This window comes from Girardinichthys multiradiatus, chromosome 7, assembly GCF_021462225.1.
Source record: "Girardinichthys multiradiatus isolate DD_20200921_A chromosome 7, DD_fGirMul_XY1, whole genome shotgun sequence".
Classification (NCBI taxonomy): domain Eukaryota; kingdom Metazoa; phylum Chordata; class Actinopteri; order Cyprinodontiformes; family Goodeidae; genus Girardinichthys; species Girardinichthys multiradiatus.
Window position 1 is genome coordinate 41,058,492 of NC_061800.1, and position 287,286 is coordinate 41,345,777.

Consider the following 287,286-nt stretch of genomic DNA (forward strand, 5'->3'; position numbering starts at 1 on the left):
AGATATTCATATGAAAACCACAGATATGGACTAATAATACTGATACAAGCTTGCAGAGATATAACATTCTGAATCAAATATTGGGGACAAAATGGAGTAAGAGTTAATAAAGCAGAGGGAAATTTTCTTCTCCATCAGGATATTGACAATAAATAAACATTGAAAATTTCAGTAATAAGAATCACAGGTCTGTACAAGCTGCTAAATTCTGATTTCTGCAAGAAAGTGTTAAAGAAAAAAAAAATCTGCTAGTTTCAAAAGTCATATCCTGCATAGAAAAATGATTTGCAAGAAAGAAAAATGAATTGTGAAATTCCTGTCCAGGGTGAACCCCGCCTCTCGCCCAGAGAGTGCTGGAGATAGACACCAACTTCCCCGCGACCCACTATGGAAGAAGCGGTATAGAAAATAACTGACTGACTGATTTATGAAATTTTCTATTAGCCAGTTGCGCACACATATAGGTCCTTCTCAAAATATTAGCATATTGTGATAAAGTTAATTATTTTCCATAATGTCATGATGAAAATTTAACATTCATATATTTTAGATTCATTGCACACTAACTGAAATATTTCAGGTCTTTTATTGTCTTAATACGGATGATTTTGGCATACAGCTCATGAAAACCCAAAATTCCTATCTCACAAAATTAGCATATCATTAAAAGGGTCTCTAAACGAGCTATGAACCTAATCATCTGAATCAACGAGTTAACTCTAAACACCTGCAAAAGATTCCTGAGGCCTTTAAAACTCCCAGCCTGGTTCATCACTCAAAACCCCAATCATGAGTAAGACTGCCGACCTGACTGCTGTCCAGAAGGCCACTATTGACACCCTCAAGCAAGAGGGTAAGACACAGAAAGAAATTTCTGAACCAATAGGCTGTTCCCAGAGTGCTGTATCAAGGCACCTCAGTGGGAAGTCTGTGGGAAGGAAAAAGTGTGGCAGAAAACGCTGCACAACAAGAAGAGGTGACCGGACCCTGAGGAAGATTGTGGAAAAGGGCCGATTCCAGACCTTGGGGGACCTGCGGAAGCAGTGGACTGAGTCTGGAGTAGAAACATCCAGGCGTGTGCAGGAAATGGGCTACAGGTGCCGCATTCCCCAGGTCAAGCCACTTTTGAACCAGAAACAGCGGCAGAAGCACCTGACCTGGGCTACAGAGAAGCAGCACTGGACTGTTGCTCAGTGGTCCAAAGTACTTTTTTTGGATGAAAGCAAATTCTGCATGTCATTCGGAAATCAAGGTGCCAGAGTCTGGAGGAAGACTGGGGAGAAGGAAATGCCAAAAGTCCAGTGTCAAGTACCCACAGTCAGTGATGGTCTGGGGTGCCGTGTCAGCTGCTGGTGTTGGTCCACTGTGTTTTATCAAGGGCAGGGTCAATGCAACTAGCTATCAGGAGATTTTGGAGCACTTCATGCTTCCATCTGCTGAAAAGCTTTATGGAGATGAAGATTTCATTTTTCAGCACGACCTGGCACCTGCTCACAGTGCCAAAACCACTGGTAAATGGTTTACTGACCATGGTATCACTGTGCTCAATTCTCCTGCCAACTCTCCTGACCTGAACCCCATAGAGAATCTGTGGGATATTGTGAAGAGAACGTTGAGAGACTCAAGACCCAACACTCTGGATGAGCTAAAGGCCGCTATCGAAGCATCCTGGGCCTCCATAAGACCTCAGCAGTGCCACAGGCTGATTGCCTCCATGCCACGCCGCATTGAAGCAGTCATTTCTGCCAAAGGATTCCCGACCAAGTATTGAGTGCATAACTGTACATGATTATTTGAAGGTTGACTGTTTTTTGTATTAAAGACACTTTTCTTTTATTGGTCGGAGGAAATATGCTAATTTTGTGAGATAGGAATTTTGGGTTTTCATGAGCTGTATGCCAAAATCATCCGTATTAAGACAATAAAAGACCTGAAATATTTCAGTCAGTGTGCAATGAATCTAAAATATATGAATGTTAAATTTTCATCATTACATTATGGAAAATAATGAACTTTATCACAATATGCTAATATTTTGAGAAGGACTTGTATGTGTGGGTCCACAAGTGAGTGTGCAAGTGTGTTTGAGGACATAATTATTGTTGGTGCAAGAAGAGGGGCTCCCCATGAAAGAGGTTGGAAACCAATAGCTTACTAATACAGGTTCTCACACAGACGGCCTGTCTGCTAAAGCTGAATGCCGGCTGTCCACACATTTACTATTGCGTTGGAGGAAAGTGCTGCGGCTCCTTCTGCATGAAATATCCAAAGTTTGGCCTTGAAAAATACAAACATATTTGTATAAGATAGGGTGCTGGGAAGCTTTAGTCGATTCAACTTTAGCTTATGATTCAGAAAGCCATAATGTAATTATTCATAGATTATTAACGTAACACCTGCCCCCCTTCCTGCCCACCAATACTCCCAGTAGACAATTTAGTTCAATAAAACAAATGAAGATACAATACCTCAGACCAATTAAAAATTAATAAGAAGGGAATACAAATAATTGTGCATCACCAGCCCTGAAAACAAACTTGTAGACCTCTGCAGACTATGAACTAACAAACTGCTGACCTTATTCTCAAGTTAACAATGAGTGCAAGATCTTTTTCTTCACCTGTAACCTAAACAAAATCTTTAGCAAGCTGCCATTACTGTGCTCCATTATAGGTCGTCCATGACTCTCACTCACTGCTCCCATTTGGAGAACACAACATGGCAGACACCGAACATGACAGTTAGAGCGACAAGATCCAGTAGGAATGCCTTTCCGTTCATCATGTTACAGCTGTCCCAGTTGCTAGTGATAGTATCACCTTGTTTTAAGGATGTTGGTAAACTTGTTTGGAGGTGTGGAGATCTCAGTTTCAGTAAAAAAAACAAAAGGCAGGATGTTTTGACTCCACAGCCAAAAGCCCTTTCGCTCTATGACTTGGGATGGTTGCATATCCCTCGCTGTTAAAGTTGCACTTTATCTCTTTGATTAATTCCTAGATTTTTTACTCCTTTGTGTTCAAACGTTTCTCTATGTGTGTGTGTTTATGTGTAATTCGTTTGTAATTACTTTTGCCTTTTTAGGGGTATATATATACCCCTAAAATATATATATATATATATATACACCCTGGTAAATATGTTTAATGTATGTGTTTAGCATGAATCATATAGTCCTAGATTTTTACTGGGTAAATATCTGAGTATCTATTGGTTTGTTTACCTTTGTGCTAAATTCATATGCTTCTATTTTAGGCCAAACTTGCTTCTATTTTCCAAATTTTTGTGACATTATCAATTATTTTCAGTGTCCGTACCAAAGATTTAGCCTAACGTTAAAATGTAGAAAAAGGAATAAAATAATAATTACTTTAGAAAAGCTTTGTTTCTAAACTTTTCTCTATGTGTGTGTGTATGTGTGTGTGTCTTTGTGTGGGTAGGTGTGTGTGAGAGAGACAGAGAAGGCAACAGCCTTTCCTTTATATAATCAGTTTAATTCTATGTCAACCATGTAATGTCAATAAAGGCATTTAGTTCAAATCATTTTAATTCAGTTCAGTTTAATAACTTTGTAATTACTTTTGCCTTTTTAGGGGTGTTTGCCTTTTGTCCCACAAAAACTGAAGGAATAAAGCTACATTTTTTCTTTACTATTTCCTGAGAATTTTAAAACATTTAAAAATGTAACCACTGACTTCAGAATTCCATCTTCACTACAAATAGACAAATCTATAGATGTGTTTACATTTGTGCTAAATTCATATGCTTCTGTTTTAGGGCAAACTTGCTTCTGTTTTCCTAATTTTTCTGACATTATCAATTATTTCCGGTGTCCGTACAAAAGATTTAGCCTAACGTTAAAATATGGAAAAGGGAATAAAACAATAATCACTTTAGAAAAGGCTTTGATTTGATGAACATTTTTAATATCTTGCATTTCATTTTATTAAAATAATAATAATAACAATAATAATAATAACCACCCTTGCATATCTACACCCTTGTTGTGCATGTCATAATTTTTTTTCTTTCACATTCTGTATATGCTATTACATATATACAAAAATAAATAAAAAACAAAAATTAAAACATTCAATTCAGTTCAACATGTGTTTATTTAACCTAAGTCATTAATTCATTTTTTAATCTGATGTAAGTGACAAATCAAAGTCTCCCTTGGCCTGCGTCACTTTTATCTTAGTTACCATGAACTTTGGGTGTGTGGTAAATGGTTATTAAAACTATAATCTTACTTATAAAACACTGCCTTTATTACTATACTGCTAATAAACCTAGAGCAAAAAAAAACAAAACACCAATCTTCACCCAAACACGGTTACAAAACAGCGTAACTTTAATATTTTACCTTGCCATGCTGATTATAGATACGTAGTGCAATAAAACTTATATAAAAACATGTCAAAATTATTTTTTTCTAGAGTTAGAAGGACGTAACTGGTTCTAGCTGTCCACAAAAGGAATGACATATATATTTAGTTTATTTTCACATTGAAACCCCCTATATTTTGTAAATTATGACTGGGAAACAGAGACTGTGCCCAAAACCTTATCAAAAGGACTAAAATGACATAACTAATGTCTTTAGACATACAAATATAAGCAGAACAATGTGTGCAAGAGATCAACAACAAAGCAAACTGTCTGAACTACTTTCAATCCTATAGTAGAGTATCCTATGTTTTCCATACAATTACCATAAAATAATTATTCTCTAAATTTGATTACTTGAAAAACTCTTTGACATAATTAATAGCCTAAAGGTTTTCCACAAGGCAGTTTCAAATAATCTTCCATAGCCTTTTATTGAAAAGTGTAAATTTCCACTTCTCTAGCTTCTTTTCATTTTCAGCTGTGCTGCAGTGCTAACTCTAGCATATACATAAGCAGGAAGAATGGATGGAAATTAGGTTGTGTTATTTCTGTCCTCTATATTTGTACTGCCTATACCTCCTCCTAGGTTGGTATAGAACAGTTGCTACAGTTGTGTTTTATTAAGTTGTGTTCAGGTTGTGAAATTTACATAGCGGAATATTTAAGAAGCAAAGCTAATTTTGTATGATAAACCGAATCAGTGGCACCACTTTTTCTGAGACCTTTTTTCCTGATGATTTTTTGTCTGATTACTTTTCTCTAATAAAATTTTTCTAATAACTTTTTTCTGATAATGTCCTAAAATGTACACCGTATAGCAGTCATCCCTTCCCAAATCCTGTGGTCCAGGGCCTAGATCAAGTCTTTATAGTTTTTTTCAAGAGGAATAAAGCTGACCATTGCTGCCAATGTTTATTTTTTTATACATAATGTATATTTTCTGCATGGAATGTGCATGCTGCCATCTTTTCTATGATGCTCTCATACCAAGCACTTCACTACCGACAAAAGTCCTAAGGCTAATCAAGTAGTGCTCTCTTGAAATGAGGTGCTGCTGCTATCATTGCTATTTGATTAAGATTTGAATAGATTCAGTTACATTTTTGCTGGAAAATTGGTCAAGTCGTTGCAGACTTTTAATGGTTAATAAATATTAAGGCAACTTTAATAGATGCCATGTACATTCTTAAAAAATAGAAGGTAAGAAAACCTGAGTTGTGTTATTCAGGCACAAAGGGATTTAAAGTGCCTTGCAAAACAAAAAAAGAACCACTTTTTATTAAAATAAAATAAATGCATTAAAATAATGAAGAAATGCATGAAAAATACCTGAAAAATGAATAAGCGGAACAGCTCATGGCTAAACACTAACCTGATCAACTGATTAAACTGGACTTTTAGTTTTACAGGAACAGTAAAGTTTGTAGACCTGATTAAAAAGGGCAACAGTTTCAGCACATGTCATGTTTTCCGTTGACTCCATGATTAGTTCCTAGGAACATCAGGTAAACAGATCTCTGATCAACTGAAGGGTCTGGGTGGTTCATACCTAAAAAGCCATTCTAAAATGCTCATTGAGCATTCAGTGTCTTATAAAACAATAAGACATTAAGATATTTCCATTTGTTTATATGTCATATACACCTCCCTTGTGCTACAAATCAGGTGAATGGAGCAACATTTGAGCAAATTCATATTGTACAAGTGAAATTCTGCTATTATTTAATAGAAAAATGTAAAACCAGGTGGTAAGAAAGAAAAAGTTAAATAACTACCAGGGGTTGCAAATCCAACCCAATGATTAAGTAACCATCAGCAACCAGCAGCAAGTGTAAAAGCAAACTTTTTCAAACTATTTTAAAGGATAGGTGTTCATAAAACACACCTCCAGCGGATGCCATCAGTCACTTAAAATTAATGAAACTATTACCATTTCTTTAAATGCAGAAAGAAAACTGTATCAGTACTGTCCCAAACCTTTAACTAGAAGATAATTTCGCATGCTGAAGTCAGACCATGAGTTTTTCCAAGAAAATAAAATCCTTTAACAATGCAAGCTACCTAAACACTGCAGTCATCAGTATTGCAAAGGTTAATAATAGAAAAATCTGAAAAAGATTGAACAAGTATGCCTTTCTTTAGGGTATGTTTACAAAGACCAAACCTCGAGTCCATTTAAACGAAGTCCATCCATCCATTGTCTACGTCTGCTTAACCTTGCAGGGTTGTGGTGGAGCTGGTGGCAAAGTGTCAAAAGCCAAATACATACCACACTATATGAACTATGAAGCATGGCGAAGGTGGCTGATGTTTATGTTTTTTCCAGGCCAAAGTAGCTTGGTTCGAACATTCAAAGGACAATGATTGCTTACACAACTCCACAATAAAAGGGCTGAAGAAGAAGAAAAAAAACAAGGCATTGTAACGGTCCAGCATAAGTCCAGGGCTTAATCCTATAATTAGTGCTGTAAAAAACTACAAATTATTAAAAATAGATAAAAACACAATGAATGCAAGCAACATTTTATAGGAGAGTGGCTGAAACGCAGCTCCAGCATGACTTAATAAGCAGAAAACCATTGCTTTGAGTTATTGTTGGTATAAAGGACTCTTCAAATGTTTAAATGTTCAATACTTACATTGTTTTCCAAAAATGTTTATTGTTAAGTCTAATTTTGGCAAATAAGAACATTTACAGTTACTCATCTAAGGTTGTGTTCGTATAGTTTTAAAAGCTGGGAGTGACAGCTCTTTTTTGAATTCTGTCTTTATATGTTATACCCTAAAACTGAAAGATGTTTTACTTCTAAATAAATGTAATCCATTCATTGTGAACAGACATAAACCATTAGTGTAGAAGCAAAGCTTGATGGTTGTATAACTCTAATGTTCTTCTAGGCATATGCTGCATTACTTCATGAATGTTCCTTTTAACAGGTACTTATTGTATTCACCTTAGAAGACCTTCAGCCATGGTTACATGAACAGGAGGCTTTTTTACACGTGTGCATTCAGTGTTCCTGAGGATATCACACGTGTGCAATAAAACACTAAGGTGAGATAACGTCTATTTCATAACCAACATGAGGCTGCCATAGAAGAATAGATGAGATTATTGGCTTTAAATAGCTGTACAATCAGAGGAAATCCCCAGTGCATCTTTTCGGAGCACAATGGAGAAGATGTGGTGGCTTGGGTGTTTGTGTTTTCTGTGCATCCAAGGAAGTCAAGGTACCCCAGTCAGGTAAGAGGGACAGTTTAAGTAAAATAATTACTGATGTCACAGATGCATTTTCCTTCTTATTCTTATTTTATCATGTCATTTTTTTTAAAGTGATGCGGCACATTTCAAGACCATGAAAGAGTTTGGTAACAGTTATGAGAAGATCTTGCATAAGTCTGGTGCCCAAACCACTGAAGAAAGAGATATTTTCCTCACTAAAGCATTCCCTGCAGGCTTCCAATGGGCAACATCCACAGAGTCTTTCAAGGTTGAAGGTGCATGGGCAGCAGATGGGAAAGGAGAGACCATCTGGGATCGATTTGGTCATGAAGGCCAAGCCTTTAATGATCAGACTGCTGACAGAGCTTCTGACAGTTACAGAAAGGTTGACATAGATGTCTACCTCCTGCGAGGGCTTGGAGTCAACTCCTACCAGTTTTCAATCTCCTGGGCACGTGTTTTCCCCTCAGGTCACAGAGAGAGCCAGTCTAATGAAGGGGTTCGCTACTATGACAATCTGATCGATGCTCTTATTGAATCTGGCATACAGCCCGTTGTTACTCTCTACCATTGGGATCTGCCTCAGGCTCTCCAAGACAATGGTGGGTGGACCAACCCTTCCATCATTGGAGCTTTCAAGGACTATGCCGACTTCTGCTTCAGTAGATTTGGAAGCAGAGTCAAGAACTGGAACACATTCAGTAGCCCCTGGGTGGTGAGCCATGCTGGGTATGGCACTGGTGAACATGCTCCTGGAGTAAAAGACTATGTGACTGCTTCCTATCAGGTAAACATAGTGATACTACCACAATACAAAAGTTTAAAACTTAAACTTTAAAATTAGTTTAAGCTATTTCCCTTCATTTTTTATTCTTGCTGTTACAGGTCACTCATAATATGCTGAAATCTCATGCAGAAGCATGGCATGTTTACAATGACTATTACAGAAAGACACAGGGAGGGAAAGTGGGCATTGCATTAAACTCTGACTGGGCACAACCCACTGATGCCACCAAACCTGAAGACGTGGCAGCTGCAGAGCGCTACCTCCAGTTTATGCTAGGCTGGTTTGCTCATCCCATATTCATAGATGGAGACTATCCTGCAGTTCTCAAAACTCAGATTGAAAAGAAAAGAAATGAGTGTCCCGGATCTGTGCCAGCAGTACTACCAGCTTTCACGGCTGAAGAGAAGGCTAGGATAAAGGGAACATCTGACTTTTTTGGTTTAAATCATTATACTTCCCGTTTGGTTAGCAGCAGTGTTGGTGGGTGCAACCCTGGTCCTGATGGAGTTGGAGACTTCCAGGCAAAAGTGGACCCCTCATGGCCGGCTACAGCATCAGACTGGATCTACTCAGTGCCTTCAGGACTAAGATCACTTCTGAACTACATTAAAGCAGAATATTTAAAAGCTAACAATGTGCCCATTTACATAACTGGGAATGGCATGCCGACCGAATACAGTGGGGACACCCTCAATGACACCAGCAGAATAGAGTACATGAAGGGTTACATCAATGAAGCCTTGAAAGGTCAGTGGTTTTAATGCATGCAATATGTGGCATCTTTCAGGAGAATGAAACCAACTATAAAATTGTTGTTAAAATTGTTCTCATTTTACAGCAATTGATCAAGATGGAATAGACGTTCAGCGATTCACAGTACAGTCACTCATGGATGGATTTGAGGGAAACCAAGGCTACAGTGAAAGATTTGGTCTTCACCATGTTAACTTTGAAGATGGATACAGACCGAGAACACCAAAACAATCGGCCTATTTTTTCGCTCAGATCATCGAGCAAAATGGTTTTGCTTCACGTAAACAAGATAATTTTGAAGGTTTGAAATTACCACAAGTGCGCCGTTCCACCCCACTGCCACCCTCAGAGGTTCCATCAGCATCAAAGGTTGTCTGGGAAAAATTTACGCCACAGAAAAAATTCGATAGACAAATGTATCACTATGGCCAATTCCCACTAGATTTCTCCTGGGGAGTTTCATCTTCAGCTTACCAGATTGAGGGTGGATGGAATCAAGATGGGAAGGGACCCAGTGTGTGGGATACATTCACTCAGAAGCCGGGTAGTGGTATTCCTGAAGATGGTATTGGCAATGTTGCCTGCGACAGTTACAATAGACTTGATGAAGACCTCTACATGCTGCGAGCAATGAAGGTAAAGTCATACAGATTTTCTTTGTCTTGGTCCAGAATCTTTCCCAATGGTCGGCGTGAATCCCTGAACCAGAAGGGTGTGGACTATTATAGCAGACTTATTGATGGCCTCTTGGCACATGACATCACCCCGATGGTCACAATTTATCATTGGGACCTCCCACAAGCTCTACAAGACATCGGTGGCTGGCAGACTGCGGAGATGATTGACATTTTTAATGATTATTGTGACTTCTGCTTCGCCACCTTTGGCAACAGAGTAAAATTCTGGATGACCATGAATGACCCTCAGGGGCTTGCATGGCTAGGATATGGACTAGGACAGATCCCACCAAACATTAAAGAACCAGGAACAGCACCATACCAAGTTGCACACAACCTTATAAAAGCTCATGCCAAGGCATACCACACATATGACGACAAGTATCGTCTTTCTCAAGGAGGCCTAGTATCAATTGCCCTCAATGCTGAATGGGTTGAACCTAAAGATATCAATGTCCCTCGTGAAATTGTTGCTGCTGACCGTGCAATGCAGTTCCTGGTGGGTTGGTTCGCCCATCCAATTTTCAAGAACGGGGACTATCCAGAGGCCATGAAAGCCCAAGTTTTAGTCAAAAGTGAACTCCAAGGTCTTCCACAGTCAAGACTCCCTTCTTTCACAGAGGAGGAAAAGAACTTTATTAAAGGAACTGCTGACATATTCTGTGTAAATCACTACACCACTAGAATAGTGAGCCATGTTACAGGTGCAATTACTCCACAGTCCTATCTAAATGACTGGGACTTTGTAGAAGAGGAGATAGTGGATCAACCGACTACACCAATCCATTTGACAAGAGCTGTATCATTTGGCATAAGAAGGGTTCTCAACTGGATCAAGGAAGAATATGGAGATCCAGATATTTACATCACTGAAAGTTCAATTTCTAGTACCAGGGACTTCACTTGGGACGATGTTGATAGAGTCTTTTTTTATAAAACCTACATTGATGAGGCTCTAAAAGGTACACTAATATAAAAAATGCAGGTTGTATATTGTTCTGTCTTGATCATTTGTAACTAATTTGTGTTTGTTTTTTATATCTATCTTAACAGCATATGAACTAGATGGAGTCAAGGTGAAAGGCTACGCAACATATCTCATGGATTCCTTTCAGTTCTTTTATGGCTACATCTTTGGGTTTGGGCTGCACCACATAGACTTCACCAGCCCCCACCGACCAAGATCTCCCAAGTTTTCAGCTCATGTCTACTACAATATTATGAAGGATAATGGTTTCCCATTAACAGAAGATGAAAAGATGTTATATGGAGAGTTCAAAAAGGATTTCATATGGAGTAGTGCAACAGCATCATACCAGGTAAACTAGTTGCTATGAAAATAGAGGATCTAAATGTCTTTGTCATTTATTGTCAAAACAATCTAAGTTCAGGGCAGGTTAAACCTCCAGACTAAGCTGCTTGTATTCAGCTGGTTTCAGCAAGTTGTTTGGTCATGACTAGCGTTTTTGTTTCCTTTTCTGTGGGTGAATCAACATTAATGGAAAAGTGTTGTGAAAGTGTAGCAAAGTCACACCATGTTGCTGTTAAACAGGGTGTACCATTAGTTTAAAACACAAATGATGACAGCTTTTACATTTTAAAGTGGTCTAGAGCATCTTATATTAACTTAAAGTGAGGTCAGCATCAGTTAGTGTACACATCAGTCTCTGTATATTCTCTAAGAGTCGTGCTGTAGACACTTTGCATGACAACATTTCCATTAATGACAGAGGTTAAAAGCTCAAATCTATAAAAAAAAAAACAGAGCAATTTTGCTGTAATATGATTAGGGTTCCTACATGTTGATGTCTTAATCCTTGGTTTTAGTTAGTAAAATGGATGAACTGCAAGGTTGTTTTCAAAGCAAATATATTTGGATTTAAAAAAGGGCCTTACATCTTCTGTGCTTCTCTTCTGGCTAATACCTAAAAGAGTTAGCTGAATTTTCTTCTTTTGTTAGCTTAACATGTTATAGTGTGTATTTAGGATTCAGGCACTGGATTTCAAGTCACAGTCTGTAAGATAAAAGTTTACCAATTTTGGTCACCAGAGTGGTGCATCTCTAGGGTATATTTTTAATTTCTTCTTTGAGGCATTTTAAAAGCAATTAATGGTAATAAGAACATCTTCCCCAAAACTTACAGTTGATCTTAATCGCACATATATTACAAATTAGGTTTTCCAGTCTTAATCCTTGTTTTTGCATCCACCTAAAGAAAAAGAAATCCCATCCAACAATTCTGGAACAAGAAATTAGAAATACCGTCTGTTCTGACTTTCCTTTTATACAGATTGAAGGGGCATGGAGAGCAGATGGAAAAGGTCTCAGCATCTGGGACAAGTTCACACATACTCCCGGAAAAATATTTGAGCATGACACTGGAGACATTGCCTGTAACAGTTACAATAAGATGGAAGATGACATTGCTGCACTGAAGAAAGTTAAGGTGTCTCACTATCGCTTCTCCATATCCTGGCCAAGGGTGCTACCTGATGGTACTACCAAATACATTAATCAGGCTGGTCTCAATTACTATCAGAAACTGTTGGACACCCTTATTGCTGCAAACATTGAGCCTCAAGTAAGCATTTTTTTCCTTTCTCAAAAAACCAATCAATATGGAAACCTGTGTTATGTGTTTTACCAACTATTTTTCTTTTGGATCAGGTCACTTTGTACCACTGGGATCTCCCACAAGCTCTACAGGATGTTGGAGGTTGGGAAAATGAGACCATCATTGAAAGATTCAAGGATTACGCAGATGTCCTCTTTAAGAATCTTGGTCCCAAAGTGAAACTTTGGATTACTTTCAATGAGCCGTACATAATAACAGTATTAGGCCATGTCCAAGGAGCACATGCCCCAGGTATGTAAAAAGTTCTTAACTGGAATACTACTCTCTGATGAGCATGCTAGAAGTCAGAACCATAGCATTTTCTCTAATACAGAACTCCTAAGGAAGAAAATGTGCTACATTTACTAACAGAATTTTTAGATAACATTTACACAAGAAAATCTGCATCATTGAATTTTATTATGTGTTTTCCAGGTTTTAATGACCGACCAGATACTCTGCCATACATCGTGAGTCACAACATAATCAAAGCCCATGCAGAGGCCTGGCATGTCTACAATGACAAATATCGAGCCTCACAGAACGGAATGGTCGCCATCACAGTAAACTCGGACTGGGCAGAGCCAAGAAACCCTTACAAGCAAGAGGACTATGAAGCTGCACGAAATGTGGTTGAGGTATACATTGTCCTATCACTATTTAACACAAAACCTTGTGTGGTGTCGCTAACGTTTGCTTTGTGTCAAACTTTGTCTACAGTTTTATCTTGGCTTGTTTGCTCATCCCATTTTTAATGGTGACTACAGCCCACTGGTGAAGAAATCTGTTCTAGAGCAAAGTCTTGCAGGTGGTTTGCCAAAATCCAGGTAAGATCTTTGGCTAAATTTGAAAATGCTTTGCTTATAGTTTGTTTGTCACAAATGAATCGCTATGTAGGTTCTTACTTTTATTTTCCACTGATTACACCCACTGCTGTTTTTTTATTTTACAATTTCTTCTTGAATTTCTCATTTTAAGGCTGCCTGAGTTTACGCCTGAGGAAATTAAGCGAATTAACGGCACATATGACTATTTTGGATTAAACCATTACTGCAGTGTCTTGGCATTCCCTGTAGACTTTGGGGATACTCAGCACTTTGAGGCAGACAGGTAAGGCCCTTGGCTTTACTATAAAGCAATTTTAAAAGCCAACATTATGTTGAAATCATGACTTAAAATACTTTTATGACATTTTATGAAACATTCATGTTAAATGTGTCCATGTTTTTAATTTAAACTTAAATTATTCACTTGTCACAGGGGTGTGGTGGTTATTAGTGATCGTACCTGGTTGGAAACAGGTTCCAGCTGGCTAAGGATGACACCATTTGGCCTGCGCAGATTGTTGAAATTCATTAAGGATGAGTACAGAAATCCACCCATAATCATCACTGAGAATGGCGTCTCTGAAAATGGACCAGTTGATCTGAATGATGTTCACAGGATATACTTTTATGAAAAGTACATCAACCAAGTGCTGAAAGGTATCAAATAAACTTCATGTTATAGACAGTGTATAAGATGAGAGCAAAACTGTGGCTAAAAGAAAATCCATTCTAGTATTCTTCAAATGTACAAACTAGGAAACTTACATACATGAATACCTAATACCAGTTTGAGTGCTTAATTGAGTTTTCTTTCTGATGCAGCTTATTTGCTTGATGAGGTGAATATGATTGGCTACACTGCTTGGTCGCTGCTGGACAACCTGGAATGGGCTGTTGGCTATACGGAGAGATTTGGACTTTTCTACGTCAATCGCACAGACCCCGATCTGCCTCGAACTCCCAAAGCCTCCGTGTCCTTTTACTCTTCTCTCATCAGCTGTAACGGGTTTCCTGACCCAGCATCTGGACCTCACGAGTGTTGGAACCCTAAGTCTGAGCCTGAAGGTAAGCAGATTCAGCTTTTAGAACGTAATTAGATGGAGTTGCTGTGATTTCAGGTCAGATCAAAGATTCCTTAAAATAAAAATAAAAAAAATAATTTGGACATATCTGCCTTTGACTGAGACACTTAGGGTGCAGCAGATTGAGACAATAGGAGCCAGCAACTTTACTAGCTTAGCTAGCTTAGCTAATTTTTCAGAATTAGCAAAAATCTGTTTCAACTGTTTTAGATTGCGTTGTTAAAAATGTAAAGTTTAGATGAATTTTACTGTTAGCCTGTTAAATATTGTTAATAAAACTGTCTATCTTTTTCCCTCAGCAAAAAAAGAGCCGATCCCAGCAATCAACAATGAGAGATTTCAGGGTGTGAAGCTCTCTGAGAAAACGGAAGAAAAGAAAACTGAGAATGTAGAGTTAGAGAGGAAATTCTGATTGCAGCTTCCCTTACATCTTTAATGCAGACACAAACATGTCAACTTCATATTTAAATTTAAAGGAAGTAGACAGAGACTGCTAACAGTATGTTATGGTTGTACTATATTTGAAAATATAAATGTAATATGTAATAATTGTATATAAACAGAGAGAAAAGCTTAATGCTTGCTGGGAGGTTTCTGGGTATGATTTTCATCATTTGAGATGCCGAGACCAGACCCAGTTTACATTTGCAGTGCTGTTTGTGCTACTTGAACAACTTTTGTGCTTCTTTGAAATGAAATGTTCTTGCAGAAAAATATTAAGCTGACTCAAGTCAATAACTGATTAAATCAAAATATTTTTTTTAATGATACATGTTGGTCCTGTGTAAAGCTTTATACTGGCTCTACCTGTTATCATGGTGAAATGTTATTGTATCTACTAGATTAAAGTAATTCATGACTTGTGAAATATTTACCATCATATTACGATCAGTGTTTTACTTCCTAAAAAGACAACTTTTTAATTCATTGTCATTGTAACTTATTATTAAGAACCATATTGCCAATCTTTGTGAGACATATACTGAAATTGATATGTGCTGTGAAACTTCTATTCAATAAACATTATAATGAACCATGTTGTTTATGCTTATATTTAAAGTTGTGGTGTTGTGTTCTACTTCATTTACATTTACCTTTTGATTCATTCTAAAATAACCTTCGACTGTTCCTTTTTACTACTCCAAGTAAGTTCTGAATCCTGCTGATTATTCTTCTTCGTCAGTTTCCTCTAATTCTTGGTACTTCATTACTTTTTGTGCTTGCTTTCTTGATTAACAGCTTGTTGGCCAAATGATTACTAAAAAATTAAGTTTGCTGGTCAAATTGGACTTTTCAAAACAGAGAGAAATAATTTCACATACTCAACAATGGAAAGAAAACTAGAATCAACAGGCATGGCAGATGTAAGAACTCGGTACAAAAAATGTAGAAGGAGCAACAAGATATGTGGAAGATCCACTGGGATGCAGAGTGAAGAAGTTGTTACTTCATAATAAAAACAGCTTGTCCGATTTATTAAATAGAAAAAACAAATTTCCTTTTTAATAACCTCATAAGAAATTCATAATTTCAAATTGAAGGATGTTAAAATGCTGGTAAATCCAGCAGATGGCAGCAAAGACATCTAGTATGTCAGCTGCAGTAGGGCCTAAATAATTATTAGCTAGATCTCTGACAGTGCTATCAGACTATGGCTTCATACGTTTACTGTGGTCCTACACTATCTTTAGATTTAATTCCTAAAATTTCACACTGCTGTCTCCTGGGTGTGTTGGTCCCCTTCCATCTTAAACACAGCTGAAGGGGATAATAAGATGTTTGCATCCATGACACAAAATCAACCAACCAGGTAATACTGAGGAACAAACAATGTGCGTTACCATGGCCACGTATGCAAGAATAATGCAGAAAGCAAGTATCAAAATAAGTAATTAAAGCAAAATGGGATGGTTTTCAAATAAAATTTAAAGGACTAAGCTTATAACAGTTGCCAAGTAACAACTGTAGTCCGCTTGAGCTGTTGCACATCACTGCTTGGTGTTGTGGGCAGGAAGCTAGCTGACATACTATTGCAAACATACTTTTATTAACCCCTTTCTATTTATGGGTTAAACCGTGACAACAGCCACTTTAGGTCAAGCAGTGTACTTCAGATACACAATTTTAGGGGGTACAATAGGGGTTCCCAAGCTTTTTCTTCAAAAGTCCAAATCTGATTTATCAGATAAAAGGTCCTGAACAACCAGTAAAGAGCAAATCTCATTTAATAAATGTGCATTCAGCCTAAAGGTAGAACAAATGGCAATTTATTCCTACAGTTGTTTGTTTCAAACCTCTACTGATATAATTTTTCCACATCAAACATAATGAAACCTTTTTATAATTTTATACCAAATTTTAAATTGGCCAACTTTTTTTCTTGCCTCTACAGTGCCTTTCTTTACACCCAAGAATAAATAGACAAACTGAACTTAAAGGGAATTAAGAGACTGTTATCAAACTGAAACCAAAAGCATAAACCTGTTAAGAAAAACGAGTTCTTGAGCAAACTGTCTCAACCCAACACCCTATAAAATATATTTGCACATTTTCTCACGTGCGCAAGTGCATGACTCCCAGTAGCCTTCACAGGAGAGAATCAGAGTGAATATCTAGATATGAACAACTCATAGGTCTCATAATCTCATAAATGGATATGTATACTTTTTTGTGCCTTCATTCTTTCTTTTGCAGTAACAAAAAAACAAAAGTGATTTTCTGAGCAACATTCGACCTTTAAGGCCTTAAAAATATTTTGTTTAAATGATTCTAAAATGGTGATTAACATCACAGAGTCAAGGGTCCCACATAGTCGGGCGTACTGTGAGAAGTGCAGACTTTGTGCGTACTATCATGGGAAGCCAACGGTGCCACAAGATCCCATTTTTACGACATGTATGATTAAAAGGTCATACAAAAAAAAAAAAAAAAACAACAACATTGTTTAATACCTCAGAATGCCGTAAAATATGGGGAACATACCATCAAAATGCTGTGTTTTACACTGTTTTAAGACCACAATCTGAACGCCTATTTTTACGTCGTTGTGCTAACATAAAAATGCCTTTTTAAGAACACCTTCTGAATGCTGCATTTTACTGCGCTTTTCTGGTCATTGGACGTCACTTTTTACGTGACACCAGGCGTTTAATAACCTGAATAAGCGTTTTTTTTTTTTTTTTTTTTTTTGTCTTGCTGCGTCATGTTTTGGTAAATTCTGCAGAACTCTGCCCGAACATTTTTTCGTCCACTCAATTATAACTTCAGTCACCACACTAATTCATTACAGATCAACTGTGCTGCAAAGAGATTCTATCTATTGTTTGGCGGACCTCTATATTTTGCAGCACTCAGTGTCAGTCTTTCATCTCATTATTCATCTTGATATCTTTAAAGTCCAACATAGCAAAGTAAATACATTATACTTGAGTCTGACACGAGAAAAACCGACATGCGTTTTTGAAGTCCGAATAGTATCTGTAGTACTTTTCTACCACCACCAGAGGGCATTCACACGGAAGCTATATTCTACAGATAATTATCCCAAATTTATTTAAATTAAAACATGTTAACCTGTTATTATTTCTCTTTGGTGGTTTTAATCTGCTTAAATTAAGGAAATTAAATGAGATACGCTGTGATCTTCTGTTGTTTTTGTTTAAAATTATCATACATGTTTCAAGTGGGGACAAAAGTCAGTTGGGATTTTCCTGAGAATAAAGTGGGGTGGACCTCCTTGTAACTGTTGAGTACAATGTATGCCACTGTTGTATTCTTTTGAGTTGGCACTACTTTGTAGAGTGGAAGATTACACACTATTGTAAAAGGTAATAAAGGCGGAGCTTCCCCGCGTTCGAGTCTCAGTGCGTGTTCGAACCAGAACGGGGCAGTGTGGCTACCATTTCAACAACAGAAAATGTCTCCTGTGTCTTATGTATCGGAGTAAGTTAGACACCTGAGAAGATGTCTACACAAGCTGCAGATGATGGGGAAGACTCTGTAGCTCCTTGGTTGAATAATGAGAGACCCGCTGCAAGAGAGTCAACAGGTTATGGGCCCAGACAAGTTCCAAGTACAACGATACATGAAAGGGGTCTGCCGCTGCGGTTTGACGGAGACGAAGCATGCTATCACATCTGGGAAGCAAGCTTTTTAGCGTACTTGAAAACCATTGGCCTCAAAGACGTCATCCTGGGACGTGAGTTAGCAGCGGAGGCTAATGCACCAGAGGCTGAGGAAATCGGTAGGAAAAATGATATGGCTTACGCAGAATTGTGTAGTTGTTTGGACGACAAGACGCTAACGCTAATCCTCTGTGAAGCACCTGATGACGGCAAGAAAAGCCTAGAAATATTGAGGCGCCATTTCGAGTCAGAAGAAAAGCCGCGTATTGTCGGACTGTACACAGAGCTAACAAATGTGCAAATGGCTGATGGGGAAGCATTAGCAGACTATCTAGCCTGTGTTGAAAAGATAGTGGCCGCGTTAAACAGAGCTAAAGAGACCCTCAGTGATGCACTTCTGACAGCGATGGTACTAAAAGGGCTCACGGAAGAATACAACCCATTTTCTGTACACGTCACTCAGACGAAGGAAACGTTGACCTTCAGTGAGTTCAAGGCAAGGCTGAGAAGTTTTGAATGCACCTTGCGCTATCGCAATAAGCCCCGAACAGATGAAATAATGGCCGCTAATTACAGAGCATCCAGGCCTAAGTTTAAAGAAAAGGAGAAGAAGTATTTCAATGGAGAATGCTTAATTTGTGAGAAAACGGGACATAAAGCAAAAGACTGCAGAAACAAAGACAAGAAAACTCAGCGGAGAGTGACTAGCACACAAAATGGAAGCAGGGTGGCCACCATTACAGACACTGGACAAAGAAGTTTTCATGTTAAAGAGAGGCATAGACCCATAAATGAGGAATAAGTATTTGTGCTCTGGGTGTGTGAATGGGAACCCCACGGCACACAGCAGCAAGGTCTACTGGTGGACAGCAGTGCCTCTGCCCACATCATGACCAATGAGGATGCCTTCATCAGATTTGACGAGACATTCCAGCCCAAGAACCATGTGATGCAACTGGCATATGGGACACGGATTACTGGCAGCGTCCTGAGAAAAGGAGACGCACAAATAGAGCTGACCAACTGCAATGGGAAAGTGGTGAGTGTCAAGCTCACGGATGCTCTCCTGATTCCAGAATACCCACAGAACATCTTGTCTGTGGATGCAGCAGTTTCGAAAGGTGCAAGGTTCAACTTCGAGAAGAATAACAACAAAATGGTTCTTCCTGACGGCACAACATGTAAGATGAAGGTAAAGGACAGACTGTACTATTTGGACATTGCCACAGAGAAAGATGTAAGCAGTGAGGATTCCTGCAATGTATCTTTTGATCTAAAAACATGGCATGAGATAATGGGTCATTGCAACTATGATGATATTGTAAAACTTGAAACAGTTGTAAATGGGATGAAAATCAAAGATAAAATGTGCAGACCCAACCAATGTGAAATTTGTCTAGAGGGTAAATTTTCTCAAAGCAGAAACAGGCAGAGCGATGTGAGGGCCAAGGAGCCATTAGAGCTAGTACACACAGACCTGGGTGGATCTATTGCACCAGAGTCACTTGAAGGGCAAAAATATGCTATCACTTTCACAGATGATTTTTCAGGTGCCATTTATGTGTACTTCCTTAGGAACAAAAACAAAGCAGTTGAGGCAACTAAGCAGTTCTTGGCAGACACCGCACCTTACGGTAAAGTAAAACGTCTGAGATCAGACAATGGAACAGAATTTGTGTCAGAGGAGTACCAGTCATTGTTGAGGGACAATGCTATAAAGCATGAGAGGTCAGCGCCCTACTCTCCCCATCAAAATGGGTCAGCAGAGAGGAATTGGCGCACACTCTTTGAAATGGTCCGATGTATGCTGATTGAGTCAGGTTTACCCAAGAATCTGTGGCCTTACGCAGCCAGGACAGCTGCAGTTATAAGAAATAGGTGTTACTGTAAGAGAACAAGGGAAACCCCCTATTTCCTTTTCACTGGAAAGAGGCCAGATCTGTCCAAAATGAATAAGTTTGGTTCTGAATGTATGGTGTATGAGCAAAACAAGAAGAAGCTTGATCCTAAAGGCAAAAGGGGAATTTTTGTTGGTTTTGATTGTCATTCACCTCCTTACATGGTTTATTTTCCAGAGACAAACAAATTTCAGAAACACAGATTGGCCCACTTCATTACAAGGGGTTTGACTGAGAAGCATACTCAGACTGACGGGGATCGAACAGAAGACCACTACATAAGAGTGGATAACTACACCAAGTCAAACTAGTCAGCCACTAACCAAAGAAACAGAACTGACAGACACAGAGAGAGACTCAGAGCTGAAGAGTGACACAAATCCAACTAATGACTCCCAGGCTACTCGTACTACTGGTAGAGTCAGAACGAAACCCAAATACTTGGAGGACTATGAATGTGTAGTGCAGAGTAGTGAGTTAACCATTGATTACTGCTACAGAGCTACAGCTGGACTGCCACTGACTTTTAACGAGGCTATGGCATCGCCAGTATCTGATAGGTGGAATAGGCGATGAGAGATGAAATGGTTTCATTTAAAGAAAACAACACCTTCTCACTTGTACCATTACCAGAAGGTAGGCAGACAGTGGAGGGAAGGTGGGTATATGCTCTCAAAGAAGATGATAAAGGGAACGAGACATATAAAGCCAGGTATGTAGCAAAGGGATACAGTCAGGTAGAGGGACTTGACTATTCAGAGACGTTCTCTCCGACTGCAAACTTAACATCACTACGTATGCTGATGCAACTAGCAGCACAGCATGACCCTACACTAAACCAGATGGACGTTAAGGCTGCATACTTACATGCGCCCATTCACTGTGAAATATACATGGACCAACCCGAAGGTTTCCAGGTTAAACCAAAGAACGGTGTGCAACTCATGTGCAAGTTGAATAAATCTATTTATGGGCTCAAACAATCCGGGAGGAATTGGAATATGTTGTTGCATGAATTTCTGATTATGAATGAGTCTGTACAGAGCCAGGTTGATCATTGTATCTATACAAAGTTGTCTGATAAAGAAAAAGTTATTTTATTAGTATGGGCCGATGATATAGTTTTGGCTGCAAGCAATGAGATGTGTCTAAGAGAGGTCAAGGAGAAACTGAAAAGTAAGTTTAAAATGAAAGACCTTGGGAATCTCACCCATTTTATTGGGATTGATTTCACACAAAAAGAAGGTTCTATCAAAATGAACCAGTCCAGGTACATAAAGAGAATACTGGAAAGGTTTGGTATGGCTGAGTGTAAACGCAAAGCCACCCCTAGTGAAATCAAATGTAACCTAATGCCTGAAGGGGAACAAACTGATCAAAGAAAGTACAGAGAAATGTTGGGCTGCCTCATCTATATAATGACTTGTACTAGGCCCGATATCAGCTGGATTGTGAGTAAACTGTCACAGCACATGTCAGATCCAAGGGAGAAACATATGACAGCATTAAAGCATGTGTACAGGTATTTACAAGGAACCGATGCCTATGAGTTGTGTTATGAGAAGTGTGACACCAGATTGGAGCTCATAGGATATTCCGACGCAGACTGGGCCAATGATGTTATTGACAGAAAAAGCACAACTGGCTACTGTTTCAGCCTAAGTCAGAGCGGTGCTCTCATTTCATGGAAAACAAGAAAACAGCAAACTGTCTCATTGTCAACATGTGAAGCTGAGTATTTAGCATTGGCAGCTACTATTCAAGAAGCGCTCTATCTATCTCAACTACTACAGGACATGGACCACAGTTTTGAACAAACAGCTAAAGTGTTTGAGGACAACCAAGGGACTATACGCCTTGCAAAGAATCCTGTGAATCGTCAGAGGAGCAAGCATGTGGACATTAAGTATCACTTCATAAGGTCAAACGTTTTACAGGGTAAAATTGTTTTGGTGTACTGTCCTACAGACAACATGGTCGCAGATGTGTTCACAAAATCTGCCACAAGGGCCAAGATTGAAAAGTTTTGTTCATATATGTTTGGAAACTAGTGTTGTGGCTGAAGTGAGTGGTACCATTGAGTGGGGGTGTTGAGTACAATGTATGCCACTGTTGTATTCTTTTGAGTTGGCACTACTTTGTAGAGTGGAAGGTTACACACTATTGTAAAAGGTAATAAAGGCGGAGCCTCCCCGCGTTCGAGTCTCAGTGCGTGTTTGAACCAGAACGGGGCAGTGTGGCTACCATTTCAACAACAGAAAATGTTTCCTGTGTCTTATGTATCGGAGTAAGTTAGACACCTGAGAAGATGTCTACACAAGCTGCAGATGATGGGGAAGACTGTGTAGCTCCAAGGGTGAATAATGAGAGACCCGCTGCAAGAGAGTCAACAGTAATGGCTTTAATGCGAACGCTCCTAGCCACTAAAGAGTGCAAGGTCTGGTCCTGTAGCTCGCATTTGTGACGCGCAAATCCAGGTAATTGCAAACTTAATACGCTGAAATCCATGTGTGCGTTTGGTGACATTTATTTGCATAACGTACAGCGAAGGAAAGAGGATATGATGTGGATGAATTGACTGGTGGATAAACTGACAACAATTGTAAGAAATTGTTTTTTTGTTGGCTGGGTGCCAACAAAAATTACGGCACCCAGCCTGACTCTTCACCCGTGCCACAGGTGTTCAGAGGAGTTTGGGAACTCCAGCCTCGACACCTCAGCCCTGAGCCTCCTCTCTGCTTCCAACTCCAAGCCCAGCTTCTCAGGAGCCACCTGAGAACCACCCATCAACCTGCCTGTCCACCCTCCAACGTTAAAACTCTCCAACCATAGTGGCGTTTCCTGGAAGAGAAGAAACAAAGCACTTCATCCTCGGAAACCTGTTCACAGCCTGTCAGCCTCAAGCCACTGTGGAGAAGGACTTATTTTCCCCGGTCTTGCCAAGAACCCAACCCCTTGAAATCAGCATCTAAAGAACACATTAGCAGTTTCTCTGTTTCCACCCAGAGTGTTTACCAGCTTCTGTCTTTCTCCTTCAGAGAGACCCCCGCATTTGTCCACCAGCTCCAGCCCTGGTTCCTATCCGGGTTTCTAAATAAACTGTTAAAACGCCGTCTTTGTCCTCGTGGTTGTGTATCTCAGAGTTTTAGAAAATCCCATTATGACAGGTGGAAAGTTTGGCACCAGTAAGTCATACAGAAAGGAAATGTGACGTTTAGGCCTTTTGGTAAGTGGGTGAAGGAGATCAATAGCAAAGGGAGAAGTAGGAAATGCGCTGTGTTTAGCTGCAAAAAATGGCAAATTTTAAAATATCTGAATAAGTCACCTGGCTGAAGGTTGAATTTGAGACAGAGCTTCTCAAAACTTGAAAAGATACCCTCTGTGTAAAGTTCCCCATTCGTCCCTAGACCTTGACACTCACAACTGTTGAACCTAGCATCTGTCTGGGCTGGTTTGAATAGCACATTATTACATAGAGGAGTGTTGAGAGGAAGTGTTGTCCAGTTAAGATGTTTAATATGTTGCCATATTTTTAAAGAGGCTATGACAACAGGTTTGTCTGTAAATGTCTTTGGTTTCAACTTTCCAGGATAACATACTAAGGCCTTCCACGAGTAGTGACGAGAGCTTAACAACATCTGACTCCATTGTGTTTTAGGGTAGAAAGCCCAATTCACAATCTTGTGCATGTTACATGCCCAGTAATAGTGCTGTAAATCAGGCAATCCCATTCCCCCCTCCCCTCTTGGTCTCTGCAGTAAGGATCTTTGGAGCCTAGGAGGCGTATTCCCCCAAATGAATGATGAGTGTTGCATTGACATTAATAAAAAAAGATTTGGGCAAAAATAGGGGGAGACATTGAAACAAATATAGAAAACGTGATACTATGCTCAGCTTTATGCATTGTATCCTCCCTGCAAGTTCACCCCACTTTTGTAAATCCTCTTTGATCTTGTCTAGGAGCAGGGCAAACGCCTGCCCTCTAATGACCGAAATTCTATAGTCAGTTTTCAGCGCTATTGAAAGCGGCTCGATAGCCAGTGCAAAAAGCAGGGGTGACAGTGGACATCCTTGATGAGTACCTCGTAACAGAAGAAAAAAAAGAGATCTTAGAGAGTTAGTGCATATGCACGTCTCTATAGAAGTGTAGAGAAGCCCAATCCAAGAAATGAAGTGATTGTTAAAGCCAAATTTATTAATGGTTGAAAATAAATAAGGCCACTCCACTCGATCAAAAGCCTTTTAGGCATCCGAAGAGACAACAGCTTCTCGAATTGACAGTGTGCTTGAGGAAAGCACCACGTTAAGAAAGCGACGCACCTTTGTGAAGGAGTGTCGGTTTTTTATGAAACACGTTTGATCTTCTGAGATCACATTATGCATTACGGTTTCAAGTCGAGTTGCTAGAATTTTGGATAGTATTTTCATGTCCACATTCAGGAGCGAGATTGGCCAGTAAGATGAGCAGATATGTGTGTCTTTTCCCTGTTTAGGTATTAGTGAGATAGCCGCTTGTCTGAGAGTAGGAGGTAAAATACCTTGTTGGAAAGTATCATTGTACATCTTAAGTAATAGGGGTGCAAGTTTTAAAGAACACTTTTTGTAAAACTTGGCCAGGAAACCATCAGGTCCCGGCGATTTTCTGTTGTTCATTGACTTGATCGCCTTGTATACTTCATTCAGACTTAAAGGCATATCTAGGCCTGCTTTCTCCTCATCTGACAACCTGGGCATTTCTATATTGGAAAGAAGTTGTTGCATTGGTATGTCCTCCAAAGGAGTTTCTGACTCACACAATTGTGAAAAAAAAAGCCATAAAAACATCATTTATTTCTTGAGGGTCAGATACCATCCGTCTCGCTGGGCTTCTGATTTGGGCAATCACCTGTGCAGCCCTCCTACCCTTCAAATAGTTTGCTAGTAAACGACCTGCTTTCTCACCGTGTTCATATTGGGTACCTCTAGCTTCAAGTAACATTAGCTCTCTTCTGCTGTTGAGATCAGGTCAAATTCTGTCTGTTTGTCAATTTTCTGTTTGTAGAGTTCTGGAGTAGGAGATTTAGCATATTGACCATCAATATCAGAAATTAATTGCAATAACACTTGTTTTTTGATATTGGTTGTTTTCTTTAAATATGCAGAGAACGAGATTATCTAACCTTTAAGGATAGCCTTCAACGTTTCCCAGAGCAAGCATGGGTTTATCTCATTTATCTGATTAGTCTAAAGGAAGCAGTCAATTGATTGATTCATACGTGTAATAAAGCTGCCATCTGATAATAGCGCCAGGTCAAACCTGCAGAAACGAAAATCTCTAGGTTGTGAAGGAAAAAGCATTTCAAAGGGGAGTGGACTGATATTATTCTTGCCTGTTAGTCAACTGAAGCCACTAGGGGAAGTAGAGTGTTATCAATTATGAAACTATCAAGTTGTGAATGTGTTTTATGAACATTGGAGTAAAAAGGTAACTGTGCATTTCTTGCAGGAATATTATATCAACTTTTAGTTCTTTAATATGAGAAAGAACTCTTGCTGTCTTTTTAGCTCCATTAATCCCCCCTATATTCCAAGAAACAATCCGAATTGACCTCCCCATGTCCTCTGCTCTGTTATAACCCGTCATAACTAGTCAGGAGAGTTTTTACCTGCGAAACCATGTAAGAAAAACACCGAAACGAGATGGGAGTAAATCGTAACAAACAAAAGTGATAAAAAATAAAATGCGCACAGCCCCCAATGCCCTCCCCTTAAATCCCCTCCACCAGTCAAAACAAACAGGGATTCCACACGTGCGGTCTCCTGGAAGACCGACCTAAAATAGCCAACTACTTTCATCCACCTTCACCCTCGAAGCACCCAGAACACTTCCAATTCCAACACAACTCCAGCTCTTTGCTGTAGGGACCAAAGAAAGAGGAAAAACAAACCTTGACCCTATACCGTATATTCCTTACTTCTCTTTCCTCTTTTTCCCTTTATTTTTTCCCTTTTCCTCTCTTGTCCACTCGCTAACCAAATCCAAAGTTATAATTTAAGGTTCCTCGTAATCAGTGGTGTTGAAGCAGCACATACTGGAGTACGTTCTTTCAAAACGGAGTTAAGTCACCTCAGTCAGCCGAAAAATGTTCTTTGAAGAAGCACTCTGCAGCATCCACACATTTGAATCTGTAGTCCTTTTTCTGATGTATGAGACAGAGCACAGCGGGACACTGGAGGAAGAACCTGACGCCCTTGTTAAAAAGTTTAGCCTTGATCGGGTTAAAGGCTGCACGCTTCTTATTAAGAGCAGAGCTGATATCTGGAAAAATAAAGATCCGGTGGCCTTCATATAACAACTGCTGCCATTTCCTCCTCGCAATGGCCAGAACTTGGTCCCTTTGCTGAAAGCATAAGAAGGGGACAATAACTGGTCTTGGCTTCCGATCTCCGGTGGGTTTGGCCCATAAAGCTCCGTGCGCTCTGTCCAGCTCCGGTGGGTCAGTGAATACCTCGTCTTGCAGCGGGTCCACAAAGAACCGCGGCATAAAAGCTGTGACCCCCTGGTCTTCTCTCCCTTCTGGTAAGCCAATGACTTGAAAATTATTTCTTCGGGATCTGTTTTCCAGGTCCTCCACCTTTGCCAGAAGCTCCTCTTTCGCCTTTTCCAGAGTGCCCACCCGCTTCTCTATGCGGTCAAGCCTGTCGCTATGCTCCAAAAAACATGTTTCCATCTCCGTTATCCGTGGCTCATATGCATCAAGCTTGTTACGGACCACTTCTAAGATCGAGTTGATAGGCGTAAGCGATGCATTAATTTCAGCTGAAGTAGCAACTCTGTTCTTCTACAGTTCAATCTTTAGCATTGACATAGATAGCGCCATGCCGTTTCCCAGCGTCTCCTCGCTAGTATCAGATGAGTGCTGTGGAACTTTCCCTTTTTGCGACGATGTTTTTATCCTCTTTCAGTGTTGCCCACAGGTCTTAGATTTACCAGTCTTTGTATCTGTGTTTTCTTTAAAGATGTATAAGTCGTGCTCTAGGTGCTCCTCGCACGTCTACTTTAGCTCGCCACCATACCAGAAGTCCATACTACAGATTTTACACCAAAATACAATTTATTCGGTGAGGATAGATGTCAAAACAATGGTTTAACGTCGACACATTTTTTGGATTTTCTACAAGACAAACCCTATAATTTGAATATTTGAAAATAAAATGATTTCAAAAACCCATGTTTTACCAGAATGATAACATAATTTTTGAATGCTCTACAAAAGAAAACCTTAATGTTAAAATGAAATATTTTTGTAATCTCTTCCTTCAGAGTTTCTAAAGTAGGCCTACCTTTCACAAAGTTTAAAAAAAAACTATTTACTGTGTTTGCACTTTGAGAGACACGTATAAGTGATGATTAAGAAGGATGATTTGGAGGGTTGCAACGTTGAAGAAAATAGATAATTTTTTTTCCACAATGGGGAATTTCAGTTGTGTGAGCAGCACAGCAAATGGGTCAGACATCACTGAAATCATTAAAAAAGTTCCCAGGTTAAACACTATAAGAACCGATCCAGATAACAGGAGTTACAGAAGTTAGGAGAGGCTGTACAGTAAGTGAGAAAAAAATCCAGGAAAAATACTGTGCAGTTGTCAAAAAGGCATACTTAGATTAATTAAATTAGATGTGCAGCAGACAGTTGACATTGGTGACAACATCAATGTAAACATTTACTGAGCAGATAAAAAAACTGCAAAATCGGCATGGATGTAAAAACTATTGAGTTTTTTGGAAGCAGTTATGGCTATAAAGTCTAACAGCTGCTGGGAGGAAGGATCTGTGTTAATGCTCCTTTGTGCACTTATGGTGCAGCAGTCTTTTACTGAAGGAGCTCTTCAGTTCAGCAACAGCTTCATGTATGCTTTTATGATCTCCAACCCCCCTTCTAATAAGCTTATCGAACTGTTTCCCATCACCTGCAGATAAGCTGCTGTTCCAACATACAACACCATAGAAGATAGCTGATGCCATCACAGAATCAACGAAGGTCTTCAGGAGCACCCCCTGCACTCCAAACCATCTTAGTTTCCTTAGCAGATACAGTCTGACTCAGTCTCTTACTCTTCCTGTAAAGAGCATCAGTGTTGTGACTGCAGGCAAGTTTAGTGGTCAGGTGAACATCCAGGAACTTATAGGAGTGCACTATTAGTACCTGATAACAACAAGAGAGGAGGTTGGGGCCTTATTGTGAATCCTAGTCTTGATTAAAAAGTTGTTGGTAAAATGCAGATGCTGTTTATTTATTTATAGGAATTTGTAAGTATTAAAATAAATTTTGGAAAAACAAAATATATATATAATCAGTTTATGTAGAATTGATCAATTTATTACAATACTTTTTGAGTTGTATGAAACACAAAAAAGTAGAAACAAAGTTTCTGTAAGCTTGGTTCATGAAGGAGATAGAGGCAATCTGATTTGATCTGAATGTTTTGTTGCATGTATGTCAACGGTTGTCCGCTGACAAAAAAGATGTGAGATCCCGCAGTCCCTCTATATATAATGTTTACTATGAAGAAAAAGAAAGAAATGCAGTCAGTAAAAGTGACAATGATTCTTTCATTTTATTATGTTATCTGGTAGGCTTGTTATTCAGTCATTTCTGCATGGCAACACGTGGATTAAGGCTTGTTCTAGTAATTGTTTAGGGAAAAACAACAGAAGATCACAGAATTATTTTCATTGAATTTCCTTAATTTAAGCAGATTAAAGCCATCAAATGGTAATAATAGTAAGTTAACATGGATAAATTTGAATTAATTTGGGTGCCGTGTGAGTGCCCTCTGATGGTAGAGACAGGTACTACAGACAACTCGAATCCCAAAAATGCATGTTGGCCTTTACTTGTTTCAGACAAAAGGTATAATATATTTAGTTTACTTTATTTGACTTTAAAGACATCAAAATGAATAATGAGATGAGCACAGAAGCAACAACGGACACAGAGCGATGCAGAATATGTGAAGTACAGCAAAAAATACATCAAATCTCTTTGCAGCACAGTTGATTTGTGATGAATTGGTGTGGTCTGCAGTTCTACTTCCTTTATTGGGTGACTGGAGTTTAAATCAAGTAGGTGACAAATGTAAGGGCAGGTCTCAACAGAAGTTTTTTCAAAATGCAGTGTAAAATGGCCAGAAAAGTGGTTTTCAGATGGTGGTCTTAAAACAATGTAAAACACAGCATTTTGATGGTATTTTCCCTAAATTTTACGGCATTCTGAGGTATCAATGTTTTTTTGCATTACCTTTTAATCGTTGGTGTGGTAAAAGTGGCATCTTGTAGCACTGTTGGCTTCCCTTGACAGTACGCAGAGTCTGGACTTCTCACAGTACACACTCAGTACGCCTGACTATGTGGGAACCTTGACCCTGTGATGTTAATCACCATTTTAGAATAAAAAAAAAAAAAAATAATTTAAAGCCTCAAAGGTTGTATGTTGTTCAGAAAAATCACTCTAGTTTTTTTTTTTTTTTTTTTTTAAACAAGATAGGTCCTTATTACTACAAAAGAAGGAAGAAAGGAAAACACAAAAAAAGTAGCACCATATCCATTTATGGGATCATAGACCTATGAGTTGCTCAGATCTACATATTTACACTCAATCGGTCCTTTGAATGTTACTGTAAGTTACACACTTGCTGTTCAATAGAAAAAACACTTTGCCTCTCTACTTGTCAGTTTTATTAACACTTTTGACCCACATGTAGAGGAACACTCAGGAGACAAAGAACGTTTAACAGGTTTATTTAGAAGATGGTAAATGGATCAGGAACTGGAACCGGGGTCGTCACTCTGTACAGAAATTAAGGTATAGTGAAATGATGGTAACGGGGAATGATAACTACTGTGGTTTTGTGTTATTTTGATGCTTATGGGTGGTGGCGTGGAGTCTAACCCAGGGAGAGAATATTCAGAGCCTGGAGGAGAGAGGTTGGTTCTGCTGCTTGGTTCAGGGTGGCTCCGAGGTCAGCAGCCAGAATAGGATCCACCATGTGCCTTGCTTTGAGGGAGAGCCTTAGGTGCAGATGCCAGAGCGGTTGTTGGAGGGTGGGCAGGGTTCGCAAGAGGCAGGTGTGGTTTGAGAACCCGGGGCATTCAGCTGGTTCTTGATCCGGGAGATCTTCAGATTTCTTGTACTTGGAGTTGTACATGGACAGGGACTGGATCCAGGGCTAGGAATTAACCTGAGAGAGAAACACAACAAGAAGTCAGGAACTACACTTTCAAGAGAATATGAAAGTCAGTAGTTGGCCGGTAAGGGGTTACCACATGGGCAAAACACTCTGCCCAGCCTCTTTAAGCTCCTCCTGATGAGCTGTGAACTGGTAGCACCTGTCGCCCTCTGGCACCGGCAGCTCTGGCGGCATCTAGAGGCTGAACAATGAAAACAGCAGGCAAAAACACAAAGCAAAATCCAGGCTCTGACACTAGTCACGTTAAAATTCCAAGGTCAGTTTGCCCCAACTAAAGCCAGCTCTTACAAGCCTCTGGGATTAATATTACCAACCTGATTACTGATGCTTGCTGTTAAAATACTGTTTTTTTGCCTGTGCATCTATGCCTGAAGTGCTTGTCGACTGGTGTTGCCCTTAAACATAAAGTGAAGAAAAAAATACAGATTTAATCTGTTACAACTCAAGGCTTCTGTGTTAAACAAGGATTGGCGTCTGACATCATCAGTTCCTGCACTTGTTCAAGCATTGAAAATAGTCCCTCATTGAAAATACAGTCCTGATTTCATTTGAATTTCATTATGTCTTTCCTATTTTCAGAAGCAGAAGAAAGAGCTTCAGTTTTATTTCAGGCAGTTAGTGACTTTCTTTTTCAGCCACCAGGATGAGTTTTCTGAAACTTAAATCCAAATATATGTAATTACTATATTCGCTTCCTAGTTTACACTTTTAAAAAAGCATGTAGCAGCAGCATATTTCAGGTTCCTCAGACAACATTGGGATGCTGTTATCAATTAGATGAGTCCAGAGTCTTTCTATGTATATCATACAGCTGCAATAAAACACTTATCAAACCCTAATTGTGCAACGACGATACGAGGGCAAAATGTTGTCTCTAAATAGCTTCACGACCAGTTGATAGTCAGTGTGGTTTTCACAGGTTACCATGAACAGGTTGCTGTGGGTTGTGTGTCTGTATGTTTTATGTGTGATTGGTGGTTGGAGCAGTCAGGTCAATGGAGAAGATGACTTTATGCTTCTTGCAGGACCTCTGACTGAGAAGGAGGTCAGAACCTCCAGCGGTGAGGAAAACGTTGTCTTTGACTGCAGTCATCCCATACCAGCTGGTTCCAAACAGTATTTTGAGTACCTCCAGACCAAAGGGGTGAACCACTTCAAAGTGCCGCTGTCATGGGCTAAGATTCTTCCTACGGGTCTTGTCAGACAGCCTCAGCAGGCTGTGGTAAGGTGTTACCAGACCCTGCTGAAGCAGCTGTTGGAGGTGGGCCTGCAGCCTCTTGTCATTCTTCATGGATCAACAGTTCCAGACTCTCTGAGGTCCCGGTATGGAAGCTGGGAAAGTCAGAGACTGCTAGAGATGTTTCAGCAGTATGCTGAGTTTGCCTTGAAAGAGTTTGGCCTGTTGGCAAACTCATGGGTGACATTCAGTGGCCTGGATGAAGTTTTGCATGGAGGTCAGACTGCAGATGATCACAGTCTTTTGCAAAACCTCCTTCAGCTCCACAAGAAGATTTACCAGTTTTACCATCAGAACCTTCCTGGCCAAGGTGAGAAAACTCTAGTTCTTTCCTTATAAAGACAAACATTTTGTTTGATTGTAAATGTCTTTTTTCTACACTAAGTTTTAATTTTCAGCTATTTTAAATATCAGTTACAAATTTGGGAAATATGTTGTTTTTGCCATGAGTAAGATTTTACTAGTAAAGAAAATGATTTTACGGTCAGCTGATACCGGCCATTCTGATATAACTTTACTGCTTTGCTGATAACAGTGTCTTTCCACATTATTATCTCAGCAATCAGTCCATGTGAGCTGGATCAAGTTATCTTAAAGCAATTTCTACAGTGGAAACTGTCAATAGCTAATAAGAAAAATGCCTTCCCCAGACTGCTGATAGGAAATCTCTTTGCTTTTGTATTTTGCAGGGAAACGTCTTTCATTTGGTTTGAATGCTAGAGATGTGGATCGACTTTCCCACCTTAAAAGTTTAACAAATGTAAGCTTCTTCTTCTGTATTTAGAGTATACATCAGGGCTAATCATTAGGTTTAAGACTAAAATTAATCTGAAACAATGAAACACAAAAAACGATGTATAGAAGTTAAACACTTTAGGTTTAATGTTTCTAAATGAAAGTATCTTAACTAAAGGTGTAAATCTGTAGAAAAATTCACTTAAAAAGATCAATGCTGAATTTAGGAGCATTGTTACAAAAGTGTAAAGTGTAACAACACATTTACAAATAAACTGCATCCTAAAGCCAAGAAAGTCAAGAAAAGGCATTTTCTGGTGTTTCAAGTACAATAAAGGTTTAAAAAAATGTCAAACTCTGCTTTAACGAATCCCTGTTTATTGTACAGTTACAAACTTCAGGTGTAATCAGTCTAAGTGTTTTAGATTTTAAATTAGAAGCGAACAATTTCAGTCCAGACTCTTTAACAGCAAAATATCCCTTTAAGGTTGTTCTTATTCCCTCTGTCGTTCTGCCAACGTTTCTGTGTCTTCTGCCAGGTACATAAAATGCTGTAATAGGAAATGATGAGGACTTTTATTGTGCAAATGTAACTAGGTTTTCCCAGCCTGACCAGCAGCCCTTAGGAGTCAGTTCCATCAACACAACAGGGCAACTCAAGAACTACTTCCTTTCCTAGTTCACAATGAGACTTAAACACAGATACCCAGTGTCATTGTTAAACCACCCATGTTCTTGAATAGAGTATATAAAAATAGCTTAGACTTATTCACAAGACAAAGTAATAATGACAGTAAAAGACAGCCATTACCAAGACAGACAAACTCGAGAAATATTGCGGGGTTTCATTATCAGAATATCTTGTGCCACAACATTTTTTACTCCCTTAACTGCTGATGGGTTGCAGGTCATTCATTTTTACTTTTGTAATTTTGCAGTTTTGGCCACACTATAGCTCTAAGCTGAATATCACTTGGTTATTTTGGTTAGATCAGCGGACCTTGTATGTTTCAATATGGTTAGCGGGCACAAACAGAATGAAAATAGAGTGTAACACAAAGTTTTAGGTAAATTATAAAACTGAATTAAAAAATATGTGATATTTTAACACTGACTATTTTTCGGCATATTTCTTTGAAAATACTTGAAAGCTGAGATTAACAAACGGTTATAAGATGGTTCAGGTGCGTAGGTACAAAATGGTTTGTTTCCAGATAGAGAATGGAAGTAGGAAGGGATGACATGGACGTGAAAGGAATGAAATCAGCTCTTTGTTTTTTTATTACGTAGGTTAAAAAATTGGGACATCTGTTAGCAAAGAGGTTTAAATACCCTTAGCTTCGCTACACAAAAAAGTTATTAAAAATCACATCAACATCAACAAAATAATAACATTTTGTAATAAATGCAGTCCATATGGATTCTATGCTCTTTTCTTGTTGATTACAATCCAAAAACATATAAACTGACTTAAACTTTAGATAATACTAAAACCAGCCTTTGTTTCACCTCTAAAAGAAAGCAAACAAACCAAGTACAGTTGTATTTATACTACCTCTCAGGAAGTATTGGTACATTATGAAAACTAAATGCAGCTGGGGGGTGGGGTACCTGGAGAACGTTTCTGTGATTGTTACCTCATGTTCTGCGCAGGTGGATTTCTTGTCAGTGAACTTGGAATATAACTGTGCCTCCCCAGAAAGATTTGCACAAGAGTTGAGAAACCTGCAGGTACTCCAAATATTTTCATGATTTTTTTTTTTTAGACCGACATGCTTTTTTTAAGCTTACCTATATCCAGTTATACAATGTTATGTTCTAGATATCCAGTGGAAATTTGCAGATCTTGCTATATAAGATGACAGTTCATGACTGTATCTTCAGTGAACACCAGATTCTTGGAGAATTATTACAAGGTAAAATTCACTGTAGTAAACCCACTATTTTTGTTCTTTCTAAATCAACAAAAGCAAGAATTAAATGACTACCATAACATACTTTACACACTGAGAGTGTTTCCAGAAGGCTGAAAATCATTAACCTAGAACCTATACAATTGTTAGGTAAAAAAAAAAAAAGTGATGTTTCAAAGATGTTTCAAAGCAAGCTTAATGGGTAAACCCCAAATGTCAGCAAAACAACAGTCTTTTACAAAACAACAAAACAATGTGACTTTTAGGGAGTGTCATTTTACAACAGTAACTAGTGCAAATCAGCCTTTTTATCAGTCAGTTAGGTTCTACAAGCACAGGCAATTTGCAAGGTGGAGAAAGCCATGGAGCAATGTTTTTACAACCTGGGCAGTTAATATTTGCAGTTTATACAATGATCACTGCTAGATTATAATTAAAACTGATTAAATGACAATTTAGGTGAAAGTCTTGTATTTTCCAAGTTACAGCTAATGTTAAAAAGAAAAGACATTGGTAAAATAAATAATTATTACTCTTAAATTGGTTATCCAAAGGGAACACTCCATAATGTATCTGTCAGTCAAATAATAGATCTGTTCTTTTGTTTGTCCTGTATCAAATGTGGCAGTTTTATGGAGCAACAGCCTGAAAATTATTGGATTTGACATGAAAAATGTGTTGGATAAGCTGGACATGCAGGATGCACCAGTCAGGTAAGACTTTATTTTATGGATTTAAATGGTGTGCCAAAGGTCTTTTTTCCCTATAAATTTTCACAGCTTTTATTGTTTTACCTGTAAATTACTGATATGTCTTAATATTTTATCAGCAGGTCTTGGGTAAGGAATACTTATGAAAACATCTTGCATAAATTTGGGGACCAAACTAGTGATGATAAAGATCTGTTCCTGACTAAAGCATTCCTCCCGGGCTTTCAATGGGCCACTTCGTCAGAGTCTCTCAAGGTTGAAGGTGGCTGGTTAGAAGGGGGAAAAGGAGAGACCATCTGGGATCATTTTGGTCATGAAGGCCAAGCATTTGCAAATCACACTGCTGACCTCGCTTGTGACAGTTACAACAAGATCGATATAGACGTCTACCTCCTGCAAGGTCTTGGAGTCAACTCCTACCAGTTTTCAATCTCCTGGGCACGTGTTTTCCCCTCAGGTCACAGAGAGAGCCAGACTAATGAAGGGGTTCGCTACTATGACAATCTGATCGATGCTCTCATTGAATCTGGCATACAGCCCGTTGTTACTCTCTACCATTGGGATCTGCCTCAGGCTCTCCAAGACAATGGTGGGTGGACCAACCCTTCCATCGTTGGAGCTTTCAAGGACTATGCCGACTTCTGCTTCAGTAGATTTGGAAGAAGAGTCAAGAACTGGAACACATTCAGTAGCCCCTGGGTGGTGAGCCATGCTGGGTATGGCACTGGTGAACATGCTCCTGGAGTAAAAGACTATGTGACTGCTTCCTATCAGGTAAACATAGTGATACTACCACAATACAAAAGTTTAAAACTTAAACTTTAAAATTAGTTTAAGCTATTTCCCTTCATTTTTTATTCTTGCTGTTACAGGTCACTCATAATATGCTGAAATCTCATGCAGAAGCCTGGCATGTTTACAATGACTATTACAGAAAGACACAGGGAGGGAAAGTGGGCATTGCATTAAACTCTGACTGGGCACAACCCACTGATGCCACCAAACCTGAAGACGTGGCAGCTGCAGAGCGCTACCTCCAGTTTATGCTAGGCTGGTTTGCTCATCCCATATTCATAGATGGAGACTATCCTGCAGTTCTCAAAACTCAGATTGAAAAGAAAAGAAATGAGTGTCCCGGATCTGTGCCAGCAGTACTACCAGCTTTCACGGCTGAAGAGAAGGCGAGGATAAAGGGAACATCTGACTTTTTTGGTTTAAATCATTATACTTCCCGTTTGGTTAGCAGCAGTGTTGGTGGGTGCAACCCTGGTCCTGAGGGAGTTGGAGACTTCCAGGCAAAAGTGGACCCCTCATGGCCGGCTACAGCATCAGACTGGATCTACTCAGTGCCTTCAGGACTAAGATCACTTCTGAACTACATTAAAGCAGAATATTTAAAAGCTAACAATGTGCCCATTTACATAACTGGGAACGGCATGCCGACCGAATACAGTGGGGACACCCTCAATGACACCAGCAGAATAGAGTACATGAAGGGTTACATCAATGAAGCCTTGAAAGGTCAGTGGTTTTAATGCATGCAATATGTGGCATCTTTCAGGAGAATGAAACCAACTATAAAATTGTTGTTAAAATTGTTTTCATTTTACAGCAATTGATCAAGATGGAATAGACGTGCAACGATTCACAGTACAGTCACTCCTGGATGGATTTGAGGGAAACCAAGGCTACAGTGAAAGATTTGGTCTTCACCATGTTAACTTTGAAGATGGATACAGACCGAGAACACCAAAACAATCGGCCTATTTTTTCGCTCAGATCATCGAGCAAAATGGTTTTGCTTCACGTAAACAAGATCATTTTGAAGGTTTGAAATTACCACAAGTGCGCCGTTCCACCCCACTGCCACCCTCAGAGGTTCCATCAGCATCAAAGGTTGTCTGGGAAAAATTTACGCCGCAGAAAATGTTTGATACACAAATGTATCACTATGGCCAATTCCCACAAGATTTCTCCTGGGGAGTTTCATCTTCAGCTTACCAGATTGAGGGTGGATGGAATCAAGATGGGAAGGGACCCAGTGTGTGGGATACATTCACTCAGAAGCCGGGTAGTGGTATTCCTGAAGATGGTATTGGCAATGTTGCCTGCGACAGTTACAATAGACTTGATGAAGACCTCTACATGCTGCGAGCAATGAAGGTAAAGTCATACAGATTTTCTTTGTCCTGGTCCAGAATCTTTCCCAATGGTCGGCGTGAATCCCTGAACCAGAAGGGTGTGGACTATTATAGCAGACTTATTGATGGCCTCTTGGCAAATGACATCACCCCGATGGTCACAATTTATCATTGGGACCTCCCACAAGCTCTACAAGACATCGGTGGCTGGCAGACTGCAGAGATGATTGACATTTTTAATGATTATTGTGACTTCTGCTTCGCCACCTTTGGCAACAGAGTAAAATTCTGGATGACCATGAATGACCCTCAGGGGCTTGCATGGCTAGGATATGGACTAGGACAGATCCCACCAAACATTAAAGAACCAGGAACAGCACCATACCAAGTTGCACACAACCTTATAAAAGCTCATGCCAAGGCATACCACACATATGACGACAAGTATCGTCTTTCTCAAGGAGGCCTAGTATCAATTGCCCTCAATGCTGAATGGGTTGAACCTAAAGATATCAATGTCCCTCGTGAAATTGTTGCTGCTGACCGTGCAATGCAGTTCCTGGTGGGTTGGTTCGCCCATCCAATTTTCAAGAACGGGGACTATCCAGAGGCCATGAAAGCCCAGGTTTTAGTCAAAAGTGAACTCCAAGGTCTTCCACAGTCAAGACTCCCTTCTTTCACAGAGGAGGAAAATAACTTTATTAAAGGAACTGCTGACATATTCTGTGTAAATCACTACACCACTAGAATAGTGAGCCATGTTACAGGTGCAATTACTCCACAGTCCTATCTAAATGACTGGGACTTTACAGAAGAAGAAGAAGGAGGTTCACCTGCTACAGCTATCAAAAATCAGAGAGCTGTATCATGGGGCTTAAGAAGACTCCTCAATTGGATCAAGGAAGAGTATGGAAACCCAGAGATTTACATAACCAATAATGGTGTGGCTACAAAGGAAAAAACTTCTTGGGATGACATTGACAGAGTGTTTTTTTACAAGACTTATATTAATGAGGCTCTTAAAGGTATGCTAATATAATCAAATTATTTGGGCAACATATTACAAAGCTGACTAACTGTCCCTGATTTTAGTCTTGATACTTTATTTACATTTGTGTTTTCATAATAACAGCCTATGAAGTTGATGGAGTACAGCTAAAAGGCTATACAGCAGCATCTCTCATGGACTCCTTTGAGTGGTTAAATGGCTATACAGTTGGTTTTGGGCTCTACCATGTGGACTTCGCTGACCCAAACAGACCAAGAACACCCAAGTTTTCAGCTCATTTTTACTTCCAAGTCATGAAAGACAATGGTTTCCCAACAAATGATGATGAGAGGATGCTGTATGGAGAATTTCCTCAGGGCTTCGTTTGGAGTACAGCAACAGCATCTTATCAGGTAAGATAAGAGAAACTGAAATTTATTTGTCCTGTATTAAGAAATTACACCCTAGTCTATTTTCTTACCTTTACTATTTTCAGATTGAGGGGGGTTGGAGAGCTGATGGAAAAGGGCTAAGCATCTGGGATAAGTTTGCTCACACTCCTCTTAGAATTTTTGAGAACGACAATGGGGACATCGCTTGTGACAGTTACAATAAAATAGACGAAGACATTGCAATATTGGAGCAACTTAGGGTAAACCATTATCGATTCTCCATATCCTGGACGCGGATACTTCCTGATGGCACTAAAAATTACATCAATGAGGCTGGTTTCAGCTACTATGACAGACTGGTGAATGCACTGCTTGCTGCAAACATCCAGCCTCATGTAAGTTGAACTTGTTTTAGCTCTCCAACTTACATTTAATGTAAAAATAATCAAATTCTGAAAAGTGTTAATTTATTTTGTGCCAGGTCACTTTGTACCACTGGGACCTTCCACTGGCTCTGCAGAATGTTGGAGGCTGGGAAAATGATACTATTGTTGAAAGATTCAGGGATTATGCTGACATCATTTTCAGTCGCCTTGGCGACAGAGTGAAACTATGGGTCACCATCAATGAGCCGTATAATGTAGCGATGGTTGGCCATGGATATGGAGTAGCTGCCCCAGGTATGCTTACTTGCAATGCTTATTGCTAGCTCTGAGCCAAAACCAAATAAAATAAATAAAATGGTTAAAGTACGAATTCAACATTTTGTTTTCAACATATTAGATTTAAAAAACAAACTAATGTTGTTGCATGTAGCATAACTGTATCTAATACAGATTATGTTTTCAGGTATCAGTTTCCGTCCAGGTACTCTTCCCTACATTGTTGGTCACAACCTTATCAAAGCTCATGCTGAAGCGTGGCACCTTTACAATGACAAATATCGGGCTAAACAGAATGGAAAGGTCTCTATCACTATCAACTCTGACTGGTCAGAGCCCAGAAACCCCTATAAGCAAGAGGACATCGATGCTGCAAGACGTGTCATACAGGTAAGCCAAGTCCTGCCATTGTTACCACAAAGTCAGTTCTTCTGTGTTGAGATATTAATTAGTGTCTCTTTCTGCAGTTCTACATTGGATGGTTTGCTCATCCCATATTTAACGGTGACTATAGTGAAATGATGAAGACAATCATTGGGGAACGCAGTCTTGCAGCTGGCTTGACTCAATCACGGTGAAACCTAATATTATAAGAGTTGAATTCTTTCTGTACTGTATTCTCCTAGTGTCTAAACACATACTATTAAAATCAATTGCAGCTTGTGAATATCTGAGCTCATTTGCATTGTTTGTTCCTTTAGGATTCCCAACATTCTGATGAAATTAACGCTTAACCTTTGGTCTAAACTAAAGCTTAAACTTAAGAGCACTACTTTTTAACTAAAACTATAAGTTCCACTTCAAATTCTCTAGCTTGCCTGAGTTTACCCCAGAGGAAATAAAGAGAATAAAGGGGACGTATGATTACTTTGGATTCAACCATTACACTACTGTCCTGGCATTCCCTGTAGAATATGGAAATCTTCAGCATTATGATGGTGACAGGTGAGTAAGTTCTTACACATTAAATAAAAAAATATAGCATTTTAAATAAAACGTTTTTTCTAGTCAATAAATGTTTTGAGGTGAAAATCTAAACTCTGTACTACCCACAGAGGTGCAGGGACCACTGCTGATCGTGCCTGGCTAAATTCAGGTTCTGGGTGGCTGAAGATCACACCGTTTGGATTGCGCAGAATATTAAACTTCATTAAGGAGGAGTATGGAAATCCTACGATTATCATCACTGAGAACGGGATCTCCGAGCGAGGGCCCGTAGATCTAAAAGATTCTCACAGGAGTTACTACTATGAAAAATATATCAACCAAATGCTGAAAGGTATTTAAACAAATATATTGAATATACCACATTATCAATGATTCGCACAAACAAGGAAATAAACTGCTGATGTACTGGAATTACTCAAAAAGAAGTATTTCCATGATCAAAGGATTAATTATGTTCTTACAGCTAACCTGCTTGATGGTGTGGATGTCCGTGGCTACACAACTTGGTCACTCATGGACAACCTGGAGTGGGCTACTGGCTTTGCAGAGAGATTTGGACATTTTTACGTCAATCGCTCTGATCCCAAAGTGCCTCGAGTGGCCAAAGAATCTGTGTCTTTCTATTCCACCATCATCAACTGCAACGGGTTTCCGGACCCTGCATCTGGACCTCATGATTGTATGAAGCAAGAACCTGAAGGTAATCAGAGAGGCTCAGATTTCTCCTTCAGCAGATAAAAAACCCACAAAATAAAATGATTTACTAATAAAAAAGAACTTTAAGTCAAGTCTAGTCTAGTCAAGTTTATTTATAAAGCCCATTTCATACGACAATCAAAGAATCAAGTCCTGTAGTTGTGACTAAACAGACACCCAGCAACTTGCGCAATTGTTTTCAGCAGTCTTGCCTGCAGCAGAGGCAGCATGCAGTCATCTGAAAATAAAGTTTTCATTTGTTTGTTCAGCTAATGACAGAACAGAAAAAGAACAGGCTCCAAAGTGGATTACAGCCATCTTAAAACAACTTCACAATTAATAATTCCATAGCAAAACCCTATTTTATTGGGCTTAACACTGCTTGACGATCATTCACATATAAAGACCATTCAGTAAATTAGAATATTGTTGAAAAGTTCATTTATTTCAATAACTTAGCTCACCTTTCAAGCCTTTATTACTGTTAGTTGGATTACATCTTATGAAAACACAACATGCAAGTTTAGAATATTACATCAGACCAACCAATAAAAAACAACAGCTTTTTGATGCAGAAATGTTGGCTTTTTAAAAGGTTTATTTTATACCTGCTTAACGATTGTTATTTAAAAATATTTTTCGTTCCAGTCCTCATTGGAACACAGATTCTAATATATTGAATACGACTATAAGTCTGTATATTTAGGCTGAACCCTGAAGTTGTCGACTGTGTAGGTGAAAATGTACTGGGTGTACTGTGGTGTTGTGAACTTTGACAAACATTCAATGCAATAGAGTTCAGTTTAATTAAACCTGATCTTTACAGTGCTGCCTGCTTAGTCCAGATGATAGTGGGTCTATTGAAGCAGTTTCTCCCCAATAAAACACATAATTGACATAATACAGATTAATAAACCTCTGAAGATGTTTTCCCTGAAAATAAAGCAAATTAGTACTAGGACGAATTGCTGGACGTTGCACTGGGGAACTGCCCTCTGTGTGGCTTGTAATAACTGAAATTAATCAGGGCAAGTTTTTTCACGCTAGTCACTCCCCTCCAATTTGACTTTTCATTTACACGAATGCTTCACATGAACCAGGTAATCCTTGCCAGAGAGAGAGGCAAATTGACTAAGCTGAGCAATTTGTGCAATTTTCTGATCTTTGCACATTCTATTTGCTTTATTTCTACACTGAATTCAGCAAGAAAATTCCTCTAACTATAGGTAGACACAAAGACTCAGGACTAACAGATGCAAACAAGTTGCAGCTACAGGTTACCTGTATCTGCAAACACAGCAGGTACAGAAATGACTATGATATATCTCACAGCTTTTAAGATGGAGGCATTCTTCAGCTTCTTCCTGCGTTGATCAGGAAACATGTTCAGCTTGGTATTTCTATATCAACTGGTGATCGATCCTGTAAAAAAACAGTTATTTGCTTCATTCTTTTAAATGATTCAGTCAATGACAACAAGCCTTGATTAAAGTTGGAAATATGTCTGACAATGCAATAACATGCAGTACATGTAAAAAAGGACAGCTTTGCATTTATATGGCCAGTCTTTGGTTTCTCTCTTGGTGCTTATAGTGCACTCACCGCTTGCAATTTGCATGTCACGCACGGTACTGGCCTTTAAAAATCTGACGGAGACTGCAATTTAAGAGCAAAACCCAATATTACTGATTTATAATCCTATCACTATCAGAACAGATTGGACTGTAATACTTATTAACTTGTATTGTATTTTATATTATGCATTTCTGCCTTCTGTGCCTGAAATACATTTGCTAATGCTTGTTGCTTAAAGTTGGAGAATATATTTAAGGATGACCATAAGAAGTTTGTTGTAAAGTCATTTAAAAATTGTATGATTTATATTACTGCCAAAACAGTCGCAGTAGCTTGATGTATTTTTATTTATATTTTTTTAATGAGCCATCTTGTTTGGAAGGAAAAATGTTTTATTTATTTATTTCCAGTAAAAAAAACTACTCACCCATAGCACTGTTAAGTAAACTATTTATTTATTGCAAGCCATATCGACATGGAGACATTCACCCACATTATCTCATATTGTGTGTTTTCTGATATCGTGCAGCCCTACCATTAAATTCAAAAGTAATAATTGTTTGTAGGGGATTTTGAATAGAGTCATACTGTTTTAACTGGTCATAATATGGCTCGTTAGCTTGATTCTCCAGTGCAAACATTTTATGGAGACACTGACTGCAGATATAAACTATCTATTTAAGATGTTAACATGAGATTCAGCCTAAAAGAGTTTTAAACCTACATCTTTAGGTGGACAATGTTCACTTTTGGAAAAGCAGACTTCCAGTAATTTGCTGGGTTTTTCTTTGCTGGCTGGAGTTTCTGGTAATCTTTGCTTTATTCTGAATATAGAGCGATATTATTTGCTAACATTTTGGCAGTAATGTTAAAATTTTCATTCCAGAATAGGTTTCAGAATATAGTATATAAAATAATACTTTAGATTTCCTTTAATCAACCCTTTCAAACCTTTTTTTCAGAAACAGTAAATGACAGTTCTGTCAACTTCCTGGGCCTGAAGCTCTCTGCTGAAGAAGCTGAAACTGGACTTAATGCTACGTTTGCTCTGCTAATTATAGCAGTGACTGGAGCCATTTGTTTGTCCATCGGCTGCTTTTTAACTAAAAGACGTAAAAAAGAAACTAAGAAAGTTGACAATATAGAGTTGGAGAGGAAATTTTGACTGTAACCAGACTTACATACAGACATGAAAACTGACCTGGATGTTTAAAAAGTCTACATGAAACTCCATCTTCCACGGACATGTAATATTCCAGTTAACTCTGTATATTATGGGTGTTTCATTTATTTTAATCCATTCTTCATGAATAGTGTATTCATGATGCCAGTGCATCAATTCCATTCATTTGCACGAATAATTGTTGGAATGTTTGGGGCAATCTGTTTATTCACTGGCTTTTTTACAACATAAGTAAACCGATATTAAATTGTTTATTTTGAGAAGATAATGTTGGACAGCATTAACTAAAACTGCATTAAAGTGTCCTGAAACATTTAACTGGATTGTTCAAGTATTACATTTAATTAAAATATCATTTGTAATATTGTAATAAAGGCAGCAAATCATTATTGTGGCCGGTGTTCAAAACTTAGCATTGTTAATTTATTTTTGTCCAGTGTTGATGTATGATACAAATATAACTGCTGTAAATTCATGTCTCCTTTTCAGTAACATTAGCCATCCTGGCAGTTAGAGCACCATCATTACAGACTACTGGACTGTGACAAAGTACTGGGTTGCTGATAGCTTCATCTCTGTTGGTAGAACACGGCAGCAACATTTAAGGTCATTTCCATATCATTTCAAGTGGTATGCACTTACATCTTTGAGGAACATAATTTATTTCAAATTATATTTCTAATAAAATTTTTCAAAACCTGTCCAAGATCAGAATTGTCAACAATTCAGTACAAATAAATTATAAACATTATGAATAATGACCAAGAGTATAAATCAGTTTTCGACTTTGGAAATTTGATAGAACTTATTTTCTATTATTTCCACCTCAAAATCAAGATCCCCATGTTCAACAGTAGTAAGGAGAAATCCTTTACACCCAGTCAATTTTCAGAGGCATCCCCTTTGGTTTGCTGTTCTACAGACCTTCGTTTTATCAGAGAGTGACTCTTGAAATGGACCCAAAATGTAGACAGGCAAGCAGAAGCTGTTCGGGAGCAAAAAAGGTTGAATGAATAATAAAAAATTAAAACTCACAGCAGGCAGGAGGTAGCAGAAACAGGCATGAACATGGGCTTTCACAACATGGGGGAAAGAGTTGGGGACATGGATTTGCATGGCATGGTATGACATGACACGACACCGCACAACAGACAGTATTCTCCAGCAAGGAGTAGGCAAAACAGAAGTGTATAAATGAAGCATGGCACACGTGAAAACAAGGAGACTGATGGGCATGACACAGAATAATTCTGATTGTAGTGGCAGTGTCAGTGAAATCAAAACATAACTGAAACTAAACAGAGAAACAAAAACAATAATACCAAAGGATCAATCCTAAAGTAACAGAACTAAAATGCACCATAACCAAAACAAGTAAGAATCTAAAGGAATGAAGTAAGGCACCACCTGGAAAACATAGACAATCATGAGAACGACCCCAAAATGAAACTCAAACGTCTACAAATCACGACACTTTTGCCCTTTGCAGCATTAAAAACAGAGGTAAACAAATACTGTTGAGGTTGTTGTTTCTAATTTCTGTTGTCCACTGGTATCTAAAGTCCTCTGAGACTAACAAGACCTAAAGGGAAACATTACCAACTACAATTCTTAAAATATTACAGACACATTTCACTTACTTTTTATTACTAGTAATAAAGGTGCTAAAAGGCTAAATAGAGCAGGTAGCTACCAACAGGTCTTTAGCTGACAGGAAATGTGAAATGTGAAAGTATATATCAGAAGTTATCAAAGAAAGGCCCAGTCTCACAGCAGAGTTTAAAGGCCTCCAAACATCTATGAAGAAACTATCTATAAAGAACCTTTTATTTCACCATCCATCGGGCACACAATCCTCTCCCCCCACTGAGTTATATTTAGTATGGTATCTTGTTGGAGCAATATTTTGCTTCTAGACTGATTATATCTATAAAAAAATAAAAGATCCCTTAAATTTCAACAGTGCAGCAAACTCATATCCTGGTATAACTGCCAATTTCATTGATAGTTCCTGGAAACTTGTCCCATATTCCAAAACCAGCAGATTAATTATTTCCATGGCCAAATAAGTTTTACCGTCCACTGATTGGTCTAAAACGGTGTGTTTTCAGTACTGGTGAGAGTCTATTGTAAAAAAAAAAAAAAAAAGGACATTGTGCCTGTAGTTTTTATCAAAATAAAGATACAGGCTTTCTTTCAATACTGTCTTTAAGCCATCAGGAGTTAAAAACAATGGAAGAAAACTAATATTGTCAAATTTATCAATATAGTACAATAAAATAAACATCAAGAGCAATTAGTGTCTGTAAAATTCATTTACATTAAGTAAATATCAAGTAAGCACTAAATTGACCCCTGTGCAGGAAGTATCCACATCATTAGTTTGTTCCTGTAATTCTTCATGCAGATATTTGCACATTCTCAATGAAGCTGTAACCTTTTGCTCTCTGTCCTCTTTCACTTTCAGCCACAACTTTTCTCTCACCTCTTTGGCCTCCTCCATCAGATTGTCTGCGACCCTGATACCAGCTTGTTTGCAAACATCACAATCTCTAAAACGCTTTCAGATTTCAAGCTTGATAAAATACATTATGTCCAGGTTTGAGCGATTTTGCATTGTTTTTCCTCAGAGGATTAACAGAATCCACTATCCACTATTACAAAATAGGTGTCAGCCACCTTACGCTAATGGGGAGACTTTAATTCAGTTTTAAATTGGTAAACATTGGAGACAATTGTTAATAAAGCTCTTGAGAAAATCTTTGCAGCAGTAAAAACAGAAATCCATCGTAGCACAAAAGAAAACCTTAAATAAACTGCATTTTCTCCATTCTGTCATCCTCAAAGGATCATTGTCCACCAGAGGGCAGTGAAATGTTTGTACAACCTGCTCATTGTTTTGATATTTTTTATTAAAAGGCAAAAAATAAAAAATACTGTTTAAAAAGAGGCAAAGTTAGGTTAGATGGTTCCTGCAGATATTGCTACTGTGGGCAGTCACTTAATTCAAATTGTTGGAACAGATCAACTTCTGCAGACAATTCAGAAATAATTTGAACCTGGGTTAATAAAAACGGTGTGTAAATTGAGTAAAGCTGAGAAAGCCTGCAGCTGATGATCAATCAGCTCTAATAGAAGCTGGGTAGCCCTTCAGTCTCAGGAGAATGAGGTTAAATGTTTTTGTGTTCGCAGGAAATGGGGAGGTTGCAGCAGTTTGAGAGATGGCTGATTTGAAGAAACCACGTGATGACTCATACTTCCTCTAAGAGTTAGGCCCCAACTATTTGTGCCTCTTCATTTACATTTTGCACATACAGGGATGGCGGGTACGAGGTAAGACTGCCGAACTCATCTGTTGAGCTTTTAGGCTCGTATATCTGTCAAAAGTAATTTTATTCATATCTGCGGTCACCTCTGGAAGCATTAATGAAATTTACATTTAGTGTGACTGAAATGCTGACAGGTTTAACGTTTCTTCATTGACTAACATATATTTCTGCGGTCTTCTATACATTTAAAGAACAGACATCTGCTTTTGAATGACATTATCCCGTTGGGAAAAACAGCAGAACAATTTGATTTTCTTGTTTTTATGTGAAGCTGTTTTATAAAGACCTCATGCATGACTAAAGTACCAGCTTCCGTTGTTTAGACGTTTCAGTTAGTTTCCGGTTAATGAAGCCTCTTCTGTCTTTCACTTAGTTCAGGGTCCATTAGCAGGATCAGATCATTGTTGCCTTTCTAGTGTGAATAAATTATTAATTAGCTTCAAGCTGAAGATTTGTATTTTTGCTTGATTTTATGAAGGAGGAGAAGACACTGCGAATATAAAAACTTTCTTCAAAGCAAAATTAATTCCGATCAAATAAATTGAATCAATATTCTATTTTAAAAAGTAATAACGGAATTGAAATCATAAGGATCAATATATTACATGAGGGAGTCAGGGCTGCTCAGTGTAAATCACTTATTGCTTCCTTATTGTTTCTCTCGGAAGAATAACGTACTGCAGTTAACGTTCTTCTTAATATTATTGAGAGGAATGCACTATACATCTTTATCTGATGACAAACAGAGGAGAACAAAGAGTACGAACAAGCTGTCAGGTTGCACTGGATAAGTAGATGCAGGAGAGGAATGAGCAATGACCAACTGGCATCATGGTGAGATAAAACATACCAACGGTAACTGAGGACAAATAGGGGCAGAGACAGGAACCAGCGTTAAGAACGAAGCCCTGAAACCAACAATGCCGCTATAAAAAGTGAAATCTTTTGGTGTTTGACATCAGATGTTTACATTCACACCAACAAATCAGCGTAATCATTTCCTGTTTTACGTCTGTCGGGATTATCAGATTTGTTTCCTAAAAAACAGAATAATGACCAAATTTATTTAGAAAATCTTTAAAACTTTTTTTAACTGTAAACATTTACACACATTTGCTTAGTTTTTGGTAGCATTGCCTTTAAACTGCATGATTTGGGACAGAAAGGTTGAGTATTTTTCCAAAAGCTTCTCACAACAGTTTGCTGGAGCTTTGTTTCCCATAATAGAACTGGAGTAACTTACTCAGGTTTGCAGGTATTCTTGATTACACACCTCAATTCAGTTCTACCCACAAATTATCTGTGGGACTGAAATCAGTGCTTTGATATGGCCACATCAAACACTGACTCAAGATTTAATTTCCTGGCTGATCTTTGAGATTTAGCTTCAATCTTTCCAATAAATGTTATTTCCTCAGTTTTCCAGCATCAGGAGACAGTTTCCTGCATCAAGCATGTGTTGCTGAGCCGAGCCAAACTGTTCTAACCAGCCCAAAGGATATTACCTCCTTATATCAGTATTGCAAAAACCCAATGTAGCCTAGCACCGCTTCTAGCAAGAGCAGAGGCCCAGACCTCTCGATCTCTCTGCAATAAATGTTCCCTTTATCTTGTATTTTAACAGTGAGGGTTCCAGCAGGAGGGAGCAAGAAGGGAAGTTATACATATTTTGTCAGGCCAGGCAGAGTGTTGCCTCAATTAGCACAAAGGCACTTTCTAAATTTTCCGTCACACCAAAATACTTTAAACTCTGCGACACAAAATTTGTCTCCTTCCTGAACAATATGGTGGCTGGACATGATTCCCATGGGGTTTATATTTTCTTTGAGTATATTAATGTGGCAACTTCAGTAATAGTATTATTGATTGATCTGAATTTGAAGAAAGTGATATATATTATCTAAAATAATTATCTCTCTCATTGTTCTGTCATTTATCATATTGAAATAACTTTGTAAATTATAAATGGCATAAAACAGGAAACATTTATTTTGATTTAATGTCAAACAGTGAGGGAAAATTTTGCTTTTTATAGAACAATGTATGTAAATGTCTGGTTTCAGCTGTTTGTCTGAAGTGGTGTTCTGTTTATACCAGAGCAGCACCAAAATCTACCAACAGCTTCTAAACACATTTCTTTCTTTTTTTTGATGCAAAACTTTAAGATGCTGGATGTGTTCAACTGAACTGAATGAAGCGCAAGAAATAGATTCATTTAAATAATTATAACTGTTTTGTTAACTTAAAATATGAGGGAAGTATCTAAACTGTGCAATTTAAACATTTAGGTTTGCTGCATCTGTAGTTTTTTGAGTGTCCAGCTTTACTAATATTATGATTTTGTTTTATTTTTCCTGTGTGTATATTAGCTTTTTATTCTGGGTGTCATTAACATACTTGCCTTTTGGACTTCCTGTGTTGCGCTGCATTGCATATTTCAGTCTGTTAAGGGTTGTCCTGTGAATACCAGCCCAGTAAGGCGATGGTATTAGGACAAAATAGAAAGGTGTGAGACGAGCTCTGACATTATTGAACAGCATGAACTCTGCACATATATGGAATGTAGGGTTAGAACAATCCAACTAAACTACCAAGCAGAATTAAAGAATAAGGAAGACTAATAGGTTATGTACAATATAAACAAGTTGATTAAAGATGATTGGAAATTATGACCAAAATGCAATGTTTATGTTTGAGAACCAAGGATTATCTTGAAGAATCTGGAAGTGAAGTTAAGTTAGTCTTGAAACTAACTCAGGCAATAATTGGTATACCTTTAGACAACCATTCACAATGCAAGATCAGATAAAATATTATTTTAATAAAATAATGTTTTAAATAATGATCTGCTGAATAAAACCAACCTTCTGGATGACTAATTCTCAACCGTGTCTCATTAGCTGCTTTTATTTATTCAAATAATATTTGAAGAAATATTATTATTAAGGGGATATTTTGGAAACGAGCCAAATCTTTCTGGAAAAATGGGGCTTAATGGTGTTTACTTAGTTATCAGATTTAGTAAAATGATGTTTAGGGACTATTATTCACTAGCTTGAAAGCTAACAACCTTTCTGTTAAATACTCAGTAGCAAGCACGTGTTCTTACCGGTTAGCAGTTGAGCTAACAAAGAAGCTGATAGCTTAGCACCAGAATCAAACACATACCTTTAAAATACCAGGGTTAATATAAGGGTTAAAATGCATAAGCGCGGACGGCGCGTTATGAGCAATGTTCTGTTTAAAATCACCCTTTACATAAAGTTTGTCTTAACTTTAAAAAACATACAAAGAACACAAACTGTGCTGCAGATAGCCTGCTAGCACTAAAATAGCCGAGTTTCACAAAAACAAAACTTCATAAAATTAAAAACGTTCCGATCATTTCATCCTAAATCTGTCTCTGCCCAAAACACCTAACCTCATGAACCGTGGTGAGGAAACATTGTCCAAGGGCTACGTTTGAAGAAACGTCCACAGTCAACAAGCGGTTAGCTTTCAGCTAACCTGACCTCTGTGCTGTGGCTTGAAAGACGGCTCGTTCTGTCCGTCAACCAGCTGTTCATTACCGCAAACACGGTGATGCAGGCCGTTGTCCTTCCTTCAGACTCGTCTTGTAGAAACAGCTTCTCTACTGGGGACTTCTCTGCGACACAGTTTTGCTTCTGCGGGGGTTATCTTGTGCATATGTTTATGTGCTGAGGAACATTTGTTTACAAAACATTCATACACAGTTTTGTAAAACTCATATCCAGATATGTTCAGTTATAGAGGTATTTATAAGCATTCTTCAGAGTACTACTAATGCCAGCCCAATTTGAAAACCATATAACTCTAAACAATTCAAGGTTCGGACCCTTCTGTTAGGAGCCATTTCACATAAGAGGTTAGGGCTTCTCATGGCCAAAGACCCTGCAGGAGATGAAGTGTTGCAAATCAAACTTTCATCAATACGGTTAGATCAGTCCAGAGTCCAGAATCTAAGGTGGTTTTATATTCTAGTCAGTCAGTCATTTTCCATACCACTTCTTCCATAGTGGGTCACGGGGAAACTGGTGCCTATCTCCAGCAGTCTACATGCGAGAGGCAGGGTACACCCTGGACAGGTCACCAGTTCATCGCAGGGCCACAAACAAACAATCAAGCGCACACTCATTCACACACCTAAGGGCAATTTAGAGAGACCCATTAACCGAACAGGCATGTCTTTGGACTGTGGGAGGACACCTTCTTATAAAAATTTTATTAGCTGGTCTCCTGGGTAAACAAATGTGATGCATATCTGTGACATAGGATTTATTTGATATTTTTAGATATCTTGTTCCTCATGTTAGACTGTCAGTGGACATTTAATTTTTACTAACGTTTTCTAATTAGCTATTTTCAAGTGTTTGTTTACTTCAGAGCTCCTGTGGTGAGACTTTCTTGCATTTGTTTTGCATCTGTCAGACAGATGGACCAGTGTTGTGTAAGTGAAGTGAAGTGAACTGAAGTGAAGCAATCAAAGCTGAAAACAGGAACCACATTGAAAGAGCAATAAAATACAGCCTATATTGTTAACCTGCTGCTGCATGTCTGTGTGACATGACCCATTCAGCTGAAGCTTAGAACCACCTCCATTTGGGAAAAACCTGAACACAGGGCAACATGGTGCTTGAATGGTAACTAAAAATTAGGACCTGAAATCAACGATTCGTATGAAAACAGAGAGGAAGATGGTCAATGTTAGCCTAGCTCCTCAGCAAAGACCTCCCTTTTTTAAACACTGTCAGCAGACCAACATGTGTGTTGATGTTTTGCAGCTGTACGTGCTGACTCAGATACATTTTTCAAAAATAAATTATAAAGTTAATCGTGTTATAGGTGAAGTATTATTAGAACAATATGACACATTTCAAAAACTTACTGAAGAGTGTCCAAAAACTCTGTGGGACAAAATATTGGTTCCTACAAAAAATCCCAAAACATAACATAGAATTCAAGTCAAATAAAAAAAAATTTAAATTTGGGGATTTTACACGATAGGTTGCTGTATACTTCAACAGTCTCAATACGTTTTACCTCAGTTGTTTAGATCCGACAGTGTGTGGTGCAGTTAAAGTCCAGTTCATTTCTTTTGTTTATGCTTGTGTGTAAGGAAATAAACTAGAAAAAACATATCATGGTCCATTTGTCTCTTGTTTTGACCAATTTATATTTCAGACTGACTAGAAAAGAGCATTTACAGTTTTATAGCCTACATGTTAACGCCCTTGACATCAAAACAATCATAGAAGAGTCTCTGATGGGTGCAGATATTTATTTCTCCTTTTCAGAGCATCCAGGATAATCCTTGCATCTCCAGAACATTTTCTAGTACCATGGAAACTACCAAATATACATAAATGGATGGTTATACAGAGTCTGATAAACACGGTTCCAAACATGACTGAATGCATTTACATATTTATACTTTATGTGATGTCTTCACTTTTACTAAGGAGATCCATTTTCAGGCTGTTGTTAAGACTTTTATTTTAGTGCTCCTTAACACAGCTTACTGTTCCTTTGTAACACATGCTACCTGTCTCGCTACTCAATCTTGTCTCCTATGCAGTTTCTCTGCTGCCGAACTGCTACTGCCTCAGGTGGCGTGGGGGGGGTTAACACTCGTACACATAAATAAACCACTGAATCAAGAAACGACACTTTCTGTAGCTATATATAGTCATAAAATGCAAAATAAAAGCAAATGAACAAGATAATGTTTGCCACAGTTAAAAAATCATAAAAACCAAGCACTTTTAAATAGAATAACGTATGTTTCTCACAAGTACAATTAAGAACAATATAAATCTATAACATGACATACCTTGCTTCGCTTGCCAAGGGTGCAAAACGTGTGCAAACATGTAAACGGTGGCTAAACAAATTAATTAAACATGCAAGCTCCATTGGAACCTGTCTGCAGCCCTCTGCAGTGGATGACAAACTCTGCCTTAGATTACCAGGCTCACCCTCCACACCGTAATATACATGTTACTGGACCAACAGTATTATGGGAGTCACTGTTTATATGTACAACCTCCATAATAATGGATACTGAAGTTGTTGCTTCTTTGTGCTCTCAAAAGTTCCCAATCAAAAATTCAGTTTCAAGGGACTTCATTGTTGAAAATCTGACCTCTGTTTACTCAGAGCACTCATGACAAGGTCCCAGACACAGTAGTATCTCTAGGTAGCTCTAGGAAAGCGCAGGCTCAAGGTAACAGGAATCTGGAGTAGATTTGCAATGCAGTCAGTTTTAAATGTTTAATTCCTGCCACTTATTTCATAAGTTCAAAAAATGTATTCAGTAAAGTGGGAGAAAAGAATAAAGAAATGAGAGGAAGCTGTATCAGAACAGACTGGAGCAAAGATACAACACTGTTTATGAAAAGTGCAAAACGAAATGCCTTATCCTGATACATTTCACAGATCAGGGAACTCATGACAAAGCAGAGCAAACCAGGAATGAACAACTAAATTACACTGACAGAAGGAAAAGAAACAGAACCTACCTGAGATAATTAGTGGAGACAGATCATTACAGAAGATAAACTGGAAGGGTTCTGACAACAGAGCTGAGCGGGTTAAAGCTGATTACAGTCAGGTGTGAGAGGAAGGAAACAAAGGGGAACAACTACATCAGTTAAGGGTGCCTGTAAGCTATTTTCAAAATAAAACTGAAGATTGTAGCAACTTACAAATGTTAACAGATCATGATTGTATCGACACATAGAGTTTAAACCGAATATTTGTCAGTCAGTCAGTCATTTTCTACCGCTTCTTCCATAGTGGGTCACGGGGAAGCTGGTGCCTATCTCCAGCAGTCTACGGGCATGAGGTGGGGTACACCCTGGACAGGTCGCCAGTCCATCGCAGGGCCTTAATATTTGTATATATTCTAATATTAGGTAAACGTAATATATACACAAAACATTTTAAAGTGCAACAAACTGTCACTGTAGATGGATGCATGTCTGTAGGTCACCTGATGTTTTATACAGATGTTTGAAGGGTTAAACATGAGGTTTGAGGTGTTAAGAGACATTTTTAGCAAATCTTTGACTCGGCTTCCTGTCTTTGTTTCTCCTCAGAATCACAAACCTTCAGAACGCTGTTAAACAGGTGCCGCTGATTCAGCTCCCTCAGCACAGCGCTGCAGCACAGGGAGCTGTTCAGATGAGGATAAAGAACTCTCAGAGCTCCGGAGACCGCCTGAGCCAGTCCAAGTCCATGGTCCTGCAGGACTCCGACCTCCCTCAGAAGCCTGTATGTAGATCAAACAGAACTAAACTGATCCTGAACTGTTTTGTTCAGGTTTTAAATCTTGTTTTTCTTCTTCAGTTGTCTCGGCATCGCAGAAATCAGTCTCAGCATGGTGTGGCTCTGACGGTAGCAGCAGCATTTGAACCACTGGTATGTCTGAAACTTCAGATGTTCCCGCACCTTAAAAGAGCTGTTCTCATTGGACGGTTTAAAATCCAATGAGAAAAGTTACCTTTCATCCAACTTTACACTTTTTATTTCTATGACAGTTTTTTTATCTTCTAAAGTAGTAAAAAAGGTATTGCATTAAATGTTGTGAGGATGAAATAGCTGAGAAGTAAATACTATACGGTTCGCCTCTTGAACTTTTTCAAATTTTATTAGAACCACAAACTTCTGTGTGTTTTGCTGGGATTCAATGAGATAGACCAACAAGAGTCTGAAAAGTTTTGTGTGCAATGGTCAGAACCTCCTGGGTCAATACTTTGTAAAACGCTCAACTGCAAAACAGCTGCAGGGATTTTTGTGTGTGACTCTACCAGTGTTGCACATCTAGAAACGCTTTTTTCCAGTTTGTGCAACATAGCTTAAGCTGTGTCATAAAGGATGGAGAGGGTTTATGTTTCTTTTCACATGGATACAGCTGACATTTAGGAAACATTTTTTTAAATGTTTCAGAGATAAACTCAAATGCCAAACTTGAATAAAAATCTGTGTAGAATTTCACCGGCTTGGCTCAGAGATTACAAAGCTGGAAGTGAGACAGGGGTCCTGGTGGGGTCAGGATTAAAAATATCGAATACATTTTAGGGCCAGAATAGCACCCAAACAGGAACTAATAAACACATTAATATTCGGATATTTAAAGCATCTGAAATGTTCATAAGCAACACGTTATGAAACTGCTTATGAGCTAAAAACAAGTATGCAAGCAGCCTGGAATCGTTCAGTTTCTTTTTTGAGTGTGTGGTCTACTTCTCAAATAGGTTATGTATATCAACATGGAAGTGTTTTTAGATGATGTAATAACTGAAGCTAATTTTGCTGTTAATGCTTTTGGTGTTGTATGATGCCTTACAGAAACTCTTGTTTATGGTAACTTCTATTTAACTATTCTATTAGCTCATATTTAAACTAAATCCACATGGAAAAGCTACACAAGTACCACAAACAATTATGTATAAAAGTACTCAGATGATGAAGATGCTATGAGATTACTTTTAGCTGACTGAATATTAAATTATTTCCTTTTTAGGTCTAAACATTGAAGATGAAGGTTGATGAGGTTGTATCAAATAATTGTGAGGAATAAACTTTGAATGATCTACACAGCGGGCTTCATGGTGGTGCAGTTGGTAGCCCTGTTGCCTTGCAGCAAGAAGGTCCTGGGTTCAATTCCAAGCCAGGGGTTTACATGTTCTTCCCATGCATGCGTGGGTTCTCACCGGGTACTCTGGCTTCTTCCCACAGTCCAAAGACATCCCTGTTAGGTTAATTGGTCACTCTAAATTGCCCCTTAGGTGTATGAATGAGTGTGTGCTTGGTTGTTTGTGTGTTGCCCTGCGATGGACTGGCAACCTGTCCAGGGTGTACCCTGCTTTTCACCCGTAGACTGCTGGAGATAGGCACCAGCTCCCCCGCGACCCACTATGGAATAAGCGGAAGAAAATGACTGACTAATCTAAACAGCATCACCAGCTAATGGTTTTATAAGCTTAAATTTCTGCAGTTTTGTAGATGAACATCTTGCACCTTGGTACCTTTAAGCAGATCGCTCTTAGGTGCATGAATGCCAAACCACCAGCAGCAGTAGAGTAGCAAACAAATTAAAATACTTGGCCTCACTCCAGAAGAGGGACACTTGGCAGCTCAGGGTTTGACTGATGCCCAGAGTTGTAGAGCTGGTGGTTTTGGTGCACTCTGGACCTTTAACAAACAGCACAAGGCCTTTGTGGTTCTGTACGCGGTCCTTAGGTCAGTAATGTTCTGATTGCTCCCAGGTGGACCTGAAAGGTGAACACCTAAATGTGGCTAAGATCTCAGAGAACGGTAAGAAGCAGAGGAAGAACTGGACGTCGATGTGGACTGTGTTGACAACAGATGAGCTGCTGCTTTATAAAGACAAACAGGAAACTGGTGTGGTATGAAACTGTATTTAAATTCACCTACATCACCAGGATCGACTCCAGATTGTTGACCTGTTCAGCTCTTCAGTATTAGCCATTTGCTACGTTGGCAGCAGGAAGTGCATTACCCCCTCATGTTGTGTCCAATGTTCACTGTGTTTAGAAAACAGGAAGTAAAACAGATGTGGTTCAGCTTTGTGGGGCTGTCATTGACTGGACAACGGAGAAGTCAAGCAAGAAAAATGTCTTCCAGGTAACTGCCTCTGAGCCACTGTTTAGTCTGAAGGCAACCAGTGGATGTTTAGAACTGAGTAGTAACATGTAGTTACCTTCTATCTGTCCCAGATCACAACAAACACAGGCAGTGAGTACCTCATCCAAGCTGACAATTACTCCACTGCCAGCAAATGGTATGATGCGATCAGAAGAACTGTTGACTCATCAGTAAGAAACCACACCAAACAACCACGATCTGGTGAAATAGCTTTCCTTTATAAACACGAATAATGGAGAGATGTCTCGCTTCGATTTGTTCTTTTGGTTTAGACTAAAGAAGACAGAGGCTTTGCGTTGCGGAAGTCCAATAGCTCCGAGTTCCTGCCCAGGCACAGCTCCTTACCTGGACATGGGTCAGCCTCGCCCAGCATGAAGCAAAGGAACCCAGTTCACAGACGCTCCATCAGTAAGTATAAAATAAGATAATATGCTAATACATTAGGTTTAAGGCAAACTCTAATTAGTTACAATCAGAACACTGGTAATTATGCTAAAACATTTAACAGTGTTCATGAACAAAACTGTTTATAGACTAAGCTGAAAGAAGTGACCATAAATAGTTCTGCGTGGTCATGCAGTGACCTATAGTTACTATGGTGATATTAAAATAAACAGCTGGAGGATGAGACGGTGAGGTCAAGTTATTACAGAGCTAAACTAACCTTTTATCAATGTTAATGCTTAGAAATGTATTAGTAAAACCTATCCAATAGTAAAAATACTCTAACCTGCGTACATTGTTTTATACTCTACCTACCTCTACTTATTTAGGAGATTTAACATCACTTAATGCTTTATTCTCCATAAGCCCATCTCTGGATCCTACTGAAAGCAGCTATCTGTTCTGACCCAGCTAAGACTAGATGCTTCTGTAGCAACATTTTATTTAGGACCGAATGTAGAAATAACGGGGGCAGAAATAAACGCAAACTTTGTACCTTAAGGAAACTGCAAGAAAATAATCAGTAAGTTGTGATGCATTATGATGGGCGCCCATAGACAAGAAAGCCTGAGATATCTGAAAACTTGCAATTTTCCAATTGTACCAGAATCTTTCCAACTACTCAAACACATTTCTTAGGTTAAAGTGAGGGTAAGAGTTCCCTCTGAGTTGATCCACAGCAGCTGGATGTGGAAATCAGACAGAATAAGTGATTATTATTTTAATATAACATCTAATTCATTTCCAGACATGTTTGGCAGCTCAAAGCTGAAACACAGCGCCTCAGACAGTGCAGACAAGAATGGAGTGAAGAACAGATTAAAGAAGTTCATCATCAGACGCCCGTCCATGAGGACTCTGCAGGAGAAAGGCCTCATCAAAGGTTCTTACGTTTTAAAGAATATTTCTTCAATCAATCAATCTTGTGATGAGAAATTAAAACATCATTAAAACAAAGTACATAGAGAGCATGGATGGATGGATGGATATAAATTGGATTTTTTTGTCTTTGAAAGTGCAGTTAAACAGAAGCCGTTTACAGCTTGGTGAACTGAAACATAATTTTATTGTGTAATATTTAAAATGTCTAAGAAATTAAGATAAAACTTTAGATCTCAGGAGCCTCAGCAAAAGTATAAATTGTACTCTGTACATTTTCTCCTTTAAATCTTAGACCGAGTGTTTGGTTGCCACCTGCTGACGCTCTGCGAACGTGAAGGAACCACAGTTCCAAAGTTTGTAAAGATTTGTTTAGAAGCTGTTGAGAAACGAGGTACGTTCACTGGTAGATCAATTCTTTCCTTTCCAACTCTGCCCATCATACAGAGTTGACTGGTCAGTCAGACCATAACCATCTAAAGCAGCTAACCCAGAATGTGTCGATCCGCTGACTGAATCCAGCTTTTATTTGTCCGCAAACTGTTTCATTTTTACAGGTCTAGACGCAGACGGGATCTACAGGGTCAGTGGAAATCTGGCCACAATCCAAAAACTTCGCTTCATTGTTGATCAAGGTTTGTCTGGAAGAAAATGGGTTTTCATTATCAAAATTATAAAAATAAAAAAAATTATAAAAATATTATTTAATTTCCCTTTGGAATTAATAAAGTATTTTTGAATTGAATTGAAAATATAAAATCCAAATTTACAAGAGAAACTACAATGAACTACAATGGGAAATGATCTTTTTTTAGAAGATTCTGTAAAACAAAGCCGCTCTGACCATTGCACACCATACTTTTCAGTTTGACACGTTTGATCATAGAAAAGATAATTTATCAATTAATAATATTTATCTGAGGCCCAAATAATCTATAAACTGTGAAACTCAATTAGCCTGTGCTGCTCAGAGAGTATTTGGGCTTCTGAACGTTATCCTTTCTTGGTTCGGTACCATCTGTCTGACCCATTAACACATACTGTGCAGTATGTGCCAGTGGTTTGAGGAATGTGAACATTTCTTGTACCATTATCCTCCTCCTTCAGCCGGGTTTCTGTGAGACAAAAGCAAATCTCAGCAAAGCACATTTATTCTTGTCTGCTCAACTGAAATAGAAAAATCTATTTTTATGATTTTCATGATTTAGTTATTTTGACTTAGTTTTTAATGTGTTTAATTTTGAGTAAGGGTTGGGTAACAGAAGTGAAGAATTTGCAGAGAGGGGTGTTAAACTTCAATTCTGTTTTCTGTTCTGGACCCTAGATTGTAATATGGAGGACATATGTGTTTACATAAAAACTGTTTACAAATGAAACATGAATAAAATAGAGAAAATCTACAGTCTCCAATTACAATTGGATGACAGCTTTCAATGACAAAAACTCGGTGGCCTGAACTAGACGAAACGGCTACATCTCTCAGACTGAAACACCAAAATCGTGTCCGTTCTTTCCCAGAGGAAGAGCTGGACCTGGATCACAGTCAGTGGGAGGACATCCACGTCATCACAGGAGCTCTAAAGATGTTTTTTCGTGAGCTGCCAGAGCCGTTGTTCCCATTCAGGTTCTTCCAGCAGTTTGTGGAGGCAGTCAGTGAGTAAATCCTGAGAAATAATCATCTTTCTATTTTCCTTTGGGTCCTTATATCTAGACTCTGTCAGATAAATTCAACTTGAGTTAAACAGCAAGGAAATCTGCTGCGGCTATGTTAAAATTAGATCAGATGAATGAAAACTCTTAGCCATAATTCCTTTCCCTCGAAATGCTTAGATGAAGATGTTGAACTGACACTGCTGTTGTTGTTCCTTAACAGAGATCAAAGAATCAAAACAGAAAGCGCAGGCTGTGAAGAAACTGATCCAGCAGATGCCAAAACCCAACCATGACACCTTGAAGTTACTCTTCAGCCACCTGCAAAGGTACATCTGTTGTAAAAAACAATGATTGTTCACACCAGAGACACAGGATGAGCAATTTAACCTCACATGTTTGTAAGTATATTAGTTGATACATCAGCCTGTGTGTAATTAATCTAATCTATATAATATGTTTCCCTTAGTGAATTAACTAACTGAAATAAACGAACTTCCAATAATATTCAGATTTATCGAAAATGACTGTATTATGATTATTATTATTAGAGCATATTACAATTGACTCAGAGCATGAGATTGCAAGGACTCTTTTTTGGCCCAAGATGAAGACGGGTAATTAGCCTCTTGGAGTCACTGTGCAATGCCTCTACCCATACCACTGCTGACTACACTGGTGTTTCTACCAACAAAGCATTTTACCTTGAGCTAATCTGGACCGTCACTTTTAAATCCTGAGCAGAGTTATGCCACCTACTGTAAGTGGGAAGGGGTTATCCATGTGTCAGCCAGTATCAAATTCTCATTCAATGTAATTTGTCTTTAAAAAAAAAAAAAGAAAGAACGTTGTGTACATATACAAACTATATATATTTACATATATTTGCATATTAAAATGGAGAGGTGTCAAGGGAAGAGTTTATTATTCTCTCTGTGGGCTAAATTTCAGGTTGATTGCGATGAATGAAGGAAATAATGTTGAATATGCAGTTTTCCTAATTCAAACCTAGGACATGGTTCTGTTGGAAATCCACACAAGTCTTTGTACACAAACCCAAACCTCTGGAACCAAACCTGAACTACATTTGACTCTATTAGAACTCAAAATGACACCACATCAGATCTATATCTGACCCAAAGCTGAATAAAACACCTGAACCAGAACTGACCCGGACCTGACGGTAACATAAATTAAATCAAAACAGAACCATACACCGGACCCAGTTGACCATGTCCTGATCCTCACTGTTCTGCAGGAGATTAACTCCATCCAATAGCTCCACCTCTTTCCTCCATATTACGTTTTAATTTATGTTCTGCTTTTTTCAGAGTTTTGGCTTTTTCAAGGAAGAATCTGATGTCCACTCAGGGTATCGGTATTGTGTTTGGGCCAACACTGATGTGGCCTGAGCTGGATGCAGGAAACATGGCAGTTAACATGATATACCAGAACCAGATCGTGGAGTTCATCCTAATCGAGAGCCAAGAGATCTTTAACCTTGACAGGAAGTAAGAAGAGCAGTAAGTCAGATGAGAATGATGGACTCAGAATCACAGTGTTTGGTTACCTGGAGTTAAAAGGAGTAAATGTATTAAAATGTTTGTTTGAAACTCATCCGATGGTCTTTTTTTGAAACATAAACATCTGAAATTAATCAAATAAAGCTGTAAATATTCAAATATTGTAATTTTACACTATAACTGTCAAAGCTACTTATTTTTCTTCTAACCGAATGTAGGTAAAAAGACAAAACATTTATTTTGAAATAAATGTTATTAGCATGTAATAAACAGACAGGTGTACATAATAACATGTTGCTGTCTAAACTCTATTTAGACCTGCTGTATGTGCAGTTCTCTGAAGATGAAAAGCAATAAATGTTACACTCTTGGTTTTTACTCAACATTTGAAGTTCTGAATTTTAACAACAGATCTGTCTCATCACATCTACAAACACAGACATATCAGCCTTTTAACGTCTGACTGAGGGTTTTAAATCTAAGCAAAACAATTCAGAGGCAACATATCTAACATCAGTAACACTTTATTTCTGTCACTCAGGAGACCAGAAGATTGTGCTTTAAATACTGGAGGAAAAATAATGACATCAACAACAGAAATATCAGCTATCAGTTTAAAGGAGGCCTGCAATTAAAAACCGTAAGAAATACAGTAACAGTAAAAATAAAGTAAAATAAAGAAATATATTACAGATCAATAAATAAATTACAGTAAAATTAATGCAAATATACAGTAAAATAATACAGTGGTATGATTACAGCATAATAAATACAGTATAATAATTATGTAAAGCGTTACAGAGAAATAGTAATTTAATTCCAGTAAAAATATGCATAAAAAAATAAAAAATAAAGTTACAAAATTATGCATAACAATTACATTAAAAGAAATATAGTAGAATAATAATAGTAAAATAAATACAGTATAATAAAGACAAAGTATTAAACATTAGGGATTGCTTTTTACAAATACCAAAACATGACAACTACAGCACAACACTTACTTAACATCTGAATCCCACAGACATAAAAACATCACAGTTCTAACTAGTTTATCTAGTTTATGATGTGTTTAGGTGAGTTTAGTTTACTGCATTTTGTCTGAAGGAACAGTAGAAACTATTAGGGACAGCTGAGGAACTCTCCAGCAATAACAATGAAATTAGAAATTAATAGAAAAAGTATCAAAATGTCCAGTAATAAAATATAAAATGTTAAAAAGGCAACACTGTTATTTGTATGTTTAAATACTCACAAAAAGAAAACTAACAACTCAAGACATGGCAACAATAATTAAGAAAAAATGTATTGTAACCCTGTAAAACCATGATGGGCAAACAGCTGAAATTATTTGAGGTAAGTTATTTTTTTCCAAAAAGGTTTATTTAGTCTTAATACAATTATATACTTGACTAAATAAAATATATATTTTACTGAATAACACTGATTTTAATGATTGAATTAAAAAGCAGTAATATCATTGTTATTAACTATTATTATAATAATAATAATAATCATTATTACTGAAAGTTGTTAGAGGGACAAAAAGAGGATAAAAAATCCCCAAAATTTAATTTCTCATCTGAATTTAAATAAAGACAAATACAAAGATCAGACCTGAGATGAAAAACTTTGATTTCTATTAATTTTATCAGGAAAGTGTCTAAAAGTTTAAAGTTTATTTAAAGATAATGATTGTAGCATTTTACTTTAATGCATCAATGTGCTTTATTTTGGTCATACTTGAGAGACAAGCAGCAGCAGAGGCTGTAGGCTACCATCTTCTAAAGTTCAGTTTTTAACACTGCAGAAGGAAAAGCTGAATAAACGGACTGGATCACACACAGTAACAAAAGATCATCTTGTTTTCTGACAGAAGAAGATCTGGGGGAGGCTGTTGAAGAGGAAAGTTAAGGAAATGAGGTGCTCCCAGTAAAGGCAGAACGGTGAAGACAGGAGAGTTCAGTAAAGATCTTCAGGAACAAAAAACTTGATCCAGTCAGCTGTTATCGGTAAAGACAGAAAGCCATAAAGTTTTATAAGAAAACGGAATATTAAAAACTAATGTTAATTTGAAAGAAAAGGATATAAACATTAGGTTGTTTTAGTTATTTATTTTATACTTCAGACTGCATAAAGGGTTTTCCTTCCTTTCTCTAATCTACCCTTCATTTAACAAGTTCTTATAAAAGTAGTCGCCTGTCAACTGCACTCACACTTATCAAATAACAGGTTTTATGAAGAGTTTCAATCTGGTTTTCCACTCCACCACAGCACCGAAACTGCCCTCATAAAAATGACAGACAATCTCCTGCTCTCTGCTGGCTCTGGTTTTTGTCCCTTCTCATCCTTCTCGATCTAAGTGCAACCTTTGACCCCCTCAATCATTCCATCCTATTAAACAGACTAACCTCAATCAGCATTACTGGTACTCCTTTAGACTGGTTCAGATCATAATTTTGTGCCGCACTATGTTCATTCAGATTCACTCTTTTCATTCTCGGTCCTCCCCCATCCCATTCATTTTCCTTGTTTCATTGATGAGAGCCAGGTCAACTTCTCCACCCAATCTAACTCCACACTGCCACCTTCCAACCTCACTGAGACAATCACTGGTTTTCTAAAATATTTCTCCAATGAAACTGTGAAAAAAAACAGAGCTTATCCCTGTCGTTACTAAAAACACTTTCCAAATTTGGTTGTTTTCTCCTCCCATTTAACAACTGTTTTCTTTCCCCCGCCCCTCGGGTTAAGAGTCTGGGTGTCGTCCTCAACAGCACACTTTCCTTCGCGTTCCACAACAATAATGTCATTCCGTCTGCCTATTTTGACCTTCGTAATATTAACCGTCTCTGTCTCTTTCTCACCCCCCATTCCACTGCCATTCTTGTCCTCTGTCTTGTGACATCACGGATCCTGACAGATCGCTACAGATGGTTCAGAACTCGGCCACTTGTGTCATCACTCAAACCCCTTTCTACAATCACATCACTCCCGTTCTGCAGCAGCTTCATTGGCTCCCAGTCAAATCTCGTATCATCTTTAAAATTCTTCAACCCTCTTTTAAAGCCATTAAGAATCTTGCCCCTTCATAATTATCTGACCTTCTACATGTCTCCATCCCCACACATTCCTTCAGATCAGCCTCTTCTCTTCTCCTTTCTGTCCCATCTGCCAGGTTTACCACCATGGTGGAAGGCATGGCCTTCAGCCACCTCTCCCTCACTGTTCAGAACTGGTCTGAAAACCCATTTTTTTACATTAGCACGTCCTTCCTTACTTCCGCATACATTTTTCTTATTCTAAGATTGTATTGTACTTCTATTTTAATGTTTGATTTTATTGTATGTTGACATTTAGCTGTACAGTGTCCTTTAGTGTCCTGAAAGGTGCTTCTAAATAAAATGTATTTTTATTATTATTATTATTAGTATGCAATATAAGCAGACATGAAGAGATATTAAACTGGCATATTTGTTTTCACAGTCAATATATATATAAACCTGTCAGGTTGATATATGCTAGCATAGTGTGAATAAAATCACACCAATGATTTGGTTGATAAAACATAAATCAGCAGGAGCATTATGTTAGTATAAACAAGTAAAACCCTTCCAATTATGTAAATTTACTTGTTGAGGAGTAACAAAGACCTTTCAGTCAAGTTTATTGATTATTTCTAGGCAAACTATGAGTAACAGTTCTTTCAAATATCGTACTCTAACATTTTCTTACCCCAAATGCAAACATCTCTACCTTTGTTGTTTTGTATCAGCCACCAGGCCCTCTCTCTGAATGTTTAGATCAGTTCTCGGACTTCTTAGAGGATTTATTCTTGTTCATGTCGACCTTTAAAGCTAATGCCTTAGTTTATCCTTTTATGCTCTCTTAGACTCTAACAGCTTTACTGAAAATGTTCAAAGACCTACTGTCATCATCCTCTTGATCTTGCGCTAACACGTGCCATGGTTTGCAAACAAAGGACAGTCTTTTCTAACTGATTGGTCTTGTTCTGAGCATTTGTAATAAACTTTGAGTTTAATCTGGTTTATTATTTTTGCTTCTTACAGTTAGTTTTTATCAGACAATATCGTAACATATTTAGAAGAAGTTTATTTAGAAAAGCCAGTTAAAGTCATAGCTCTGTTAAGCTCTTTACATAGTAAAGAAAACAAACTAATCAGAGTAATCAGGGTCAATGTTATACACTGAAAATGATTTTGACATTGTTTGTATTGTTTGCCCTCTGTTTCATATTAGAGACGTCTAATACACAGATAAATTACAAGATTGATTTTATTTCTGAATTGGCCAGTTCAGGCCAGAACTCTACAAATTAAATCGTTTGTGTTTGTAAACTATGAAATATTGCTTTGTCCCTAAACTGTTAAAATAGCTAAAATTTGTTTCTGACCACAAAAGCCTGATTCTTCAACTCCAAACAATCCTGTGTACTGTATGCATATATTATAAATTTGTCAACTGAAAATCTCTACGCCTTTGTGTTGCATCTATCTTAGCATTTAAGAAATAAATTTAGATCCAAGATTTAAAATGTATCTTTATTTACAGTAACTGCTGCAGTTGGTATCTTAATGCTAATTCATAAAACGATCAGAAAAATTAATGAATGAACAGTGTCTGGAGCTCTGTGTGGAAAACTGATGTTTTATTAAATTACTGTTAGGGAAAGATGTGGTCTGGAGGATATGTCTGAACCACATGCTGTAGAAAACAAGTAATTCAGTTTATCTTTACAGTTACTGTTAAATCCTAATTTCTAATTTTTCTTCATATTTTATTATACCTAACTGAGAGACAACACCTCAGTGCTGATATGGTCTGACTATAGTAAAGCATCAGCTGTTACTGACCTGGAGTCACTTGTGGCTTCACTGTGGATATTGTTGCTGTTGTTGCTGTTGAGCTGCTTGATGTCGGGAGGACTGATGGCGAGGGCTGGAGGCCACACCTCCTCTAATGGTTGGTTTAATTGACGGGGAAGAGGATGGATGATGATACTGGTGCCCTGCTCTAATTGGCTTGGCTGCATGGACACAGGAATCACATTAGTCAGTTAAGACCAAGCTCTGCAAGTTTCAGATTTATATTTAGTTGTCTGGAAGCAGAGGTTCTCACCAATCTGAGCAGTGTGTCCCCTCCTGTAGACGTTTTTGGACCGGACTGCCTCTTTGATTCGGTCGACCTCCTGCTGGTACCGTTTGCGGTCCCTCAGAGCCGATTCCTTGGCATTCTTTAGGGCCGTTTCCAGCACTTTTACTCGCTCTGCTGTGGCCCTCAGCCGCCGGTCCAGTTTGGGCAACTCACAGCGCAGATCTGCGTTATCTCGGACCAGCTGAGAAGACAGACTTAAATTTAATCCAGTTAAGCCTGTTTAAATGATGCGACCCATTAAACAGAGATGATTCTACATCAAACATCTAGAACCTTACAAACGTTACTGAACAAACATCAAGAACAAGGAACAGACCACATAGGTCAGGGACAAAATTGTGGCGATGTTTAAAGCAGGGTTAGGCAATAATGAGAAATATGTTGAGGTAAGCTTGATGTGGGGATTATTTTCTTCAGCAGGGACTGAGAAACTAGTCAGAGTTGTTAGAGAGGGAAAGTGGACAAAGAAAAATAAACTTAGAGAAAAGTGTTATAAATCAGTTACAAATAAACAATTTAAAGATCCAACACTTTCAGCATAATGTGATTTTTTTTTTTTTCCCCTCCTTGAACCGCCACCTTAACGTGGTGGAGGGGTTTGAGTGCTCGAATGATCCTAGAGGCTATGTTGTCTGGGGCCTAAATGCCCCTTGTAGGGTCTCCCATAGCAAACAGGCTCTGGGTGACGGGTCAGACAAAGAGCCCCCTCGCGGGACCCGGCCGGGCCAAGCCCGAAAGAGAGACGCGAGGCCATCCCCCAGTGGGCCCACCACCTGGAGAGGAAATCATGAGGGACCACTGCAAAGAGGATCCGGTAGCGGACGAAGATGGAGACCTCGATGGCCCGATCTCCGGATACTTAGGTTGGCTTTAGGGATGTGGAATGTCATCTCGCCGGAGGGGAAGGAGCCTGATCTTGTGCAGGAGGTTGAGACATATCGAATAGTCAGGGTCACCTCCGCGCACAACTATGGAAGCCATCTCCTCAAGAGAGGCTGGACTCTCTTCTACTCTGGAGTGGCCCGCGGGGAGGCGCAGCGAGCAGGGATGGTCTTGCTTGTTGCCCCCCAGCTCAGCCGTCTCGTGTTGGGGTTTACTCCAGTGGATGAGAGGGTCGTATCCCTGCGCCTTCGGATCGGGGACAGGTCTTTGACTGTCGTTTAGGGCTATAGGCCAAGCGGCAGTGCAGAGTACCCGGCCTTCTTGGCGTCTCTTTCGGGGGTGCTGCATAGTGCCCCTCTCGGGGACTCTGTTATTCTGCTGGGGGACTTCAATGCCCACATGGGAAATGAAAGTGACACCTGGATGAGCGTTATTGGGAGGAATGGCCTCCCCAATCTGAATCAGAGAGGTGTTTCATTATTGGACCTCTGTGCTAGTCATGGATTGTCCATAATGAACACCATGTTCAAGCATAAGGGTGTTCGTCAGTGCACTTGGCACCAGGACACCCTAGGCAGGAGGTCAATGATCGACTTTGTAGTCGTGTCTTCAGACCTTCGGCCTCATGTTTTGGACACTCGGGTGAAGAGTGGAGCTGAGCTGTCCACCAATCACCACCTGGTGGTGAGTTGGATCCGCTGGAAAAGGAGAAAGTCAGACAGACTTGGCAGACTCAAGCGTATAGTGAGGGTCTGCTGGGAACGTTTAGCGAAGCCCTCGGCCAGGGATGTATTCAACTCCCACCTCCAGGAGAGCTTTGACCAGATTCTGCGGGAGGTTGGAGACATAGTCCGAGTGGACCATGTTCTCCGTGTCTATTGTCGATGCTGCTGTCCGTAGCTGTGGCCGTAAGGTCTGCGGTGCCTGTCACGGCAGCAATCCCCGAACCCGGTGGTGGACACCGGGAGTAAGGGATGCTGTCAAGCTGAAGAAGGAGTCCTATCGACTGTGGTTGGCTTGTGGGACTCCTGACGTGGCTGATGGGTACCATGAGGTCAAGCGTGCCGTGGCCCGGGCTGTGGCAGAGGCAAAAACTCATCCGGCACCACAGGAGGGAGAAGCAGTGCTTCACCAACACTGTTTACAGTGGGGGTGGGAGGGTGCTGACTTTGACTGAGGACATCATCGGGCGGTGGAAGGAGTACTTTGAGGATCTCCTCAATCCTGCCATCACGCATTCCCTGGTGGAAACAGAGGCTGGGGACTTGGGGTTAGACTCTTTTATCACCCAGGCTGAAGTCACCAAGGTGGTTAAAAAGCTCCGCGGTGGCAGGGCTTCGGGGTTGGATGAGATCCGTCCTGAGTACCTCAAGTCTTTGGATGTTGTGGGGCTGTCATGGTTGACACGCCTCTTCAACATTGCGTGGCAGACGGGGACAGTGCCTTTGGACTGGCAGACTGGGGTGGTGGTCCCCCTTCATAAGAAGGGTGACCGGAAGGTGTGTTCCAACTACAGGGGGATCACACTCCTTAGCCTCCCTAGTAAGGCCTACGCCAGGGTATTGGAGAGGAGAGTCCGGCCGATTGTCAGGTTCGACCCGGCAACCCACCGGTTACAGGATAAACTCCTACCACCTGAGTAACAGCCGCCCCAGCCAAAGCAGACACAGCAGTTTAAATAAAGTCATGTTTACGTGTTTGGAACAAATAGCCTCAGTGACATGTTTCATGATGGTAATTATAATTAATGAAAACTATGACCTTAAAGTGTCATTCTCCAAAAAATATAATAATAAAAGAGTCTGAGGACAAAGTGCATAATACTGTCCATGCTGTGTCTGAATATTTATGTCGGTATTTTTTTTTTCCTTGTTTACCTGAATACGTTTGGATTTAATCTGCTATGTCCCACAATGCTTAGGGGAACTTTGTGTTTAATTTATGGAAACACTTTAAAAATAAATCTCATTAGTTATGAATAATGTTTATTTTAATTTAGTCCTTCAGTTTGTTTTGGAACAGATGCTATTTTAGAAACTGGATTGTTTGAATCTATCCAGTTATAATTATTGAAAATGTTAAATACAGACAAGAAATACATTGGTTGTTTTCAGCCTCCCTGTGGCCCAGCTCTATGTTGAACCTGCTTTGCAGTACAGGTCGTAGGTGTGCTGTGATATCTCACCTGTTTGTGGACTCTGCTGAGCTGCTCCAAGTTATTTTCTAAGAAGATGATCCTCTGTCTCTGAGCCAAGCTGCCGCCGGCCTCGTCGTTGTCGTTCTCTGAGCTCTGATAAACAAGGAGAACAAAACTTTGCTCTTCAGGTTTATCAAAGAACGCCAAAATAAAAACACAAGAAAATGAGCTGTTTATTAAATAAAAATCTGATAAATACTATTGATCTTAGCTATCTCTGGCTGGTTATTACTAGGGCTGAATGCAAATGGATTGGATCTTTTCAAAGTGTCCTGAAACAACTTTTGTTATTAAAGATGGATAAATAAAAAGGAATGGTTTTAATGTTGTTTTAATGGAGGTCAGTTGTCCTAACATGGCCTGTTCAACAGAAGTGTATTTCATCAACTGCAGGTTGGTTAAATGTTTAATGTAGAAAAACTGGTGACATCAGTTTCAAACCTTAAAAATGAATACACTGACTTATCTAACAGTAACAACTGAAGATGACAGATTCACTGTTAATTGATCAGAACATATCGATCAGAACCCGTTCCTGTCAGAACATGACGACTCTGCTTCTTACGTTCTTGACTCGAGAAGTGATGTCTTGTATGAATTGGATCCGAAGGTTGGTAAGGGTCTGCAGCTCTTTGGTCTGTAAATTAAAAGCAGAATCCCCGATCTCAGATCCTTTTCAGCTAAAAATAAATAAATAAATTATGAACCAATAAAACTCATACCACAGTTTCCTCCAAACCCTTCAGGTCCTCCTTGGCTTGTTCTCTCTTCTCATTCAGAAACCTGAAATTAAATCAGAAGACCGCAGAATAAACACTGAAAGGCACCACATATCAGAGCAAAAAGATTATTGCCCAAATTTATAGAGAATAGAGAAAGTGAAAACAATATCTGCTGTTTTTAATTCTGTGTTTGGGGGTTTGCATCAAGTAGAATTAAATGTTAGGGTGGAAACAGCTTACACATATACACATCGATAAAATGAAAAAGAAATGGAACAAGATGACCTGAAGAACAACATCCTACATCACAATTTCAATAAAACATGTTGCATGTAAGCTTCCAAACAAAAAATAAATAATGAAAGTCTGCCGTTAACATTGTCCCCTCCATGTGCACCACGTGAATAAAAGCAGGTGGAAGAAAACAAACATTAATTCTGAACTTGTAGAATACCAAACCTACTCCTGTTGGGTCTACAGGAAGCAAAGAAGGACAAACTTACTGGAGTTTCTGGAGTCTTTGTTCTTTGTTTTGATCCTCGGCTTTGACTTTGTCAAAGTCAGACTGAAGTTTTCTGTTCTCCAGCTGCAGGGCCTGATTCATACTGACAAATAAACAAAGGGGCTCCATCAGTCAGAAGTGAAAAGCAGGTTACAGTAATCACTAATAATGGTGAAAACAGCCGGTACTCTTTGAGCTGGTCGTTGTCTCTCTGCTTCTGTTCGATTTCATCACGGAGTCGACTTAGCTGTTTCTGATGAACCTCCCTGTGGTTCTCCATTTGTTCCTCCAATGTTCTCTGCAGAACACAAAGCAGCAGCACTTTCCTGGTATGTGTCACAACTTCTAATGTTTACAGTAAAACCAGCTGGAAACTTATAATGCTAATTAAAACAGTTTGACAGATACACAATCAGAACTCTGTATTATTATATAGAATCACTAGTAAGATCTAAACTTTAGTCAATGTGCGATGAGAATTTCATTATTTCTTATGGCTGTTGCAGAATAAACTCTCTTTATGTCTTTACCTAACCAGGCCACAGGGTGGCGCTCTATTGCAACTATGTCAATATAATTCAGTTCAATTAAGAGGAAAATGAGGTAGCTTACTGAGCTGTTACAAAGGTAAGGACATTGATAACTTCGATCAAACAGACTATTTCAAAAGGGGCGACTGAATGAATCTGAAGAATGATCTGTTCCAAACAACCTGAGTAACTGTCTCTCAGCTCTGTTCAGTTGTCTTCTTTAGATCCTGAGGAACCCAGACCATAAAGGATCTGGACGTCTTTACCTTCATCTCCACAGCATCCTTCAGTCTGCTCATGTGTTCTTTCTCTTTGTCCATCACCGTCAGCTCTTGCATCTGACCTGAAAACACAAAGAACAGTTTCAGCTTGGTCATCATGTCTTTTATCTCTCAGCCAATCACAGGCCAAGGTCTCCTATAAATATGGTGATGGCCCTGACCCTGAGCTTGGAGTTTAGCGATCTCCTCCATCAGAGCATCCTGACTCTCCTCCAACTGCCTCTTCTTCTGCTCCATCCTCTGCAGGTCGGCAGTCAGGGATTCCAACTTGGCCTGAAGCTGCGCAAACAACAACAACCCCGACCCAGACATGGTCGTTTGTCATGGCAGCAGTAATATGAAGTCAGCAGGTAGCTTCAGATATCTTTCTTTACATTTTGCCGTTCACTGACACACACCTGTGGCATGATTCATTAAGAAATCTCTCTAAAGGCTTTAAAAAATTAATTACTCATTTACACAGTAAGATTTTCTGTGCAGCTCTGCTGATTTCAGATTAAATTCTTAACTTCCTCACATTAACGGCTAAGGTTTATTCTGAAAATTCAGATTATTCAGTAACTTCACAGTTTTACATTGATATGTCTAGTAAACTAGCAATGCCCTCACAGGAAATAATAATAGGTGCACAGATAAATCAGCTGTTTACCTGATCCAGGCGATTTAGCCCTGATTGCTTCAAAGTCAGCTATTTAAAGTAACGGAAAAGTTGAAAATGAAGTCAAAGGAAGCACAGAGATATAAGATGTCTCTGTGTCATGTTCTATGGTTCCTTCAGGTTGCAAGAGAGAGCATGATCTTCTGTAGATAACAGCAAGGATTAAAGAAAAGTTGGTGTTTTATTCTTTCAGCTGAAGATGGTAGATCTAGAGATACTGTTCAGTGTTCTGGATATCTCAGTTAATGTAAGGATCTATCTTCTCTAGAAAATACACATGCGCTAATCACTAATATAGGATGCTAGTTTAAAAGCTAGAAGAGGTAGTGTAACATGTAAACTGTGTAATCATTTTGTCCTTCCTAAAAAGACCTGCAACACCTTGTTCTACAGCAGTTGTTCTGTAACACGTGGTCTAATGTAACCTCTGCTGTGAATTAAAAAGAAAATGGCTGCTCACAGCAGAAAACATTTGAAGTCTGTCCACTTATTTTCTTAAATTATAGGTCTTAAAGAGAACTTTAAAAACTCAGGTCAAAGGTTTACAAAAACCAGACACTGGAAATCAGCTACAATTTTGACTGGTGTGTGTGGGGTTATCACAGCGCTCTGACAAGGCTTATTAAGTGTTATTTAACCAGGTGTGTTTTACCTGTGAGACGAGAAGCTGGCAGGTGCTCAACTCCTTCTCGTTGACTTCCATCCTGAAGGTGTTCTCCGTCAGGTTGACCTCCAGCTGTTTGCTGCGGTTTACCAGAGATTTTACCTCAGACTTCATCTTACTGATGTAGAGACGGGCTGTGGTGAACTCCTCCTCCATCACTCCGCTCACCTCGGTCATCTGACCACAGATGGAAACAGTCTGTCAGGCTGCAAGTATCTGCTGATGCTTACAGGATTTCACAGTTTTCAGTGTTTGGTACAAGAAGTAATTTATTATAAAAGCCTGATATGTAATCAGATGTTGGTGGACGCCTCTCTATGGTAAAATGTGAAGAGTAGAAGAAAGGTCTTACAGCTTTGAGCTCTGTGGTCCCAAGGACACTGCCGATCTCACTGAGGTCTCTGATCAACAGATTGAGGATCTCTGCAGACCTCTTCTTATGGTGACAGCTGAGCTCCTGCAAGGTGGACAACTCCCTCTGAACTGCCTCCAGACCCGCCTGGAACCATAGAACATTCTGGAACATCACCCAATATCTCCTAACTTCCTTTTATACAGCCTAAAGGTCCAAAGTGCTAATATTACAGAAGTAATATTAGGATTTTGGAGTGACCTAGCCAGAGTACTGCTACAGAGCTAAGGATAAGGGTAAAAACAAAGATGCCTTCCAACCTCAAAGAGTTGGAGAGATAAACGGTCAAAAATACCAGTGAAATACAGCAAAAGGTAGGTCAGCAGTCATAAAGAATTTTTACAATGTTTATGTAAATAAAAACAAAAGGGATTCTCTTTTGCCAAAATTATAACTTTTATTAACTTATATAATTTCCAGTAAGAAACAAATATCTTTTAAAACTTCTCTGATTTAATTTTAGTTTTATTTCCAATGTTAACAATCCTTTGTCTCTTATATAAGTCACTGTAAAATGTTAATTAATATCATTGTTATGTCAGCAAGTTTCCAGCTAAACCAGTTAATTCTCTGCAGCATTTTACCAGCAGGTTCCTCCTTTTTTGTTGAGTTAAGTTTAGATGGGATTTTTCTTTTTTTTTTCTTTTGACCAAGCGTTGTAAAATCACTGGTGTTTGAAGACTCACAGTTTTGTGTGCAACCTCCTCGTTCAGCTGCTCGTTGCAGCGATTCTTGTTCTCCACCTCTTGGCTCTTGTGGTCATAGTTGACTGCGAGCTCCTCCAGGGCCTGCAGCACCTCCTTCACCTCCTCTTTGGCTGAATCGCTGTCCCTCTGCAGCCGGTTTAGCTCTTCCTGCAGACGTTCATAGTCCTGACGGCTGGACACCAGCAGCTGTGAGAGCAGAACATCAGCGGGTATGAGGACAGGTGAGCTGCGACGCTGAAAGGTGGGCATCAGGTGTGAAACGTACCTCATCCTGTTCTATCAGTTGCTGTTTCAGCTTCTCAGATGTCTGACTGTGCAGGTTGATCTCATCATCCTGAAACATGAGTCATTAGTTTTAAGGTTTCGGGTTTAAACTTGTCCTCATCATCATCCTGCTGCACCTACAGGTGAAACTCACCTTGTCATCCAGCTGTTGGTAGAGGTTGGTTATGAGCGTCTCATACTGAATCTTCTCCTCCTCAGACAGAGGTGCGGTGGGTGGGGCAAGGCTCTCAATCACTGCTGGCGTCTCAGTGCTGCTCTTCTTGTTCCTGTTGCTCAGCTGCTCCTCCACAGGTACAGACTCACCTGGAGAGGTTCAGAAAGAGTCAGAAACCCCCCAGCAGCTTAGGTTTTCCTGGGATGGGATCAAGGTACCAAATATTTTGATTTCAGGGCAAAAACATCTGAACATTTCAGATTTCTAGCTAAACTATACCGTGAAAATATCTGAATCAGTAAAAAATGTAAAAGCTTAAAACAGAGAGCTCCAAATCCAGTTTTAAAGCCAAAATTTCTACTGAGTCACTAGAGATGTTCTTATTAGAAATGTAAAGTTTTATGCTCTGAAACCTGGATTAATAGTAAACATGACATTAATTCCTGAATGGTTGCTAAATGTTGTAATGATAATTCTATTTTAAAACTATTTAAATAAATCCACTAGGTGGCGTCCTTACAATGTACAGGAATGACTTTAGAGGCGTTGCCACTGCAGGAACATTTTCCGGTAATTGTTTTTACTGTGCTTGCTTCCACTGCAGGAATGAGAGCTAAAAAAGCACCAGGATAAAAACCAAACACGAGAAACCTTCTTTTAGAGCTACAGCAGCTTTTGGTTGTGACTTGCACTATATGTGAAGTTTGGATGGTGGTTGTATATTCCCAGTGTTTGGTGCAGTCATTTGTAGGCCTGTAACAATTCCTCGGGTTAATCGTGAATAATTATTGAAATAATCGTTAACTAATTCAGTAATTTAATAATCCTTAAATGGAGTACACAGACCCTAAAACATGCCATTTCCTCAAAGAACAACCCATTCAGAGCAGTAATAGGCCCAAAAATGTACAGACTGTACATTTTTTTAAAGTGAAGAGCACAAACTCTTCAATTTTATCAACTGCAGAGCCAGAGATTAATGCTCTCATCAGGGATTTTATAAGGATTGCATTTATAACCAGTATTAGCAGCCATTGTTCATGTCTTATAGCATCAGTGCAACATGATTAAGCTGAAACTAAGAGTAACCCGCAGCAGCCGCCTTGGTGTAGCTCTAAAATGTGGAATCCCCCCTCATCCCCACCAGTTCCACCTGCAAATTTTCCTCACCTTTCCTCCATCGCTTCAGCTCATTCTCCAGTTTCTGGATCATGATGCTCAGACTTTTGTTCTTTTCTTTCTCCTTCTCGTACTTCTTCTTCCACTCCTCGGCAGTCAGCTCAAGGTTCACAGAAACTGTGTTCTTTATGGTTTTAGCTCTGAAACATGAAATCACAGAGAAACATGGAGTTAGGAGTTACATGCTGCTCTATAAGGGCACAGATCTCAAACTGATTCTTCCAAAGTTTCAGACCTTTACATCTAGCTACTTGCTGAGAATCTACCTCACTGAGGCTCCTTCATGTGACATTAAAACCAGGTCCAGCTCTCAGTCCTAAACTCCACAGCCAGTCTGAATAACCGTGTGGGATGTGGGTTAGAGTCCCTGATCTGGTTGTTTGATGCACCAGTTAAGACTCCAGTAATTACTAACACTGTTTGTCATGGACACTAAAGTGAGAACTTGTGAACTCTACCTCTGTCCGAACATGAGGGTGGACTTGCTTTCAGCCTCGTTGTAAACAGACGGAGAGCAGCAGATGATGATGGTCGTGCGACAGTTTCCTCCCAGAGAGTCCTGCAGAATCCGGGTCATCTTACTGTCTCGGTACGGCACGTGGGTTTTCTATAATTAGACACATTATACGCTGTGAAGATGTGACCAGTGAAGGTTATTTGGTTTCTAATCCTACTCTTTCTGTCATACTTATGTCACGAACATCTACAGCCACTTTTCTTTGTTGCAGCTGGTAGCGTCATCATGGCTTCATCTAAATCAGTTTTAGAGTCTCTCAGACAGAATCCTTAACTTTATAAAAGGTTCAACATATCCAAGTTTCATTTGAAAGATCTGTCTTAACTAACCCTAACAATGAAGTGGTAGATGAAAGGTGGTTACGGACTGAGTGAATCAACACAGGGTTAATTAATGACTGTGTTCATATAAAACAGGTAGAGCTGCAATAGGAGCACCAATCACAATAAAGCGGCTGGAAGACAACCAGATGATTAAAGCATGAATGTATCTAACATGTTTTTCCTTTTCAGATTTTACTGCAGGTGTTTACAAAGTTCCCCTCTTAATCTTTGTGTAACAGTGTTAAAACGTTACAGACATTTGGCCAGCAGGGGGAGATATTGGAAATGAAAAGTTGGTTTTCTGTCATTCAGGCACTTTAATGTTTTGTTAAACCAGTTCAGGTTGGCTTTTTATTTTGGAGAGGTGAATATAACTCAATATGTAGCAGTCTGGGGTGCATGATGTGCTCTGTGCTCAGACACTGTTGATAAATTAGAAACAGGAGGTCCAGCTCTTTTCAAAGATTCGGCTCTCTTATCTCTGACAGCTCTCAAATGACTCTTCATTTAGTATCACTTGGAGTATTTCAATTTTAGATTAGTTCAGCTATTAATACTTTTTTTAGTAAGCAATATTAAGTGTTTTCATAAAGACCTTATTCTTATGTTTTTAAAAGGACAGAAATGTCACTATTGTTCTACATTTTAGTCAAACCTTTAAACAAACAACTGAACAAAGAACACAAAATCCTTTTTTTATTATCAGCTTCAAACAGTAACTACTTCGATGAAACTAGGCTCTGTTTTAGTTTCATAAGCTTATAGTAAAATGTGATGTCATGACTCACTGATAAAACAGATTTCACTCCCCTTTTATTTTACAGTTTTTTCTGGACCTTGATTGGTTGAGAGATGAGGCTCTAATGGTCCAGATCTGCAAACTAGCTTGGTGATATGAGGAAAAGTGCTGAACTTAACCTGAGGTTCCCTCTACAAGCCCCCGTACTGTTTCTCGTAGTGGAAGCTCCTGCTGCTATCCTGACTAAATGAAACAACTTCATCATCTGATGATTACTCACCGTTCCTTCACTCAGTGCAGCGATGACGTTTCCAAGAGCAGAAAGCGACTTGTTGATGTTCTTCGCTTCATCCAACACAGATCCCTCAGCTCCAGTTTTACTGACCTGAACAAAAGCATCAAAATGTCAGAAAGGAAAATATTCAAGAATAAAAAGATAAGAAGGGAAAGTGACAGATTAAAGAGTATTGGATGCCCTGATTATGGATAGTGGGATCTCTGGGTGTTTTGGGGAGTTAATATTTGTTAGGTTATTGTAATCAAAAATATCCGAATTCGAAAACATTTAAAAGCATGTTTATTGAAATGCCAAAGAGGATAAAAATATCAGAGCTACACCTTCTCGCTCCCTGCCAGGTCGACCAGATAAAGTTTCCCAGACAGTTTCATCTCCGTCTCCACGTTCTCCTGCTTGATGTTGATCAGGAAAATACTGTGACTGCGAGAACTGTGCTCATTCATGTCTGCAGGACAAAGACAGGTGAGGAGCAGGTACATCAGCTGGAAATATGTCAGATGAACAAAGCAGCTCCCCTCAGAGGCCACAACCAGCATTACATCTTCTGATTCAGTTTTTTTAAAGTAGGTGCCAAATTAGTACTCAAGGAGAGCAGTCAAGGGCTCATGCTGAAGATTGACAGAGCAGAAACACTAGAAGTTAATGTGGTTTAGCTCTAAGAAAACAGTGTTTGTAGTTGCAATAAATAGCAGTGATAACTTCAGATATATCAGATGCACTGGAACACCTACTGGTGACAGCGACGTGTCGGTTTGCTTTTCCTTCATCGATCACGTCCATCACCTCTTCAGGACTCGACACAAAACGCTCAGTACAACCCTGACAGCAAACACCAAAAACATCAAACACATGCTGCTACTGTGGTTCTCTGCAATTAAACAATAATTAACCAAGTATTGCAATTGTAGCACTTTGAAAACATGCAAAATATACAATCATGGGACAAAGAAAGTTTCCAATACCAAGTCCACCCTTGCTACATCTTTAGTAGTTAAGGTGGAAAATTGCAACCAGGTGCATATGATTAAATACATCATCAGTGAGGCCACATCTGGCCTGGACCATACAGATGCATATTAACACAATGCCAAGAAGGAAAGGCACAAGCAATAATATTAGAATCCATGTGGGAAATGTTATAGGTCCAGAGTTTCATGAAATTTACCTAAATGCAATCCCCTGATGTTCTCAGACAAATTGCAAAAAAAAATAAATAAATAAATAAAAACAAGAGCTTCAAAAGCCTCAGTTTGCAAGCCAAATGTTTCAGTACATTATATTAGAAAAACACTGAACAAGTATGGCTCAGAAGTGCTGAAGGAGAAAGCCTTTTCTCTCTGAAATGAATCCACAACAATGGAGTTGGAGAAAGCTAGACACAACATTTCCTCGCACTTACACCAAATGCCAAACACAGCGGTGGAGGGGTGGTGCTGTGGGCTTATTTTGCAAACTGAAAGGATGCCAGATACCGACAGGTATTGTTTCTTATTGCTGGTTTTACAACCATGTTTTTCAGTTTTTCCCAACGCTTTGACATCACTGACATGAATGGAAACTTTGTTTCTCCTCAAGATTACTAACAAAATATTACTACTGCAGTACTCGGAATACAAGATGTAGTTATAATAATGTTCTAATATTAAAATGGCACTGGAATTTCTGATATGTGCTATTATACCGCAGTGCTAAAACTGTGGTTCTAATACAAGACATGTGATAAATGACATGGTACTGATAATGCTGTACTAATGCTAAGCATATACAGTAGAATGCCACGTGACTGAGGTACCTTGACATAGGGAACCCTGTTTTTATCCTCGTGAACAGCCAGGTTGGTCTTTGACACTGAAACATTAAACTTTTGTCAGTAAATGTTAACAAGCTCTTGGAGTTTAGGAACAGAAAAACGTGAAACATTTTACCATCCAGTAAGTCTCTGATTTTATCCAGATAGATTTCAAAGTAGGAGACCTGCAGACAGAGAGGATCTCGTCACATATGGACTCATGATACCGACAGGCAAAGTACACTGCTGCACTGAAGTAATACAAAGCATTCTAAGGTGCCCTCAGGTTAGCTGGAACCTAATAGCATCACCTTGATGTGGAACTCCAGGTTCTCGTCCATGGAGTAGATGTGATCAAAGATGTCTCTAGAGATTCGGGGGATTATTCCCATCATATGGGGGTCATGCAGGTTCCCCTAAAAAACAACATTGTGTTTACAAACACAAACAAACGTGATCTATCACTCAAACATCAAGACATTTACCTCCATAGTGTGAGTCTTTCCTGAGGACGTCTGACCGTAAGCGAAGATGGTTCCATTGTATCCTCCCAGCACGTCTTAAACACCAGATGAAGATACAAACAACAAAAAACAAATCATAGAGGAAAATACCAAAGAGCATAAAACTAACTAAAATCTTTTAAATTTAGTTAATAAATAATGTTGGTAATGTTTACCATCATGTTGTGTATTTGTGGGTTGGGTTTTGCCTCACCTTTGACGATCTGTTTAGCACAGGTGTCATACACCTGAATCTGTTCGGTGCTCGGAGGAAAGACTCTGTCGAACACGTACGGCTTCCCCTGCAACACAGGAAAACCTTCGTCAAAGACAAAAACCTTCTGCTAAAAACAGGAAACACATTGTAAAATAAAAGACTTCTCCAGTCAGTAAATTCCTTACTTCTTCCCTTAACACCTAAATCTAACCAGATTCAACTGCCCAGTTGTTGGACGAGGTGACCTCTAACCTTTTCCACAAACTATATTGACTGTGGGGCATTAGAGTGCTGCTAGGTCTTAACGTGGTGTGTATAGTCTATTGCTCTATGCTACTGATAGCTTCCCTTGAAGCACAGAGAACATGTTGCCAAAATAAAAGTCCCATAAAACAGAATAAACTACTCACAGTCCAGAATACAGTAATGCCAGAATACAGACCATTACATGAAAAAGAAAAAGAAATTCAGATTTTCTTTAAAATTATTTGTGGCCTTGATTTGACTCGGCTCTGCAGTTATGGTTAAAATCATTTATATCACTGGCATATTTAGATTTAAAATTTATTTTGTTTGTCCAAGAAGTTTGTTTCTGGTAGGACATTAGCCAGGTATCTCTAAAAAAATATGAAACAATGTAAAATGAGAATAATTTAGTTAGAAAAAAACATTTTGCTAAAATAATAAATGACTTTAGGCCTAAATCTGTTCGGGTATAATTTTGGGCTTAACTGTAAATCAGATCAAAGGGTAAAACGGTCCTGAACTGATAGTTGGACCAGACAGATTGAGGTCTCTATAACAGCAACATCTAATGAACAGGTTAATATGGAGGCAGATATGTTTTAAATTACCTGAACATTTCTGCCTTCATTGTTCAGCCTAATATTTTTTTACTGCAATCTGTAGTTTGAGAGATTTCTGCATCAAAGCTTATAAGCATCACAACTGAATTAGATTTTAGTATTATACACACGTACTGTGTGAACACCTGTTATTTTAGCACACCAGTGTGTTATTTCTGTATAACAGTGCTTGATTTGAACCTGCCTGTAAAAACGTGAGCTTATATAAAGATTATTATAAGGTCTTACTCTCCACACCCATACATGTATAAGGTGTGTATTTCATCTAAACACAATCTTCCTTCTGTGATCAATTTAACTGAAAGAGAAAGAAATTATTAGCAAACTAAGTCTGAACATATGAAGCTTTACGATTTGGTGTTTACTAATTCATTTTTCACGTGCATAAGACACAACTGCGTATTTATCCATGAATGTTTGCGTCTGCTGCTGACATTAAACTGATCTGAGGACAGTTTGAAGGTTTATCAGCAGCCAACAGATTTACAAAAATGTCAAGTCAAAACACACAGAGTACACACAGTAGAAAACAATATGCTACAAGAAGTAGAAATAATAATAACATTATTATTATTATTTTATAGACTTCCCTTTAAAGAAGACAGACAGCTTCTTTGAAACAGGTGACTAATGCCCTACTTAACTGGCCCCAAAATACACAGATTGCTCATACAGCTAAGACTACAGCTGTTACACATGCTGTAGTTAATAAGCAAGGTAAGTATATTTGTATAGCACTATTCTATACACAGAGCAATTTGAAGTACTTTGCAGGAAATAATAAACTCATAATGCTGTTGTCTTTAGCTCCTTTCACTAAACACTTCAAATCAGAACATCTGCCTATTTGTTGCTCCTCTAAAGCCACCAAGCGAGTGAACGGCAGCATCCAAACTGTTGACTTATCCGGGGTGAGCTGACATTACAGTGCAAGGGTGGAATGAAGCCATGACAGACAGACGGTTTGACCATATGGCTGCTGAATTTATGGTCAAAACACACCAGGACCAAAGTGTAGTAATGTGCCAGATCTTGTCTTTAACACACATTGGACGGGTCACGCCGAATAGATTTTCACCTCTAAAGCTACCACTACAATTAATATATGAGCACTGAATTGCTTTACACTGATTGTGGTTTCATGGCTTCAGCTTCTTTTGTGTTCTTATAATAAAATGAATTGATACTGATACCAAAGACTGAGTCTATGCCAAATAAAGATAAGCTGCTCCTGTTTTTTCACAGATGAACGCCTCAAGCCAGCGAAGTACAGCAAAGACAAATAAGGCTGGCATCACAGAGGTAGCTGATTACAATACAGCACTGCAGGCTGCACTATCCACCATAGTGCTTCCTATAAACTCTTCTAAGCACTGCCAAGGAAACTAAAAGCCTAATATTTCCTTTACAAGTTATTGTTTTGTGGTGCAAACCTAAATAAAGGCACATGTGAGCAACAGAAACAGACTAAAATAGATTAAAGTCAATAAAGGCCAGTAACAAGTTCATGAACTTCATCTTAATGCTAACTGGGAGTTCATGACTCCCTAAGGTTACCAGACTTTAGAATTTTTCTTTGCCTCTTTCATCTTTAACTTGTAAAACAAAGCTTAGTGCAGTCTTAGTCTGCAGAGAGAACTGAACAGTGTAAAACCTTCCACACCAATCATCCAATAAACTCCATGATTATTCATGCTGTGTCATTTGGGTTGTTGGGTTCCTGGAGTATGCTGATGCAGATCAGTTTTGTTGGATTTCTTTTTAAATTCAAAGCCAACATGTTCTGTTAGTAGATTTGAAAAAGGGTTTCAGTTGTGTGTCTGTTCTAGTAGATCCAAATGAAAGTACCTGAAAGTAAAAGATGTTGGTTTTTCATTTATCTTTTGACGTCAACACAAAATGTCAATAAAAATTGGTCTCATAGTCCCAAAACATCCATCCATCCATTACATTTAGTGATCCTGAGTCAGTTTCTTGCTGCAGGTCTGTCTGTTTCAATAAGATGCCTGTCGCCATGGTGACTGCATCTCTGCATCCCCAGGGAGATGGCTGCGATGACTGGACCAATGAGACGGAAGAAAAATGATTGCTGCTGAATGATGCCAGACACACGCAGATAAATACACAAACTCAGCTACACTCTCTCACACACACACACACACACACACACACACACACACACACACACACACACAGTCACGCCAGCCTCACACTGAGTTCAGCGTCTGTTCAGTCATTTTCTGTCCGTGGATCTGAATCTATAATCAATAGTTTTCTGTTAATCCACTGCTGCTGATCACATGACCTCTGTCAGCCCTCACCTGCTGTCATGGTAACAGGTTATTTCCCATGAGGTCTTTTAGAGGCTCCATCCCCCCTTTTGTCTGAATGAAACCTGGGATGGATGGATGTACTTTGATAGACATTCAGGGTAAAACCATACATGTTCTCAAGAAGGAAGAAATCTTTAAATATATATCCATTAATAACCTGCATCAAGCCCTTATAATACCACCAGAATTATATATGTTTGTCTGAAACGAACAGATGTGTTTGCATTTAAAGCATTTACTATAACCATGAATATGCCCCCAGGGCTGGTGATTGTTCCTAATGTGTGTTAGATTTATGCAGCTGTTAGAAGGTCCATGCCTAAGTCAGAAAAGGGGGGATTTGTGGAGGAGAAAAACTTTCCCCTTGTTGCAGTACGAGCATAGCTGAGCTGCCTCCTCTATGGATTCAGAATGGATGGATGGATGGAAACTCGGAAACTTGCTATGTGACCCACTCAGGAGAAACATTATTTTTTTCTGCAAAGGCTTCCAAACAAACTGCATAAAACGTTTTAGCTGGAAACAAAATGTCATGTCCTGATGTTTCTTCAGAGAGAAAGTATTCTTCTCTGCAGCCAGGTCATTATGACTGGTTTATATCTGCCTCATTATTTTCTCTCTGTGTCCTTCCCTGAAACCTGAGGAACTAGGACGCCCATACTGTTGAAGAGAAACCATTCCTGAAGAGCCCAGGTCAGATTTGTCCTGAATGCTTCAGCTGAAAGCAGCAGATTCAGAATTACTGTAGTTACAGTTTACATAAACCAAGTTTCTCTTTTTTTCTGCTGTTTTTGTCTGCTCTAACTGCTTCTGTCTGCTTTTCTAATTGAATCTGTATAACTCAAAGTACTCTCCAACATCCCTGACATATTGTTTTCATCTCATGTGTTTGACATCTGAAAGAAATTCAGACAGTGAGCGTCTGGTTAATCGATTAAAAACAGTGATTACTATTATTAAAACTAAATGATTAGTATAAGACTGATCTGTATCTGTTTTTTCTAACACATAGGGAAAAACAATCCAATTATCAACTAAAATTTGGTTTCAGTTATGTTTAGATTGAACCAACAACCCAAAACTAATGAATGAAAAACAAATTGGAGAAGCAACCTGCAGCATCGCTGCTCCACATGATGTTTAATTTTCTCAGCTGACTCTCAGCTGTTTCTGTTTCTATTGTTGCAGCACGGATACATGCAGGCGGGTGTGTCTGTGCGGAAAACAGGTTCGGTTCTGTCCTGCTTGGTTCGGATGGGTCAGAACTCACCGCCAACACCACCGTGTCCTCTCCGTTGAATTTGGGGACGAATTTGTCTCCGCGGCTGCGCTCCGAATCACTCAGCGGCCTGAAGCGGCACATCACCTTCACCCCGCACACCCCGCACTCTGCAGCCTCCATCCCCGCACAGCCCGCAACAACAAAAACCAGAAGAGAGAGCGAAACGGACTCCCGCCGGACTTGCTGGAACTCGGGGCTCAGTTCGGTCACAGCTGGCGGATCGGACTGATGAAGCTCTCGGAGCTCCGGTCACCGTCTCTCTATCAGGATGCTGATCACAACACTCCCACCTCTCATAGGTCCACCCTGCAGCACTGAGCCGCAGAGAACTCTGGGAAACGGAGTCTTGACGCGGATTTGGCGGATCTGACTGATAAAGTGGTCTGATCTGTCATGATGCTTTGTGCGCAAACTCCGCCCGAATATATCAAAATGACCCCCTTATCATTTTAAATGGAAGAAATAAATAACCTTTTGTAAAAACAGCCAAAATGTTAAGTTCATTGTTTTTTAATTTTCTGCCATTAAACTGTTTAGGATTAAATTTGTAGATCTATCTATGTAGACTGATTTCACTGAATTCACTGATGTTGGTTTTGAGATCTTTTTTATTTGAATTAGACATATCACTGTAATGACATTTAACACCATATCAATTTTTTTTATTTTATAATTAATGGCCAGTCATAACAGCTTTGTCTTGGTGAAGCAGCTCTAACTTATACAGGTCCTTCTCAAAATATTAGCATATTGTGATAAAGTTCATTATTTTCCATAATGTCATGATGAAAATTTAACATTCATATATTTTAGATTCATTGCACACTAACTGAAATATTTCAGGTCTTTTATTGTCTTAATACGGATGATTTTGGCATACAGCTCATGAAAACCCAAAATTCCTATCTCACAAAATTAGCATATTTCTCCGACCAATAAAAGAAAAGTGTTTTTAATACAAAAAACGTCAACCTTCAAATAATCATGTACAGTTATGCACTCAATACTTGGTCGGGAATCCTTTTGCAGAAATGACTGCTTCAATGCAGCGTGGCATGGAGGCAATCAGCCTGTGGCACTGCTGAGGTCTTATGGAGGCCCAGGATGCTTCGATAGCGGCCTTTAGCTCATCCAGAGTGTTGGGTCTTGAGTCTCTCAACGTTCTCTTCACAATATCCCACAGATTCTCTATGGGGTTCAGGTCAGGAGAGTTGGCAGGCCAATTGAGCACAGTGATACCATGGTCAGTAAACCATTTACCAGTGGTTTTGGCACTGTGAGCAGGTGCCAGGTCGTGCTGAAAAATGAAATCTTCATCTCCATAAAGCTTTTCAGCAGATGGAAGCATGAAGTGCTCCAAAATCTCCTGACAGCTAGCTGCATTGACCCTGCCCTTGATAAAACACAGTGGACCAACACCAGCAGCTGACACGGCACCCCAGACCATCACTGACTGTGGGTACTTGACACTGGACTTCTGGCATTTTGGCATTTCCTTCTCCCCAGTCTTCCTCCAGACTCTGGCACCTTGATTTCCGAATGACATGCAGAATTTGCTTTCATCCGAAAAAAGTACTTTGGACCACTGAGCAACAGTCCAGTGCTGCTTCTCTGTAGCTCAGGTCAGGCGCTTCTGCCGCTGTTTCTGGTTCAAAAGTGGCTTGACCTGGGGAATGCGGCACCTGTAGCCCATTTCCTGCACACGCCTGTGCACGGTGGCTCTGGATGTTTCTACTCCAGACTCAGTCCACTGCTTCCGCAGGTCCCCCAAGGTCTGGAATCGGCCCTTCTCCACAATCTTCCTCAGGGTCCGGTCACCTCTTCTCGTTGTGCAGCGTTTTCTGCCACACTTTTTCCTTCCCACAGACTTCCCACTGAGGTGCCTTGATACAGCACTCTGGGAACAGCCTATTCGTTCAGAAATTTCTTCTGTGTCTTACCCTCTTGCTTGAGGGTGTCAATAGTGGCCTTCTGGACAGCAGTCAGGTCGGCAGTCTTACCCATGATTGGGGTTTTGAGTGATGAACCAGGCTGGGAGTTTTAAAGGCCTCAGGAATCTTTTGCAGGTGTTTAGAGTTAACTCGTTGATTCAGATGATTAGGTTCATAGCTCGTTTAGAGACCCTTTTAATGATATGCTAATTTTGTGAGATAGGAATTTTGGGTTTTCATGAGCTGTATGCCAAAATCATCCGTATTAAGACAATAAAAGACCTGAAATATTTCAGTTAGTGTGCAATGAATCTAAAATATATGAATGTTAAATTTTCATCATGACATTATGGAAAATAATGAACTTTATCACAATATGCTAATATTTTGAGAAGGACCTGTAGATCAACCTAACTTGTAGGTATTTGCGCGTATTTTCAGTTTTATTTTGCTGATTTTATTTCGGTTGACTTATTTCAGTTTTCACTACATTGAAACAAAACTGAAAACAGGAAAAAATAAAATCCCATTTGTAAAAAAAAGATCAGCAAGAACTAAATATAACTAAATAAATACGGATGATCATCTTTATTGAAACACATTTATGAAAAGCTGGAAAGATGCTTAACGTTAAATCTGAGCAAATTGAACAAGGATCAATTCGTGTTGTTTAGATGGGTCAGAGCATGTTCAAAACAGCAGCTTCTATGTAATGTTCCCAGTCTGCAGTGGCCAATACGATTTAAGGAAAATAAAAATACACAATGCAACAATGGCAGAAGGCATAAACCGTAACCTTAAGAGAGCTTAATTTGATTCAGATTGAACTTCATTCTTTTTTTCGCTTGTGACATAATTCGCCAAAAATATAAATGTGTGCACGAAGAATATCTTTCTCTTTTCATGTGACAAACAAAAAAATGTGGTAATTGTGGGAAGCGTATTTAAATATTCACTCTGTTAAAAAGTGTGCACAGTTTCTCATCACCAAAGGTATGTTTGTTTTCATCAAAGTAAGAAATTTACTCTCATACAGTAGCAGCTATTCTGTGATTAAGTTTGTAAGTAACATAGACAGGATGCAGAGCTTGCCATGGCAGATGACATATGTAGTTTAATGTGTATTGATAAAATAAAATCCTTAGATCATTTAATAATAAACACTGAAAAAAAAAAACTTAATTGATGCTCAATCTTTCTCTTGGACTAATATATTTATGCAATATATGGTGTGCAGTTCTTTTCCTTACATGGTAAAAATAAAAGACAACAACTGAAAGGGTTGATGTTTAAATTTTGCAATACGATGTGTTGTGTTCTCAATGCTTTTGTTCGGAAATAAAAGCCGTTACAAGGATTGTAAGGATTTTCAACTTTATTTACTTTTTAAAACTTTACTTGTGAAGTCCTTAGTTTGTTCTAAATTCAGATTATTTTCCACAATAACCCTTCTCCTTTAAAAGTGCTTTTTTCTCAACTCCAGAAACCTCAGCTTTCAACATTATTTTGCTTTGGCCATTTCCCTTACGCATTCTGGCATTCCAACAATACTCAATAAAAGTGCAAAATAAGTAAAACAAAGATTTAGTCTGTCGTCTTTGGGTTTTTCTCCCTGATATTAAAGTGTCACTTATTTCAATATACAAGAATATTTGCACAACAAGCTGATCAAATCTTTATTTACAAAGCATGCAATGCTATATATTTATATATAGCATTGCATGCTATATATAAATTAATTATATTAATGATTATACTAATCATTAATATAATTAGTATATTAATGATTAGTTATGCTTTTTATTTTACATTCAAGAAAAAAGATAAACAATAATACTACGTGTTGCAAGCCCCACACAAATCTTTTTGTTTTGTTATGATTTTATAGACTTCAGTTACTCTGCCTGTTCACAGGAAACAGAACTGAAACCAAACAGAAGAAATATTGAACTATTTTGGGTCAGAAACTCAGAAATCTTACATTTCTTGGTTTTCAAAATCAAGATATAAAAACAACGGAAATAAAACAAATGTTTTATTTCCGATAACTATATAACTTTTCCCCAACTGCCTCGATCGCTTGATCGTTTTGTCTACAATCAAGTAATCCTGGTTGAGTCTCGTGGAAGAGAACATGAGCCTCCAGCACAATATTTGTGTACACTTCAGACCATTTTCTTCCTTCAGTTGAATAGTTGACATCTCTGGTGTGATGCATAAGAACCAGAATCACTGGTTTATCCGACGATGAGACTAAAACACAGGAGAAAACAGGATTTAATGGAGGTCTGGTTATTTTGTGTACATGTAAAGACTATAATTTCTCTGCTAAGTTTAATCATTAAGTTGTACCCAATGACAAACAGTAAAACACTGGAGAACATCTGAAAACTGGCAACATTCTGACGTGACACATTATAAGGAAACCATAATAGTATATGAACATTTGTGTTGAGAAGTATAGCAAAGTTTAAAAAAAGTGAGTAAATTAAAAAATTTTATTAATAGTTTTTTTATTTTTGTAAACTTAAATGCAATTAGCTTTCCTGCAAAACACTGAACTAATATTTAGTTGTAAAATCACTGTTTCTGAGGATTACTTCACATTGGTGTTAAATGGAGTCGTCTTCTGGCAACTGTGAACTGGTATTCCAGTCCAATATGGTTGGACTTTAATAAGCAGTTTCTTGGGTTTACCTCAGAATCATCATGTTGGACTAATGTCCAACGGTTGAGCTGGCCACTTGTTTATCTTGCTGGTCTAAAACCAATATTCTGCTTGCTTAATGGTGTTTTTGAGGTTGTTTTTTTCTTCTTCTGGGCATTCACTTTTCAGCATAAGAGAATGTGAGCACAACATAATGTGGACATAAAAAGAAACACCATAGTAGGAGAAACACCTGCATAGCGATATGCATGTGTTACTATGCCTCAAAGTGTCCTGTGGCTTGAATTCAGTGTTTGGGGATTGTACATGCCTGCCTGCCTACCTAACTCTAAAATCAGCCCTTAAAGTTTTTCTCAATTTCTCTTTAAACCACTTAATCCAAAAAAGGTTAAATAAAAACAATCAGACTTCTGTTCTATGAGTTAAAAACATTTCGCTCTACATGCAAAGGTATTTCTTGATTCAAACCTAGGAAGGGAGAAGTTCCAAGCTTTTAACCTGTTTGATATGTGCTGTCCTGCACATCTAAATTCACATGCATTGAATTAGTGCCGTTGTTGGCTTGGATCACTGAGAGATGTTTTGGTCACATGCAAGAAGGTGTGAATTGGTTTGAAACTGACTGGGTATCAGGCTTAATGCTGAACTGTATGTTTTTGAAAGCTGAAATCTGAGGCCTCATCCTTTGTTTAGAGTTGGGTTTTCCTCATTTTAAATAGAGGAGATCTGTGTTGAACAATATCTGAAAAAACAACAACATATATGTACAACCATCTTGAACATCTATTGCCTTTTTCCTGATATAAAGGCCACCTGCTTGACACCTGCATTTTTCAGAGTGAACAACCTCACAGTCAACACTACTCTTATTTTTAAAATACCTTTGGGATCTCTCATGGCTGATTCCACATCTGATCCAACGCGTGATTTGATTGGACAAAAGACAACGATGGCGTGAGAATCCTTTGGACTTTCTTCCTCCTGAAGTGTTGTGAAAAACATCTTGTTGCTGTTCTTCACCTTTTCCATTATTGCCTTATGAGCACCGAATGTCTCTCCAGTGAAGAACCAGCAGACCTTTACGCTGTACCACAGTCTAGATATATTCCGGAGTATCTCTATCAGATTTATTACAGAGAAAGATTTAAAAATTTTAGATCCATAACTGTTAAACATTTACACATTTAAAAACAAAAACAAAGACAATGAAATGACTCATCTGTTTGCTTTTATGATTACGATTTGTTTTCTTCCCAATAAGCAAAAAAACAAAACAAAAAACACATTTACTTATTTATATAGACTAAATTATTACAGTTTCATTGTTTCATTGGCTGGATTCAAAAATATTTACCAATTATTAAATTATGTGCTAACATACTCAAATATAAAATGATGCTAAAAAAGACCCTATAAATTATATCCCTTTGTTTAGATAGTAAAAAAGCATCATATGCCTAATTTTACTCTTAAGGGTATTTTCTTAAAAACTAAAATGTTTTCTTAGACTAACCCTGCCCAAGATTTCACTTCACTTGTCATGTTTTTGAGGACAAAGCAAATGTTCTTTATTAGAACTCCAAAGAAACTGATTGAAGCTTATCTTCAGGTGAAACTGCTTGTGAAGCAGCTCCCTGCAGCTTTTCTGTTTAGTTTGGGTTCCTTATGTCCATTTATGTTCTGATTCTTTCTCTCCGCTGCTGTAGGTTGATACTGGTTTGTTTCAAGCTCTAATCTCAATATCACAAGATGGAGAAACATTTTAGTTTCTTTACTGCCAAACTACTTACAGTAGAGATGTAATGGTCAGTGGTCGTTTATACCTGCGGTTCTGGCTGCTCTCTGTGTAACAGCTGTGTTTTCAGTTGAGGTTTGGGTTCAGGCAGATTCAGTTAATTGGAATTCCGTTTATTTATATAATACCAGATTACAGCAAAAATAATCTCAAGGCACTTTTCATACAGCTCCAACTCGTACACTTATACAGAAGCAATTCAGTCCAAATTAGTTCAAATAAATCCAGGTCATTCCATTGCAATGCACACATGGTCAGATTGTTGGTAAATTGTTGGTTTACAGTGAACGCACCTGCCTTTTCCTATTACCAGTGAATGTAGCATCAAAGGATGGTTAGTGTTTGACCTGCTTCTATAATGTTTTAATTTACTTGTTTATACCTGTTGCATAATAGACCACTGTTCTGTCTCTTTAAATTATCGACAATTGAGCTGTTGGCCCAGTAACCTGTATAACACGGTGAGGAGGGGGAGCCCGGTAATCTGTAAAGGGCAGAGTTTGTCATGCACTGCAGATGACTACAACAGGTCCCGATCGCGCTTGTGAGGTCATTTGTTTAGCGTTTTCTGTCTGATGATGTCTGTGAGTTATGTTGCTGCGTCTAATATATTCATTTTGTAACGGATTCAAACCGTCTGTATAGATATTTACACCTAGCATACATTTGGTATTTTAGCCCTCATGCTCACTCCAGCAAGCTGCATTCCACTTGTGAGAGACCCAAATTAGTTGGATGTTTGTTTACATGTTTAAATGTTTGCAGACGTTTTACACCATGGCAAGCGAAGCAAGGTTTATAGAGGTAAATTTGGAGCAAAACTATTGAATGAGAATTTGAAGCCACAGAGAGAAATGCTATAGGATCTTTGTAATTATAGAATATTTTCTGTATTTAACAATTACAAAAGCACAGTTACACCTCGTCAGTTTCTTAAGTACCAGTACACAAATTCCATTCTTTGAGTCACACATCTAAAACGTCTTAGGGTGTATGACACCAGGAAATACCTTTGGTCCACTTGTTTGGTCCGGACCAAAAGCGGACTTATTTTTGTTTTTGTTTGGTGCAGTTTGCTTTCACATTGTACATTTTGCAAGTGAACTATTACTTGTAAACAAAGCCACGCAAGTGACAATCGTTGCTCCCATTGGACAGAAATGATGGGGGCGGGACAGATCACAAACCTAAAAATTTTGGAAAACAACTGTAGAAGTGCTGCATGCAGCAACAGCATATTATTGCCGTTATTACAGCAGCAATATCACTGTGAGGGTGAAGAGCCGCTCATTTAACACAGATTTTGCAACATTCTATTAATAATTTTGGAACAGCGTCGGAGAATGCGTGCTGAATGCCAAAGGAGATGACGTGCTCTGCGTACCTTGTCCCAGAACATGCCGGTGTTGGAACATACAGCTTATTAGGTTTGATTTTATAACGACGTACACCTTTGCTACCAGCTATGGTGGCTTTTTAAGTCCAAAGAGACATACGTTTTCTGTAGTTGGTTCGGATCGGGGCCGGTTCATATTCAGACTATAAGCAAACTGCACCAGAGTCCTTTTTGAAGTGGACCGAGACCACCTCAATAAATGGGTCTCAGTCCGGTTGTTTGGTCCGGACCAGGGTTCGCTTGAGTGTATTCACACCTGCACAAAAGGTCCAGACCAAGGGGGTAAAAGGAACCCTGGTCCGTTTAAAGTGGACCAAAAGTGGCAGGTGTGAATACACCCTTACATTAACAGTCTTGCTCCAATTGCAAAATAAATAGTGCAAAACAAATTCACACATCTGTATTAACATCTTCCCACAAACAATTTGTGCCTAATGTAGTTTGTTTGCTATCACCAAATGCACTGGCCCTGGGCTTGGAGGTTTTCTTTGCATATAATAGCAGCTTATTTCCTGTGTTGCTGTGTTTGCTGACTTCTATTGCAGGCACCAGTGATGAACCCACTGAAGTAAAAATATAATGTGAAATTAAAAATCATTGTAAAGTACAGCCAGCAACATACAGCTGAACCTCAGTCACGGATGTAAGACAGAAACAAGTAGACCACCTTCTTCCAAAATAGCCCTATTAAGTGTTCTCATTAGCAAAGGTTGAAGGTCTATTTCCCAAATAATTTACTGTTAAGTACGCAGAGTTGCATAATCACTGAAGTAAACCGGTAGAGACTTACTCTTTTGATGACAAGACTGTTTTTATTGAACACATGCACTTATCATTTTGCATTTTAACAATTGTGTCCTTGCATGCAAGAAATTTTATAGTCTTTACATTTTAACATTGTGTGACGTGTAACTGTCTGAGTCAATCTGCAGAGAGTTTTTCTTTGATCCCAGGCAGATGCCAGCAGAGATGTGTGATTTGTGGACAGAAAGAATAATTGTTTTTCTTGGTGTTTAGAGAAGGAGGAAATGGTGGGAATTTGGAATTACTTCTACTTCAGCTTTGCATCCCAAAGCCGAATATGTCAACCCGTTGCATTTTACAAAATAAAATAATATTGTCATAAATAACTGTCCACCTTTTATGTAAAGATGACTTTTTTATAATAATAATAATAATGATTCTTTCTCTCCTCACACATTTTTGACAAGTTCTTCATCTCTTCAAAACAACACTATTGTTAAATATTTTCTGTAGCAAGTGTGTCTTTGCATTACTCCAGGATAAGACAGTTATGATCAACTGACCCTGTGTTTGCTGTTTTTTTGACATTTGCCCTTCCTTCATCCAGGCCAACTACTATTCCATCCGGAGTAGCACCTTGGAGTGGAGGATATCGGTGGATGAGCCCAACACAAGAATAAGCTTCTATATTAAAGATGTCTTCATAGCAGGAAACAAGCTCTAACACAAGCACTCCTCATCGCCTCAGTATGGAGGGAGGGCAGGGCTGTGAGGGGTCCGAGTTGATTCTGATCTCACAAGAGCTGCAATCTAAAAGTTGTCTGCAGTGGGTTGGAGGCATCACCTGCTAGCCAAAATGGGCAATTGTACTGATTTTGTCTTCCCTGCTTCATAAAACTGGACAGCTAATGTGAACAATTTTCACTCACAACCTGTCTGGAGCAGATAAAGGCATGGATGCAGATACATTTTCTCCAACTTAACACTTAAAAACTGAAGTGATTCAAATTCGGTACCTCACATCAGATTCAACAACAAAAAATTCTCAGCATTACCTTGTCTGGCCAGAACATTTCTTTTTTTTAGCACAGTTACCAATCTTGGTGTCAATTTTGATCCACAGCTCACATTGAAAACCATATTAAGCACATATACAAAATCTCATTCTTCCACCTCCAAAATATTGCTAAACTCTGGCCTTCACCCTCCCTCTCTGATGCAGAAAGGCACGTCCAAGCCTTTGTCTCCTCCAGACTTGACTATTGCTACACACGTCTCACTGGGATTCCTGGTAAGAACATACAGAGATTACAGTATGTTCGGATATGCATATGCGCTGCCAGGATCCTGATGAGAGTGTGAAAACATGAACATATCACCCCCATTCTCTGTTCCCTTCACTGGTGTCCCGCCTCTTCACGGATCATCTACAAAATCTCTCTGCTTATCTTCCAGTGCCTGCATGTTAATGCACCATCTTATTTAAAAGATCTTCTCACCCTTCACTGCCTCTCACGCGCTCTCAGTTCTTCCAACACTGACCTTTTGAACACTCCCAGGACTTGATCTCGCCCCATGGGAGATCGGGCCTTTTCCTGCGCCACCCCTGGGCGTTTATAACCTCAATACTTTATTTGTGTGTTTTATCTGCATTTAATGTCCTTGTTTTGAATGTATTAGTTGTTTTTCCTCTTTCTATCGACTGTAGCATTTGAGATTATTGTTGGAAATGTAAAGTGCATTAGAAATAAAACCTGTTATTATTAATAAAAATAACTAAATGGTGGAAATCTGTTTTATAAAACAGGAAGAGGGAGGGAGCTATGGAGGATTTTGATAACTTGTCATTACCCTGGGCAGCAAACTGGTAAAAAAGAAGGAAGTTTCAATAAATGTTTCTGTCACCATGGCTACAGCAGATGCCCCTCCATCAGTCTTTGCTGAAGATGTTGGGAGTCAGTGAGGGATTCTTTCCAGCAGCTACACAAATTGTCATCTGTGATTCAAAGAATGTGATTCTAAAACTGTATTAAAGTACTAAAGAAGTGTACTTGTTATGCTTTCATCCAAGTATTACAACAAATGACACCAATATTTCTGTCTCATTTCAATATATAAAATACATGCACTTTTGATTATAATGATTTGTAAACTGATTTAAGAGCGCTGCAAAACACTTAACTTAAAAATATACCACGTTAAATAACTATGTGATGTTTCCTAGTCTGTAGGTAATCAGGGATTGCCTAAACCCCATCTGACATGGCTTCTCATAGTTTTACATTAAACTACTGCTTGTGGACCTACCAAATATTTTTCCCAGCGATATTTGAGATGATGTCTAAACAGTAGCAATTTGCATTTATTGTAAGGTGACCGTCAATAGATAAGTGGAGGAATAGAAGCTACAGAACATGTTATCTCACATCTAACACACCCTGATAAGCGTAAATCAAGCAATAATTTAGACCTTTGTGGTCTTTTCATGCTCTTGACAGCACCAACAAAATTAGTGTTTGTATATTGATCAGGAGAACATAAGATTTACAATTATATTAATCTGTTCAAATTACGCAAAGTATCACCCTCTTTACAAAGGTTAAGGGAATCCTCACTGTTCTGTTGAATAGACAATAAAAATTCATCACACAATACTATTGGAACATTTTAATGTGCGCTGAATGGCTGACGTTTAGCTTCAGACTCCAGACACAACTACTGAATCATTGAGTCCCCATAGTCCTCAACATGGCGGTATTTGTATTTCTGGTGGGTGCATATTTCCTGAATCTGGAGCAGGCAGTGCCCTCTGGTGTACGGCCAATGAATTACCTTTAAGTCACAGATCATTTTGCTCCAATGTCTGCGGTACATTTAGGACAAAAGTGAAAGCAAACCAGAAAAAAGGTGCGACTTGTAAAGCAGCATTTGTTACTCGCAGCACCAGATTCATGCAATTGTATTCACTGAGTTGTGTTTGTCTTAAGGAAACAAATATGATACAGAACAGTTTGTGGGAAGATGTTAATACAAGTGTGTGAATTTGTTTTGCACCCTTTGTTTGGGTAAACTGGAGTCAAACTGTAAATGTGAGAGGTTGTCTATGTGTTACTCAAACAATACAATTTGTTTACTTGTAGTTAAGAAACTGAAGAGGTGTAACAGTTGTTTTGTATTTGTGAAAAGACTCTGTGATTTCAAATTCGCAGTTACAATGCACGGTTGTATAGTTTTGCCCCAGATTTACCTTTATATTGTTCTTAATTTTACTTTTGAGGAATTTTGCATGTTTTTATGTATAAAAGTGTTTGGTTTTATGGCTGAATGTAATTGTGGCATTCATCTCGTTTATTTGCCTTTATTTTGCATTTTATGACAGAATGTATGATAGTGTTCATGCATTCAGTTATGTTTAGAACCTTGTTCAGCAAACACAGTATGAGCATCCACTTATGTTTATTTTGTAGTTTTCACAGTACTAGATAGTGTTCTGAAGATGCAAGGATTATTCTCGATGCTTTGAAAAGGAGAAATAAATGTCTGCACTCATCAGAGACTCTCTTCTGGGATTATTTGATTACAAGGGCTGCTACATGTAGGCTGTGAAACTTTAAATGGTCTGAAATATAAACTTAGAAAACCAAAACAAAAGACTAATGGTCTAAGGTAGTTTTGTTTATAGTTCCTTTTATATAGTAACAAACAGTACAACATCACAACAGTTTTTCAAAGTCAGTCATTGGTTTTGATTTTGGTCTGCCACACCGTGATTTTTAATTGCCCCACGTTGCTTCTTTCAAGCTCCTCTAACCTTTGACTGACATGCCTTCAGTTGTTTTCTTCCCTTATTAAGGGACTAATTTCTTCTGACATGACAAATAGAACATAATCTCTACAACAGGCTGTTGTTGTAGTTACAATGTGTGAGCAATTAGTGCCATTGTTAAAATCAGTTTCCAGCCCTTTGCTAAGGCTGGTAATTGAAACAATACACTCACCGGCCACTTTATTTGGTACACCTGTCCAACTGTTCGTTAACACAAATTTCTAATCAGCCAATCACATGGCAGCAACTCAATGCATTTAGGCATGTAGACATGGTCAAGATGATCTGCTGCAGTTCAAACCGAGCATCAGAATGGGGAAGAAAGGTGATTTAAGTGACTTTGAACGTGGCATAGTTGTTGGAGCCAGATGGACTGGTCTGAGTATTTCAGAAACCGCTGATCTACAGGGATTTTCACACACTACTATCTCTAGGGTTTACAGAGAATGGTCTGAAAAAGAGAAAATATCCAGTGAATGGCAGTTCTGTGGGCGCAAATGCCTTGTTGATGTCAGAGGTCAGAGGAGAATGGCCAGACTGGTTCGAGCTGATAGAAAGGCAACAGTAACTCAAATAACCACTCGATACAACCAAGGCATGCAGAAGAGCATCTCTAAACGCACAACACATCGAACCTTGAGGCAGATGGGTTACAGCAGCAAACGTTTTTTGGTCTGATGAGTCTCAATTTCTGCTGCGACATTCGGATGGTAGGGTCAGAATTTGGCATCAACAACATGAAACCATGGATCAATCCTGCCTTGTATCAATGGTTCAGGCTGGTGGTGTAATGGTGTGGGGGATATTTTCTTGCCACACTTTGGACCCCTTAGTTTCAACTGAGCATTGTGTCAATGCCACAGCCTACCTGAGTATTGTTGCTGACCATGTCCATCCCTTTATGACCACAGTGTACCCATCTTCTGATGGTTACTTCCAGCAGGATAACGTGCCATGTCATAACACACAAATCATCCCAGACTGGTTTCTTGAACTTAAAAATGAGTTTACTGTACTCAAATGGCCTCCACAGTCACCAGATCTCAATCCAATAGAGCACATTTGGGATGGTGGTGGAACGGGAGATCCGCATCATGGATGTGCAGCTGACAAATCTGCAGCATCTGTGTGATGCTATCATGTCATTATGGACCAAACTCTCTGAGGAATGTTTCCAGTACCTTGTTGAATCTATGCCACGAAGGATTAAGGCAGTTCTGAAAGCAAAAGGCGGTCCAACCCAGTACTAGCAAGGTGTACCTAATAAAGTGGCCGGTGAGTGCATTTCTACCATGCAGTTGACTTGGAGTAGTTAAATGCTGTCTCACACTGACTTATCCTGACACTTTCTTGCTCTCTGGCTGCAACCTTTTGTTTCACAAACATCTGCACACTGAATAAAGAAGTGACCAAAAAATAAGTTGTATGTCTTTATTATTTCCTTCTCTCTCCACCCTTTGAATTAAATACAGAGCTATAATTGGATCCCTGCTGTCCTTACGAGGGTTTCTTAAGCTGACTCATGTTTTCAAGCTTTTTTCATGAGCCGTTTCCGGTCCAGCTGCCGACATTACCTCAATACGTCAATGAACATAAATTAAACTCATTGAAAAATATCAATGCCTTTAAAAAGCAAAGCAGGGATTTTATTTTTCAGAAGATAGCTAAAAGAGCTATGGTTGAGTGACCGTAATATCTTGTTTCTCTTAGATTGCAATGGAGCTGATTTTATTTTCAGCGTATCTGCTGCTTTTGTGTGTTGCAAAATGTAAGCTCGATAGCAGCGTGTTGCATGATCACTTACTAATTTAGCTACAGTTTCCTATTTTTACTCGTACTCGTCGTCTTCCGCTTATCCGGGACCGGGTCGCGGGGGCAGCAGACTCAGCAGAGACACCCAGACGTCCCTCTCCCTAGACACCTCCTCCAGCTCCTCCGGGGTGAGCCCAAGGTGTTCCCAGGCCAGCCAAGAGACATAGTCCCTCCAGCGTATCCAGGGCCGTCCCGAGGAAGGCGTCCAGGAGGCATCCGGTATAGATGCCCGAGCCACCTCAACTGGTTCCTCTCGATGTGGAGGAGCAGCGGCTCTACTCCGAGCCCCTCCCGGATGGCCGAGCTCCTCACCCTATCTCTAAGGGAGTGCCCGGCCACCCTACGGAAGAAGCTCATTTCAGCCGCTTGTATCCGGGATCTTGTTCTTTCGGTCATGACCCAAAGTTCATGGCCATAGGTGAGGGTAGGAACGTAGACCGACCGGTAAATCGAGAGCTTTGCTTTTCGGCTCAGCTCTCTCTTCACCACACCTTCCTATTTTTTCCTATTTTTATTTATTTAAAATTTTTTACACACCGTGCTGCTCCTTCATGCATGTCTGCTATTTGGGTCCAACTCCAAGAACCACACCAGGACAAAAAACAACAACATAATAATAATAATGATAATAATGACAGCTCTTGAACTGTTCAGACACTTTCAAAACTTTTTCTCAACTTATGTCAGTTAAAAACAGCGTAATTCTAAACTAAATATTTATGAATAATTTTAGGTTATTTAACTCTATTTTACTCTATCTGAAAATTGAAAAAAGCACCAGTTATAACCAGGAGAATGGAAGAAAAACAAAAATGAATTCCACTGAAAAACTGTAGACCTGATCAGAGACTCACCAATACATCTATTTGGCTTGCTGTGCTCGTACTCTTCTGTCTCCTCGTTTGAATTCACACCTAAAATGTGGAAACAGGGGAGGCATTGACACAGCTGTAAAAACATCTGGAATCAGGTGTGGGGTTGGGGATTTTAGACGCTGGGTTTCAACAAGAAGTGCAACCACTGCACATGGATAAAGCTTTGTGATGAAACAGTGAGACGGAGTGCCGACTTTAAGGGTTCAACGTATACAGTAATATGTGATTTGACCCCCCCTAAATTGCCAACTGCTGCTCTGTTATGGTTCCTGACTTGAAAAATTTAATCTGCAGTCAAAACATAAAGATGGTTCTGAACAGAACGCTAGTTTGTTTAGCAGGACCAATAATTTATCATGAGTATCTTCCAGAAAGCCGTTATGTGAAAAGTCTGGGCATATTAAGCCTAAATTAAGGAGAACTCAGGGTTTTCAGTTCAAGAGAGAGGGCTAAGTCTCAAGATAATGTACTCACTTGTAGGTTGTTGTTTTTTTATAAACCAGGAGTTTCTTCTTGTCTCCACCTACCTAAAAGAGCTGTCTCTCAGGACTTTTTAATTAATTTCTCATTATTTTATACTTTTCTTGCACCACCCCTTCTACTTTGGTTTTCCATTTTGTGTCCTTCTTATTCACCTGTACTGAGACAATGAAAACAAGAGTAATTTAGGAGTGTTGTGCCCAGCAATGGGATGAAACATGAGCCCCTTTTCCACCGAAACCCCTGGATTTAAAGTCCCTAGATTTGATTTACCCCAATAATATGAATCCCTCAGAATTCTACAGTTTATTTTTCCATTGCCTAGAGAGGCCCTGGACCATTTATTTAAACCAGCCCAATGAGGTATGGGGAGGTTGTGAAGAAAACTGCAATACACATTCATTCCAGCAGATGGCATTACTTTTACTCCTTTAAAGACTATTAGCTACTAATAAGTATTTTTTTTTTTGTTTGAACTGATAAATAATAGATGATGAGCAGCTTTAGAGTTATACAGTTAAATAATTTCTTCCAATATTTCTTAAATTGTATTTGATCCATAAACAGGAAAACGTTTAATAATTATTTTACATGTAATTTTTTACCGACCTGCATCTGGCCAGAGTTGTTGCTTTACAACGGCATGATTCATTTACAAAAACTACTAAATACTGATTAACAAACTTATTTTTCTTTTATTATCATCATGTAAACTCATATGAGATAATTACTGAAGATGTTTTTAGTTAAAAAATTGTTTATTAGAATAATAAAAAAAAAGATAGTCAGTAGGGAAGTACAGATAATTGATACATTGACTGTATAATCATAACCAAGTATTTATATTAAGTAGAAGATGCGTAGACAGTGGAGTAGATGATGACAGGATCAATGGGAGCTTGTGGGAAAATGCATCCAAACCTGGAACTGTGATCTCTCCCCCTGCAGAGCTGTCTGCATAAAACTATGAAAAAATTTAATTGTTCTGATCATCAGCAACTCATCAAAATATTTGTCTTACAGAACTGTGGCAAAATAGTTTATAATTAGAATCAGAATCAGAATCAGAATCAGATCAGAATCAGAAAAGCTTTATTGCCAAGTACGTTTTTGGACATACAAGGAATTTGTTTTGGCGTAGTCGGTGCAATACAGTACAAATTAAACAGTACAAACATATCTACAATATAATATAAATATAAGTGCACAGTTTTAAGTGAGTGAGAGTAAATATAGAGCAGTATAAGATGCAAGAGCAATACAACAGTGCAGGTGATCATTGTGCAAGTAAAGCAGTGCAAGTAAGCAGGAGTCCAAGCTGAGCGTTAATGTAACGCATAGAGTTACAGGTTACAGGTGTCCTGTCAGCAAAAAAAAGGGGGGTGTGGGGGAAAGGGAGAGTGTCAGGGTGGTTTCCGGGCTTTGTTAACAAGGCTGGTGGCAGATGAGAAAAAACTGTTCTTGTGGCGTGAGGTTTTGGTCCGGATGGACCGCAGCCTCCTGCCAGAGGGGAGAGTCTCAAAGAGTCTGTGACCAGGGTGGGAGGGATCAGCCAGAATCTTCCCGGCCCGCTTCAGGGTCCTGGAGGTGTACAGTTCCTGGAGCGACAGTAGACTGCAGCCAATCACCTTCTCAGCAGACCGAATGACACGCTGCGGCCTGCCCTTATCCTTGGCTGTAGCAGCGGCGTACCAGATGGTGATGGAGGAGGTGAGGATGGACTCAATGATGGCTGTGTAGAAGTGCACCATCATAGTCTTTGGCAGGTTGAATTTCTTCAGCTGCCGCAGGAAGAACATCCTCTGCTGGGCTTTCTTGATGAGGGAGCTGATGTTTGGCTCCCACTTGAGATCCTGGGAGATGATGGTTCCCAGGAAGCGGAAAGATTCCACAGTGTCAATTGTGGAGTCACAGAGGGTGATGGGGGCAGGTGGGGCTGGGTTCTGCCTGAAGTTCACAACCATCTCCACTGTCTTTAGAGCGTTGAGCTCAAGGCTGTTCTGGCTGCACCAGTCCAACAGATGGTCCACCTCCCCTCTGTATGCGGACTCGTCACCATCAGAGATGAGTCCGATCAGGGTGGTGTCGTCCGCAAACTTCAGAAGCTTGACAGACTGGTGACTGGAGGTGCAGCTGTTGGTGTACAGGGAGAAGAGCAGAGGAGAGAGAACACAGCCTTGGGGGGAACCGGTGCTGATGGTCAGGGAGTCAGAGACGTGCTTCCCCAGCCTCACGCGCTGCTTCCTGTCAGACAGGAAGTCAGTGATCCACCTGCAGGTGGAGTCGGGCACACTCAGCTGGGAGAGCTTCTCCTGTAGCAGAACTGGGACGATGGTGTTGAAGGCAGAGCTGAAATCCACAAACAGGATCCTGGCGTAGGTTCCTGTGGAGTCCAGGTGCCGGAGGATGAAGTGAAGGGCTAGGTTGACTGCATCATCTACAGACCTGTTGGCTCTGTAGGCAAACTGCAGGGGGTCCAGGAGGGGGTCGGTGATGTCTTTTAGGTGTGAGAGCACAAGGCGCTCAAAGGACTTCATCACCACAGAGGTCAGGGCGACGGGTCTGAAGTCATTAAGCCCTTATTATAACTTAAACTTAATAACTTATAATGTCACAAATGTCCAGTGAAAAATATTCCTTTTTATTTTCTGGTATTTGTATTTATTCACTACATACCTACTAAATGTTTTATATTCACTTTCTGCTGCCACAAAGATAATAGGTAGCCGGAAATCTCAGAGTGCCGGGCCGAGATCAGGCGGCGGTCAGTGAGGAAGTCCCAGTCGAACCTCTGGGTTAGTTTAAATTAAATCATCTTTATTGGTCATTGCACATGTACATTACAGTGAAATTTGTCCTCTGCATTTAACCCATCCCTTATAGGGAGCAGTGGGCTGCCATTATGCGGCACCCAGGGAGCATTCTGGGGCTAAGTGTCTTGCTCAGGGACCCAGAGTGGTAATCTGTGGGATACGAACCCGGCCCCTTGTGTCCCCTCTGGAACGCAAACCTCCTGTTCTAACCACTAGGTCCCCACTCCAGCCTGTCCAGCCTGTAAGCGGAGCCTGCTGCTCCGAAAACTCAGAAAAACATTTCAAAGTAGGCTCATTCTTGATGAATTGACTGGACAGAGGAAGTTTGGTTTGGTCACTTTCTCACTTAAAAACATCTTTAAAATACTTTTTGCGACAAATTAATGGCATAAAAAGGATTAATTTGTATACTAACCTGTGCCTTTACTGAACTTGCTGGTGCCATGTCTCGCTGCACACATTCTGCTGAAAAGACCTACTTGAGTGTAGGACCATTTACCCAGTAATAGTAAAGCCCCAGGAAAAGGAAATTACCCGACCTGGGCTTTACAAAGCCTAGGGCCGGTCAAAAGCCTGGGGCTTTCTACAAGCAATGGAAAAGAGGCTATGGACTGAAATGTACACAAAGAGACTGGTAAGAACTCTGAATCCCATACTGCACAGCATTAATCTCTTCTGTTAGGTCAGTCCAGGAAGGAGAAGTCACAGCTGGCATCCCTGTGATGTCATGGAGCCACTAGCAAAACACTTCTCCCAGCCACACCTTGTTCTTATTGACCCGAGACAGTGCAGCTGGTCTCCATCGTGAGCTAGCGCTCATAAGGTTTTGAAATTCGCTTGCCAGTAAGACTCTACTTTGGAGAATTCTTCGATCCAGAGTTGACTATGATTTGATGTTCGTGTACCCGTCGATCAAGGACAACCAAAGTTAACCCTTTAAAATCAAACACATTGCTGATGACACATTTTTCTATGTGAACATTGCATTACTGTAACTCCATGACGGTTTGTGCAATCCGAAAAATCTTAACGCCTTTTGAAGGCAGATAATTTGCGCTTTACCATCAATGTCATGGTATTACCGTAATATAACTCCCACCTCTGCAGGAACCCGCACATTTGCCTCTTTGTTCCCCCCTCCCCTACCCATAAACATTGCTGAGAGAAGAGGAGAAAGATGGAAACAAAGCTGAGAAACAGAGCAGAGGGCGATAAAAATTATAAAATACATCTGAAAGACAGTTTTCAGCTGTAGTAAAACCACCACAGAGGTTTATTGAAGGTTTTGTGAGCGAAGGAGTGGCTAAAGGAGCAACTTCTTGTAAAGAAAGGTAAAGTTTTACCTTTTGAATATTAGTGCTGAATTTCTGTATAGGTGAAGCTATATAGTATTTAGACCATATGTCGTTTTCAAGCCCTACACGGGCAGGTCCAAAATGGCATCAAGGAAGGGGCTGTCTTTTGACGTTGTAACTGGGCTGTGCAACAAGCATTACCTGGGCTCTGGGTATACACAGACAATTTTTACACCAGTCCACTCATCTTCCAGCACCTGAAACAGCAGGGATTTGGAGCTTGTGGGGCATACAGGCAGGGAAGAGTTGTTTTCCATAACACCCAAGAAAAAGCCCTTACCAAAAGATCTCATTGAGGTAGTATGCGGTGGATCAAGGACAGTGATCTTATGTTTGTGAAGTGGCTGGGCACCAGGTGACGTTTCATGTGCTCCACCATCCATCCTGTGTTTAGTGGGGACACAGTGCATTGCTGGCAAACACCTGATGGGGTACAAAATAAGGTCTCTGTGCAACCAGGCTCACTGGAATGACGGAGTACAACAAATACATGGGAGGAGTTGACATGTCAGACCAGAAGAATGGGACAAATTCAGTCCACTGGAAAACCTGGAGGTGGTCCACCACTGTGTTCCAGCATCTGGTTGATATTGCTGTGACAGATTCCTTCGTCATCCACAAAGATCAATGTGCCAGCATGCAGCAAAAGCCAAAGACCCGTCAGCGTTTCCAAAAGGAGTTTCTGCACGCCTCCCTGGAGTTACTTTACAAATCAAATCCCCCAAAAAAGGTTATAAACACCTACCTGCCCCCACCTGCAGTGATCAGTCCAAATCTTAGAGAGCCAGCATGGGAAGACGGCCCTGCAAACTCTGACCCAGGAGCACTAGCTGGAAGTGCGAGGAGTGTGATGCAGCTGTAACTGGTTGTACCACCAGGACTCAGACGTTTGAAGGGAGACAGACTTGGGGGGTTAAAAACGTCTGTAAATAGTCTGTAAACAGTTTCCTCTGTTTCTTTGTTTTTGCACAAACAAGAGACAAGGTCTCAAAAACGTTTGCAAATATTGTTTTATTCAGTTGAATAAAAGCCTTTATTCAACTAAGCCTTTAACACCTAACCCAAAAAATGTCTAGCGCTCATGCTAAAAGGGTAATTAAGACAAGCAGTCTTAAACCTTTCTTTCTGAGCTTCTGCAGAAAATAAATCTAAGCCAAAGGTTCACTCAGAAGAGACGGTGTCTATAATCACGTCAAGTGAAGCGGCTTCACTAACTGCTACTGCTAGCGCCAGGCAGGTCAAATATTTACATCCGACTCGTCGACATCTAACAAGAGTTAATAGATGTGCCTCGTCACCATTTTAGCATTCCAATACCGCATGTGATGGCTAATTAAAACATTCATACATTAATTGTCCAAAATATTATTGATTTCTAATCTAGCAAATAATATTTCCTAAAATATTATTTTACTGAAATAAAGATGGATAATTGAACAACATTAAGAATCAACTATTCAAAAGGTTATTGTTTTCTAATTCAGCAATTTACTCTTTTAAATATCATTTTATTAAAACAATGTTTAATGTGGTGCAAGGGTGAAAACGCCTCAACGCAACCCGTGACCTGGTTTGACTCCCGGTCCAGGCACATTTGCTCCATGTCTTCCACCTCTCTGCATCCCTTTCCTGCCGACCTGCTGAGACAATAAATGCCACTAGCGCAGCAAAAAAAAAAAAAAAGTTTTATCTACTCTTCTGATTTGCATTGTGAGTTGGTTGTTTGAACATATACCAATTGTTCTTAATTAGTTCTAAAACTAATTTCATCTCACTTACAAATTCCTCAAAAATAAACCTTGGCTCTCAAAAAGAAATAACACTGAACTATGATGACATTGCATCATTTTATTAGTTATGGTTTTCAAAAATGTTATTTTTTCCCTTTTTCTTTCATTTGCACATAGTTCATTAGTTTATTCTTTAAGGTTTGCTTGGTAGTCTGTAGTTGAATTGTTTCTAGCCCAGTCAAAGAGTTTGTTATTGAGTTTAATTGTTTCTGTTAATAAATTCTTATATTTTGGAGAGAAGTTGCTGTGAATGTATTCCATATATGTGCAGAACTTGCTGCCAGTGCTTGGATCCCTCTTTCATCTGTTGTTCTAATGCCACCTCCATATTGGGCTGGTATTTCCAGGTCAAACTTGACAGACTGAAAGTTATTTAATAAAATATTATTAATTAACAACAATTAATAACAATAGGAGACAGGACAAGGAGTGGAGAAAAACATGCGATGAAGAAGAAGGGGGTTAAGAGATGTGATTTGGTCATCCCAACATCAAAAAATGATCAAATGAGATGTTTATGGATGGGTTGGTTGAAATAAAAAAAATGTATATGGCTAAAACTGCATCTACTATCCCAGATTATCAGTCTGACCCTGCTTCCATCACAATACTGCACCTTTGGTTTAGTATCCAATCAAAAGGTTCTACATTCTTATCGTTGACGTTTTCTAGAGTAGATTTATTTGGAAGTAAAGATGTTAAATGCAGCTGTGAAGAGAGAGAGGTAGGCTCCTCTGAATGCAGACAAATGTATGACAGAAAATATAATAACTTATTGCTTGCAACTCAGTTTTGAGTTTTACAAAAGTTAAAACTTTGATTGGACATAGATATTTCTTTTTATCAAAAGGCTCTGTGACACAAGTGGTTTGAAAGTCTCATGTTTGCCTAAAATAAAACCCCGGAACAAACCACACACATTCCCATCCCTGGATAGTCATCAGTTTGATAATTAGTCTTAAATTGCCCTTATTTATGACTGTGTTCATGTATCGTTGTTTCTCTGGATTTAAGCTTCGATGGACTGGTGACTTGTCCAGGGTGTACCCCACCTCTAACCAAATGAGAAAGATACCCCCATGACCCTGTAAGGATAAGTGGGGTTGGACAATGGGTAGAATAGATGGATATTTGACCATTGCCCTAAAATGTTCAGTTTTAATGTTCATTAGTGTTTTTAACAGATTTCAGTTTAGATTTATGTGCTATTCCTCCTGACTGTGTTATCCATCAGAGTATTGATCGTTGAGCTCACTTTCTGTTCATCTGTTTGTTAGCCTGTTCAAATAGCTTGCAAATACTATTTGTTTAATGTAACAAAAACACAAAATACCTCCTGCCTATCTTTTCCTGCTTCTCCTTCTATTAGACTCTGTAAACTAATAGCTGAAGCTATTAGTCAATCCTCAACTAGAGAAAATTTGTTTAAACGTATTTTATTCATTACTTGGATTGATTATTGTGAGAAGGAGTGGTTGAGAGAGGTTTATTGACCTTTTAAATATTTGACAGTTTCAAAACCTGCAGATTGCTTAAGCTGCTTTATTTTAAGATTGAAAACAACACATGTTATAACTACATAAATGGCAGAGGAATAAAAAGAAATCCAGAGACTCACAGACAAATTCTTCGCTCTTATGATCCTCTAAGTCTTCTTTAGCAAGGTGGACCTCCTTCGCTTTTTCTCGTTCTTCTTTTGTGAAGGTCCTGTCATTATGGGGCGGTTTCTCCTTGTCCTCAACCATCGTTGAACCTTTCTGTGGCACAGTGTCATTGTTCACTGTAACAGATGAGAAGTAAACACAGCAGTTAAAGCACTTTGAAACAGGGACAGATGGTGTGTGGAACAGGGTAGGCTTAAATAAGAGGTGTGACAGCTTTGGACAGGTAAAACCCTCTGTGATCAAACAGAGAGAGCAATTCTCTATCTTCACATACAAAAGAAGGTAGAGATCTGAATGAAATGTTCTTTTATGGAGTTTCACCCCATTCCCAAAAACCATCACCAAAAGCAGGTTTTTCTATTCACTCATTTCAGTGTCAGTTTTCTACATGCAGCTTATCTGAGTGTAAATAATAGCAGTTTTATTGTTTTTTTTTTGTTTGTTTTTTTATGTCTGGAGCGATAACTATTGCTCTAGATATCACAAAACAATAAAATTAATTCATCAACAAACCCCTGAAAAAATGTGTTTCACATATTCTCACAAGGAAATATGACAGAAATGCTGTTCTGGGAGTGTGAATAATTTATCTCACATGGATAAAGATACAAGACCGAATTTGGTGATAAAATCACGTTATTCTTTTTGGTTATGTTGTTCTTCTCTAAATAGAAAGCGTAAAAAACAGTGCTTCATTATTCCCTGGGAGGCTGTAGGGAAAACTGTACATTGAGTTGAACGCAGATGTTCAGCTGAGCTAAAATAGTATGAATGTGAATATATGCTTGTCTGTGTGGTCTGAGCAGTCAAGCCCTTGGGTCGCTTCTCCATGAAAGGCTGAACTGATGCATAGCTTGGCAGAATTAAATTAATAACATATTTTATACAAAATAAAAGTGTGGTTAAGAGAAAATGATTCACTGTGGGTATTGTACGTTTGGGGTGATAGTTCTTCTCCATAAATACTGTTTTGCACGTAGGACAAAAAGTTCAGTTTTGGTCTCTGACCAGAGAACCTTGTTCCACCTGTTTCTCTGTCCTCTGCGAGGCTTGTTGCAAATAATAAAAGGGAGTCCATACGGCTTTTTGAGCAGTTTAACAATCTTACCACTCTTCTATAAAGAGCAAATTTGTAGAGGGTACAACTAATATTTTTCATTGGCCATAGATTCTTCCACTTGAGCTGTGGATCTTTGAATTTCCTCCAGAGTTACCACGGGCCTTTTGGCTACTTCCCTCATGCTCTCCTTGCCCAGCCTTTTTGTTTAGGTGAACAGCCATATGTTGGTAGGTTTGCGGTACCTGATGTTCAGGTACAGCACAACTGCAAATTGTGCTGAACAGCAAGTTCAGGTACAGCATTGAACGTGCTGTTCTGTGAGATGTTCACAGAACATCTGAGCGAAGTTCAAAGCTCAGGGTTTTGATTTATAAGCTAATCCTAAACATTTCCACAGCGTTATGCTTGCTGTGTTCCTTGGTCTCCATGATGTCTTTGTTTTCTAATGTTCTATGAAAAACATCTAAGGCCTTCACAGAGCAGCTGGAGTCTTATGGAAATTAAATTATACCCAATTGGGTTACATATGATATTTAAGGGACTTCTGAAGACAATTATTCTAACTGGTTTTTAACAGGATAAAACTAAGGTTTGCTCTAGAAATGTTCTGGACAGATGATCTACAAATGTAGGTAAATGGTTTAACAATACAGTTAATAGTTTCTTTTTATAAAAACATTAATCCTATCACTTTCAAAAGTTATTTTAGTTTTGCTTTACCTTACTATAGTTAGAATTTCATATTCACTTATATCTCCAAGAAACAATGACTGTAGTAATCTGCTACCACCCTGTGCAACCTCTTATTATTTCTCTTGATAGAAGTAGCCAGACCTGGTCCTGTAAGGATTTAAATTCATTCACCACCTTATTGTTATCATTCAAGACTGTTTCTCCATTAAGGAAAAACATTTTTGGACAAAAAGCATACTGAGACCTAGGTCTTACAAAACCATCCAACATTCAAAAGTTCATATCATCATTGCTCTCTCTCAACCTTAAATTGTTCTAATCTTTCTTAGCTTGTCTTATTAATGAATGAATATGTGTCTTGTATTTTATTTCAGTTTATTTGGAAGTCTAACAAAATCTCTACATAATTTATGCGGATTCTTACAAGATGTTAGCAGTCCATTGGCCAATTAGGGTTTGATATTTTTATTTTTATGACACACCAATAGGGAGTTCTTTTCATATCTTTTCTCTAACAGGTCATCAAAGAATTGCATTATTGTTTCATCTGAGCTTGTTTGAACAGGCTTTGTTTATCATCTGTTTTATTTAAAATAACTAAACTGAATAAATGTAGAAATATGTTTTAAATGCATCTGAAGAATAATCCTGTCAATACTTCCCACATGGATTTTAACTATACACACACACACAGAAAAAATACCGCAAACATAAAGCTGGAAAACATAAGCAAGATAAGATTACCTGAAGAGCTCAAGGTGTTCTGATGTTCTGGTTGTTCCATTTTTCTGGAGTTCTGCAGCATCACCGACACTGACTGAGTCTTTATATAAACACCTCCCAACACCCACTGATCATGTGACTTACAGTAAACTCTGCAGCTTTGCTGAACAACAGCATCTACTTTCACTTTCAGACTTGCAGGGTGGATGGGGTTCAGTGTGTGAGAGGTTCAATCTAACTCACTGAGAACTGATCGGACTCACTTTTGAAGAGATGTTAAAGAGATTTGACGGATCAGCCAAGATGTCTGCTGAACTCACTGTGTTAATGAGGGTTCTTATATTGTTCTTACCCCTAGAAATGATTGATTTAAATAAATATTTCAATTTTACCAATATGTTGGGTGATGGCAAGCAGGCCCAGGCCCAGTAAAGAGTTTTACATTAATTACTGAGGAGCATTAGAATAATTTTCAACATACTGTTTTTCATAAAATCGAAATGAAAACAGATCAATAAAAAAATTATACTCCTTTCACTCCTCTCTCTTAATGTATATATAAAAAAAACATAGCTGAATAAAAATTATTTTCAACCTAAACCTTCCAGTGGCATTAATAATTTGGGGCTGGACTGTAAGTACAAAGGGCAGAACAGAGTGTCTTGAAGTGAAAGTAAAAGCAAGCAGGTATAAAAAACAAGTGGTTTTCTGAGAAGTTATATGATTGCAAAAAAAGGGTATTGTATAAAACAAGAGCTGGATGCTTGTAGTTTCACTTCGAAGAGAGAATATCGTTGCTGAAAGATGTTTCGTTGGATCAGTAAGTATTTTCAAAATATTTTGTTATAGATTTTCAGGAAGTTTTCATGTGATTTTGATGAGTAAACATGTTTGATTGTTCATTATCATCTGCCTTTGGCAGTTAAGGGAAACATGAAGACATTTTCTGTTTAATAGGTGAATTATTACCAGATCAGTAACAGCTTGAAGCGAAAAAGCTTTTGTGGCATTAGTGGACTTTATTTATTAGTATGTTGAAAGGAAAAGGATGGACAGAAATGTGGAAGACTTGCAGTAATTTGAATCAAGGATGGCTGCAGCGAGGACTACAGTCTCTGCATATCACTGAGCTATGTGGCAGCTCTACAAACAGATTTTTATTAATATTCTAATTATTTAGTCTCTGAGTAAAAAAGTTATTGTAAAAACAGCTTATTTTCCCATCCATCATTTTCTCTTTATCTCATTTGATTTGTTTAGTGAGAATCCTGTGGCGAAACAATCCCCCTAAAAGTAAGGACCAAGAAAACAAACGACGGTTTTCAAATATTGTCTGTGTCATTTTGGATAAATGAAAATTAAATAGCTAATAAACTCATTGTTGTCACATTTTAACTTGTTACTGGCTTCCTAATTACTGACTATGTTTGAAACTTTGAACATGTTTCCTGTTTGTCGTTACAGAGGAACAGACTCCAGAGTCTCCACGTGAGTTTTCTTGTTCCTGAAAGCTTTCTGTTGTGTTTGCAAAATAATAATTTATGCTTCTGTGCAGTTCTGGATGAGCCATGGAGGGAACTACGCTGGGGGTGAGTTTACTGTAACACATTCAAAGCTGATCTATTTACAGCTGCTTCTTTGTTAAATCACTGTAAAAGTTAAGCAGCAGTTAGTTATAAGGAGGGAGGGCTCTGTATGACAGGCTCTGCTGGGTTCATCTTAGTGTAAGAAAGTAACTACATTTAATGATGGAGGAACATGACAATCAGATCAGTTGAACACTGACAGCTAACATGAAAATGTTTCAGGATTAAATATCAGGTTTTCTTCTGGGCTATGAGAAAAAATCTGTCGTAATAAACTCTGACTGGAGTTCATCCAAAGAGGGAGGGAATGGTGTCAGATTTTTATCATGATATAAAAAATAAATGCACGGTACGGTAGTTTCTGTCAACATTTAATTGACTGGTTGATGGATTACAATCTCTATCAAAATAAATAATCAATAATTTATCACATCTTATCTCCCGTATCTTCCTGTTCCTCCCTAACTGTTACCTTATCTCCACACCCACACCTGGGCCCATTCTGTCACTTTGGCCCAGCCATGGTCCAGGGGTCAAGGACATTTTAATAAATAATATCCACTAAACTGTCAAGCATTCAAAGATGAATAAATGGAGCAATTAATGCATAAATAAAGAATTGTTTAATGCATTTGACAAAAAGTACATTTATGAGTTTTTATAACTTTGATACTTTTTCTTTCCAAGCCTCAGGCTGGGAGCTCTGGGATGTTTGTTGTTGCATAAATAATTTGCTCATCTGAACTGGTCCATTGACCAGCCCTCTCAAAATCTAAAAACAGTCAGTATTTTCAAGAAAAAAATGAATGAACAGTTCAAAAAAATATTAGCTGAAATTATGATGCTTACCATCTAGTAAGTTCTGTCTGTTTGCTTTCTCTCCAGAAGGGTGCCCCCTGTCACCCTAATCCAGGCAATGTTCCCCTCTTCTTATAGTTAGTCATATCATCGGAGTCATTGTAATTGCTCTTAGTCTCACCCCTCCCTGAGGCCAATTTGCCACTGGAAACACTACCAGGAGCTAAAGCCCTCAGGATCACCGTTTGCAATTAAGCATCACAATTTCAATCCACTGTATGTCCTGTACATGCAGTAGACCTGACAATAAAGCAGACTTTGGCTAATTAACCTTGATGAGTTAACATGAGTTGTGATACTTTTTTCACACATGGTCAAGTAAATAGTTTTTTGTGATAAATGCAATCATAATTTGACAGCTGTATTTTCTATTTATTCAGGTTAATTTGTCGGGAATTAAAATGTTTCAATGATGTCAATTATTTACCTGTGGCATAAAATACAAAACCAGAAGTAGTCCGACAATTGTTCTTCACAGAACTGTATGTGGAAATGACTTAATGCAATACAAACAAACAAACAAACCGCAAAACAAAAAATGATACCATCGGATCTTTCTCTATTTTCTAACCTCTAGGAAGCCATGTTGAACTTGTCAAACATTTCAACTGTTTATTCAACTTGAAATGAGAAACCCCAAATTTGAAGTTTGAAATAAATTCCCAATTCATGCACAAGCACTTTCTATTTCTTAAACAGAATGTTCTTGTGCATAAATATTTACTATAGTGATTAGCTAAAGCTAGATTGTTTCCTCTTTTCTGTTTTATTACTCGTTAATATTTCAACCAGTTCTGTTCACAGATGCTTCTGAAATATTTCTAGATTATTGTATTTAGTCACTACTGGACAACAATCACAGCACATTAAGCCTCGGTTCTGAGCTGATCTGAAGTCAGCTGATGTGGCTGAAAATCTTATTGTTTTAAGCTTTCTCTTCTGTGCTAAACATGCAGAGTTGTTTGGATGAAATGAAAGAAACAATCTTATGTATTGAGTTCTTCTGCTGGGATTTATTTGTTTGTTTTGTTCCTTTCCAATTGGAGTTGTATATGCATCTGTCAGACATTCGTTTCTGACAGAACCTAACTGATGTACTTGATGTTCTCAGAGACAGACAAAGGGATCTTCAGTATGTGCAGGAGTACAAACCTGCAAGAGAGGACATCAGGTACCTTCGAGTCCTGCTATATGGACCTGTTGGAGCTGGAAAATCCAGTTTAATTACCTCTGTCAGTAATGTCCTTCGAGAACAAATTACGATTCCTGCATTGGCTAATGCGATCACGTCTGACAAAAGCTTCACCAAACAAGTAAGAAAACTAAGATGTTTCTGTTGAACTCAGTTAAAAGTGGTTTGTGTGGTCAGGATGACTTGAAAAGTGCTATATAAGTTTAGTTCATTTCATGCTGATGGTGAAAAATATTGATCTTCTTTTTGAAGCTTGTGAATTTGACAAAGTAGATTCTACAATGTTTTGTAAGTTGTGTGAGGAAGTCTTTTGCAAATTGGTTGATCCCTGCAAATAAGTCTATCTATCTATCTATCTATCTATCTATCTATCTATCTATCTATCTATCTATCTATCTATCTATCTATCTATCTATCTATCTATCTATCTATCTATTATCTATCTATCTATCTATCTATCTATCTATCTATCTATCTATCTATCTATCTATCTATCTATCTATCTATCTATCTATCATATCTATCTATCTATCTATCTATCTATCTATCTATCTATCTATCTATCTATCTATCAATCATCAGTATGATACTCATAAATTCGCCAAAGGACGAGGAAGCTCAAAGACATTCTACTCTGTGGTCTTCAATGACATCATGGGTCTGGAAGATGGGAGCAACAATGGAGTTCATCCTAACGACATCAAGCTGGCTTTAGAAGGTCGTTTAAAGGAGGGCCACAAGGTACAGTTGGGACTGTTGAAAGCATATGGAGCTGCAGACATTTTTGAAAAGTTACCAACTCTCAGATGTTTGTTCAAACCTCATGGTGAGGTTAATATATCTCAATCTTAATAGCTGATAGGTTTTCACATTTCCTTTGAGAGACTGGAAATAAGGCTAAAAGCCTGTCTGAAATACTTTGTAGGACTATAATAAATACGGGAACTTTTGCAAAGTTTGAGATTAAAGGTTCCTCTAGATACTACAAAGTTTTTTTAATTACTCTAAATTGTCTTTAGGTATAATTCTGAGTGCATAACGTATTACATAGTCTTTATCTGTGTTGCCCTGGGATGTATCCTCTCCAGAGTATATGATAGAGGCAGCTATTAACTCATCTTTAAAACAGACAGCTTATGTTAATCCAGTGCTGGTCTCCATGAGCCCAGCTCCAGTTTGGGATGTAAGAGGTTCTTTCATCTGGACCAGCTAAGATTTAGTGCTGACACTTGTGTAGTTCTCTGATTTTCAGAATGAGCGCCTCAGTGGTGCCTCAGACAAACATTTGCTGACACCTCAGCAGAAAAAAGCATGATCGTGAGCTGAAACCTGTTATGTTTAATGCAAAGATAGATCAATTCTAAAATCTCTGATGTGTGCATGTTTCAAAAAGTCTGAGGTTCTTTTGCAGTTTGTGATAACAAAGCTTCTCATGAGTCTGCATGCTTTGCATTAATCAGCTTCTTATATTGTTTTGTGTTAATTTGGATAATGCTGATGTAAGCGTCAGAGGGATCTTTTTCCACCAATAAATCCCAAGGTTTTGATCTGAGTTAAGTAAATAAAACGCTAGAGGCAAATTTTTTTGTTACAGTGTATATTTTTCCTATTAACATGCACTAACATTAGCATGAGCTGTCAGCTTAAAAAATAACAGCAAAATATTTAAACTTCCTTGTTGGAAAACACTTATTTCAATACAACGTGTTGTGATTATGAATCTGAGAATATTATTTAATATTTAATATTAATATTTTAATATTTTATCAAATAATATTTCAGTCTGTTAAGGGTTGTCCTGTGAACACCAGCCCAGTAAGGCGATGGTATTAGGACAAAATAGAAAGGTGTGAGACGAGCTCTGACATTATTGAACAGCATAAACTCTGCAAAAAAATAAAATACAATAATACAATAAAATACAAGAATTTATTAACAAAAATAAGTCAACTCAAACTCAAACATATTTCAATCAACAAACTCTTTACTATGCTAAAACAATCCAACTAAACTACCAAGCAGAATTAAAGAATAATCAAGACTAATGGGCTATGTACAATATAAACAAGTTGATTAAAGATGATTAGAAATCATGACTAAAAGAGTAATGCAACATTACCATGCAATGTTTATGTTTGAGAACCAAGGATTATCTTGAAGAATCTGGAAGTGATTTAATATATTTAAGAGAATATTTTGGAAAAGAGACAAATCTTTCCGGAGAAATGGGGCTTAATGGTGTTTACTTAGTTATCAAATTTAATAAAATGATGTTGGGAACACATTATTTACTGGATTGAAAACTAAACCTTTCTGGGTAAATATTTGGCAGCAAGCACGTGTTCTTAGCTGTTAGCAGTTGAAGCTAATAAAAGAAGCTGATAGTTTAGCACCAGAATCAAACACACACCTTTAAAAATACCGTCAATAAAAGGGTTCAAATGTGTTAGGAATTATGATTATTGATTGATTAATCCTTATCAATAATTATAATTAAAAATCATAATTTGACCAAATTAATTTCTTAACCAAAATCCTCATTTATGAATCGAGACCAGAGATGTCTTTTGGTGTTGTAATTGTGGCTCAACGCCTTTGATAATTACAACCGTTAAATACTCAGTAATAATTAATAACTATTACCGGAGATGTCACTGTTTAATCGACCATTTCTGCCGAAACGTGTGGAACTTTTAACCTTATCTTGACTGATGAATCACTCTTACACAAATAAACCCAGAAACGCCTTCTCTTTATCTATGTGAATATTTATTATATCACAGCCTGATACAATCCGCTCTTCTGATTTAATAATCTTCACCTACTCAAACATGCAAAGTTCTACACAAAAAAAAAAGGTAAAATATCTAACTTAACAGAAATAAAGCAAAACAGCAGTGGGATCAAACCAGCAGTTATGGCAAAATGATAATATGACGAAAGGGGGTGTGGTGGTGACAATGTTGGGGCGCAGTTCCACTGTAACTCAGTTATACTCAGTCATAAAACTTCCCCCAACTCTGCGAGGTGAGCAGACAAAGGGTTATAAAACTTTTGGCGGCAAGCGAGCAAGCAGTAAGGTTGAAGACAAAGAAAATGGGGAATTTCACCATGAGGTTATTTTAACAGTCCAGTCTCACAGCGCACCTGCGCTTGCTCTCAGGTGTTCAATAACCCCGCAAAACACACAAAGCTGGGAGCGCAGCTGCTTCCAGACATCAACACGGCACATCAAAGTTTCAATAACAAGGTTACATGCACATATCATTCAGAACACATTAGATTCTAACTACACTAAAGATCTCTTCTACCCTGCCCGGCTATTCCTAATAAAGAAATGAAAATAAAAGGGTGGATTTTACTTGTTGATGTCTTCCTTCTGGGGCGGCGAGTGAGAGGAAAAAAAAAGGGGGGGTTTGAAGAGATCCACGCGTCCGTGGGTAACTCAACAAAACAGTCCGTTTTTTCCTTGGTGGCCTCCGTGGCAGGAAGGTAGACAAATAATGACGAACCGTCACTTGTCGACTGGTACAAAAACAAGAAGGGAAGTTGCGTCTCCTTGAAACTCCGTGGTTTTTTGGTTACGTGTTAACTCACGTCTTCGATCGGCAAAGTGAAATCTCTGGCCTTCTTATTCCAGAAACCTCTCTCATGAATATTCTGTTGGCCAACGAAGGAGAATACATGAGGACCACGTCATCTGCAAAAAGAAGAGACGAAATCCACTGGTCCCCAAACAAGACCCCCTCCGGCCCTTGGTTGCGTCTAGAAATCCTGTCCATAAAAGTTATGAACAGGACCGGCGACAAAGGGCAGCCCTGCTGGAGTCCAACATGCACCGGGAACAGGTCCGACTTAGTGCCGGCAATGCGGACCAAACTCCTGCTCCGCTCGTACAGGGACCGGATGGCCCCTAATAAAGGGCCCCCGATTTCATACTCCTGGAGCACCCCCCACAGGGCATCACGAGGGACACAGTCAAATGCCTTCTCCAGGTCCACAAAACACATGTGAACCGGTTGGGCAAACTCCCATAAACCCTCGAGCACCTTGTAGAGGGTATAGAGCTGGTCCAGTGTTCCACGGCTGGAACGAAAACCACACTGCTCCTCCTGAAGCCGAGGTTCGACTATCGGTCGGACTCTCCTCTCCAATACCCTGGCGTAGGCCTTACCAGGGAGGCTGAGGAGTGTGATCCCCCTGTAGTTGGAACACACCCTCCGGTCCCCCTTCTTATGAAGGGGGTCCACCACCCCAGTCTGCCAGTCCAGAGGCACTGTCCCCAACCGCCACGCAATGTTGAAGAGGCGTGTCAACCATGACAGCCATACAACATCCAGAGACTTGAGGTACTCAGGGCGGATCTCATCCACCCCCGAAGCCTTGCCACCGCGGAGCTTTTTAACCACCTCGGTGACTTCAGCCTGGGTGATGAAAGAGTCCAACCCCGAGTCCCCAGCCTCTGTTTCCACCACAGAATGCGTGATGGCAGGATTGAGGAGATCCTTGAAGTACTCCTTCCACCGCCCGATAATGTCCTCAGTCGAGGTCAGCGGTCTCCCACCCCCACTATAAACAATGTTGGCGAAGCACTGCTTCCCCCTCCTGAGGCGCCGGACGGTTTGCCAGAATCGCTTCGAGGCCAACTGGTAGTCCTTCTCCATGGCCTCACCGAACTCCTCCCAGGCCTGAGTTTTTGCCTCTGTCACAGCCCGGGCCGCAGCACGCTAGGCCTCACGGTACCCGTCAGCCACCTCAGGAGTCCCACAAGCCAACCACATCCGATAGGACTCCTTCTTCAGCTTGACAGCATCCCTTACTGCCGGTGTCCACCACCGGGTTCTGGGATTGCCGCTGCGACAGGCACCGCAGATCTTACGGCCGCAGCTACGGGCAGCAGCATCGACAGCATCGACAATAGACGCAGAGAATATTGTCCACTCGGACTCTATGTCTCCAACATCCCCCGGGATCTGGTCGAAGCTCTCCCGGAGGTGGGAGTTGAATACATCCCTGGCCGAGGGCTCCGCCAGGCGTTCCCAGCAGACCCTCACTATGCGCTTGGGCCTGCCACGTCTGTCCGGCTTTATCCTCCTCCAGCGGATCCAACTCACCACCAGGTGGTGATCAGTGGACAGCTCAGCCCCTTTCTTCACCCGTCCAAAACATGCGGCAGAAGGTCTGATGATACGACAACAAAGTCAATCATCGACCTCCTGCCTAGGGTGTCCTGGTGCCAAGTGCACTGATAGACACCCTTATGTTTTAACATGGTGTTCGTTATGGACAATCCGTTACTAGCACAGAAGTCCAATAACAAAACACCACTCGGATTCAGATCGGGGAGGCCATTCCTCCCGATCACGCCTCTCCAGGTGTCACTGTCGTTCCCCACGTGGGCGTTGAAGTCCCCCAGCAGAATAATGGAGTCCCCGGGAGGGGCACTATCCAGCACCCCCGACAGGGACACCAAGAAGGCCGGGTACTCTGCACTACCACTCGGCCCGTAGGCTGAAATGATAGTCAGAGACCTCTCCCCAACCCGAAGGCGCAGGGATACGACCCTTTCATCCACTGGGGTAAACCCCAACACGAGACGGCTGAGCTGGGGGGCAACAAGCAAACCCACACAAGCCCGCCGCCTCTCCCCGTGGGCCACTCCAGATTAGAAGAGAGTCCAACCCCTTTCAAGGAGATGGGTTCCATAGCCCACGCTGTGCGTGGAGGCGAGCCTGACTATTTCTAGTTGATATCTCTCAACCTCCCGCACAAGCTCAGGCTCCTTCCCCCCCAGCGAGGTGACATTCCACGTCCCTAGAGCCACCCTAAGCATCCGGGGATCGGGCCGCTGAGGTCTCCACCTTCGTCCACCACCCAATCCTCTTTGCACCGGTCCCTCACGGTTCCCCCCTCACATCTCTCGTTCGAGCTTGGCCCGGCCGGGTCCCGCGAGGAGCAACCCGGCTACCAGGCGCTCTCCGACGAGTCCCGACCCCGGGCCTGGCTCCAGGGTGGGACCCCGGCTCCGCCGTACCGGGCGACGTCACGTGCCTCGATATTTTGGTCCTCATGAGGGATTCTTGAACCACTCTTTGTCTGACCCATCACCTAGAGCCTGTTTGCCATAATTTGACCTATTGGAAGCATATATATAGTAAAGAGAATTGGCCCAAGCACTGAACCCTGTGGTACTCCACAATTAACCCTGGAGTTTAAAGATAATTTATCATTTACATGAACAAACTGGAATCTGTCAGACAGATAAGATTTAAACCAGCCTAGCGCTGTTCCCCTGATTCTTACAGCATATTCCAGCCTTTTTAAGAGAATATTATGGTCGACTGTATCAAATGCAGCACTGAGATCTAACAGAACCAGAACAGACACAAGTCCATTATCTGAGGCCATAAGAATATCATTAGTGACTTTCAGCAGAGCTGTTTCAGTGCTATGATGAGCTCTGAAGCCTGACTGAAACTCTTCAAACAGGTCATTGCTGTATAAATGCTCACACATTTGATTAGCCACAATTTTCTCAAGAATTTTAGATAAGAATGGAAGATTGGATATAGGTCAGTAATTTTTCAAGTCATCTCGATCAAGCGAAGGTTTCTTAAGTAAAGGTTTAATTACAGCTAACTTAAAAGCCTGTGGTACATATCCATTTACTAAAGATAGATTAATCATATCTAAAATGGGGCTGGTAATCAGAGGGAACACTTCCTTAAATATCTTGGTTGGGATTGGGTCTAACATACAAGTTGAAGGTTTAGATGAAGCTAATATTTCTGATAACTCAGGAAGATCCACAGGATCAAAACAGTCCAAACACAAATCAGGTTCTGCAGTTATTTCCAATGTTGTCTCACTTGCTGAGGATGAAGTAATCATCTTCGGGAGTATGTCAAAAATTTTCTTTTTAATAGAATCTATTTTATTTAAGAAGAATCCCATAAAGTCATGGCTGCTGAGAGCTAAGGGAATGTATGGCTCAACACAGCTATGACTCTGTAAGTTTAGCAACTGTACTAAAGAGAAACCTAGGATTATTCTTGTTCTCTTCAATTAATGATGAGAAATAAGCTGTTCTAGCTTGGCGAAGTGTCTTTTTATACAACAGTAGGCTATTTTTTCAGATTACAAGTTAGTCTTGGAACTAACTTAGGAAATAATCAGCAAACCTTTAGACAACCCTTCACAATGCAAGATCAGATTAAATATTATTTTAATAAAATATTGTTTAAAACAATGATCTGCTGAATAAAACCAACCTCCTGGATGACTAATTCTCAACGGTGTCTAATTAACTGCCTTTATTTATTAAAATAATATTTGGAAAAATATTATTGAGTATTTTGGAAAAGAGCCAAATCTTTCTGGAGAAATGGGGCTTAATGGTGTTTACTTAGTTATCAACTCTAGCAAATGATGTTCAGGGACTATTATTCACTAGCGTGAAACAAACTACCCAACCAGAGGCAGAAAAGATCAGGATGATGTAGAGCATAATTTCTTGATTTTATAACCAGTTGATGAAATTAGTCCTCCTAACATGTTTGTATGAAATAAACATTTCAAACATTCTTTGTCATTTTAATGTTTTCCAGTTCAACCCAGTTTCTCCAGTAACTAAAAATGATCCAGGCTATAACAAAAGCCCCTCTGCTGACGACAGAGTTCATGTCCTGGTCTGTGTGGTGTCTGCCAACACTCCACAGATTAAATCATCAGTTCTGGAGAAGATGAAAAGCGTCAGAGAAACAGCCAGTGAACTGGGTAAGAGCAGAGTTTACGAATTATTATGATCTGTTTTTCTTGAGTTTCTTCAGACATATACATATATGAAGAAAATGTGAAGATCATTGCCTTGGTTTGTAGTAAAATGTTGTTTACAAGTATAATTGACAACAAAACTTCCCCTTTAACATGTATCACTTTAAATTCTTCAGAGATAAACCTAAAACTAAGCGATCTGAGAAAGGTTCTGTCTCTCCAGGAATTCCTCAAATGGCCATGATGACCCACATTGATGATGCCCGTGGTGAAATTGAGAAAGACCTGAAAACTGTGTACAAGAGCAAACACCTGAGGAAAAAGGTGAGTTTCAGTCAATCTGTTCAAAGAAAAAGCATCAACATGTTTCAGACTGTAACTGAGACTGTGATGACTTTTTTCTGAGTTTAGCACTCTTGAGGTACTTTCACTATTGATCTTTCAAATATAATCAATATAATATATAGGAAAAAATAACAAAATCAATATATTAAAAAGAAAAAACAAGACAAACCCAAAGTTTCAACATAAATAAAAAATCTTATTAAAACTACTTAACCTGAGCTGACTGTCTCCTATATTGGTTCTCCTATTCACCTTCTGCTATTTAAAATAGTTTTTATGAATCAGTCTGTTCATATTAAAACTAATTTAGTACATTTCTAGTCCTACTGACAACTGAAAGTACTTTAACACTATTGGTATCATTCATCCATCCAATCTGGGCGAGTGTTGTGGGATGAATTGGTAATAAAAGGAGAGGATCAAACATTAACTGGAAGTGAAAGTTTAGTGGCAGAATTATATGATATTTATCAGAGCTGACTCTTTCTTTGGAAAACTGGCTCCTAGAACAAGTTAGGGAGCTCTGGCAGCTCTGGAGCTAGATCCAGGAACCGCTGTGGTGGAAAAATACATATTTTTTATTTTTCAGATAAAGGACTTCAGTGCAGCAGTGGGAATCCCCATCAACTGCATCTTTCCTGTGAAGAACTACAGTGAAGAAATCGACTTGAACGATGATGTTGATTTTCTGATCCTGAGCGCCTTGAAGAAAATGGTCATCTTTGGAGACGACTTTATCGAGAAAAACTGTTGAGATTTGAAGGAAACACTGAAGGTGGAGGCATTCAGTTACATGTAAAAACAGTTAAAGCTTGAATATATGTTGTTTCAGTAAAATAAAATAAAAAAAAACCACTAAAATGTTTGTACATGTTAGGTGGCAGTATGTGTAATTTACATTGCTTTACAACAACTGATTCGTACAAAATAAAACTTTGAAGGATTTCAAAACAATTCTTTAACAATCCTTACATAACATCACAAAGCAATAACATTTTTAGACGTGAGAGATATTTTCAATTTTCTAACACACTAAGGATATTTGAACCAATGCCAACGTAGAAAGCAGAGCAGCAAGATAAATAACACATCTTGTGGATGGTGTGGATCAGTTTAATTTTTGGGTGATTTGTTCAAAGTTTATGTTTTCCTGGTAAGGTGTCATTAAATAAACTATTTATCCTATTATCAAGTCCCTGTTTTTATTTTTCTTCCTGTGATCCAGACTGCAATTTTGTGGACTTAATTAATAGTTTGTCTGGCTTCCTGAATAAAATTTATAATTTATACTTTTAGGCTGATTGTTGATGGAAACAAAATAGTTATCACAATTTTTTGGTCAATATTAAAATTATGATTATTGATGCATTTCTGTTTTGTGTCTTTGTCTTTAAATCCAAAGAGTTCTGACACAACTGAATTCTTTGTTGTTGCCTTTTTGTTGGCTAAACATTGCCACTGCGGCTTACAATGTAAATTTATTTATATAGCACATAAAAACAACAAATGATGACCAAAGTGCTTTACAATTTTGTCAAATGAACAGATAAAACAATGATAAGAGCGAAGAAACACAACAATATTAAAGAACATGCTAAAATAACATAAACAAAAAGCACAATAAAACTATTGGCTTTAAAAAAAAACGAACTAATTTTAATGTTCAGACAGCTCAAAAGTGATAGGAGTGCATTGTCTCCGTCTGGCTAAATTGGCAAATAAACTTGAATATCATCAGCAAAATAGTGGAAGAGAATTTAATTTTTCTAAAAATAAAACCCAAAGGCAGCATGTAAAGGTTAAAAGGCAAAGGACCTAAAACAGAGCCTTGATGGACCCCACAAGTCAGAGGAGCTGTAGAAGAAGAGCATTACCCTAATGAACAGAAAAACTTCTATCAGTCAGGTAGGATTTTAAACCAAAATAAAGCTGTGCCTTTGATGCTCAAGTCATGAAGTAAAATATTATAGTACTTGATATCAAAGGCAGCACAAAAGTCTAAAAGCACTAAAAGTGCAGAGCTTCCTGAATCAGCATTGAAAAGAAAATCATTAAAATGTTTATAAAAGGCCATCAAAATGCTATGGCTGGAATTAAAACCTGACTTGATTTTTCACCAATGTTATTGGCTGTTAATTTATGAAGTTGATTAAAAACAACTCTCTAAATATTCTGACAGAAAGTAAATTTCGAAATTGGTCTAAAGTTTGGGAGACCTGGTTGGTCAAGTCTTTTCTTACAGCACATGAAATATTTTTGCTACTTTGTCATTTCTTACTTTTTTGCTTTTGTTTCTGACTTTTTAAAGGTACAGTTAAGCCGATAAGTATTCACAACCCTAGCAACTTAAGATTTAAACTTTACTTTAGTCTTTTATAAAACAATAAAACAAAAATAAAATAAAAATATTTGATGGCATTACAGCAGTCAGACCCTTCTTATAATTGCGAACCTACTTTTCGCCTATTTCTGTCAGTATTTTAGTGATTCATCTTTGGCGACAAGCTCCAAGTGTTTGAGGTTGGAAGGCCTGTTTGCGATCACCCTTAATCGAAGCATGTGGGTTCAGCCTTCAAAAGGGGCTGCAACATGTATCAGTTGAGACTAGTGATGTGACGTTCGTGATGTGACAAATGGATTCTTTTAAACGGCTCTTTACCTTAAACGATAGGACTCAAGTCTTAGTGAGAGACGTTGTTTGTGTTTCACTAATTTGTTTGCAAATAATGCTCCTTTTAATTAATTAAATTTTTAATTATGTTATATTACTTAAATGGATTTTGAACAGATCTTAAAGATTTGGTACCCATCACTAGTCAGGACACATTACAAAATAAGATACATGCAAAATGAAATATGCCAGTGGAACACATAAAATGGAGGAACAATTTTTCAAACAAGGGGTTAAATTTCAAAATATTTAGGTTACATCCAAGTTAAGGACTGTGTGCACATTTTCTGATATGTGTGTGAAACTACACTTACCGATCAAAAGGTGGACGTTCAGTGTGTGAGGGGTTCAATCTAACTCACTGAGAACTGATCGGACTCACTTTTAAAGAGAGGTTAAAGAGATGTTAAAGAGATTTGATGGATCAACCAAGATGTTTGCTGAACTCACTGTGGTAATGAGGGTTCTTATATTGTTAAGCCCAAAATTATTCTTACCTTGGAAATGATTGATTTAAAGAAATATTTTAATTTTACCAACACGTTGGGGTGATGGCAAGGAGGCCTTCCGACCTCAACCCAGGCCCAGTAAAGAGTTTTACATTAATTACTGAGGAGCATAAGAATAATTTTCAACATACCGTTTTTTATAAAATCGAAATGAAAACAGATCATTAAAAAATGATACTCCTTTCACTCCTCTCTCTTAATATATATATAAAAAAACATCTTAGCTGAATGAAAATTATTTTAAAACTAAATTTGTCAGGGCCATTAATAATTTTGGGCTGGACTATACAGGTCCTTCTCAAAAAATTAGCATATTGTGATAAAGTTCATTATTTTCCATAATGTCATGATGAAAATTTAACATTCATATATTTTAGATTCATTGCACACTAACTGAAATATTTCAGGTCTTTTATTGTCTTAATACGGATGATTTTGGCATACAGCTCATGAAAACCCAAAATTCCTATCTCACAAAATTAGCATATCATTAAAAGGATCTCTAAACGAGCTATGAACCTAATCATCTGAATCAACGAGTTAACTCTAAACACCTGCAAAAGATTCCTGAGGCCTTTAAAACTCCCAGCCTGGTTCATCACTCAAAACCCCAATCATGGGTAAGACTGTCGACCTGACTGCTGTCCAGAAGGCCACTATTGACTCCCTCAAGCAAGAGGGTAAGACACAGAAAGAAATTTCTAAACAAATAGGCTGTTCCCAGAGTGCTGTATCAAGGCACCTCAGTGGGAAGTCTGTGGGAAGGAAAAAATGTGGCAGAAAACGCTGCACAATGAGAAGAGGTGACCGGACCCTGAGGAAGATTGTGGAGAAGGGCCGATTCCAGACCTTGGGGGACCTGCGGAACCAGTGGACTGAGTCTGGAGTAGAAACATCCAGAGCCACCGTGCACAGGCGTGTGCAGGAAATGGGCTACAGGTGCCGCATTCACCAGGTCAATCCACTTTTGAACCAGAAACAGCGGCAGAAGCGCCTGACCTGGGCTACAGAGAAGCAGCCCTGGACTGTTGCTCAGTGGTCCAAAGTACTTTTTTCAGATGAAAGCAAATTCTGCATGTCATTCGGAAATCAAGGTGCCAGAGTCTGGAGGAAGACTGGGGAGAAGGAAATGCCAAAATGCCAGAAGTCCAGTGTCAAGTACCCACAGTCAGTGATGGTCTGGGGTGCCGTGTCAGCTGCTGGTGTTGGTCCACTGTGTTTTATCAAGGGCAGGGTCAATGCAGCTAGCTATCAGGAGATTTTGGAGCACTTCATGCTTTTCTGCTGAAAAGCTTTATGGAGATGAAGATTTCATTTTTCAGCACGACCTGGCACCTGCTCACAGTGCCAAAACCACTGGTAAATGGTTTACTGACCATGGTATCACTGTGCTCAATTGGCCTGCCAATTCTCCTGACCTGAACCCCATAGAGAATCTGTGGGATATTGTGAAGAGAACGTTGAGAGACTCAAGACCCAACACTCTGGATGAGCTAAAGGCCGCTATCGAAGCATCCTGGGTCTCCATAAGACCTCAGCAGTGCCACAGGCTGATTGCCTCCATGCCACGCCGCATTGAAGCAGTCATTTTTGCAAAAGGATTCCCGACCAAGTATTGAGTGCATAACTGTACATGATTATTTGAAGGTTGACGTTTTTTGTATTAAAAACACTTTTATTTTATTGGTCGGATGAAATATGCTAATTTTGTGAGATAGGAATTTTGGGTTTTCATGAGCTGTACAGGTCCTTCTCAAAATATTAGCATATTGTGATAAAGTTCATTATTTTCCATAATGTCATGATGAAAATTTAACATTCATATATTTTAGATTCGTTGCACACTAACTGAAATATTTCAGGTCTTTTATTGTCTTAAAACAGATGATTTTGGCAAACAGCTCATGACCCCAAGGTCTGGAATCGGCCCTTCTCCACAATCTTCCTCAGGGTCCGGTCACCTCTTCTCGTTGTGCAGCGTTTTCTGCCACACTTTTTCCTTCCCACAGACTTCCCACTGAGGTGCCTTGATACAGCACTCTGGGAACAGCCTATTCGTTCAGAAATTTCTTTCTGTGTCTTACCCTCTTGCTTGAGGGAGTCAATAGTGGCCTTCTGGACAGCAGTCAGGTCGGCAGTCTTACCCATGATTGGGGTTTTGAGTGATGAACCAGGCTGGGAGTTTTAAAGGCCTCAGGAATCTTTTGCAGGTGTTTAGAGTTAACTCGTTGATTCAGATGATTAGGTTCATAGCTCGTTTAGAGACCCTTTTAATGATATGCTAATTTTGTGAGATAGGAATTTTGGGTTTTCATGAGCTGTATGCCAAAATCATCCGTATTAAGACAATAAAAGACCTGAAATATTTCAGTTAGTGTGCAATGAATCTAAAATATATGAATGTTAAATTTTCATCATTATATTATAGAAAATAATGAACTTTATCACAATATGCTAATTTTTTGAGAAGGACCTGTAAGTACAGAGGGCAGAACAGAGTGTCTTGAAGTGAAAGTAAATGCCAACAGGTATAAAAAACAAGAGTGGTTTTCTGACAAGTCATGTGATTGCATAAAAAGGGTGTTGCAGGAAATAAGAACAGGATGCTTGTAGTTTCACTTCGAAGAGAGAATATCGTTGCTGAAAGATGTTTGGTTGGATCAGTAAGTATTTTCAAAATATTTTGATATAGATTTTCAGGAAGTTTTCATGTGATTTTGATGAGTAAACATGTTTGATTGTTCATTATCATCTGCCTGTGGCAGTTAAGGGAAAGATGATGACATTTTCTGCTTAATAGGGGAATTATTACCAGATCACTAACAGCTTGAAGCGAAAAAGCTTTTGTGGCATTAGTGAACTTTATTCATTAGTATGTTGAAAGGAAAAGGATGGACAGAAATGTGGAAGACTTGCAGTAATTTGAATCAAGGATGGCTGCAGCGAGGACTACAGTCTCTGCATATCACTGAGCTATGTGGCAGCTCTACAAACAGATTTTTATTAATATTCTAATTATTTAGTCTCTGAGTAAAAAAGTTATTGTAAAAACAGCTTATTTTGCCATTCATCATTTTCTCTTTATCTCATTTGATTTGTTTAGTGAGAATCCTGTGGCGAAACAATCCCCCTACAAGTAAGGACCAAGAAAACAAACGACGGTTTTCAAATATTGTCTGTGTCATTTTGGATAAATGAAAATTAAACAACTAATAAACTCATTGTTGTCACATTTTAACTTGTTACTGGCTTCCTAATTACTGACTATGTTTCAGGACGGTTGAAACTTTGAACATGTTTCCTGTTTGTCGTTACAGAGGAACAGACTCCAGAGTCTCCACGTGAGTTTTCTTGTTCCTGAAAGCTTTCTGTTGTCTTTGCAAAATAATAATTCATGCTTCTGTGCAGTTCTGGATGAACCATGGAGGGAACTATGCTGGGGGTGAGTTTACTGTTAGCTGAAATTATGATGCTTACCATCTAGTAAGTTCTGTCTGTTTGCTTTCTCTCCAGAAGGGTGCCCCCTGTCACCCTAATCCAGGCAATGTTCCCCTCTTCTTATAGTTAGTCATATCATCGGAATCATTGTAATTGCTCTTAGTCTCACCCCTCCCTGAGGCCAATTTGCCACTGGAAACCCTACCAGGAGCTAAAGCCCTCAGGATCACCGTTCGCAATTAAGCTTCACAATTTCAATCCACTGTATGTCCTGTACATGCAGTAGACCTGACAATAAAGCAGACTCTGGCTAATTAACCTTGATGATTTACCATGAGTTGTGATACTTTTTTCACACATGGCCAAGTAAATTTTTTTTGTGATAAATGCAATCATAATTTGGGCGCGGTGCTGGTGGTGTAGGGGTTAGCATGCAACCACAGGCTGTAGTCCTCGAAGCGGCCGTCCCGGGTTCGTGTCCCGGATCCGGCGACCTTTGCAGAATGTCTCCCCCTCTCTTTGCCCCTCCTTCCTGTCTGGCTACTATCAAAAATAAAGGCCTCTAGTGCTGAAAAAAAAAAATGCAATCATAATTTGACAGCTGTATTTTGTATTTATTCAGGTTAATTTGTCAGGAATTAAAATGTTTCAATGATGTCAATTATTTACCTGTGGCATAAAATACAAAAACAGAAGTAATCCAACAATAGTTCTTCACAGAACTGTATGTGGAAATTACTTAATGTGATACAAACAAACAAATACAAAAACAAAACATTATACCACTGGAGCTTTCTCTTTTTTCAAACCTCTAAAAAGCCATGTTGGACTTGTCAAACATTTCAACTGTTTATTAAACTTGAAATGAGAAACCCCCCAAAAAATATTTTTTTTGGGCAGGGGGCCCAGTGGTGAGATTCAGGTCGGGTTCATTGGGAGAGGAGGGCTCATGGGGTTGGGATCGGAACTCATCGGGGGTTGGGACTATTTTATTCTGTGGCGGCTCTGGTTGACGGGATTGTTTGGACCATGTAGACCCCTCTTTTGTACATGGCCCCCTCCACGGATGAGGATGGGCGTGGTTGGGGACTGGAGTCGGGGCGGGGGTCAGGGTCCGTGCCGGTGTCGCTCAGGTTCAGGCACAAGCCTGGGTAGCCCAGACCAGGTTCAGGTGCTGGGGCAGTCTGCCTGTCTCCACCCCCGAAGGGAAGGGGACCTGGTTGTCCCTATGGGGTATCGGCACCTGGACCTGGGAGTATAGAGTATGTATGGGGAGTGTGAGTGAGTGTTCGACGTCCATTGTTGTTTTTCTTTACGTTGGGTATGTGGGCGTGAGTGTTTTTATGTGTACGCATGAGGGTGGGAATGTGTGATTGTGATTGTGTGTGCCTGTTTTTTGTGTCAGGTTGTGTCTTGGGCTGCACCCTCTCCTGGATCAGTTTAGGCCCCCATCAAATGTGGGGCCTATTCCCTCCCCGCCACACTACCTGCCGGTGGTTGGTATCTCTGCCCGCCGGTGTACTTGTGGTTCTCGGTATCCGGGGCTGGGTGCTTTGGTGTGTGCTGGCTCACTCCCGGTGGCTGCATGCGGGGCCTGGACCCCTGGGCTCGGTCAAACCTCTGCTTGGGGAGTGATATTTCCCAGGGTCTCGAGTCTCTGGGTCCATGGCTGGATCTGCTCGGGTGTAGACGGCTGCCAGCGGGGCCTGTGGGCTCGTCACTGGAGCTCCCTGGGGCATCTGCACTGTGGCTGCTGGGTGGCTCCCCTGGGATTCTCCCCTACTCCTCTCTGGGGGGGTTATGGTAGTCCCAGCGGTGGTTCTTCTGGGGTTTCTGTTCTCTGGGGGGCCTTTGGATGTCTGTGGCTCGGATCTCCTCTGTATCTGTCCAGGGTCCAGGGGGGCAGGTGTGTGACTCTTCACACCAACTATTGCATATTTTTATGGAGAAACCTTGTAAGCACATGCACATGCACACTCACACTCAGACACACAGGTGTTTAGATTCAGGTGATAACAGATAAACAAATATTCTATATTGAGCAGCATTTACCACTAAATACATCTTGCATTTATAAGTACCTCTCGGTAAAAAGGCTGGCAATACCAACTTTTCTGCAGGTGTAGAAGCAAGCAGGGTGTTATCTTGTATTCTCTTCATCCTTCTTTCTTTCCTCCATTCTATTCTCCTTCTCTCCCCTTTTCCTTTTTGCCCCCCCTTTCTCTCTTTCGTGCTTCTTTTTTTTCCTTTCCATTTCTGTCTCCGTGTCTGTAACAATTGAAATAATCCCAAAGCAGTTTCTAATAAAGTTTCTTGAATATCAAGCAGAGACTTAAAGAGTTAGCTGCAATGCTCCACTTGTGAAAGTAAATCCGTTGGGCTTTTTCTTGGCAGTAAGTCAACAATTTTGAGTGCTTCTCTGCCGGACAGGACACGGAAGAAAAAAAAAAAAAAAAAGAAACCCCAAATTTGAAGTTTAAAATAAATTCCCAATTCATGCACAAGCACTTTCTATTTCTTAAACAGAATGTTCTTGTGCATAAATATTTACTATAGTGATTAGCTAAAGCTAGATTGTTTCCTCTTTTCTGTTTTATTACTCGTTAATATTTCAACCAGTTCTGTTCACAGATGCTTATGAAATATTTCTAGATTATTGTATTTAGTCACTACTGGACAACAATCACAGCACATTAAGCCTCGGTTCTGAGCTGATCTGAAGTCAGCTGATGTGGCTGAAAATCTCATTGTTTTAAGCTTTCTCTTCTGTGCTAAACATGCAGAGTTGTTTGGATGAAATGAAAGAAACAATCTTATGTATTGAGTTCTTCTGCTGGGATTTATTTGTTTGTTTTGTTCCTTTCCAATTGGAGTTGTACAGGTCCTTCTCAGAATATTAGCATATTGTGATAAAGTTCATTATTTTCCATAATGTCATGATGAAAATTTAACATTCATATATTTTAGATTCATTGCACACTAACTGAAATATTTCAGGTCTTTTATTGTCTTAATACGGATGATTTTGGCATACAGCTCATGAAAACCCAAAATTCCTATCTCACAAAATTAGCATATGATTAAAAGGGTCTCTAAACGAGCTATGAACCTAATCATCTGAATCAACGAGTTAACTCTAAACACCTGCAAAAGATTCCTGAGGCCTTTAAAACTCCCAGCCTGGTTCATCACTCAAAACCCCAATCATGGGTAAGACTGCCGACCTGACTGCTGTCCAGAAGGCCACTATTGACACCCTCAAGCAAGAGGGTAAGACACACAAAGAAATTTCTGAACGAATAGGCTGTTCCCAGAGTGCTGTATCAAGGCACCTCAGTGGGAAGTCTGTGGGAAGGAAAAAGTGTGGCAGAAAACGCTGCACAACGAGAAGAGGTGACCCGACCCTGAGGAAGATTGTGGAGAAGGGCCGATTCCAGACCTTGGGGGACCTGCGGAAGAAGTGGACTGAGTCTGGAGTAGAAACATCCAGAGCCACCGTGCACAGGCGTGTGCAGGAAATGGGCTACAGGTGCCGCATTCCCCAGGTCAAGCCACTTTTTAACCAGAAACAGCGGCAGAAGCGCCTGACCTGGGCTACAGAGAAGCAGCACTGGACTGTTGCTCAGTGGTCCAAAGTACTTTTTTCGGATGAAAGCAAATTCTGCATGTCATTCGGAAATCAAGGTGCCAGAGTCTGGAGGAAGACCGGTTGAGAAGGAAATGCCAAAATGCCAGAAGTCCAGTGTCAAGTACCCACAGTCAGTGATGGTCTGGGGTGCCGTGTCAGCTGCTGGTGTTGATCCACTGTGTTTTATTTCAAGGGCAGGGTCAATGCAGCTAGCTATCAGGAGATTTTGGAGCACTTCATGCTTCCATCTGCTGAAAAGCTTTATGGAGATGAAGATTTCATTTTTCAGCACGACTTGGCACCTGCTCACAGTGCCAAAACCACTGGTAAATGGTTTACTGACCATGGTATCACTGTGCTCAATTGGCCTGCCAACTCTCCTGACTTGTACCCCATAGAGAATCTGTGGGATATTGTGAAGAGAACATTGAGAGACTCAAGACCCAACACTCTGGATGAGCTAAAGGCCGCTATCGAAGCATCCTGGGCCTCCATAAGACCTCAGCAGTGCCACAGGCTGATTGCCTCCATGCCACGCCGCATTGAAGCAGTCATTTCTGCCAAAGGATTCCTGACCAAGTATTGCGTGCATAACTGTACATGATTATTTGAAGGTTGACGTTTTTTGTATTAAAAACACTTTTCTTTTATTGGTCGGATGAAATATGCTAATTTTGTGAGATAGGAATTGTGGGTTTTCATGAGCTGTATGCCAAAATCATCCGTATTAAGACAATAAAAGACCTGAAATATTTCAGTTAGTGTGCAATGAATCTAAAGTATATGAATGTTAACTTTTCATCATTACATTATGGAAAATAATGAACTTTATCACAATATGCTAATATTTTGAGAAGGACCAGTATATGCATCTGTCAGACATTTGTTTCAGACAGAACCTAACTGATGTACTTGATGTTCTCAGAGACAGACAAAGGGATCTTCAGTATGTGCAGGAGTACAAACCTGCAAGAGAGGACATCAGGTACCTTCGAGTCCTGCTATATGGACCTGTTGGAGCTGGAAGGTCCAGTTTAATTAACTCTGTCAGTAATGTCCTTCGAGAACAAATTACGATTCCTGCATTGGCTAGTGCGACCACATGTGACAAAAACTTCACCAAACAACTAAGAAAACTAAGATGTTTCTGTTGAACTCAGTTAAAAGTGGTTTGTGTGGTCAGGATGACTTGAAAAGTGCTATATAAGTTTAGTTCATTTCATGCTGATGGTGAAAAATATTGATCTTCTTTTTGAAGCTTGTGAATTTGACAAAGTAGATTCTACAATGTTTTGTAAGTTCGGTGAGGAAGTCTTTTGCAAATTGGTTGATCCCTGCAAATAAGTCTATCTATCTATCTATCTATCTATCTATCTATCTATCTATCTATCTATCTATCTATCTATCTATCTATCTATCTATCTATCTATCTATCTATCTATCTATCTATCTATCTATCTATCTATCTATCTATCTATCTATCTATCTATCTATCTATCTATCTATCTATCTATCTATCTATCTATCTATCTATCTATCTATCTATCTATCTATCTATCTATCAATCATCAGTATGATACTCATAAATTCGCCAAAGGACGAGGAAGCTCAAAGACATTCTACTCTGTGGTCTTCAATGACATCATGGGTCTGGAAGATGGGAGCAACAATGGAGTTCATCCTAACGACATCAAGCTGGCTTTAGAAGGTCGTTTAAAGGAGGGCCACAAGGTACAGTTGGGACTGTTGAAAGCATATGGAGCTGCAGACATTTTTGAAAAGTTACCAACTCTCAGATGTTTGTTCAAACCTCATGGTGAGGTTAATATATCTCAATCTTAATAGCTGATAGGTTTTCACATTTCCTTTGAGAGACTGGAAATAAGGCTAAAAGCCTGTCTGAAATACTTTGTAGGACTATAATAAATAAGTGAACTTTTGCAAAGTTTGTGATTAAAGGTTCCTCTAGATACTACAAAGTTGTTTTAATTACTCTAAATTGTGTTTAGGTATAATTCTGAGTGCATAACGTATTACATAGTCTTTATCTGTGTTGCCCTGGGATGTATCCTCTCCAGAGTATATGCCCACCTCCCACCCACTGACCCCTGAAGATAGACACCAGACCCCTGCGACACTGCAAGTATTATGGGTATGGGAAGGGATGGATAGCTGGTACTAACAAATTTAAAGTGCACACTAATGATCGGAACCAGATCCAATAAAGTGGCCTTAGTGTATGAGCAAAGCTGGTGCTAGAAACAGTTATTTACTCATCTTTAAAACAGTTTTCCACAGCCAGAGAACCTGCTCTTTACCTGTTGTATTCTAGGTTTCTGGAGAGGATCACAATGCATCAAGGCAATTTCTGTACAAATGTTGCATATATTTCCTCAATATCTCTCCAGAAAGATGACGTAATAGCGCTGTAGTCATATCCAATGACCAACAGTGTTTAAGAATGCAATCCACACAATGGCTTCAGTGGACATTAGCAGGTGTGTGCACAGCTCTCTGCTGTAAAACACTAGAACTAAGTAAGAGGAAAATAAGAGACAGACAGCTTATGTTAATCCAGTGCTGGTCTCCATGAGCCCAGCTCCAGTTTGGGATGTAAGAGGTTCTTTCATCTGGACCAGCTAAGATTTAGTGCTGACACTTGTGTAGTTCTCTGATTTTCAGAATGAGCGCCTCAGTTGTGCCTCCGACAAATATTTGCTGGCACCAGTTTAGCTCTGGAAAGAGAATTTAAGTGCACCCTTTCATCAAACATTTTGACAGGTGGGCGGGACTTCCGGTGAGGGCGGGACTTCCGGTGGGGGCCATGTGGGCGCCATGTGGTTGCCATGTGGGCAGGGGGTGTGTCCAAGGGGCGTAACAGTGGATGTTGATTGGTTGTCGTCATTAGGGGCGATACCTTAAATGAGTCAATTAAAACACAGGGGTGTGTTTAAGGGTGTTATTAATAATCTGTATGTTTTTTTCAGGCGTTAATACATCTAAAAAACAAAACAACAAAAAAAAGACATGCATCCTTTTATATTTTTAAAGATATAATCAACTTAATGTTGACCTATCACATGAAATCCTAATAAAGGAACTGTGTAACCTGACAGAATTGTAAGTTAATTTTGCTTTACAGCAGGACCTATTTGTTGAATATATGAGCCAGTCTAAATCCGTTCAAAATAGAAAAGACCTAAAAAAGTAAATAAAAAAAAATTGTGCTTCACTACATCGATGGAACGAGAAAAACCTTCAGCTTCTGCGTCAACATACTGGAAAAGCAGCTGAAAATAGGTAAGACGAATATCAGATTAACAGAAAAAAAAAAAGAACATCAGTATACTGTTTCCAAGTTACAAATTGACTAGCAATGATGTGTTTGTTTTTTGAATCATGAGAGACTCCATTTTAGGAAAAAGGAATGATAATTTTAGTTACCTGTAGCTTTTCTAAAACATTTTACTTTTTCATCTTAGAGTTACAGGGTTACAGTTATACCATATCCAACTGTTAGGGCGATGTCAGGAAGGGGCAGTTACGTCTGTTTCTTAGATAACATATCACCTTTGAACTCAAGAAGGGTTTTGGTCTTAAAAACATAGTCTTTGCAGTTGAGATAACACTGTCATGTTCTGGTATAAATACTGTGTGTAAATGTTGGGGCTCTGTTTCATTGGTTAACCTCAGTGTCAGGGTCTTCAAATGCTGAATGTCTTTGAACCATAACACTTGTTACATTGAAAAATACCAGTACTGACAAGAAAAAATGTCGGTAAATATTTCAGGAAACCCGGAAATTGTGGCTTCTTCTTCTGATAATTCACAAAAGCACAATGACATCTTAAAACGTAAGTAAGTAAGTAAGTATCATTAAATGCATGTGAATGTTCTCAAATTTTGTTTATATATATTGTTTATATATATATATATATATATATATATTTGTTTCTTTGTCATAGAACCCACCGCTGATGACCTTGATGATTTCATCTTGACACAATCAGATTATGGTAAGTAAATGTTAAATGCAATAAAAATATATATATATATATATATATATATATATATTATAGTTAACCCTTGACAATGTTTCAATTTATAGATTTGATGAGAGAGGTAAACCCGAATGATCAAGTTGGAGGATTCAGCGGCTGGAATCCACACTCCAAATTAAGAAGGCGAATTATTTCCAAACAAGAAAAACTCCCAACTACATCTGAACTTTCTTCTAACACAGAAATTACGACAGATTCTTTGAATACTCCTCCGCCAATTATCATCATTTCCCCTGAAGACACACCGGATAAGTTACCGGCACCTCCAGAAAGTAAGTCCTAAGAACTAACTGTTTTTCTTTGAGAGTGAATGTATTTTATTTATGTGTTATTAGAGACTTTTGTTTTAAACCTCAGATAAAACTGTTTACAGATTCGACTGAGAGCTCTGTGGAAGACATAGTTGTCGAGCAGGAGCAAGGTAAGGAAATAAAAATTAAATAAAAACAATATATATATATATATATGTATTTTAAGCATAGTTCAATAAAAATGTCATATAAACCTGTTTACAGATACATCCAAAGATGCCACATTAAATCCGCCCACCAGAAGGTCGCTTTTCAAAGATCAAGACAGCTTTCAGCAGAACGGCACCGTTTCAGTCCAACAAGAAGTGAAATCTGGAGGTTTTACCGCAAAGAATCGGAGTAAGATTAAAAAAAAAACTTGTGTATTTTAAAAACTATTTTCGTTTTATTTATGAACGCTGTGCTGCGCAGCGTAAGATAACTTTTTATTGTCTTCTGTTTTTACAGAATATTTAACCCCGGCCAAAAGACAGCGACTCTTTGCGCTACAAACCCGAGCAACGCTAGTGAGTGGTTTAATGAACGGTACGTTTTAATTCATACATACATACTTAATTATTTTTATTTCCCTTTTTTTTTTTTTTTTTTTTTTTTTTTTTTTTTTTCAGCTTTAATGTGATTATTTCAATATATATATATATATATATATATATATTTATTATCTATTTATTTATTTTTTGTTCATTCTCCTTACAGAGGTAACGTTGATGGTAGGACAGATTGGTCACAGAAACGGACAGCGCAGGAAGACAGTCTCTACAGCCTCACGGAATCTTCGTAATAAGGCCTCATCGTTAACGCTTCTGGCAGCATGTCAGATTCTGTTAAAGAAGCATTTTGGTGACATCAAGGTGATTTTAAACTGAACTGATCACTGTGTTTTTGTTTTTTTGTTTTTTGTTTTTTCTGTAGGTTAGTTTTTTTTTTATTTTTGTTTCTTATGTTCATAGAAAATGGATAACCGAATCAGACTTGCCCTGGATGAAATAAGAAATTTAGTTAATGAACTTAACGAAATTCCCGTTAATGCAGAAGAAAATAGCACACCGTCTCCACACAGCATTGAGCAAAATTATCATAATCTCTCTACGACACACTCCGCAGATCATCACGGGGGTCATTTCAATACGGGAGTAGCGGTTAGTTCTGATCAAGTAATCAGACTTGCCCTGGATGAAATAAGAAATTTAGTTAATGAACTTAACGAAATCCCCGTTAATGCATCTCCTGCTAACAATGAAAATTTAATAAATGAACATCAGCACGGTGACGTTTTAAACGTAATCAATCAGGCTCTTTCCGATTTGAACAGCGAACCGTCTCCACACAGCAGCATTGAGGAAAATGATCCACCTGACACTCATCAGAATCCTTCTACGTCACACTCCGCAGATCATCACGGGGGTAATTTTAATACGGGAGTAGCGGTTAGTTCTAATCAAATAGAGCGAGATCCTCCAGCTGTGGTTGAACGTGAACATTTTAATAACCATGAAATAAGGAGACCTTTTACCATACCGCCGCCCTGTCCAAGTGACGTTCCAGATTTAGCAGCATTCTATACAGACATCATGCGTATTATAATTGAATTAGCCGACGCTGCGAGATCGTTAACCAGACGTAACGACGTTGTGCAGCTGGAATTAGTGGGTGAAAATCTCAATCGTCACATCACATTTACTGTTACAGATGATGGAAATATGATCCTGCCTGCTTTCGAAAACTTCCTCGACGATTTAGTACAATCGAATGCAAATATACCTGTAGATAATAACATGGAATTTGTTCTTCAGGTTGTTAATGACCCAGCAGGAGGTTCTAAGCGTAAAGCTGCAGGAACGTTAGACTGTGAACTGTTTAATAAGAAAATGCGTCATTTGTATATTATAAACAATACCGGTAATCAGTTATGTTTTGCAATCAGCCTCGCACACGTCTCTGATCCTGAGCTCACGGATCACCGTGCTGTAGAACTGGGGAGGAGATGGCAGCATCAGGCAGGCCTTGACGAGCAAACAGCAGTTACTTTTAGTGATATTGGTAAATTTGAAACCATTCTGAAGAGAAAAATTGTAGTGTTTCACAGAACCACGGGCTCTACTGCTCTGTGTAAATTTGAGACCAGTTTCCCCGATCGTTCAAACCCTCTGTTTTTGCTGTTATTTCAAGGTCATTACTATGGGATAAAAAATCTCAAAGGTTTTATGGGGTGCCGATATATTTGTAATTACTGTTACGCCAGCTATCAGAATGCCAATACACACCATTGTGAAGGTTATTGTCCAGTGTGTCGAACATATAAATGTATGCAAGAGATTAGCAATCCTGTAAGCTGTGCAGGCTGTCAAAGAATCTGTCGTAATTCTTCATGTTTCAGCAGACACAGGGAACCGCGCATCAGAAATAGTGCTGAAAGGCCTATGAGTGACTGTGAGTTGGTAAAACTCTGTAAAGTATGCAAACGGATATACGTTATTCCAATCAGTAAACCGAATAAACCACACGTGTGTAATGTAAAATGCAGTATTTGCGGTGAAAATGTACCCCCCAGCCTAGACATTACATGCGATGATCATAAGTGTTACATTCTGCCTTGCAGTGCAATTAATCAGCTTGATGATAAACTGATTTTTTATGATTTCGAATGCCTCGTCAATGAGAGCGGCGTGCATACCCCCTTTCTGGTCTGTGCTAAAACATTGAAAGGTGATGAATGGTACGCTTATGGACTGAATTGCACCCAAAAATTTCTCCTGCATTTCAGGAGGCCAATGTACAAAGGTTACACCTTAATAGCGCACAATGCGCGGGGGTACGATGGTTACCTGATTCTCACAGCAATGCTGCAGTTAGGCATTAAACCACATATCGTCATGGTAGGGAGTAAAGTTCTCTGTTTAACCGACCCTGATTACAGGTTAAAATACATTGATAGCCTGTCCTTCATGTGCATGAAGCTTAGTGCCATGCCGAAAGCGTTAGGCTTTACCGATCAAAGCAAGGGTTTTTTTCCCCACCTATTTTCCTCTGAACAACATCTCCAGTATGTAGGGGCTTTTCCTCCTCCATCCTGCTACGCTGTAGAACGCATGAGTCTTCAAGAACAACAGGTGTTTAGCAGCTGGTACAGAGAAGCGAGCAAAGAGGTCTTTGACTTTAAGAAAGAAGCAATTCGTTATTGTAAAAATGACGTTGAAATTCTTTTTCAAGGATGCTTAAAATTCAGAGACGAGTTCTTTAAGGAGACAAGTGTGGATCCGTTTAAAAGTATCACAATAGCATCAGCCTGCATGAAGGTTTTTGTAACCAATTTCCTTCCTCCTCAAACCTTAGCCATTCCATCACCTCTGGACTACAGACGTAGCAGTAAAACGTTCTCCAGCGCGTCCATTCAATGGCTCGGCTGGATTGCAGACAGCAGAGCCATATTTATCGAGCATGCATTAAATAGGGGTGAAAAGAAAATCGGGCCATATTCAGTGGATGGGTATGCAGAGATTAACGGTGTCAAAGTTGCGTTTGAATTTTATGGCTGTTTTTTCCACGGCTGTAAAAAGTGTTACATGCCTCATGACAAGTGTCCGTTGAGAGGGGTCGCATTTGAACAGTTTTACGCAGCCACTGTTGAGAGAAGCAAGGTGTTACAAACTGTGTACGGCCTTCGTCTCGAAGTCATATGGGAGCATGAGTGGATTGAAATGAAAAAATCAGACCCAGGGGTGATCAGCTTTCTTGAGAAAGTTAATGCACCCGAACCGTTATCCCCCCGGGATGCGCTGTATGGTGGACGCACCTGTCCTATGAAGTTGAGGTACACAGCGGAACCGGATGAAACTGTACACTATGTGGATTACACATCTCTGTACCCTTATGTAAACGCCAACTGCGTTTTTCCCCTCGGACACCCCACCATCATATGCAAAGATTTTGATGACCCCAGCAGCTACTTCGGTATAATCAAAGCTGTGGTCTACCCACCACGTAACCTGTTGTTCCCTGTTTTACCTTACAGAACATCCCAAGGTAAACTTGTGTTCACTCTCTGCCGCTCATGCGCTGAATTAAATAACCAGTCAGGTCCCTGCATGCATAATGATCAAGAAAGAGCTCTGACGGGAGTTTGGGTGACTGCAGAATTCTGTAAAGCTTTGGAGTGTGGTTATCGTCTTGCTAAAATCACAGAGGTGTGGCATTTTGAAAAGAGAAGTGATACAATCTTTAAAGGTTACATTCATTGCTTTTTAAAGGGTAAGCAGGAGGCTTCAGGCTATCCATCTGAAGCAGTGGATCAGGAGAGTAAGTCAAAGTATATAAGCGACTACAAACTGCATCAGGGCATCCAATTAGACCCTGAGAAAATCGAGATGAATCCTGCCAAAAGGCAGGTTGCAAAATTGTGTTTAAACAGTTTTTGGGGGAAATTTGCGCAAAGAAGTGATCTGTCTCAGACCACAGTCATCACTAATCCTGAAGACTTTTTCAGCTTCATGTTCTCGAGTAAATACAGGGTTAACTATTTTCATTTTTTCAACCCTGAAATGTGTGTAGTGCAGTGGAACTACAGCAAACGTGTCATATATCCACCAAGTAAGACAAATAATGTGTTTATAGCAGCATTCACCACCGCTTATGCACGTTTAAAACTTCTCAGCAGCATGGAGAAGTTACAGGACAGATTGATTTATATTGACACGGACAGTTTGATTTATGTGACAAAAAGTGGTGAAACTCCTCTGGAATTGGGGAATTATCTGGGTGATCTTACTGACGAGTTAGATGGTGACAGCATTTCGGAGTTTGCATCGACAGGACCCAAGAGTTATGCATACCAGACCAAAAACCGTAAAAATGTAATGATACGTGCTAAAGGCATCACTCAGACGCATGAATGCAGCGAGTCACATGAATTTACAGGAGATTGATTTTGATCCTAGATTTAGAGCCCCTTTCTCATGTATGATAGTTGGACCCAGCGGCTGCGGGAAAACTTTCTTTGTAAAAAGTATTTTACAAAACTGTAATCATGTCATGGATATTGTTCCAGAAAATATTGTATGGATTTACACATCTTTTCAACCCATGTATGCTGAATTGCAGAAGATGAATAAAAATATTACCTTTGTGGAAGGATTGCCTCATTCTTTTGAAGATGAAAACCTGTTTCCTCCTGATCAGAATCATCTGATCATTCTAGACGATGTTATTGCTCAAGCCTCAGATGATGAAAACGTGATGAAAGTCTTTACCCAGTTTCGTCACCATCGTAATATGAGTGTTATGATGTTGACTCAGAATGTATTTCATCAGGGAAAGTTCAGTCGCACTATTAGTTTGAACTGTAATTATATGGTGTTGTTTAAAAACCCGAGAGATAAACTGCAGCTGAATATACTGGCCCGCCAAATGTTTCCATCTCAAAAGGGTCTCTTCTTGGAGAGTTTTGAAGACGCAACGAGAGAAGCTCATGGATATTTAATCATCGATTTTACGCCTACCTGCCCAGAACATTTCAGACTGAGAACGGGGATACTTCCTCAGCAGTGGCCTGCTGTGTACGTACCCAGAACAAAGTAAGTCATCATGTCAGTGCGTATAAAAAGGAATTTACCATTATTCAGAGCTTTGTACCAGGCCTGTCCACAGAAACGTAAAGATATTCTCGCACACTGCTCTCCCGACTTTATTCAGGCTCTGTGCGAGATTGCACTGAATATCCTAAAAGGTAACATTAAACTATCACCCTCTCAACACCGACAATTGAAGAAACAAAGAAATATCATCAGATTGTTGGGTGATAAAAGAACCGGGATAAAAACTAAACAGTTGGCTCTCAAAAAGCAACGAGGTGGTTTTATTCTGCCCATCTTAACGGCTCTTGCTCCCTTGATCGGTGATCTAGTGGGTGGAATCATCAGGAGATAATGTCTCTCAGAACATCGCAGAAGATGTTTCTCATTTCCCCTCATCAATTCAAGCGTCTGACCCAGTCAGACACGTCCATCAGACAGACGGCGGAGGAGAATTTGGATGCTGAAATGAGAGCGATATTAAACGAGCCGGGTTTGACTTCTTATGAAAAAATCAAGAGATACGATGCTCTTCTCCAGAGGTATCTGACTTTACTTAAGCAAGGTGTCAAAGAAGAAAAACAGCGGGTCAGTTTAACGCTGCAGCGTGACACAGAGGTTCCTGAACATGAGCGGTCCCAAGAAAAACAAGGCCCAGGGCAGGACGAGGCCCCTAAGGATCAGGTTCTTACGGAAGTACTGAAAAGCCTTCCTAAACACAATCGTAAAAATGCCGAGTACATTTTGAAGAAATTATCCGAAAGAAGTGAGAGTTGGACTTCGCGAGGTGAATTTGTATTTAACGGAAATATTATAAAGGGGTCCCACATGATTGATTTGTTGAAAAATCTCATGCTTCCGTTTAAAAAATCTGGAGCATCACAAACCCGAGGATGGTCTGACTTTCTACACACCTTGTCAGAGGTAAACATACCTATATCTTCAGTCATTAACCCTTATGCTCGTGAAGAATATAGACGTTTCAAAACAGAGGGTACATCGATTGAAAATGGGGGTACACCACCCAGCGTTAAGCAGAGAAGAAAAAGAAGAAGAAGGCAGATAACTCATTCTCCCCACTGGTCGAGATCTGAGCTGGAAGATCCAAAAAATGCTGATGGGAGATCAAAAAAGTCTCTTCGTAAGACGACACTACCACCCCAATGGATTACATTTTCACCATAAACCGTTATAAGAAAATGAAACATGTAGCCTATTTCTTTTATTCAATAAAATATTTATTGATTATATTTTTCAAGTCTAACTTCGTTCTCTACTTCACACACTAACATATGATATCATTACACAAATATTAAATCATAAGAAGAAAAAAAAAACAAACAATGAAAAAAAAAATAAAAAAAAGACATTTTAAATTCCATAACAATCCAGAAACATCTCCAAAGAGCATGTTCCGTGAGTATAAAATGTACAACTTTGATTAATGACACATTTCTGATATTTTTTCACAAAGTTAGATACCATTAAATCATTCTTAATCACATCTCCGGTGTATTTTGACAACACTTGCTGCAGTGATAATCCGCACGCTCTATGACATAGATAAAAAATGCAATGGTGACCGCACACAGTGGACAGAGTGTTTTGAAGCTGATTATTATGATACAATATTTTTGAGGATCTGTCTTCTAAAAATGTTACGATGCTTGACGGGTAGAACTCGAAATCCGGAGAGAATCCATAAGAGTCAAAAAAGCTGGATTGACCATTCTCATCCAATGTCAGAGCTAGCCAGTGTTCCCCCGGCATGTGTGAAGGATGTGTATTCACGATAAAGTAGGCCGGCCCTGGGAATTTGTCAGCTAGCAGCGGCAGCTGGTCGCACGGCCACACACCGCAAAACAAATCTCCCAGCAGATGACGCATCAGGCTCTCAATTTCATGATTATTCATGCCTGATTAGATTAATAATAATCCACCAGCACACGCCTCTTTGAATCAATCTCTAAAATAGAATCATAACAAGCGTAGATGATCAGCGTGGTGGTATATGGCAACGGGTTTCTGAAGCGCATTTCCAATCTTAAATTCCCACTGGAAACTGGAGATAGAGCATCTGTGTCCTCACCCGGGTTAAGATTAAATGTGAATAGAGAGTATCCTTGATTAAATTCCTGACGTGATATACTCAGTGGAAGATCTTTTAGATGTCGTCCTGTAGCCGTAAACAAGTTGTAATACTCTCTCACTGAATGACCTTGGTTAAAATTTGGCTGGAAGGCTTTAGCAGGAATTTGTCTGCCATCCTTACACAAAGCTAAATATTCCATATCAAAATGATTAAAGTCAAACGGATTGAGATTGCGTGTTCCTGTAAAAGCGTCATGATCCAGTAACGCAATCACCACATACTTGGGAAAGATGCCTAAGAAAAGATTCTCTTGGTTGCATACCCTTGAATTTTCAGGGATGGAATATGTTTTTACATTCACACGTGAAAGTGGATACAGAGCATTTGCTTTCATTAAAGCTGAAGCGTGCCCCAGTCGTACAGCTGGAGAGACAGTAACCTTTTTGATAAAAAGAGATGCTCCTAATATCCTGAGTTTGTAAGTGGAGTCTCTTGCGGCCATGAGACAAAAGGCATCGTTGGCTCTTGTAAGTTTAATTTTAAGGTCAACAGAGTTTAAAAGAAGTCTCTCGCAGAAAAATATGTCTGCATCCAGGGGGCCTAGGAGATGTACCTCCCTGGAATTTGCCGTAAAGCCTGCTCTGCTGTTAAGACCTTGGTTAGGGCCGTTAGTTGTAACAATAGAGTTCAGAGCACCTGCAGTGTCTTTATAAAAAAGACCAGAGCTAAACTGGGTTTTTAAAGAATCCTCAGAAAAGTTTAACAATGTCTCAATCATGGCTCTATATGGATGTGTAGCGCTGGATTGTGAAATCATTCGATCTCCGAGAGTGACGTCACACTGACTGAAGATGGTGTTTAACGGGTAGTTGATGAGCCCTACAGGTGCATCATCTGGCAGGTTTGTTCCATTCTCGTTAGTAATTTTCACTCTGAGATGCAACAGCGTATCGTTGAGATCCAGATACTTTTCTCCGTCTCCCGGAATGAAAAACTCGATCGGCCCTCCATCGGTGATTGCTGATAAAGGCTGGATCTCGGTGTAAATTTTATCTTCGATCGATAGCTGTGTCATCGGGGCAGAAAATAAGTCCAACTCTGCCAGCGTGCACTCTGATGATTTGTTATGTAAAAGAGCCATTATTTAAATATATCAAAACTTGCGGATGACTTCCTTCCTCTTCGTTTGTCAGCTGCGACTGATCTCCTTTTTCGCGTTTGTCGTTGTTTTTTAACCGTCCTTAAACGATCACCAGGGGGTCTTGTTCTGGGTCTTTTGGATAAAACCATAATTCCTGAACCTTCTTGACCGTCGATGTGTGCAGAACCACTCATTTTACTCACGGCTCTACCGATGACATCCGAAGCGATATTTGATGCAGCCGTTTTAAGATGGGGTTTTGCAATTGCAAATCCTTTTTTAACCAGAGGGGATACGAAGCGGAATAATTTTGAAAATAATGATCCAATTCCGCGTCCGTACATGACCGGGGCCCCATAAAACCCTGGCAGATTACCGCCTGATTGACTTACATAGTAATTTACAAAGCGATTTGGATCACGTCTCAGACTTAGATGTGCCATGTTCTCTCTTGCCTGCTTGATGCAGTGTTGAATGACCAGCATAATATGAATGATAACCAATCAATCTTAGAGGTTATATACATATCTCTGGAATAGTTTATACAAATAAAATTTATCTCAGGCTACGTTGTGATATCACCGGTCTGAAGTGTAGTCTTATGACGGTCTTTCCATAGACGAAATTTACAGGAACGTTTTGGTCCGATTTAATTTCTATATTGATATTTTCAATATGTCTTCTGGAGACTGGAAGGTAGTGGGCGGGGTTAAACGTCTGAGTAATCATATCACTGAATGTGCCTTGTACTTTGACGGTCCGCAGTAAAGGTGCAAAAGTGTCGCCTACTATTTGTGGGCTGACCACGTCGCTGTAACAGTATAGGTGATAGAAACCAGCCTTTATATCCGCCGGAAAAGGAGCCAGTTTTGGTTCAGAAACATGAATCCATTCCCCTGGTTTCACGCCAATCATATAAGCTAGAGTGCTGAAGAAGCGTATTTCATACGGACTATTTGCTTGAAATGCAAATCTCTTTTGAACTTTGCTGAATTTAATGCGTAAACCCGATTTCAATTTTTTGAAAAACATTTCCATCTCTGTCTCGAGTTGAACAACGCTGTTATAGTAGCCACTTCTGATCCTTTGCGTATTGATCTCCACATCACCAACCTTCCTCCATTCAAAGTAGGCATCATAATCCGGTAAATTATGCCATGTATGAGGGTATGAAATCTCGGCTAATGCAACCATCCATTGGCCTTCTAAATCAATATGTTGAGCTAAATTTACACGGAAACTTGAACTGGTATTATTTTTAAACACTTCCATGCTAGCATTAGATGGAAGAGTAACGTAAAAGCCATCATCCTCTACCTGACGGTTCATGATGCTGTGTCAACTGTGAGGTTTAGTGCAAACCTTTTTTATACGTTTCGAAGTTCATCAAACTTGATCCAACTGTTGAATTTCTCAGGCCAGTTTTTCCAGCTTACAAAAACCTGTTTGACTCCCTTGACCGTACGTCGTTTTAATATTTTTTCCACTTGATACATCTTGTCGTTAAATATTTTTACTTTTTGAAGTTCCTCAGCGTAAAAGGAACCCTCGATAGGTTCTCCATCCAAATCTTTGAGTTTGTATACAGGAGGAGAACGGGGTATCCGGTCATAGACTGTAAACACTTCATCCGTAAAACTCTGTTCGTATTTTTTGTCAAACACTCCACGGACCTTGGATATTCTGACAAGATCCCCTTGTTTAAACGTTGTCACTGAGTCCTTGCAATATCTGTTGGACTTGACATCATACAGATTCTGAAACACTTGAAAGGCATTTTCAGGGGTCACTTCCATAGGGCTCATTTTAATGCTGGAGTGGTAGGAATGGTTGTAGCTTCTAGCTAGGTTTTGCAGTACATCAACGTACCGCCGGGTATTGTTAGCTGTAAAATATCTCCACATCCTTGTTTTTAATGTGCGGTTAAATCTCTCGACCACTGAAGCTTTTGCTTCACTCGCTGTGGCAAAATGTTCAATACCGTGTTTCTCCATTAAAACCTTAAATTTCTTGTTAAAAAATTCTTTACCGGCATCAGTCTGAAGTTTTTTGGGGATCTGACTTTCTGTAAAAACTGATTCAAATGCCTTTACCACCTCAGCGGCTGTTTTCCTCTTCAAAACTCGTACATACGCCCTTTTTGAAAAGATGTCAATGACTGTTAATAAATAATTATAACCATCATTTTCCATGGCCAGAGCTTGCATGTCACAGAGATCAGCCTGGAACTGCCTCAATGGTCTGGTGACAAAAACTCTGTTTCTCGGGAACTTTATTCTTGCAGGTTTATGTAGAGTATAGGTATCTTCTCCTGATAAAAAATCTTTAACTTTTTCAACCGCAACCTTCTTTCCCGTTTCATCTTGCATAACCCTCCTCAGCCTATCTACACCCCCAAAACTTCCCGGATTTGAAGGGCTATAATATACTTTCTTCATCAGCCGTCTTCCTGCAATCTCTGCCGATTACTTGTTAAATAATGAGAAAAAACACACAGGAGGGTAGCTTTATCCTTATTTTTTTTTTATTTTATTTTTTTTTATTTAATATAAACAAAAAACAACCAGAAAACAAAATCAGATAAAATGCAGATGAATTCAAACACTACTAGCTTTTTAAACAACACTTTTGGGAAAGGTTCCTACTTTAATTGTATTTAATAGTAAAAAAGAAAAAAGAAGAAAAATCATATAATGCAGATTAACTAAAGTACTGGAATACTAAAAAAAATAAAAAATAAAAAATGATACAACAACAAGTCATCAAACATGTGAGATCAGTTTGTCAGTCCATAGCACTCTGAAACAGAGTTAAGTTGTTTGAGATGTTTCTCATCGACCATGCGATCATAAACGTGCGCTATTGCCCTGTGGATGCCTTGTACCGATTTCAGTTCATATAAAACCGTCTTGGCAATCGTCTTCACTCTGAAGTCATCCGCTTGTATGCTTCGAAGTACCAGAAGATTCTGAATAGCAGGAATGAGTTTGGGGGTTACGAGTCGTCGTACGATGCGTTGAAAGTTGACTTGGTAATAATCCTCCCCCAGTACCTCCAGGCAATGGTGTTGACGCTGGCTTGGGTGGTTCGTTATACATCCATAGCAGGTTTCTCTGAGATAGTTCAAAGAGGTTATGTTGAATAAATGAAGTATCGCTGTTTTCACCGTATTGATGAGGGTGGTTGAGAACCAACCGTCAATTTCGTCCTCCTGGTTACTCTCATCCTCTGCTGAAGGCTGAGGGTCCTCCATCGGTTCCAGGGTTTGTGTAGGGGCTTCGGTAGAGGGTGAGTAGCCGGTGGCTACCTCCTCCTCCACGACCACCTTCATGTCTTCAGGCAGGACATTCGCGTCTACAGACTCAGCCATGAATAGCGGTGATGGTGAGCAGAGGTCTGGAGAAAGCGGTAGATATTTCATGTTGTATCCTGTAGGTGATGCAGGACTGTAGTGGTTTTCTGAGAATGAGGATGTTGAGGTGGATGGTGAGAAGAGGTCAGGGGAAGGCGGATGATATGGTCCAATGTTGAAGCTTTCATCGTGCTCAGGAGAGAAGTGGATCTCTGCTCGTTGGTTGTAGAGATCCCTGTATGGTGTCGGTCCACTCATTCTCATGATATGATTCTCAGTGTCTGTGAGCTTGCAGTTATCCCCCCGTATATATATCATAGGAAGGGGCGTGTCCTCAGAAGAGGGTTCGTTCTAAACGTAAAACAGGAAACGTCAGCGTTTTTTTCACTGACATGACATCGATCCAACTTCGTGACTTTTGGAAAAGGTCGGAAAGACGATGTCCAATTTCACTCATCTTCTCTGCCCAAGCTTCAAACGGCAGAGCCAGCATTGTCTTGAATACGCCGCAGTCCTGATTGAAAGCCTCCAACACAAACAGATCTGAGGGACTCGTCCGGTTGTTCCTGCGTCTGCTTGCCCGAAAAGACCAGCGGCCATTTGCTGTGGTTTTTGACCCCCACACTGCGCTAAAGAGAGGTTCTCTCTCAGCTATTTCAACATCGGATGGTATATGAAACATTCTCGCCCGTTTTACAGGTCGAGGAGACAGTTCATTTTCTTCTTCTTCTTCTTCTTTCTCCCTCTCCTGCCTTGAGACTGTTTCAGGGCTATCATTAAGGTGCGGGATTGCAAGCTTTAACACAGCCCAGTCGCTGTGGGTGAGTGTACACAGAGCCAGTGATCCATTAAATACCTCGTCTTGATCCAATTGATACAGGCAAAGCTCTCCTATTTCATACATGAAAATATAACCCCAGCTGCCAACCAGGCCATATGGCTCCAAAGACCATTCTTCCTGCAGAGTCTTGAACGGGGGTCTTTGTACCCTGCAGATGTAGTATGTTGATTTCTTAGGAGCATTCAATTCACGGGATGAATACTGGTAGACGGTCACTGGGGTTTCGCACAGAACTGACATACCTCTTGGCCGAACCGAGGTCTGATTTTCAACCATGGTTGTTGAAGTTGATTTTGGATCCTCATCATCGGTAGAGTATGTCACGACGGGAATTCCGATAGGTATCTCCGTTGAGGAAGTATATGATGCAGTTGCTTGTTCATCATCATCATCTTGGCACGCGTTGCGTTTCTCCTCCGCTTGACGATAAACTCTCTTAACTCTAGCCATTGTTGAACGGGTGTTCTTTTTTTTTCAACGAATGCTGCATGTAAAGTGCAGAGTTTTATCTCTGTATTTAAAGTAAACACTAAGGCACGCCCTATTGTTTTCATTGGGTTATTCAAGGTTTAACGATGCTTACAAACACACCCCCTCTATTTTTAATTGGTGCTGATGCCAAACAGTTTCCGATAATACCATATTTGTCTTGTTCTATTTATAACAAACACACCCCTGTGTTTTAATTGACTCATTTAAGGTATTGCCCCTAATGACGACAACCAATCAGCATCCACTGTTACGCCCCCCTTGGACACACCACCTGCTTGACCACGTGACCTCCTGCCCACGTGGCAACCACATGGCGCCCATATGGCCCCCACCGGAAATCCCGCCCTCACCGGAAGTCCCACCCACCTGTCAAAAAGTTTGATGAAAGGGTGTACTTAAATTCTCTCTGGAACCTCAATGGAAAAAAGCATGATTGTGAGCTGAAAGCTATGTTTAATGCAAAGATAGATCAATTCTAAAATCTCTGATGTGTGCATGTTTCAAAAAGTCTGAGGTTCTTTTGCAGTTTGTGATAACAAAGCTTCTCATGAGTCTGCATGCTTTGCATTAATCAGCTTCTTATATTGCTTTGTGTTAATTTGGATAATGCTGATGTAAGTTGCAGAGGGATCTTTTTCCACCAATAAATCCCAAGGTTTTGACCAGAGTTAAGTAAATAAACCCTGGAGGCAAATTGTTTGTTACAGTGTATATTTTTCCAGTTAACATGCACTAACAATAGCATCAGCTGTCTGCTTTAAAAATAACAGCAAAATATTTAAACTTCCCTGTTGGAAAACACTTATTTCAATACATTGTCCTCATTTGTTAAACGGGTTACTTAAAGACATGTTGACATACATGCTGACTCTGGGTGAAAACACATGGGGTGCCCTGTGATCCTTTTCAAACCTGTTCTGTTCTGATAAAACGATCCACAGCTGAAGTCCAGTAATCTGCTCTGTTTCTGCTCATTTGAGCACGACACGTCCAAAGTATGGTAATGCAACCATTACTGTGATGGTCAGGTGTGTTCCTTTTTAAGGCTTGGATATGGCCTTGGGCTGCTAAAATGTTTAGATCTGGTGCAGAAGGTCCAGATAAATATCCTTGAAGATTATTTCTCAGCAGATTCAACTTAACAAACTACCCAACCAGAGGCAGAAAAGATCAGGATGATGTAGAGCATCATTTCTTGATTTGATAACCAGTTGATGAAATTAGTCCTCCTAACATGTTTGTGTGAAAGAAACATTTCAAACATTCTTTGTCATTTTAATGTTTTCCAGTTCAACCAAGTTTCTCCAGTAACTAAAAATGATCCAGGCTATAACAAAAGCCCCTCTGCTGACGACAGAGTTCATGTCCTGGTCTGTGTGGTGTCTGCCAACACTCCACAGATTAAATCATCAGTTCTGGAGAAGATGAAAAGCGTCAGAGAAACAGCCAGTGAACTGGGTAAGAGCAGAGTTTACGAATTATTATGACCTGTTTTTCCTGAGATTCTTCAGACATATACATATATGAAGAAAATGTGAAGATCATTGCCTTGGTTTCTAGTAAAATGTTATATATATTAATTATAATTGACAACAAAACTTTCCCTTTAACGTGTATCACTTTAAATTCTTCAGAGGTAAACCTAAAACTAAGCGATCTGAGAAAGGTTCTGTCTCTCCAGGAATTCCTCAAATGGCCATGATGACCCACATTGATGATGCATGTGGTGAAATTGAGAAAGACCTGAAAACTGTGTACAAGAGCAAATACCTGAGGAAAAAGGTGAGTTTCAGTCAATCTGTTCAGACTCTAACTGAGACTGTGATGACTTTTTTCTGAGTTTAGCACTCTTGAGGTACTTTTACTATTGATCTTTCTAATATAATCAATATAATATATAGCAAAAAATAACTTTATCAATATGTAAAAAAAACAAAAACAAGACAACCTCAAAGTTTCAACATAAATAGAAAACCTTATTAGAACTAATTAACCTGAGCTGACTGTCTCCTATATTGGTTCTCCTATTCACCTTCTGCTATTTAAAACAGTTTTTATGAATCAGTCTGTTCATATTAAAACTAATTTAGTACATTTCTAGTCCTACTGACAACTGAAAGTACTTTAACACTATTGGAAACATTCATCCATCCAATCTGGGTGAGTGTTGTGGGATGAACTGGTAATAAAACACAGAGAGGATCAAACATTAATTGGAAGTGAGAGTTTAGTGGCAAAATTATATGATATTTATCAGAGCTGGCTCTTTCTGTGGAAAACCAAACTGGTTCCTAGAAAAAGTTTGGTACTGGCAGCTCTGGAGCTAGATCCAGGAACCGCTGTGGTGGAAAAATCCATATTTTATATTTTTCAGATAAAGGACTTCAGTGCAGCAGTGGGAATCCCCATCAACTGCATCTTTCCTGTGAAGAACTACAGTGAAGAAATCGACTTAAACGATGACGTTGACTTTCTGGTCCTGAGCGCCTTGAAGAAAATGGTCGACTTTGGAGACGACTTCATCGAGAAAAACTGTTGAGATTTGAAGGAAACACTAAAGGTGGAGGCATTCAGTTACATGTAAAAACAGTTAAAGCTTGAATATATGTTGTTTCAGTAAAATAAAATAAAAAACACTAAAATATTTGTACGCGTTAGGTGGCAGTATGTGTAATTTACATTGCTTTACAACAACTGATTCGTACAAAATAAAACTTTGAAGGATTTCAAAACAATTCTTTAACAATCCTGACATAACATCATGAAGCAATAACATTTTTAGACGTGAGAGATATTTTCAATTTTCTAACACACTAAGGATATTTGAACCAATATCAATGTAGAAAGCAGAGCAGCAAGATAAATAACATATATTGTGGATGTTGGGGATCAGTTTAATTTTTGGGTGATTTGTTCAAAGTTTATGTTTTCCTGGTAAGGTGTCATTAAATAAACTATTTATCCTATTATCAAGTCCCTGTTTTTATTTTTCTTCCTGTGATCCAGACTGCAATTTTGTGGACTTAATTAATAGTTTGTCTGGCTTCCTGAATAAAATTTATAATTTATACTTTTAGGCTGATTGTTGATGGAAAAAAAATTGTTATCACAAATCTTTCGGTCAATATTGAAATTATGATTATTGATGCATTTTTGTTTTGTGTCTTTGTCTTTAAATCCAAAGAGTTCTGACACAACTGAATTCTTTGTTGTTGCTTTTTTGTTGGCTAAACATTGCCACTGCTGCTTACAATGTAAATCTATTTATATAGCACATAAAAACAACAAATGATGACCAAAGTGCTTTACAATTTTGTCAAATGAACAGATAAAACAACTGACAATATTAAAAAACTTGCTAAAATAACATACAGAAAAGCATCATAAAAGTATTGGCTTTAAAAAGAAACTTGAACTAATTTTAATGTTCAGACAGCTCAAACGTGATAGGAGTGCATTGCCTCCGTCTGCCTAAATTGGCAGATAAACTTGAATATTATCAGCAAAATAGTGGAAGAGAATTTTCTAAAAATAAAACCCAAAGGCAGCATGTAAAGGTTAAAAGGCAAAGGACCTAAAACAGAGCTTTGACGGACCCCACAAGTCAGAGGAGCTGTAGAGGAAGAGTATTCCCCTAAATGAACAGAAAAACTTCTCTATCAGTCAGGTAGGATTTTAAACTAAAATAAAGCTGTGCCTTTGATGCCAACTGCCTGCTCAAGTCATGAAGTAAAATATTATAGTACTTGATATCAAAGGCAGCACAAAAGTCTAAAAGCACTAAAAGAGCAGAGCTTCCTGAATCAACATTGAAAAGAAAATCATTAAAATGTTTATAAAGGGCCATCAAAATACTATGGCTGGAATTAAAACCTGACTTGATTTCTCACCAATGTTATTGGCTATTAATTTATGAAGTTGATTAAAAACAACTCTCTAAATATTCTGACAGAAAGTAAATTTCGAAATTGGTCTAAAGTTTGTGAGAACTGTTTGGTCAAATCTTTTCTTACGGCACATGAAATATTTTTGCTACTTTGCCATTTCTTACTTTTTTGCTTTTGTTTCTGACTTTCTACAGGTACAGTTAAGCTGAAAAGTATTCACAACCCTGGGAAATTAAGATTTAAGCTTTACTTTAGTCTTTTATAAAACAATAAAATAAAAATGTTTGATGGCATTACAGCAGTCAGACCCTTCTTATAATTGCGAACCTAGTTTTCGCCTGTTTGTCAGTATGTTTGCGATCACCCTTAATCGAAGCATGTGGGTTCAGCCTTCAAAAGGGGCTGCAACATGTATCAGTTGAGACTAGTGATGTGACGTTCGTGATGTGACAAATGGATTCTTTTAAACGGCTCTTTACCTTAAACGATAGGACTCAAGTCTTAGTGAGAGACGTCATTTGTGTTTCACTAATTTGTTTGCATATAATACTCCTTTTAATTAATTAAATTTTAAATTATGTTATATTACTTAAATGGATTTTGAACAGATCTTAAAGATTTGGTACCCATCACTAGTCGGGACACATTACAAAATAAGATACATGCAAAATGAAATATGCCAGTGGAACACATAAAATGGAGGAACAATTTTTCAAACAAGGGGTTAAATTTCAAAATATATAGGTTACATCAAAGTTAAGGACTGTGTGCACATTTGCTGAAATGTGTGTGAAACTACACTTACCGATCAAAAGGTGGACGTTCAGTGTGTGAGAGGTTCAATCTAACTCACTGAGAACTGATCGGACTCACTTTTAAAGAGATGTTAAAGAGATTTGACGGATCAGCCAAGATGTTAGCTGAACTCACTGTGGTAATGAGGGTTCTTATATTGTTAAGCCCAAACCTATTCATACCCCTTATTGTAAATATGAATCTGAGAATATTATTTATTTTAATATTTTAATATTAATATTTTATCAAATAATATTTCGGTCTGTTAAGGAGTTCTGACATTATTGAACAGCATAAACTCTGCACATATATGGAATGAATTCACACAATTTCTTAAAATACAAGAATTTATTAACAAAAATAAGTCAACTCAAAGTCAAACATATTTCAATCAACAAACTCTTTACTATGCTAAAACAATCCAACTAAACTACAAAGCAGAATTAAAGAATAACAAAGATTAATGGGCTATGTACAGAAAGAACAAGTTAATTAAAGACGGTTGAAAATCATGACCAAAAAGAGTGATGCAACATTACCATGCAATGTTTATGTTTGAGAACCAAGGATTATCTTGAAGAATCTGGAAGTGAAGTTAAGTTAGTCTTGGAACCAACTTAGGTAATAATCAGCAAACCTTTAGACAACCATTCACAATGCAAGATCAGATCAAATGTTATTTTAATAAAATAATGTTTTAAATAATGATCTGCTGAATAAAACCAACCTCCTGGATGACTAATTCTCAACCGTGTCTAATTAACTGCCTTTATTTATTAAAATAATATTTGAGGAAATATTATTGAATATTTTGGAAAAGAGTCAAATCTTTCTGGAGAAATGGGGCTTAATGGTGTTTACTTAGTTATCAAATCTAGTAAATGATGTTCAGGGACGATTATTCACTAGCTTGAAAACCAACAACCTTTATGTTGACTAGCCTTAATGCTAGCACACACGTGTTCTTACCGGCTGGCCGTTGGGCTAACAAAGAAGCTAATAACTTAGCACCAGAATCAACACATACCTTTAAAATACCAGGTTAATAAAAGGGTTAAAATGCATAAGCGCGGACGGCGCGTTATGAGCAATGTTCTGGTTAAAACCACCCTTTAAATAAAGTTTATCTTAGCTTTAAAACATACAGAACACAGAACCGGCGCGTGCCGTAGCTAGCCTACCAGCGCTAAAGATAGCCAGGTTCCACAAAGCAAAACTTCATAACATGAAAACGTTTAGGTCATTTCATCCTAAACCTATCTGTTAATCTGCCCAAACCTAACCTCTGACTGTAGCGAGGATATGTTGTCCAAGGGCGATGAAGTTCGACGAAACGTCCACAGTCAAACAAGCGGAACCTCTGCGTTCGCACTGTGAATGATAGGGTTAGCTTCCCGATAACCTCCAACTGTGGATGAAGAACGAACGTTGTCCCCTGTGGTCTCTACCGTCTTCCTTCAGGCTGAGAGACTGCATCCTGGCCGGGCCTCTCTCTCTCTCGATACAGTTTTGCTTCTGTGGGGCCTCGAAGAGAAAATGTAAGCAACTCTTACACCTTAAGTTCCCCGTTCATGAATGAAAATACCGGAGACACAGACAGTATTTCATTCTACTTAACTTTGCATATGATCGATGATCGTATGGCTTTGGATCAAGTTGAATTTATGTAATTTTGCCAGCAAAAGACATTCGCGCGCTGGGCCTCTCCAGAACCGTCCTCCTCGGAGGCGTGTGGAAAGAGAAAGACTTGTGGAAAGGTGGGGGCTTTTATTTGGGTAATGGCGCCGCAGGAAGTCCGCAGTTATCCCCCTTTTCTGGCTGTGCCAGAAGAAGGTTAATGCACTTTATTTTGAAAAGTTCCAGAAAAGTATGTACCGGAGTTTTGGTGTCGAAATCCATGGCTGTATGGTCCCAACACCCTAGAAATGATTGATTTAAATAAATATGTCAATTTTACCAATATGTTGGGTGATGGCAAGCAGGCCCAGGCCCAGTAAAGAGTTTTACATTAATTACTGAGGAGCATAAGAATAATTTTCAACATACCGTTTTTTATAAAATCGAAATGAAAACAGATCATTAAAAAATTATACTCCTTTCATTCCTCTCTCTTAATATATATATAAAAAAAACATCTTAGCTGAATGAAAATTATTTTAAAACTAAATTTGCCAGGGCCATTAATAATTTTGGGCTGGACTATAAGTACAGAGGGCAGAACAGAGTGTCCTGAAGTGAAAGTAAATGCCAACAGGTATAAAAAACAAGAGTGGTTTCTGAGAAGTCAAGTGATTTGCATAAATAGGGTGTTGCAGGAAACAAGAGCTGGATGCTTGTAGTTTCACTTCGAAGAGAGAATATTGCTGCTGAAAGATGTTTGGTTGGATCAGTAAGTATTTTCAAAATATTTTGATATAGATTTTCAGGAAGTTTTCATGTGATTTTGATGAGTAAACATGTTTGATTGTTCATTATCATCTGCCTGTGGCAGTTAAGGGAAAGATGATGACATTTTCTACTTAATAGGGGAATTATTACCAGATCAGTAACAGCTTGAAGCGAAAAAGCTTTTGTGGCATTAGTGGACTTTATTCATTAGTATGTTGAAAGGAAAAGGATGGACAGAAATGTGGAAGACTTGCAGTAATTTGAATCAAGGATGGCTGCAGCGAGGACTACAGTCTCTGCATATCACTGAGCTATGTGGCAGCTCTACAAACAGATTTTTATTAATAATCTAATTATTTAGTCTCTGAGTAAAAAAGTTATTGTAAAAACAGCTTATTTTCCCATCCATCATTTTCTCTTTATCTCATTTGATTTGTTTAGTGAGAATCCTGTGGCGAAACAATCCCCCTAAAAGTAAGGACCAAGAAAACAAACGACGGTTTTCAAATATTGTCTGTGTCATTTTGGATAAATGAAAATTAAATAGCTAATAAACTCATTGTTGTCACATTTTAACTTTTCACTGGCTTCCCAATTACTGACTATGTTTCAGGATGGTTGAAACTTTGAACATGTTTCCTGTTTGTCGTTACAGAGGAACAGACTCCAGAGTCTCCACGTGAGTTATCTTGTTCCTGAAAGCTTTCTGTTGTCTTTGCAAAATAATAATTTATGCTTCTGTGCAGTTCTGGATGAACCATGGAGGCAACTACGCTGGGGGTGAGTTTACTGTAACACATTCAAAGCTGATCTATTTACAGCTGCTTCTTTGTTAAATCACTGTAAAAGTTAAGCAGCAGTTAGTTATAAGGAGGGAGGGCTCTGTATGACAGGCTCTGCTGGGTTCATCTTAGTGTAAGAAAGTAACTACATTTAATGATGGAGGAACATGACAATCAGATCAGTTGAACACTGACAGCTAACATGAAAATGTTTCAGGATTAAATATCAGGTTTTCTTCTGGGGTATGAGAAAAAGCTGTCGTAATAAACTCTGACTGGAATTCATCCAAAGAGGGAGGGAATGGTGTCAGATTTTTATCATGATATAAAAAATAAATGTAAGGTAAGATAGTTTCTGTCAACATTTAATTGACTGGTTGATGGATTACAATCTCTATCAAAATAAATAATCAATAATTTATCACATCTTATCTCCCGTATCTTCCTGTTCCTCCCTAACTGTTACCTTATCTCCACACCCACACCTGGGCCCATTCTGTCACTTTGGCCCAGCCATGGTTCAGGGGTCAAGGACATTTTAATAAATAATATCCACTAAACTGTCAAGTATTTAAAGATGAATAAATGGAGCAATGAATGAATAAATAAAGAATTGTTTAATGCATTTGACAAAAAGTACATTTATGAGTTTTTATAACTTTGATACTTTTTCTTTCCAAGCCTCAGGCTGGGAGCTCTGGGATGTTTGTTGTTGCATAAATAATTTGCTCATCTGAACTGGTCCATTGACCAGCCCTCTCACAATCTAAAAACAGTCAGTATTTCCAAGAAAAAAAATGAATGAACAGTTAAAAAAAACAATTAGCTGAAATTATGATGCTTACCATCTAGTAAGTTCTGTCTGTTTGCTTTCTCTCCAGAAGGGTGCCCCCTGTCACCCTAATCCAGGCAATGTTCCCCTCTTCTTATAGTTAGTCATATCATCGGAGTCATTGTAATTGCTCTTAGTCTCACCCCTCCATGAGGCCAATTTGCCATTGGAGACCCTACCAGGAGCTAAAGCCCTCAGGATCACCGTTAGCAATTAAGCTTCACAATTTCAATCCACTGTATGTCCTGTACATGCAGTAGACCTGACAATAAAGCAGACTTTGGCTAATTAACCTTGATGAGTTAACATGAGTTGTGATACCTTTTTCACACATGGTCAAGTAAATAGTTTTTTGTGTTAAATGCAATCATAATTTGACAGCTGTATTTTGTATTCATTCAGGTTAATTTGTCGGGAATTAAAATGTTTCAATGATGTCAATTATTTACCTGTGGCATAAAATACAAAACCAGAAGTAGTCCGACAATAGTTCTTCACAGAACTGTATGTGGAAATTACTTAATGCAATACAAACAAACAAACAAACACCAAAACAAAAAATGATACCATCGGATCTTTCTCTATTTTCTAACCTCTAGGAAGCCATGTTGAACTTGTCAAACATTTCAACTGTTTATTCAACTTGAAATGAGAAACCCCAAATTTGAAGTTTGAAATAAATTCCCAATTCATGCACAAGCACTTTCTATTTCTTAAACAGAATGTTCTTGTGCATAAATATTTACTCTAGTGATTAGCTAAAGCTAGATTGTTTCCTCTCTGTTCTGTTTTATTACTCGATAATATTTCAACCAGTTCTGTTCACAGATGCTTCTGAAATATTTCTAGATTATTGTATTTAGTCACTACTGGACAACAATCACAGCACATTAAGCCTCGGTTCTGAGCTGATCTGAAGTCAGCTGATGTGGCTGAAAATCTCATTGTTTCAAGCTTTCTCTTCTGTGCTAAACATGCAGAGTTGTTTGAGTGAAATAAAATAAATAATCTCATTTGAATTTATTGAGTTCTGCTGGGATTTATTTGTTTGTTTTGTTCCTTTCCAATTGGAGTTGTATATGCATCTGTCAGACATTTGTTTCAGACAGAACCTAACTGATGTACTTGATGTTCTCAGAGACAGACAAAGGGATCTTCAGTATGTGCAGGAGTACAAACCTGCAAGAGAGGACATCAGGTACCTTCGAGTCCTGCTATATGGACCTGTTGGAGCTGGAAAATCCAGTTTCATTAACTCTGTCAGTAATGTCCTTCGAGAACGAGTTACGAGTCCTGCTTTGGCTAGTGCGACCACGTCTGACAAAAGCTTCACCAAACAAGTAAGAAAACTAAGATGTTTCTGTTGAACTCAGTTAAAAGTGGTTTGTGTGGTCAGGATGACTTGAAAAGTGCTATATAAGTTTAGTTCATTTCATGCTGATGGTGAAAAATATTGATCTTCTTCTTGAAGCTTGTGAATTTGACAAAGTAGATTCTACAATGTTTTGTAAGTTCGGTGAGGAAGTCTTATCTATCTATCTATCTATCTATCTATCTATCTATCTATCTATCTATCTATCTATCTATCTATCTATCTATCTATCTATCTATCTATCTATCTATCTATCTATCTATCTATCTATCTATCTATCTATCTATCTATCTATCTATCTATCTATCTATCTATCTATCTATCTATCTATCTATCTATCTATCAATCATCAGTATGATACTCATAAATTCGCCAAAGGACGAGGAAGCTCAAAGACATTCTACTCTGTGGTCTTCAATGACATCATGGGTCTGGAAGATGGGAGCAACAATGGAGTTCATCCTAACGACATCAAGCTGGCTTTAGAAGGTCGTTTAAAGGAGGGCCACAAGGTACAGTTGGGACTGTTGAAAGCATATGGGGCTGCAAACATTTTTGAAAAGTTACCAACTCTCAGATGTTTGTTCAAACCTCATGGTGAGGTTAATATATCTCAATCTTAATAGCTGATAGGTTTTCACATTTCCTTTGAGAGACTGGAATTAAGGCTAAAAGCCTGTCTGAAATACTTTGTAGGACTATAATAAATAAGTGAACTTTTGCAAAGTTTGTGATTAAAGGTTCCTCTAGATACTACAAAGTTGTTTTAATTACTCTAAATTGTGTTTAGGTATAATTCTGAGTGCATAACGTATTACATAGTCTTCATCTGTGTTGCCCTGGGATGTATCCTCTCCAGAGTATATGCCCACCTCCCACCCACTGACCCCTGAAGATAGACACCAGACCCCTGCGACACTGCAAGTATTATGGGTATGGGAAGGGATGGATAGCTGGTACTAACAAATTTAAAGTGCACACTAATGATCGGAACCAGATCCAATAAAGTGGCCTTAGTGTATGAGCAAAGCTGGTGCTAGAAACAGTTATTTACTCATCTTTAAAACAGTTTTCCACAGCCAGAGAACCTGCTCTTTACCTGTTGTATTCTAGGTTTCTGGAGAGGATCACAATGCATCAAGGCAATTTCTGTACAAATGTTGCATATATTTCCTCAATATCTCTCCAGAAAGATGACGTAATAGCGCTGTAGTCATATCCAATGACCAACAGTGTTTAAGAATGCAATCCACACAATGGCTTCAGTGGACATTAGCAGGTGTGTGCACAGCTCTCTGCTGTAAAACACTAGAACTAAGTAAGAGGAAAATAAGAGACAGACAGCTTATGTTAATCCAGAGCTGGTCTCCATGAGCCCAGCTCCAGTTTGGGATGTAAGAGGTTCTTTCATCTGGACCAGCTAAGATTTAGTGCTGACACTTGTGTAGTTCTCTGATTTTCAGAATGAGCTACTCAGTGGTGCCTCAGACAAACATTTGCTGGCACCAGTTTAGCTCTGGAACCTCAATGGAAAAAAGCATGATTGTGAGCTGAAACCTGTTATGTTTAATGCAAAGATAGATCAATTCTAAAATCTCTGATGTGTGCATGTTTCAAAAAGTCTGAGGTTCTTTTGCAGTTTGTGATAACAAAGCTTCTCATGAGTCTGCATGCTTTGCATTAATCAGCTTCTTATATTGCTTTGTGTTCATTTGGATAATGCTGATGTAAGTTGCAGAGGGATCTTTTTCCACCAATAAATCCCAAGGTTTTGACCAGAGTTAAGTAAATAAACCCTGGAGGCAAATTGTTTGTTACAGTGTATATTTTTCCAGTTAACATGCACTAACAATAGCATCAGCTGTCTGCTTTAAAAATAACAGCAAAATATTTAAACTTCCCTGTTGGAAAACACTTATTTCAATACATTGTCCTCATTTGTTAAACGGGTTACTTAAAGACATGTTGACATACATGCTGACTCTGGGTGAAAACACATGGGGTGCCCTGTGATCCTTTTCAAACCTGTTCTGTTCTGATAAAACGATCCACAGCTGAAGTCCAGTAATCTGCTCTGTTTCTGCTCATTTGAGCACGACACGTCCAAAGTATGGTAATGCAACCATTACTGTGATGGTCAGGTGTGTTCCTTTTTAAGGCCTGGATATGGCCTTGGGCTGCTAAAATATTTAGATCTGGTGCAGAAGGTCCAGATAAATATCCTTGAAGATTATTTCTCAGCAGATTCAACTTAACAAACTACCCAACCAGAGGCAGAAAAGATCAGGATGATGTAGAGCATCATTTCTTGATTTGATAACCAGTTGATGAAATTAGTCCTCCTAACATGTTTGTGTGAAAGAAACATTTCAAACATTCTTTGTCATTTTAATGTTTTCCAGTTCAACCAAGTTTCTCCAGTAACTAAAAATGATCCAGGCTATAACAAAAGCCCCTCTGCTGACGACAGAGTTCATGTCCTGGTCTGTGTGATGTCTGCCCACGCTCAGACTAAACCTTCAATTCTGGAGAAGATGAAAAGCGTCAGAGGAACAGCCAGTGAACTGGGTAAGAGCAGAGTTTACGAATTATTATGACCTGTTTTTCCTGAGATTCTTCAGACATATACATATATGAAGAAAATGTGAAGATCATTGCCTTGGTTTCTAGTAAAATGTTATATATATTAATTATAATTGACAACAAAACTTTCCCTTTAACGTGTATCACTTTAAATTCTTCAGAGATAAACCTAAAACTAAGCGATCTGAGAAAGGTTCTGTCTCTCCAGGAATTCCTCAAATGGCCATGATGACCCACATTGATGATGCATGTGGTGAAATTGAGAAAGACCTGAAAACTGTGTACAAGAGCAAATACCTGAGGAAAAAGGTGAGTTTCAGTCAATCTGTTCAGACTCTAACTGAGACTGTGATGACTTTTTTCTGAGTTTAGCACTCTTGAGGTACTTTTACTATTGATCTTTCTAATATAATCAATATAATATATAGCAAAAAATAACTTTATCAATATGTAAAAAAAACAAAAACAAGACAACCTCAAAGTTTCAACATAAATAGAAAACCTTATTAGAACTAATTAACCTGAGCTGACTGTCTCCTATATTGGTTCTCCTATTCACCTTCTGCTATTTAAAACAGTTTTTATGAATCAGTCTGTTCATATTAAAACTAATTTAGTACATTTCTAGTCCTACTGACAACTGAAAGTACTTTAACACTATTGGAAACATTCATCCATCCAATCTGGGTGAGTGTTGTGGGATGAACTGGTAATAAAACACAGAGAGGATCAAACATTAATTGGAAGTGAGAGTTTAGTGGCAAAATTATATGATATTTATCAGAGCTGGCTCTTTCTGTGGAAAACCAAACTGGTTCCTAGAAAAAGTTTGGTACTGGCAGCTCTGGAGCTAGATCCAGGAACCGCTGTGGTGGAAAAATCCATATTTTATATTTTTCAGATAAAGGACTTCAGTGCAGCAGTGGGAATCCCCATCAACTGCATCTTTCCTGTGAAGAACTACAGTGAAGAAATCGACTTAAACGATGACGTTGACTTTCTGGTCCTGAGCGCCTTGAAGAAAATGGTCGACTTTGGAGACGACTTCATCGAGAAAAACTGTTGAGATTTGAAGGAAACACTAAAGGTGGAGGCATTCAGTTACATGTAAAAACAGTTAAAGCTTGAATATATGTTGTTTCAGTAAAATAAAATAAAAAACACTAAAATATTTGTACGCGTTAGGTGGCAGTATGTGTAATTTACATTGCTTTACAACAACTGATTCGTACAAAATAAAACTTTGAAGGATTTCAAAACAATTCTTTAACAATCCTGACATAACATCATGAAGCAATAACATTTTTAGACGTGAGAGATATTTTCAATTTTCTAACACACTAAGGATATTTGAACCAATATCAATGTAGAAAGCAGAGCAGCAAGATAAATAACATATATTGTGGATGTTGGGGATCAGTTTAATTTTTGGGTGATTTGTTCAAAGTTTATGTTTTCCTGGTAAGGTGTCATTAAATAAACTATTTATCCTATTATCAAGTCCCTGTTTTTATTTTTCTTCCTGTGATCCAGACTGCAATTTTGTGGACTTAATTAATAGTTTGTCTGGCTTCCTGAATAAAATTTATAATTTATACTTTTAGGCTGATTGTTGATGGAAAAAAAATTGTTATCACAAATCTTTCGGTCAATATTGAAATTATGATTATTGATGCATTTTTGTTTTGTGTCTTTGTCTTTAAATCCAAAGAGTTCTGACACAACTGAATTCTTTGTTGTTGCTTTTTTGTTGGCTAAACATTGCCACTGCTGCTTACAATGTAAATCTATTTATATAGCACATAAAAACAACAAATGATGACCAAAGTGCTTTACAATTTTGTCAAATGAACAGATAAAACAATGACAATATTAAAAAACTTGCTAAAATAACATACAGAAAAGCATCATAAAAGTATTGGCTTTAAAAAGAAACTTGAACTAATTTTAATGTTCAGACAGCTCAAACGTGATAGGAGTGCATTGCCTCCGTCTGCCTAAATTGGCAGATAAACTTGAATATTATCAGCAAAATAGTGGAAGAGAATTTTCTAAAAATAAAACCCAAAGGCAGCATGTAAAGGTTAAAAGGCAAAGGACCTAAAACAGAGCTTTGACGGACCCCACAAGTCAGAGGAGCTGTAGAGGAAGAGTATTCCCCTAAATGAACAGAAAAACTTCTCTATCAGTCAGGTAGGATTTTAAACTAAAATAAAGCTGTGCCTTTGATGCCAACTGCATGCTCAAGTCATGAAGTAAAATATTATAGTACTTGATATCAAAGGCAGCACAAAAGTCTAAAAGCACTAAAAGAGCAGAGCTTCCTGAATCAACATTGAAAAGAAAATCATTAAAATGTTTATAAAGGGCCATCAAAATACTATGGCTGGAATTAAAACCTGACTTGATTTCTCACCAATGTTATTGGCTATTAATTTATGAAGTTGATTAAAAACAACTCTCTAAATATTCTGACAGAAAGTAAATTTCGAAATTGGTCTAAAGTTTGTGAGAACTGTTTGGTCAAATCTTTTCTTACGGCACATGAAATATTTTTGCTACTTTGCCATTTCTTACTTTTTTGCTTTTGTTTCTGACTTTCTACAGGTACAGTTAAGCTGAAAAGTATTCACAACCCTGGGAAATTAAGATTTAAGCTTTACTTTAGTCTTTTATAAAACAATAAAACAAAAATAAAATAAAAATGTTTGATGGCATTACAGCAGTCAGACCCTTCTTATAATTGCGAACCTACTTTTTGCCTGTTTCTGCCAGTATGTTTGCGATCACCCTTAATCGAAGCATGTGGGTTAAGCCTTTAAAAAGGGCTGCAACATGTATCAGTTGAGACTAGTGATGTGACGTTCGTGATGTGACAAATGGATTCTTTTAAACGGCTCTTTACCTTAAACGATAGGACTCAAGTCTTAGTGAGAGACGTCATTTGTACTCGTACTCGTCGTCTTCCGCTTTATCCGGGACCGGGTCGCGGGGGCAGCAGACTCAGCAGAGAGGCCCAGACGTCCCTCTCTCCAGACACCTCCTCCAGCTCCTCCAGGGGGAGCCCAAGGCGTTCCCAGGCCAGCTGAGAGACATAGTCCCTCCAGCGTGTCCTGGGCCGTCCCCTGGGCCTCCTCCCGGTGGGACATGCCTGGAACACCTCCCAAGGAAGGCGTCCAGGAGGCATCCGGTATAGATGCCCGAGCCACCTCAACTGGCTCCTCTCGATGTGGAGGAGCAGCGGCTCTACTCCGAGCCCCTCCCGGATGGCCGAGCTCCTCACCCTATCTCTAAGGGAGTGCCCGGCCACCCTACGGAGGAAGCTCATTTCAGCCGCTTGTATCCGGGATCTCGTTCTTTCGGTCATGACCCAAAGTTCATGGCCATAAGTGAGGGTAGGAACGTAGACCGACCAGTAAATTGAGAGCTTTGCTTTTCGGCTCAGCTCTCTCTTCACCACAACGGACCGGCACAGCGCCCCCATTACTGTGGCAGCCGCACCGATCCGTCTGTCGATCTCCCGCTCCATTCTTCCCTCACTCGTGAACAAGACCCCGAGATACTTAAACTCCTCCACTTGAGGCAGGAACTCCCCTCCAACCTGAAGAGGACAGGCCACCCTTTTCCGGTCGAGTACCATGGCCTCGGACTTGGAGGAGCTGATCCTCATCCCAGCGGCTTCACACTCGGCTGTGAACCGCCACAGCGCATGCTGTAGGTCTTGGCTAGAGGGGGCCAGCAGGACCACGTCATCTGCAAAAAGAAGAGACGAAATCCACTGGTCCCCAAACCCGACCCCCTCCGGCCCTTGGCTGCGTCTAGAAATCTTGTCCATAAAAGTTACGAACAGGACCGGTGACAAAGGGCAGCCCTGCCGGAGTCCAACATGCACTGGGAAAAGGTCCGACTTAGTGCCGGCAATGCGGACCAAACTCCTGCTCCGCTCGTACAGGGACCGGATGGCCCCTAGTAAAGGGCCCCCGATTCCATACTCCTGGAGCACCCCCCACAGGGCATCACGAGGGACACAGTCGAATGCCTTCTCCAGGTCCACAAAACACATGTGAACCGGTTGGGCAAACTCCCATGAGGCTGAAATGATAGTCAGAGACCTCTCCCCAACCCGAAGGCGCAGGGGTACGACCCTCTCATCCACTGGGGTAAACCCCAACACGAGACGGCTGAGCTGGGGGGCAACAAGCAAACCCACACCAGCCCGCCGCCTCTCCCCGTGGGCCACTCCAGAGTAGAACAGAGTCCAACCCCTCTCAAGGAGATGGGTTCCAGAGCCCACGCTGTGCGTGGAGGCAAGCCCGACTATTTCTAGTTGATATCTCTCGACCTCCCGCACAAGCTCAGGCTCCTTCCCCCCTAGCGAGGTGACATTCCACATCCCTAGAGCCAGCCTAAGCATCCGGGGATCGGGCCGCTGAGGTCTCCACCTTCGTCCGCCACCCAATCCTCTTTGCACCGGTCCCTCACGGTTCCCCCTGCAGGTGGTGGGCCCACTGGGGGATGGCCTCGCGTCTCTCGTTCGGGCTTGGCCCGGCCGGGTCCCGCGAGGAGCAACCCGGCCACCAGGCGCTCTCCGACGAGTCCCGATCCCAGGCCTGGCTCCAGGGTGGGACCCCGGCTCCGCCGTACCGGGCGACGTCACGTGCCTCGATATTTTTTTCTTCATGAGGGATTCTTGAACCACTCTTTGTCTGACCCATCACCTAGAGCCTGTTTGCCATGGGAGACCCTACCAGGGCATTTAGGCCCCAGACAACATAGCCTCTAGGATCATTTGAGCACTCAAACCCCTCCACCACGTTAAGGTGGTGGTTCAAGGAGGTGGTTCCTTTGTTTTTCACTAATTTGTTTGCATATAATGCTGCTTTTAATTTAATTTAATTTTAAATTATGTTATATTAAACGGATTTTGAACAGATCCTAAAGATTTGGTACTCATCACTAGTCGGGACAAATTACAAAATAAGAGGCATGCAAAATGTAATATGCCAGTGGAACACATAAAATAGAAGAAAAACTTCAAACAAGGGGTTCAATTTCAAAATATATAGGTTACATCAAAGTTAAGGACTGTGTGGACATTTGCTGAAATGTGTGTGAAACTACACTTACCAATCAAAAGTTTTAGAGACACTTTCAGAATTTCTAGTTGTCTTTATGTTTCTATTTACATCGTATGTAGATTCTCACTGAAGGCATCAAAGCTGTGAATGAACACATATGAAATTATGTTATAATTCTTTAAATTTGATTTTATATTTTGAATTCCTTTGCTGTGATGACTGAAATATTAACCTCTGGCCGTATCTCTATTAACGTCTGGGAAGTTCTTTCAAGACTCTTTGGAAAACCATTTCAGGTGACCACCTCATGAAGCTCATGGAGGGAACGCTAATAGAGCAAAGTAAGTATAAAAGCTAAAATCTAAAAATGTTTAGAGTTATTTCACACATTTTGTTTACTATATAATTCCATGTATGTTCATTCACAGTTTGGATGTCTTTGGTGAGAATCTACAATGTAAACTGTAATGAAAATAAGGAGACCTATTAAGTGAGAAAGTGTATCTAAAACCTTTATAAGCATACACACCGGTTGTGTATGCTTATAACAGTATATTGGACAAAAGGTATGGTGAGAAACAAAAGAAAATGGCAGTGAGAAGGTCTGGTAATAAACAAACACTCCCACCATCATCGCTGCAGTCTACCGCCCCACTAAGCCACACAATGACTTTTAAATGATCTGGCTGATTTGTTCACTCACCTGTCCTCTCTCCCTCCTCGAGTAATATTAGTGGGAGATTTCAACACACATCTGGACAATTCTAATTTTCCTCTCACTAGACTTCTCATCATGCTTGGAAAATATTTCAATTTGACCAGTTCACAGACTTCCCCCCACACATAAAAGGCCATACCATGGTGTCATACCCATACCTCTGCTACTGGCCTAAACCCCTCCAACTGCTGTGCTGATGAACTTGAGAAAACGGATGATTTCTTCCTTTCATTTAACATTTCACTGTGTCTGTCCATAACTAAGACACCTCGATTTATGTCATTCCGGAACATTAAGGACATTAACATGGACGTCCTCTCCAATCACATCCTCAGAACTCTAATTCCAGATCCTTCTTCCACTCTGGATGAACTCACATCTCAATATAACAACTGTTTAAATAAATATTCCAAACAATCTTGGTCCAGTGAAAACTCGGTCTGTTACCTTCTCCCACACTGACCAATGATTTGAGGTGCACACTACGACTAGTAGATTGACCCCCCTTTCCTTCAGAACTGTTTTCATTCTCCATTAGATAGATTTAACAAGGTTTCTGCATGTAGTTTACATGTTCTCCCCCTGCACATGTGGGTTTTCTCTGGATACTCTGGCTTCCTCACCTAATGGCACCAATGCCCCCCACACCGTGACAAGGAATAAGCAGGTATAGAAGATGGATGGATGGACAGACGGATTTTAGTCCACGCTGACATGATGGCCATAAGCAGTCGCTGCAGATTTGTTGGCTGCAGATCAATGACATGAGTCCCCCCTGTCCACCACCTCAGTGGTGTTTACCTCACGGAGATCTGTTGATAGTTGGAGCACAGTGAACTTGGAATGTTGAGGAAACATTTTTCTATTTTACATAAATTATTTATTGCTGCATATACAGGCCAGGTAACTTTTTTCTGTTTCGTTGTACTTGTGACAGTGGTAATAAAGGATATTCTATTTTTTTTTTATGATTTTAAATTTGAATTTGTATTATAGTCCCATTACTCTCTTGGTAGTAGCCAGTAGACCATGGTCAGCAACAATACTCAGGTAGGCCTTGGTGTTTAAACAAAGGTTTCTATGTTTTCAGTTATTATTGTTCTGGTTTTCATTCTGTTTCTGTGTTTTCTTATACTGCTACTTATGTTCAACAACTGTTTCTGTGTTCAGCTATCCCCCCAGATGATACACACCTCTGTGTTTACCTGTTCTTCATCTAGTTTTCACCTCCGTAAAAAAATCATATTTAATTCAGTCAGCTTTCAGATCCTCCTCCTACACTCCTGCATTTCTCCGTTTCCACGACTTATACTTTTGTTCTCCCAGATGTCTTTTGTTCTCTTTGCTCTCCTGGCTTCTCCCTGTTTACTATAATTTTTGACTGACATATTTCTACATGGCAAATAGTTTACCTGTAGGTGTTGCAGAGATGAAATAACACCACCAGATCCAAACGTAATGCTGATTTTGTGTAATTGAATCATTAAAAGAAATGTGTTTAAAATATTTGCAATCCTGACTTCAGTGAAGCCATTTATTCTGTATGAAAACAAAAACACATATGCTTAGTGTTTTAAACAGTGCCTGTTACAAAAATATTAATACTGTACAATAAGAAGCTCTCACACACATAATATATATACGTGCAATCCAATGTTAGATAGCACAATTAAATGTTTCTCAGGCATCTACAGTGGAGAAAGAAAGCTGGACCGAACCAAAACTGTATGTCAGCCTATGCCCCAACAGCAATAAGGTACATAGCTATGGACTTAACTAAATTTCTCTCCTGAAACATGAAGCTGAATGTAAGCATAACTGGCACAGGAGAAAATTCAGGTGAATCCAGCTTTCTTCATCATTCAACCAGTAGATAATGCTGCCCAGCATATGGCATGAAAAGCACACTGGTACTGTTGAGACAATCTCTTTGATCAGAGTGGATTTCCCTTCAGCTGCACTTTAATGGTGAATTAAAGTACATCCCTTACGCAGGATTGTCTAAAAATATAAAAAATAAATATATATTTCACTGCAAAGCTATTTAATCCTTTTCTATCTGCAAATGTCTGCACAGTCTTAATAAAACAATTGACAAATGACAAGTGGTTTTATTGTGTCATCCATCCATCCATGCACTCAGTGGCTACACCTGCTTATCCTTTATTAATAATAAAATCGAACCATAAATAATTTTTACAGTAGCTACTTTTTATGTTTTTCTCGACTAAAGCAAACCAAAAATATACCAAACTGTGATTTAAAACTAAAGAACAATGATTTCGGTGTGTTGTTACGCCCATTATTTTGAACGTTTGCTCAACTCATTCTGAATAATCTTGAAAGCATCATAATTTCGTCTACATTTCAATAGTCCTCGTTGGGTCTCATGGAAGAGAACATCAACATCAAGCACAACATTTTCATACACTTCAGACCACTTTGTTCCTGCAGTTGAATATTCAGCGTCTCTGGTGTGATGCATCAGAACCAAAATGACTGGTTTGCCCGATGAAGAGACTGAAACACAAGAGAGTTGTGATTTAATCACATTTAAAGAGTATAACCTTTGTTCTGTAGTTTAATTATTAAGATACTACATTTTTTCTGATGTAGCAAATTTAAAAGAAGCCTTAAGTATTACTTAATGTTGGGTAAATAAATATAATAAAAACATTCTAAGTTTTGACTGAACTAACTGAATATCCATCTAACCATCTGTTGTCTTCCACATATCTGAGATTGGGTAGCACAAGGAAAGGGTCAAGGAAGGAAACCCAAGCATCATTCAATTTAGAGGTTTCAAGGGCGTTCCCAGATGGGATTTATAGTTCCTCGAGTTCTGGGTCTTCGCTGTGGTCTCTTCCCAGTACTGAGGCCCTGAAAATCTCCAAAGGGAGAAGCCCTGGAGGCATCCTGATCAGGCCACGTCCAGGGAGGTTGGCTACAGTCCCATGGATCTTAAATTTCTGAATAATATGTGCAGCTGTAGTCACAGGAACATGAAGCTGCTTGGAGATAATCTTTACCTTTAATTTGCTAGTCTATAATTTTCTTTCTAATCTCCTGAGACAACTCTTCCCTTTGCTTCCTCTGATCCATGTTGAGTGTGGTACCATGTCACCAAACAGCACAGTGACTACCTGTAGCCCTATATATAGGCCCACTGGCTGATTACAAGAATGGAGACACCTGTGATGCTAATTAATGGACACACCTTGATTCAACATGTCCCTTTGGTCACATTATTTTCAGGGGTACCATCATTTTTGTCCAGGCCTGTTTTATGAGTTTATTTTTTTAAATAATTCTGTTGAAGCATGTTTGAAAAGCAATGTCTGACTTTCATTTGTTAATTTCCTTAGAATTTTTATTCATTATTACCTTTGTCAGATTCAAGTTATTTCTGTGACCATTGTGGGTTTTTCTTTCATTAACTGGGGGGTACCAACTATTTTGTCCACGTGTGTATCTAGTTCCTAAATAAGGAAGAGCAAACATGTTTTATGTGTCTAAGTGTCACTTTGTTATTAAGAAGGTCAATTTTAACAGTTAATACTAAAAATATGTTTTTATTTGTCAGGGCTGCAGTTAGAACCTGGTGAGCCCATAATCTCATTCAGACAAACCTCCCTTCATTGAACTGTGAAATACAGTTTGAAAGTGTCAAACAAACACAATTTTAGCTGTGATCCCTGTATTGACACAAAAAGAGTTTTCATTACCTGTAGCATCTTTCATGGATGACTCCACATCTGATCCAACGCGGGATGTGATTGGACAGAACATAATGATGATGCAACAGTCACCCAGCTTCGTTTCCTCCAATTGTACAAATTTGTCCGAATTTAGTTGTTTTATTACATCTTTATCAGCACCAAACGTCTCACCAGTGGACTTATAGAAAACCTTCACTCTACAACATTTCCTGTCTGCAGATTGGTTTGTGTCTGAAAAAAAAAACAACACAGTTGTCTGACAGTCACAAAGTTGCGAGTTCAATTCCAAGTTCCCCCACCACATTTAGGCAAGACACTGAGCTTTAAGTCATTTATTACACTGTGTATTAACCTGCAATCTTTAAAGAGGGAGGTTGGGTGGATGTGACTTGTAGAATAAAAGCACCTTTATGTTGCTGATATGACCAGAGAACCACTAAATAATTGTATCTTATTTACCATTTATTTTAATTATCATTGTCAATTTAGAAGATAGTTTTAAGAAAAACATCTGTGTGCAATTATGGTAGAATAACAAATGATTAATTTATTATATGAAGGATTTTTACCAGCAGTAGCAGTAAGTGTTGAGGGCACTGAACACTTTTTAGAAAATTGATCCGTATTTACTTGAGGTAAAGTAAAAGATTTTAAAACTAAAAATCACAAATATGTAAAATTTGTACTTAATTAAATGATCGTGATAAATGTCATTTGTAACTTTCCACCTCTGATTAAAATTCACATATGTCTCTACCAAAACGTTTGTGGTGTACCTGCGTGACTTTAATTAGACACATGTCGGAGCAGGGGATGCTGTAAAAGTGAGGTTTCTTTATGCCCTCACCTGTCTTCAGCTGTGATGAATAATCCTGAATCATTTGTCTATTAGACCATGACCCAAAAATACTCCAGAACTATGTGGAATACCTGGTGTTAACTGGTAGACCAGTGATTTAATTGTCCACTGGTCAGTTCTGTTTCAAGGTACATACCTGAGTTGTCTACTGCCGGTTTGTTTTCTACAGAGAGAACAGAGAAATACTTTAAACTGTTTTTGTAAAAGAAAGAAGGGTCATTTTGATTGGAAAACTAGGGGTGTAATTGTACACAGATCCATACCATAATTGTTTTTGGCACAAGCCTTTCCGTTTGACAGAGACAAGTATTTTTTCAACTAGATAGAAATGCTGCACTCTTTCTGGCTGAGTGCGGATCTGGATGTGTCTCCAAGCCTGGAAGCAGCAGGCTGTTTGCACCAGGTGAGGATGGTTTAATGATCAGGGGAGTTTGGAGGCACTCGTTCACAGGACAGCAAGGAGCAAACAGTGCTTTTTAAATAGAAGAAACTGCAGGTTAAACTCAAAGAGTGGGAACCAGTTGACAGCTATAATGAACTTTTCCATATTTCCTAAATTATTTACCAAATAAAGGATTAAGTATCCATTTCATTCCTGTTTATATTATGGAAATACTGTTCACTTCATTGCTGCTTGTCCAATGGACCAGAAGAAAGTGTGCATCAGTAACTGTGGAGATACTGGACAGCCAAAAATGGTGATCATTCGCAGCACTGGGCCACTACCCATGACACCAATATCAATAACAGCTGCTGCATGTTACCATATGAGCAAAGAGTTTCTTTTTCTAAAATTAAAAGGGAAATAAAATGAACTGTACTGTAAGCTTTGTCTTTTACAGAGATAGGACGGAAACTGCTGTTTTGAATTTTAATTATAGTTGAGATTTTTATCTTGAATGCTGCACTTTAATGGGCATTTATTTGTTAAAACATTTTCTTTGTAAAGGTCACATGTAAAACCAAATCTGCAAATCTGAATACAATAGTAATGCCTGATTACATTTTATCTTGTGTGGTTTAAAATATGTATATGTTTACCGTTTAAAAACGTTACTTTTATTTATTTAAATGACAACAGTTTTATTTTGAAATACATTTTGTTAGTCTATTCTTTTACTATCGAGTAAAAAAAAATATTTCAGCTTTTTTTGTTCACATTGTAATTACAAAACTCAAAAAATATGTTCATATCACACCAGCTGTACAGGTCCTTCTCAAAATATTAGCATATTGTGATAAAGTTCATTATTTTCCATAATGTCATGATGAAAATGTAACATTCATATATTTTAGATTCATTGCACACTAACTGAAATATTTCAGGTCTTTTATTGTCTTAATACGGATGATTTTGGCATACAGCTCATGAAAACCCAAAATTCCTATCTCACAAAATTAGCATATCATTAAAAGGGTCTCTAAACGAGCTATGAACCTAATCATCTGAATCAACAAGTTAACTCTAAACACCTGCAAAAGATTCCTGAGGCCTTTAAAACTCCCAGCCTGGTTCATCACTTAAAACCCCAATCATGGGTAAGACTGCCGACCTGACTGCTGTCCAGAAGGCCACTATTGACACCCTCAAACAAGAGGGTAAGACACAGAAAGAAATTTCTGAACGAATAGGCTGTTCCCAGAGTGCTGTATCAAGGCACCTCAGTGGGAAGTCGGTGGGAAGGAAAAAGTGTGGCAGAAAACGCTGCACAACAATAAGAGGTGACCGAACCCTGAGGAAGATTGTGGAGAAGGGCCGATTCCAGACCTTGGGGGACCTGCGGAAGCAGTGGACTGAGTCTGGAGTAGAAACATCCAGAGCCACCGTGCACAGGTGTGTGCAGGAAATGGGCTACAGGTGCCGCATTCCCCAGGTTAAGCCACTTTTGAACCAGAAACAGCGGCAGAAGCGCCTGACCTGGGCTACAGAGAAGCAGCACTGGACTGTTGCTCAGTGGTCCAAAGTACTTTTTTCGGATGAAAGCAAATTCTGCATGTCATTCGGAAATCAAGGTGCCAGAGTCTGGAGGAAGACTGGGGAGAAGGAAATGCCAAAATGCCAGAAGTCCAGTGTCAAGTACCCACAGTCAGTGATGGTCTGGGGTGCCGTGTCAGCTGCTGGTGTTGGTTCACTGTGTTTTATCAAGGGCAGGGTCAATGCAGCTAGCTATCAGGAGATTTTGGAGCACTTCATGCTTCCATCTGCTGAAAAGCTTTATGGAGATGAAGATTTCATTTTTCAGCATGACCTGGCACCTGCTCACAGTGCCAAAACCACTGGTAAATGGTTTACTAACCATGGTATCACTGTGCTCAATTGACCTGCCAACTCTCCTGACCTAAACCCCATAGAGAATCTGTGGGATATTGTGAAGAGAACGTTGAGAGACTCAAGACCCAACACTCTGGATGAGCTAAAGGCCGCTATCGAAGCATCCTGGGCCTCCATAAGACCTCAGCAGTGCCACAGGCTGATTGCCTCCATGCCACGCCGCATTGAAGCAGTCATTTCTGCAAAAGGATTCCCGACCAAGTATTGAGTGCATAACTGTACATGATTATTTGAAGGTTGACGTTTTTTGTATTAAAAACACTTTTCTTTTATTGGTCGGATGAAATATGCTAATTTTGTGAGATAGGAATTTTGGGTTTTCATGAGCTGTATGCCAAAATCATCCGTATTAAGACAATAAAAGACCTGAAATATTTCAGTTAGTGTGCAATGAATCTAAAATAAAGGAATGTTAAATTTTCATCATGACATTATGGAAAATAATGAACTTTATCACAATATGCTAATATTTTGAGAAGGACCTGTACAATCCCTCAATTGGCTCCCTGTTCCTGCCAGAATACTTTACAAGATCTGTCTCCTCATACATTGGTGCATCCATGGTAATGCTCCCCTACCTCAAACAACCATTCACCCCACAACATGTTCCCTCCTCTCGAAAGCCTCATCCCTCCTTTACATCCACAAGAGCAAACTTTCATCCATCGCCTTCTGATCAGCAGCTCCTTGAACCTGGAATACACTTCCAGATCATCTGTGGGCACCAGAGCCCTTTAAAAAAAGAGCTTAAATTATATTCTTTTATCTTCAGATCTCACTGATTTTATTTTGTTATGACTGCTTTTATGATTTTTTTATGCTTCTTTTGCACTGAAAGTTTTTAAATTTAGAGTGCACTAATAAAATCTAATTTTATTATATTATTATTATTATTATTATATGCAATACATACTAACTTGTGATCTCTGTGTATCATTACACCCCTATTTCAAACTGATCAGAAGTAAATAACTTTACAAACCATGTTTGTCTTCCTGTTTTTTACCCTGCACACAGAAATAAACATTTGTAAATGCAAAGTGAAGTAATTTACAAGAAGCGGTCAACTTTATTACACCAAAGACAATATAAAGCAAGTTAGCTTTTTTAATCAAAAGCTGAAATTAGGCTCTGCAGTAGGTATTTACACAGTAACATACTGCATTCATTTAATTATTTATTCATGTGAATATTATCTGTGATAGACTATGTTGCATCATCAGTGCCTTGCAAAACTGTTCATAATCATTTATTTTTATACAATTGATTACAAATTACTCAATTTGATTACTCAGATGTTTGTGCTTTCATTGGGATTTTCTGTGAAAAACCAACGTTGCACCACATTACACATAATTATGAAGTGGACCGAAAATGACACATGGTGATCTTTTTAATATAAAGACCTGAAGATTCTTGTCCAGTTGTATTTAGTCCCCCTGTTAATAATCTTTAGAACCACTTTGCAATAAAATAACAGCTATTCAGGTGTCTCTGCCAGCTTTATTCATCTAGGGAGTTGAGTTTTGCCCTTCTTCTGTGGCATATGGTTCAAACTCAGTCAGGTTGGATGGAATGTGTTTGTGAACATTAGTTGATAAATCTTGCCTTAGATTTAATTTTGGGATTTGCTCTGGACTTTGACTAGGCCGTTCCTACACATGAATATGGTTTTAACTGACTCACTCTTGTGTAGCTCTAGTAGGGTCGTTGTCATGTGAATAATGAGCCTTCGCTCCTGTCTTTTGCATCCTAAATCTCCCGGGAGTGTCCTTTATTTTGCTCCACCTAACTTTCCATCAACTCTGACCAGGTTCTCGGCTCTGACTGAAGAAAACAATCCCCACAGCATGATGCTGCCACCATGTCTCACTGTGGGAATGGGGTGTTCTAGGGCTTTTTAAAAAAAAAATTAGTTTTGTCTAATCTGACCAAAGCACCTGCTCCAACATCTTTGCTGGCCTGGCATTGGCTACATGGCTGCTTCTTCCTTCATGGCTGATCAATTTAGGTGGACGGCAATGTCTTTTAGTTTTAGAGTTGTGCAATACTCTTTCCATTATCATAAGATGGATAAAACATTGCTCTGTGAGATGTCCAAAACTTGGAAACTTGTCTTTGTGATGCTGTTTGTTCACTAATGTTCTTTAACAAACTTCTGAGGCCTTCAGAGAACAGCTGGATTTATACACAGATTAAATGACGGACAGATTGACTTTTTGGTGACTTTTAAAAGGTAATTGGTTGCACTGTTTTTTATTATTGGGTACCAGATTAAAGGGAGTGGAAGTGCATGCCACACCTTTTAGGTTTTTATTTGTAGAAATTAAAAATTCAAACCATGGATCATTTAGTCTTACTTCACAGTTATGTCCTAATTAAATATGGTCTTAACATAAATTTCCCCCAAAACACTGAAGTTTCATGTGAAAGATTTTCAGTGGGTATGAATACTTTCAGAGGCACAGTCAATAAAATGTCTCCCTGCACTATGACCCTCTACAGAAACTAGGAATACAACAGAGGCAGGATCAAACATTTTCTGGAAGAGACAGTTTTAATAAATATGAAACCCAACTGGTTCTTTGTTGTGTTTTTAGCAAACCAATTAGGAACAGGATCAAGCACCAGCTCTAATTTAGATTTGCATCTGCAATGGTGGAAAATCCCTAAATGACATGTTAAAAAACCCAGAGAAGACCTTTCCACAGTTCTTCTCTGAGTCTAGAGTCAGAAAAGCCCGTCTTCATTGAAGAACAGCTTCATAAGAACAGCTTCCTCCATAAAGGTCAAGCAACCTTAGGATTTGCCCTGACCAGCTTTGTACAGATCAAATTGACTGAAGAAGTTTATCTTGACTCACCTCAGTTGTGAAAGACAGCTTTATTTTTATTTCACTCTTGTCAATAATCTTACGAAGGTTAACAGACAGCCAAAAAGTTTTTTTACAATTTGGACATGGCACTGAGCACCTTTGGTTCACCTCATCCTGCCAAAGCAACAGAGAAGATTTGTGTTAAAATTCAAAAGACAAACGCCTTTCCTGCTATAGAAATAATAATTAAAGATTATAACAACATTTATTCAAAGCCACACTTCAGGAGATTTAAGTTCAATGTAAAAGAAATTATAATAAAAAATGTAAACCATACAGTCAAGATAGTAAAATATAAAGACAATCAGCAGCCATTATGTGGTTGTTTGACTGTTAGTAGAGGAAATTCTGTTTTAAAGTTCCTTAAATTTGTTTCTAATGTTTTTTTGTACAAACTGAGCCTAAGTCATAAGGATTGGTTGAGTGTTTCAAGCAGTGATTTGTTACTAACAAGCCTGTATATCGTTGCTCTGCATTAACAAAATTCTGTGACCAGCACAGATAGAAAGACTTAGTAACATATGTTCAAAAATAAAAAAAGATCTATCAAAACCCTGATGTTTGACCTCACCGTTTCTGTCCAGGTGAAGCCTGTTCTGAAGAAGCCTGACTGGTCATCCATAGTTTGAAACAGCTTCATAGAGAAGGCACAATGGTCATCCCTCTTTTCATCGAAGTCAATAGAAGAAATAAACTTTAATCGACATGTTGAACACATCACTGAGCCATCTAGAGCCTGGAAAAAAGAGACAGTTTGTGTTAAAATCTAAAGTTGATGAACAAGTTTCCTTCAACATTACGACTTAAGATGATGACTTTCTGGATACTAAGGACATAAAGGAGAGGACAGAACTTTAAAAACTAACTTCTCCCTACAGGTTAATACTTTTTTGTTTTGTTGTATTCAAATGTTTCACATCAAACAAAATTTAGTATCACACATAAATAACCCAAATAAATACAAAAAGCTGTTTTGAAATGATGATTTCTTTTGTGAAAATACTCCTGCTGAAGCTCACAGATTATTTTGTGAAAGATAAGCGGTCAGCTACTAAGATAGACTAACCTTCTTTTACACACTGTGCAGAACATCCAGTCCTTCAAGTCAGTAGACTGCTGCTTAGTCCTAAAGGTGAAACTAAAACTCACAGTGAGACTTCTTGAATTTATTACGGCCTCACATTCGGACGTCCTACAGACTTTAGAGCATTAATTCAGTTAATTGTATCTTGTTGTTATTGCATATTTTTAAAGTTTGTATTTGTATTTCCCTCATAACATTCCAACACAACTTATTTTTGTTTTTAACTACATATTTCCAAATTTATTCATGTCAGCTGTATGTTTGTCTATGTGTAGCACCTTACCACCAAAGCACATTATTCGTACGTGTGAAACAGTACTTGGCAATAAAGTTTTTTCTGATTCTAAGATTTGAATATTAAAGTTTTAAAAAGCAAATAAAAAAGATTTTATTTTAGCCTGGCTTGTCCTAAACGGTCGAAAATGTGTCTTTATTTTATTTGCTTATAAACTCTTGGTTTATTCTTAGTTTGTTGTATTGCATATTAATTTGATATAAATAACTGTAGTATTATTACAATTTTAGTATAATCTTTTGGGTTTCAGATTTCATACTAAAAGCAAATGGTTTAAATGTTTTATTTGTTTTATGGTTTTTAGAATTACAGAATTTATATTTGTACCCATTAGGTCAGCCTTTATTCTCTATTCTGCAGGAGCCTTTTGTGTTACATTTGACTATATTAAAAGTGCAGTACTAAAATCTTTGATTGTTTGATTAACTGATTGATTCTTGTGTTTATAGTTAAAAAACAGAAATATCATGCCTTCATATCACTGATCACATGAACATCGGTAAAGGCAACTTACCTGGGAAGGTGGGCTACATCTTGGTTGTTTACACTTGGACATTTTTTTTTTTTTACCTCCTGACTGCTCAGTTGCTTCAATAACGGAGAAGATACCTATGGAAACAAATGGTTGACTGTTCAGGTGGAAAAGACAGACTTCATGTGCCGAGTGTGCTCCCAGGTTTATACTATATATCTGTCTTTATACAACAATACACTCAGCTGACATTATTATAGTCAACTAAAAAAACATATGATCCTGTTGAAGATAAAACATCTGATCAGGTCTGAAATAAAAACAGGTTTGATTTCTGAAACCAGCTCGCTTGGGTTAGGCTACTCACGATGCTGCAGTGTCACCTGCAGGTGGTGAATGAAAACTTTCAGTTTCTATGCTGTTTTTTTTTTTTTTTTTTTTTTTTTGAAAACGAAACTGATTCAGGCAGTTTTCTTTTTTTTTTTTTTTTTTCCCCAGCTTAAACTGTTCTGAGCTCATAGAAACAGCAGAGACCCAACATGTTACAATAACACTAACAACAGCAGGAACAACACAAAGCTCTAAATATCAGCAGCAGTTAAATTCCTTAAAATAAAACCTTCAGAAATAAAACAGAAACAAGCAGCTGAAAAGCAGAATAAAGATTACCTCAAGGTCTCACACGTCCAATGTTCTGGTCCTGTTCCTGCTGATCTCAGTCTTTAAAGAAGCTCCACCCCAGTGTTACCAGGTGAGAAATGTAGGATTATCGTACTACAGACATAAAATTATCGTATTTTGAGGGAAATCATCGTACACCCGTCATAACCAAAATAACAAGTCTGTTGATGTGTTGAATAGCGTCTAACAGGAACTAGCGTCTAATAAACACTCGCAGCTTTGTGGCGTCAGAACCGAATGGATTTATCAACAGCTGCAGCCCCACAGTGCCGGGCTCTGCTTCTTCTTCTTTTCCTCAATCATGGGCGGGCGCAGTGGACTATTCAGCCAATCATGGCTGTTGTTCTGAGGCCAACGCATAGACGTCACTCGTAGGTCACATTTAGAAAAACACGATTGGCTGGAATTTCCAGCATCTGTTTCTGGACACAGATGCCTTCAAGGTTCACAAAAAAAACTCCGACATACTTTGGCGATAAGCTGATGACGACTGATTACAACCACACATTCACGGAACGGTCAAATTATCGTACATTTGGCCTTTTTTTTAGGAATATTGATCGTACATCGTACAGAGAGCAAAATTATCGTACAAATACGATAATTATCGTACACCTGGCCACACTGCTCCACCCTGCCCTGAACATGTGACTTACAATAAGCTCTGCAACGTCTCTGAAGCAACAGCAACTGCTTTCACTTTTAACTCTGACAGCCATTGTGTGTCTGATAGAGTCAGGTAATAATCTTCCTTTCTGGTCGCATAACCTGATGTTTTACTTCTCTGCTGTTCTCCTGCTGAGTTTCTCAGTCTTTATAAAACGACGCTCCACCCTGCCATGAACATGTGACTTCAGGGCTATGCAGCTTCTCTACAGCAACAGCAACTGCTTTCACTTTTAACTCTGACAGAGTCACTGTGTTATTGTGACATGCTGGATATCTGTTCACAGATCCAAGATCCTCCTTCCCCTGATAATGTGACATAAAGTGTGTGTTAGTGTTTGTTTGTTTGTTTGTTTGTGTGTGTCGGACTGTTGAAAATCAAATTTTTTTGAAAGAAAAAAAAATAAACATCAGATTCAGTGTAATTAGTAATAAGCACTCTTTCTAAGAAAGCCCAGCCTATTGCAATGCGATGACTTTGACCTGTTGAAGCACACATATGGTTTCATACCGACTCTTCCGGCTTACCATATTTGGACAGCTATTGTCCTGCACCTGGAATCTGCTTTTCTGCTGATATGAGAAGGGAGTACTTGGCCAGTTAATCTTTTCACATCCTTTCCCACCACTACAGTTCTTCAGTATTTCCCTGCTTCACCACACTCAAGGCCAAGTTTGTGCAACAACACTGCTGCAAGCCACTAGCACAGACTTATACATTTTATTTCCCACACTGGTTATGAACACAATAATGATGCACACACATTATAAAATAATGCACACACATAATATATCTCCACAGACCCCATCTGAGCAAGTATATGGCAAAAAGATTGCACCAACATGGTGTTTTTGTCGAGCATGGATTTAATGTTTTATATAAAGAAACAATTTGCTGTTTCTGTGGAGGGGTACTGGTGACAACCAAATTGCATGGGGTGCAGGTGGGAGTGGCCATGGCTGAGATGTTGGTTTAGCAGCTTGGCTACTCACTTTTCAGCCACTTTTGACACTACTGGTAATATGCTGATGGGGCGATAATTTGATGTAAGAGTCTTGTCTCCAGATTTAAAAATTGGTGAGACTGTGGCCACCTTCCAGCCTGATGGGACCATTCCCTCACTGATTGATAAAGTAATCAAGTGGAGGCACCGGAGTGTCCATGTGTGTCTTTAAAAAATATGTATCAAATCCACACACATGTTTTGCTTTTGAAGATTTCATGGACTTGAACATACTGGCCACCTCTCTATTTGTGATTTGCTTGAGTCTAAGCAATGGCATCTAGGGATCAACCGAACAACGAGATATTTGTGATGGGCTAAAATAATTTGTTTTATTTCAGTGACAGAGTCAATAAAAATTATTAAATGTAATAGCCATGTTATGTGGATCATTTATTAAAATATTGTCAACATTTATTTCTAATGTAGAATTATCTGATTTTGTTTAGTTCCAATAAGTTTATTGATGTTTTGCCAAATAATTTTGCCATCTCCGTTGGCACTTTGGATTATATTAAAAAAAATGTGTCCTTTGCTTTCCGTTAGGCAGGGTTAGCTTTATTTCTCAGAGATGTAAATCTTAATCTGTCTGTGGTAAGGCCAGATTTTAGAAATATTTTAAGTGAATCATCTCTTTTTCTTATCAGCACTATACATTCATTATTAAACCACGGCAGATTATTACATTTTAATTTTCCCACTTTGTAGAAATGGTTCCATCACTTCTGTTATTTTAGAACTATATAATTGAAAGCCAATGTCAACATCATTAATTGCAACTAATTCATCCCAATTTATTTTACTTAGTGCTGTACTTAGATTTTGATATTGAGATTTAGGAATAAAACTACAATTACTTTTTGAGTTAGATATATTGCAAAATTGGGTGTGGCGCTGATGGTGTAGGGGTTAAGGGCATGACCTTATACGGTTGCTACAGTCTTCGAAGCAGCTGTCCCGGGTTCGAGTCCTGAACCTGGCGACCTTTGCTGAATGTCTCCCCCCCTCTCTACCCCTCCTTCCTGTCTTCCTACTGTCAAAAAAATAAATAAAGGCTACTAGTGCTGAAAAAATATCTTTAAAAAATATATATATACAGGTCCTTCTCAAAATATTAGCATATTGTGATAAAGTTCATTATTTTCCATAATGTAATGATGAAAATTTAAAATTCATATATTTTAGATTCATTGCACACTAACTGAAATATTTCAGGTCTTTTATTGTCTTAATACGGATGATTTTGGCATACAGCTCATGAAAACCCAAAATTCCTATCTCACAAAATTAGCATATCATTAAAAGGGTCTCTAAACGAGCTATGAACCTAATCATCTGAATCAACGAGTTAACTCTAAACACCTGCAAAAGATTCCTGAGGCCTTTAAAACTCCCAGCCTGGTTCATCACTCAAAACCCCAATCATGGGTAAGACTGCCGACCTGACTGCTGTCCAGAAGGCCACTATTGACACCCTCAAGCAAGAGGGTAAGACACAGAAAGACATTTCTGAACGAATAGGCTGTTCCCAGAGTGCTGTATCAAGGCACCTCAGTGGGAAGTCTGTGAGAAGGAAAAAGTGTGTCAGAAAACGCTGCACAACGAGAAGAGGTGACCGGACCCTGAGGAAGACTGTGGAGAAGGGCCGATTCCAGACCTTGGGGGACCTGCGGAAGCAGTGGACTGAGTCTGGAGTAGAAACATCCAGAGCCACCGTGTACAGGCGTGTGCAGGAAATGGGCTACAGGTGCCGCATTCCCCAGGTCAAGCCACTTTTGAACCAGAAACAGCGGCAGAAGCGCCTGACCTGGGCTACAGAGAAGCAGCACTGGACTGTTGCTCAGTGGTCCAAAGTACTTTTTTCGGATGAAAGCAAATTCTGCATGTCATTTGGAAATCAAGGTGCCAGAGTCTGGAGGAAGACTGGGGAGAAGGAAATGCCAAAATGCCAGAAGTCCAGTGTCAAGTACCCACAGTCAGTGATAGTCTGGGGTGCCGTGTCAGCTGCTGGTGTTGGTCCACTGTGTTTTATCAAGGGCAGGGTCAATGCAGCTAGCTATCAGGAGATTTTGGAGCACTTCATGCTTCCATCTGCTGAAAAGCTTTATGGAGATGAAGATTTCATTTTTCAGCACGACCTGGCACCTGCTCACAGTGCCAAAACCACTGGTAAATGGTTTACTGACCATGGTATCACTGTGCTCAATTGACCTGCCAACTCTCCTGCCCTGAACCCCATAGAGAATCTGTGGGATATTGTGAAGAGAACGTTGAGAGACTCAAGACCCAACACTTTGGATGAGCTAAAGGCCGCTATCGAAGTATCCTGGGCCTCCATAAGACCTCAGCAGTGCCACAGGCTGATTGCCTCCATGCCACGCCGCATTGAAGCAGTCATTTCTGCAAAAGGTTTCCCGACCAAGTATTGAGTGCATAACTGTACATGATTATTTGAAGGTTGACGTTTTTTGTATTAAAAACACTTTTCTTTTATTGGTCGGATGAAATGTGCTAATTTTGTGAGATAGGAATGTTGGGTTTTCATGAGCTGTATGCCAAAATCATCCATATTAAGACAATAAAAGACCTGAAATATTTCAGTTAGTGTGCAATGAATCTAAAATATATGAATGTAAAATTTTCATCATGACATTATGGAAAATAATGAACTTTATCACAATATGCTAATATTTTGAGAAGGACCTGTATATATATTGCGAAATAGCTTTTTGTTCAGTTTCCTGGAGAAAAGCACTATTTTATGATCTGAAAGTCCTGTGATTACATTATAAGTCTAAATGATTCTCTCAGGGTGGTTTGTAAATAGCAGCTCAATTAAAGTTTCAGAATTATTTGTTATTCTTGTATAATTCTTTATCATTTGTGTTAAATTAAAATAATTTGCAATTTGTTTGAGATTTTTCCTTTCTTTTTGTCAGTCCAATTAATATTTAAATAAGCAGTTAAAATAATTTTTTGGTTGTATCACAGTGACTAAGAAGTTTTAACTGTTCATAAAAATTCACTTTTGCACCTGGTTTATATATATATGCACTATATTAAAACACATTATATTAGAGAGAGATGTATGTACAGCAACATACTCCAGAATACTTTCACTGCGCAATTCGATCATTGCACTTTTAAGGGTGTCCTTCACATACAGTAACACTCCACCACCTCTTCCATTGTCTCTGTCTCTTCTGAATACGTTATACCCAGGCATATTGATAACAGCCTCAGATGAGGAACGAGTTAGCCATGTCTCTGTAAGTCTCAAAAGGTCTATATTTGAACCACACAGCAGATTTTCCAGTTGTTCACGTTTAGGCGTCACACTTCTTATGTTTAGGTGACCACCAAATAGTCCCCTTGGTTTAGAAAGCGGGTCCCACACTTCTTTAGCCTGATTATGTGTACGGAATATTTTGGTGGTTTTATACTGTTTAATAAATGTGTTCCTATGTCTTCCTACGTGTTGTTGCTAAAGGATACATTTGATCGGCATGGTAGATGTTGTCAGTTGTTTGTGTCAGAAACAATGAGCCCAGAGACAACAAAAGAGATCCTAAAAACTTTACGGAGGGGTTCGGCGCAATGGGACCAACAGTATGTTTGGTACAAGAAGCATGATGTGAAAGCACACAGATCGTATAATCTCAACAGTTAACCTTTAATCGCATGAAAGGACTAAAATAATCTTTAATGGAGCGTTTGTTGTTGCATTTTTAGAGTGGGACTATGATCCAGTAGAGGTTATACTCTGAATGCAAACTATATTGCCAAAAGTGTTCGAGCACCAAAAATGATACTTGTCTGGATGTGTTGTGTCAAGCGTAAGTTAGAGTTGTAAGGCTCTTTTTCAAAAGTTGTGTTCAACCTCTTTGTTCTAGTGATCGGAAGTCTAAATTCTTTCTGCACACCAAGACATTTTGGACAATTTCATGTTGCAAACTTTGTAGAAGCAGTTTGGGAACACAATACAATTGCAGCTGAAACTAAATCATTATTTTTTCAATTAATATATTAAAGTACAGCCTGTTAAAAACCAATTGCCTTTTAAGATCCTATAAAGAGTGAAATAAAAAAAATAGACACTTCAATTAATTTAATGGATTCTTCTAAGCATCTAAATATAAAAGCCCAGTGCATCTCTTCTGATTTACTGCAAGCTCTTGGTTTTCTTGATATATTATACTGTCTGTATAACAAACAATACCAAAGACAGCTGTGGTCTCTGGACATCTTAACAACTCTCTCTGTGGTTACATTTCTTTTGAGATCTCTCAGAAACTTAGCGTGAGTAATTTCAAACACTTAAATCGAATCTACTAATGGCAAAGTGTGGTACGTTTGGAGAACAGCTGCCTGATCATTCTGTGAATGTGCTAGGGAGGTCCATGTAGGAAGCTCCACTATGAAATCCTTTGTCCTTCAACAGGAACTCTGAAAACAATCAGACGAGGGACTGGAAGAGGATGAAAAAATAACCAAACTCAAAAGAAAAACTTAAAGACGTTCACAAAGCCTGGATGGGTATTGATTAAAGCCCACTTCATAGATTACAGGAAAATAAAAAAAGAACTGATAAAGATTTTATTTAACCTCCATACTGAAAGGAAATTATGTCCTTAGAACACATGACCAAAGGATTCAAACTGATTGTGGTCAACCAACCAATGAATGTTCCTCAGGTCGCTTTAGTTTTATTTTTGGCTCTGCCAAATACAAATCCATAGAAATGATGGTGCCTCAATTCATTTTGTTTTCTGTAGTTTTTTTTTTCTTTATTTAACAACATGTGTTCAGGCTAAACAGGTAACATATAGATTCCTCTAACCATGATTAAATATAATTGCTCCCTCGTTATGTTATCTCTCAGATCCTATTGCTTAGAAAGCTGTAAAGTCTTATGGTAAAATTAGTAAAAACTTAAAACAGACAAGCATGCTTGGTCGCTTTCAGAAACCTCAGTGTTTCCTGTTATTCTGTTTTCATTTTCTCGATGAAGTCGTCTCCAAAGTCGATAATTTTCCTCAGGGCGCTCAGGATCAGAATATCAACATCATTATTCATGTCGATTTCTTCGCTGTAGTTCTTCACAGGAAAGATGCAGTTCACTGGGATTCCCACTGCTGCACTGAAGTCTTTCATCTGAACGTTAAAAACCAGTTACAGTTACAGTCTGAAACGTGTTGTGTTATTTCTCTGCACAGAAGGACTAAAACTCACCTTTTTTTGCAGGTGTCTGCTCCTGTACACATTCTTCAGGTCTTTCTGTATTTCACCACAGGCTGCATCGATGTGGGTCATCATAGCCATTTGAGGAATTCCTGTAGAACCAGAAACAGATCAGACAGGAACCAGTTTGGCTGAGGGAATCAGTTCCTATGTTCGAAGGAAAAGTTCTTCATAAAGATATCAAGGACCATCAATAGGAATTAAGGCCATCCCCCAAGGGCCAACACACACAGCTAGTGGGAAAAATAATCCAAACCTAAAGACATTATTAATTTATTTTGTTTTAGTTGTAAAGTATTTATAAGTCATGCTTTCATTGGCTTTCTGCTTTTATAGAAACTCATTGAAAAGTTAATTTATTTGAGTAATTCAATTAAAGAAAGTCACTGGAGTGAACTCAGTTGAGGTGGTGATCAGGATGCATCGGGGCACCTCCTTTTAGAGTTTATATGGGCACAGCTTACGGGGAGCTGGAAGGACTATATGTCTTTCTCTCCAGGGCATGACTTGGGATTGCCAAGAATGAGATGTACAGTGTTGCTGGTGAAAGGCATATCAGGGTTTCCCTGCTGGGACTGTTGCCCCCCGCGACCCGATCTGAGATCAGGAGGAAACATTAAACAGATTTTTTGAGACGAGGTGATTCTGTATGATTCAGTTGATGAAAATGGAGGACAGTTATGATGATAAGATTCCAGTTGAATTTAATTAGTTTAACTCATCTTGAATCTTTCTGTTTCATTTGTCTAAATCAATGTCTGTAAACGTACCCAGTTCACTGGCTTTTTCTCTGACTTCGCTCATCTTCTTCAGAAGTGAAGAATTAATCTGTGGCGTGTTGGCTGACATCACACAGACCAGAACATGAACCCTGTCATCAGTAGAGGGGGTTGGGTTGTAGCCAAAATCATCTGGCTCAAGTGGGCCTACTGGGTTAAACTGCAAAACAGTAAAAAACAACAACTTTTTAAGTTTTATTTCACACATTTCGGACACACATCTTTAGATCTAGGAACATTTTTCAGAGATTGTTAATTAACCATAAGTAGAAATAATTTATTGTCATTTGTATACAAAAAAAACTATAAGATATCATTCTATTTTTCTTGTCTGGGTGATATGGATAAAGCCATATGCTTCTTCAGATATGGATGAGATATCTTACTGCCCTTAAGAGGAGCAGCACCTGATACATCTCTTAATGTTAACACAGCAGGGGAACATGCTAAAATGATCAGAAGGACTCCTTTCTCAGCAACATCTGTCAACCAGTCCACCTTCAGTCACCATGTTAATCTGTTGTTGTTTTTGTGTCTCTATTACATCACTTCCCGCCCCCACTGGGATGCTACTCAATTGTAATGAAAAATGAATCAAACCGTGTTGAACTGGTTTGATCCAATGCAACCCGAATAGATTAGGTACTAGTGGAAAAGAGGCAAAACTGTAACTTAGGTGCAACAGTGTCCATTTATGTCACATAACCATAAAAGAAAGGAGGCGACAACGTGCCATGTTTGTCACCTGAAGGTTCACAGACTTTCTCGGACACCCAGCAGCTCTTCAATTTTTTTCTTTGTTTTTGCAGAACAAGCCTTTAGTTCATAAAGAGTCAGAGTCACTGAGCATTAAGTGAAGAACTGTTTCTGAACCAACATCTTACAGCTTTCAGTGCTGTAAAACATTTTAATAATCCATCTGATCATCTAAGGTTTGCTGCAGTGTATGTTAGTGTTAACAACATGAAAAACCCGCCTTGTTTTACCTTGTGACCCTCCTTCACATTTCCTTTGAAAGCATGAACGATGTCTTTAGCATGAACTCCACGGGTCTCCCCGTCTTCCAGACCCATGATGTCATTGAAAACCACAGGGAAAAATGTCCTTGAGCTTCCTCGTCCTTCCGTGAATTTATGAGTTTCATACTAAAACACAAAGAAAAGACATGTTGGTCCAGTTGGTCTTGGTAATGTTGATTACAGTTTCACAGAACCAGCTGACAGTAAACAGGAAGAACAACAGAGCTGACCTCCATCACGGCTAACTGTTTGAACTCAAACCTCTGAGGATAATCCATGTTCATTAATCTCATAGCAGTTGTCAGGACTCAGTCTGCGTTGCAGAGATTCTGTCATTTTAAAGGCTTTATATAGGTCCTTGTTAATAAATTAGAATATTTTTACTATTATTTTAGTATTTCAAAAGTGAAATTCATACCATTTTCTTCTGTTATTTGATGACCATGGCAAACAGCTAATGAATTCCTAAATTCAGTTTTTGACAAAACTAAGTATTAAAGACCAATACAAAATGATTAAGATATGGAAATATTAGCCCACTGAAAAGTATTTTCAGGTACTTTACAGTGTGTTCCATCAATGCTTGATTTGACCTCCATTCGCATATACTACCTGATCAGTTTGGCATGGCACGGAGACTATAAGCCATTGGCACTGCTGTGTTAAGAAACTTCAGGTTGCTTTACTAACACCTTCAACTCATCTTTATTATTGGCTCTGGGGTCTCTCATTTTCCTCTTGATTATTCTCCGTAGATTATTGATGGGATTAAGATTAGACCAGTTTGTTGGCCCGTCAAGCACAGTGATTCCATGGTCATAAAAGCAGGTAATTCTACTTTTGAGAGTGTGTGCAAGTGCCAAGTCCTATTTAAAAATTATATCAGCACCTTTACAAAGGTTATCAGCAGAGGAAATAACGAAGTGCTCTAAAATTCCCTTGATTTTCATTACTTCTTGTAACTACACAGAGTAACTACATGTTATTCTGTCATGAATCTGTTAGTTTCATTCTTGAATTAAATTATTGATATAAAATAACATTTCAATGAGATGCACTCATATTCCTGTTGTTGAGAGTGACTGGGAGATGAACAGGAACATCTTGGTTTCATTACTTTTCTGGTGAAGCTTTTGTCGGAAGTCATCGCACTAGCCAAAGCAGGCATCGTCATTCGGCCTCGCAGGACATTACTGACAGAATTGATGAAACTGGATTTTCCGGCTCCAACGTGTCCAAACAAGAGGACTCGAAGATACCTGATTTCCGGATTTTCAGGTTTGTACTTCTGCACATACTGAAGATCCTTCTGTCTCTCTCTGAGAACGTAAGTAAAAAGTAAATCATGAAGTTAGTTGGGTGTTGTTTTTTCTTCAAAATAACAATATACAACTGAAAAACTAAATAAAAAATATTCAGTATATACTGAATATATATTGAATAAATGTGGAAGAATAATCAGTCCGCCATCCATCCTTCCATCCATACAGACAATTATTTCCTCAGCAACAATCTCCAATTAGTTAAACCAACAATAGTTTAACAGTTTGGACCAGAGAGTTTCTTTCTTGTCACCCTGAAAGAGTATCTCCTTGCTCATTTCAAGCACAGGCAGCCCCAGGATAGTGTCCTTTCACCTCTGCTTTTTCCTTTGTGTATAAATGAATTTCCTCTCAACAGTAATACTTCCAAAGGGCCATTGTTCAAGTATGCAGACAACATGAATTGTTTTGCCTGTTACAAAACACTGACCCCTCTGCAAAGTACAGGTGAGAGCATTTGTTTGCCCCCAATCTTCTCAGAGGTTTTAATTGTCTGGGTGTCAGTTTGCACATTATAAAGCTTGTGAGCGCTACACACATCAGAAGTGTCCTGATATGTTGTATGGTTATTTCAATTACAGAAATAAAATAAACAGGATTGAGTCAGTGGAAATAAGAAAATAGTAGGGAAGCCCTCAAAACTCTGACCTACCTTTACACTGGCAGGATGCAGAAGAAAACTAAGAGAAGTTTCCTCTTTTCAGTTTGGGCTTATTAGGTCCAGGAGCTGCCACTGAGGTATTTTTATCCCAAATATTATTAGTATTCTTAGGTCAGTAAAGGGACGTACCCACAGTAACAAAATAAACAGCAATATGAAATATAAATATAAAAACTGCATACTAAAGTCGCAAATGCACCTTTGTAAATATGTATATTTAAGGACATAAAGATATATGCATATATACATAAATATATCCTATAACCCAAAAAACACGCATAAAAACGCATTTTATAACGCATAAAAAAAAAGAAAAAACCAGAGAGCAAAGTGTACCGGAGTCAAATTCCTTGTTTGTATGTACGAACTTGGCAATAAAGCTGATTTTGATTCTGGAAAGAACTCAGAACTGAAGAAGACCTCTGGAAGAGGTTAAAACGTCTTTAAGAATTACAAGAAGTCCAGTTGCTTTTGATTGAGTTTTTTTTAACTGCCTTGAGGTGGATGACTGAGAATCTACACCATCATTAGTTGACTTAATTTATATATTTCATCTTGTCTTCAAACCATGTGTTTTTGCTTGGTTTTTCTCACCCTCTGTCTTTTTTTTTTATTCTTCAAAGAAGCCAAAGGCGCTTTTCGCTCTGGTTGACAATGAAGATGCTTTTGGTTTTACTTTGCACCACAAAGTTTAGCCGATGGTTTGCTCCCATCGGCTAAACAACTGCTGCCAGTACCTTTATGTTCTCTCTATAGGACATACATGGCCACTGTCTCTTCACTCTAAAACCGTAGGTTTTCTGGTGGTTCCCACAATATAAATAAGTCGATGTGGAGACAGAGCTTGGAACCAGCTTCCAGTTTTATTCAATGAGACAGACAACCAGTCTACTCAGACTTGTATCTTTCCTGTTGCATGGAGTCTGGTTTCACAGAACTTTCTATTTTACTTGCAGTTGTGAAACCTCATTCTACACATCTAACTGCCCATCACTTCCATCGGATGTTTTTATCTTGTTTTACACCTCCTGGTGTTAATTTCTCCAAGTCTTAGCAGAACAGATTTTACTCATAAATAACAATAACTTAAGCACAACTATCTTTAAAATATTACTGAGAAACTATGGGGTTTGCTCCTGTAGAAAGGTTTAAATCAACCTATGTGATAGCAAAATTTTAAATGCTTTTGTCCTTCTGAGGTGACGATCCGTCTGACTTGACAATGGCTTCCACCTTCCTTCCTGCTCCCTCCTGCTGGTCATCCCCACTGTATTTACAAGCTAAAGGGGAAATGTTTATCATAGAGGAGCTGAGACGCCTAGGAGATAATTAATTCAATTTCTCAAATCTGCTCTTCCTGGAGGGGGGGCTGTATTGGGATTTTATAATTCTGATATAAGTAGGTGTTTCCTCTTTGTCTGGTCAGAAAGGTTTCGGCTCAGCTCAGTAGCATATCTGAGGCTGGAAACCTGTCCCTTATAAGGCTAAACTAAAGCTGCTGAATGAATGGTTAATGATTTGTAAAGACCTGTATGGTGCATGGTTTGTTAGGGTGACAATTGGAACTTTGCCTGTTCTTGGCAATGTTGCATAGTAATTTTATGAACATATATTTGTAGTTATTTCATAAAGATTACTGTCTCTTAAGCAGTCTGTCTTCTGGTGAATCTTTAAATTTAAAGGTTGAAAAGTTCTGCCTGTACAAAACCCAAAGCTTCACAGTAATATGTAATCTGGTCAAGGTTCAAGGTTACTTCATTAATAGCCGTATGTAGATTTGTTTCATTCAGAACTCAGCATTTACTTGTTGGCCTCATTGTACAGAGCGTCTATGTCAGCAGTGCACCTGGTTACTGTATTTAATAAAATCTTAGTACCATAAATATGCTTTTCAAATTCTGTTCTGTTTCTAACAGCAGTGTTCAATACATATAAACCTGGCGGCTCAAGATCAGTGCATGTACTTTTATAACCCTAATTTAGATAATTGCTGACTTGAACTGGGTTCCCTCCAGCAAATTCCTGATCCAGCGTCCTCCTTCATTTTGTGTTGAACCGTTGCGCCTTTGTTTCAACTTCCAATCACAATCCTCTGAGCATTTTAACTCTGCCCTGACTGTTCTGCTGCAGCATGTCTGTACCAGTAGTTTTCGTTTCAGATTCAGCAGAGTGACAAACCAGCAGCAGTAAACTGTTATTGATAAAAGTATTAAAGTAAACTCACCCCCAGCGTAGTTCCCTCCACGATTTCTCCAGAACTACATAGAAACATTAATTACTATTCATCAAAAATGACTGATGGACTTTCAGAAACCAAATTTAGTTACTTACGTGCAGAAGCTGCCATTGTTTGTCCTCTGAAAAGACAAACATGAATCATGTTCAGTGTTTCATTAAACTTCTCCTGAAACATTTGCTTCAGTCACAGTCTATTTTATACAAACTAATTGGAGAAACAAGATATTAAACCTTCAGTTTTCTCTTTGAGGGTGGACACATTAGCAGGTTCAGCAGGTGCTAAATTGAGCTCATTGATAAAAGGTTTGAGTCTGTACTCACCAAGATGATCGGGGCAGTGTCGTTCTGCAAGGTTATTTACTCTACTGGAAAGATGGATAGAAAGATTGTGAAAGTGAGCAATGAATAAACAGTTCTCAAACCACTGCACTGTCACTGTTGTGGTGCAAAGTGAAACCAAAAGCATATCCCTCCCTCTGCTTAAATTACTTCCACCGGCTTAGATTAGTCACATGACTTCTGATAAATCTCTCTGTTTGGCAGATTTCACCTGTACTATTTCTTTCAGGGGAGCAGAGATGTTATTTATTCCATAGAGAGGAAAGTCTTGTACAGGTCCTTCTCAAAATATTAGCATGTTGTGATAAAGTTCATTATTTTCCATAATGTCATGATGAAAATTTGACATTCATATATTTTAGATTCATTGCACACTAACTGAAATATTTCAGGTCTTTTATTGTCTTAATACGGATGATTTTGGCATACAGCTCATGAAAACCCAAAATTCCTATCTCACAAAATTAGCATATCATTAAAAGGGTCTCTAAACGAGCTATGAACCTAATCATCTGAATCAACGAGTTAACTCTAAACACCTGCAAAAGATTCCTGAGGCCTTTAAAACTCCCAGCCTGGTTCATCACTCAAAACCCCAATCATGGGTAAGACTGCCGACCTGACTGCTGTCCAGAAGGCCACTATTGACACCGTCAAGCAAGAGGGTAAGACACAGAAAGAAATTTCCGAACGAATAGGCTGTTCCCAGAGTGCTGTATCAAGGCACCTCAGTGGGAAGTCTGTGGGAAGGAAAAAGTGTGGCAGAAAACGCTGCACAACGAGAAGAGGTGACCTGAGGAAGATTGTGGAGAAGGGCCGATTCCAGACCTTGGGGGACCTGTGGAAGCAGTGGACTGAGTCTGGAGTAGAAACATCCAGAGCCACCGTGCACAGGCGTGTGCAGGAAATGGGCTACAGGTGCTGCATTCCCCAGGTCAAGCCACTTTTGAACCAGAAACAGCGGCAGAAGCGCCTGACCTGGGCTACAGAGAAGCAGCACTGGACTGTTGCTCAGTGGTCCAAAGTACTTTTTTCGGATGAAAGCAAATTCTGCATGTCATTCGGAAATCAAGGTGCCAGAGTCTGGAGGAAGACTGGGGAGAAGGAAATGCCAAAATGCCAGAAGTCCAGTGTCAAGTACCCACAGTCAGTGATGGTCTGGGGTGCCGTGTCAGCTGCTGGTGTTGGTCCACTGTGTTTTATCAAGGGCAGGGTCAATGCAGCTAGCTATCAGGAGATTTTGGAGCACTTCATGCTTCCATCTGCTGAAAAGCTTTATGGAGATGAAGATTTCATTTTTCAGCACGACCTGGCACCTGTTCACAGTGCCAAAACCACTGGTAAATGGTTTACTGACCATGGTATCACTGTGCTCAATTGGCCTGCCAACTCTCCTGACCTGAACCCCATAGAGAATCTGTGGGATATTGTGAAGAGAACGTTGAGAGACTCAAGACCCAACACTCTGGATGAGCTAAAGGCCGCTATCGAAGCATCCTGGGCCTCCATAAGACCTCAGCAGTGCCACAGGCTGATTGCCTCCATGCCACGCCGCATTGAAGCAGTCATTTCTGCCAAAGGATTCCCAACCAAGTATTGAGTGCATAACTGTACATGATTATTTGAAGGTTGATGTTTTTTGTATTAAAAACACTTTTCTTTTATTGGTCGGATGAAATATGCTAATTTTGTGAGATAGGAATTTTGGGTTTTCATGAGCTGTATGCCAAAATCATCCGTATTAAGACAATAAAAGACCTGAAATATTTCAGTTAGTGTGCAATGAATGTAAAATATATGAATGTTAAATTTTCATCATGACATTATGGAAAATAATTAACTTTATCACAATATGCTAATATTTTGAGAAGGACCTGTATGTATATTTTTTCCTGTCAAAAAAGTCAAGAGGATTAACAAGTGCAGGAATAGTTCCCTTCAATTAACTATTTACACAAAATCAGGCCTCAGGAGGTAGACAAAAGGCACCCAGTTATCCCAGAGTTTCACAAAGTTTTCATCTTTTGATTGATAGAGGGTCAAATTCAAATGTCTAAGATTACATCTATTCAATTTGTTGAAACAAGCATCATTCGTTTTTTTTAGACTATTCTTTTCTGCCATTAGAATATTCCATAGCTACCTCATTTCATGAAATGATCATATTTCCTTTACAGGGTGCATATAGCTTCTGGAAGGGATACCTCAGGACTTTTTATATATAGCAGTCGATGGTCTTGGGAGCATGGAATTTTGTATTACGTTGTAGTACTTCTTATGTCAGCAATCATGTTACTTTGTCTAATAAACTGTGCTAGGGATTATATGAATATAACAAGCATGAGGAAAGGAAAGAAAACCTTGCCTCCCTTACTTTTACTTTCACTTTATTCAGACTCTGCTTACTGTGCTCTGCACTGCAGTACTTATGAGGAACCGCATTAACACAAACACACCTCTGAATCTACACTCAGAGGTAAACCTATATCCAATCTCACTATTTTATCTAAACCTATTTAATTTGAAATAATTGCTAATCAGTTGAGTGAGCATTTACACTGTAATGGATTTCATTCAGGTTTAGAAGCTCACCATAGCACAGAAACAGCAACTGGTTAAGAAGATCAAGGAAACACCTCCAGGCTGGTTTATGTTATATAAATCTTCCTCACTTACCAGAGTTACTTAAGAAGTACCACAGGGTTCAGTGCTTGAGTCAATTATTTTCCCATGCAGACCCAGTCAATTAATTTATTTCACTAACCCAAGTCAAACACATTATAATACATTATAATCTAATTACACTCAGATTGATGTTTTCAAGCTTTTATTTCCATTAATTATGATGCTTTTCCACTCACAGTTAATGAAACCATGATATTTAAGAATATACATTAAATCAATTAATAAAACATATCAATACAGACGTTGGCAATATGAAAAGTATGGTTCATACCTGCTTAAAGGTTATTTTTGCAAGGTACTTCTCATCTAAAAAACAGAACGCACATACTAACTTATTGTATATGACTGTATATCTGCTACCATTTGGTAAAATAATCACAGAGCGTGGGATGGATTTCCATTGTTATGCTGATGATAATCATCTATATTTATCCATAAATCTTATTGAATCCGATCAGTTATTCTGACTACAAGCATGTCTGGAACACATTGGAGCCAGGATGACTTCATTTTGGACCAGAGCATCTGACAAGACAAATATTTACTTCCAGCAGAACATCATTTCAGCAGGTTACTTTAGGAAGATGAAGGAAAAACACAGATAAAACAGAGGTCCATGGAGGCGAGGACTATCATGGCAGGTCCAATAAACAAGGAGGAATGTGGCTGCTACTCCCAGCTAGACAGCTTGGAACAACCTGTTCGGTGAGCACATTCCAACATGCAGAGCTGTAATTTTAATGCTGTTTCCTCTCAGCAGGGAGAGGGGAAAACCACTGTCGTCTTTCTTCCTCCCCCTTAACCCAGACAGCCGTGAAGTCAAAAAATCATATGCTGTGTTGTAACTTCCACAATTGCTAGTATTTTAAATGTAAGTGTACTTCAACTGACTGTATGTACTTGAAACCACATGTTACTGCTTTGCAGAGATATTTGTTTTAATTAAGATTTGAATATGATATGAATTTCATTTAATATGTAATGAAATTATTGTGTGGAGAAAATTAACTCGTGTTTTTAAGAAGAAAACAATTCAGCCAGTTGTCTGATGTAGGAGGTCATCTGTGTAAAGAAAATTATGGAAAAGTATAAAAGCTTGATGGCCAATGTAAAATAATTTATTATGCTGATAAAGTATTGTGACAGGGTGTATAATACTCCAATATATGATATATTTCTAGCCCTGAAGCAGGACTGGTGTGTAAAATCACCAGGACATAAAGGAGAACAAAAGATCAAGAAAATAAACGGTTGTATACTGGAGATGTTCTGGTTCCTCCTCTGATTTCCCTTTGAGGTAATCTCCAGATCTAAGAGTGCAGTAGGCGTCCTGTTTGTTGGTTGAACTTCCTGTGATGAAAGAAGTGTTTCTAAAACCAGTTCCAGGCAAAAACACAAATGGAGCCATTTTTTTCTCAACCTAGGAGGACTGGACTTTCACCATCATAACACTCTTAATATATACGTAGAAACAGACACTAACAAGCTGTATAAGAGTTTATTTAACAATGGTATACCAGGAAATCAGGTATCACTTTCACAGACATCAACAAAGATAATAAACTAATGCCACCATCAAACAAAACAGTTATTTTCGACATGCTGCACTACCTTCTGCACCTACTGAACATATTTTCATTTAGTTTTTACCTTATTGTAACAAATAACTGAATCCCTCCACATCAGAGTTTCCTTTAAATCTCAACAGATGTTCTCGATGAAGTTGTCTCCAAAGTCGACCATTTTCTTCAGGGCGCTCAGGATCAGAAAGTCAACATCATCCTTCAGGTCGATTTCTTCAATGTAGTTTTTCACAGGAAAGATGCAGTTCAGAGGGAATCCCATATCTGCACTGAAGTCTTTCATCTGAAAGATAAAAAACAACGCTTAAGGTTTTTCCACCAAAGCCGTACTGGTGATAGAGGCAGTTCCTAACGTTCTATAAAAGAACCAGTCTGGTTTTCCACAACAAGAGCGAGCTCTGAGCCATGTAATTCTGAGCCATGTAATTCTGCCACTAAAGCTCTCTCTTCCAGTTAATGCTTGATCCTCTCTGTTGTATTTCTACTGCATCCCACACCGCCCATCCACAGTGGATTGGTGAAAGTGACTAATCGCAGGAAAGTGCTTTCAGTTGTCAGAAAGTGCTAAAGAACTTCCATCCTTTTAATGTTGACCATTCTTGTGCAGAATCCCAATGAAGGGAGACTGTTTATCTGCAAAGATCCCAGGATTTGTCTCTTTGTCTCTATAAACAGATGTTTCAAAATGAACCTTGTGATTCAAACAGCAGGAGGTGATTGTGAAGGCTTGACATGTATGACCGCATCTCTGATCTGTACCAGTGGTGCTGCAAACAGGAATTTCCCACAGGTAGTTTAAAAGTCACTGTTAAACTCCAAGTGTGGTGCCAAAATTAAAAATAAAATGGGTCCAATGCAGATTAGTAGCTGTGAGCAGAGCTCTTTGCAGTCCATCGAAATACTCACACTAACGGTGCTAATAAAACTTATAATGATAAAGATGCCCTGGATATTTCTGTTTTTTGTTATAATTGACAAATCAGCTTTAAAAGTAGCTTCAGAGCTTTAAACCTGGCACTCATATCATTTTGATTGATTTTTGGTTTCCGTAAGACCGCCTCTATAAAGTGGTAATTTCATCTGGACAATGATTGACCATAATTTTCACAAGTCAGTAGAAATAAAACATGGTGCTAGTGCTAAGCTAGCACTACCATCATATTAGCAATGAAACTGATTTGGTTGAAAAACCACCAGAGTCTCAGTTACAGTCTGAAACATTGTGCCGTTTTGTCTCTGAATAAACTGAGTGAAACTCACCTTTTTCCTCAGGTATTTACTCTTGTACACATTTTTCAGATCTTTCTGAATTTCACCACAGGCATCATCGATGTGGGTCATAATGGCTATTTGAGGAATTCCTGCAGAGACAGAAACTCACTTAGTTTTAGGTTCATTACTAAAGGAATAACAGTTTTGCATGTTAAAAGGGAAATTTTGTGATCGATTACACTTGCAGCAACAGTTTTTACTACAGGCTGAGGTGCTGATCTTCACTTTACATTTTCCTCACCTAACAATGTGTCTTAGGAAACTGAATCCTGGAAAGGAGGCCATAATAGTTAGCAAACTCTGCTCTTACTCAGGTTCGTAGCTGTTTCTCTGATGCTTTTCATCTTCTTCAGAACTGAAGGATTAATCTCTGAAGCGTTGGCCGACACCACACAGACCAGGACATGAACTCTGTCGTCAGCAGATGGGGTCCTGTTATAGCCTATATTATTTTTGATTAGTGGAGAAGCTGGATTGAACTGGAAAACATTAGAGATAAAAAAATGATACTGAATGTTTTAATATTTCTTTCATACACATGTGTTAGGAGGACTCATTTCAAAAATCAAAAATCTGGTTATCAAATCAAGAAATGCTGTTTTTAAATGTGTTCACTCACATGACATCATCATCATTAAGAAAATATGCTGTTATTAGATGAATTTCACTAAACCTTTAAAACATCCCAACAACTTAAAGCTAATGCTGCTCAGCTTTGTTCTGCTTAATTACAGCAGAGAGAAAAAAATAAATAAAATGATTATCTTCCTCATCTTGTTGTCACCTTCTATAGACTCAGCTGCTCTACACCTTCCTGGTTTAATAATTTAAACACATTAATCAGTTTTATTAACTACTTTCTGATGTTTTTTTTCTGTTGCTGAATAGTCTGTTTACAGTATATATGGAAATCTATTGTCAATTCAATGCAATCACAGAGACAGATTTAAAGTTCATTACATACTTTCCAATTTGATTCTAGTTATAAAACAACCAGGCCAAGTTCAGTTTGTTATTTCAAGTGGTAAAAGGTGTTCTAAAGAAAGCTTGCCAAATTGTATTGAGTTACTGAATTTACAGCAATGACTCCTTCTAAATAAGCATGCAGTGACAGTGGAGAGGAAACCCCCTGTTTAACACAAACAAGCTTCTGGTTGTACCTGGCTCAGTGTGAGTGACCATCTGCAACTGATTAAGAGTTTAAACATTTTCATTGCTGTCAGAATAAGAGGAATGTTAGAAGCTACTAGTTATTGTTGTTGCACCACTAACCACTAACTCTGAACTAAGTCAGAAAAACAGCTTCTATCTAAGCACTAACTCTTCAGCTGAAAGAACCATAAAGCAAGATCAAGAAACTAATTCAGTTTTAGGGCATTTTGATTAACAGTTTTTACGGTGGTGCAGTTGGTAGCACTGTTGCCTTGCAGCAAGAAGGTCCTGGGTTCAATTCCCAGCTGGGGGTCTTTCTGCATGGAGTTTGCATGTTCTCCCCGTGCATGCGTGGGTTCTCACCGGGTACTCTGGCTTCCTCCCACAGTCCAAAGACATGCCTCTTAGGTTAATTGGTCACTCTGAATTGCCCTTAGGTGTATGAATGAGTGTGTGCATGGTTGTTTGTGTGTTGCCCTGCGATAGACTGGCAACCTGTCCAGGGTGTACCCCGCCTCTTGCCCATAGACTGCTGGATATAGGCACCAGCTCCCCTGCGACCCACTATGGAATAAGCGGTAGAAAACAACTGACTGACTGGCTGACCTTTACATACATAAAGAATCCCCTAACTGGCCCCAGCAGTGGACAATACTGTACCGTGTAGCCTTCCATCACATGACCTTCCAAAGCCATCTTGATGTCGTCAGCATAAACTCCACGGTCTTCCCCCTCTTCCAGACCCATGATTTCATTGAAGACCACGGGGAAAAATGTCTTTGAGCTTCCTCGTCCTTTGCTGAATTTATGAGTCTCATACTGAGAGAGAGAGAGAGAGAGATTAATGGCTTTATGGGATCTGCCTCATCTTCATCTAATCTGATGCAATGTTCTATTGCTATCTCTTTACTACAGCTTGTCTTCAGATGTTAAGAAACTGTGTTCCAGTGTGACCTTAGATGGTTACAGTTTGGTACTTGGGAAAGTTTGCTGAATGGATAAATTAATTCCCTAACAAAAGTATTCATACATACTTACACATTTTGTCATATTATTCCATCAAACATTTTATCATTAGTGATAAACCAAAAAAACATTTGCAGTATATTTATGAATATTCAGGAAGATAAAAGCTTCCAAAGTTATCTGGTCTTCTTTACTCTGGACCCACAAATACAGTCCAGTACATCAAATGTGTCATCTTACTAGTAAATAGTTCACCAGGGTGTAATTTAAACTCAACATTAGCTCGGTTCTGTGCAGGCCACATAGGGAACATCAGAGAACAGTTTGGACGCATGGAGGTGATCAGCCTGTGGTTCTTCTGAGGTGTTGTGGAAGCCCAGGTTGCTTTGATGGCAGCCTTTAGGTCATTTTTATTGGTGGGTCTGGTGTCGATGAATCAGTTTTTGGGATGCCATGTCACCAGCAGAGGACAACATGGATTCCATGCCTCTCCACTCTTTCTTTAGACTCTTTCAACAGATTTTACCTAAGATTTTGTATTTTTTTCAGGCACTAGGAGTCTGTATTTTTTCACATTGTTTCAAAAGTGAGTAGACAGGAAATAGGGGGGAGAGATAAGACAGGACATGCAGTAAAAGAGACTAAAATACACCCTTCAATCAAACTTTTTGACAGGTGACCTTTGACCTTAAAGTGGGTCATGGGGGATGGGAGGTCATGGGGTCAACAGGGGTGTGTCCAAGGGGCGTAACCGTGGATGCTGATTGGTTGTCGTCATTAGGGGCGATACCTTAAATGAACCAATTATAACCCAGGGGTGTGTTTAAGGGTGTTATTAATAATCTGTATGTTTTTCAGGCGTTAATACATCTAAAAAAGACATGCATCCTTTTATAGTTTTAAAGGTATACTCAACTTAATGTTGACCTGTCACATGACATCCTAATAAAATGAACTGTGTAACCTGACAGAATTGTAAGTTCATTTTGCTTTACAGCAGGACCTATTTCCTGAATATATGAGCAAATCAGTTCAAAATAGAAAGACCTAAAAGTAAATAAAGATTGTGCTTCCCTACATCGATGGAACGAGCAAAACCTTCCACTTCTGTGTCAACAGACTGGAAACCAGGAGAAAAAGAGGTAAGACAAATATGAAATTAACAGAAAAACTTTACGAACCCTCAGTATACTGTTTCCAAGTTATAAATTGACTCTAGCGAGGATGTGTTTGTTTTGAATCATGAGAGACTCCATTTTAGGAAAAGGAATGATAATTTTAGTTACCTGTAGCTTTTCTAAAACATTTTGTTTTTCATCTTAGAGCAAATGTTATTGAGAGACTTACTGAAATCCCAGTCAACATCAGCCTTCTGATTCAATTTCCTGACCAAGTGTGTGACACAGGGCAATAAAGTAATTAGAACTCTCCCAACCCCCCCCTGCTCCAAAAGAGTCAATACATAGGTTCATGAACAGGTGAGACCCCCAGGGCCTGATGTATATCAAAGTTTGCTGGTTTATCATTGCTAATACGTGCTTCTAAAAGGAAATTCTTGTTTTTGATTTTGGTAAAGTTTATAGACACAGCGTCCCCATGTCATGGCTCACTGAGTTTTGTCCACAAAGAAACAGTGCAATGAATAGCTAATATGGTAATGGACCTCTTTTTTGCATTTCAGTGTGTTGGCAATAAAAACAGGTTTAGTTTCACAGTAGCCCCAGAGACCTCAGAGTTGCCTACATCCTCATCAGCGTCAGGTCTGCTACAGCTAAAGATTTATTTTGTTTTTACACAATATTTAACACCAGCCAAAAGACAGCGACTCTCTGCTCTGCATACCAGAGCAACGTTAGTGAGAGCCTTAATGAGCGGTACGTTTAATTCATACCTACTGAATTAATTTGAATTCCCCCTACTTTTTTCAGCTTTAATTTTTTTATTTCAATATATATATATTCTTTTGTTGTTCACTCTCTTTACAGAGGTAACGTTGATGGTAGGACAGATCCGTTCCAGACCTGCACATCAACGTCGCAGAAAGAAAGTTTCTATGGCCATACGGGACCGTCGAAATAAAACCTCATCCCTTACGCTTCTGGCTGCATGTCAGATTCTGTTACAGAAGCAGTTTGGTGACATCAAAGTGATTTTAAACTGAACTGATCGCTGTTTTTTTTTTTTGTTGGTTTGTTTGATTTTTCTTATGCTCATATAAATGGATAACCGAATCAGACTTGCCCTGGATGAAATAAAAAATGTAGTAACTGAGCTTAACAAAATCCCTATAGCTGCACATGTTTTAGAGGATGAAGCATCTCTTGTTAACAACCACAATGAAGATCAGCACGGTGACTTTTTAAACTTATTCGATCAGGCTCTTGAAGATTTAAATAGAACACCGTCTCCACTCAGCATTCAGCAAAATGAATCAGATGGGTCTTCTTCTTCTTCTTCTAATACTCATGTTAATATGGATAGGCAGATCACACATGCGCTGAATGAGAAAAGAAATGTTGTTGCTCAACTTAATGAAATTCCTGTTAATGCTGAAGTAGCAGATAACATCGGGTTAAATGCATCTCCTGCTAACAGTGAAAATGTAATAAATCAAAATCTGCACAGTGACTTTTTACGCTCATTAGAACAGGCTGTTGAACATTTAAATACAACGTCTCCACCTGACACTCATCAAAATCCTTCAACATCACACAATGCTGATCAGCATGGAGGGAATTTCAATCCGGAGGTAGCAGTCAGTTCTGATCAAATAGGGCGAGATCCTCCAGCGGTTGTTGAACGTGAACGTTTTAATAACATTGAAATAAGGAGACCTTTTACCATCCCGCCACCCTGTCCGGGTAACGTTCCAGATCTAGCTGCATTCTATATAAACATCGTGTGTATTCTCATTGAATTAGCCGACGCCACAAGATCTTTAACCAGACGTAACGACGTTGTGCAGCTGGAATTAGTGGGTGAAAATCTCAATCATCACGTCACATTTACTGTTACAGATGATGGAAATATGATCCTGCCTACTTTTGAGAACTTTCTAGATGATTTAATACAATCGAATGCAGATGTACCTGTAGATAATAACCTGGAATTTGTTCTTCAGGTTGTTAATGACCTTGCAGGAGGGTCTAAACGTAAGGCTACAGGAACGTTAGACTGTGAACTGATTAATAAGAAAATGCGTCACCTGTATATTGTAGATAATACCGGTAATCAGTTATGCTTTGCAATCAGCCTCGCACACGTCTCTGACCCTGAGCTTACTGATGACCGTGCTGTAGAACTGGGGAGGAGATGGCAGCATCAGGCAGGCCTCGACGAGCAGACAGCAGTTACTTTTAGTGATATTGGTAAATTTGAAAACATTCTGAGGAGAAAAATTGTAGTGTTGATGCAGAAGTGGAAGGTTTGCTCATTCCATCAATGTAGGGAAGCACAATCTTTATTTACTTTTAGGTCTTTCTATTTTGAACTGATTTGCTCATATATTCAGCAAATAGGTCCTGCTGTAAAGCAAAATGAACTTACAATTCTGTCAGGTTACACAGTTCATTTTATTAGGATGTCATGTGACAGGCCAGCATTAAGTTGAGTATACCTTTAAAACTATAAAAGGATGCATGTCTTTTTTAGATGTATTAACGCCTGAAAAACATACAGATCATTAATAACACCCTTAAACACACCCCTGGGTTGTAATTGGTTCATTTAAGGTATCGACCCTAATGACGACAACAATCAGCATCCACGGTTACGCCCCGCGGACACACCCCTGTTGACCCCATGGCCTCCCCTCCCCCATCACCCATGACCCCCCTTTAAGGTCAAAGGTCACCTGTCAAAAAGGTTGATTGAAGGGTGTATTTTAGTCTCAAGTAAACATCAACAGGCCAGGACTCGTACCTGCGACAGCTTGTGTTGAGGACTAAGGCCTCAGCACATAGGCTGCGAGCATTACCCCTGTGCCACTGTCGCCACATCCATATTTAACAGACTTTAGTAGCAAATCTACGCAAGTTTTAGTACATGAGCCCAATATTGCTGTGCTTCAGATGTTCCCATATCACTCCATTGCCAAGCCTGTTTGCCACCCATGGTTTTCCCTGGGACATTGCTGTTTTTGGATTTGGTAACAATTTTTTTTTTCAAAGTTGTATTAATTATTCAACTGTCCTTGATCCTCTTGTTGCTGATTCCACCATGACCCTCTGTAGTTCAATGAGTTTTAAAACTGTTTATTTTTCCTGTAGATGGAGTGAATGGGTTCTATAAAATGAACAGAGATATCTCAGTTTTCTTACCACTCTGGTGAAGCTTTTTTTGGAGGCTGTCGCATCGGCAAAGGCAGGAATTGTCATTTGCTCTTGAAAGACATTACTAGCAGAGTTGATGAAACTGGATTTTCCAGGTCCAACAGGTCCATACAGCAGGACTCGAAGGTAAGTGATGCCCTCTTTTTGAGGTTGGTACTGCTGCACATACTGGAGATCCTTTTGTTTGTCTCTGAGAACATAAAGTACATCAGTTAGATCTGATCTGTCTGCAACTAACAAGTGGTGCAGAACTTCTGAGTCTTGGTCTAGTAGCCATAGCCTTCATAAGGTTGCTGACTGAGTAAAATAACCCTAAAGTATGTCAGCAAGCAACTGTTATAAGAATCTGGTTTCTCATACCAGCGTATATTAAATAAAAACAGACAGGAATTGTTCTAGCTTTAGTGTTCCACTGCGAATAAAAAGCAGAGACACCTTCAGTGATGGACTTTTTATTAGACTATCACTTATTAATTTTTTACGACATGCAAACAACCCTCAGCCTTTCACCCCAAAATGAAAAGCTTTAATCTTATATTATCAATTCCCTGGCAGGATGGCAAGGTTTTAGGAGACTGAGATCTTTTGGAGTGCAGAGGGAACTCCTAAATATCCTAAAACATCAAACAAATTTGATGTTTTTACCTCAGGTAAATAAATGTTTTGCTTAAACTGCAGAGTTGTGGTTTGATGTTAACATATTTGTAAGGCATATATATATATTTTTTTTTAAATCTTTTCCCAAAAACTAAAATCTGGAATTAGCACTCTTTATATAGAAGTTGGGCTTCTTTGCTGCCATCATAGGATGCAAAATATTAGGAAGGTAACAACATGTTAGATGTAGTGTCCATGTAGTTGCAACAGCAAGAGGAAATATTGTCAAAATATTTTGGATTTGCATGTCAGGCATAGTTTCATTGTAACACTGGCATCTGCTGACAACTCCTCTCTGTTTTATGTGACTCCCTCACTAAATGCTGTACTTTGTTTTTCACTAAGGTAAACCCAAGAAAACCTCTCACACAGAGCCCTAACCTCTTTAAGTATCCTCAAATTAACCTCCTCAACTATTTCATTTAGATTTAAGCTGAGTTTATTAATAAAGCAGCAGTAAACAGCCAGGTCAATGTTTCAGTAAACTTACAGCCAGCGTAGTTCTCTCCACGGTTCATCCAGAGCTGCACAGAAATATATATATATATATATTTTTTTTTTTTTTTTTTTTTAATGGTAACTAAAAGCTTTTAAAAACAAAATGACTCACCGGACTCTGGAAAGACAAACAGAAAATATGATGAAAGTTTCATTAAAATGTTTTGTGAAACAGTCAGTAAATATGAAGCCAGCCAGGTTAGAATGCCAGCCTGATTATTTAACACTGTTTTAATCAGCAATAAATAAATGAATAAATTACTTAATGTCAACTTAACCAAACTCATGACACAGATAACATTTGAAACACTCAGTTGTTCTGAGTTTTCGTGTTCCTGGAACCTTACCAGGAGCTGGGGGAAAGAAGTAATTCTTAACCATCGCTAAACAGAGAAAATGAAACACATAGATCATGACAGGTTATCCAAAGTAAAATGTGTTTTTAAATTATTTCTGACTCTGACACCAAATATTTAGAACAACTAATAAAATCTAGATTTAAACTTTTGAAGCTAAAAGAAGGAATCATAGATCTGGTGATGGATCGATTACTAAAAACATTAGCCTTTTCCTTAACTGCTACCAGCAGAAAAAGACAATTTATGACATTTCTACTCATAACAAATATTCGACTAAAGGCAAACAAAATCATAAATACATATAAATATTTGAAAAAGAAACATCCTTACTGAATACAGACATCCTTCACCAGTTTTGTCTTTTCTACTAAGTGAACAATAGGAATCCAGCTTCCACCTGAAATAACACCACCCTTGAGAAACCACATGACTCAGAAACCAGTTTAACATTTTTTGTTTGGTCATTTAATTTCTATTTATGATCCCTTGGGACATCCAGTTCTGCGCTCCAGAATCATAAGAACCAACTTCAACACAGTGAATTAAGAGAACCTACAGGCTGACTCATCACTGATGAATCAGTGCTCCCCTGAAGCCTTTAAACATCCCTTTAAAAGAGAGTAGGAACAGATTGAACCACACTGTGAGACTGAAAGTGAAAGTAAAGTGGATGTAGTCGCTGTTGTTCAGCATAGCTGCAATTTACTGTAAGTCACGTGATCAGGGGTGTTTGGTATATGGCATGCCGAATTAATATAAAATCGGCTTCGTCTGACCTGCAATTAAATTCTAGATATTTGAAAAGGAGTTTTGACTAGTCACAACTACAGTTTAACTATTCGGAATGGCAATTTAAGATATCTACATTTACATTCTGACGGATCAAAATGCCTTTCAAGATATCTCAAATGACATCACTAGATTTGTCATTACAAGGGTCAAACATTAATAATTACAATTAAAGATATCTCAAAATCAATTAAGGCCAGTCAAAATTACATTGTTAGATATCTGATTTATCCCACAATATTGAAAGAGCTCAGAGGTACGGGGTCTATGGAGAATTTATACTCGAAGACTCCCGACACATTAAATCTCTCTGTGACACCGTATATTGTGACTCAAGGAGGCGCTGTTGCTTTTTCATACCAGAACTTGGCCTTAAAGAAGAAGATGTTACGCCAAAGTTTGCGCTAATAGTGGGATAGAGGACGTGCGAGACAATGCTGTTCAATGCCAGATTTTTGTCAAAAGTAAAGCGTCCCTGAAATCCTAAAATAGGGAATTTAATGGTTGATTTACCTTTAAAAGATAACTCACATATGCGCAATGTCTATTTATTGAAGTATATGTTGTTAAAAATTACCAGTTCAGTAAAAAAAAAAAAAAAGAAAGAAAATAAACAGCTGCAGCATAAAAATAATGTTAAAACACGAGAATTCCACTGCCCTGACATTGGAGACAACTGACTATCAAACACAAGTAAGGCTTAATGCCTTAAAAACATGCCGCCAAAATGCTATGTAAATCTGGGATGTATGAACTAGACAGAATAATTATTCAGTATATCAGTAATGTCATTATGAATAGTCAGAATGATAATAAAAAGCTAAAGATTCTGAACAAACAGCGAGATATTTCAAATTTACTTTATGACTAGTCATGATTTAATTGTTGATACCTAAAATATTCGCTGCAGATAGTCTGTAATTTATTGTAGATATCTTGAATTCGTGCCCCCATACAACTTAACAGTAACCTTGATGTCATTTTTACTAGTCAGAATGCAATTAGAGATATCTCTAAATATATTTTGCCTACTCAAAATATATTTAGAGATATCTTAATTAAATTTGCCTTGTCAACATCTATTTCAGACATCTGGAATTTAAGTGTGGTAATGCCGATTTTATGTTAAAACGGCTTGCCTTAATGGGGAGGTTTATATACTCGGTTACTTTCGGAAACGCTGCAGAACACCAGAAACATGGATCGACCAGAAGATCCGAGCTCTTCAGGTAATCTTCTCTTGCTTATATTTATCAGTGTTCTGGTCTCTGTTGTTTCTCTGTGTGTGTAGTTAAAGGTTCTGTGGGTTCTGAAGACCTGATTTTCTTCAGCTAAATTAAAATCACATTTCATACAGTTTAATCCTCAAAACGTCTTTTAAAGAAAACACATACACCTCAAAATTATCCAGATAATTAGTAAGTCACTATTTATTGATGTGTGTAAGTTATTTATGCTTTTCTTAAGTTAGTAAATCTTGACAAAGCAGTAAATGAATAAGAAAAAAATATATATAGCGTGATAGAAAGACAGGACAGGTCCAGACTGCAACAAACAACCAGGTCTGCTGAGAGAATCATCAGGGCTGACCTTTCCTCCATCCAGAACTTCTACAGGTTAAGGGTCAGGAAATGGGCAGCTAATATGTCTGCAGACCGCACACACCCTGCACACAAATTGAATAGACTTTTACCTTCAGGTGGTCTGCCAAAACCAGCCTCCACAGAGGCAGTTTCTTCCGGCAGGATATATATATAGTGTCCTGGAGTCAAATTCCTGGTTTGTGTGCGCAAACTTGGCGATAAAGCCGATACTGATCGATTTACACGTTAAACAGGAAAACTTTATTAAGTGGGGCAGGGATCCACAGCAGAAGATATCCTACCTGAAGAGAAACAGGGTTTCAAGAATTACAATATTTTATCAGCAGGGGGGAGTTTGGGCTATTTTTACAGTTGTTTTCACCACTAAATTTTTGTAGCATTATCATATTATTTTAGCACCTCTGGGAAATAAGGAAACTATCACAAATATTTTTCTTGGATAGCTAAGTCTGAAACCCAAGAATTACAAAATATGTTTAAGGAATTGGATAAATAATAACAGATCCAACAGAACCTGTACAATATTAATGTACCAGCCTGCAGATGCAAATACAGGTCTATCTAAACAAAATGGCATATTTTGAAAAAAAAACTCATTTATTATATAGATTTATTACACAGAATGAAATATTTAAAGACTTTATTTCTTGTTTTTTTGTGGTGATATTGGCTTACAGATAATGAAAACCCAGAAATCAGTGTCTCAGAAAGAATACTCTAAAAAAGTTAAATATTGGAAATTTATGGTGTCACACCCTAATCAGCTAATTAACACAAAACACCTGCAAATGTTTCCAGAGCCTCTAAATGGTCTCTCAGTCTGGGTCAGTAGGCTATACAATCATGGGGAAGACTTCTGGACACCTGTCCAGAAGACAGTCAGTGACTCCCTTCACAAGGAGGGTAAGCCACAAAAGGTCATTGCTCAAGAAGAATCAAAAAATTAAATGATATTAACAGAAAATTTAGTGGAGGGAAGAAGTGTGGTAGAAAAAGACTCACCAGCAAACGGGAGATCCGCAGCCTGGACAGGACTGTCAAGCAAAATCCATTCAAGAATTTGGGGGAGTTTCACAAGAAGTGGATTGAGGCTGGAGTCGGTGCATCAAGAGCCACCACACACAGACTAATATTAGACATGGGCTACAAACGTTTTGGTTAAAGAGAAAAAGAACTTGGACTGTGGCTCACACCCGATTTTGGGTTCTTATTATCTGCAAGCCATAATCATGATTACAAGAAATAAAGGCTTGAGATATTTTACTCTATGCGTAAATAATCTACATATTAGTTTTACTTTCTGAAACTTTTGCCAAGATATTGAAATTTTTTTAGATGTAGGGTGAAATGTGTTGCAGGTTGTTTGCAAACGGTAGTATTATTTTAGCCGACACACACCCCACCACTGAGTTGACGCCTCCTCTGGTTCTCTGTCCTGCACTATGATGCTGTCGTGGGGACAGCTTCAGAGAAGATGCCTGAGGGAGACAAAATGGACGACTGTGGCTCTCCAGAAGAAATGGATGTCTCTACAGAAGAAAATATTGAAGGAGGAAATCAGGCTGGAGGGCCCACTGGAGAGCCACCTTCCCAGGTCAACCAAGCCAAAAACAGGAGTGCTGGTGAGTTTCTGATCAGATCAGGCATATTTTCTTCAAAATTATTATTCGTTCTACTTCTATCCTCCTGGTTTATAACAGTTGCTGTTTGAAAATAAAATATCTTTAGCATTTTATCACAATGTCTGACACAGTTCTCAGTAAATGTAATGAATATAAGGTACCTCTGAACCCAGCTCGTCTGTGACTGTACTTCTAAATATAATAAAGGCTTTAGCTTTGGTGTAGTTCAAAAGGTCTAGTAGGAGGAAAATCAGGGGGAGAAACTTGAAGAGAACCAGAGGGAGAACCATGATGAGGACCACAATGAGAAACTGAAGGAGGATGGAGATACACAAGAGGAGGAGAAACATTGTTGTGTTTGCTTCCATTAGACAAGCAGTCCCTAAAAGGTGTTAGAACAAGACAACAGGGAGACAGTGTGACCAATAATCAATATTCTGATCAAAAACCACCCAAGTTAGGAGTAATAGCAAATAAACTGAAACTGAACTTATTACTAAATATTATACTCCATCACAGTACCCCACAACATGGCAATGTACCCTTGGGTGAGACACTGACCCACACATTTATGAAGGTCTATTTAATTTAAGAGCAGAATTTCCTATTTTAAATCTAAGGTCAGTGTCTCAAATTCCAGTCCTCGAGGGACCAACTCCTGGAATTTAGACATTTCCCAGTTGAATAATGGCTGGATTACAGTCAAATTCTGCAGCTTAAAACCAAATTATTTAATTCAGGTTGCAAATCAACAACTCAAGTCAACAAAAGGGAGCAAGGTATTTATTTCTGAACAGCAAACTATTAATGAGCAGAAAGACTGATATCCTTTCAAGAATGTGGTTCTTGGAGTGGACCCAAAGTGCAGACAAGCAGGCAGCAGCAGAACAGTAGACATTTTATATAAGAAAGAAAACTTACATCAGGACATGAGAAAAACAGAGGCAAAACAAGAGCGTGACAATGAGCAATGAGTGTTTTCCAGCGAGGAGTAAAAGGAACAGAAGAGTATATATAGAGCTTGGCACAGTGAGACTGATTAGATTGAAGCAGGTGGAATAAGAGGCAGTGGTAGAGAATGAAAGCAAAAACATGACTAAAACAAAAAAAAGATACTAGGAATAATTTAACTAAATACTAACAAGAATAACTAAAAGTATAAAGAACAAGATAAACTTGAAAGCTAAATGCAAAGAAATGCATGAAAAACACCTAACAAAACCTGGCAAAACACTTTAAAACATAATCCAAAATACTTCAAATCTTGACACATCATCAGTTAACACTTACAGTAAGTTAAAGCAGAGTTAACCATGTGGCTTCTAGCGATATGGCATTACAAACCTTTTCATTTTAAGGAATATGACGAAAACAATGGAAAAGACTGGAGAAAAATCTGTTGAGATCATTGCTATAAAGTGAGTATTTTACATAGAAAAGTTTGAGTTAGTTTGTGAAATATCACAGGATGGTCATTGTGAAAAAGCCTGATACCAATAATCTTCAAACTAATAACATAATATGTTGCAAAACCTCTTGACATGTCCGACCCTGTCATGGATCTGACCCATCTTAAGAAAAGCTATATTCTGTTCAGGGTTGTTGGATCTCACTGGAGATCAGACTGCATGTTTAACAGGGCTGTGATAAATTTCAGTGTGTGGAAGGCAGATCAACCTCAGTGACAGCAATAGTCCCCTGGGCGAATCTTTAGCCTCTGTGAAATGTGACAAATACACTTAAGATAAAACTTGCAACATAAAGTCTGTTCTGTCCACCTGAACAACCAATCACCTGTGCAGCTATGGCAACGGATACGCAGCCAGGAGGTGGAAAAAAGCCAAAGCCAAGCTCTGAAAAATCACGACGTAGCATAGATTTACAGGTAAGACATTGTCACTTCCTGTTATTAGAGGGATGAAGACATCATATTTTTATTGTTAAATGAGGAAACGATGAATATCTGAATTTGGAAAAGTCTCTGTTTGTGAAATGTTAAAGTCTGAGAGAAGAAATCATGATTGTAGGATTGTAGGACTTTCTCTTACAACATTGGAACTTTTATAGAAATGCTGTCAGTCTTTTTTAACGTCAGCACAACTTTTTCTAGTTTTTCCTGGTGTTGAGTTTAATTTCCTCACATATTATTATCTCTCCAGTTGAATGAAAGTCACCAGATTCTCTCCCCGTGTTTAGAAAAACCTGTTCATCCACCTTAGTTTTTAACACAAATTGTCTGTTGTTTTCTCAGGCTGAAGAAACTGGAAGGTGCTCAATGAAGTGTCCAAAATGTAAATTTCAGTTTGTTCCATTTGTCAAATTCATTAAGAAGAAAAATGAACAGGGTGAATTCAGTATTGATCTTCACACAGAGAGCAAAGACACTCTGTTCTTCACGGACAAGTTAGCTTGTCAAAAACAGGTGAGGTCAAACCTCAGGTCTGATATGAAAATGATTCGTCCCCTTAAATATTTTATCTGTTTTTATTTTTGTTATTCTTAAATGTTTGAGATTATTAAAGTAATTTTAATGAGACAAAGATAATCTGAGTAAAAACAAAATGAGGTTTCAAAGTAACTTACTAAGGTAAGAAAAGAATCCAAACCAACCTGGGCTTATGGGAAAACGAATTACCTGAAACTAATAACTAGTTTTGCCGCCCCTGAACGCATTATCTGCCATTTGTGATATGAATGTTTTTATCATTGTGGAAGAATTTTGGCCAAATATAATTAGGAGAATTGTTTACATCAGCCACATTAGATGATTCAAGCATGAATGGGCTATTAAAAGGTCATGCCATGGCACCTGTACTTTGACTAGGTTACTAAAAAAAAACCTTTATTTAGCCATGTAGGGGCTAGTGAATCATTGCCTTGCTGCTTAACTCAGGTGTCCTGCAGGATTTCCAGCAGAGAGCAGCCACCATGTTTGACTGTTGGCATCATTTCCTGAAGTGCTTTGTTACTTCTGTCTCGATGTATTGGGACACACTCTTTCCTAAAGTTCCACAGGATATTTTATATTAACACAAACTTTCTCTGTTGTCTCCTCAGGCTCCAGATACTAAAGTGAATTGTCCAAACTGTAAATATAGTTTTCTTTACAAAAGAGTTGCTACAAGTGTTAATAACAACATGGGTGGATTTGACATTAATTTGTCCATCAACATTCCTGAGGTAAGTTAAGATGACTAGTCATGCTTCTTTAGTCAGAGTTTTTTCTTTATAGAGCAGGTAAGGTTAAACTCCAGGGTTAATAGATCTGTGTATGTAGATCTGAATGAATCCACTCAAGGTTTTCATGGTTTAGTCTTCAGTAACCTATGTACTGTATATCAATTATGATTTCTCCTTCAAAGTGGATTCACGTCTAAACCAGAGTTAATTTGTTGACAAGAAATGTTCGCCACAATTTTTCTTCAATAACCTTTATTCGAGATGAAAACCAGATGAAACTCAAATTAAAGACATAAATATTGTGAGTAGAACTAACAAAATTTTTGTTTACTAATATTAACAAGACAAAAATATTGGAGGGAGATTAAATTCAATCAGATCCACTGGATAAACTGGAAAAATATCAGATGAGGTTTTATCTTCTTGAGCTGTAGGGAGTGAATTATGGTGTCCAGTGAAAGGTGGAGATCACGTGTTTCCAGAGGAGATATCAGAAAAAGATGCTAAGATAAAATATGGATTGTTGTGCACAGAATTACCTCTCAATAATGTTGAATTTGAGCATGTTCTGAAAGTTTACGGTACAGTCTTTTATGATCGACACGTGTACCGAATGGAAACAGTGTTTTATACCTGAACATAGTAAGCAGAATATTTATGTGCAGGACGTCGGGCCTGATCTTCAGATCATTAAACTGCTTGTTCAAAAAATAAAAATTGCACGTGTAATAAGTGGGCGTGTTGCGGGTGATCTACAAAGATTGAGTGCGCAATTGATACAGGTGCAAAAGAGGTGCAGACTGCCCTATTTAAAAAAGTAAATTACCTGTGCTACTGGCTGTAATTATGAAGAGTGCTAAACCATGACATATTAATTATAAAACCTAGAAAATATTCAGTTTTGTTTGTTACATAAAATGACACAACATTTTCCGTGCAGATTAGCACTTGCCTTTCAAACGTGCTAAATATTGATGCAAAAACAGCAATTCCGTTTCAGGAAATAATAAATTGCATTGTTGATGGTGAAGGATTACATTTGCATATCCTTCACGCATGAATTTGCACATATGAGTCATTTCATTATGTTTCGCATATTCATGAAGGGAAAGATGCTAAAAAGTTTGTGCCCACTGTTAAACAGATTTTACCCACGTAATTTGATTTGCACCTTGTTTGTTGATCAGCTTTGCCCACGCAAACAAGTTTGTCAGTCACATACTTTTAAAAAGTGACACCCGAACAAAACAAACCAGAGAGGACTCCCAGCTATCTCTAACGTCTGCCGTTTGGGAACATTAAGGTTAATCATTGAGCTACAGTGAAGATGGAAAAACAGAGGTGGACCAATCAAAAGCTATGCATTAATAGTCAGTCAGTCATTTTCTACCGCTTATTCCATAGTGGGTCACGGGGGAGCTGGTGCCTATCTCCAGCAGTCTACGGGCGAGAGGCGGGGTACACCCTGGACAGATTGCCAGTCCATCGCAGGGCAACACACAAACAACCATGCACACACTCATTCATACACCTAAGGTCAATTTAGAGTGACCAATTAACCTAACAGGCATGTCTTTGGACTGTGGGAGGAAGCCGGAGTACCCGGTGAGAACCCACGCATGGGACTGTGGGAGGAAGCCGGAGTACCCGCATTAATAGTATTAGTATTAATTAAACAACCAGCAACCTAGAAACACCTGCTTAGAACTCACTAAAATCAGTTCTATACAGCCTGCTATGTGAAGGTGTAGAAATGGATAAAATCCAGTTAATTTTCAGAAATGTTTCTTAGAAAAATCCTTTATTGTCCGACAGTGGGGAAATACAGGAGTGTAGATGTCAAAGCAAAAAGGCAAATGGAAGCAAACAGGTGCACACAAGACTATAAAACTCTAAAAACCAACATCACAAGAAAAGAAATACTGTGTAGTTATTAAGAATGGCATACTAAGATTATATGAGGTGTCCAACAGTCAGCTGATCCGAAAACCCACAAATTTCTTATCTGTAGCTTATCTGTGAATGAGAGAAAACAACAACAAATCATTAAACAGTAAAAAAAAATAGAGTAGAAGTAAAAACATTAAACATCCATACATTTTTATTTATGCCTCCTGATTGGAGCTTACAGAAAATGTATCAAACTGTGACTTTAAAACCGAGGTTATCACCAAACCAGGATTTTTGTGTGCTGTACCCTGACTGTCACAAAATAATAACTCAGATTAATTAATTTCAGTATATTAATAAAATGCCAGTGACTAAAACTAAATAAAAACGTGCTGTCAGGATTACTGGTTCTTAACGAAAAAGTACAAGACTTTGTGTCCATGATTGAAGAAAAGCTTACAGGGTTTTGTAGTAGCGGGTTTTGGTTCTGTTCATGTGTCCAGTTCTGAGAGCTTGGGAAGTAGAATGGTGAGTCTGGTTGCCATTAGGCCAGGTTAGATGCTTAAAGAGTCTGAAATATTGTCTTACATGTTGTTTCTGGTTGTTTCTTCTGTGTGTAGGAGGTCCAGCAGCAAGGCAGAACTGGGGGTTAGTCATTTGACTTTAATCAGTTTTAATATCTAAATGTTATTTAAATAGAAAGCTGAATCATTGATCATCTAAGGCTTAAAACTGCCTGTTCTTTCTGCAGATGATCAACCTGCATCAAAAGGTAAGTCAGGTAAGTTAACCCAGTTTGTTTGTGTAATTGTTCCTACTAAAAGTTAACTGGCAACCTCTGTGTGCAAACGTCTCTGTGCTTAGGTGCTAGTGGTATGCAATCAGTAAATGAGGTGCAGGAAGAGCAAGGAATGGAGCAAGATCATCCCAAACCTTCAGCAGAGCCAACAGGTATGGCTTAAATAAATCTAAAGCTTAAAAAGATATTGATCTCACAGTGAAACAGTTTGTTACAGTTACTGCAGCAAAGAATAGGAGAGATTTTATTCTCAGTGTAATCCAAACAGCTGCCGAGTGCAACAAGATTAGTTCACATCTTGATAAAGAGGCATCGATCAAGTCTTATATAATCACATAAATAATAAAACAGAGAAATGTTAATAAGCTTATACAGACATGCAAGATAAACAATCACACACAGACACTCATACTTAGGGACAAAAAGCTGCTTCACCCTCACAGTTCCAGTTAAAGTTCAGCTTCTTTCAGTTAACGTTTGAGGTTCAGTTTCAGCTGTTATTGAGCTGCAGCTCTGAGAGACCGACCTTCTTCTTTCTCTTTCAACCATCAGGAAGTAAGACTGATGAATCTTCTTCGGGTTTTTTCCAAGAGTTGTGGAATAGGTTTCCAGGTCTGTTGGAACATTTTAGCTTCTAAAAATATTACAGTCTTTGTTAGAAATATTCACTGTATTTGGTTAAATTTACTCCATCACAATCAAAAACTTTAAAGTAACTAAACTGAAGTTAATAAATATATTTTAAATTATTAATTTATAAGGAGGTTATTTTTCACCTGTTCTTTTACTTGTTTTTATGACTAGACTTGTCTGATATTTACTTTCACTTTAGTGTTAATCAGTTAAACAGTTTAACCAGAATGTTTACTGCATGTTAATATATATTAGTTTTTTTTTTATATCTCATTAGCAATGAACTCATTCAAATCAAAAACATCTGAGTGGTCAAATCCAACCAGTGAGTCCATCTTTACTTTTTTATTTTTCTAATTGTGTACAACTTCAATAATCATCAGAAGTAAGTGATGAGCATCTTTTTCAGTTTGGTCATTTTCCCTAACTCCACCCACAGTTAAGGTCTGCTGCATAAACACTGCTGAGGCCTTTGATGCTGATGTTGCCTTTATGAAAGCAGTGAAGAACAACAAAGGAAAATCACCAAAAGTGGAAGAAACAAGTGTGGATGAATGCAGCCTCATCATTATCTTCTGTCCAGTCAGCTTGTGTCGTACATCAGATGTAAAATCAGCCATGGAAAATACCAGAGGTGATAAAAAAACATTTAAAGCTTTACTTTCATTTTACAGCTTTCAAGGTCAGTTCTGTGTGCATAGTTTTCACAAGATGTTTATGGACCATAAAATATTATCAGGTTGTTCTCAGACGTCCTGCACTGTTGTCTCTTATGCCCCTTTTTAACATCAGCCACAGCTGAAACAAAGTGCTCACCATCGGGGATAAATAGGATAAGAAAAAACATCAAATAAAATTACACAGATAAACACACAACAATGTCAATAAATTAAGAACTCAATACAAAACATACTAAAAACAAACAATAAAATCAATACCAATTCAAGCTGAGTAAAATCAAGTCTCAGTTGGGTTGAAGGACAATAAGTAATACGTTTTTAGACAGGTTTTAAAAACGGACAGTGAAGGGGCCTATCGAATGATGCATTTTATAACCTAGGGGCCCTAATAAAGAAGGCCCCATCCCCTCTAAGTTTCCGCTTGGAGCTGTAAATGACCAGAAGCAGCTGATCGACAGACCTAAGTGACCGAGCGGGAGTGTAGTGGTGGAGAAGCTCGGTTAAATGAGGCAGGGCAAGGCTGTGTAAACCCTTAAAACCCAACGGAAGAACTTTAAAGTGGACTCTAAAATGTACTGGAAGCCAGTGGACTGAAGCCAGAACTGGGGTAATGTCTTCCCTGTTATGTGTATGTGCATTTTGAACCAGGTGCAGATGAGGACTAGCTAATTAATCCAGCCGTGATGAAATGAAGGCATGGATTACTGTTTCCAACAGTTACCTTGAAAGAATAGATTTCACCTTTGCTATTTTTCTTAAATGGTAAAAACTTGGCTTAACTGTGGCTCCAATTTGACTATCAAGTTTAAAATCACTGTCCATCTTGAAACCTCCTTAAGACTTAAGACACTTCACCCGCCTTGCCTGGTGATGGTGGTTGTATGGCAGCCCCACTTCTGTCAGTTTTCCCCAGGGCAGCTGTGGCTACGATGTAGCTCAGCCCTGTCAGAGTATGAATGTGTATGAATGGGTTGATCGCTGATTGTAGTATAAAGCGCTTTGGAGTCCTCAGACTTGTTAAAGCGCCATACAAGTGCAGCCTGTTTACCATTTTACTATTTACTATGTGATTTAATCAGCGCAATATTAATAGACTTCATTTATAATAAATTAATAACGATAATAATAAGTTATTATTGTTATGGTTAATATTGTTATTTTTCTATTAATATTACTATTCTGGGAAAGTGACCTGAAAGAATCATGAGACTTGAAAACTTGACATCAAATTGGAAACCATTTTTTTTTTAGATTTGATAAGAGTTGCATTACTTCTTTTAAATAATACACATTGTGGAGGAAGATGAACTGCAATCTAGTATAAAATGTAGGACATGCATTATAAACACATTAGACTCCATATGTCTAGTTAACTATATACCATTAGAGAAAATGCCCATTTGAAAAGAAACAAACCACTAGTAATGGCACCCAGAAGAAAATGGGAATAGCTGTTGACATCATCATATCATTTTAGTCTAAAAGATAAAATATCAGAATTTCTAACTAAACAATCAGCTAGATATAAACAAATGCATAGAAATATCAGTGTTGGGCATGTAACTTTAAAAAAGTAACTGAGTTAGTAACTGAGTTACTCCACTATACAAGTAACTAGTTAACAGGGAAAGTAACTACTGCGTTACTTTGTTTAAGTTTAAAAATGTCAACGAATTTAGATTTTTTTCTAAGGTTTCTCAAGCCAGTTGCATAAAGTGGAATTACAAAGAAAAGTAGCCTACTTACACCAAACGTTTAATATTTACTTCACTTGTACGTTCTTGCCTTTTACCTCAGAGAGACTAAAGTAGTGTCTGAACTTCCACTTTGAAAACGCAATCTTTCCCTCCAGACCGCCATTGTTGCAGCTTACATCTGCTAGTTTGAGCAGGTCTGTGTGTGTGTTTGTTGTTCGTGTCTAAACTGAACACTGCCTCTGATTGGCTTACAATTAGTTTGATTAGGCGTTACTGAAAAACTATTTTAACACCGTTATTCCCATCACTGGTAATCATTACAAATAAAACACGCGTATTTCACAGACATCTGTAAACATGCACAAAGCTAGTCAGCAGTTATATGAAGACTTTTCCATTGATTACTGAATAATTAATGAATATTTTTAGGCTTAACTTTATACAAATTTCAGTTTATTATAATATTCACTAGATGTTATCTGAAAAGTGAAGGTTTGCTTTTATTTCATGTGTAACATCAGAATCTAAACAATCAAACCCGAAGACAGTTTTACAGAATTAGATCCAGTTCTTGGTTCAGATTGGTCTCAGAAGTCCAGGATTTCACCTTCTGTTACAATTCAAATTTCCAGACTTAAACTGAGAGAAAAAGGTGTTTTCTTTCAATGAAATTAAGCTCTTCATGACCACTTTGACATGTTTTTTTTTTTTTTTTTATTGCTTTCCAGTCTCATCGTCTGGTAAACCAGTGATTCTGGTTCTGATGCATCACACCAGAGACGTCGACTATTCCACTGCAGGATTTAACTGGTGTGAAGAGTTGAAAAATGTTGTGCTTCCTGTTCATGTCTTTTATCATGACTCTGTAAATGGATTACTAGAATGTAGACAAAATACAGAGGCGATTGAGGCCATTCAACAAGAACTGCTAAAATACAAACAGTAGAGAACCTTTGGTTTTAGTTTGCTATATCAGTCTTGTTGTCGTTGTTTTATTTTCCTTGATAAGTCCCAACAGGGACCACACTAACATGTCATCATTTGCTGATTGTATAAAACAGGAAAAATCTACAATTCCATAGCTTCTGACGCCAAACAGCAATTTTCTCTTCCAGCTGCTTTCAATTCTGGTTCTGATAGGATGTATTTTACAACAAACTACAAGCTTCTTCTGATTCTACAGAGGTTTCAGGGCTTAAACCAATCAGTAATTTAAAGACAACAGTAGCAGAAGATAAACATCTGTAATGGAGATGTTCTGGACCAGTTGTGTTCCTGAGTTAACGTCATGTTGTAACACTGCAGTCAACTTCCTGTTTCCTGGATAACTTCCTGTGATGTAATCCTGCTCCCCTTCTCAAGCCTCCACATTCAGCCGCTTCCAGTTTTTTCATGTCAAAGGAGCTTTTCCTTACAGACCCCGAAACTTTCAATGTTATTTAGTTCTGAAAATGGAAAATGTGAAACTTGTAAATAATTGTTGTAGAAACAGTGGTTATGAATAACTGAACTTAAAGAGAGGAAACTGTAAACGTTCTTCCTGATTAAGATGATGTAATGTTAATGCGTTTATTTTTGACTTCTGCTCCTTCACTGTTAGACAGAAACACAGATGACTGAAAAAAAACTGGAAAATCTGCTGTTTTATTTTACTTTCCGTCCGTTTTTGATGCTTTATGCTCATCTCCATCTGCACCAGAATGCTCCATAAGTGATAGACATGAAAGGGAGCGGCACAGATTATATTGTTGTCACCTATAATTTCACTGCTCAGACCCGTTTGTGTCACATCGACATGTTAGAACTGTACAATGACCGAGATGAAACTTCCCTGGACCCTGTTGGTGGACTAAAGACAGCTGTGTTCCAGCTGTGTGGACACACACTGCAAAGCTCCTTAAAAAGCCTGAAATCTTGTATAACCTTCAATTATGTTTTATGCATTTGACAAAAGTTCATAGAAACAAACCTGGACTCTTTCTTATTTCCCAGTTAGTCAAATTTTTTTTTTTTTTTGCAGAAATTCAGCCTTAAGAGATAAAACATTTTTGTGCCTTTCTAGAAAATCATATTTCTGATGATTCCACAACAAGTCAAACAGGATCTGGTTTGGGAATGCACTTCTTAAATTTAGACAGGACTTGGTCAACTAAGGGAAAAGCTATGAACTAGTTTTTCTTCTGGACCATAACATTTACACATTGTTCAGATAGAGTTTGGATTTTAAGTAGGGAAATCTATGAAGAACACCAAGCTGATCAGATTGGAAAGAAAATTTCAGCTGTAGGCATCAAAAAAGAGAAGTCATTAAAAAAGAGATTTGGTTTGGTGCAGCTCATTTAAACAGTTTGTTAAAAACTTTGTGCTTCATAAAAATCAGTGAGACACACCCAGTGATCCTCCCGATTGATCAGGTTTTTGTTGTGTTCACTTCAGCACAGCCTTAATAAAGATGCTTCAACAGAGAGACGTCATCTCTGCCTTTCTACTAACAAATGAATGGGACCCTTAGTAGCATTGAATAAAACGATTACAAAATATTTTTAATTTGATTTAGAGTTATAAAAATTATAGAAACGAATCAGATGTGGAAATGAAAGAAGTCCAACCTAAAATGAACCCTTATTGGTGGAAGTGAATAAGAACTGTAACAACTTCATTACGCTGAAACTCTTAATGAAGCTGTTATAAGTTGCCTGTTTATGACTTCATAATTTGCTTTTCAAAAGCCTCATTACACAGACCCATTTATTAAATTATAATATTAAAACATTTATTTATTTCAGTAACTTATCTCACTAAGCGAAATTATTTAGATTAATTACACAAACTAATGTTTTCCGGTCTTTATTTCTGTTAATTATGATGATTTGTTTTTCCTCTAGACAGGTCAAAAATATTGGAAACCATGAAGATTATAAATATAAATCCCTGTCATGATATCTGGGATTTAGAACATGAGACAATAATTAACAATCAGAATGTAATCAATGCAAATCCTTATGTTTAGGATGGAAAACTCAATGCACATTAAAAGATTAGCAATAGCTGTTTATACCTTTAAGAAATTCCTTTTATTACAGTTTGGGACCCATTTTGTCATGTTTGTCATGATCATGTGGTGTTTGGGTTTGACTTTCTTTTGTATATGTACTTTAACCATTTCCGTTCTGTTAAATTTTTTTTTTTGTTCTTGCTTTCCAAAATTTAATTTATGCTAATGTTTAAGCCTTTTTGTTATTAGTTCATTATTTTGTGTTTTATTGTTCTTTTTACATCTGGAGTTATTTCCTCTTACAGAATTTCCTGTTGTCTCCTATGTTTCTGCTCAGCTCAGCTCATCTGTGTAGCCACTCTGCTTCATCTCATTAGCTCCTCTGTTCATCAATCATTTCTCCACCCTTCCTCTGTATTTAAACTCACTGGTTTTGTTTCCTCACTGCTGGATCTGCCATCGGTTTCCTCCATGTTCCCCATTGCTCTAGTTGGATGCTCCATGCCTAATCTGTTTCCTGTGTCCATTCTCAGAATACAACACATCCTTGTTATCCTTTTATTTCTTAAAGCATTCTCCTTCACCTCTGTCTGTTTCTGCATTTCAATCCTACAAACAGAATCATGATGATGATGGTTTGGTTTTCAGATGGACCCAAATGCAGGCAGATCAGAGGCAGAGAGGTGAAGCAAAGAGTTTTATTGTTAAATAAACACAAAACTGGCCTAAAAAGAGCAGGACATGCAACCAACATGAGTGTAACAGAAGAACAATGAACAATGCAAACCAGAGACCTTATATACTGAGGCAGGAGTGGAAAAATGAAAAAGGAACCAGATGAGAGGATCAGAGGAGATGAGGAACAGCTGTGGCAGAATGAGAGCAGGGAAACTGAGAGGGTGAGACCAATCAACACAAAGGGAGTTGAATACAACAAATAACTAAGTAAAATAACATAAATAAATTACCTGACAGGCAAAAACCATAATAATAATAAACTGAATATGGCAAGACTTTTCTAACAATAATAAACCCAGAAATGATCATAAAAGAAAGACAAAAAAACTAAAAGCAACCGTGGACCATGACGGAAGTTACCCTGTAACTATGGTTCTGTGAATTCCTGGATGACGGCCAGTGGCAGTAAACAAAGTGAATATGTCTCCTCGTGCTCCGCGCGGGTCGAGATTAAATGTAAACAAAGTCACGCACGTGACACGTAGCCCACCTGGGCGTGCGTCTATAAGTAGCACGTGGAAGGCTACGTTCAGTCTCAGGTATCTTCTCGCAGGGAGAAGTTCCGAGTGACCAGTGTGACTGGCAGTCATACAGGAATTCACAGAACCATAGTTACAGCGTAACTTCCGTTCTGTTTCATTCCTTCCTGACTGCCAGTGGCAGTAAACAAAGTGGATGACTTATGCCAGCAATGTCACGAGGAATGCAGTAGTCACGCACCTCTCAGTAGAAGGGGCCAGAGGCAGGATTGCCGAGGCCAGTGCGGACTCATGTGCCACATTGAGGCGGTAGAAGCGTGCAAACGTGCACGGTGTTCTCCATGACGCCGCCGCGCAGATATCGCCCAGCGGCACGCCCCTCAGTGCCACCCAGGACGTAGACACACTCCTGGTGGAATGGCACACAACACCAGAAGGGGCAGCTGCCCCCACAGACTCATAAGCCAGCGCAATAGCATCTACGACCCAATGCGACAGCCTGTGCTCAGAAAGGGCTCGCCCCCTGTTCTGTCCCCCGTAGCACACAAACAGCTGGTCCGACTGGCGAATATCGCCTGTAGCCACCATGTACAGCTGCAATGCCCGGACTGGGCTCAACGTGTTAGCCAGCCTCTGTTCCTCGGACTGAAACGGGGGAGGGCAGTATGCCCCCAGTTCAATGGCTGTATTCACGTAGCCTGGGTGCAAAACCTTAGGGAGAAAGGCTATGTTCGGCCACAGCGTTACTCCGGACCCCCCTGCCTTCCAACGCAGGCAGGTAGGGGTGATGGCGAGTGCGTGGAGCTCACTGACCCGCTTGGCTGTTGTTCCCGCCAACAAAAAAACAGTCTTAACAGACACCAGTTTCAATGGGGCAGCACCCATGGGCTCAAAAGGTGGTCCACTCAGGGCCTTCAACACCAGTGGGAGGTCCCATGCTGCCGCCGGTCTCCGTAACGGGGGGCGCAGCCTCCTTGCACCCCGGAGAAACTGTGACACCCAATAGTGTGTCCCCACTCGTCTGCCATCCACGACGTCGTGGCTGGCAGCCAGGTGCACCTTCAGGGTTGATGCTGCCCGTCCAGCATCCAATAGACCCTGCAGGTACCTCAAAATATCATGCAGGGAACACGAAATTGGGTCAACTGCTCTGCGTCTGCACCACTCCACAAAACGCTGCCAGCAACGGGCATAAGTCCTCAATATGGAAGGAGCTCTGGCATTCCGCAGTGTCCGCTGAATGGAGGGCTCCAGATCCGTCAGGGGCTGCCAGCACCCGTCAGCGGCCACAGCGTGAGGAGAAGATGGCCCGGAGACGGATGCCAAACCTTCCCCTCCAACTGAGACAACAGGTCTGCCATGACCGGGAGCCGCCATGGCTCCCCGTCCAGCAGACTGAGGAGCAGTAGGAACCAGACCCTCGGGGGCCACCAACAGAACCTTCAGGCTCGACGACCTCACTCGGTGGAGAGTGGGCAGAAGCAACGGAAACGGGGGAAAGGCATACAGCAGGCCGGCTGGCCATGCGTTTGCTAGGGCGTCCATCCCCAGTGGGGAGCTGGCCTCCACCAGGGAAAACCACAAGGGGCAATGTGTACTGCTCCCTGAGGCAAAAAGGTCGACCTGGGCCCTGCCGAACCGATCCCATATCTGCTGTACAATCTGAGGATGCAGCCTCCAATCCCCGGGGGGGGGGGGGGGGGGGGGGGGGGGGGGGGGGGGGGAGCCTGTGTCGGGACAGATAGTCGGCTACAGAGTTCCTCGTCCCCGGGAGGTGCATTGCCCTGATGGAGGCGAAGCGAGGGTATGCCCAGGTCCACAGCCTCTGGGCCTCCCTCAGGCACTGCAGTGATCTGGTCCCACCCTGGTGGTTGACGTGGAACACTGCTGAGGTGCTGTCCGACCTGACGAGCACGTGCTTGTCCTCGAGAAAGGGCGAGAAGTGCCTTAGCGCCAAATAAATCGTCTTGAGCTCCAGGACATTGATGTGCAGACTTCCCTCCTGAGGCCCCCACAGCCCCTGGACGGACCTGCACTGCCACACTGCTCCCCATCCGAGAGGTGATGCATCCGTAGTCACCACGTCCCGTCTTGCAGGGACCATACCAAGGGGGACCCCATGCTGTAGATATGCCCTGTCCCGCCAGCGACGGAGGATCATTGTGCAGCCGGGTGTAACCCGCACCTTGACCTGCCGGTGCAACCTGGGGTCCATGTGGAGGCTGTTGAACCACTTCTGCAAGGGCCGTAGATAAAGCAACCCCAGAGGCGTCAGAGCCGAGGCCACCAGCATCCCCAACAGTCTCAGCCACAGTTTGACTGGGGGTGCCGCCCCCACCCGAAAAGACTGGAGCAGGGACTGAATCCTGTTCACCCTGTCCGAGGTCGGCTGAGCCAGCATGGCCACTGAATCCAAGGCCATGCCGATAAAGACCACCTGCTGGGCCGGGATGAGAGAACTCTTCTGATAGTTCACTGCTATCCCCAGTGCTCTGACGTGGGCCAGGACCTTCGACATCGCTCGATCCGCCCCGCCAGAGGAGGGGGCATAGATGAGCCAGTCGTCCAAATATGGCAGGATCTTTAATCCTGACAGGCACAGAGGGCTCAGGACTGCCTTCATGCACCTCGTGAAAATCCGAGGGGCTAAAGAAAGGCCGAACGGCAGGACTGAAAACTCGTAAGCCACGCCGTGGAAGGCAAATCGCAGATACTTCCTGTGTTCTGGTTGGATCGGAACATGGAAGTACGCGTCCTTCAGGTCCACAGATGTAAACCACTCGCCTGGACAGATTACCCGAAGGACGTCGCAGGTGCGGAGCATCCGAAAGGGCAGCACCTTCAAAAAGTGGTTCACCCCCCTGAGGTCCAACACCGGCCGAAGGGAACTGTCCTTCTTTGGGATCAGGAAATAGGTTGAGTAAAACCCGTCGACCTGCGAATGTGGCGGGACCACCACTATGGCCTCCTTGTCTAGCAGTGTCTTTATTTCCTGCAGCAAGATCGCAGTTCGTGCAGGATCTGTGACGGGAGTCACCCTGACCCAGATGGGGGTGGAGGCCGACGGCGGAACTGCAGCCTGTACCCTTGGGTCATAGTTCTTAACACCCACGCATCCTTGCAGTGGGTTTCCCAATAGGCCAGGCGCCGTTGTAAAAACCTCCATGCCGTCGGCCTGCAGCCTTCAGGCCGCCCTCTGCTGCCTGCTTTAGCCTCTGGGGGGGCGCCGGCTCCTGTTCGGCCCCGCCAGAGCCCTGCGAGGTGGTGCCCGTTCCACCCTGGGCTGCCGCCGAGCTCCTGCCACCACGCGGCTCCGCTGCGCAAACTGTGCGGGAGTGGCGGTTCGAAACTGACGCCGCGGTTCCCGCACATCACGTCTCCTGGGTTGCGGAGCAGGGGGTCCCATGGCCCCGCTGCGACCACCCCAAGCTTCAGGGGCCTGGCTGGACTGCCTATGGCGCTCCAGTGCCCTCTCGGCCTGCGGTCCAAACAGCTGGCCCGGTATCACCGGCAGCCTCGCAAGCTCTGCCTACAGTCAACCGAGATCGGGGCCTGTGCCAACCAGACTTGGCATTGGGTGACCACCAGAGTGGACAGAAGGCGACCAAGTTCCCTGGACATGAGTCCAAAGGCCTGGAGAGCTGCGTCATTTGTGTTGCCCAGTGCTGCTCCCGCCATGCCCGGCTGCAGCATCTGGGACTGTGCCAACAGGAGGACAGAGAGGGAATTGCCAATACGTGCCATCTGAGCCGCAATGTCGTAGGCACGGCACAAGAAGTCGTCCGACACTGGGCGCTTTGACAGCGGGCCCTCTCCCTGAGTGCCTCATCTGGGGAAAGAACCAGTGATGCGATGCAGTGATCCACAGGGGGCATACGGTCCAGACCATGCTCCCCAGGATTGCGCATGCACACCAGGATCCATGCGTCCCGACCATGGTGGGAGAAGCTTCTAGGATCCCTCCAGCAGCGCTGAAGCTCTTCCAAGAAGGCCGGCGACGGTGGCACCTCGAACGGAGGGGCCGCCGGAGCCCGGCGAAAAAACGGGTTTCCCGTTGGCCGGGCCACGGGTACATCGTCCAGGTCAACCTTGGCCAAGGCTGCCAAAATAATTGCCCGTAACGGGCATGGCTCCTCCCCTGGGCCAGAGCTAACTGAACTCCCACGGGAATTACCTGAGCCATCATTTCCTCCAATACTCGGGGGATCCCGATCCTGAAGGTCTGGGTAGGGGTCCCATTGGTCCCCGAGGGACTGGAACTCCGAATTGGAAGCCCTCACAGAGATTCCATCATCTCCCAGGTCCTCCCCCGACTCCCAAGCTGCTGCTGCTTGGAAGGCAGGCGTGGAATCTGGGGCCTTGAGTAGAGCACTGAGCTGCTCCACCTCGGCCCTCAAAGAGTCCACTTCTTGCCGAGATGGGCGCTCCAGCCGAGGCCTCTTCCTCCGTGGGCTGCGGCATTCTTCCGCTGGTGCATCCCCCCGCCTCCCGGAACACGGTTGAGGCATCCCTGAGGGTGGCAGCTCATCCGCGAAGAGGAGATTTTCCACCGGACGTAGCCTGTTCTCTCTAACAGGCAACGGCAAAATGCCGCAGTTCATGCATGGGTCTGTCAGAGCTTCCCTGAGATGACCCAAGCCCAGGCATTTGGGGCACAGATCATGTCCGTCCTCTACTTGTAGAGGAGCCCCACATGAAGCGCACGCCAGCATCCCGCCACAGACGTGGGAAATGCAGGCAGGCACCAGGCCAACTGAGCGAGGACTTCAATAGAACTGAAGAATGCGGTCAGAGGCCTTTTTTAATCCACTGCTTCGTCAACACAGACACGAGCCAGGCAATCCAAGCGAGAACTGTGCAGCACAGAACGCAGTCAGAACATCCAGCTTCCCTGAAAACTGCAGCTCCACCGTTCTCAACAGGGGAAAAGAAGCGCCAGCATCAAGCTTCCTTCGGCTACTAGCATACGATACAATAAGCTCCGAAACACGGACTTATAGGAGCGACCAACCTGCGAACACGCGACGGTTGACAGCGAGAAGATCAAAGAGACCGAACGTAGCCTTCCACGTGCTACTTATAGACGCACGCCCAGGTGGGCTACGTGTCACGTGCGTGACTTTGTTCACATTTAATCTCCACCTGCGCGGAGCACGAGGAGACATATTCACTTTGTTTACTGCCACTGGCAGTCAGGACGGAATGAAATAGAACACATGTTTTTAAAGGACTGTTGACATATGGATGTAAAGTGCAGTTGAAGTTCACCCTAATACCAAGATTAGTGTATGATGTATCAGTACTGAAAGAAAACATATTTCTAAAAGGACAGAATATCTAAATCAGATGGCAAATAACAGAAAAGATTTTTCTAGTAACTTTGAGAAAATTCTGATTCACATCTGAGTTTGGAAGCTGAAGTATAGATCAGAAACCTGGCACCTGGCAGAAAAGGAGTCATAAATGAAACGTATTTGCTTTTTAATCTACAAAAGCCACTTAGCAAAACCTATGGCCCCTACAATAAAAGCAAATAAATTGTTTCACAGTGCTGTTAAAAGATCATTGACCTTTCAGATGGCAGCCATTTTGAAGTTCTAATAAGGTATAAGCACAGTGTGCAGCACTCTGCTCTGTCTCCCCCTCACTCACATCACAGATATTTAAAAAAGAAAAGCCCGAAGTTAGTTCAAAGTTATCGTATGGTTTATGAATCTATTGAACAGCCTGCATGTCTAAGTCAGATATAAGGTTGTTTTTCGAAGGGATGTCAGGAGCAGCGAGGACATTCATGGACTGCTGCTCTGGGTAAGGAAGCCAGGGCGACTGAGGAGCCAAGAAGTCAAGCACCGGGGACCAGGAACGGAGCTTCGATAACAAGGTAAGTTTCTAGTGATAAAAAAGAGATAGACTTGGAGGATGAAAAGCTCATTTTTTTTATCAAGTCCCCAAAGACCCCAAAAAACTTTACACAACAATGAGTCATTTACCAGTTCATACACACTGACAGTGTAAGCTACATTATAGCCATAGTTTTCCTGGGGCAGACTGACAGAAGTGGGGCTTCCATACAGTCGGTGCCACTGAGCCCCTAGACCACCATCAGCAGGCAAGGTGGGTGAAGTGTCTTGCCCAAGGACGCAACAACTGAGACAGACAGAGTGGGGGTTCAGACCGGCAACCCACCAGTTACAGGATGAACTCCTACTACTGTCGCCACAGTCACCCACATATAAATAAACTAAATTGAATTGAATAGTAGAGTAAGGACGAACTATGGAAAAAAGGTGGCAGGATTGGTGGCATGATGCCCGGTCATTCTCTCCTTAAACACAATGAAAACAACGTAGTAATACTCTTTACTGATTGCATTTTTGCAGTGGCTGGAGTGCAGATACTAATACTTCTGAATCTTGTGAGTAAGGCAGGTGTTATCTTTTATGTCTTTGTTTCAAAGATCTTTAAGTGGGGTATAAAATTTTAATACCAAGAAACATCAACAGACCCCCTGTTTAACGGCTTTATTATTCATTTGGAGCACTATACATTTTCCTAACAGTAAATTATACAATTTGCATGTAATGGCATAGAACGTCAGAATTGTTTTCTAGTTTGCATACAGATCTGCAGCAGGTCCCTCTGAATGAGCACCTGGCTCAACCAAGTGACCAAGTGACCTCATTGTAGACAACACTATGTTCTGCTGCTTGTCTACTGCAGATAAGTTCAATCTCAGCATTTATCTGAAGAAGCCTGCCTAGAACATGTGACCTATAGTAAACTCTGGTTTATCTGAAGCAACAGCAGGTACTTTCACGTTGAGTCTGCAGAGTTAATAATTATAAATGTGAGGATGAGCTGAAATAAGAGAAATATGATCCACTGCCCTTTCATCAACCAGATATTGCTGCAGCATTTGGGAGGAGCATGAAGGGTTTCTTGTGTTTCCTGAGGATAAAGATTACAGTCATCTAGATAGCAGGTAACAAATTAATGGACACGTTTTCTTTGTGTCACTCTGCGATAGTACAGAATACCTTGCAAAATAATTTATACTCTCTGAACTTTTCAGAAGTATTTGTGTCTCATCTGCACTTTGGATTTTATAAGGTGAATAAACACATAGTACTACATAAAATGTGGCTCTGACAGGAAATGAGTCATGGTTTTAACATGACATAGGCCTTTGCGAGAGCTTCCAGTAAATGGGAGCTTTTCCATGAAGTACTGACATCAGTGACTTGAAGTTGATGCTAAAGATAGCCAGAGGAGCTTAACGAACAGAGGGGTGTGGTCATTAAGGCAGATGACAGACCAGCAGCACCATCTGCAGAGGTTTCACAGCACAGGCTGGGAGACCAGTTAGGAGCCCATTGCATTGCAGGAGTTGGGTGGTATCTAGGGTTAGGTGCGGTCTGGTCTTCAGTTTTAGAGGTTTAGTTGGAGGTAAGGAGCTTTCATCCATGTCGATGTTAAAGAGACAGTCTGAGATTTGTGCAGAGACCACGTGGTCATCAGTTGAGAATGACGTACAGAGTTGGGTATGATTACCCATGTTATCAGATAATCCGGGCCAGGCATGTGATCCATGGCATGGTTTCCAAAGGTGGTTTATTTAGATATAGGTAGCAGTTGGATGTGTTTTCCATTTGTTGGTGTTTATGAAAATTTAAGCTCCTTGTTTATGACCTGAAACATTTGCATGACTCGATAAAAGTGTTCACTCCCTGTCTCTCCAGCTTCAGCTCTGATTTATGACAGAGTTAACAGCAGCTGGTTCTTTTTAGCCTGAGAGACGGTCACTCAAGCCTGAAGTAAGAGAGTACAGAGCTGTACAGAGTTCAGATTCTGTAGCAAACACATATTTAGGAAGGATTGGAACAGGTCTGATTGGTTGAAAGTGCAGCCGGGGTAGCACTGTTACCGAGCTTGATCCAGTTCACTGTGAGAGCCAGGATGGAAAGTAACAGGTGGTTGGCATAAGCAGTCATGAAATCTGCTTTGTTCACTACTGATCTGAAATTCCACAGTCCCGCAGACGAGTGAAGTGTGTTTGAGAGAGCAGAGGTTTTGAAGGTTGTTGTACTGTTTTGTCGTGTGAAACCTGAATAAGCCAAAGGCACTTTGTACATAAAATCCAGATAAATTGCTATTTGCAGTTGTAATATGATAAACACATTTAACGTGTATGAATACTTTTGCTAAAATAGCAAATATGTCTAATTTCCAGTTTAGCTCTGGAGTCCAAATCAATACCATTCAGATGCCTGGATCCATAGACAACAACCTCGGTGTTGCCTGAATATAAAACCAGAAAGTTCAATTAACTGATTGGATTTATTAGGCTTCATATAATGTGAACTGTATGCGAATACAGGTAAGTTTGATCAATATAATACAGGTCCTTCTCAAAATATTAGCATATTGTAATAAAGTTCATTATTTTCCATAATGTCATGATGAAAATTTAACATTCATATATTTTAGATTCATTGCACACTAACTGAAATATTTCAGGTCTTTTATTGTCTTAATACGGATGATTTTGGCATACAGCTCATGAAAACCCAAAATTCCTATCTCACAAAATTAGCATATTTCATCCGACCAATAAAAGAAAAGTGTTTTTAATACAAAAAACGTCAACCTTCAAATAATCATGTACAGTTATGCACTCAATACTTGGTCGGGAATCCTTTTGCAGAAATGACTGCTTCAATGCGGCGTGGCATGGAGGCAATCAGCCTGTGGCACTGCTGAGGTCTTATGGAGGCCCAGGATGCTTCGATAGCGGCCTTTAGCTCATCCAGAGTGTTGGGTCTTGAGTCTCTCAACGTTCTCTTCACAATATCCCACAGATTCTCTATGGGGTTCAGGTCAGGAGAGTTGGCAGGCCAATTGAGCACAGTGATACCATGGTCAATAAACCATTTACCAGTGGTTTTGGCACTGTGAGCAGGTGCCAGGTCATGCTGAAAAATGAAATCTTCATCTCCATAAAGCTTTTCAGCAGATGGAAGCATGAAGTGCTCCAAAATCTCCTGATAGCTAGCTGCATTGACCCTGCCCTTGATAAAACACAGTGGACCAACACCAGCAGCTGACACGGCACCCCAGACCATCACTGACTGTGGGTACTTGACACTGGACTTCTGGCATTTCCTTCTCCCCAGTCTTCCTCTAGACTCTGGCACCTTGATTTCCGAATGACATGCAGAATTTGCTTTCATCCGAAAAAAGTACTTTGGACCACTGAGCAACAGTCCAGTGCTGCTTCTCTGTAGCCCAGGTCAGGCGCTTCTGCCGCTGTTTCTGGTTCAAAAGTGGCTTGACCTGGGGAATGCGGCACCTGTAGCCCATTTCCTGCACACGCCTGTGCACGGTGGCTCTGGATGTTTCTACTCCAGACTCAGTCCACTGCTTCCGCAGGTCCCCCATGGTCTGGAATCGGCCCTTCTCCACAATCTTCCCACTGAGGTGCCTTGATACAGCACTCTGGGAACAGCCTATTCGTTCAGAAATTTCTTTCTGTGTCTTACCCTCTTGCTTGAGGGTGTCAATAGTGGCCTTCTGGACAGCAGTCAGGTCGGCAGTCTTACCCATGATTGGGGTTTTGAGTGATGAACCAGGCTGGGAGTTTTAAAGGCCTCAGGAATCTTTTGCAGGTGTTTAGAGTTAACTTGTTGATTCAGATGATTAGGTTCATAGCTCGTTTAGAGACCCTTTTAATGATATGCTAATTTTGTGAGATAGGAATTTTGGGTTTTCATGAGCTGTATGCCACAATCATCCGTATTAAGACAATAAAAGACCTGAAATATTTCAGTTAGTGTGCAATGAATCTAAAATATATGAATGTCAAATTGTCATCATGACATTATGGAAAATAATGAACTTTATCACAATATGCTAATATTTTGAGAAGGACCTGTATAAAGTCATGCCATGCTCTGCTATAATTTCATCAGGTGGAAACAGAAAGTGAAAGTAAAAGTAAGGGATTTATTATAAGTCATGAGGCTGACCAGAGCAGGGGTCATTATTTAAGAGGAGGTGGTTGCTGTTGGTCCATTTTGCAGCAGAGCAGCAACAGCAAGATGTCTAAACCAACAAATTGGGGATTTTATGGTGAGTGCATTTCCCTTCAGATGACTTTACTATATATTTACAGGAATTGATTCACAAAAGCTTAGATAAAATATTTAACACGAGCAGAAAGAATCAGACTTTTTCAGTAGATTCTAAACAAAACCTTCAGTTTCAGACTCATCTGATGATTTTTTCACAAGTAAATCCTGTAGAAGAATTCTGCACAATGTTTCATGAACAGCTCATTTACCATACAATGACCATCATCATCTTTTGCTCTATTGCTTTTTCTGTTTTTTAGTAGTTAGACAGCATAGGGGAGACAGGGAGCATTTTGGTAAGTTAAGGTGTCAAACTCTACACTGCCTAATGTAGCAAAATTATTATCTTCTGCTCCTGATGCTGAAACTGATTTAAAGGAAAATTAAAGATTTTAAATGTTTGTTTGAGTTTGGATTAAATAGAAAAGCTAACAACACTTTGCCGTTATACTTTTTGAATTTGTAGCTGATGTGATTGAAGAAAATCATTCAGCACCAGTTTGATTAATGTTCTTCTGTTTTTTGTCTTTGATGAAGTTCAGGCGGCTGAGTCTCCAAGTGAGTGATTACATTTTCTTTCTAAAAATGTTTCAGTCATTCTTGCTGAATAATAATTCATGTTTCTGTTCAGCTCTGGACGAACCGTGGAGGGAACTACGCTGGGGGTGAGTTTATAGTAACTCAGAACTCACAAAAGAAGTTAAAAGCGCTGAGTGGGCTCTTTGTTTGAAGTTCTGCTGGGGCTAGCTGGGTTCTGGTCAGAGTTTGGCCCAAAGAGGATTGTGAGTGAGGAGAAAATGGAGGAAGGAAGTGGATCAGGAATGAGGTTGCTGGAACTAAACCATAAAGGGCAGTGAAGCTGAATCTAAAACAAAAAGATGTGAAACCTTAAATAGCTGATTACTTTTTAAACTCATCATAGATGGACCATCATCAAACAGGAGAAACCCAATTCAAATCATTTAGTTAACCGACAGATTACTGGGAGGGATTAAAAGTCTCATAATATTGGGAAACAGTTTACATTTAAAATGTCTTGCAATTTTATTTGAACTATTTGCATTGTTTTCTAAACTGTTGGACACAAAAATATGAATAAAAAAATAATAAAAGGAATTTTAAAGTTAGAGACATCCATGATTACAATGTGGCTGGGAGAGCTCATTAGGGGAATACAAAACAATGCAATTGGATTGAGGAGATTTAATGTGCAATGATTCAAATTTAAATGGTTAATAAAATTTTCAGTGACTTGTGTGTGAGACACAGCAAGATTTTATAGATGTTTCTTTAAAGAGGTCGTGGATGGAAACTGGGCAATAAGGAAATTTAGCTGGAAGAAAATGTTATTCATATCGGAGGAATCCCCAATTAATGATTTTCCACGATGTATGTAAAGCACTTTGTTCAATATCAATCAATGAAGCCTGACTGGTACATAACCAGATTGTAGCTATAACTGTTTAAATCTTTATATCTTAGTGAAACTTTAAGAAATACCCTTAATGTAACTTAGGTGAATGTTTGTTTTATTGAATTCTTCTGTGTGTTTTTGGTTCTTACTGGGTTTGGATCCTGTTGGACTGAATATTTTCTGTTGTGTCTTGTTCATTTTAGGACAGAACCAACTAACTCATGTACTTTACGTTCTCAGAGAAAAACAGAAGACTCTTCAATATGCGCAGAAATACATGCCTGAAAAAGATGATATCCGGTACCTACGAGTCCTTCTTTACGGACCCGTCGGAGCTGGGAAGTCCAGTTTTATCAATTCTGTCAGTAACGTCCTTCGAGGTCGGATGACGATTCCTGCTTTGGCCAGTGCGACCACCTCCGACAAAAGCTTCACCAAAAAGGTAAGAAATATAAGATGTTTCTGTTCATCTTCCAGAATCAAGTCAATTCTGCTGTGGGACCTTTGTAGAACTTTAAATACTGTATAACAGAACCAGAGCAGGTCAAACTGGATTATGTCATCTGTTGTTTGAACACTGAATCTGGATCATGTTTGGATTTCTGTGTTCATAAGGTCTGTCTGCTCAAATGGAGATCATCTCTGACCTTCCTTCTGTTTTATGCCCGTTGGTTCTGTGACATTTAATGGATCGATCAGAAAAATGAATGCATCAGTAACAGAAATTTTCTCTAATCCATATTTTGTTTTTTCTGTGTTTCAGTATGAAACTCATAAATTAATTAAAGGACGAGGAAGCTCAAAGACTTTTTATCCTGTGGTCTTCAATGACATCATGGGTCTGGAAGATGGGGACAGCCGTGGAGTTCATGCTGATGACATCAAGCTGGCTTTGAGAGGAAATGTTAAGGAGGGCCACAAGGTGCAACACCTGCTAAAACCACAAATCAATGAATTAATGTACCCCCTGATTTAAAGATCAGAGTTATGTTTGTTTGAAACACAGTTCATGCTGTGTTTTTTGCTCTTTTCCAGTTCAACCCGGTTTCTCCACTAACTCAAGATGATCCAGGCTACAACCCGACCCCCTCTGCTGATGACAGAGTTCATGTGCTGGTCTGTGTGATGTCTGCCAACGCTCCACAGATTAAATCATCAGTTCTGGAGAAGATGAGTAAGATCAGAGAAACAGCCAGTGACCTGGGTGAGTTTACAGAGAATGGTCCCATCTGGACTACATACCAACAGAACAGATCTAAAATGAGGTCCAACATCAGTGTCTCTGGCTCCAACCTGAAGGAGACTTTATCTGCATTTACTGTCTCTCACTTTAACCTTTCAAACTGATAAAAACACAGGAATTATTTACTTGGGAGAGCTTCTTTTCCTGCAGGAATTCCTCAAATGGCCATGATGACGCACATCGATGAAGCCTGTGGCGAAACTGAGATGGACTTGAGGAATGTGTACAAGAGCAAGCACCTGAGAAAAAAGGTGAGTTTCAGTTCATTTGTTCAGAGATATAACACAAAAACGTTGCAGACTGTGACTGGTTTTATTGTTCAGATGAAAGACTTCAGTGCAGCAGTGGGAATCCCAATGAACTGCATCTTTCCTGTGAAGAACTACAGCGAAGAAATCGACCTGAACGATGATGTTGATATTCTGATCCTGAGCGCCCTGAGGAAAATTATCGATTTTGGAGACGATTTCGTCGAGAAGATTTAAGCTGAGTTTTAGAGGCAACCTTAAGGTGGAAGAAGTTCAGTTACATATACTGTATATTGGATACAGTTAAGGCTTCATTCAGTTGCTTTAAGCTAGGTCGTTTTATATTTTGGAATCCTGCTTTGGAAATAAAGGCAATGCAGCATTTAGCGGAGTAAGCCTTCAGTTTTATTAAATTATTTCAACTTTGAATAAAACTTGATGTTACACTTTTAAGTGAAACTTATGCAAGGATAACAGTGCAAAAGAGCAAATGCAGCTCTTCCAACTTCAGATTTGCATGTGAAATTATGACAGAGGAAAAACATTGTGGGTTATTGCAATGTTAAATAACAGGACAATGTCTACTCTTTTGAATAAGCAGAAATTATTGTAAATCAGGACTGAAAACATGACTGTTTACTGCAGCCATGTCTTAATTTTTTAGTTTCTTAAAAATGTAAACAGTTCTTTTGTTTACATGATTTTCTGTCATGTTTTTATGCTTTTATTGGACGTTTCCTTGAGCCTTTGATTTATCAGGTGACTGCCTGTTATTTATGTGAAGCACTTTGAATGAGGGGGCTGTACAAATAAACTCGCTTTGCCTTTTATTTATCAGTATTACAGTGCAGACGCAGTTGCTATGTAATGTGGTACAATGTTAATGTCTAGGCTGTTTGGTCGATTGGAAATGATGTGATTTTAATGTAAGAGGAAGATTCAATGTTCGATCAGTTTGAATAAACTCCATCGATCTCACTTATTAATCTCGCCAGTTTAATAATTATTAGTTTATTTGTTGAGTTGGCAGCAACTCTTAAAAATTATTGTTCTGTAAAACAAGGTAGACCTGATGAAAATAGGTAAGAAATCTCTCATTTACCAACATCTACCATAGCTAGCAGGACTGCAGATGCTAGCTGGTGTCGGATATCAATCACCTCCACCCTGGGACGACTTTCTTCCAATTCAACAAATGAGATTTAGTCAGAGGTTTATATTCTGTTTGTTTGTGCAAGCGTAATTTTGAAGATATTAACATCCAAAGGTTGCGACACCCCCTGGTGGTCACAGACAAAATGCATGTCACGATTTTGTATTTCTTTATTTTATACGTTTATATATTTAGACTTATGGTGGTTCAACACTTTTGCAGCACATAGCAGCACAGAGTGCAAACCAATGACCCATTTTTTGTTTGAGTTGGGTAATGTGAAGAAGCCTAGTTGACCTTTCAAGACCTACCCACAAACTTTTACTAACATCTTTAAAATGACAGCGGCCAAAACACTTATTTTTCTGGACGAACCTAACACAAAATGTTTGACACTATTTTTTTTAATCTAAAATAATATTGGGGTGGTTATCAATACAGTCCTCTCCTTGGTCTATTCACAGTAGAAATGCTGTCCAACAACCATTCAGCTGATAAACTCATAAGGCTGTTCAAGCAACAGTTCAGAGCTGCTTCAAGGGAAAAACACAACAATGAAGCTATCAACTGATTTGACCCTCTTATTCCACAGTTAAATAAATGAAAGCTCTTTCTATAGTTACAAATCACAGGCTAACTTCAGCTTGTACACAACAGAACGTGCCTGCTAACACTGTTTAGTTCAACTGTAACTTGTTATTAAAAAGTATAAGTTTTAGCATTCACTCTTCACCTTCCAAAATAAGTTACTCTGAAGAGAAAACCTAAAGGTGAATTTATTGAATTCTTTCCTCTGTCGAGTTACTTTCGATGCTTGAGTTATAGCAGTGGGAAGCCATAAAATAATGGGAAACAAGTGGGGTACAGGTGGTGCTGTTGTTGTTTAAATTGTTCACAAAAAGAAGAAAAGAAAAAGAATTTAAAAAAAATTTAATGCAAGCTTTCTCTGTTTTCTCCTCAGGCTGCAAATACTTAAGTACAACAGTGTTGCTTAAAGGGTTAAAAATAATAATAATAAGGGTGGATTTGACATTTAGTTGTCCACTAAAATTAGTAAAAGCTTTTTCTTTACAGAGCAGGTAAGGTTAAACTCTAGGGTTGATAGATCTGTGTATGTAGATCTGAATGAATCAACTCAAGGTTTTCACAGTTTTGTCTTTTGTAAGCTATGTACTGTATATCAATTATAATTTATCCTCCAAAGTGGGTTTATGTCTTAACCAGAGTTGATTTGTTGACAAGAAAAGTTTGCCACAGTTTTTCTTCAACAATCTTTTATTACATCTTATATGAAAAAATGCTAAACATTTTCGTTAATACTGATAGTGGAAAAATTCAAATAGGTCATCCTGTTTAGTGTCTGTTTTACTATGTGTGTCCTAAATCAGTTTGTTGTCCATGAAATGTCCAGTTCAGACCAGATCTACTCTTGCCAGAAGTACTGGAAATGAAAGGTTTGACCTGAGACACGTGAAACACAGGATGAATACGTAGGCTGGAAGGCAGTCGAAGACGAAGGGCAGAAGGACTGATTACAGAGTCAATAATGTAGGGACCAATGAAGCGAGGAGACAGTTTTTTGGACATAGCCTTCAACGGAATGTCCCGAGAGGACAACCAAACTCTTTGGCCAGGACAGTAGGCAGGAGCAGGCCGCCGCCTGCGGTCAGCGTATTTCTTGTTCTGGTCTGCTGTGCGAAGGAGAGCTCTGGTAGCATTACCCCAGATCCGTTTACAACGGCGTATGTGGTGACAAACGGAAGCAACAGCTATGTCCTTTTCATCTGCGGGAAACAGAGGTGGCTGGTCACCAAATGGTGAGAGGCCGATAGCAGATGAAATTTGTGAGTTGATTGCATATTCTACCCAGGGGAGATAAACACACCAGTCAAGAGGTTCAGTAGCTGTCATGCATCTGAGCATGGACTCCTTCTGCTGGTTCATGCGTTCGGTCTGTCCATTAGATTGGGGGTGGTAACCTGATGTCAGGGAGGCCTTGGCTCCTAGGGCCAAACAAAACTGTTTCCAAACATGAGAAATACATTGGGGGCCACCATCTGACAAAATGTCTTGAGGTAGGTCATGAAGGCGAAAAACATGCTGAACTAACAGCTGAGCAGTTTGGAAAGCAGATGGAAGTCTTTTTAGGGGTACAAGGTGGCAGGACTTAGAAAAGCGGTCCACAATAGTAAAGATGACCGTATTTCCTTTGAATATGGGCAAACCAGTTACACAATCTAGGGCTATGTGTGACCAAGGGCATTTGGGAGTACTGAGAGGTTGGAGTAACCCATAAGGATGCTGGTTACCCGATTTTTGCCTGGCACAGACCAAGCAAGCCTGCACATATTCCGTGACATCCTTGTGAAGGGATGGCCACCAAAATCGCCTGGAAATGAGTGAGATGGTTCTGCTAACCCCTGTCCAGGTGAACACATCGTTAGTGGAGGTCAAGGCGGTGAGTGGGACAGCTATTAAGCTAAAGTTCTTAATGAACCTACGATAAAGGTTCGCAAATCCAAGAAACCGTTGTAGCAGCTTGCGGGAGTCCGGGACAGGCCACTCCAGTCCAGCCTTGATCTTCTCAGGGTCTGAGCGAACCTGTCCACCCTCCATGATGTATCCCAAAAATGTGACAGATGTTTTATGGAACTCACATTGTTCAGCTTTCACAAACAGTCGATTCTCCAATAATCTCTGGAGGACTAAACGGACGTGATGTGCTCTTCAATGTCCTTAGAGTAGATCAAGATGTCATCAAGGTAGACAAAAACATTCAAAAAATCCCTAAGAACATCATTGATTAGAGATTGAAAAACCGCTGGTGCGTTACTCAGTCCAAAAGGCATGACCAGATATCCAAAATTGCCTAACGGGGTTTTAAAGGCTGTCTTCCACTCGTCCCCCTGGCAGATCCTAACTAAGTGGTAGGCGTTACGGAGATCTAATTTACTGAATATAGTTGAACCATGAACAGGTTCAAAAGCCGAGGAAAGGAGTGGGAGAGGATATTTATTTTTTACTGTGATTTGGTCAAGTCCCCTATAGTTGATACAAGGACGGAGAGAACCATCCTTTTTACCCACAAAGAAAAAACCTGCTCTGCGTGGAGATGAAGAGGGGCGAATTAAACCTGTTACCAGTGACTCTTTAATATAGTCTTCCATGACTTTTCTCTCTGGTCATGAGATGTTATAAAGCCTACTGGAAGGTAGGGGGGCACCGGGAAGCAAATCGATTGCACACTCATAGGGTCTATGCGGAGGCAATGATAAGGCCTTAGTTTTACTAAAAACTAACCTTAGATCGTGGTCCTCTGAAGGAACATTAGAGAGATCGGAAATCTCACATTCTGCTGGAGTTGAATCCGATGGTAGAGAGGCGACTGCTGATTGCAGGCAAGAGGAAAGACAGTTAGAGGACCAGGATTCAACTCGGCTTTCTGCCCAGTTAATGTGAGGGTTGTGCTTTTTAAGCCAAGGGAAACCTAAAACAATGGAGTTCAAGGCGATGGGGAACACAAAAAAAGAAATCTCCTTCCCGTGATTACCAGAAAGGATTAGAGTCAAAAGTTTGGTTCGATGAGTGATTCGTGGTAAATCTTGCCCATTTAATGATGAAACTGAGGTGTTGGAAGCGGCTCAGTCTCAATCTGAGCCTCACTAACTAAAGAGGGAAAGAGACTGATTGTCAAAGTGCAGGTGGACTGAGTGAATCTGATTACAAGCTGACTGTGGCAGGGAGTGAAAATATAACAGAAAAACGATGATACAATCTAACCCAAGGGAACGCTTACAGAACATAAACTAGAATGCTTTACGAACAAAACACAAGAATCATTATGAAACTAAACCTAAGGAATGAACAAACAAACTATAATCAGACAAGAAACAAAACACAACTTGGAGAACAATCATAATCAGAAAACCCAAAACAAAACAAACACCCTCAAATCGTGGGATAAGGATTTATTCTTAATGCAATTCACACACCTTCAGATCAGTAAAATTAGGTTCACAGCTAGATAGATGAAAAGGGATACATCAAGTCTTATGCAACAAATTAAACAATACAACTGGGAATACTTAAAAAGATTCTAAAACAGTGCAAAGGCAGCAAGAAAGTACTGTACATAATAAAAACAGACACCCAGAACATGTATCTGTGCATAACTGGGGGTGCCAGAAACTCAGTGGTAGAGCAGGTGCACCATCTGCGAATGCTACAGTCCTTGACACAGCTGGCCCAGGTTTTCTGGCCTCGGATCATTTAATGCATGTCTTCCCCCTCTCTCTATCCAGTTGCTAATAAACAAATGCCACTAATGCCACAAATACCCTAGAAAAACGGTGCTATGGGTATTCATTTGTTTTCTTATGGTGGAATAAATATAATGATGCCTTTGTTGTTTGACAGTTTGTTGTTTTGGTCTTGCAGGTCCAGAGTAGAGAGTGACACGGGAGTGGATTTTTTCTCCTGTCCCATCCCGCTCCCACAGAAAAATGTCTTGTCCCATCCCAATCCCAGGCCAGCATAAAAAAAAATCCGGTCCCATCCCACTCCTGGTAAATTGACTCCCACTCCCATCCCGCTCCCATTTAGAACGACTCCCACTCCTGTGACTCTCCCATTCGTTTAGTCTTTTGGCAATTTCTTTCTTTGAAGGACCAGTTAGATCCCTGCTTTTAGCTGTAGTAAAGGCCAGTTAAAGTAAAAAGAATAATAATGAAGAAATAATAAAATATCAAACAAGGAAACAGACCCTGCCTATCTCAGTTGAATAAACAAAATGTACATAGTTGTATTTTACTCATTTATTAAGTGATTGTTTCCTTTGAACAATGACATTACTTTTATGTTTCAAGTTGCTGAAATGAGAGAGAAATGCACCTAGTAAGAGAACTGTACTTGTTGAACAAAAGGCCAAAAAGGCATTACCTTCACAATTTAGAAACTGTACCTCAATGGTTCACAGCCCTGGTCCTCAGGGACCTCTTCCCTGCAGGTTTTAGATGTTTGTCTGCTCCAGAACACCTGATTCAAATTCTGACATGACCTCCTATACAGGCATCAAGAATGGAGGGTTAAACTGGATAAAATTAATACAATAAAATCATCATTAAATAAATAAATGTTGTGAATGTTCCATAAGTGAAGTAAATGTAACATGAAAGAAATGTAACATTAAATGTGCCATTAAATTAAAGGTACCATTTATTTATTTAATACATCATCAGATAGAATAAATGTACCATTATATCATGAAATGGACTATTATGCAATTAAATGTGCCACTGAATAATTAAGTATAATTTTAAAGACGACATGACGTAATTAGTGGTACACTTAATATTTAATGATGTATTAAAATAAATTGTACATTTAAAGGTTCATTCAATTTTTTTCTATTTCACAACATATTTATTTAATATCTTCCCTTGATGAAGCCTTTCTACGGAGTCCGCGAGGGGACATGGGGGAATTTTTTTTTCTTTTGCGTTCTCACGCAATAGTCTTTGCGTTATCTCGCAATACTTTGTGGGAGATCCGTTTTTGAGATTTATTGAGTTTTATTTTGAAATCGGCCTTAAATAAAATGATCTTCAATCAGACTTAAAGACAGTTTTTATCCACAAGCTGTCAAACTACTGAACTCTGGACAATAATACTGCACGAAACCACATCTGTGACACTTTATTTGCTTATTGCTGCTGCATGATGTGTACTTTTTTTGCACGCCATTAGTGCTTTTGTTTTTATCGTGATTTGAACGGTTCTTCTAACCCTAAGCATTTAATCGCATTGTTGACTCCATGTTAACCTGCATATGACAAATAAACCATATCAATGACATATCAGTGCTGTTTATTTTATGAACAGTTTGTCAAATGTGCTGCTGTTCCAAAATGCACAGCTTTCTCAAGGTGATTAACAACTTTTGCGAGCGAATGCAGAAGTACTGCGTGGGGACGAGAAAGGAAAAAAAAATCAGAATCAGGATCAGCTTTATTGCCAAGTTCGTACATACAAACAAGGAATTTGACTCCGGTACACTTTGTTCTTTTGTTCTGTTTTTGCATTACAGAATATACAAATTTACAATTTACAATGTACAATATGCACATATCTAATAGAAAAGGTGCATTTGCAACATCTGTATGCTGTTGTTTGGTACTCTATTAAATGTTCATCAGAGAAACAGCCTGGGGGAAGAAACTGTCTCTGTGGCGGCTGGTTTTAGTAAACAGTGCTCTGTAGCGGCAGCCTGAAGGTAAAATTCTGAACAGTTTATGTGCAGGGTGTGTGGGGTCTGCAGAGATTTTAGCAGCTCTTTTCTTGACCCTAGACTTGTATAAGTCCTGGATGGAGGGAAGGCCGGCCCTGATTATTCTCTCTGCAGTCCTGATTGTTCGTTGCAGTCTGGACCTGTCCTGTTTTGTGGATGAACCAAACCACACTGAGATGGATGAAGACAGGACAGACTGAATGATGGCAGTGTAGAAGATGACCAACAGCTCCTGTGGAAGGTTGAACTTCTTGAGTTGCCTCAGGAAGTACAGTCTCTGCTGGGCCTTCTTTCGAACAGTGTCTATGTGTGAAGACCATCTCAGGTCCTCAGAGATGGTGGTTCCTAAGAACCTGAAGTGGTCCACGGCCAATACAGTGTTGTTGAGGATGGTGAGTGGGGTGTATGGAGGTGGTGTTCTCCGAAAGTCCACCACCATTTCCACAGTCTTGACTGGGTTGAGTTCCATGTAGTTCTGACTGCACCAGTGTACCAGCCGATCCACCTGCTGTCTGTATGCAGACTCATCACTGTCCTGGATCAGTCCAATGACAGTGGTGTCGTCTGCAAACTTAAGGAGTTTCACGGACGAGTCCGATGAGGTGCAGTCATTTGTGTACAGAGAGAAGAGGAGTGGGGATAGAACACACCCCTGGGGGGCACCAGTACTTATTGATCTGGATCGGGAGAAGATGCTCCCCAGTATCACCTGCTGCTGTCGGTCCGTCAGGAAGCTGTTGATCCACTGACAGGTGGAGGCTGGAACGTTGAGCTGGGTGAGCTTCTGGTGGAGGATGTCTGTTATGATGGTGTTGAAGGCCGAGCTGAAGTCTACAAACAGGATCCTGGCGTACGTCCCTGGGTGGTTGAGGTGTTGCAGAATGAAGTGTAGACCTAAGTTAACAGCATCATCTGCCGACCTGTTTGCTCGGTAAGCAAACTGCAGGGGGTCCAGCAGGGGGCCTGTGATGTCTTTCAAGTGCTTCAACACCAGCCGCTCAAAGGATTTTATGACCACAGACGTCAGGGCTACAGGCCTGTAGTCATTTAATCCTACGATGGTGGGTTTCTTGGGAACCGGGATGATGGTGGATTGTTTGAGGCAGGAGGGGACCTCACATTTCTCCAGTGACTTGTTGAAGATCCTTGTGAAGATCGGAGCGAGTTGATGTGCGCAGGCTTTCAGGCATGATGGGGAGACGTTATCAGGTCCTCCAGCTTTCTTTGTTTTCATGCGCTGAAAGAGCCTGTTTACCTCTTCCTTGGAGATCTTTAGTGCAGGCAGAGGATCTGATGGTGGGGGGGTAGGTTGATTTATGGGAGGAAATTGTTCCTGAATGGGATGTAGAGGCGATGATTTGAGGTGTGTATGGCTTCTTGTCATATCTGCAGTAGAAGCCATTCAGACGGTTAGCCAGGAGACGACTCCGTTCAGGATGGGTGGAGGGGCTCTTGTAGGCAGTCAGGTTTCTCAGACCAGTCCATACAGCTGAAGTGTCACCAGTAGAAAGGCTGTTCTTCAGCTTCTCACTGTAGCTTCTCTTGGCTGCTTTGATCTCATTTGTTAGTTTGTTCCTGGCCTGCCTGTACCACGCTCAATCTCCACTGCTGTGAGCTTCTTCCTTTTCCCTGAGCAGATTCCTGAGGTGTGGAGTAAACCCTGGCTTGTTGTTCCCAAAGGTGCAGAAGGTCTTGGTCTGCACACACATGTCCTCACAGAAACTGATGTATGATGTCACCACATCAGTTAGTTGGTTTAAGTCAGTGGCTGAGGTTTCAAAAACAGTCCAGTCTGTGCATTCAAAGCAGGCCTGTAGCATCTGCTTTGATTCCTCAGTCCACTTCTTAACAGTGTGAACCTTGGGTTTGGAAGCTCTTAGTCTCTGTCTGTAGGTTGGGATGAGGTGGATAAGAGAATGATACGAAAAACCCAGAGCAGCCCTGGTAACAGCATGATATGAGTCCTTTAAAGCTGTGTAACAATGGTCCAGTGTGTTTTTGTCTCTAAAATTCCCCCATGTCCCCTCCCGGGCTCCGTACCTTTCCCGGGCTCCGTACCTTTCCCCTCTACTGTGGCAAAGGCTCTTAAATCTTTACTGCACATGCAGCAAGTTTGTTGTTCAGATGAGACTTGACACGTGATGGTATTTTTCGTTTGATGAATGAAGAGATGCAGGACTGATTTAATCCAGAATCTGTCTTACAAGTGTCCCTTAATCACTGGTGAACTTGATTACAACTAATCACGTTTTACAAGCAGCAGACTGCGTGTTAAAACCGCTACATTCAACTCTCCTGAAGTTCGGTCATATTTGCGACTTTCCTGTCAGCTCTATGAGTTTAATAGATAAGTCCTTACTGCTGACTTTACGTTGCTAATCCAATTTTACCACGTCCAGTTCTCCACCTGCGTTTGTTCCCTCCATTCTGAACGCAGGTGGAAAACATCGATCAGCACTGTTGGCTTGTGGGTCGTGTGGTTCGTTTGACTCGCATTATAGTATCGGCTTCTTGGAAAAAAAAACTACACAATGGCGGCGTCGATCCAAGTTTTTTTTTTTCTTAAAGTTTATAACAAAGTCTCAGTTTTACATTTCCAAGGACAATTGATCCTAGTTTGTTTTCCCTCCTATTGGTTAGCTCCCGTTCATTTTTTATCCTGTACCGTCCCAATCATGTGATCTTTACTGATGCTGTCTCCCGTCCCACGGGATTCCCGAAAAAATGTCAGCCTCTAGTCCAGAGCAGCCCCCCTAAGACAACAGGTCATGTTTTCCTTAGATATTACATAATGTTAAGGTTACATTTCAGCGATTCTTAAGCTGCAGCTTCAAAAGACACTGGGAAATGATCAAAGAATGCATGCAAGCTGTGGCAGAAACACATTTAGATGGAAAAGAAAGACAACAACTTAAAGAAAAGGTCAAGCAAATCGCCCTGCCTGCCACAAGCACAAGAGCAGACTTATTATACCAAAATGTTCTGACCTAGCTCAACTGTGCCATTCAAAGTGCATTTAATATTGGTACATCTAGTGGATCACACTTTTCCGTTTAGCTGATGATTTAATGGGCATATAAATAATTGATCAGTAGTTGCAAAACAACTCTAGTGTTCATTAAAGGTTAAATACTAATAAAAGGACATATTTTTGTCAGTTTATTTAAAATGTCCGGACCTCAAAGTGTTTGGACGATGAAGGAAGTGGATCTCTTTGTGGTTTAGTTGGGGACCCCTGCTTTAGCAGAAATATGCACTTAAAATTAGTAAAGCTTACTTCATTAGATTCAAAAATTACAATATGGACCATAAACTGTTCTCAGGTTGTTAAATAATGCCTGTTGGCCAGATTGTCAGATTTCCTGTTACTCTTGATGTCTGTTAGTGTCTTCTGGTTTTCCTTTGCATTTCTCTCAAAGAGTTAATTGTGCCCATCTTGGCGTCAGCTGCACATTAACACCAATGTTATCTGTAACACTTAAAGGACGACGGGTTTGATTAAACCAGGCATGCTGTATTTTCCATCTCTTTCCGATACTTTCACAAAGTAAACATAGTTCATTTACATGGTGTTCCTACAATTTAATTTATCGATCGGTGGTGTGCCACAAATTGGGCATGTCCTCTTAGTGGACAGACACAGCCCAAAATGGCTTATAATATGTTGATTAAGCAGCGGTGCTGAGAAATTAGGGTTTTATACATCTGTAAAAATGATTTAGATTTGTAATACATTTGTGGACAAACATTGTTATTAATATCATTCTGAGAGACACAAACAAAGAGAATGAGAGCTGACAAGTTAACATCAAGTTAATTACCATGTATCAATAGTATGCTGCAATGTAGTAATAAGTGGAGAATGCATGATGAGCAGGAAAGCCATGAGCTAATTTGAAGCAAACTGAACAAGAAATGGCACCCAGAAAGAGATGGTAATAGCTATTGACATAATTGCAATATCTTTGTCCACAAAATACAGTACTAGGCGTTCTTGAGCAACAATGTGTTTAGCATAAACAAATTAATACCTAGAAATGTGTCAGAACTTCATCACTTGTGGTGTATCTCTGCTATAAATTTATTTTGTTCACTTCTAACAAATGACATTTAAATACGTCATAGTATTTTATGAGGCTAATTCATGTTAACTTCAACAAGGCTTTACTTGTGATTAAGACAGGAAAATACTTATGCTAAATACAACAGGAGTGTTTTAAAGAAATCATGCAAACAGGCAAAAACCTGGTCAGTATTTATAAGGGTTTATTGCTATAAAGTCACTGGTTTTCCATTGATTATTAAGAAGAATATTATAAGTTTCAAAATGTAATTTTAAAATAAAAAGTAAAGAAAAGCAGAATCAAAACAAACTTCTGAGTCAAAAGAAAGCAGAATGAATTATTCGAGTCTTAACTATGAAAAGTTACAGTTTACAGTTAATCACATTTATTCACCAGACTATAACTGAAATTTGAAGGTTTCTTTTGATTTGTAACATCAAAAATCCTTAATACCACATTTTTATGCATGATCAATTTATTGGTTCAGACTGGAATCAGAAAACTCATCTTTGATGTTCACTGTGTCATTATCCTCGAGATAGTTCTGACCCACATGCAGATGAAACACTCAGAAGAAACAGGTTTATAAAGAAGATTTATTTTCTTAAACAATGGTAAATGGTAAATGTGCAGGAACTGGTAAATCGCCAACTGTACAAAGAAAGAAAAAAACAGGTAATTCAATCTGAAAAGACTCACAAAGAAAGGGATGGCAATTAGAAAAGTTTTAATGATGAGAAATTACATGGTTATTTCTTTGGCACTCGGACCTGGGAGGAAGACATGAATGCTGAGAATGACATGAGCTAAGATGATCATTTGTAAGGCTTAGATTTAAATATGTCTTCCCCCTGATCCGACACTGGTGGTGGATTGGTGGCCAGGGAGCGAGGAAGCCAGGAGTAGATGTGAAGGAAGATGGTGGAGGAGGGATGAGGTCAGCTGAAGGTCCTTTAAAAGCAAGGCGTCGGAAGGTGATTGGATGGAGAATCAGATGGACAGGATGCTGATTGGAAGGCTGGGAGACACACAGAGAAGAAATTGGAAGGTGGAGGCGAGTCTTTCATTCTGAATTTTCGTTTAAACTCCATATCGAAATGCTATAGTTAACATGGACTAAATAAATCAAAACACTACACTAAACGTGATTAATGGAATATGATGAGAACCTTACTATGTTGGAGTAATCTAACCGCCAGGGGGGGTTGAGGAATTTGGAGTCTGAGTGTTCGGCACAGACGTTTCTCTGGTAAGGTTTGAGAGATCTGTGAGGGATAATGAGGAGTTCAGAATGGAGGTACTTGCGTTGGAGGGTGAACAGGTTACGCTTATGCCAAGGTTCAGATGACGGTGAAACAGGAAGCTGCCAGCTGGTTGTTGTCCAGACAAAGTAAACAGGAATCTTGGATCTTAACCCACAAAATAGGAGACCTTTTTCCAGAAGTCGAAAATCCAAAACCGCAAGACAATGCTGAGAGCGAAATCAGGCATCAACAAGAGTTATCCAAAGGTACAGGTAAAACAACCTGCAAAGGAGCATAAAGCAAGGATTAGTTGTGGCTTGAGCTTGTACTACTGAAGGCAAGACTCTGGTGCTGAAGTGCTGGCAGCCTCTTGTTTAAGTACACCTCCAAGCAATCAGCAGATTAGTCACACCTGTCACCCAGCACACCTGATAACTCCAGCACCATCTGAGAAGTGAACATAGTAAACAAAAGAAAAAGCACACACACACAAAACTCCAGATCCTGACACTGTTGATTTCTGCTTCTTCACTGTGAGACAAAACACAGCAGACTGAAAAGAACTGGAAAACCTTCTGTTTTATTTTCATTTCTCTCAGTGTTTGGAGCTTTGTGCTCATATTCAGGTGCATTCCAATGCTCCATATATGATAGACATGAAGGTGAGCGGCAAAGATTAAACTGTTGTCACCTTTAATTTCACTGCTCCGAGCTGTTTCTGTCACATTGATATGTTAGAACTGTACAAAGAAGGTGATGCAACTTCCCTGGACCCTGTTGGTGGACTAAAGACAGCTGTGTCCCAGTCCTCTGCTGCACCAGTGTCACCTCCTGCTGACAGTACCAGTGTTGCCCTGTTCGCCTCGGGTGCATCTATCTGAGGAGGTATCCAGACCATCCACTGGACATTGATGGTTGTTGTAAGTCCACACTGCAAGGCTGCTTAAAGGGTCTAACCTTCATTATTGTTCTATGCATTTAACTAAAGTTCAAAGAAATAACCCTGGACTCTTCCTTAATTTCCCAGTAATTAAAAATGTATTTACTTAGGGAAATACGGCCTTAGGAGACAAAATATTTTTGTGGCTTTCTCAAAGCAATTACTATTCCCAATGATCCCAAAACAACTAAAACAGGATCTGGTTCAAGAATGCATTTTTAATTTTAGACCACACCTTAGGCAGAGCTATGAACTAGTTTTGCCTCTGAAACATGACCTTTAACACAGAATTCAGATAAGCAGGGAAATCTATGAAGAACATCAAGCTGATTAGATTGGAGAAAGATTTTTAACAATGGGCAGTAAAAAGGATAATTCATTAAAAAACAGATTGGGTTTGGTTAAGCGTATTCTAACTGTTAAATATATAGTTTGTTTACACTTAGTAGTATAATGAGTCATTGTTTTGTCTCTTTAATGGAGCCTCAAATGTAGAAATAAAAGCATTTCAACCTAAACGGAAACCTTATTTGGTGGAGTGAATGAGAGTTATAACAGCTTCATTACGCTAAAACACTTAATAAAGCTGTTATAACTTCATGCCTGTTTATGACTTCATAACAAATGTCTCACTACACATACCCATTCAATAAATTAGAATATATTCAAAGAGTCTATTTATTCCAGTAACTAAACTCACTAAGTGAATTATATAGATTAACAGACTGATGTTTTGTAGCCTTTATTTCTGTTAACTATGGTGATTTTGTTTTCCTTTAGACAGGTCACAAATAGTGGAAACAGTGAAGATTAAAAAATAAAATTAATGGGCTGTGTTCATAAATCCCTGCCATAATCCCTGCCATAAATTAGTTATCCAGACTGCAGGGACTGCTTTACTTTGTGTCACTCTGCAATAAAATAGAGTGCCTTGCAAAAGAATTTAAACTTTCTGAACTTTTCAAAAGTATTTTTGTGTTTGATCTGCAAACTTTGTTTTTTTGGGAATGTTATAAAGTGAACCAACACGTTAGTGTTTACGTTACTAAACAGACTCCACATGTCTGAAATTTAACTTCATTTTAAATGTCTCTGTTCTGTGAAGGTTTCAGAGGTTTGTTGGAGAACATTAAAAAACAAACAGTATCATGAAGACCAAGGAGCACCAAGGAAAAAAAATAACAACTATGGCAGACGTGACTCCATTTCTTTTCGATTTTCTTAAAAATATTGCGCTGTTAATATGCTGGCTCGGGTTGGAAAACAACTTAAAAATCGCAAGATACAGTCCAACATTCATTCATTCATCTTCTATACTATTTCTTCCTTAGCGGGCCATGGGGGAGCTGGTGCCTATTTCCAGCAGTCTATGGGCTAGAGGCAGAGTAGACCCTGGACAGGTCGCCAATCCATCGCAGGGCAACACAGAGACAAATAGGACAAACCACGCACACACTCATTCACACCTAAGGGCAATTTGGAGAGACCAATTAACCTAACAGTTATGTCTTTGCACTGTGGGAGGAAGCCGGAGTACCTGGTGAATGGGGAGAAAATGCAACAGCCAGGAGTCGAACCCAGGACCTTCTTGCTGCAGGGCAACTTCCAACTGTGCCACATTTCCATCCATATCTACTTCTGCAAACACTAAGCACGCTTGGTACATGTGACGTCATTGCGTCGTCTACTGCGCATGTGGGTCACTTAAATTGTATGAATGCAGTTCACACAGGAGATCACTACAAGTCATATATATTTGGAAATGTGAATGACCACGCAAAAAAATAAATTTCACAAAACAATTGGATTGAGCATTAAGACCTGCAGTGTGAATGTGGCTTGAGTCATGACATAAGCCTTTGCAGGAGCATTCAAGTGGATGGCAGCTGTTTCATGAAACACTTTGAAGGCTAACATTAATGACTGGAATTTGATGTGGACGGCTAAGGGTAGCCACTCTATCTCAACAAACAGATGGGTGCCATCTTTTAGGCTGACTGAAGAGCAGTCTGGACCATCTGTATAGGATTCACAACACAGGCTGGGAGACCAGTTAGGAAGGTGTTGCATTGTAGGAGCTGAGCGGTATGTTGAGTTAGGTATGACCTCATCTTTCTTACGTTTAACAATGCAGATAGAGTGTATAGTCTGTTTGGCTGGGAAGACAATCAGTTCAGTTTTAAAGATTTGGTCAGAGGTGATGGGCTTTCATCCACAACGATATGTCAGAGAGACAGTCCGAGATTTGTACTGAGACCACATGGTCATCAGGAGGAATGACATATAGAGCTGGGTATCGTCAGCGTAGCAGTGGTATGAGAAGCCATGTTTTCAGAGGATTTGGCCCATGGAGGTGATGCATGGAAGGGTTTCCAAAGGTGATTTATTTAGACAAAGGCGGCAGTTCTATTTCAGTTTGTTGGAAAATAGCAAGCCTGTTCCACCACCTTGCTTAGATGTACGTGGAACGGGGGCGTATGTCTGATTGGTCAAAAGTGCAGCCAGGGTAACATTGTTTCCAGGCTAGATACAGTTCATCGTGAGAGCCAGGATGTAAAATGACAGGTGGTTGGCATATGCAGTCTTGAAGTCTGCTTTGCTCACTGCTGATTGGCAGTTTCACAGTTCTATAGACGAGTGAGTGTCACAGAGTGAAGCGTGTTTTAGACAGTGGAGGTTTTGAAGGTTGCAGTGCCATTTGGTTGTGTGAAACCTTCTGCCTAAGCCGAAAACACTTTGTACATAAAATCCAGATAAATTGCAGTTATGGTTGTAATATGACAAACACATTTAACATGTATGAATATATTTGAAAAAATTGCAAATATGTTTAATTTGGGAAATATAAAATCCATGTTCTTTGGTTTAGCACTGGAGTCCAAATTAATCCCATCCTGACTAACCAAGTTTTTTAGATGCCCTTGTCCATAGACAACTACCTCTGTTTTGTGTAAATATAAAAACAGAAAGGCGTGTTAACTGATTGGATTTATCAAGCTTTACATAATCTAAACTATATTTGAATACAGGTACATCCCCAAAAAATTAGCATATTGCATAAAAGTGCAATATTTTGTGCCAGTCATCTCAGAAAGTGAAACACATATTATATAGAATAATTACATATAGAGTGATATATTCCAAGCCTTTGTTTCTTGTAATTTCGTTGATCATGGCTTACAGGTAAAGAAAACCCAATTTGTTTTTAAACATATTCGGGTTCTACTGTTGTTTTTCTTCGATTTGATTTGGCCAAACGTTTAAGTGATCACTGATCACGATCTTTCAGGATATTTTTCCAGCCACATTATGTCCTCGAAGACGATGGTTCCCTATTATCCATTGCATGCCAATGATTTGACCCTTCTTAAACAGACTGACATCTTTTCCACTACAAGAGGATGTGTTTTTCGACAAGGTTGTTTAAAAATGAGAAGCCACTCATTAAATAACTTATTGCCAGCTGAAAGATAATTAGTAATTATCCAACAGGAGGCTCGTACCTATTTGCTCAGTTAAATCCAGGTGGTGAATTTTTTTTGGCTAGATTATTTAGGTTTGTTCAACAAAATGGAAAGGTATCCCTTGCTGTGCTATAATTTCACTATGTGGAAAAACGAATCACCGCAGAACACAGAAAGTGAAAGGGAAAGTAAAGGCTTTATCAGAAGTCATGTGGTTGATCAGAGCAGCAGTCCTTATTTAAGAGAGGAGACAGTTGCTGTTGATTCATTTTGCAGCAGAGCAACAACAGCAAGATGTTCCAACGATTTAAGGAACTATTTGGTGAGTGCATTTTCCTTCAGATGACTTTGCTACATACCTACAGGAAAACAACCTTTGATAGCATTTTTATTATGAGCAGAAAGCATCTAATTTTTTCAGCAGATTCTAAGCAAAAGTTTCTGTTTTAGTCTCAACTGAGGAATTTATTCACCAGCAAACCCTGTAGAAACAAATCAGCAACATATTTTTTTGAACAGCCCATTTACCCTACAATGAGCATGATAATTTTTTTCTCTATTTCTTTTCCTTTTTTTAAAAGATGAACCTCAGAGAAACACGGAGCATCCTGGTAAGTTAAAGTCAAACTCAACCCTGCCTAATGCAGCAAATTTATTATCTTCTGCTGATGTTGCTGAAACTAATTCAAAGGAAAGTAAAGATTTTAAATCTTGTTTGTGTGAAAAAGATTTGATTGAAAACAAATCGTTCTGGACCACTTTAATCAATGTTTTTTTCTTTGATTAAGCTCAGGCAGCTGAGTCTCCAAGTGAGTGATTACATTTTGTTTCAGAAAATGTTTCAGTCATCTTTGCAGAATAATAATTAATGTTTCTGTTCAGCTCTGGATGAACCGTGGAGAGAACTATGCTGGGGGTGAGTTTACAGAAGCTCGTCAATAACAGTCTGTTTACTGCTGTTTGTTCGTCACTCTGCTCAAATGTTAAATTGGGGCTTTAGAGCTCACTGGAACAAAACAAGCACTGAAGGAGTTAAAAGCTCTGAGTGGGCTCTTTGTGGGAAGTTTTGCTAGGTTAGCTGGGTTCTGGTCGGAGTTTGGCCCAAAGCTATAGTGAGTTGAGAAGAAATGGAGGAAGGAAGTGGATCGGGGAGGAAATGGCTGTGACTAAACTATGAAGCTGAGTCTGAAACAAAAAGATGTAAAACTCAAACAGCTGATTACTTTTTAAATTCATTACAGATGGACCATCCTCACAAAGGGCGAAACCATTTCAAATAGTTTAGTTAAGAAACATATTACTGGGAGGGATTAAAAGTTCATAATAATAGGAAACGGATCACTGAGTGAAAAAATGAAAGTATGTGGTATATAACCAGATTGTTGCAGCAATTTTGTTGTTTGCATTTTTGTTTTTCAGTTGAATTTTTCAGGTTAAAGGTGAAAAGGTGGTCTCATTTACATTATAAAAAACAGGTATTTTAACAGTGGTGTTTGGACTCATTATTTATGCTATAGGCAAACAGGAACAGAATGAATATGAAATTTATTCATAAAATGATCTCCCTGAAGATCTTTTTATGAACCAGTTCTGATCACAGCTGCTGATGAGATTTGTTCGGAACGTGTCTCTTAGTCAGGAACCTTCCTAAAGATAAGAGGCTACAGAATCAGAACCAAACACTGATGAAAATTTGCTGTTTTGCTACAATCTAGCACATTTACAATTTGTGTACAATTTGTATATGATTGTTTATTAATGTGTACTGTCCTGATCAACTAAATAAAGAAACAAAACAAAACACTCCTAAACAAAAACCTGCATCGGGAGTAACAGTAAGAGGGGTTCTGAGCAGGTCTGAAAACAGATGATGTGGCTGCAGGAGAACCAAGTTCTCTTACTCTGACAGTTTAGTTTAGCTTCTTATTCATCAGTTAACACTCAAACTGTTTAAATCTTTAAATGTTAGTGACACTTTAAGAAATACACTTCATCTAACTGATATGAATGTTTGTTTTATTTAATTCTTCTTCTGGTCTTTAGTTCTGAGTCTGGATCCTGTTGGACAGAATATTTTCTGTTGTGTCCTGTTCATTTTACGACCCAACTTACCAACTGATGTACTTTACGTTCTCAGAGAAAAACAGATGAATCTTCAGTATGTGCAGGAATACAAGCCTGAAAACAATGACATCCGGTACCTTCGAGTCCTCCTGTATGGACCCGTCGGAGCTGGGAAGTCCAGTTTCATCAACTCTGTCAGTAACGTTGTTCGAGGTCGGATGACGATTCCTGCTTTGGCCAGTGCGACCACCTCTGACAAAAGCTTCACTAAAAAGGTAAGAAAACTAAGATGTGTTAACGAAAAGTTTAGTGCCTTGCTTAAAATCCTCGGTTTATGACCCGATACTCTGCTCAGCTTGATGAAAAGTATTCACTCCCCCTCCTAATATGCAGCTGCTTCAACATTAATTCATGTCAGAGTTCAGGGCAGCAGGCTTGTGTAGTCTAAGAGGAGGCCACTCCATTATTTGAGTTCTGTCAACATGTCTGGGGAAGAATTACAACAGGCCTTACCTCCGTCCTTCCAAAGGAAGTCCTGTTTTCATGGAAATTACATTGAAGCTGTTACAATAGACTTCTCTTAGTTTGGTCTCTGGCCTGGTAAAAGTGAATTTTTCCATTACATATGCTACTGTTCATCTTCCAGAACCGAGTCAATGCTGCTGCATTATAAATAAAAAACTTTAAATACTGTATTACAGAACCAGAGCAGGTCAGACTGGATCCTCTCAGCTGTTGTTTGAACACTGAATCTGGATCATGTTCAGGTTTCTGTGTTCATAAAGTCTTTCTCCTCAGATAAACATCAGCTCTGACCTTCCTTCTGTTTTATGTATGTTGGTTCTGGTATTCTGACTTTAATGCACAGGTGTCAAACTCCAGTCCTGGAGGGCCGGTAGCCTGCAACATGTAGATGTCTCTTCTTCAATACACCTGAATCAAATAATTAGGTCATGAGCAGGACTCTGTACCATTTGACTGCATACTGAGGAGGAATTTTAGTCGGTTGGTTCAAGTGTGCTGGACCAGGGACAAATAAAAAACATTTAATGAATCAATCAGAAAAAATGAATGCATCAGTAACAAGAATTTTCTCTAATCAACATTTTTTTTCCTCTTTGTTTCAGTATGAAACTCATAAATTAATGAAAGGACGAGGAAGCTCCAAGACTTTTTATCCTGTGGTCTTCAATGACATCATGGGTCTGGAAGATGGGGACAGCCGTGGAGTTCATGCTGATGACATCAAGCTGGCTTTGAGAGGAAATGTTAAGGAGGGCCACAAGGTGCAACACCTGCTAAAACCACAAATCAATGAATTAATGTACCCCCTGATTTAAAGATCAGAGTTATGTTTGTTTGAAACACAGTTCATGCTGTGTTTTTTGCTCTTTTCCAGTTCAGCCCAGTTTCTCCACTAACTCAAGATGATCCAGGCTACAACCCGACCCCCTCTGCTGATGACAGAGTTCATGTGCTGGTCTGTGTGATGTCTGCCAACGCTCCACAGATTAAATCATCAGTTCTGGAGAAGATGAGTAAGATCAGAGAAACAGCCAGTGACCTGGGTGAGTTTACAGAGAATGGTCCCATCTGGACTACATACCAACAGAACAGATCTAAAATGAGGTCCAACATCAGTGTCTCTGGCTCCAACCTGAAGGAGACTTTATCTGCATTTACTGTCTCTCACTTTAACCTTTCAAACTGATAAAAACACAGGAATTATTTACTTGGGAGAGTTTCTTTTCTTGCAGGAATTCCTCAAATGGCCATGATGACGCACATCGATGAAGCCTGTGGCGAAACTCAGAAAAACCTGAAGAATGTGTACAAGAGCAAGCACCTGAGAAAAAAGGTGAGTTTCAGTTCATTTGTTCAGAGATATAACACAAAAACGTTGCAGACTGTGACTGGTTTTATTGTTCAGATGAAAGACTTCAGTGCAGCAGTGGGAATCCCAATGAACTGCATCTTTCCTGTGAAGAACTACAGCGAAGAAATCGACCTGAACGATGATGTTGATATTCTGATCCTGAGCGCCCTGAGGAAAATTATCGATTTTGGAGACGATTTCGTCGAGAAGATTTAAGCTGAGTTTTAGAGGCAACCTTAAGGTGGAAGAAGTTCAGTTACATATACTGTATATTGGATACAGTTAAGGCTTCATTCGGTTGCTTTAAGCTAGGTCGTTTTATATTTTGGAATCCTGCTTTGGAGATAAAGGCAATGCAGCATTTAGCGGAGTAAGCCTTCAGTTTTATTAAATTATTTCAACTTTGAATAAAACTTGATGTTACACTTTTAAGTTAAACTTATGCAAGGATAACAGTGCAAAAGAGCAAATGCAGCTCTTCCAACTTCAGATTTGCATGTGAAATTATGACAGAGGAAAAACATTGTGGGTTATTGCAATGTTAAATAACAGGACAATGTCTACTCTTTTGAATAAGCAGAAATTATTGTAAATCAGGACTGAAAACATGACTGTTTACTGCAGCCATGTCTTAATTTTTTAGTTTCTTAAAAATGTAAACAGTTCTTTCGTTTACATGATTTTCTGTCATGTTTTTATGCTTTTATTGGACGTTTCCTTGAGCCTTTGATTTATCAGGTGACTGCCTGTTATTTATGTGAGCACTTTGAATGAGGGGGCTGTACAAATAAACTCGCTTTGCCTTTTATTTATCAGTATTACAGTGCAGATGCAGTTGCCATGTAATGTGGTACAATGTTAATGTCTAGGCTGTTTGGTCGATTGGAAATGATGTGATTTTAATGTAAGAGGAAGATTCAATGTTCGATCAGTTTGAATAAACTCCATCGATCTCACTTATTAATCTCGCCAGTTTAATAATTATTAGTTTATTTGTTGAGTTGGAAGCAACTCTTAAAAATTATTGTTCTGTAAAACAAGGTAGACCTGATGAAAATAGGTAAGAAATCTCTCATTTACCAACATCTACCATAGCTAGCAGGACTGCAGATGCTAGCTGGTGTCGGATATCAATCACCTCCACCCTGGGACGACTTTCTTCCAATTCAACAAATGAGATTTAGTCAGAGGTTTATATTCTGTTTGTTTGTGTAAGCGTAATTTTGAAGATATTAACATCCAAAGGTTACGTTTATATATTTAGACTTATGCTGGTTCAACACTTTTGCAGCACATAGCAGCACAGAGTGCAAACCAATGACCCATTTTTTGTTTGAGTTGGGTAATGTGAAGAAGCCTAGTTGACCTTTCAAGACCTACCCACAAACTTTTACTAACATCTTTAAAATGACAGCGGCCAAAACACTTATTTTTCTGGACGAACCTAACACAAAATGTTTGACACTATTTTTTTAATCTAAAATAATATTGGGGTGGTTATCAATACAGTCCTCTCCTTGGTCTATTCACAGTAGAAATGCTGTCCAACAACCATTCAGCTGATAAACTCATAAGGCTGTTCAAGCAACAGTTCAGAGCTGCTTCAAGGGAAAAACACAACAATGAAGCTATCAACTGATTTGACCCTCTTATTCCACAGTTAAATAAATGAAAGCTCTTTCTATAGTTACAAATCACAGGCTAACTTCAGCTTGTACACAACAGAACGTGCCTGCTAACACTGTTTAGTTCAACTGTAACTTGTTATTAAAAAGTATAAGTTTTAGCATTCACTCTTCACCTTCCAAAATAAGTTACTCTGAAGAGAAAACCTAAAGGTGAATTTATTTAATTCTTTCCTCTGTCGAGTTACTTTCGATGCTTGAGTTATAGCAGTGGGAAGCCATAAAATAATGGGAAACAAGTGGGGTACAGGTGGTGCTGTTGTTGTTTAAATTGTTCGCAAAAAGAAGAAAAGAAAAATAATTAAAAAAATTTTTATGCAAGCTTTCTCTGTTTTCTCCTCAGGCTGCAAATACTTAAGTACAACAGTGTTGCTTAAAGGGTTAAAAATAATAATAATAAGGGTGGATTTGACATTTAGTTGTCCACTAAAATTAGTAAAAGCTTTTTCTTTACAGAGCAGGTAAGGTTAAACTCTAGGGTTGATAGATCTGTGTATGTAGATCTGAATGAATCAACTCAAGGTTTTCACAGTTTTGTCTTTTGTAAGCTATGTACTGTATATCAATTATAATTTATCCTCCAAAGTGGGTTTATGTCTTAACCAGAGTTGATTTGTTGACAAGAAAAGTTTGCCACAGTTTTTCTTCAACAATCTTTTATTACATCTTATATGAAAAAATGCTAAACATTTTCGTTAATACTGATAGTGGAAAAATTCAAATAGGTCATCCTGTTTAGTGTCTGTTTTACTATGTGTGTCCTAAATCAGTTTGTTGTCCATGAAATGTCCAGTTCAGACCAGATCTACTCTTGCCAGAAGTACTGGAAATGAAAGGTTTGACCTGAGACACGTGAAACACAGGATGAATACGTAGGCTGGAAGGCAGTCGAAGACGAAGGGCAGAAGGACTGATTACAGAGTCAATAATGTAGGGACCAATGAAGCGAGGAGACAGTTTTTTGGACATAGCCTTCAACGGAATGTCCCGAGAGGACAACCAAACTCTTTGGCCAGGACAGTAGGCAGGAGTCAGGCCGCCGCCTGCGGTCAGCGTATTTCTTGTTCTGGTCTGCTGTGCGAAGGAGAGCTCTGGTAGCATTACCCCAGATCCGTTTACAACGGCGTATGTGGTGACAAACGGAAGCAACAGCTATGTCCTTTTCATCTGCGGGAAACAGAGGTGGCTGGTCACCAAATGGTGAGAGGCCGATAGCAGATGAAATTTGTGAGTTGATTGCATATTCTACCCAGGGGAGATAAACACACCAGTCAAGAGGTTCAGTAGCTGTCATGCATCTGAGCATGGACTCCTTCTGCTGGTTCATGCGTTCGGTCTGTCCATTAGATTGGGGGTGGTAACCTGATGTCAGGGAGGCCTTGGCTCCTAGGGCCAAACAAAACTGTTTCCAAACATGAGAAATACATTGGGGGCCACCATCTGACAAAATGTCTTGAGGTAGGTCATGAAGGCGAAAAACATGCTGAACTAACAGCTGAGCAGTTTGGAAAGCAGATGGAAGTCTTTTTAGGGGTACAAGGTGGCAGGACTTAGAAAAGCGGTCCACAATAGTAAAGATGACCGTATTTCCTTTGAATATGGGCAAACCAGTTACACAATCTAGGGCTATGTGTGACCAAGGGCATTTGGGAGTACTGAGAGGTTGGAGTAACCCATAAGGATGTTGGTTACCCGATTTTTGCCTGGCACAGACCAAGCAAGCCTGCACATATTCCGTGACATCCTTGTGAAGGGATGGCCACCAAAATCGCCTGGAAATGAGTGAGATGGTTCTGCTAACCCCTGTCCAGGTGAACACATCGTTAGTGGAGGTCAAGGCGGTGAGTGGGACAGCTATTAAGCTAAAGTTCTTAATGAACCTACGATAAAGGTTCGCAAATCCAAGAAACCGTTGTAGCAGCTTGCGGGAGTCCGGGACAGGCCACTCCAGTCCAGCCTTGATCTTCTCAGGGTCTGAGCGAACCTGTCCACCCTCCAGGATGTATCCCAAAAATGTGACAGATGTTTTATGGAACTCACATTGTTCAGCTTTCACAAACAGTCGATTCTCCAATAATCTCTGGAGGACTAAACGGACGGGATGTGCTCTTCAATGTCCTTAGAGTAGATCAAGATGTCATCAAGGTAGACAAAAACATTCAAAAAATCCCTAAGAACATCATTGATTAGAGATTGAAAAACCGCTGGTGCGTTACTCAGTCCAAAAGGCATGACCAGATATCCAAAATTGCCTAATGGGGTTTTAAAGGCTGTCTTCCACTCGTCCCCCTGGCAGATCCTAACTAAGTGGTAGGCGTTACGGAGATCTAATTTACTGAATATAGTTGAACCATTAACAGGTTCAAAAGCCGAGGAAAGGAGTGGGAGAGGATATTTATTTTTTACTGTGATTTGGTCAAGTCCCCTATAGTTGATACAAGGACGGAGAGAACCATCCTTTTTACCCACAAAGAAAAAACCTGCTCTGCGTGGAGATGAAGAGGGGCGAATTAAACCTGTTACCAGTGACTCTTTAATATAGTCTTCCATGACTTTTCTCTCTGGTCATGAGATGTTATAAAGCCTACTGGAAGGTAGGGGGGCACCGGGAAGCAAATCGATTGCACACTCATAGGGTCTATGCGGAGGCAATGATAAGGCCTTAGTTTTACTAAAAACTAACCTTAGATCGTGGTCCTCTGAAGGAACATTAGAGAGATCGGAAATCTCACATTCTGCTGGAGTTGAATCCGATGGTAGAGAGGCGACTGCTGATTGCAGGCAAGAGGAAAGACAGTTAGAGGACCAGGATTCAACTCGGCTTTCTGCCCAGTTAATGTGAGGGTTGTGCTTTTTAAGCCAAGGGAAACCTAAAACAATGGAGTTCAAGGCGATGGGGAACACAAAAAAAGAAATCTCCTTCCCGTGATTACCAGAAAGGATTAGAGTCAAAAGTTTGGTTCGATGAGTGATTCGTGGTAAATCTTGCCCATTTAATGATGAAACTGAGGTGTTGGAAGCGGCTCAGTCTCAATCTGAGCCTCACTAACTAAAGAGGGAAAGAGACTGATTGTCAAAGTGCAGGTGGACTGAGTGAATCTGATTACAAGCTGACTGTGGCAGGGAGTGAAAATATAACAGAAAAACGATGATACAATCTAACCCAAGGGAACGCTTACAGAACATAAACTAGAATGCTTTACGAACAAAACACAAGAATCATTATGAAACTAAACCTAAGGAATGAACAAACAAACTATAATCAGACAAGAAACAAAACACAACTTGGAGAACAATCATAATCAGAAAACCCAAAACAAAACAAACACCCTCAAATCGTGGGATAAGGATTTATTCTTAATGCAATTCACACACCTTCAGATCAGTAAAATTAGGTTCACAGCTAGATAGATGAAAAGGGATACATCAAGTCTTATGCAACAAATTAAACAATACAACTGGGAATACTTAAAAAGATTCTAAAACAGTGCAAAGGCAGCAAGAAAGTACTGTACATAATAAAAACAGACACCCAGAACATGTATCTGTGCATAACTGGGGGTGCCAGAAACTCAGTGGTAGAGCAGGTGCACCATCTGCGAATGCTACAGTCCTTGACACAGCTGGCCCAGGTTTTCTGGCCTCGGATCATTTAATGCATGTCTTCCCCCTCTCTCTATCCAGTTGCTAATAAACAAATGCCACTAATGCCACAAATACCCTAGAAAAACGGTGCTATGGGTATTCATTTGTTTTCTTATGGTGGAATAAATATAATGATGCCTTTGTTGTTTGACAGTTTGTTGTTTTGGTCTTGCAGGTCCAGAGTAGAGAGTGACACGGGAGTGGATTTTTTCTCCTGTCCCATCCCGCTCCCACAGAAAAATGTCTTGTCCCATCCCAATCCCAGGCCAGCATAAAAAAAAATCCTGTCCCATCCCACTCCTGGTAAATTGACTCCCACTCCCATCCCGCTCCCATTTAGAACGACTCCCACTCCTGTGACTCTCCCATTCGTTTAGTCTTTTGGCAATTTCTTTCTTTGAAGGACCAGTTAGATCCCTGTTTTTAGCTGTAGTAAAGGCCAGTTAAAGTAAAAAGAATAATAATGAAGAAATAATAAAATATCAAACAAGGAAACAGACCATGCCTATCTCAGTTGAATAAACAAAATGTACATAGTTGTATTTTACTCATTTATTAAGTGATTGTTTCCTTTGAACAATGACATCACTTTTATGTTTCAAGTTGCTGAAATGAGAGAGAAATGCACCTAGTAAGAGAACTGTACTTGTTGAACAAAAGGCCAAAAAGGCATTACCTTCATAATTTAGAAACTGTAGCTCAATGGTTCACAGCCCTGGTCCTCAGGGACCCCTTCCCTGCAAGTTTTAGATGTTTGTCTGCTCCAGAACACCTGATTCAAATTCTGACATGACCTCCTATACAGGCATCAAGAATGGAGGGTCAAACTGGACAAAATTAATACAATAAAATCATCATTAAATAAATAAATGTTGTGAATGTCCCATAAGTGAAGTAAATGTAACATGAAAGAAATGTAACATTAAATGTGCCATTAAATTAAAGGTACCATTTATTTATTTAATACATCATCAGATAGAATAAATGTACCATTATATCATGAAATGGACTATTATGCAATTAAATGTGCCACTGAATAATTAAGTATAATTTTAAAGACGACATGACGTAATTAGTGGTACACTTAATATTTAATGATGTATTAAAATAAATTGTACATTTAAAGGTTCATTCAATTTTTTTCTATTTCACAACATATTTATTTAATATCTTCCCTTGATGAAGCCTTTCTACGGAGTCCGCAAGGGGACATGGGGGAATTTTTTTTTCTTTTGCGTTCTCACGCAATAGTCTTTGCGTTATCTCGCAATACTTTGTGGGAGATCCGTTTTTGAGATTTATTGAGTTTTATTTTGAAATCGGCCTTAAATAAAATGATCTTCAATCAGACTTAAAGACAGTTTTTATCCACAAGCTGTCAAACTACTGAACTCTGGACAATAATACTGCACGAAACCACATCTGTGACACTTTATTTGCTTATTGCTGCTGCATGATGTGTACTTTTTTTGCACGCCATTAGTGCTTTTGTTTTTATCGTGATTTGAACGGTTCTTCTAATCCTAAGCATTTAATCGCATTGTTGACTCCATGTTAACCTGCATATGACAAATAAACCATATCAATGACATATCAGTGCTGTTTATTTTATGAACAGTTTGTCAAATGTGCTGCTGTTCCAAAATGCACAGCTTTCTCAAGGTGATTAACAACTTTTGCGAGCGAATGCAGAAGTACTGCGTGGGGACGAGAAAGGAAAAAAAAATCAGAATCAGGATCAGCTTTATTGCCAAGTTCGTACATACAAACAAGGAATTTGACTCCGGTACACTTTGTTCTTTTGTTCTGTTTTTGCATTACAGAATATACAAATTTACAATTTACAATGTACAATATGCACATATCTAATAGAAAAGGTGCATTTGCAACATCTGTATGCTGTTGTTTGGTACTCTATTAAATGTTCATCAGAGAAACAGCCTGGGGGAAGAAACTGTCTCTGTGGCGGCTGGTTTTAGTAAACAGTGCTCTGTAGCGGCAGCCTGAAGGTAAAACTCTGAACAGTTTATGTGCAGGGTGTGTGGGGTCTGCAGAGATTTTAGCAGCTCTTTTCTTGACCCTAGACTTGTATAAGTCCTGGATGGAGGGAAGGCCGGCCCTGATTATTCTCTCTGCAGTCCTGATTGTTCGTTGCAGTCTGGACCTGTCCTGTTTTGTGGATGAACCAAACCACACTGAGATGGATGAAGACAGGACAGACTGAATGATGGCAGTGTAGAAGATGACCAACAGCTCCTGTGGAAGGTTGAACTTCTTGAGTTGCCTCAGGAAGTACAGTCTCTGCTGGGCCTTCTTTCGAACAGTGTCTATGTGTGAAGACCATCTCAGGTCCTCAGAGATGGTGGTTCCTAAGAACCTGAAGTGGTCCACGGCCAATACAGTGTTGTTGAGGATGGTGAGTGGGGTGTATGGAGGTGGTGTTCTCCGAAAGTCCACCACCATTTCCACAGTCTTGACTGGGTTGAGTTCCATGTAGTTCTGACTGCACCAGTGTACCAGCCGATCCACCTGCTGTCTGTATGCAGACTCATCACTGTCCTGGATCAGTCCAATGACAGTGGTGTCGTCTGCAAACTTAAGGAGTTTCACGGACGAGTCCGATGAGGTGCAGTCATTTGTGTACAGAGAGAAGAGGAGTGGGGATAGAAAACATCCCTGGGGGGCACCAGTACTTATTGATCTGGATCGGGAGAAGATGCTCCCCAGTCTCACCTACTGTTGTCGGTCCGTCAGGAAGCTGTTGATCCACTGACAGGTGGAGGCTGGAACGTTGAGCTGGGTGAGCTTCTGGTGGAGGATGTCTGTTATGATGGTGTTGAAGGCCGAGCTGAAGTCTACAAACAGGATCCTGGCGTACGTCCCTGGGTGGTTGAGGTGTTGCAGAATGAAGTGTAGACCTAAGTTAACAGCATCATCTGCCGACCTGTTTGCTCGGTAAGCAAACTGCAGGGGGTCCATCAGGGGGCCTGTGATGTCTTTCAGGTGCTTCAACACCAGCCGCTCAAAGGATTTTATGACCACAGACGTCAGGGCTACAGGCCTGTAGTCATTTAATCCTACGATGGTGGGTTTCTTGGGAACCGGGATGATGGTGGATTGTTTGAGGCAGGAGGGGACCTCACATTTCTCCAGTGACTTGTTGAAGATCCTTGTGAAGATCGGAGCGAGTTGATGTGCGCAGGCTTTCAGGCATGATGGGGAGACGTTATCAGGTCCTCCAGCTTTCTTTGTTTTCATGCGCTGAAAGAGCCTGTTTACCTCTTCCTTGGAGATCTTTAGTGCAGGCAGAGGATCTGATGGTGGGGGGTAGGTTGATTTATGGGAGGAAATTGTTCCTGAATGGGATGTAGAGGCGATGATTTGAGGTGTGTATGGCTTCTTGTCATATCTGCAGTAGAAGCCATTCAGACGGTTAGCCAGGAGACGACTCCGTTCAGGATGGGTGGAGGGGCTCTTGTAGGCAGTCAGGTTTCTCAGACCAGTCCATACAGCTGAAGTGTCACCAGTAGAAAGGCTGTTCTTCAGCTTCTCACTGTAGCTTCTCTTAGCTGCTTTGATCTCTTTTGTTAGTCTGTTCCTGGCCTGCCTGTACTGCGCCCAATCTCCACTGCTGTGAGCTTCTTCCTTTTCCCTGAGCAGATTCCTGAGATGTGGAGTAAACCATGGCTTGTTGTTCCCAAAGGTGCAGAAGGTCTTGGTCTGCACACACATGTCCTCACAGAAACTGATGTATGATGTCACCACATCAGTTAGTTGGTTTAAGTCAGTGGCTGAGGTTTCAAAAACAGTCCAGTCTGTGCATTCAAAGCAGGCCTGTAGCATCTGCTTTGATTCCTCAGTCCACTTCTTAACAGTGTGAACCTTGGGTTTGGAAGCTCTTAGTTTCTGTCTGTAGGTTGGGATGAGGTGGATAAGAGAATGATACGAAAAACCCAGAGCAGCCCTGGTAACAGCATGATATGAGTCCTTTAAAGCTGTGTAACAATGGTCCAGTGTGTTTTTGTCTCTAAAATTCCCCCATGTCCCCTCCCGGGCTCCGTACCTTTCCCGGGCTCCGTACCTTTCCCCTCTACTGTGGCAAAGGCTCTTAAATCTTTACTGCACATGCAGCAAGTTTGTTGTTCAGATGAGACTTGACACGTGATGGTATTTTTCGTTTGATGAATGAAGAGATGCAGGACTGATTTAATCCAGAATCTGTCTTACAAGTGTCCCTTAATCACTGGTGAACTTGATTACAACTAATCACGTTTTACAAGCAGCAGACTGCGTGTTAAAACCGCTACATTCAACTCTCCTGAAGTTCGGTCATATTTGCGACTTTCCTGTCAGCTCTATGAGTTTAATAGATAAGTCCTTACTGCTGACTTTACGTTGCTAATCCAATTTTACCACGTCCAGTTCTCCACCTGCGTTTGTTCCCTCCATTCTGAACGCAGGTGGAAAACATCGATCAGCACTGTTGGCTTGTGGGTCGTGTGGTTCGTTTGACTCGCATTATAGTATCGGCTTCTTGGAAAAAAAAACTACACAATGGCGGCGTCGATCCAAGTTTTTTTTTTCTTAAAGTTTATAACAAAGTCTCAGTTTTACATTTCCAAGGACAATTGATCCTAGTTTGTTTTCCCTCCTATTGGTTAGCTCCCGTTCATTTTTTATCCTGTACCGTCCCAATCATGTGATCTTTACTGATGCTGTCTCTCGTCCCACGGGATTCCCGAAAAAATGTCAGCCTCTAGTCCAGAGCAGCCCCCCTAAGACAACAGGTCATGTTTTCCTTAGATATTACATAATGTTAAGGTTACATTTCAGCGATTCTTAAGCTGCAGCTTCAAAAGACACTGGGAAATGATCAAAGAATGCATGCAAGCTGTGGCAGAAACACATTTAGATGGAAAAGAAAGACAACAACTTAAAGAAAAGGTCAAGCAAATCGCCCTGCCTGCCACAAGCACAAGAGCAGACTTATTATACCAAAATGTTCTGACCTAGCTCGACTGTGCCATTCAAAGTGCGTTTAATATTGGTACATCTAGTGGATCACACTTTTCCGTTTAGCTGATGATTTAATGGGCATATAAATAATTGATCAGTAGTTGCAAAACAACTCTAGTGTTCATTAAAGGTTAAATACTAATAAAAGGACATATTTTTGTCAGTTTATTTAAAATGTCCGGACCTCAAAGTGTTTGGACGATGAAGGAAGTGGATCTCTTTGTGGTTTAGTTGGGGACCCCTGCTTTAGCAGAAATATGCACTTAAAATTAGTAAAGCTTACTTCATTAGATTCAAAAATTACAATATGGACCATAAACTGTTCTCAGGTTGTTAAATAATGCCTGTTGGCCAGATTGTCAGATTTCCTGTTACTCTTGATGTCTGTTAGTGTCTTCTGGTTTTCCTTTGCATTTCTCTCAAAGAGTTAATTGTGCCCATCTTGGCGTCAGCTGCACATTAACACCAATGTTATCTGTAACACTTAAAGGACGACGGGTTTGATTAAACCAGGCATGCTGTATTTTCCATCTCTTTCCGATACTTTCACAAAGTAAACATAGTTCATTTACATGGTGTTCCTACAATTTAATTTATCGATCGGTGGTGTGCCACAAATTGGGCATGTCCTCTTAGTGGACAGACAGCCCAAAATGGCTTATAATATGTTGATTAAGCAGCGGTGCTGAGAAATTAGGGTTTTATACATCTGTAAAAATGATTTAGATTTGTAATACATTTGTGGACAAACATTGTTATTAATATCATTCTGAGAGACACAAACAAAGAGAATGAGAGCTGACAAGTTAACATCAAGTTAATTACCATGTATCAATAGTATGCTGCAATGTAGTAATAAGTGGAGAATGCATGATGAGCAGGAAAGCCATGAGCTAATCTGAAGCAAACTGAACAAGAAATGGCACCCAGAAAGAGATGGTAATAGCTATTGACATAATTGCAATATCTTTGTCCACAAAATACAGTACTAGACGTTCTTGAGCAACAATGTGTTTAGCATAAACAAATTAATACCTAGAAATGTGTCAGAACTTCATCACTTGTGGTGTATCTCTGCTATAAATTTATTTTGTTCACTTCTAACAAATGACATTTAAATACGTCATAGTATTTTATGAGGCTAATTCATGTTAACTTCAACAAGGCTTTACTTGTGATTAAGACAGGAAAATACTCATGCTAAATACAACAGGAGTGTTTTAAAGAAATCATGCAAACAGGCAAAAACCTGGTCAGTATTTATAAGGGTTTATTGCTATAAAGTCACTGGTTTTCCATTGATTATTAAGAAGAATATTATAAGTTTCAAAATGTAATTTTAAAATAAAAAGTAAAGAAAAGCAGAATCAAAACAAACTTCTGAGTCAAAAGAAAGCAGAATGAATTATTCGAGTCTTAACTATGAAAAGTTACAGTTTACAGTTAATCACATTTATTCACCAGACTATAACTGAAATTTGAAGGTTTCTTTTGATTTGTAACATCAAAAATCCTTAATACCACATTTTTATGCATGATCAATTTATTGGTTCAGACTGGAATCAGAAAACTCATCTTTGATGTTCACTGTGTCATTATCCTCGAGATAGTTCTGACCCACATGCAGATGAAACACTCAGAAGAAACAGGTTTATAAAGAAGATTTATTTTCTTAAACAATGGTAAATGGTAAATGTGCAGGAACTGGTAAATCGCCAACTGTACAAAGAAAGAAAAAAACAGGTAATTCAATCTGAAAAGACTCACAAAGAAAGGGATGGCAATTAGAAACGTTTTAATGATGAGAAATTACATGGTTATTTCTTTGGCACTCGGACCTGGGAGGAAGACATGAATGCTGAGAATGACATGAGCTAAGATGATCATTTGTAAGGCTTAGATTTAAATATGTCTTCCCCCTGATCCGACACTGGTGGTGGATTGGCGGCCAGGGAGCGAGGAAGCCAGGAGTAGATGTGAAGGAAGATGGTGGAGGAGGGATGAGGTCAGCTGAAGGTCCTTTAAAAGCAAGGCATCGGAAGGTGATTGGATGGAGAATCAGATGGACAGGATGCTGATTGGAAGGCTGGGAGACACACAGAGAAGAAATTGGAAGGTGGAGGCGAGTCTTTCATTCTGAATTTTCGTTTAAACTCCATATCGAAATGCTATAGTTAACATGGACTAAATAAATCAAAACACTACACTAAACGTGATTAATGGAATATGATGAGAACCTTACTATGTTGGAGTAATCTAACCGCCAGGGGGGGTTGAGGAATTTGGAGTCTGAGTGTTCGGCACAGACGTTTCTCTGGTAAGGTTTGAGAGATCTGTGAGGGATAATGAGGAGTTCAGAATGGAGGTACTTGTGTTGGAGGGTGAACAGGTTACGCTTATGCCAAGGTTCAGATGACGGTGAAACAGGAAGCTGCCAGCTGGTTGTTGTCCAGACAAAGTAAACAGGAATATTGGATCTTAACCCACAAAATAGGAGACCTTTTTCCAGAAGTCAAAAATCCAAAACCGCAAGACAATGCTGAGAGCGAAATCAGGCATCAACAAGGGTTATCCAAAGGTACAGGTAAAACAACCTGCAAAGGAGCATAAAGCAAGGATTAGTTGTGGCTTGAGCGTGTACTACTGAAGGCAACACTCTGGCGCTAAAGTGCTGGCAGCCTCTTGTTTAAGTACACCTCCAAGCAATCAGCAGATTAGTCACACCTGTCACCCAGCACACCTGATAACTCCAGCACCATCTGAGAAGTGAACATAGTAAACAAAAGAAAAAGCACACACACACAAAACTCCAGATCCTGACACTGTTGATTTCTGCTTCTTCACTGTGAGACAAAACACAGCAAACTGAAAAGAACTGGAAAACCTTCTGTTTTATTTTCATTTCTCTCAGTGTTTGGAGCTTTGTGCTCATATTCAGGTGCATTCCAATGCTCCATATATGATAGACATGAAGGTGAGCGGCAAAGATTAAACTGTTGTCACCTTTAATTTCACTGCTCCGAGCTGTTTCTGTCACATTGATATGTTAGAACTGTACAAAGAAGGTGATGCAACTTCCCTGGACCCTGTTGGTGGACTAAAGACAGCTGTGTCCCAGTCCTCTGCTGCACCAGTGTCACCTCCTGCTGACAGTACCAGTGTTGCCCTGTTCGCCTCGGGTGCATCTATCTGAGGAGGTATCCAGACCATCCACTGGACATTGATGGTTGTTGTAAGTCCACACTGCAAGGCTGCTTAAAGGGTCTAACCTTCATTATTGTTCTATGCATTTAACTAAAGTTCAAAGAAATAACCCTGGACTCTTCCTTAATTTCCCAGTAATTAAAAATGTATTTACTTAGGGAAATACGGCCTTAGGAGACAAAATATTTTTGTGGCTTTCTCAAAGCAATTACTATGCCCAATGATCCCAAAACAACTAAAACAGGATCTGGTTCGAGAATGCATTTTTAATTTTAGACCACACCTTAGGCAGAGCTATGAACTAGTTTTGCCTCTGAAACATGACCTTTAACACAGAATTCAGATAAGCAGGGAAATCTATGAAGAACATCAAGCTGATTAGATTGGAGAAAGATTTTTAACAATGGGCAGTAAAAAGATAATTCATTAAAAAACAGATTGGGTTTGGTTAAGCGTATTCTAACTGTTAAATATATAGTTTGTTTACACTTAGTAGTATAATGAGTCATTGTTTTGTCTCTTTAATGGAGCCTCAAATGTAGAAATAAAAGCATTTCAACCTAAACGGAAACCTTATTTGGTGGAGTGAATGAGAGTTATAACAGCTTCATTACGCTAAAACACTTAATAAAGCTGTTATAACTTCATGCCTGTTTATGACTTCATAACAAATGTCTCACTACACATACCCATTCAATAAATTAGAATATATTCAAAGAGTCTATTTATTCCAGTAACTAAACTCACTAAGTGAATTATATAGATTAACAGACTGATGTTTTGTAGCCTTTATTTCTGTTAACTATGGTGATTTTGTTTTCCTTTAGACAGGTCACAAATAGTGGAAACAGTGAAGATTAAAAAATAAAATTAATGGGCTGTGTTCATAAATCCCTGCCATAATCCCTGCCATAAATTAGTTATCCAGACTGCAGGGACTGCTTTACTTTGTGTCACTCTGCAATAAAATAGAGCGCCTTGCAAAAGAATTTAAACTTTCTGAACTTTTCAAAAGTATTTTTGTGTTTGATCTGCAAACTTTGTTTTTTTGGGAATGTTATAAAGTGAACCAACACATTAGTGTTTACGTTACTAAACAGACTCCACATGTCTGAAGTTTAACTTCATTTTAAATGTCTCTGTTCTGTGAAGGTTTCAGAGGTTTGTTGGAGAACATTAAAAAACAAACAGTATCATGAAGACCAAGGAGCACCAAGGAAGAAAAATAACAACTATGGCAGACGTGACTCCATTTCTTTTCGATTTTCTTAAAAATATTGCGCTGTTAATATGCTGGCTCGGGTTGGAAAACAACTTAAAAATCGCAAGATACAGTCCAACATTCATTCATTCATCTTCTATACTATTTCTTCCTTAGCGGGCCATGGGGGAGCTGGTGCCTATTTCCAGCAGTCTATGGGCTAGAGGCAGAGTAGACCCTGGACAGGTCGCCAATCCATCGCAGGGCAACACAGAGACAAATAGGACAAACCATGCACACACTCATTCACACCTAAGGGCAATTTGGAGAGACCAATTAACCTAACAGTTATGTCTTTGCACTGTGGGAGGAAGCCGGAGTACCTGGTGAGTGGGGAGAAAATGCAACAGCCAGGAGTCGAACCCAGGACCTTCTTGCTGCAGGGCAACTTCCAACTGTGCCACATTTCCATCCATATCTACTTCTGCAAACACTAAGCACGCTTGGTACATGTGACGTCATTGCGTCGTCTACTGCGCATGTGGGTCACTTAAATTGTATGAATGCAGTTCACACAGGAGATCACTACAAGTCATATATATTTGGAAATGTGAATGACCACGCAAAAAAATAAATTTCACAAAACAATTGGATTGAGCATTAAGACCTGCAGTGTGAATGTGGCTTGAGTCATGACATAAGCCTTTGCAGGAGCATTCAAGTGGATGGCAGCTGTTTCATGAAACACATTGAAGGCTAACATTAATGACTGGAATTCGATGTGGACGGCTAAGGGTAGCCACTCTATCTCAACAAACAGATGGGTGCCATCTTTTAGGCTGACTGAAGAGCAGTCTGGACCATCTGTATAGGATTCACAACACAGGCTGGGAGACCAGTTAGGAAGGTGTTGCATTGTAGGAGCTGAGCGGTATGTTGAGTTAGGTATGACCTCATCTTTCTTACGTTTAACAATGCAGATAGGGTGTATAGTCTGTTTGGCTGGGAAGACAATCAGTTCAGTTTTAAAGATTTGGTCAGAGGTGATGGGCTTTCATCCACAACGATATGTCAGAGAGACAGTCCGAGATTTGTACTGAGACCACATGGTCATCAGGAGGAATGACATATAGAGCTGGGTATCGTCAGCGTAGCAGTGGTATGAGAAGCCATGTTTTCAGAGGATTTGGCCCATGGAGGTGATGCATGGAATGGTTTCCAAAGGTGATTTATTTAGACAAAGGTGGCAGTTCTATTTCAGTTTGTTGGAAAATAGCAAGCCTGTTCCACCACCTTGCTTAGATGTACGTGGAACGGGGGCGTATGTCTGATTGGTCAAAAGTGCAGCCAGGGTAACATTGTTTCCAGGCTAGATACAGTTCATCGTGAGAGCCAGGATGTAAAATGACAGGTGATTGGCATATGCAGTCTTGAAGTCTGCTTTGCTCACTGCTGATTGGCAGTTTCACAGTTCTATAGACGAGTGAGTGTCACAGAGTGAAGCGTGTTTTAGACAGTGGAGGTTTTGAAGGTTGCAGTGCCATTTGGTTGTGTGAAACCTTCTGCCTAAGCCGAAAACACTTTGTACATAAAATCCAGATAAATTGCAGTTATGGTTGTAATATGACAAACACATTTAACATGTATGAATATATTTGCAAAAATTGCAAATATGTTTAATTTGGGAAATATAAAATCAATGTTCTTTGGTTTAGCACTGGAGTCCAAATTAATCCCATCCTGACTAACCAAGTTTTTTAGATGCCCTTGTCCATAGACAACTACCTCTGTTTTGTGTAAATATAAAAACAGAAAGGCGTGTTAACTGATTGGATTTATCAAGCTTTACATAATCTAAACTATATTTGAATACAGGTACATCCCCAAAAAATTAGCATATTGCATAAAAGTGCAATATTTTGTGCCAGTCATCTCAGAAAGTGAAACACATATTATATAGAATAATTACATATAGAGTGATATATTCCAAGCCTTTGTTTCTTGTAATTTCGTTGATCATGGCTTACAGGTAAAGAAAACCCAATCTGTTTTTAAACATACCCGGGTTCTACTGTTGTTTTTCTTCGATTTGATTTGGCCAAACGTTTAAGTGATCACTGATCACGATCTTTCAGGATATTTTTCCAGCCACATTATGTCCTCGAAGACGATGGTTCCCTATTATCCATTGCATGCCAATGATTTGACCCTTCTTAAACAGACTGACATCTTTTCCACTACAAGAGGATGTGTTTTTCGACAAGGTTGTTTAAAAATGAGAAGCCACTCATTAAATAACTTATTGCCAGCTGAAAGATAATTAGTAATTATCCAACAGGAGGCTCGTACCTATTTGCTCAGTTAAATCCAGGTGGTGAATTTTTTTTGGCTAGATTATTTAGGTTTGTTCAACAAAATGGAAAGGTATCCCTTGCTGTGCTATAATTTCACTATGTGGAAAAACGAATCACCGCAGAACACAGAAAGTGAAAGGGAAAGTAAAGGCTTTATCAGAAGTCATGTGGTTGATCAGAGCAGCAGTCCTTATTTAAGAGAGGAGACAGTTGCTGTTGATTCATTTTGCAGCAGAGCAACAACAGCAAGATGTTCCGACGATTTAAGGAACTATTTGGTGAGTGCATTTTCCTTCAGATGACTTTGCTACATACCTACAGGAAAACAACCTTTGATAGCATTTTTATTATGAGCAGAAAGCATCTAATTTTTTCAGCAGATTCTAAGCAAAAGTTTCTGTTTTAGTCTCAACTGAGGAATTTATTCACCAGCAAACCCTGTAGAAACAAATCAGCAACATATTTTTTTGAACAGCCCATTTACCCTACAATGAGCATGATAATTTTTTTCTCTATTTCTTTTCCTTTTTTTAAAAGATGAACCTCAGAGAAACACGGAGCATCCTGGTAAGTTAAAGTCAAACTCAACCCTGCCTAATGCAGCAAATTTATTATCTTCTGCTGATGTTGCTGAAACTAATTCAAAGGAAAGTAAAGATTTTAAATCTTGTTTGTGTGAAAAAGATTTGATTGAAAACAAATCGTTCTGGACCACTTTAATCAATGTTTTTTTCTTTGATTAAGCTCAGGCAGCTGAGTCTCCAAGTGAGTGATTACATTTTGTTTCAGAAAATGTTTCAGTCATCTTTGCAGAATAATAATTAATGTTTCTGTTCAGCTCTGGATGAACCGTGGAGAGAACTATGCTGGGGGTGAGTTTACAGAAGCTCGTCAATAACTGTCTGTTTACTGCTGTTTGTTCGTCACTCTGCTCAAATGTTAAATTGGGACTTTAGAGCTCACTGGAACAAAACAAGCACTGAAGGAGTTAAAAGCTCTGAGTGGGCTCTTTGTGGGAGGTTTTGCTGGGTTAGCTGGGTTCTGGTCGGAGTTTGGCCCAAAGCTATAGTGAGTTGAGAAGAAATGGAGGAAGGAAGTGGATCGGGGAGGAAATGGCTGTGACTAAACTATGAAGCTGAGTCTGAAACAAAAAGATGTAAAACTCAAACAGCTGATTACTTTTTAAATTCATTACAGATGGACCATCATCACAAAGGGCGAAACCATTTCAAATAGTTTAGTTAAGAAACATATTACTGGGAGGGATTAAAAGTTCATAATAATAGGAAACGGATCACTGAGTGAAAAAATGAAAGTATGTGGTATATAACCAGATTGTTGCAGCAATTTTGTTGTTTGCATTTTTGTTTTTCAGTTGAATTTTTCAGGTTAAAGGTGAAAAGGTGGTCTCATTTACATGATAAAAAACAGGTATTTTAACAGTGGTGTTTGGACTCATTATTTTTGCTATAGGCAAACAGGAACAGAATGAATATGAAATTTATTCATAAAATGATCTCCCTGAAGATCTTTTTATGAACCAGTTCTGATCACAGCTGCTGATGAGATTTGTTCGGAACGTGTCTCTTAGTCAGGAACCTTCCTAAAGATAAGAGGCTACAGAATCAGAACCAAACACTGATGAAAATTTGCTGTTTTGCTACAATCTAGCACATTTACAATTTGTGTACAATTTGTATATGATTGTTTATTAATGTGTACTGTCCTGATCAACTAAATAAAGAAACAAAACAAAACACTCCTAAACAAAAACCTGCATCAGGAGTAACAGTAAGAGGGGTTCTGAGCAGGTCTGAAAACAGATGATGTGGCTGCAGGAGAACCAAGTTCTCTTACTCTGACAGTTTAGTTTAGCTTCTTATTCATCAGTTAACACTCAAACTGTTTAAATCTTTAAATGTTAGTGACACTTTAAGAAATACACTTCATCTAACTGATATGAATGTTTGTTTTATTTAATTCTTCTTCTGGTCTTTAGTTCTGAGTCTGGATCCTGTTGGACAGAATATTTTCTGTTGTGTCCTGTTCATTTTACGACCCAACTTACCAACTGATGTACTTTACGTTCTCAGAGAAAAACAGATGAATCTTCAGTATGTGCAGGAATACAAGCCTGAAAACAATGACATCCGGTACCTTCGAGTCCTCCTGTATGGACCCGTCGGAGCTGGGAAGTCCAGTTTCATCAACTCTGTCAGTAACGTTGTTCGAGGTCGGATGACGATTCCTGCTTTGGCCAGTGCGACCACCTCCGACAAAAGCTTCACTAAAAAGGTAAGAAAACTAAGATGTGTTAACGAAAAGTTTAGTGCCTTGCTTAAAATCCTCGGTTTATGACCCGATACTCTGCTCAGCTTGATGAAAAGTATTCACTCCCCCTCCTAATATGCAGCTGCTTCAACATTAATTCATGTCAGAGTTCAGGGCAGCAGGCTTGTGTAGTCTAAGAGGAGGCCACTCCATTATTTGAGTTCTGTCAACATGTCTGGGGAAGAATTACAACAGGCCTTACCTCCGTCCTTCCAAAGGAAGTCCTGTTTTCATGGAAATTACATTGAAGCTGTTACAATAGACTTCTCTTAGTTTGGTCTCTGGCCTGGTAAAAGTGAATTTTTCCATTACATATGCTACTGTTCATCTTCCAGAACCGAGTCAATGCTGCTGCATTATAAATAAAAAACTTTAAATACTGTATTACAGAACCAGAGCAGGTAAGACTGGATCCTCTCAGCTGTTGTTTGAACACTGAATCTGGATCATGTTCAGGTTTCTGTGTTCATAAAGTCTTTCTCCTCAGATAAACATCAGCTCTGACCTTCCTTCTGTTTTATGTATGTTGGTTCTGGTATTCTGACTTTAATGCACAGGTGTCAAACTCCAGTCCTGGAGGGCCGGTAGCCTGCAACATGTAGATGTCTCTTCTTCAATACACCTGAATCAAATAATTAGGTCATGAGCAGGACTCTGTACCATTTGACTGCATACTGAGGAGGAATTTTAGTCGGTTGGTTCAAGTGTGCTGGACCAGGGACAAATAAAAAACATTTAATGAATCAATCAGAAAAAATGAATGCATCAGTAACAAGAATTTTCTCTAATCAACATTTTTTTTCCTCTTTGTTTCAGTATGAAACTCATAAATTAATGAAAGGACGAGGAAGCTCCAAGACTTTTTATCCTGTGGTCTTCAATGACATCATGGGTCTGGAAGATGGGGACAGCCGTGGAGTTCATGCTGATGACATCAAGCTGGCTTTGAGAGGAAATGTTAAGGAGGGCCACAAGGTGCAACACCTGCTAAAACCACAAATCAATGAATTAATGTACCCCCTGATTTAAAGATCAGAGTTATGTTTGTTTGAAACACAGTTCATGCTGTGTTTTTTGCTCTTTTCCAGTTCAGCCCAGTTTCTCCACTAACTCAAGATGATCCAGGCTACAACCCGACCCCCTCTGCTGATGACAGAGTTCATGTGCTGGTCTGTGTGATGTCTGCCAACGCTCCACAGATTAAATCATCAGTTCTGGAGAAGATGAGTAAGATCAGAGAAACAGCCAGTGACCTGGGTGAGTTTACAGAGAATGGTCCCATCTGGACTACATACCAACAGAACAGATCTAAAATGAGGTCCAACATCAGTGTCTCTGGCTCCAACCTGAAGGAGACTTTATCTGCATTTACTGTCTCTCACTTTAACCTTTCAAACTGATAAAAACACAGGAATTATTTACTTGGGAGAGCTTCTTTTCCTGCAGGAATTCCTCAAATGGCCATGATGACGCACATCGATGAAGCCTGTGGCGAAACTCAGAAAAACCTGAAGAATGTGTACAAGAGCAAGCACCTGAGAAAAAAGGTGAGTTTCAGTTCATTTGTTCAGAGATATAACACAAAAACGTTGCAGACTGTGACTGGTTTTATTGTTCAGATGAAAGACTTCAGTGCAGCAGTGGGAATCCCAATGAACTGCATCTTTCCTGTGAAGAACTACAGCGAAGAAATCGACCTGAACGATGATGTTGATATTCTGATCCTGAGCGCCCTGAGGAAAATTATCGACTTTGGAGACGATTTCATCGAGAAGATTTAAGCTGAGTTTTAGAGGCAACCTTAAGGTGGAAGAAGTTCAGTTACATATACTGTATATTGGATACAGTTAAGGCTTCATTCGGTTGCTTTAAGCTAGGTCATTTTATATTTTGGAATCCTGCTTTGGAAATAAAGGCAATGCAGCATTTAGTGGAGTAAGCCTTCAGTTTTATTAAATTATTTCAACTTTGAATAAAACTTGATGTTACACTTTTAAGTGAAACTTATGGAAGGATAACAGTGCAAAAGAGCAAATGCAGCTCTTCCAACTTCAGATTTGCATGTGAAATTATGACAGAGGAAAAATGCACCCCTGCAGTAGGTAATATGTGTTAGAACAGTGCAAAGCACCTTTATTGACAGCATATGCTGTTAGCTGTATATTCACCTGATCTGCAAATAGCAATTAACATTAGAACAATGAAGCTTGTGTACAAACAAGAGGTCTCACTTTAAAGGAAAGTAACTGAAGGTGGGTAGAGCAGCATTACTTCAAAATGAAATGACTCAAGCAGAAGTAATAAGTGCAGTGCAGTAAAATTACTCCTACAAGTACTAATTTTTACATTAACTCAGGTACATTTACTCATGTAAATGTACCTGAGTTAATGTAAGTGGTGAATCCCCACCTTTGTGTGAATCAAAGGATTTAGACAGAACCAGACTCTGGGAGTGATAAATGAAGGTAGAGTTATGAACGTCTGCTTCACCTCTGTCCTCCTTCATGGCTGATTCCACCTCTGAACCAACACAGAAGGAGATCGGGCAGAAGACAATCTGAAGTTGCTTCCCTCCGGCGGTGCTTCCACCACGTGTAGACGTGGCCGTTTGTTGTTCTTCACTTTTTCCATGATCTCAACATCAGCCCCAAATGTTTCACCAGTAAGCACACAGCTGACCTTCACCACCATGTGGGGGAAACGTGGGGAAAACGGGAACAAGAAGCTGGAAAGATTTTGGTTTTCTGTCGAGATACAAATGAACGTCACAGAAGTCAGATATATATTTATATGTATACTTACCCTTGAGTGGAGTAGTACATTTATAAATTTATACTGCTGCCTTAATCTGTACACAGTTCAACTACAGAAAATATTAGATAAGTGAAGCCAAACCTGAATTTCACTGTTTCCACACAAAATGGCATTTGTGGACCTCATAACTGCCACCGAGTCAACAAGGAAACCCCTCACTCTAGGAGAGGAGGGCATTACTCCTCACCAGCAACCGAAGGCATTTTATTTCTAGAGAATTACTTCTCTACTGACAACAACCCAAACAGGTCTTGGGATGGCCTAATGGGTCGGGGACTTATGGGACCTAAGTGGCCCTATGGCCGTGACTGTTCTATGTGCAACCTTTAAGCCTTACACCCATGAACAGGACTGAAGATGCCTTCTAGATGAGAGGTGAAACATCTTCCAGAAATCAGAAGAAAGCTGGCTGCTCTATATTAAGACATAGAAATGGAGCAGCTACTGTAACTAAAAGGTTAAGTAATCCTGCTCTGTCCATTTTATACAACAACAGAGCAGCTGTCAGGTTCTCGCTAAACCATTGCAACCAGTGCAAAGATACAAATCTCTTCAATTATGTAAACCAAATAGTTCACAAATTTAAGTTTTCATTTGTTGGTATAATCATGTTTTTACACTACTAAATAATAAATACAATTCAATGATTCAGATAACTGTAATTAAATCATTAATGATCAGTCACTCCTGGCTGTTAGCCTCGTCTCAGCAGCAACTTAACAGAATCAATTACCATGGTAACTGAATGTTTTCCAATCAGGCATCAATTAAGGATGAATGTTCAGGATGTTGTAGCACCACCTGGAGGTTAACAGTAGAAACATTGAGTTTTGTTTCTGGTTTATAAAACCTGGAATGAAGCTCAGATTCAGCTGCACAGATGTTAGCGGCTTTGAGAGATTGCATGTTTTGCGTGTTCATGGGTGGTCTTTATCTACCCCTGCCTTCTCCCACCTGCATAACCGTGCATGTTAGGTTCACTGATCGCTCCAAATTGTTTGTTATACCCAGCTGCCCTGCAAAAAGCAAAAATGACATGGATATAACACAAACACTTGGATGATGCAGGTACAGCTGGTCTGGAAACAAATTCAGCTAAAAGCAGCAACAGAAACTCATTTTTAAGCAGAAAGATGAGGAAAACACAGGAAGCAGGAAAACACAGAGAGATGTTACCTGAAGACTCCATAGTCGTGATCTGTTCCCAGTTTTCATATCATGATTTTCTGCTGTTTTCCACTCAGACTTTATATAAAGCAGCTCCAACCTGCCAGGATCAGGTTACTTACAGTAAATTTCAGGCTTCTCTGCATCCTCAGCAGATACTTTCACTTTCAGTCTGACCTACAGGGTCTATCTCTTGGACTGCAGATGCCAAATATTTCCCAATTTTCACATCAATTTATCCTCTCACCCTATGAACCTGCAAGGATAGAGGTGATAGACGAATAGATTGCTTACGGACCAAAACACACAGGTCCTGTTTAAATCTAGTCGATTCATTCCTTTCTGATGCGTTATTTGCACCTTATGATCTGCTGTAAGGACTCAAAGCAAACTGGGGGGTTGAAGTCAACCCTTTAATAGTATACCCTGTGATCACTCTGGTGGAGGTTGAAAATCTGTAACGATTTCGAGCTGAAAGTATGAGACGGGACCATGGAAGAGTTTGAAGACTGCAGATCATTTTGCTCGGTCACCCTGAACCACCCTCATGGTTTTTTAACCGATATAGTCCTTCCAACAAAGGCTTGTCCATCTAAACTGACAGGCCAGGTAAAGAAAGTATTAAACAAAGAAGCAGCTAAGAGGGCAATGGTAACACTGGAGGAGCTGCAGAGATCCACTACAATTGTCCACTCCAAAAACAAAACACAGTTCAGGTTATCCTTCAGCTAAACCTGTGAAAAACTATTTTAATCTTAAACTGAAGTCAGTTTCTGCTGATAAACTTGTTGTGCTTCTATTGGGTTTACTCAGCTAATCCTCTGTGCTTCAGAACAGATCCCTGTTGTTCTGTGAAATGGTTTAATCTTTGAGACTTTTCACTGATTAAATGAAGAAACCTCAAAATAAACCAAAAATTGGAAGAAAAAAAAAAAACTTTATGCCTCATTCTGAACCTCCAGGACATGCCTGAAATCCAACAGCAGAAAGGGGGCGCTACTCCAACGCCAGTAAAAAGAAAAAAAGCTCAAATCTTAAAAACTGTGTTTTTATTATTTTACAAACACTGGAAACATGGATTGTTTTGTCACAGACTTAGTGGATTGTATTAAAACTATAAAATAAAGTCAGCTGTTTTCTCAGATCATCAATAAATAATTTAGTTCTAAAACATCTGAAGACGTCCTGAGATGCTGGTCCTGAAACACCAAATGGGTCTGTTTTCAATTCAATTGAGCAGCAAACGTTCAACAACAATATGAAGGTTCTTCAGGTGGGTTCACAGAAATGTTTAGCAGCGATTCTCTGCAGAGACCATCTGCTTGCAGATGATTGACATGTGGCCGATAGTTCACCTGGACACCGAAGGGACGGCACGTTCCCTCCTCTGATTCCACCGCAGATTAGTGTTACCCCAACGCCCCTCAGGGTATCTGACAGATGTCCGACTGTCACCGGATCAGGAGCTGCATCAATCAGGCAAACAGGAGATGAACCAGAACTTGGTTTGTCCACCATCATAATCATCGTCCTCATCCAAAAGTCTTATTCTGTTGTGCCAGCGTGATGTCATAAGTTTGAGACAGCGCTCCAACTGCAGATGGAGGTCATGGTCCTCATCAGAGGCCAGACTCTTTTGGGGGGTAGTCCACATTGGTCACCATGGTAACAACCGTGACAAGGTCCTCGGGAGCCGTGACGTTGTTCTGCCGCTGCATCTGCACCACACGTTCCTCCACACAACCGGCCGACAGCCGAGCCTCGGCCTCTTGATCCCAGAGCTCCTCAATGGTCTCACAGAGCAGAGCGAGACCCTGCAGGGGGACAAACACATCCAGGACACCTGTCAGAGACTAAAACATCTAGAGCAGCAGTCAGTTTAACAGCTATACAGGTTGTTTACTGATTTTAACCAGAAGATTAAACGGTGACGAGTTTCAGATGATCAGATCAGATTCATGGTGACAGAGATTGGTTCATACAGTGACTTGTAGCATGACGTGGCATGCTGTTCCCACGTAATAGTCTGAGTTGTTAAACAGTGATGCATGCTGGTTAATGTAGTGTGACTCACTGCATGTTTCTGCCAACACTCCCTTAGCGTCGGTCTCAACTTCTTAAAGACCACAACCTCCTGCATGTCCTCCAAAGATGGATGCTGGCCCACCTCCTCCTCAAAGGGCAGCATGTACTCATCCACAGGACCTGAACATGGAGCAGAACCACGACACAGTTACACAGACAGAACCAGGACATGGCAACCGAGACCAAAGCAGGTCCAGGTTGACCCCACTGCAGTTACTGAAAAACAGATCTTACAAAATAATTTCCCATCAGGACCACAATAAGTTCGAGTGACTTTCTTGAAAACTTCAAATCTGTTCATCTGATCCGTAAATCCTCCTCTCGGGCTAAACTCAGCATTTAGTCCAGAACCACCAATGTTCTCTCTCTGACATGGTTGAAGAACCAATCATATAATGGAAACATCTGTTATGGGCTTAGGTAGGAGACGTTTTATCTTCTGCATCGGTTCTCTGCTCAACGGGCTGCACCTGTTAAGGGTCCAGACTGTTTGGTTCTGATTGAGACGGACCAGAGTTGTAGCTTTTAATAACTGAAGCTCTAAGTGTTCTGTCCGGTTTAAACGCTGCAGCCCAACATGTCAGGTGGTGTTTAGAGTCAGTTACCGTCAGCAGCTTTGCAGCGCGAGACGAGCTCCCACAGCACCAGGCCCACAGCGTACATGTCTATCCTCAGAAAGACGTCTCTCTGGAAATTGATGGCCCCTTCCAGGACCTCAGGGGCCATGTAGCGCCGGGTCCCCACCTGAAACAGAAAGAGTGAAAGACCAAAGATTATGGAAGGCAAAAAAGGGGGTTTGTCTTCTACAGAACTGAAGAAACTGATCCAGAAAAACTTGGAAGAGGAGCGAAAGCTCAGTAATCCCAGAGACCAATGCCTGTTCTTCATAGTTAAATGTTTCAACTGTCATCTTAAATGACTCTTACCCCTCAGTCACCAGAGTGAGTAGTGACTTAAGCTTCAGGTTACCAAACGGCCCCTTAAAGGATCTCAAAGGTCCTGATGATTACGGATTATGAGCTCAGAACTTCCTCTAGAGGACTTACGTGTCTGTGGGCCGCCTCCGAAGATTTTCCAGCTTCAAATCTCAGAGCGAGGCCAAAGTCAGCAATGCAAGCCGTCAGGTCAGACTTCAGCAGGATGTTCTTAGTCTTAAAGTCCCTGTAAGAACAAGGAGACTGAATACTACCGTCTGTGTCTGGTTCACCTCTGCATCTGGATGCTACCATCTACCTGTGAGCAATGCAAGGTTTGTGTCCAGGTATGTCCTTATGCAGGTAGGCCAGACCTCGAGACATCGTCTGAGCAATGAGGCAAAGCTCAGACCAGGACAGAACGTTAGCTTTCAGGTAGTCACACACTGAGCCCTGGGGACAGAGGACAGTCAGTCATGGTAAAATAACGGGGATGTGTTGGAATTATTGGTGGATCACAAAATAAATAACTTTATGCTGCAGTTTTGTCATTTTTACAGCTGGTAACAGACAAAACATGTAACTGTGGCTCAAACATTTACGTCAAGATTTTCAGGTTTACAAAAGCACTTCAATGTTCTGCAGGTCTGCATAGTTTTAGCTGCGGTTCCCTGACTGTCCAGCAGACGTCAGTGTTCCAACTCTACACCAGATTTGTTGGTTTCAGTGTTTTCTTTTCAACGATTATTATTAAAAGTTGTAATTTATCTGTTGTCTGAAAAATTTTGTTTGGATTTTAGGAAACAGCTTTTCATCAGCACCTGTGCAGCAGTACTGAAATGAATCTGAGATTTTAAAAGCAGAAATCTAACTAACCAATGAGTGATGCACTGAGATATTAGTGTAAGAAAACGTGTGCTGTAGGCATTTTATATGACGTATTCTGTTACACTAATTAGAGTGTTACAGAAACTAACTGACGGTAACGCAGCTGCACGGTGGTGCAGTTGGGAGCACTGTTGCCTTGCAGTAAGAAGGTCCTGGGTTCAACTCCCACCGGTGGGTCTTTCTGCATGGAGTTTGTATGTTCTCCCCATGCATGCGTGGGTTCTCAGGAGAGACATGCCTCTCTCCAAATTGCCCTTAGGTGTGTGAACGAGTGTGTTGCCCTGCGATGGACTGGCGACCTGTTCACACTGTTGATATTCTACTCTCAGCCATGTTGTTTTATTTGTTGTAATGCTGAAATGACATGTTACAGCTTCTCCAGCCAAGAACAAAAATAGAATTACTGAACTCATATTTTCCATTTCTACCAGTGACCTGTTCTTTATGTCCTAAATCATTTCTATTACGAAACAATCCCCTTTCTAATGATATTCAGCTTGTTCTTCATATTTTAGACTCAGACCTCAGAAACAGGTCATTAACATTTTTAGCACTTTATTTATCATTCCTGAACTTGAATTAACTTGTGTTGTCCAACCCTGTTTCTACTCATATGATTCTGTCAGGCTCCCTCATACCTGCTGACCATATTAACACAGTCAGTGGAAACAGATGCCAGTCATTAGTTGTGAAATTATCATCACCCAGTCAGATGATGTTAAAATCACAGTGGATGTTATTCAAATATTTCCTTCAGATCCCGAAACTTCCTATGAATTATAATTTATTTGTGGCAAAACATATTCCTGCTTATTCTGCATGTCTCCAATTATATTTATTAACATCTGGAAATTGGTTCTTTTTTACGTTACAATTTTTGGTCTTAATTTTTTTGTGCTGTTCTCTGCCTTTTGTATTACTATCCAGTATTGTTACTGTTATGTTTATGCTAGTATATGCCGTGCAGCTAAATAAAGTTTATTAAAAAAAGGCATCTAACTTTTTTGCTATTTATAAAACTCTCGTTTTGAAAATGCATAATCGTTGCTATAATTACTACAGTGTAAAACCATACCATAGCTAACAAACACACTTCAGTTACAGTGTTGCAACTATTTGAACCACAGGTGAGACATAGATCTCCAATAATGACATCCGCTGAAACAAACAAGAACACAAAACATTACAGATTGTTTCCAGTAAAGATTCTCCACATTATCTGCAGCTAG

General features: G+C 39.5%; 16 protein-coding genes and 2 long non-coding RNA genes across 29 annotated transcripts in view; 11 read left to right on the top strand and 7 right to left on the bottom strand.

Annotated features, from left to right (window-relative positions):
* Positions 1-7,439: 7,439 nt before the first annotated feature.
* Positions 7,440-15,346, top strand: LOC124870854 (lactase-phlorizin hydrolase-like). The gene is made up of 13 exons (XM_047369681.1): positions 7,440-7,633; positions 7,724-8,399; positions 8,498-9,146; positions 9,238-10,791; positions 10,883-11,148; positions 12,121-12,411; positions 12,498-12,696; positions 12,880-13,082; positions 13,165-13,271; positions 13,423-13,554; positions 13,705-13,928; positions 14,094-14,336; positions 14,653-15,346. The coding sequence occupies exons 1-13, from the start codon at positions 7,563-7,565 to the stop codon at positions 14,763-14,765; spliced, it is 4,728 nt and encodes a 1,575-aa protein (XP_047225637.1). The 5' UTR covers positions 7,440-7,562; the 3' UTR covers positions 14,766-15,346.
* A 16,216-nt stretch (positions 15,347-31,562) lies between these two features.
* LOC124870853 (lactase-phlorizin hydrolase-like) lies at positions 31,563-44,179 on the top strand. Of its 2 annotated transcripts, none has more exons than XM_047369679.1 (17): positions 31,563-32,152; positions 32,532-32,602; positions 34,231-34,308; positions 34,400-34,493; positions 35,119-35,203; positions 35,320-35,974; positions 36,073-36,721; positions 36,813-38,366; positions 38,474-38,742; positions 38,826-39,116; positions 39,203-39,401; positions 39,571-39,773; positions 39,851-39,957; positions 40,197-40,328; positions 40,439-40,662; positions 40,795-41,031; positions 43,565-44,179. In XM_047369679.1, the coding sequence occupies exons 1-17, from the start codon at positions 31,618-31,620 to the stop codon at positions 43,765-43,767; spliced, it is 5,586 nt and encodes a 1,861-aa protein (XP_047225635.1). In that variant the 5' UTR covers positions 31,563-31,617; the 3' UTR covers positions 43,768-44,179. The 2 variants fall into 2 exon arrangements, with proteins under 2 accessions (XP_047225635.1, XP_047225636.1); XM_047369680.1 differs by having other exon boundaries at positions 35,323-35,974.
* A 2,802-nt stretch (positions 44,180-46,981) lies between these two features.
* On the top strand, positions 46,982-63,312 carry arhgap15 (Rho GTPase activating protein 15). Of its 2 annotated transcripts, XM_047370489.1 has the most exons (14): positions 46,982-47,118; positions 54,233-54,407; positions 54,483-54,554; positions 56,405-56,545; positions 56,694-56,783; positions 56,876-56,974; positions 57,077-57,212; positions 57,997-58,131; positions 58,423-58,521; positions 58,685-58,762; positions 59,646-59,780; positions 60,001-60,106; positions 61,109-61,300; positions 63,177-63,312. In XM_047370489.1, the coding sequence occupies exons 1-13, from the start codon at positions 47,105-47,107 to the stop codon at positions 61,290-61,292; spliced, it is 1,464 nt and encodes a 487-aa protein (XP_047226445.1). In that variant the 5' UTR covers positions 46,982-47,104; the 3' UTR covers positions 61,293-61,300; positions 63,177-63,312. The 2 variants fall into 2 exon arrangements, with proteins under 2 accessions (XP_047226445.1, XP_047226444.1); XM_047370488.1 differs by lacking the exon at positions 63,177-63,312 and having other exon boundaries at positions 61,109-61,683.
* On the bottom strand, positions 61,809-84,842 carry LOC124871288 (kinesin heavy chain-like). Its single transcript, XM_047370487.1, has 26 exons — positions 84,504-84,842; positions 80,032-80,119; positions 79,800-79,873; positions 79,626-79,730; positions 79,451-79,499; positions 79,318-79,373; positions 78,257-78,344; positions 77,846-77,970; positions 77,508-77,612; positions 76,107-76,255; positions 75,640-75,788; positions 74,449-74,618; positions 74,296-74,364; positions 74,010-74,216; positions 73,264-73,410; positions 72,900-73,088; positions 71,751-71,868; positions 71,575-71,651; positions 70,967-71,076; positions 70,780-70,881; positions 70,277-70,337; positions 70,120-70,191; positions 69,543-69,647; positions 66,440-66,656; positions 66,175-66,347; positions 61,809-63,303 (listed from the first exon to the last, which is right to left on the bottom strand). The coding sequence occupies exons 1-25, from the start codon at positions 84,633-84,635 to the stop codon at positions 66,193-66,195; spliced, it is 2,919 nt and encodes a 972-aa protein (XP_047226443.1). The 5' UTR covers positions 84,636-84,842; the 3' UTR covers positions 61,809-63,303; positions 66,175-66,192.
* Positions 84,843-87,809: 2,967 nt separating this feature from the next.
* Positions 87,810-110,263, bottom strand: LOC124871044. The gene is made up of 5 exons (XM_047369973.1): positions 110,162-110,263; positions 107,619-107,780; positions 99,542-99,601; positions 89,996-90,232; positions 87,810-88,699 (listed from the first exon to the last, which is right to left on the bottom strand). Exons 1-5 carry the CDS (start codon positions 110,220-110,222, stop codon positions 88,482-88,484), a joined length of 738 nt encoding a protein of 245 aa, XP_047225929.1. The 5' UTR covers positions 110,223-110,263; the 3' UTR covers positions 87,810-88,481.
* A 559-nt stretch (positions 110,264-110,822) lies between these two features.
* Positions 110,823-123,082, top strand: LOC124871591 (interferon-induced protein 44-like). Its single transcript, XM_047371018.1, has 9 exons — positions 110,823-110,960; positions 111,401-111,433; positions 111,605-111,628; positions 111,696-111,729; positions 113,696-113,897; positions 114,359-114,517; positions 121,384-121,552; positions 121,773-121,873; positions 122,484-123,082. The coding sequence occupies exons 1-9, from the start codon at positions 110,945-110,947 to the stop codon at positions 122,646-122,648; spliced, it is 903 nt and encodes a 300-aa protein (XP_047226974.1). The 5' UTR covers positions 110,823-110,944; the 3' UTR covers positions 122,649-123,082.
* Positions 123,083-127,686: 4,604 nt separating this feature from the next.
* Positions 127,687-164,129, top strand: LOC124870999 (interferon-induced protein 44-like). The gene is made up of 9 exons (XM_047369915.1): positions 127,687-127,737; positions 157,509-157,541; positions 157,723-157,746; positions 157,814-157,847; positions 159,820-160,021; positions 160,407-160,565; positions 162,456-162,621; positions 162,845-162,945; positions 163,538-164,129. The coding sequence occupies exons 1-9, from the start codon at positions 127,722-127,724 to the stop codon at positions 163,700-163,702; spliced, it is 900 nt and encodes a 299-aa protein (XP_047225871.1). The 5' UTR covers positions 127,687-127,721; the 3' UTR covers positions 163,703-164,129.
* On the top strand, positions 128,348-133,267 carry LOC124871000. Its single transcript, XR_007038923.1, has 3 exons — positions 128,348-128,415; positions 128,483-128,516; positions 133,066-133,267. It is a non-coding gene; the product is annotated as an uncharacterized LOC124871000 (long non-coding RNA).
* On the top strand, positions 133,716-152,963 carry LOC124870998 (interferon-induced protein 44-like). 2 transcript variants are annotated; one of them, XM_047369914.1, is made up of 5 exons: positions 133,716-133,871; positions 134,219-134,292; positions 151,287-151,455; positions 151,679-151,779; positions 152,372-152,963. In XM_047369914.1, exons 2-5 carry the CDS (start codon positions 134,224-134,226, stop codon positions 152,534-152,536), a joined length of 504 nt encoding a protein of 167 aa, XP_047225870.1. In that variant the 5' UTR covers positions 133,716-133,871; positions 134,219-134,223; the 3' UTR covers positions 152,537-152,963. The 2 variants fall into 2 exon arrangements, with proteins under 2 accessions (XP_047225870.1, XP_047225869.1); XM_047369913.1 differs by lacking the exons at positions 133,716-133,871; positions 134,219-134,292 and having other exon boundaries at positions 150,455-151,455.
* A 5,823-nt stretch (positions 164,130-169,952) lies between the features above and the next one.
* LOC124871522 lies at positions 169,953-181,048 on the bottom strand. 2 transcript variants are annotated; one of them, XM_047370884.1, is made up of 8 exons: positions 180,738-181,048; positions 180,111-180,205; positions 178,789-178,953; positions 178,206-178,331; positions 176,325-176,349; positions 173,147-173,173; positions 172,158-172,382; positions 169,953-170,952 (listed from the first exon to the last, which is right to left on the bottom strand). In XM_047370884.1, exons 2-8 carry the CDS (start codon positions 180,150-180,152, stop codon positions 170,735-170,737), a joined length of 828 nt encoding a protein of 275 aa, XP_047226840.1. In that variant the 5' UTR covers positions 180,153-180,205; positions 180,738-181,048; the 3' UTR covers positions 169,953-170,734. The 2 variants fall into 2 exon arrangements, with proteins under 2 accessions (XP_047226840.1, XP_047226841.1); XM_047370885.1 differs by lacking the exons at positions 180,111-180,205; positions 180,738-181,048 and adding an exon at positions 179,284-180,084.
* A 6,131-nt stretch (positions 181,049-187,179) lies between these two features.
* Positions 187,180-194,142, bottom strand: LOC124871616 (interferon-induced protein 44-like). Its single transcript, XM_047371060.1, has 8 exons — positions 194,001-194,142; positions 193,773-193,798; positions 193,666-193,699; positions 190,576-190,777; positions 189,426-189,584; positions 188,431-188,599; positions 187,652-187,752; positions 187,180-187,573 (listed from the first exon to the last, which is right to left on the bottom strand). Exons 2-8 carry the CDS (start codon positions 193,786-193,788, stop codon positions 187,403-187,405), a joined length of 852 nt encoding a protein of 283 aa, XP_047227016.1. The 5' UTR covers positions 193,789-193,798; positions 194,001-194,142; the 3' UTR covers positions 187,180-187,402.
* Positions 194,143-196,828: 2,686 nt separating this feature from the next.
* LOC124871592 (interferon-induced protein 44-like) lies at positions 196,829-208,166 on the bottom strand. Of its 5 annotated transcripts, none has more exons than XR_007039048.1 (9): positions 207,852-208,166; positions 207,275-207,545; positions 207,155-207,188; positions 205,996-206,197; positions 201,371-201,529; positions 199,869-200,037; positions 199,547-199,647; positions 198,354-198,569; positions 196,829-198,053 (listed from the first exon to the last, which is right to left on the bottom strand). XR_007039048.1 is itself a non-coding variant. In XM_047371022.1 (9 exons), exons 1-9 carry the CDS (start codon positions 207,862-207,864, stop codon positions 198,405-198,407), a joined length of 885 nt encoding a protein of 294 aa, XP_047226978.1. In that variant the 5' UTR covers positions 207,865-208,166; the 3' UTR covers positions 198,188-198,404. The 5 variants fall into 5 exon arrangements, 4 of the variants coding, with proteins under 4 accessions (XP_047226978.1, XP_047226975.1, XP_047226977.1 ...); XM_047371022.1 differs by lacking the exon at positions 196,829-198,053 and having other exon boundaries at positions 198,188-198,569; positions 207,275-207,280; positions 207,510-207,545; XM_047371019.1 differs by lacking the exon at positions 196,829-198,053 and having other exon boundaries at positions 198,188-198,569.
* Positions 208,167-209,486: 1,320 nt separating this feature from the next.
* On the top strand, positions 209,487-222,882 carry LOC124871471. 3 transcript variants are annotated; one of them, XM_047370788.1, is made up of 12 exons: positions 209,487-209,539; positions 211,378-211,536; positions 213,339-213,421; positions 213,788-213,958; positions 214,594-214,716; positions 217,227-217,254; positions 217,358-217,387; positions 217,471-217,557; positions 217,958-218,017; positions 218,316-218,363; positions 218,478-218,672; positions 221,144-222,882. In XM_047370788.1, the coding sequence occupies exons 1-12, from the start codon at positions 209,509-209,511 to the stop codon at positions 221,359-221,361; spliced, it is 1,233 nt and encodes a 410-aa protein (XP_047226744.1). In that variant the 5' UTR covers positions 209,487-209,508; the 3' UTR covers positions 221,362-222,882. The 3 variants fall into 3 exon arrangements, with proteins under 3 accessions (XP_047226744.1, XP_047226745.1, XP_047226746.1); XM_047370789.1 differs by having other exon boundaries at positions 217,358-217,378; XM_047370790.1 differs by lacking the exon at positions 213,788-213,958.
* An 11,606-nt stretch (positions 222,883-234,488) lies between these two features.
* LOC124871036 (interferon-induced protein 44-like) lies at positions 234,489-238,644 on the top strand. Of its 2 annotated transcripts, XM_047369958.1 has the most exons (9): positions 234,489-234,755; positions 235,018-235,053; positions 235,295-235,315; positions 235,389-235,422; positions 236,412-236,613; positions 236,935-237,093; positions 237,207-237,375; positions 237,565-237,665; positions 237,738-238,644. In XM_047369958.1, the coding sequence occupies exons 1-9, from the start codon at positions 234,725-234,727 to the stop codon at positions 237,897-237,899; spliced, it is 915 nt and encodes a 304-aa protein (XP_047225914.1). In that variant the 5' UTR covers positions 234,489-234,724; the 3' UTR covers positions 237,900-238,644. The 2 variants fall into 2 exon arrangements, with proteins under 2 accessions (XP_047225914.1, XP_047225915.1); XM_047369959.1 differs by lacking the exon at positions 235,018-235,053 and having other exon boundaries at positions 234,490-234,755.
* An 11,487-nt stretch (positions 238,645-250,131) lies between these two features.
* On the bottom strand, positions 250,132-257,056 carry LOC124870968. Its single transcript, XR_007038912.1, has 3 exons — positions 256,926-257,056; positions 250,340-250,691; positions 250,132-250,183 (listed from the first exon to the last, which is right to left on the bottom strand). It is a non-coding gene; the product is annotated as an uncharacterized LOC124870968 (long non-coding RNA).
* LOC124870967 (interferon-induced protein 44-like) lies at positions 255,067-259,709 on the top strand. Its single transcript, XM_047369875.1, has 9 exons — positions 255,067-255,135; positions 255,395-255,424; positions 255,602-255,622; positions 255,696-255,729; positions 256,951-257,152; positions 258,005-258,163; positions 258,277-258,445; positions 258,635-258,735; positions 258,808-259,709. Exons 1-9 carry the CDS (start codon positions 255,108-255,110, stop codon positions 258,967-258,969), a joined length of 906 nt encoding a protein of 301 aa, XP_047225831.1. The 5' UTR covers positions 255,067-255,107; the 3' UTR covers positions 258,970-259,709.
* A 16,321-nt stretch (positions 259,710-276,030) lies between these two features.
* Positions 276,031-280,119, top strand: LOC124871237 (interferon-induced protein 44-like). Its single transcript, XM_047370377.1, has 9 exons — positions 276,031-276,136; positions 276,396-276,425; positions 276,603-276,623; positions 276,697-276,730; positions 277,952-278,153; positions 279,006-279,164; positions 279,278-279,446; positions 279,636-279,736; positions 279,809-280,119. The coding sequence occupies exons 1-9, from the start codon at positions 276,109-276,111 to the stop codon at positions 279,968-279,970; spliced, it is 906 nt and encodes a 301-aa protein (XP_047226333.1). The 5' UTR covers positions 276,031-276,108; the 3' UTR covers positions 279,971-280,119.
* Positions 280,120-283,202: 3,083 nt separating this feature from the next.
* Positions 283,203-287,286, bottom strand: part of LOC124871236 (activin receptor type-2A-like) — a 12,988-nt gene continuing 8,904 nt past the window's right edge. The window contains exons 7-11 of the mRNA XM_047370376.1: positions 285,489-285,622; positions 285,302-285,416; positions 284,861-284,999; positions 284,245-284,375; positions 283,203-283,984 (exon numbers count right to left, since the gene is read on the bottom strand). Coding sequence (XP_047226332.1) covers positions 283,790-283,984; positions 284,245-284,375; positions 284,861-284,999; positions 285,302-285,416; positions 285,489-285,622 — 714 coding nt within the window. The 3' untranslated portion in view covers positions 283,203-283,789. The remainder of the gene's footprint in view (positions 283,985-284,244; positions 284,376-284,860; positions 285,000-285,301; positions 285,417-285,488; positions 285,623-287,286) is intronic.

Bases quoted from the DNA above. Each gene is read 5' to 3' on its own strand.
- LOC124870999 (XM_047369915.1), top strand. The intron at 160,022-160,406 runs GTAAGAAAACTA...ATCAATCATCAG, and splicing joins ACAAAAGCTTCACCAAACAA to TATGATACTCATAAATTCGC. The intron at 162,946-163,537 runs GTGAGTTTCAGT...TATATTTTTCAG, and splicing joins GCAAATACCTGAGGAAAAAG to ATAAAGGACTTCAGTGCAGC.
- LOC124870998 (XM_047369913.1), top strand. From the start codon at position 151,212: ATGAAATTAGTCCTCCTAACATGTTTGTGTGAAAGAAACATTTCAAAC. The intron at 151,456-151,678 runs GTAAGAGCAGAG...CTGTCTCTCCAG, and splicing joins AGAAACAGCCAGTGAACTGG to GAATTCCTCAAATGGCCATG. The intron at 151,780-152,371 runs GTGAGTTTCAGT...TATATTTTTCAG, and splicing joins GCAAATACCTGAGGAAAAAG to ATAAAGGACTTCAGTGCAGC.
- LOC124871471 (XM_047370788.1), top strand. From the start codon at position 209,509: ATGGATCGACCAGAAGATCCGAGCTCTTCAG. The intron at 213,959-214,593 runs GTGAGGTCAAAC...TTGTCTCCTCAG, and splicing joins AGTTAGCTTGTCAAAAACAG to GCTCCAGATACTAAAGTGAA. The intron at 217,388-217,470 runs GTAAGTTAACCC...CTCTGTGCTTAG, and splicing joins TGCATCAAAAGGTAAGTCAG to GTGCTAGTGGTATGCAATCA.
- LOC124870854 (XM_047369681.1), top strand. From the start codon at position 7,563: ATGGAGAAGATGTGGTGGCTTGGGTGTTTGTGTTTTCTGTGCATCCAA. The intron at 10,792-10,882 runs GTACACTAATAT...CTATCTTAACAG, and splicing joins CATTGATGAGGCTCTAAAAG to CATATGAACTAGATGGAGTC. The intron at 13,555-13,704 runs GTAAGGCCCTTG...CACTTGTCACAG, and splicing joins CAGCACTTTGAGGCAGACAG to GGGTGTGGTGGTTATTAGTG.
- LOC124871522 (XM_047370884.1), bottom strand. From the start codon at position 180,152: ATGTCCAAGTGTAAACAACCAAGATGTAGCCCACCTTCCCAG. The intron at 173,174-176,324 runs GTTTGTAAAGTT...TTCTCTCTGTAG, and splicing joins AAAACAGGAAGACAAACATG to AAAACAAACCGGCAGTAGAC. The intron at 170,953-172,157 runs GTAATGAAAACT...CTTGTGTTTCAG, and splicing joins ATCCATGAAAGATGCTACAG to TCTCTTCATCGGGCAAACCA.
- LOC124871591 (XM_047371018.1), top strand. The intron at 111,629-111,695 runs GTGAGTTTTCTT...GCTTCTGTGCAG, and splicing joins ACAGACTCCAGAGTCTCCAC to TTCTGGATGAGCCATGGAGG. The intron at 113,898-114,358 runs GTAAGAAAACTA...ATCAATCATCAG, and splicing joins ACAAAAGCTTCACCAAACAA to TATGATACTCATAAATTCGC.
- LOC124871592 (XM_047371019.1), bottom strand. From the start codon at position 207,986: ATGACCAAACAAAAAATGTTAAACTGGTTTCTGAGTCATGTGGTTTCT. The intron at 199,648-199,868 runs GTAAGAGCAGAG...CTGTCTCTGCAG, and splicing joins AGAAACAGCTACGAACCTGA to GAATTCCTCAAATAGCCATT. The intron at 198,570-199,546 runs GTGAGTTTCACT...TTTATCTTTCAG, and splicing joins GTAAATACCTGAGGAAAAAG to ATGAAAGACTTCAGTGCAGA.
- LOC124871036 (XM_047369958.1), top strand. From the start codon at position 234,725: ATGTCTAAACCAACAAATTGGGGATTTTATG. The intron at 235,423-236,411 runs GTGAGTTTATAG...TTACGTTCTCAG, and splicing joins TGGAGGGAACTACGCTGGGG to AGAAAAACAGAAGACTCTTC. The intron at 237,376-237,564 runs GTGAGTTTACAG...CTTTTCCTGCAG, and splicing joins AGAAACAGCCAGTGACCTGG to GAATTCCTCAAATGGCCATG.
- LOC124870853 (XM_047369679.1), top strand. From the start codon at position 31,618: ATGCTTCTTGCAGGACCTCTGACTGAGAAGGAGGTCAGAACCTCCAGC. The intron at 35,975-36,072 runs GTAAACATAGTG...TTGCTGTTACAG, and splicing joins ATGTGACTGCTTCCTATCAG to GTCACTCATAATATGCTGAA. The intron at 39,402-39,570 runs GTATGCTTACTT...TTATGTTTTCAG, and splicing joins ATATGGAGTAGCTGCCCCAG to GTATCAGTTTCCGTCCAGGT.
- LOC124871616 (XM_047371060.1), bottom strand. The intron at 189,585-190,575 runs GTAATGAAACCA...TTTGTGTTTTAG, and splicing joins ACAAAAGCTTCACCAGAAAA to TATGAAACTCATAAATTCAC. The intron at 187,753-188,430 runs GTACGTTTACAG...CTGGTTCTACAG, and splicing joins AGAAAAAGCCAGTGAACTGG to GAATTCCTCAAATGGCTATG.
- arhgap15 (XM_047370489.1), top strand. The intron at 56,975-57,076 runs GTAAGAAACCAC...CTTTTGGTTTAG, and splicing joins GAAGAACTGTTGACTCATCA to ACTAAAGAAGACAGAGGCTT. The intron at 58,763-59,645 runs GTTTGTCTGGAA...GTTCTTTCCCAG, and splicing joins TCGCTTCATTGTTGATCAAG to AGGAAGAGCTGGACCTGGAT.
- LOC124871288 (XM_047370487.1), bottom strand. From the start codon at position 84,635: ATGGAGGCTGCAGAGTGCGGGGTGTGCGGGGTGAAGGTGATGTGCCGC. The intron at 77,971-78,256 runs GTAGGTGTTCCA...TTTGTCCTGCAG, and splicing joins CCGACACGTCGCTGTCACCA to ACATGAATGAGCACAGTTCT. The intron at 77,613-77,845 runs GTGTAGCTCTGA...GCTTTTGTTCAG, and splicing joins ACCTGGCAGGGAGCGAGAAG to GTCAGTAAAACTGGAGCTGA.
- LOC124871044 (XM_047369973.1), bottom strand. From the start codon at position 110,222: ATGCTGCAGAACTCCAGAAAAATGGAACAACCAGAACATCAGAACACC. The intron at 107,781-110,161 runs GTAATCTTATCT...CATCTGTTACAG, and splicing joins GAACACCTTGAGCTCTTCAG to TGAACAATGACACTGTGCCA. The intron at 90,233-99,541 runs GTGAGTCTCTGA...TAAATCTGATAG, and splicing joins CAAGCCAAATAGATGTATTG to AGATACTCCGGAATATATCT.
- LOC124870967 (XM_047369875.1), top strand. From the start codon at position 255,108: ATGTTCCAACGATTTAAGGAACTATTTG. The intron at 257,153-258,004 runs GTAAGAAAACTA...TCTTTGTTTCAG, and splicing joins ACAAAAGCTTCACTAAAAAG to TATGAAACTCATAAATTAAT. The intron at 258,164-258,276 runs GTGCAACACCTG...GCTCTTTTCCAG, and splicing joins ATGTTAAGGAGGGCCACAAG to TTCAGCCCAGTTTCTCCACT.
- LOC124871237 (XM_047370377.1), top strand. From the start codon at position 276,109: ATGTTCCGACGATTTAAGGAACTATTTG. The intron at 276,731-277,951 runs GTGAGTTTACAG...TTACGTTCTCAG, and splicing joins TGGAGAGAACTATGCTGGGG to AGAAAAACAGATGAATCTTC. The intron at 279,737-279,808 runs GTGAGTTTCAGT...TTTATTGTTCAG, and splicing joins GCAAGCACCTGAGAAAAAAG to ATGAAAGACTTCAGTGCAGC.